The 288,358-nt window shown below is 44.2% G+C and overlaps 1 protein-coding gene and 1 long non-coding RNA gene across 2 annotated transcripts in view; one reads left to right on the forward strand and one right to left on the reverse strand.

The window, feature by feature from the left end:
- The window catches only part of LOC108641112, a 23,705-nt gene extending 88 nt beyond the window's left edge, over positions 1 to 23,617 (forward strand). Inside the window, exons 2-4 of the long non-coding RNA XR_001921763.2 lie at positions 517 to 564; positions 5,140 to 5,253; positions 23,516 to 23,617. This is a non-coding gene — a long non-coding RNA (uncharacterized LOC108641112). The remainder of the gene's footprint in view (positions 1 to 516; positions 565 to 5,139; positions 5,254 to 23,515) is intronic.
- Positions 23,618 to 39,117: 15,500 nt separating this feature from the next.
- On the reverse strand, positions 39,118 to 231,309 carry FSTL4 (follistatin like 4). Its single transcript, XM_018081172.3, has 15 exons — positions 231,177 to 231,309; positions 221,392 to 221,425; positions 175,780 to 176,016; positions 139,534 to 139,724; positions 135,970 to 136,090; positions 77,119 to 77,285; positions 66,260 to 66,380; positions 59,051 to 59,212; positions 57,914 to 58,048; positions 56,391 to 56,417; positions 51,954 to 52,072; positions 49,160 to 49,309; positions 48,485 to 48,592; positions 45,984 to 46,093; positions 39,118 to 42,627 (listed from the first exon to the last, which is right to left on the reverse strand). The coding sequence occupies exons 1-15, from the start codon at positions 231,300 to 231,302 to the stop codon at positions 41,925 to 41,927; spliced, it is 2,511 nt and encodes an 836-aa protein (XP_017936661.1). The 5' UTR covers positions 231,303 to 231,309; the 3' UTR covers positions 39,118 to 41,924.
- Positions 231,310 to 288,358: the final 57,049 nt, after the last annotated feature.

The raw sequence follows: 288,358 nt of genomic DNA on the forward strand, positions 1-288,358 counted from the left end.
GTGAGGATCTGTTGCACGAGACAGATGTCTTTATTTGGAGTTGTGTTATGGGAAAGATGGGTTATGCTCCTACAAGCCACCCATTAGTTCAGCTGCTCAAACAAATAATTTTCTTGATTCACTGTAATACTTAAGACAACAGGAAGCCCTTTAGTTCTCAGAGGAAAAAATGTTACAGTTTTATATAAATTTTTTTTGGTATCATAAAAGATCGACTTTCATCAGTTACTTCTTCATAGTTATGAGTTGCTGTTGCTGTCATTTTAATGTTAGATATTGTTATAGAAAGAGAAGACACAATATTTCTTTCTGGTTTTGCTTTGTTTTAGTAAATTGTGAGCTGTGATTTAAGTTTCTGCATTAGGGTTTATTTCTGTCTCCCAGTGGGATAATACAATCCACAATATCTCCTATTGCTTTCATTTTTAAGAGAGGATGGATGAACCAGCTCATCTGTATGTCCTGTATGAAGTTAATTTAAATGCATATTTTGACTGTTATTTTTTTCTTTAATAGGAAAAGGATATTATTTAGGAGGAGAACCAAAGATGAGAAATCCCAAAGGTGAGTTTCTTACTATACAAATTCCCAGGCAATAAATGAATGAATATCCTTTAAATTAGGTGAATTTTAATCCTTCTGTGGATGAAGTGCCCCTGGACTGGCTGTGAGGCCGAAAAGGGCACCTCTCCCCTTCCTCTCATGAAATCTCCTGTAATAACTGACTGGGGATCACTGGATGGGCTTTAACACATCTTGAATGCATTTGATAGCCCATATGTTTAGAATTTGCTCATGTAGCCATATGTTGAAAACTTCCCCCAAATGCTGCTACTTCTTATTTTTAGGGCTGTTTTGAAGTTCTAAGAAAATGACAGTCTAATGGTGTGACCCCTTCACTCCAGGCTGTGCCAAACATATTGTAGGCAGTCACTCCGTGGTGACCCTGCAGAAGTGGGAAGTGTAGGAGTGAACATTAATAGCAGAGAGAAGCTTGGCAAGTGACTGCAGGCAGGGAAATGAAGGCAAGTGTTTGGGAGATGCTGTGACTATTATCTTTTAAGTTAATCAAAGTTTCCTGCTTTGTTTCCTGTTATTATCATTGTTTCCTCGTGTTTTCTGAGCATCTCCCCACTCAGAGGGGCTGGGCTTTTTTTTAGAAAGCTTTTTTTTTTTTTTCCCCCAGATATAGTTATTTTTCTCCAGCAAAATCAGGTCCTCGTTACTTTAAAATCATAAATTTTGAGCTTAATGATTAAATGAAAAGCTGTGTTTAGATTTGAACCCTGAGACATGCACATATTTTGTGGTAGCCTGTTCTGAAGTCAGAATGACCCCTCGTAGGAGGATTCATAGTTCTCATTTCCATCATTGCCAAAGCACTCAGCACCTCTCTGAGCAGGCAGGGGCCTGACTCTGCCCCACCAAGAGCCTCCTTAGAGCAGACCTGACCCAAGCTCTGTGGATTTTTGCTTTCCCACAGAGAAGTAAGTGCACATTTTTCATTCTTCTATCACTGACATGCTTGGAACAACCTAAAATCCTCACCTGCTGAGTTTACTTCCCTCAAGCATCAGAAAACCTCCCTTCCCCATTCCTTTGAAGAAGTAAAACCAGAATTTCTTTCTCCTTACCACTAGTTTTTTTATTTTTGTTTTGTTTTCTCTTTTGTTTTTCCAAATTGCCTCATGCTATCAGAGAAATGTCTTTGTGCTGTCAGGGTAACACTGTGTTGGGTGTTAGATTCTTTGCAAATGTCCTGTAAGGGCTTGCTACCCAAAATAAAGTCTTTTAAGAAGTGAAAAGTGAAACAGGTTATAATACTGGACTTTATTAGGTGTATATAATAATAATAATATTAATAATACAATGTATTATTGTAGCCCATCTAGACAAAGAGGTTCCTTTCCCTTTTCTTGGTAATCATTGTGCAAGACCATTCAGAAAGGAAGGATATTTTAACTGAGAACCAAACTGTAATCTCTCTGTACAAAATGTTGCAGATCATTAACATACAACCCTCTTCTTTTGCTCACCACTACAATTTTATATATTCATCTTTAGGACTTGCTCATGCCCTTGCATGTATTAAGTCTTTTTCTGTAGAAATGATTAGATTATGGACCTCTTTTAAGTTCATCACTTTCCTTTTGAACAAGGGAGATGTGAGTTGAAACTCATAAATTATCAGTGGTTGCTTCCAAAGTGGCATTCACTGGTGAGCCAGGCTGGACCAACTGCAAGACAAAGAGACAAATAGGTGGTAGGAGCTCCCTCCCACACCTGCATGTGCTTGCAGTGGGTATCAAGAGCAATAGCTGAAGCTGAATGAATAATGCAAAATGGAAAGAGTGTCTTTTCTTCTCCGTTTTCTGCTCAAGAGCACATTATGTGCTCACGTTGGCTGGGAAATGCCATTTTCCCCATCCCTTTGTGCAGGCACGAAGCAACTTAAACTGAGACTGAAAGGCAGCAATCCAAAAGCATGCAAAGGAAATCACTGTCTGGACTCAAATACATTAGAATATGAAACATGGCAATATAAAATGTCTAATCCTTCTGTCAGTGCTGAGTCTTTAGTCTAAATGCTAAGTGGGAATGCTGTGGCCCAGCGTTTAGACTGAGGAACTTGAACCTGATAGAGGGATTAGCCACCTGATATGACAAAGAGAAATAGCCAGAGTTATTAAAGTTAACAGTAAGAAAAACTTTCTAGAGGGAGATTAAAAGCTTATGCTTCTGAATTTAAACCAGAAGTTTTCAGACAAGTGTTTCTCTAGGTCTGGGGCAAGAAAACATAAAATTGCAGAATGATTTGAGTTGGAAGGGTCCTTAAAGCTCATCCAGTGCCACCCCTGCCATGGGCAGGGACACCTTCCACTAGCCCAGGTTGCTCCAAGTCCCGTCCAACCTGGCCTTGGACACTCCCAGAGATCCAGGGGCAGCCACAGCCTCTCTGGGCAACCTGTGCCAGGGCCTCCCCACCCTCCCAGGGAAGGATTCCTTCCCAATATCCCATCTATCCCTGCCCTCTGGCAGTGGGAAGCCATTCCCCCTTGCCCTGTCACTCCAGGCCCTTGACAAAATTCAGCACAGACACAGCACCCAGCAGGCTCATGGCTTTGGTTCAAGTGGGACATCAGCTGTGATGGAGATTAAACGAGGTTTAATGCAGCAACCAGTAAATAGCTGAGTGTTCTGTGCTCTCTGTGCCCTCTGCACTGACCCCAGAGAGCCAGCTCTCTGTTTGCTTTTGCGTCTGTCTGACTCAGGCAGTCTGAAGGTAATTTTTCAGCAGTGAGTTAGAGCCACCACAGCACAGTTAACAAACTGCCTTGATGCATCAAGGCCTCCAACGTGTTAAATATTTTGCAGTTTTTCTGCCAGAAACAAAGTTAATGTGAAAATACGTTTTTCGATGCTCAGGCACGTTCCAGACGCTCACCACCAGACTGATACATTTGAACAGAGAAAATTCATTTATAGAGCTGTTAGCAGAAATGTTTGGAAAACATGCTTGGTCTGTTATTTCCCAGAGCAGAGGGAAGCTCTGCATGTTCTCCACTGTACTGCTTGGTCCTGGCTGTCCCCAGAGTACCCCAGGGCTGGCTGGCCCAGAACCTAACCTCCCAGTTCTGGCAAAATAGGAAAGAATTTTACTTTTAAACTCAAATCATAATTTATAGTTTCCTTAAGCAACTCTAGGAGGCTTTCAGGGCTTTCCTAGGGTTAGCAGCTTCAAAGCCCAGAATCAAGTTATCTTCCATTTAACTCCATTAATATCAGTCAAGCCATGTAAAGGAGAAGTTTTATTGTTGGTTTAGATTCTTATGCTGTAAAGACACTGTTCAGAAGCCTCTAGCAAAGCAGGAATTGTTTCAGCCCCTGCTGCAGGTGGGTGTCTGTCGTTTGAGGGTCTGTCCCTTGAAGAAGCTCTGCCCAGTGATGGAGCCAAGGGTCACAACAACCTCAGATCAGTGCTGTTCTCCCTCTGAGAGCTGGCTGTGGGTCTGAAGGTCTGCAGGTACCTTTGGAAATGAGGGCTCTGACCATAAGGGCAGAGCAAAACAAGAGGGAGCTGGAGGTGAGGCAGGAACCCTCCTTGCCCTGTGAGGGGTGGACAGCTGGGTGCAGCTGACTTGGCTGAGAATTGTTTAGAATTTGCTCTGCTGACCTGAAGGCAAGTTTTTTTTTCTCAGTCTCAGATCTGAGGGAAAACCCAGTGAGAGAAGCTGTGCTGGGCATTCCATGATGGAATAAATATTGTTATGCAGCTCCTGAGCATCACTTTTAGCCCCACGGAGAGCCTGAGCTGAGAACAACCCCCCAGAGAGCAGCTTTGATTTTACACCTTGGAGAGGCTCTGCTGTGCAGCAGGAGCTCAGCTGGACCCAGAAGATGTTTTGCAGCAGCTGCTCACCCTGGGAGAGGCTCTGCAGGTCCCCCCTGCTCCTGTGCTGTGAGGTTTGTTTGGGCTCTGGGAGCTCCCCACACCATGTCCTTCCCTGCTCCATCCCTGGAAAGGCTGCAGGAAGGTCCTCTAATGGCTCTGGCTCAGTTTACTCAGCCACAGGACGTGTCTAATACCTCTTTGAGCAGGTTAACACTCAGCATCAGGAGCAACTTCTGCAGTGCCCTGTGATGAGCAGTGCCATGCAAGTGCCAAGTGTTTCTATAATAAAGCACTTAATAACTAAGTGTGGCTCTCAGAGGGGAAAATCCATGAGTAACTCTGCAGTGGAGAGGGCACTCGGTTCTGTATTGCTGTCACTGCTCACTGAATACCCTGGAGAGATGTTTGAAATGAGTGTGATATCTTCCAGGGAGATCAGGGTACTTCCAGAGGGATTTTGCTCAGAAATCTGTGAAGCTTCTCTTCCTATGGCTTTTGATGGCTTATATCTTTCTCTATTTCTCTCATAATCCTTCATTAGGTTTTGTCAAACTGTTCCAATTGCTATAGCAACCCTAATGAAAACTTGCTCCCTAAATAACCACACCAATTTTATCAGGTCAAAACCTGCCCTTTACAGCTAATTCGCTGCCTTTTCACTGCACTTTTTTTCCCTCTGAGTAGGGAGTTTGCAGTGAGAGGAGCCCAAAATTATTAACCCAAATATTTTTTTTTTCTCTTTTCAGCTTAAACAAAATGGTTTCTTTTCAAGTCCTGTGCATTCAACTAATGTGTGTGGAAGGACACACCCTCTTGTTCCTGCCATGCTCTTGCTGGCTGACCTCTGTATTTAGAGCAAGGTAATGAAAGTTCATCATCATTACAAACCAGTGTGTGTAAGGTTTCTTTCAAATGCCCTATAAATCCAATGTGTAAGGTTTCTTTCAAATGCCCTATAAATCCAGGGAGAGGGTGTGGTGCGTGTTTTATGATAAAATTTCTACTATTTCATGAGATCTGATCTGGCTTGAATTCGAGTCTTTAACAAGGCAGCCCATATTGTATCTGCAGCACCCCAAAGCTCTCAGTCACTTCTTTCACATGGAAATCCAAGACCAAATTTTGCAGTACCTTTGTTGGCATAAGAGTGGGTCTATAATTGAATAGTAAATGTCTCTTTTGCCCTTTCCCTTCTGGAATAATATCTCCTGTGCAAGTAGGAGATTTTCTTCCAGCTTCTGCCAGTGAATCAGCTCTTTACGTTGGTTATTTTAAAATAATTTAACTTTATGGGTTGGGAGGAATAAGATGAAAATAAAAGATGAGTGGCAGGGTCTACCCCAAGTTTCAGCTGCAGCCAAAGAGCATCAATAGATATTCCCCAGCTGGACAGAGATGAAATTATTCTCTTTAGCTGGACAAAGAGGTTTTTTGCTAAACGAATGACTGAAGTCAAACCTATAAATGACAGCACCCTAATAATAAAAACACCATATTTCACAAGCTTCGAACAGAAAGCAGGGGAATGCAGAATGAATTCAGCAGCTGAAATAGTCTGCCTGGTGTGTATTAAGGTACTTTGAAAGGGTATTGTGAAACTTCCATTACATCTTCTTACATTTTACATGAGCAGAGGCCTTCCTATATTTCTCCACAAAAGGAAATGAAAAAACTTTTCCTCCTATTGGAGAAAAATGGTTAAACACCCCCTGAGACAGCACATACATTCCCAGATCAGAAAAGTGCCCAATAAGCACAATGCTAAGGAATCTGGCCTAAAGGACTCTTTTCCTTTTGCTGGCAGACCCCCACCAATTCCAGCACAGGGACTTCATTGGGGATGGAATATTTGAAGATATTCAAGGAGTGGAATGGAGGCAGATTCCCAAATTTTGCTAATACTCAGTGCAAGTTTCATGCTCCATGGTCTTCTCTGCTGGTTCCTGTGCTGTTCTCCTGTGTGTCTTGCTCCTTTTGTATGTTGTGTTCATTGTGTGCCCTCTGACCCCTATGCTGGGAGAAGACTCCCAGTGGTTTGGGAATGGCCTCAGGTTTCACCAGGGGATGTTCGGGTTGGATACCAGAAAACTCTTCACTGAAAGAGTGATTGATCACTGGAACAGGCTGCCTGGGGAATTGATGGGGTCACCATCCCTGGAAGAGTTCAAAACATGAGTAGAAGTGGCACTTTGCACGGGGGTATTTGGTCAAAGGTCGGATTTGATGATCTTGGAGGTCTTTTCCAACCTTAAGGATTCTGTGATTCACTTACCCAGAGGATGGCCTGACCCAAATGTCATTGCTGTCCTCTGTAGAGTCTCACCCCCTGCTCCCAAACAGCCATGAGGAGTTTGGGAGGGAGGAGCAACACTCACTTTATAATGGTGAAGTGAATCAGAAGGCAGCAGGACTCAGTACCAGAAATACTGTGGGGCTGGAGAAACAAGGGGGTGTCTGTAACCTGAGGAGTGTCTTCCCTGGCTGCAAGAACTCCCCCAGCTGAGAACCTTGATGAAGCTGCCCCTGGCAGTGCCCTCACTCCCCTGCAGCTCTTTCCAATTTCTTCCACTGTCCGACGAGATTTCCATCACCCACCCACACATCTTGTATTAAACCAGCACACGGGGCTTTCTGGAGAGCAAGATTTGTGTTGCCTGGGGGACACACCCTGTAAATACCATCCAGACAAAGCCTGACTCTGCTGGAAGTGGTGTGTTGGTGGGAAGATGGTGTAGGTGAGTTATATGTATTTTGTAGAAGTCAGCAGCTCAAGAATTGCCAAAAGCATTGTTATTTTACACTGCAGGCTGGTAGCAACCCATCAAATGAAAGGGGGAGGCTGGAGGCAGGTGTGCTGAGAATTCTCTGGGAGACAGCAGCTGCAGAGAGAGAGGTCTGCAAGGCAAAGTCAGGAGAATCATGTCTGAAATCAAAGCAGGTTCTGATTAAAGTGGGAATATTTTGATGCTGGGGGAATTTAGTGTAGGAAATTACAGAAAGCCAAAAAAGATCTCTAGAAACAACGTACAGATTCAAATGGTGCTGCTTTAGTGACTGGAAGACATGGTGTGCAGTGAAAGCAGAGAGGTTGATTCCCACCTCAGCAGCGTGGCAGTGCAGCAATGATTGGCATGGTTAAGCCAAACTTCGAAATTCCTCTCAGAAAACACTGTCCTAAATTCTTTTTTCCTATACTCATGTGTTCATTTAGAAGTCTGTTCACTAAATACTTCATAATAATCTTATGTCACCTCAGTCTTACAGGAACATGCTGGTACTCAGGAACTTTGCTTCCCTGTGTTACAGGATTTTGATTCCTTTTGTAGGTTCCTTGAGCTTATTATACATTTAATAAGCTGCTGTGGCCCACTGCATCATCTGGAATCTCTGCAGTGAGCAAATGCTGCTCTGCTTTAGCTTCTGTTGATCATGACAACCAACCCACTCACATTATTTAGATCACTAATCCCACGAAATAACTCAGTGTCACTCTCTAAAGCAGATAAAAACCCCAAAACAAAACTCTCTTCTGAAACATAACGTCAATCACAGAGAACAGTTATACATTAAATGTTGGCTGCAGGGAAGGAAAAAGCCCAAACCTCTCAATTTCACTCAGAAAAATCTCTTTAGTTGTGAGTTTTCACTAAATGCTGTCGAATTCAATACATTCAGGAAGGTAAATTACCATTTACCTGTAACTCTTCTGCAACACACGGCACTTAAAGCTTCCTCAGCCTGTGCCCACCTCAGCCAGGAAGAGAGGGGAGCATTTCCAAGCCAGAAAACAGTAACTTCTTCCACCCAGTATTATTTTCTGAGAAAGAGGAATTGAGATATCTCCAGTATTGAAGATTACTTGAAAATAAATGTTTTGCTGGCTGAAAAAATTCCTTTGAGATTTTCCCCTTGCCAAAGCCCATTTACATTTTCAGTCTTATTTAACTAGAATTTTTCCCACATCTGTCGCAGGAAATTAGGGGTTCATGTTCTGGAAATTGTGTTTCAGGAGATAACTCCTGGAATGAGGAACATCTCGCCAGGAAGGAGGGTTCTCTCCTGCACACCTTCTGTCTCTCCAGGAATCCTTTGGGAGGTAAAAGCTGTCTGGGGGCAAGTTTCTCATCAGCAGCATTTCAGGGAACTTGTGTTTAGCTTCTTTTTTCTTCTTAAGTGGCAGCAGCTGAGCACAGATGTCTGGATTGGCAGCAATTCTGAACCCAATTAACCCAGTTAATGGCACCAGAGCCCTTCATGAAGTGAGGGATTATTGCAAGCAGACGTGGCACAGCCACTCACCCCTGTCGTGTGCCCTGGTGTCACCGAGAAAATGAGCGGAGGTAGGAGCAACCAAGTGATTAGCTGTTATAATATTGTTAATTAAGCACCAGTAGGAAGTTTGCCACTAAAATAGAACTAATCTCCATCTATTTCTCTCTCCCATGTTTGGCACTGTGTTATTAGATCACACAAAACAGTCCCAGTCCAGTCTCTGGGTAACAACTTCGTAAGAAGGTGTGAAAATGAAGCAAGGTGAGATGTGGGAGGTGTAACCCTGCCATGGGGCACTCACTGAAGTGAATGTGTGGCAGATTCAGACTAAACAGCTGCAGGATTTCACTGGGGTCACCCATTCCTGCCTCCCTGTGGTGGTGGGCTGTGTGTGTTTTTGTTCAGGACACCGAGCTGGAGCAGCCAGGAGATGTAACCTGCCTGGACTGCACAACTCCAGCTGTGCTGGTTGGTAAGATTGCACATAAAAACAGTCATTGCAAAGTGCTGAATGGTTTCTCAGCTGCATAAACCAAGGAAATGCAAATAGCTGATTTTTTGGGTAGGTCTTCCTGCAATCTCTTCTCTCTCTTCTGTCTGTTTAACAGCAGCCTCAGCCTATTTGTGGTCCTGGTGGATCCATGCTGTTCTACACAAGTGGTTCGTATAATTTCCCCCAAATTAACCAGCTCAGGACTCCTGCCACCCTATTCACTGGTTCAGTTTCTCCCTTGAGTTAAACTCCTCTTTTCTGGGCTGTGCCATGAGGCCCATGTTGCTGAGGGTTAACCTGAGCAGCAGAGTGCTGTGGGAAATGGCACAGTCAGGGAGCAGAGCTGCTGCTGCAGAAGGAAATGCTAAAGCCGTGTTTCAGAGGAGATTTTAAGAAAACTACAGATAATATCCTGGCCTGTGTTATCCATTCAGATAAAATTGAGTGTAATCCTACTCCTATCACTACACCACTAAATGTATTTAAAGGAAGAGATTTATTTCCCCTCCTATTATCCTTCTTTTCTCCTTTCCTCTTGCACTCTGTGCTACTTAGGAGTCCGAAAATGAATAGTTGAGCAAGAAACTTCTGCACTCCCCCCTCATCTCTGGGAAATTTCTGAGCTAATGTTCATGTATTTCAGTGCTCTCTTCCTTCCCTCTGCTATTATGATTCAGGACTTCAGAGACCCGTTTTGTAGGCAGGCTTTAAAGGTTACTCCCTTTAGTACCTCAATACCTCTTACTCGAAGGTTATTCTGCCATTTTTTCCCTCAGAAGTCTTCAATTTTTGTTTTAAATGACAAATGTCTCTTCCTGCCTTTTTGAAGAGAGCTCCTCCTTTCACGGTGCTTTTATTTTTGCTCACAATGAGCTGCAGCAATTATTACCAATTCTTTAGGTGCTGTGCTGACTGGCAATGAGTGGTGGCCATGGACATGCAGGTCTTTCTGCATCTTCATCAAAATTCAAGACCAAGTCTAGGCTTAGCCCTCTTCTTGGTATTTTGAGTTAATTTTTGGGAATAACTGAGAAATTGAGCCTTGTCAGGACAATAATGCTCATTATGTAAATTGTAATCCAGAAGAGGCAGCATCATTTGGATTTTGAGTTGACAATTGCCTCTGATTCTCTGCCTTCAGGACAGCATGACCCATCTCCTGCTGAGCTGAGGTCTCAATATCACTTATCCCCCTGAAAAGGGGGATTGAATTCATGATTTCTTGCTTAGTTACATGTCATGAAGGAAAAGCAATAACATTACACGATTTATGTAACTAACTGACAGTCCAAATTTTAAGGCTTGAACATTGAATATTCATGCCATGTTTATTTGAGCTATTATCTACTGGGGGGGGGAGAATGTCAAGAATAAATTCGACATCTTCTCTCGAACATTTAGGCAAATAAATTATTGGTTAGTCTGAATACTTATCTGGGTTTTACAATTAAATCTAGGTGTGGTTGTGCACAGGTAGTGGTTGTGCACAGGCACAAAATGTGCTTTAGGAGGGGAAAGAATTAACTATTTAAGCAAAATACCTTCACTTCCTCAGGGAACAGTGGAAATGCATTTCCCCTTGTACCCAGTACAAAATATCCTTGGGACAAAAGGAGAGCCTTTTCTCCAGAAGAGCAAATACTTGGGAACCTGAGGAAGAAATGCCTTCACCATGGCAAATGTAGAGCAGCACTTAAAAAGGGCTGTCTGCTGAAATAAGGAGATTTGCAGAATAAAGAGCAAATGCATTTTCTCATTACCTGGGATGAAAAGGCACTAAGATTTTCATTTTCAATTGAATGTGATAAATTCCTCTTTCTAAGAAATAATCTATAAATTGAAAAGATTTATAAATTCCTCTAAAAGTCACATTTTCCCATAATATGCCAGGCAAGATGAGAGGCAGGTGAGCTGCTCTCTTGTGTCCACCTTTGTGCACGGAGTCTTGCAGTAGTGCAGGAGTGAGATGCAGCACCTAATGAAGTTAATAAGAACATTTCAACTTAGGGCAATCTCTGATTTATTTTTATTAATTTTAAGCTTATTCTGTCCCACATGTTAGGAAGGGATTTACACTAATCTGACAAGTACTGAATGATCTGGTTTAAATCACTGGCTGCTGCTGGAATGTTTGGAAGGCAGACAAACCATGTCAGCTTTGTTATGTAATGGAATTCAAAGACTGGAATTTAGGCAAAGTCCCAACACTTTTGTTGAGCTTTTTTTTAAGTTTATGAAGACAACTACCCCTCTGTCTGTCTGCATGTGAAAACAGTGCAAAGGCCTTTCTTCCTCAGCAATGCCACTCTGAGCCATGACATTGAAGACAACTGCTTTATTTAATTTTTTTGTTTACTTATTATTTTTATTTCTTTCTTTTAAATGTTCAAAAAACAAGCAGACGTGGCTCTTTGCCATATGGTTTAGTGGGCATGGGAGTGTTTGGTCAAAGGTTGGACTTGATCTGGGAGCAACTGAGGATAAACACCTTTTGAACACCATATATATGTGTGTATATATATGTTTGGCAAATAGAATCTATCCCAAGATATCCATTTTTTCCTTGTCCATCTGAGGGATGTTACTTCAAGTTTGAATCAATAAGGTTTCATTTCAGCTCTCCAGCCCTGAGCTTAGAGTGAGGACATGGAGAAAATGCAAGTTTCCTGCCCAGTTCATGTGTTGTTTTTTCTTGGTCTGTGTGTTTTCACCTGGGTGTTTGCACTGCAGGAACACAGCAGAGTATTATGTTTTTTGGAGAAGTTATGGAGCTATTTGGCAGTATAACCTAAAGAAACCATCTGTGAGTGACTTGGACTTGTAGCTTCAGTGTCCTCAAAGGCTGTGAATAATTACCTTTCTTACTGCACTTGAAGGGCTGGTACCCTTTGTCCCAGTCTCTACCTTCTTGTTAAGAAAAAACCCCCAGTTCCTTACATCTCACCAGCAAGGTTTTCCATTCCTGGTGCCATATTGCTTCATTCTCTTTGAGCTTGTAATGAAGGTCTGCTCCTTTGTCTCATTCTCTCCCTTTGCTCTTCCCCCTGTTCCAGTGTTTGATTACCAGGGACTGAATTTGTGAAGTGTATTTAAATGCTTAAACCTTTTTTAAGCACCTGACTGACTTTGTTGTTTTTTTTTTTTCCCTACTGTGATTAGGATACAGGCCCGAGTGATTAATCTGTCTTCTTGAATAATGACAAAAATGTTGCATCAGCAGGAGAGGATCTAACCTTTGAAAAATTCCCCTGGGATCATCCCTTTCTGCTGGGGATTTCACTGCCAGTCAGAGCAGTTAATAAAAAAGGGAAAGCCAATAACACTGCCAGAAGTTTTTGCCACATGGAAGTCAGAGAATCAGTGAGATGCTGTCAAATGTAATGTATGGCATTATTAATATGAAGAATTTCAGATCAAAACGGGGCTTACTGTCCCAGAGACTGGGTCGTGTGGAAGTGCCTGAGGAAGTCTTCAAGTGGAAAATCCAGAGGGGAGCGCTTGGGCAGAGTTTGCAAAGTCATTAATCTTAGTATTTCAGGGGGATGAGAGAGTGGAAGGCAGGAGAGGAGATGCTCCAGCTGTAACGCTGAGTGTGGATCAACCTTTGGCCTCTGAGCTCTGCAAGATGTGGGAAGCCTGTTCCTCCTGGTGGGCAACGTGGGTGCCTGGGCAATGCAGGGAGTGGGGAAGGAGCCCACCCAACTGCCCATCTTGGCTGCCTGCAGCACTGAGGCACCATCATCACAAAGGACCATCTCAGCCTTTCCCTGGTGCTTTTTGCTCCCTTTTGTGAAATGTCACCCTGTGAGAGCAGTGGTTCCAACCCTGCAGGGACTCACAGTGCCTGGGAAGAATTCATTATGCAGTCGTCATGTTTTCATGCAGGCCCAGACTGTTTATTTGTTTAAATATTTGTCTTGTTTGTTTCGTGTAAATGATCCCAACCCTCGTTATCCAAACACGCTGTGTAAATTCATCTGGTGCAGCTGCTGGGAGAGGAGGCAGCTCAGGGAAATATCCACCAGGCACCCTGAGCCCCCATGGCTTGGTAACCTAAGGAAGCTCTTCAACGTCTTCTGTTGAGTGCACAAATCGTTTGACAAATCCCATCTTACTGTCCGTGAATTATCCACCAAAAAAGTTGCTTTTTAGGTATTGGCTAGCTTTAAATAATTTCTCAAAGCTGTACAGATTTTCTTGTGGATGTTTCATGCCAAGATCTTTCTTTGAGAGCAGAAGGGACCTGATGGGCTCCTGGGAATCCTTCGTTCCTCCACTGACCATAACCCTTGGAAGCAAATTTCTGCTGCACACATTTGGCTTCAGGAATTTCTTTGCATGAGTGTTCCCAAGTTCCTCTGCAGGAGTCCCTGGTACTCTGGGCACCCCCTGTGCCCTGTGGCCCTGGACTCTTGCTTTGGTCCAGCTTTGGGACTGTGACTGGGTGGGGGGTTCCTGCCTGGAGACCTCACAGGGGATGAAGGGCTGAGAAGGAAAAGTGCAAAATTTGGTAACAGCTTTGCTTAGATAAGCTCAGCACCAGGTTTGTGTGATAATTTTAAAGCAAAATTGATTCTCATTCTGCTGTGTTAGAGGTTTGGTTTTTTATTTAATTTAATTGTCTTACATTAAGGGCAGCTAAAACACAAAAAAAGATGGTTCAAGTAAGGTTTGCTGCTTCCTTGTGACTTTTGCAAGGAGCAGTATTGCTGTACCACAGCAGAGGAGGGAAGGGCAGGTAATGGAGTCATCAACAACATGACTCTCCATCCATTTTTACCTCTAATAGTTTTTTGGCGTTTTTTGTTTTTGGACAGCAATACCTGTAGGTTTTAGTTGGCCATCAGGTTTGGTTTTTATTTTGATGGACCAGATTTTCTTTCTGTAATTGTCTCACTGTCCCAGCAGTATTAACTGGCCAACAACAACTTTATTTTCTCTCATTATGAGCAGGCAGGAAGCTCTGTGACAAAACACTGAGCTGGAAAAACCCTTTGACACCACGACATGGATTCATCCCATGAACACTGTGCCTTTTCCCTTCCCCGTCCCTTCCCTTCCCTCTGTCCTTCTCACCATTGTGTCTCTGACCACTCTCTATAACTGAGCAGTAAAATAGGGGAAGATTCCTCTTTCCAGGTAAAATGAGATGGAGTCTTCCTCTCTAGATTCCAGGGAGTTGTTACTTTAATATTTCGCATTTCATACAGATAATCTCTCAGCAACAGAAGGGCACTGCTACAAGATCCACCTGTGTCCTTGGCCATTTTCCTGAACTCCCTCATTGTGAGGGGTCATTTCCAAGACACCAGGAAAAACCCCTTTTCCTGCTGGAAGTTTTCCCAGCTCTCTAATTGGTGTTTCTTTTTTTCCTCATTACATGTCATGGGCTGTTCATCAAGTCCTGCCTGAACTGCAAAGTGATCTTGAAATGTCTCAGCAACTCTCAGGCAGCATGCCCTGGTACCAGGGGAAATCAGGGACTATTTGCTTCCTCAGATACTCTCCCTCATAATGTAATTGTGCAGCTTTTCAACAAGGATTTAAAATACTTGTTGACATGGCAGGGAAGGTCTGTTCTGCTTCTCATCCTGGTGTCTTTAGGGGTTGCTGTGTTCCTCACAAGTCTAAACTTTCAAGCAGTGAGATTGTAAAGCTCCTCATGCTAATAATATTTGTCTTATAACACTACATTATAAAAAAGTAAGAGTGAAATGTCATTGCAGCTGAGAAAGGTTGTACCTGGAAGATTGGTTCTGCTGTGCAGCCAAAATACCTACTGTTCTTTATGGTGTAAGGCCACATAACTAAAATCTGAAGTGGCACATTGCATTAGATTTCCTCGAGATAAAAATCATCCAGTGCTCTTCCTGTGATGTCTTTATTTCAGTAGCATCAGAGCATCAAAATATTACTGCCTACTGATCATCTGAGAGAAAACAGCCAGCATGCCTTGAGTGAGACAATATTGGGTGCATAAAAATGTTCCTATTTTCAGTAAACCCTGCCAGTGGTGGAGACACTAATTTGGTTGCTTTAAACTTGCCTTGCACTGTTTGATTACAGAAAGGCTTTGGCAGCAGAAGTACAAGGACTTGTTCAGGGGACATGCTCTGAGTGTTTTTAGTTAAAGCCAAAGGGGATGGAGACACTGTCCTTCAAAGTGTGGGGCACCATGTATTATGTGTGGCTCTGCTGTGGGAGTGAACTCACCTGCCTGGTTTGGTGTCAAAATCACCTGGATGATGGACAAACACACTGGGGCAGCTCAGGGCTGTGTCTGAGCTCTGGGAGGGCAGAAACAAGGCCACACCAGGATCTCAGCACCATGCAGACAGCCATGGCCAGACACTTCTTCACAAGGACTTTTTCCAAGGACATGTAGTGATAGGACAAGGGGGAATAGCTTCAAACTGAAAGAGGAGAGATTTAGATTAGACATGGGGAAGAAATTCTTCCCTGTGAGGGTGGTGAGGCCCTGGTTGCCCAGAGAAGCTGTGGTTGCCCCATCAATGCAAATATTTAAGGCCAGGTTGGGTGGGGATTGGAGTAACCTGGGATAGTGGAAGATTTCCCTGCCCATGGCAGAGGGAGGGGAACTAGATGGACTTTAAGGACCCTTCTAACCCAAATCATCCTAGAATTCTATGATTCCCTGAGAAAAAGAGATTTCCTGAAGCCCATGGTCTGGGATCTGGTTAAAATATGTCTGTTTTCTCAGCTCCCAGGCTGCCAAGTGTGTCTAAAGAACTGTGGAGATCCCTGCCTGAAAGCTGTGCCCCCCTCACTGCTCTGCAGAGTTATGATGACATTCTGCCCAGAAATGACTAACCAGCAACAGTCCATCCATCTGTCTCCTGAATCCCAAATGGAGAGCACTGACTTGTCCCATCACATTTTGCCACAGTGATGCACAGTGTGAGATGTCAGGCTGCACATCCCCCTCGTGACTGGTGAGATCTGTGTTAAAAAGGGGGATTTAAAACAGGCATTGCTTGATCCTTTGGTAAATATTGGAGCCATGGAAATATCTGCAGTGTATCTTTATGCACATGGAGGATAATGCTCAGAAAGGACAGGGATGCTTTTTTTTTTCTTGGATTTCTGGAAATTCTGACCAATAAGCCCAATGTGGAACAATTAAGGTTTTTGCAGTTGATTGTGCTCAGTAGCAAGAAATGGAGAGGAGATGTTTTCACTCCAAAGGTACAGTAATATCCCACTGGGGTATCCTGCCCTCTGAGCAGGTGCTGAGCTCTGGATCTGTCCTGTTACAGTCCCAGCACTTCCCAGAGCTGCAACAGGTGATGAGGACTCTTTGTTTGTCAGAAGAAGAGACAAATTGCAGGATTTTTTCAAATCCCTCCAATATATCTGTGAGCATGAATGACACTGCTGTTATCTCACTGGGTGTTAGAAGTGCTACCTTTTTTTGTACCTTTTGATTTTCAGCTGTATCTCTTCATTTGAGCAGAGAGCTGTTTCCCCCACACCACTGTGCAGAGATAAACCCTCTGTTTGGGTCTGTGTGGGTCTGGGAGGTGCAGCTGGTGCTGGGAGCCTTTTCTTCCTTTGCAATGCATCATTTCTGTCTTTCTCTGGAGAGGTGCCTGTTTAAAATCTGCATTAAAATATGCCATGCAGGCCATGGGCAGAGGAGAGAACAGACTGGCAGCTCCTGCTTGGAAGCAATGCTTGGAATATTGGGAAGGGAGGAGAAATGACATCTGTCATGGTGGGACCCCTGAGCCAGTGTTTTTTGGGGTGGGCTGCCACGAGCGAGCAGGACACAGGAGTGGGCAGTCACCCCCATGGGCAGCTCCATGCACAGACTGGGGTATGGGCTGGCCCCGTGGTCACCCCCCAAATAAAAAAAATAATGGCAGGATTAAAAAAGGGAGCAGAATTAACACCAGATCAAAATATCAGGTGGAGAATTAATCAAGGAAGGAAACTCTCTGAATTGATTACACTGAGCACAAATTCCACCTAGATGGCATTTCTGAACCCAGATGAGGAGATGAGCATGGCGGGAATGTTAAAGTCATGTTTTTGTGATTTATTTAGCAAGACCTGCTCAGGCCAAAAGGGGAGGGGGAACGACACTGGCAAAGATGTTGTTCCTTGTTGGAGCCAGTGACAGCTTGGAAGCAAGTGACCTTTTGGCACTGGGGGTTAAAATATGAGCAGACAAAGAACAGCATCGGGTACTTGTTAGAGCTGCCACCGACCCCAAATCACACCCTCAGAACAAGCACAAGTGTTCAGCTTCCCCACCTCCCATAGCACAGCCTCGTGCCATGCTATAATCATACACAGCCCAGCAAAAATGACAGTCTGCTGGTTTTGCAAGTGTTGAGTCCAAAGAAAATGCCATATTTTGATGTTATTTTAACACACCTGGAGAATGCGGCCTCCAAACTGAAATGTAGCACTGGCTGCACGAACATCCAAGTGGTTTTGCCATTTCCAAGCTGGGTTTGATTTATTGCAAGGGTACAAACCCAGCAGCATGTGTGTGTGTGCGTGGATTTGCAAAGAAGCCAGTGAGGACTGAAAAAAAAATCAATGAGAAGGAATTTAAACTGTTGCAATTATCATTTATGTTCCTTTGATTTCAAATCCATTAGCAGACACCAGGGAAGTAACAATTAGGTGCCAAGAGACTGAAGGACAGGTCAATTTAAGAATAAAGAGGTCGATTTTCCAGCAAAAGATATCAACAGAATCTCATTTAATTCAATTCAGACATTTCATTTTATTAGAGGTAGATTTGCTATGCTACATATCTCTGGTTATCCCTGCAAAGGGACATTAAGGGCATTTTGCCATTAACTCTGTAAGGGAGGGTGAAATGGAAAATACAACATGAGAATGGCCTCTTGCAATTGTCTTTTAAACCTGAAATGTTTGATTTACAGATTCCAGGACAATTATCTACCCACACAGCAGCAAGGAATGCCCACCCAGCTGATGGATACAAACACTTGGGAAAGGATTCAAGAACCTGCTTTGGGTTTAAGTTAAATATCAGATCAGGTGGGTAATGCAGGGCAATCCCTGGGGCTGTGTGTCCTCCTCTGAGACAGTGAGGTCTCTGTGTGAAGAGAAATCTTGGACTGGATTGATCTGTAGATACAGGTGGTTTATGTTGATATCTAGATAAAGTATATACATACACACAAAAATGCATATCTATTTGGTGGTGGTGTTACTGCTGTGGTTCTCTGGCCAGTCCCACTCCCCCACATCCCACTGGTGCTGGGAAAAGCTGGGGGGTCACCACAGCCCTCACCTTCAGCTCAGCCCTCCCTGGGGCTCACGTTCCTCCAGCGCTCAGCCCTGGGGAATGTTTTCACGCACTGAAAATGGCATTTTTACGTGACATTCATTTCAGCTGTTTGTTCTTGTTGTCCTTATTTTCATTAATGAGGACACGGATATGGGCCCGTGTGCCATGACTTACTGCGCTGGATCCAAAGTGAAACGGGAACTTGGGAAGATAAAAGGTTTTCTAATGCTCCATCAGTCCTGGAGCTCGCTAGTCCTGGTTCTATCTTAAGCTTTAAATATTTGCATTAAGATCCAGATTGCGAGTAACTGGCCTCAGAATAGCATGTGAAACAGGAATTTTAAATGGAAAGCGGAGTGGCAAATGTGACGTTCTGGAGCTGGGCTTATCTGAGCGTGCAGCAAAGATGCAGTTGTGTGCTAAGGCAGAGACTCTGCTCAGAGGACGTTCAGCAGTGCAGGCTGGATGCTTTTTTTCCTGCCTGGGAATTGCAGGCTGCCTTCCTGCCATCTTCCTTTCATAATGCATTTTAATCAAGTCACAGGATGGCGAATTTGCAGTCAATCCAAGCCAGGAATCTATAATCTCATCCAGAATTACTTTATAAATAGAAACAATTTAATACTTCTGTGCAAATTTATGTCCACTATGTGGTTGGGATTTAATATGAAATGTGCTTTCTGTGCACCTGGATGGGAAGTGGATAAATGAAAGCTGCAGGAATGATTCAATTTGTTTGTCCTGGTCGTGTGGGGTGTGTTCATTGCATTGATTGCTGTTCAAGGCAGGCCCATTAAGGACACCTTCTCTCACATTCTCCGTGGCAAAATCACATTAGTTGAAGCAGCTCACACACAAGTGGTGCTGTACCCTATATAACGAGGAAATAATTAAACAACCAGACATTCCCATCAAAATATGGGAAAGAGGAGCCAAAGCTATTGTGGTCTCTGCCCTTTGTTTCCATGTTTCCATGCGTGGGGTGTGCAGGCAGGGGCAAGTGCTGGTGTGACCATAAAGCACTGACACCATCCTGGAGCACAAACGAGGTGGGAACTGAAGGTGAGTGTGTTTGATAAACTCATTTAGATGATGAGGTGGAGATGAGGGTTTGCTTGCAGTGTTGCTGGATGTGTCCTCCTGAGCAGGGGCCCCTTACACCAACTGGGAGGGGGTGCTCTGAGGGACAGGACTGGCCCAGGCTGTTGAGGTCCACAGCTTGCATTTGCCATTGGAAAGACTCTGTCTGTGTGATGTTTGTGTTTATCAAACAGTCCTGTGATAGGACCTGAGGGAAGGGCTGGAGCTGTGTCAGGGAAGGTTCAGGCTGGATGTCAGGAAAAGGTTTTTCCCCCAGAGGCTGGTTGGGCACTGCCCAGGCTCCCCAGGGCAGTGGGCACAGCCCCAAGGCTGCCAGAGCTCCAGAAACATTTGGACAGCACTCTGAGAGACAGGGTGGAACTCTTGGGAATATTCTGTGCAGGGCCAGGAGATGGACTTGATGATCCTGGTGGATCCCTTCCAACTCGGGAGATTCTGTAATTCCAAGATTTTGTGTATGTCTGTATTTCCAACCCCTCCTTTGCTCCCTCAGGAGCTGGGGAGTGAGAGCTGCTGTCACACAGCACCCACACTGCAGCCTCACAGAGCAACAGGAGCTTCTGAGGGATGTGGGAAGAAGAGAACATAAACAGGGAGTTCAAGGTCAAAATTAGGGCTGGGGAGAAAGGACAGAAAAATCACAGCAAATAAAAGAACTGCTGACAGCAATGGGAAATGAATCATTTCATACAGCAGCTATTGCTGAGAGCTCTTCCAAAGGACTGCTGGAATTACTCACTTTGTGCTAATGCAAAGTTACCTTCCCAAGCCCTGGCAACTGCTGATAAGAGTAAGATCAGCACAACTCTCTGCTACCTGAATGGGCTCAAAGGAGATGTGGAATAGCAAAGAGATGTAGAACCTCCCATAAAACCTCATTCCAGCCCCCTGCCATGGGCAGGGACACCTCCCACTAGCCCAGGTTGCTCCAAGCCCTGTCCAACCTGGCCTTGGACACTCCCAGGGATGGGGCAGCCACAGCTTTTTGGGCAAAATATTTATATAATGCAATTTAAGAATGAAAAAAATATCACAGTGTGTAGGCAGAGCTGTATTTTTTAAAAGAAACACATACACTTAGAAAAAAGCAACATTCAGACAGAAAGGCAAGTGAGAAGGAACTTTACTTTTTATTCAAAATACTGTAGAGGTCTGAGGAATTTTTTTGAGGTTATGTCGCCCTCTCCACATATAATCAAGGATTTATGAAATGAAGCAGGACTGGGGGCAGAGCTTTTGTTTCATACCTTCTTCTTGGCACTCTTCATCCTTGTTCATGCCTCAGCAACTGTTTTTTTATTTAATTTTCCCAGAGCAGTTAAAGACAAAACACAGATCAGAGCCCTGAGAGCAGCTTTAAATGCAGCTGAAGCCTGCACTTGACTAACTGCACTGAGAGTAAAAATGTCCTGATTGAGGAGATTACTCCAAGTTTAACTAGACACCTGTGAAAAATATAGCTCCAGAGATGATAAATCAACAGTATTACTGCTGGTTATTATTAATTTGGGTCGTTGGCCTTTAAAGGGGACTTTGCTACCTGAAGTTGGATGTTAGAAGGCTGGGCTGCTCTGAGAAAATGGGGTTTGGGATGGCATTGTATCACACAGGAGTTATTATACAGAAAAGTTTTAAAAGCATCCCTAAGGGACACTGATCTTTCCTCTTCTAACCAAAACTCCTCATCCATGGCTAGACCCTTCCCTCACTAGACTGATTGAATTTACCTCCCTTTGCCATGACCTTGTCAAGGGTTCTGCAATGATAATGAGATTGTAGATACTTTCAAAGATAACATTAATCCAAAGATACCTAATTAATTATTGATAAATTAACCCAATATACCTCTCTGCACTGTGGGGCAGCCCAGGCTGAGTTCCTTTGGTTTTCCATTGGGAATAGAGTGTGGTGGTCTCTCCAGAGTCTCCCAAACTGCTTGTGCCCAGGGTTCATACCAAGTTTTCTTTTTTAGAAAATAAGTGTTACAAGTTCCTAACCCTTGTATTTTTTTAAGTCACTTCTGTTTATTGTGCTTTTAACCATCAGATCAACTACATTTGCGTTTTGGGCTCAGAGTAAAATCTATAAATTTATTTTCATTAAGAGGATTATTTTGTTCTTGTCCAAAACAATGCAGCAAAGCATCACAATTACTCTGAGTGATCATTGTGAGTGTAGCCACTAATTAGTGACTGATTTGGGGAACAAAACAATCCACTTGGGAAACATGATAATTACCCACATATTTCTTTGGGTCAGGCAGCCACGTTACATCAAACACTAGATTTATTATTCCATTTAAATAATTTTGAAATAATTAAAATTGTGTTGTGCATCTGACTGAGCAGATTCGAGATACAAAATCGTGCATCTAAATTATGAATCAAGTGGAGCATTGCCCAAAAATACGAGAAGTGAAGTACTTTTCTCACTTCTGAGGCAAAAAGGAGGGAATCTGTGTTTTCTGCATGACCATATTTCAACATAATTATCATTTTGTTTCTGTTTGTTTTCCTGTGCCTGGAAATGTGCTAAAATATAGGTCCAAGGAGTACTAGGACAATGTCACTACCTCTGCCTTGGTGGCTGTTTAACCTCAGCAGATGCTCACAGGAAGATCCAGGTGCTGCTGGGATGTCACATCCTGTGGGTGCAAAGAGCTCCATGTGCTGGATAAATAACTCCAACCTCTGCCCAGAGACAGCTGCTCCCCCTGGCAAGGGAATGTTTATTCCCTAAATACCAAAACCCGGTAGGGTTACACCAGATATTTGAAAGAATGATGTTCTGAATCACAGAGTCCAACCTCTGACTGAGCACCCCCATGCCCACTAAAACATCTCATGAGGTGCCACATCCTCTCATTTTTTAACAGTTCCAGGGATGGTGCCTGCACTTCCCTGAGCATCCTGTTCCAATGCTCAACCACTCTTTCAGTGAAGAAATTTTTCCCAATATCCAACCTGAGTGACAGGATTGGTTAACCAGGCTAAAAAAATTTTTTAAAAGTTTGTATAACAGGTATCTATTAGTGGTTTTAGAACACGAGGGGGACACACAGCATCCTCCACAGGACCCAGCCTGCCTCTGTGGCAACAAATCCCACCTGTTTGCAGAAGGCAAGCAGGGCAGAGGGGTGGTGTGATGAGAGGCAAACCCCAGCAGAGCATCACTGATCCCACAAGCTGGGTGGTGTGTGCCCCCAGCAGTGACCCCTGTGCTCCCAGGGGGGATCCACAGGGAAGGCACAGTAACATCTTTCTCTCATTTCAGTATTTTGATGGTTCCCCCCCCCAGTTTCTAGCAATTCCACTTTGCTGCTGCTCTGCCTCTCCAGGGTTTTTGCTGACAGGACAGAATGCTGGTAGCAAACACATTATTCATTCTGATTGAATGCCTGGTAATTACGTTATATATTTTTCATTTCTCAAATTAAACCCCTTTACTATTAGGAACAGATGTTGAATTCGGGACTCTTGTTGACTGTTAGTGTGACACACACATGAAATGTTTTGAACGAGAAGGCTGATTGAATTTCAAATATGCTGATCAACACCGGTGGAGTTGAAAATAATTGAAAGTGGGAATAGCTGAAATGCTTCCAGGGAGAGAAGACAGAGGTGGGGTTTGCTTTTCAAATTTCTGAGACCATAAATCATGTTAAATTCTGCAGACTAAATACAATCATTTACTGTATGTTACAACACCAAACATGAGACTTACAGGGTTGTTACTTCAAAATGGCAGGAGAAAGGAATTTAAAAAAAAAGGCAAAAGTCTATTTTCAAATCAAGACTTCAGATATCACCCATGTGCTTGTAGGAGCTTGTTTGGGTGTTTGTTTTGGTGGGTTTTTTTGTCAGCTTATTCAGTAAAATTACATATTTCAGGAAATCTGCCCTTATTGCTCACCAAGGTGTCCAGGTGAAGGCTGAGCTGACTCTTGCTGTCCTTTCACCTGCAGAAGGCCCCAAATCCCTTTCCCATCCTGGAGAAGGTGATGGCTTCACTCTGCAAGGGCTGGTGGTGAAAAGAAGTGAGGAAATTATTCCAAAGCACCCAGGTGAGGATCAAAATCTCCAGGCTGGAGGTAAGGGCAACCTATACCTGTTAAAATAAGGAGGTTTTGTTTGGCTTTTGTTTTTAGCTTCTGTGGACAGATTTGTCTGTACATGTATTTTGCACAGGAGAATAAACCCCTCCTCCATGTATTTATGAGGCAAATGTCCATTTTAACCACAATGGAAGATTTTGCAGCATGACATTTTCCAGTGACTCTGTTGCTGTGACCCCACTCTCCTGGACTGGTAACAACTCTGGAATGCTCCTTGGGACTGACAGATGGATTCTGCTCCCACACTTGCCCTGATGCCACTGGAGGTCTGGCATGAAGTCTGGAACAGCAGTTCCACCAGCCTATGATGTGGTTGTTTTCCAGCTGTGCAAAGGTGGTGAGTGCCTGTAGATCACTTTCTTACATAAGAATTAGCAAAATTCCTGTGTTACATGTAGAGTTTTGTAACCTGATTTTGCAGGGTTTGTTGCATACAAGGAATGAAAAATCTGAGTTTGGAAAGTAATACAGTAACAATTGCAATTAACCTCCACAACCCTCCAGGTAACCCCGGGGTGTTGAGCTTTAATCACATTGCTTTTGATTTAGTTTAGTGGCCAAATACTGTTCTTCCTAAAACATTCTACTGCATTTCTTCTGCAGCAAAATGCTTTAAAGCCTGAATGTTGGTGCCAGCTTGACCCCGTGTCAACTTCTACCAAGAGGTAAAGACACAGGGAAAGGAAATCCAGGTTGAAAAAGCAGTTTCTGAGCAGGTACAACTTTCATTTGTTACAAACCACTTTGGTATATGTGTACTTTCCTCTTACATCTGATGTAATTTACAGATTTATAACACTCGCTGAACTTCTCGAAACAAGAAAACTCCCACTGAGACAGTAAATTGTTGTTGCATTGAGTGATCCTTGACAATCTACTGTCCCTGTATGTGCCACATTAAAGGAGTCTGGCACTGATGCCAGAGAAAGTCTTTTGACACCCGGTGTCTTCTGGGGCTGTCACACTTTATTGTGCTCGCGATCCATGGAGGAAGGGTTGCTAATAGCAGACATTGACCCGCCGTGGTAATTGCTGGGAAAACATTATTCAAGCTGATTATGTTAATGACAGGAGGCCGAGGCGCTTCCTAAAACGGCATCACCAGAGAGGCTTTATTTATTTAACTGATTGATCACTTAAAGGTTTGTAAACTGCCTTCTCTGTATAATAACACTGCATAATCGTGTACATACAAATTAAACAATCCACAGAGCTAAGGCAGAATGGCTGCTGCAGGTCTGATTTTCACGTAAAATCTCAAGACTTTTATGGGCTTATTTACATAACAAGTCATGGTCTAGTCTCCTTTACCAGCCTCAGCTCCACGCAGAGTTGTCTTCAGCTGTAAATTTTTATGGTTTGGAGCTAGTGGAGTATAAGAGAATGGTTCACATATTTTAGTAATTTGAAATACATTTTTTTATTGAAGAAAACAATGTCATTTCTTCCAGCAGAGTGATCTCTTCCCTAAAAATGTGGTGCTTGCACACTTTCCCGGGGCAAGGTTATGACTTTTCTCCTTCCCATTAATGCCTGCAGTCTGCTCCTCCAATGTGTTCTCCTCTCTCCCACCAACAAATCCACTGCAAACCTCTGGCTCTGAGCATCCCTGAGCCCCTGGAGCGGGGGGTAAGTGTAGCTCACTCTGCTCTCAGGCTGGTTAAATCCAAGCAGATAAAAAGATCTTTACACAGACAAGGTGTAGGGTTGACATGTCCTCCTGCTGGAAAAGTGCAGCAGAAATAGTCAGATTATTTCTCAGTGGAAATGGTTCAGTCAAGAGATCTTAATGGTTGGACTTGATGATCTTAAAGGTCTTTTCCAACCTAAATGATTCCATAATTGTGTGATCCTGAGGGTCTCTACCTAATTTGATTCTAGCCACACCAAAATGATGGCCCAGGCTTTGCTTCAGGATCAGCCCTCAGTGTTCCCTTTAGACTCAGCCTTCAGGATCTCAGCTCCCCTCCTTCCACAGTGACTGGACTTGCAACTTGGCCACAACCAGAGAACTCTGGAGATGGATCAATATATTTTCATGTTCAGGAGAGGCCATTCCCCAGGTAACCTCCATACCTGCTGCTACAGAATTTTACATGTTTTGAATCTATTAATGTGTTGGACAATTCTGAAAAAATTCTTCAGAGAGCTGAAGAATTTCCCTTCTCCTTCCTCCCTCCCTGCCCCATTTTGTGCAAAATCGAGCCTGTTCTTTCTGCTTGGCAACCCAAGGCAATCTGTGCATTTGCAACCCCTCCCAAGCTGCACAGAGGATCCATCACAATGCTACACCACTTGACAAGTGTTCGAATAGCGTGGCCAAAACTTGCATTTATGTCAGCCTGTATTAAATCAGTCCTGCACCTTTTTTAGCTGTTATGACTTTGAACTTCTACAAGAAACAGAAAAACCGATGAAGTACATAAATAAGCCTTTGCCCAAACATCCTTTAGAAAAATCAGTGTGTTATTGCAAAAAGTCCCTAGTTGCACTCCTCTCTTAGAAAAAAAAAAAAAAAAAGACAAAACCAGATGTTTGTTGTGTATTCAAAGGTTGGAAGAGAGAAAGCAGGTTTACTACCTTCTTTTCCATCTTATTTTTTACTAGCTAATTCAAAGCAGAATGGTGGGGGAAAAAAACCTCCAAAGCAGAAGTTAATGTTTTGACATACCTCAGTTCTTGCCACCTTCCCAGCATCTGTGCCACTTAATAAAAAAGCAATCAGGTGGACGGATGAGTTTTCATGGCTCTCTGTGTTCTACAGACTGCAGGGGGCAACATCTGTTCCTCCCGATCCTTCCTCCCCCCCCGAACAGGAAATTAAATACAAATTGCTCAATTAAGGTAACCCGAGGAACTGACTTAATTAAAAATAAGGAAGTTCAGGCTCGAGTCTCTTCTCCTCTGCCCTTCCCGGGTGCTGTGGCTGGAGCTGAGCGGGCGGGATCGCGGGTCCTGCGTGGCTGATGCTCCGACAGAGCCCGTGGGTGCACGTCTGCATCACCAGAGTTATTCCAGAGCTGTCAGCCACTATTGATTAGCCTGTATTTGGTATTGCTATTGGTGACTGAATGGTGCAAATCAACTTCAGTCCTGGCTTTGAAAAGGCACGGATCCGACTGCAGCTTCCTCCGCTGGCCCGTTCCATGAATGCTGATAAAGTCCCCTCACTTTAGGAAGAGTCATTAAAAACCCAACTGAAATGTTGGTAATTCAAGTATTTCTAGGGAGAGTTTGCTGCTCTGAACATCCCTGAGTGAGCACCATGTTCTAATATTCCGAGCACAAATCATCTCTCCCAATAAAAATTCAATAGCTCTCCCCAGAACTACCTGTTAAAACTCAGACGGTAGATTAAATATTTACTTGTTCCTTCTCAGGTGCTTCTGGTTCACCAGGAGAATTTAAAGTGGCACTAAACGCTGAGGAGCAGCTGGGCAGCAGCAGGAGGGGCTGTGGGCATGGTGGGGGTGGTGGTCCTCAGCTGAGCCCCCCAGGATCCAGGGACCTGCACCCCCTCATCCCCTCTTTGCTCTTAGACGTTGTAGATCCTGCACAAACCCTTCCCTGGGATCTGACACTACAGACTGTGCAAGGCCAGGAGAGCTGCTAAGAGCTGACTCAGCAAAGTGCTGAAACCTGTATCTAAATTCACCTGAAAAATCACTGCACTGTGAACAAGTGCTCAGTGTTTTGGAGCTCATGTGGTTTGAGCGTGAGTGGATTTAGGTTTGAGTGTGGAGTTACAGCCTGGGCTGTGTTTTGAGTCAGAGCCTGAATAAGGTTTCCTACAGTTAATTTTTATGGATTTGAGATACGAGCAGTGTGCTGGTAACTGAACTGGTAATTTTGCTGTTCAGAAATCAAATTAACTGGGATTCCTGTCTTTCGTGCTTCCCCTGCCTTATTCTCAAGTAATATCTTTGCAACCATTGAATATTTGGTTTGACTTCGATTCGTTCAAAACTGATGTGGCCAAAATAATTCTGATTTCACTGTGCCCGGCTACTGTTTCCTTGTACTTCATTATTCATTCCATTCACTTGGCCTGAACTGCGTGCTTGATTGTCATGTAAACTACTTTTCAAATGCACTTCTGAAGTGCAAAAATATTGGAGCAGCACAATATGTTGCAGTAATGTGTTAGTGCACATGACAAGATACAGGGGCTGTTAATAAGGTCAGGCTTTCAATGGTAACCCAACTGAGTGGTGCTTTTTTGTGTGCCTTGTAAAAGTAGATTATAAACACATCCAGAGCAGTTAAAGAAGCAATTTAGACACAATGATCTGATTTCACTGAGCCATATGGACTTTATATCTCTCACATCCTTTATTCCACGTACAGTTTCTTTCTCTCTCCAAGGGCTGCTGCTGTACCAGCTGTGCAGTGCCCAGAAAAGCCTGAGATGTGAACTAGGCAGCTCACTGAGCTCCTGTTTGCAAATAGATATGAATTTATTGCAGGAGCAGGGGATAGATCTTATGAGTTTTGCAGGCTTCTCTCTGCTTTGGAACTGGCTGAAGGTCAGTGGATGTGTCAGGAGGTAATACGAGAGAACTTTGGCAGACTTGCTCTGTAACTCATACTTTTTATGTATCCTATTTCATAAAAGACAGAAAAAGGAACTTCAGTGCAATTTGCTTTGGAAGTTAATTGGAGCAGACATCCAAGTCTTAAGTAAATCAGCTCTGTATCATTTGACACACAACATTACTTCGATTAGCATGACTTTCACCATTATCCAGACAGAGGAAACGATGTACCATGCTAATCAGAATATTAAAGTGACACCAGCACTTATATATTATGAATATTTACTCAACAAATGAATGCATGATGAATGAGATTGGTTTAGAAATCTTTCTCAGTAGGGAAGATGTGGATTCGTCCCCCTCAGGAAATGCTTTCCTGTGCCTAATCCAGTTATCAGATTTTCAGTGCATCTTGAGCTGCTCCCTCCGTCCCCCACAGAGCAGCTCCAACAGGGCTTTCTGCACATACAGGAATCATATACATTGTTCTGAATGGCTCATGAGGCTGAAAGCTGGAATGGGGTGATCTTCGAGATTCCTTCCAACCCAAACCATTCCATGAATCTAAGATTTTTGGGACCAGAAGAACAATGAGATTAAAAATAGCCTCTTTCCTATATAAAGCATGTTGACAAACACTGACCTTGAGTCCCCGCTGAGACGTGAGTTGAATTTTACTTTGAAAACTCATGGTCAGAGTCAAAGTGAATTGTCAAAGTGAATTGTGTACAGTTCCTCCACCTGCTTCTCTGGGTACCTGCCTGGAGAAGGACACAGGACACCACAGGCTCTTCCCATCCACTGGGCAAAGAGAAGGAATATGCAGGGATTGGCTCCTTGATGCTGAAAGCCCCAGGAATCTTGGCTAACTTCTAGTCTAGCTTGGAATAATCCTTAGAAAGCAGAAAAAGAGGCTTTTTATAGTTCATCACTGAGTATAGCACTGAATATAACCAAGGGCTCTGCTCCATAATCAGGGCTACAGCTTCCAAGGTTTCAGTGGAATATTTTCTGCTCCTCTGGCCCCTGTGCTCCACAGTCAGCTCCAGTGCTGGTGTAGAGCAATTCAGAGTGACCTTGTACCAGCACTGTCATGATCATTCATCATGTCACCGTCTCTGTCCTTACACAGAGCAAGTGACACCTTCCAGCAGCCAGAGAACTTGGATTGCATCTTATCTGGAGCTTGGCACAGAGGGTTGCTCTCTAGTAGTTCTGTCTTGAAGGGTAAATCAACTGCCTGCTGGATTCTTCCACCACATACATCATAGCAGGGGACTTTGTTGTGTAGGTGACCGTGGTGAGGCCACTGTGTTGATTTATTCAGCTTTGCTTCATGATGTTCAAGTTCATTCTTCCCAAAGCCTTTAATCTTTTTGCAGGGAAGGTGTTGGCACAAACCATCCATACACTCAGTGACTCTCACTGGGACTTGCCCCAGACTCTAAAAAGAAGAAAAGGGGGATTATAAGAGCCCATGATGGCAAGTGAAAACACAGATACAATAGTCTTACTTCCCAACTAACCTGCCATGGACATTCCAGTGGTTTCACCCACAGCAAGCACAGGGGTGATGCAGCCCTGTGCTCCTGCCAGGGGCTGTCCCTCTTTCCCACTAAGACAGATAAATTCTGCTTGTTACCAGACCCTTGCCCATCAATCCTACCTTGTTGAGTTCCCCTCAAACAGGGCAAGTCAGCAGCTGCAAAATGGAGAAGCAAGCAAGGCTCATTTTCTTGGCGTGTGTGATGACCACGGACGGGGCTTGCATGTGTGACTGACATGGTAGATTAATTTATAATGAAAATGCAACTTTCACATAAATGACATTAGGAGATATCTTCAGTGCTGTGCTCATCTGCCTGAAGGGACAATGTGGTTTCCTATTACTGCTAAGATGCACAGTAGCATTGCTCGGCTGGTTTGGTTTTATTTTTATATTGTGCTGCCAGTTCAGTTAGAAATCCAGGCAAGCTGTGTCGATGGCAGTAAGGCACCCATCCTCCAAAAAACAGGCTTCTTCCCCATTCAAACAGTGAGGGTATCTAAGAAGTCACTAGTCACTGTTGAAAATGGGGTGTAGTTGCAGCTTTGAAAAAGGTTAAGTGTTTGGTTTGACATGTGCCCTGTAAATACAGTGCTTAGCCCAGCTGAAAATATAGTTGTTGATCTTTCATAGCACCCCTTGGATCTGGAATAAGTGTGTCACAACCATGGCGCAGTAGATTGTTTACAAATAACAACCCTTCCTGTCACTTCTATTTGCTCAGTTTGTTGAGTTTGCAAACCTTTGGAAAAAGTGCAGTTTGCACACACTCAGCTGAGATATTTAAGAACTTTTAGAAGTCATATTAACTCATGGTTTTGCCTGCAGGCCTGGGATGCTCCCTGCAATTGTGTGTGTATGGGAGGAAGGCTGTTTGATGAAGTGGTTTGATTTTTTACGGCTTGATTTTGTGACCTTAAAGGTACTCTTTCAGCACAGCTTCTGTTTTGCTGTGCCTTTGGGTGTGTGTAGGGTTGGGGTTGTATTTCCCATATATAGAAGTGACCTGACTTCTATGCTCTGTCTTACCCTCTTTATTAACGTTATCTTGCCATGGGACAGGGGCTGAATGCAAGAAGAGTCGAGCACAAGTTGATTCTCCTGCTATCTCATTGTCTGCAGTACATAAATCTTGAAAAGTGTGCTTTGAATAGGAAAGGATACCAACTTAATGATACATTTACTCTAACTATGGCTGAGTGTGCCCAGAATCCTAATGTGTGCTGCAGACTCCTCATGGTAACAGATGCTGCTCTCTGCTTATAAAGTAAGTTTATTGCATTAGCTGCCTGTAAGCAGTTTACTCTCTAGAAGATTCATAGAGTAAATTAAAATTATCTAATTATTTGTTATCTAATTTAATAGAGAGATGGTCTTGATCTTCAGATATTACACATGTATGATTATATTACAAGGCAGTATGGCAGAGGTTTCTTTCTGAGCTCTGAGCTGCTACTGAACATGAAGAGAAACTTCTACTCACACCCAGACCTGTCTAGAGATGGGCTGCAATAGCCTTACCAGGGAGAACTCACTGAGGTGGGGCTTTCAATTACAGATATTTTCCTGTGCGTGCCTGTCCCTCTGCCTGCCCACCTGGCACAGTCCAGCTGGCCCTGTGACATCTCTGCTGTGCCCCTTCCCACAGGGTTCATCTTCTGCCAGAGGTGTTGCAGCACGGAACAAACAGGGGTGCTCCAAGCAGAGTCCAGCCTTTGTAGGCTTAGCTGATGGCTATAACAGTGTTTATTTACTGGTATTTAACTAATTCTCCTCTCCACACTTAACAGACTATTCTGCTTCCGAAAAAGTGCCACCTCTCCTGCTCTCAGCAATTTGGATGCTGAGTCTTGTTGACCTGAGCCTTGCAGGCTCTTGGGTTGGGGTGAAGGAGGCTGAGTCCATCATTTGGGGTTGCTCCTCAAAGAATGCTCAGCATGGGGTGAGAGGGTTTGGGACAGAAAGTCCCACTTGCTTGATGTGGAGAACAAGAGAGCCCTCCTGTTGTAACGATGATATGCACGTCTTACCCTGTAATGTTCTGAGTCACTGTGACAAATGGCTCCTGCTGATGTCACTCATGTCCCAAGGGATGTCTTGGCTCTCCAGCCAGCATGCAGCAAGCTGCAAATAGTATTTCAAAATGAAAAATCACAGGTGTTTTCTGGATGCCACCCAAAGGAAGGAGCGTGGATTTCAGGCAGAAATCAAATCAGGCCACATGGAAAGATCCCCCTGAACACCCCAGACAGTCGACAGAAGGTGGTTGTGACATTACCAGTCAACCTGCTCACCTGGGAAAGCAGAAGCAGCACAAGTGTACATTTAAATTAAGTCTTCTGTAAAAAGCTTTTAACAAGGAAGGGCTGAAACAGCAGAAATTCCACACCACAGACTTTGGTGCTGTGGGAAAAATAGAGGAAAGAACATCCTTTGTTGCATGCCACGTCCTGCCTGCTAAATGTAATGAAAATTCATGTCATCTTCAGAGAACCACTTGATTATCTTTCTATCTGTCTGTCTGTCTGTCTGTCTGTCTGTCTTTCTCTCTCCATCTACCCATCCACACCATTTCCCAGTGCAGGATCCACATGTGTGTGTGCTCTATTAGTAAACTATAGTAATGGCTTTTGCTGGCACCTACCAGAGGAGCATCCTGGAGAGGATCTTTTGAGGTGATGTTAGCTGTAGTTAAGATTTGTATTGCCTTCACCAGTTTATTCCATTCTGTCCTTGATTTGCTCCAGATCTTGTGGAAGTCCTGTATCTTTTCCTTATCCTCTGCCCACTTGACAACCCCATTAATACATGTTGTTTAAAAAGAAGATACCAAACCCTTGGCAGGATGCCTTCTTTGTTTAAGCCTGCTGGACAAATATAATTTATGTAGCCTTCATTGACACTATCTGTTTCTGATGATGGAGAAATGAATAATGCAGTTATGAGAGAAGCTTACTCATGGGTTACCTGTAACTCTGAGTGAGTGCATAAATGCTACTCTGTGTTGGACTTGTCAGAGGACACTCAGGGCTGATGTAAAAAAAACCTCCTTTCCAAAATTGAAGATATGAATGTTTGGGTAGATGCTTGTTGATTATTCAGCCTCTTTTCACCATCAAAATGCAGCTATTCATAAAAATAAAATTCCAAAAATGCAGGTACAAAATGGCAGAAACATGGGAGGTTTTTATTAGGAAAAAGAGAGTAAATATTATTTGACTAAGAATTAGTTTATATTGAGGTGAGGGATTTCCCCTCTGCTGCTGCTTTTGCTTTGCAGGGACTGCTATTCAAATCCTGAGATACATGTGTTATTCATGAAAACACTGTCACAAGGTGTCTCGGTTTTAATACAGCAAGAAACACAAATGCTACATCTGTAGGAGAATAGTTTGTGTTTGGCTTGGCAAAAATAGCTGTAGGGAAGCTGTGGTGCTGGGTTTTAATGGACCCTGCTGTTAATGACAACTACTTAATATTTCCCTCATACATTCCTTTGGGTTCATTCAAACAGCAGCTCTCCCAAGTGCTGCAGAAAGACGTAATATGATAAATTAAGCTGGGTCAAAGAGGAGAAATTATTTTAAATGAATACAAACATCTAATTTGTCTGGACTTTTAATGAATTGAAATGCCAATATTGCTGGAGTTGACAGCATGGTAAATTCTACTAAATTCTGTAAATTCTCTACTAAACTTTCCTTATTTTTTATCACTTCTTTTCACATGCTCATATATCACAGCACTGTAGTGGCACTCACTCTGCTGAAGTGGAACCAGTTTTCCTATCCTGGGGTGCCTATGGACCACCTTTGGGTTACAGTGACCCTGCCCAGTGACTGATGTGGCTACAGGGCCCCCTCTTGCCTCATGCAGGGTTGGACCCCCCGTTCCTCCCTTGGGGCCAGAGCTCCTGTGCTCCTTCAGCTCCCAGCTCCAGAACAGCTACAGCCATTCCTAAATTTCATTGAGCAAATAATTTTCCCTTTGAGGTGAAAGGACAGCAAAGTCCAGGAGATGCCATATTCACCTTCTTGATGGTCTGGAAAGTGGCAGCCTGGACCTGGGGCTGGGTGACCCACAGCTTTTTTTGGCACTGAGTTTTCAGCAGACTCACAGCATGTTCTAGACCCTCCCAGCCCTCCTAAGGAGGTGTGAAAGGGAGTGTAAATCTTCCTGGCTGTCACTTGCCCGTCAATGGTGAGGTTCTTGGCAGTGCTCTGAAGGGTTTATGAGCAGTATGTGCTGCACAACCAGCCTCCATCAGCTGCCTCTCTCCTGCAACACCACAAATACATTATCTGCCCCTAGTGAGCCTCTCCTTCCCAGCTTACATTAACACCATTGCCACCACAGCCCCTAATTTATTGGTCAGCTTTGCTTTTAAATGATATTTACGGCCTGGCTTAATAGCAAGTCTGTTTTCTGTTTGTTGCAGATGGTAACTCAGGGATTTGTTTGGCTGACTTTAAGAAACACTTTCAAACCACAGCCAGTGGGTTTGCTTTTATTGCTGGAAGGATTCAAATAAACACAAGATGATTCTGTATCATTACCTGATGTTGTGTGACGACTCTGTCAGCCTCCCTCCTGCTTTGGTGATGCTTTGAAGGGATGTTTGACACACCACCCTCACAGGGAAGACTTTCTTTCTAATATCCAGCCTAACCCTGTCCTCTGTTAATTGGAAGCCATTCCCCCTGGTCCTCTGCTGGGGGTCAGCCTGTAGCAGAAACTGCAGGAATTAAACCCAGCACCTTCTCTGCTGCCCTTATTCCTCCCACACTTGCCCTCTGGTACGTCCCAGAGACTCGGGGATGAGCTGCCAGTGGATGAAGTGTTGTGTCCCTTGCATGATGGCTGTTACTACTAAACCTTTTTTCCCTGCTACTTCCAAGTGCTGTCACACCCCGGTGCAGGAGCTGTAGCTTTAGGGGGTTTATTGGAGCATCCCTGACACCCCCCAGCCCCTGGGGCCTCCAACAGGAGAAAACAAGGGAACCGCAGCTGTTGACCGTAACACAAATCAACTGCTACTTGTGCTGATGTTTTCAGCATAATGCATTGCAGCTTGAACATGTTGACTATCTGCATAATTTCTCCTTGAATAATTTTCCTGCCATATGGGACAGTGCAGACCTTGAGCTGCTGGCTCTGCCCACACCCCCTGCACAACTAACGAGCCTGGCTTGGCGGGGAACAGCAACCTGCACATCCCTGGGAGGAAGCCAGGGTTTCTGCTGATGTGCTTGAGGGAGGGATGGGTTTCTAACCCCCAGCCTGGCATGAGAAGCACTCATGAGTGGTGATGGTCCTGCTGACACAGCCCCTGTGCTCCCACATGCACCACTGTGGGGGCTCAGGGCCCTGCAGACCTTGGGGCAGGGCACAGAGGACAGCCTGTGCTGCTGAAAGGAGTTTTTAGGGGACAGAGAGGATTTCAGCCTCCAAAGCTGTCACATTGGGGGTTTTCATCAGCATTGATTTGAGCTTCTAAAGTAAAATATTGTTCAAGACAATTAACCAGCTCAGCTTTGTTATACAGGGAAACTTGAGGAATTCTTTACAAAGCTCCTGTCCTTTACCATTTAGCCTTAATGCAAAGCATAACCTCTAGCAGTGTCTGCTGCAGTTAATATTGTTGACAAGCTGGGCTGTCTTTCGGTCCAGACTTCATGTCTTAATTAAATGGAATTTGTTTCAGCAAATAATGCTTGTCAAAAGTATTTTGTTTTTTTTTTTTTTCTTTTGCCTTAGGATCTACAAAGATGCTCTTAGACATTTTGATAATTAGCCATCTGTGTCTCAGCATTACAATAGCTCCACGTAAAGACAGACTAATTTTTCCCAAGCCAAAATTATAAATTAAATACACAGACATGTCAGGCTAATCTTAAATATAAAGCCAGAGAGCAGTAGTACACTGTGCATGAGAACACTGGGAGCTCACCTAGGACAAACCTGTTGCTTTTAGGAGAAATTCTGATGCTGGAATGAGCTGTGGTGGGACCAGTACCAGGCATGATGTTGGCTGGCTGCACCAGGGGAGGTTTAGATTGGATGTTAGGGAATATTTCTCCATGGAAAGGGTTGTCAAACCCTGGAACAGGCTGTGGAGTCACCATCCCTGGAAGGATTTAACAGAGATGGCACTTGGGGACATGGTTTAGTGGTGGCCTTGGCAGTGCTGGGGGAACAATGTCCTATCTGCCCTATTGGTTTTGGAAATTGCCTGGACCCACTGGGATTTCTGCCAATGTTTTCCATGTGTGAGGGGAGAAAGGGCAATGCCACATCAGGGTGTTGTCTACAAATGTGAATGCATCCCCTTCCCCCACAAAAAATAGGAAGATGAGAAAAAATGACATGAAAAATAAATTAAAAAAAAAAACGCATAAAGAGTTTTCAGGCTTGAGAAAATGCCTTACCTGGAGAAAATGAAATCTACTCAAGAAATCAGACAGAAGCCGATGTATCCAGTGGATTGAAATAATTTTACAGACAGAAAACACTGAGTAATTTTGGCTGTGGGACAAGGCTGGCATCCTGTGTGCCAGCGGTGGGATGCCACAGCCAGCCAGCTTCAAAGCTGAGGTTGTGTTCTACACAGAGCTGACTTTGTGCTGAGCCAGCCTGGGACCTGGAAAAGTGCCGAGGGAGCGGGGCTGGCTGGCACTTGCTGTCTGTGTCAGTGTGGGGCATCTCCTGGAGGAGCTCGGCTGAGCTCGACACTGCACGCGATGCCGTCGGTGCTGCACTGATCAGGGGAACAGGCTGGAGCTGCTGGCAGGATATGGACTGTTCACACCAGGCACAGGAAAGAAAGGGGTGGGGAGAGGGTTACCCAGAGAAGCTGTGGCTGCCACATCCCTGGAAGTGTCTAAGGACAGGCTGGACGGGGCTTGGAGCAACCTGGGCTGGTGGAAGGTGTCCCTGCCCGTGGCAGGGGGACAGAACGAGATGAGCTTTAAAGTCCCTTCCCACACAAATCATAAGCCAGTTTTCAGCCTCTATTTGTGGTCCATCAGTATTTTTGATACTATATTTTAAAGTAATTATATTGGACTCCATGTAAAAATAAGACTGGAGCCCAGTGCAACAATCCAAATACAGAAAAAATATAATACAGCTGTTCATGTGGGACTGCAGAACAGGTGATGTCCAGCTTAGGGAAATTCTACATCCTTATGCTCAGAACAGCCTCAGCACAGGAGGGACTGGTCTGCAGGAGCAGCTGTGCTGAAAAGGAGGAGAGGTAAAAATAGGAAATAATACACTTGTTTAAGAAAAAATCCCATCACCCCAAATTACTAACCAGTGCCTTATTATTCTTTTCTAGCCTTTTTGGACCTGTTTAAAGAAAAGGAAGATTCCAGCGTGGTTCCCCTGCCTGACCCAGATGAGATCAGGCTTTGCCAGCCCTCAAAGCAAATCCTCTGCAGAAATTAGGAACTTTCCTCCACAGAACTTTCCCTCCACTTTCCAGAAAGTCCATTAACATCAAGTTTACTGTAGCCTTAAATAAAACATTAAAAACTCTCCCTCAGCAATACTCCCTGCAGGAAAGAGGAAAACTCCTCTCCAGGTAACTCTGCCAGTGCTGCAGGAGAGGAAGTGTCAGCTGGGCTCACACCCTCTCCTCATCCCAGAGGAACCAGCTCCCGGCTGGGCACTGGATGGCACAGGGAACATGTCACTGAGCCAGGAATTGGAGTTACACTTCTGGAAATGCCAGTGCTCTGACCTTTGCAAATTGGGATGGGCTGCTCCTTTGATTTAGTGCTTGTCTTGCTTCCGAGGCTCAGCTGGTTCTCTGCTCTCGCTGTGCTCGCTGCCTTCATCTCATGGCTTTGGACAAGTGTCAAAGACACCACACACTGCCAAGGGTTAGTGCTGAAGTGCTTAATTAAACAAACCTCTGGGCTGTGGCAATTTGCATGGTAAAAGCATCACAGTAGGGCTCTTTTCCTTTTTTTTTTTTTTTTTATTTCTTCTAAAGTTAGGATTGGGAACTGGTTAAAAAAATAATGTGAGATTTTGTTGGGGTTTTTGTGGGTTTTTTTTTTGTTTTGTTTGGGTTTGGTTTCTTTTTGTTTGTTTGGTGTGCTTTTTAGGTTTTTGTGGGGTTTTTGGTTTGTTGTTGTTGTTGTTTGGTTTTTTGGTTTGGTTTGGTTTTCAGGTTTTTTTTTTTGTTCTCAACTACAAGCATTTGGAAAATACGACTCGCAACCCCCCCTCTGACTGGGGGGGATCAGCTCTGGTGTACAAGCAGCACCACTGGAAGAGGTGAATACAACACTGATCTCTGCTTTGTTTGCCATAACCCAACTGCACTGTGGGGATTTGGTTGGTTTTATTTTTTTTTTGGTGAGCCCATAAGAAGATGAGCAGAGCAGCGAGTCCAGCAAGCAGGGCAGGTTTCAGGTGGGTCCTGGGGGTTCATAGAGGGGCTGTCCCTGTTTCCTGAGGGATGTTCACTTAAAACAAAGCCCTGAACAGGGAGGGACAAAGGGGGTCTTAGGGAAAAAAATACCCAGGCGTGAGGGCATGCCCATATCTATTAGGAATAACCAGGTTATTGCACAAGTCTCTCCCAGCCTCCGTTCCTGTGTTCCTGTTCATTTTGTTGACCTGCTGTAGGGTCAGACAGGGAATTAGCCATTATCTCCTCACAGAATTGAGATCTTGACCTTTCCATCCGTTTTACACAGCACCCAGCACGCTAGCAGGCACTCTGGTAATTAAGGGCTAATCATGGTATAAATCAAGTAAATAAGTACCTGTCAACAGGTCATCGGGACTGGTGTTCCTCCTGGGCAGAGCTGTGTTCGTGGAGGTCACTGCAGCCAAACAGCCCAAATCCTTCCAGGCAAGAGTGTTTTTCAACAGCCCTTTCATGAAGCCCCTTTTGCAGGGGGGGGAACCAAAGCACCCTACCATTCCCATCTCCCACCCATCCTGCAGGCAAGCCCACCAAAATATTTGAGGACTTCTGTTGATTTTTTTGCAGTGGTAAAAAAAATTAATAAATCCAAGTATTTAATGATAAGAATATGTTGTCACAGATTCCAACTTAAGTAACTTGTGAGGGGTTCTTTCCAAATTAAAAGTGGATGGTTTCTAAACAGGCACTGCAGTGCACAGGTAAAATGTTCTGTAAAAATTCTCACTCGTTCACAAAGTGAAAATACTGAGGGAAATACTAAGACAAAACAGTATTTCTATCATACAGTGATGAATGTTCAATGCATCTGATCCTGGCAAGGACTATTTTTCCCATGATCCTGGTGTCAGAACACCCTACTGACACAAGTGTATAGGATAATGAAAAGGTCATTAATTCAATTTAGATTAATTTCAATAAATCACCATGATTAATTAATAATTTATTAACTAGGAATTAAGTGTGAATTGGTAGAGAACACAAAGGGAGTAGGAAAGAAACTGCCCACAGGAAATGCAGTCTCTTTTTGACAGAGTTGAAAGGCAAAAATGAGTTGAAACATTTTTTTGAGTATATATAAAATTTCTGTGTCATAAAAAAAAAATAAAATCAGAGTAACAAATGTGCAGCACTTTAATGTCAGATTTGACTGTCATTGGAACTGTTCACAAGGAGTGTGGACAATCTAAGTTGTAGTTCATTTTCTAAGGATGATATATAACCATTAGGATAATTTAGAAAAACACATCACCAGAACTTGGGCTGAAGAGGGAAGAAAGGGAACATCTTTGGAAGGTCCAAGTGGGATTTTTCAAGTGAACGCTATTCCAATATTTTGAGACAAACAGGGAGAAGTGAGGTCTGTTACACATCTTTCACAGCCTATATATAAACCAGCCTCAAGAATATTTACCTGAACAGATATATACAGATTTTTTTTTTGTTTTAAATATTCTTAAAAAAGTAATATTTGCTTGATCTATGACACAATGAACGTCTCTACAGGGAAAACGTACCGTAGGCATAACAAAATACTCAAGAAGTCATAAAAGGTAACACGAGAGCAGTGTTTGGCCTTGGTAAAAGACATTTAGGATGGCTGCAATGGATGGATACAGCTTTGTTCAAGAAAGGAGTTGTGCATATTTAAAGGTACTTACAAAGCTGGTCTTCTCCTTTCCTTGACATGGGTATGTTTCCTAATGGGATGAGTAGAAAGTCATGGACACCATGCATTGTTAAAGGAGGGCTATGCCCATCTGTCTCACATGTCTGTGTTGTAATGATGGAAGAGTCTCTTCTAACCCCTATGGCTCATAAGTGAGAGAGATGTAGCATTCAGCCTGTGGGAGTTGAAGGGCAATTTCAAGGACTCCATGTTTAATGAATTCATAGGATTCAGCTCCCCTTCTTCGTCTGTCAGAACAGATTTTTATATTCTCTATAGAACTGAAATGGTTTAAAACACTTCAGGTCTACAGCCATGCTAAAATGCTGCTCTTCTGGTAAAGTTTAACATTTAAAGCAAAGATTACCAGTGTTAAGCATCCTTCTTGCTTAAAATCCCTCTGTGTGTGGAGTGAAATGGGTGACTTTAAGCATCTGTGGAGGAAAATAATTACCACACCACTACCTATCACTGGATGTGTTCAGCAGCAGCTTTTGTACAAACTGGGCAACAAGGTCACTGGCAAAATGAGCTGGATCTTTCCACAGGCCACAGGTGGCTCCAAAGCTTCCAAAATTTACCTTCAGAGAGTTTTGACCCACTTCAAGACCACATTTTCCAAGTGGCACGGGGGATACAACCTCTCTGATGGCACTGCTGCTCACCCGGCTCCGCGAGCCACAGCTGCTCTTGCCCTCGTCCCCTCATGGTGATGGATGTAGAAAGTTACAAAAATGCAACTAGAAAAGTTTTTATATCTTCCCAGTGTGCAAATGGCTGTGTGTTTTTTATGGGAACTCGACTGAAATTTCTCAATGCCAGCTGTTGCATTCTTGGATGATTCAGCCGCTTTTACATGAATGTCTTTGCTCATAACTAAAAGATAATTGACTATAAACAAGTGTACTATAAACATGAAGGGAAAAAAAATCACAAAGAAGAATTGTTTCCTGGTTTTTCTGAAAATAAATAGGCAATTAAGGCTATGACTAGAAAATGAGTGAAGTTTCTATTAGAATAATGCCTGTCATTTTAACTGCTATTTTATGAAGAACCAAGTGGCTTCAGTGCTACTAAATATTTAATGAGAGAAGCCAATGATGTCTAGAAGTGTTGCTGTCTCCTATGGGAATAACTGTAACTAATTCTCTGCCCCCAAAAGAGCAGATTTTGCATATTGTGCCCAAACTGACAGCACTGTGAGCTGCTGAAAGACCAACACCACCTTCTCAACAAAATTGTTTACAAACTCTGACCCCTCCCCACCTCAGTGTTTCCTGGCTTTTACCCAGGCTTGGATGGGTAATGGCCTGGATATTTCATGGCAAATTTCTCAAACACAATCACACAAACACGCACTGGAAGAGGGGGGACTCATCCCATTGCCTTCAGTAGGACCAAGAGCAAAATTAAGCGCGGAAGCGAGCGAGCTGACAGTTACTATTTCTGTGATGCCTCCTTCTGAAACCACATCTGTGCATCCTCCCAAAGCCATCCTGCAGAGGAAACGCATCAGCTTTCATTAAATCGCTCTCCCAGGTTTCTCTGGGTTGAAAACTGCTCTGATGCTTAGTTCCCCCCATCATCCAAAGGGGAATATTCACTGCAGTCCTCGCTGCTGCAGCCTCCCCGTGCTGGGGTGGGGCAGCCAGTGCAGCCAACGGGCAAGGGATGCAGGGAAGAAAACTGATGGCTTGGACATAACACAAAAGCTCCTCAGTATGGAAAGTCAAAACCTGTTTTGTTCTACAGAATCACTGGGTTTCGTGGCTTATACGATATCTCAGTGGAGATATTATTTGTTTCCCAGCATTTTTCTCGTAACCACAAATCATACCCACAAATAAAAAATATCCCTTCAAAACCACTTCCTATTAGCAGAGCATACCTTATATTATAAAACTTGCAAGTAGACCAGTGTTGTACCATGAAGCCTATACAGGGTTTTTTTTGTTTTTTTCTTTTTGTTTTCCCAGTGTAAAAATATACAATGCTACTGCTCATCTGTTGCAGTGTAAAGGTCCAACTGGTCCTTGCCTGCTGAAGGCTCCACCTCTACTGCCCTTTCATACCTCCCCAACCCAGACCACTGTGTTACCCCTCCTTACACCCGACACCTCACAGCGTAACGTATTTTGCCTCCCGTTTATAACAAACAATGAATCTTTAGCTGGTGTAATGAGATACTGTCCAAATAATCCACTGTCTTTCATAATTCTGTTGTAGCTGCTCCAGGGCCAGTCTTTGGATGTGATAGGGTCCTTTAAGTTCTTCAGTACGTTCATTTTCCCCGTCGACAGCTCCACAAAAAGCACGTCTGTTTGCCGACGTGAGGCAGCGTACACATAGTACTGATTGCCTTCGGTGAAGGAGGGCTGGAACGTCAGGTCGGACACGCGGCTGTTCGTCTGCAAGTCAGAAAGCAGCCGGATCTCCCCCCGCACGGTCAGGGCCTGCACCGTGATCCTGCCGCTGTCCCCGTCGGCGCTGACCAGGTACCGCCCGTCGGGGGACACGTGCGGGGAGCCCGACACGGCGCCGTTGGGGCCGACGACGGCGTCGGTGACGCTGTCCAGGATGAGCTGGGGTGACGCGGCGCCCGCGCGGCCCCGCCGGCACTGGATGAAGTAGTGGCCGCCCAGGTGGGTGTAGGCCATGGCCTGTGGAGCACAGCCCCGCGCCCGCAGGCTGATGGTCTTGACGTGGGTCACGGTCTCCAGGTCGATCTTGTGAACGGCTGGCTTCGATCTGTTAAAAACAAAGCCGAACCTGCAACGGGAAACGAGACACTGAGGTCACCCCTGGAGACACGGGGACACGCTGGAGCAAAGAGGGAAGTCAGCAGAACTAGGAAACTCCATCCTGGTGTTTTGGGAAGTGTGTGAAATAATGCTGTGTCTTTTCTGTATTTTAGTGCTTCTAAAACATCCTGAAAGGAGGGATATATTGTATTTCAGTTCAAATCTGCAACCTGATCCTGGAAGTTTGAATATGTGCTCGGGCACTTGAATCTCCAAGAGCTGAAATCAATCTGCTCTGCACCTGAGCCTTGCCAGCTCCTACACTGTCCCCAGGCACCACTGGTACCAATCACAAATCCCAGATCCCCTCTGCTGCTATCATTTAAGAGATGAAGTTAGACATGCTCTTCATTTGGTGGTTATACATTATATTGTATATTTATTAAATGATATTATATTTATATATTATATTTATATATTATATTATACTATATTATATATAGTTGCTCTCTGGCCCCAACCTGGCAGCAATATGCTTTACTTTGAATGTTCTTCTATTGGGATAGGAATGATGCCAAGGCTTGGGTGTTCTGTAGGCTACTAATGACCAGGTTTGTATTTAATCTGTCTGATGTCTACAGTGATGTAATTCAATATATATTCACGCCTTAAATCCCAAAGTAGAAAAACATTCAAAATAAAGCATAATGCTGCCAGGCTGGGGCCAGAGAGCAACTACATATAATATAGTATAATATAATATATAAATATAATATAATATCATAAATATACAATATAATGTATAACCACCAAATGAAGAGCATGTCTAACCTCATCTCTTAAATGACAGCAGCGGAGGGGAGCCGTGATGTGTGTTTGGTACCAGTGGTGCCTGGGGACAGCTGGCAAGGCTCAGGTGCAGAGTAGACTGTGTTAAACACCACCCTGGCAGCCCAGGGAAGGTGTAAAACATTTCTTGAGGAACATAACCAGGGTGCCCTGAAGATAAGGGGTCTTGATTTTCTGTCTCAAGACAGGGCAGGAAACAGAGAGCAGAGAATAAATGTTCTGTAAAAGATATATGCTGCAGCAGATCTGACCTTTGCTGAAGACAAGAAAAGGTCAGGAATAGCCAGGAAAGGTTTCTGCTTAATTTGAGAGAGAGAGCCCATAGAAACAGCCTGTTTGTGTTCCTGGGATTCACAGGTCACTGGCACTGGCTTACAAAAACTAATTTTACATTGAGCATCTTTTCATCCGTTCAATGCAGACAGAAGGAAATGAAGTGAGTGCTTAGTGTTGTATCTCTTCCCCAAAAGATGTAAAATTGCCTTGTGAAATGTGGAGGATGACGTGCTTGCGTGCAGACAATATATATTTTGCTTGAAACACTGGGTTTGTTTCTTTATTCTTAATCCATCTGTCAGTGAGACACAGCAATGATTTCACTTCTGAGGAACGAGCCAGTGCAGTGAATGATCCCATGAAAATCACTGGGCTAAGCCTTTCATTTCCCCATTATACTCCCATCCATTAGAGACTTCACAAAATATCTGCAGTGGAGAGCTGTAGCGCACTGGGTGTGGGGAAATTGGATATGACACTTGTATTTCTCCTGGATGAGTGCATTTTAAGTACACTTTAAAAAGTGCTTTCCCTTACAGCATTTTTTTTTCCCCAAGACTTCCTTAATACTTGGCCGAACGCCTGAAGAAGTTAAGAAATGGTTCTTATCATAAACTCTCATTTAAAGAAGTGGGTCAGGATGTATTTTATGTGCCCACAGCTGCAGAAGAGGCACAGCCCTTGCATGAAATCTGTGATCTGAAATCTCAAAGCAAAACTTGCACTTGGAGAGTTTTCAACAGACAACAAGCTACCCTGGGAACCAATAAAAACGGATACATTTCTAGATATCCATCTGAAATAAGAGGCAGCTGAAATACATATGCAGGAATATTTGCATATAAATATTTTTTGGCTTGTGGAAGAGACTGCTTAAATATTCACCTTCCTGGGAAATGCTGGTATTGCCATTCATTGTTTCTGAGTGGAGAGTTTAGAACATGATCTCAATGAGTCTCATTAGACTGCAAGCAATTATTTTTCTGGGCTGAGGGTGAGTGAGAATGGACAAAGATCTGGCTCTGAACAAATGCAACAGGAAATCAGGCACAGCATTTGCAGCTTTGCACACGGGAAATTATAGACAAGAACCTACATTTAATATTTCTTATGGAATCTGTATACAGCCAACTAATCACATTCAAGCAAAAAGACAACTAAACAAACAAACAAATAAAGCATAACTGTTCCACTTTCCTGTCTTTGAACCCCATCTTCACCTTCTCAGCTCAGGCTTTAACATTCAGCAGAGTCATTTACCTCCTGGCACTACTATTAGTCACAATGAAATTTTGAGGGAAAACTGGAAAAATGAAGTAGAGAGAAATTACAAGTGACAGCCATGAGCTATGTATCATTATTTTGTGTTTCTGGAAGAAAAGTTATTTATTTTGGAACAGATTCAATATATAATCATTTAAGTGTGACCCCCCCCCTCCCAGTGCTCCCTGCAGGAAACCTAAGATTAATGTAAGGAGGTACATTATAGTTTTTTGAGAGTTTTGCTTAGTTAAACTATATAGGAGAAAGAAGACGGTTTAAGAGTTGTTATGCTGTAACATGGAAAGAACAGTATGAATTGCTGTGCAGTTATCATCAATTCTGATAATGTTAATGGGAGGCTTCCTGTGCCTGCTGGGAAGCAGCCAGTATTACTCCAAGTTATTAGTATGTTAGTTACACAACCTCATTAACCACTACATCACATTAACATTCAAAACTGATGGTTCATGGAGGTTTATTTTGTTAATGTGCAGTGCACACCATTTCTCTGCTCAAACCACACACCCCACGCAGAGATCCAAGTTGGAAACACGTGGAAGAACCTTCTGCTTCAGGCAGAGTACACTTTTACCACTTCAAGCAATAAATCCTTGCCATAGGTTTCTGCCCAGATCCATAAAATCATTTGGAGTAAAGAAAAGGTGATTTTTGGGCCATCAAACTCCTGGCACAAGCAAGCCAGGACAGAGTGTCATAAGCTGCAAGGAGGGGTGGCTGACCAAGGTGAGTGCCTTGAATGCCTCTACCAAGGTCTAAGGGAAATCCAGGCTTGTCTCTTGCTGTTTTATTGATTAGCTGAATAACCACTGGCAATTTGCTCAACCATTTCTCCATTTCACATGTGAAAATGGGAATAAAAGCAGTCAGCTTCCTCCCAGATTCATTCATTCACTCATTCATACTTGCAAAGTGCTCTGAGGTTATGAGAAGGGAGGAGCCTGGTCACCATTACTGTTCATTAAGATAACTTCTTACCTGACATGATTAATAATAAGATTTGTAGGTGGTATAAAAAAATCCTCCACTCCTTGGAAGGGCGTGCGGATCACCCGCGGATCCTCCCCCGCGCTCGCCTCCGGGATCACCTACAACAAACACAGCAGGCTGAGCACAGGAGGAGCAGGGAGTAAAGCAGAAAGGTAAACACAGATTACACACAGGCACGGGGGTCAGTGGCTCTTCCCAGGCTTTAATTGATTAATGACTTCAAAACACTGTTTGGTGTCGATGTCTTGAAAAGTTGTGCTAATAAATAGTATTTGAGGCTTGACATTTGTAAGGTAAGTACACAACTTGACTTTCCTAAGTGGTTTACATCTTGAGAAAGAGCAGTCATGCAGGAGCTGAAGCAGTATGACAACACTAGGACCATAATAATTCATCCCTCACTGTCTAAAGTAAACACCTATTTCATGGTCACATTTATTAATCTCACTTAAATGCACAGCGATAATTTACCAGCTTGAAGGATCAAACAGTAACTCACAGCAGCTAATTATCACTTTGAAGGAGAAAAACTGGTCATCCACCTATAGCATCATGTAAAGTTCAGGGAGGAGCAGAGAAGGGCCCTTTGGTTGGACCCTGGTCCTGTCCTCCAGCACAGGGCACATCTCCACGGCCAGGGGAACTCAGCTCCTCCACTGCTCTGGAAAGGAGAACCTCTCAATAATTAAAATGCTAAATACTCAAATTTATTGCTGGGTTCAAGATGATTTTAGTCCATTCGTTAGGAACTTCTGTTGCTCTAATGTGCAACAGTCGTTGCTTTGAATTTATAGCTACATAATTCATTAAAGAGATGCTAAATCCCTAAAAGGTTTAGTTCAGACAGCTGTTCTGGTCATGCCATTTAGATTTCTTCCAATTAGATTGCTCAAGAAGGATGTCCACCCTTACATAGTGCTTTCAAGAGGCCAGACATTTGCTTACCACAAGCCAGTAATGGCTAAACAACAGCATCCCATTAGTTGGTTGCATGGGCAGCTTGATGAATCCCTGACTTCCAGAGCACGAGTGGAAATTTAAATCAACCTCTGCAGCAGCATCTTTGTTAACAAAAAATGTTTTATTGCATGTCTGCAAGTAACCACTGCAGGTTTTAAGGAGGAACTTCGCTAAATTAGTCACTGCCCACCTTTTGGGAAAGAAGGTCAATAAAAAAGAAAGGATCTGCTGATGCTGATGCTAATCTCACCTCTTTGTGTGTAACTGCACTTCTTAAAGATAACAGAAAGGACTATCTGAGAGCTGGAGCCTTCTAACAAGTTTCCAACTGTGCAGGTGGTGTGTTCTTCTTAATAATGACATGCTTGTGCCATCTCTACTTTAATTACACAAACCTCTCACAGCTGGATGGAAGAAATTAAGTCAGAAAGGGTAAAGAGAGCCCATTTTGTCCCCTTATACCCTGTATATATACAGGAAACTGCTCATCCCCTGGTGAGACGACCTGGTGGCATTGCCTTGCAAACCCTCATTTATTCGCTCCCTTTCTGGTTTTGGTGTCTTCCTGAAATCACCCACGATGGAGTAGCTGTTCCAGTTTTTATTATTGACAGTCTGCAGTCGTTATCTTGGATGGAGCATGTGGCTGGTGGGAATGGCTCATCCCATCTTCACAGAGCAGCATCTCTAGTGAAGCCTTGGGCAACCCCAGGACTAACGTAGACTCCAGGTTTGTAGGTTTTTAGGTCAGAAAGCACAGACACTTTTCTTCTCTGTCTCCCGGGGAGTGCTTTAATGTAGACTTACCAGCACACATTTCTGGCAGGAGTATTCACATGACACCTGTATTTCTAGAAAGGTTGGGCAGCAAGGGCCAGAAAACAACTACTAGAGAAGGGTTGTCTGGATGGATCAAATCAGCTCTGGTGTCAACTCTGTCATATAACACACAGCAGCAGCAAAACACCCAATTAGATGACTACTCTCCATGTGTCTGTACTGTTAATGGAACAGTGAATCTGTCAAGGTAATCCAGAAGCAGAAGCTAATTTAGTTGCCCACACTCATGTGCAGTGCTGTGTCCCAACATCACCGTGGGTCTGATGGTGCTGAGCGTGGAGGAGCTCCAGGGACCTGGCTGGCACCCCTCCAGTGGAGTCACTGACACCCAGTGACAGGATTTGTTCCTGAAGTTTTGCTTTTGTTGTTTATGGTTTTTATTTTCATTTATCCAGCTGCCAGCCCTTGCTGTATGACTTTTTGGCTCTGCCACCAGCCTGAAAACAAACCAGAGCCCTGCTGCCAGCCTGCGGCACAGTCATTGCTCAGAAACAAATTAAACAGCAGGAAAAATATGTGAGGATGGACAGAGGAGGGCTCAATAAAACACACTGGATATGCAAACGAAACAGCAGCTTTATATCCAGACCATTAAATGCTGTTAATTACCTGCAACCCACCAGTCACCAACGTGCTATCAGTGATGCTGAGCCCAGGAAGAGCAAAGGCTCTGGCAGGTCAGGACTCACCTGCAGTGTGGTTGAGGATTTCCTCATGTCCCCCCAGCTGAGCACCCACACTTGGTCGTGGGACTTGTCATAATGTAATTTGGTTGGTAATGGGTCCACATCCAAGGACTTAAAAAAAACCCAGAGACAGTTATTTACACAGTGGCCCAAAGGCCCAGGACAAATATGACATGAGTTCACTGCAGGCATCCCATACACCCTGGGACACTCCCTGTGCAGCTCTGCCCTCAGAGCAGCTGGAGGATCAGCAGCAGCACAAACATTTGGCTCTGCTGCCATTTCCTGGGTAGACATCACTCCATCTTAAGCTGTTACTTACAGCCAGTAGATCAGGGGCCAATTTGTGCTTAAACTGTACCCACACCAGCTCATTCTTCCCAACCTGCTGATGACCCAGCACAGGCAGCTAAGTCAGAAATTCATCCCAGCATTATTTTACCAGACTCACAGCAAGCCTGGCTGCAGATGCAGCCCTGAGACTATGAACTCCAAGCCCCAGAGGAGTCTTTTCCTGTCAGGTTACAGAACAAGGAATGACAGTGTGACCCCAAAGGTGAAAGCAACACAGGTCCAGCTTTTTAGTAATGTCAGGAGATCCACTGGGCAAAGAGCTAATTTTTTTGTCCTGTATTGAGTCTTTTGCCAACAGTGAATAACACATTCACTTGTAAGTACCTGTATGGCTTTCTGAGTCTGGATATCAATTATCAGGACTCTGTTCTGCTTAGGCTGTGTCACATAAATGTACTTGTCTCTGACATTGACTGCTGAAGCCCAGAGGCAGGACTGAGTGTCTTCACCTTCCACTCTAGGACAGATTTCCTCCTGAGGGAAAAGGAAAAAAAAGAAAAGATTTAATTCCTACAAGTTCAGGGCCTGGAGCAGCAAGAAGCTTAGACTTGAAAATCATTGGAAAAAAATCCCTGGGGATTCTGAGAGGATGATATTTTTCCCCTTTCTTTCCTGGAAAACATGAAATAATTAATTTATTGTGTACCACACTGCAGCCTGGCTCTGTACAGTGACATTAAACAGCTGGACCTCCTGCAAACATATATTGAATTTAAATAACCACACAGCCCATGGATCGATCTTTTGAAGCGCACTGAGGTTCATCAAGGCTTGCAGTGCTGTCAGCATTTATTAGCAACAGAAATATCACTCTGTGCTTCGAAAAAACAGGAATTCACATTAACTGAACCACTGCTTCATATTTTTCAAAAAGTCTTCATTTTCTGTGCACGAGAGCATGCTCTAAAACACTTGTGCTCAGGGAAACAGCAGCAAAACAGGCAGGATCCTACAGCACCAGAAACTTCCCCATTCAAAAGGAACCAAATCCTGTTGCTTTGGACCAAATCCTGTTCACAGCTGCCTGATGCTATATTTTGTCTCTGATCCTCCACTCACTGAGTCCTGTGGAGAAGAGAAGAGAAAGAGAAAGAGAGAAGAGAGAGAAAAGAGAAAAAAGAGAGAAGAGAAAAGAGAGAAAAGAGAGAAAAGAGAGAAAAGAGAGAAAAGAGAGAAAAGAGAGAAAAGAGAGAAAGAAGATCCAGAGTTGGAAGGGACCCACAAGGATCATTGAGTCCAACTCCTGGCCCTTCACAGGACCAGATTCACACCATGTGCAACAATTATGGATAAAAAGATATCACCTCTAAGCAGCACAGTTCTGTTGGTAGGTGCCTTGGTGGAGACCATGAGTAAGGGTTGAATATAGAAGACTCAATAGCTTGGCTGCATTTTCCTTTCTGTCCCTCCAGTCAGGCTGGGAATGGACACTAAGGCAAGCTAAAAGATGCTACACCAGCTCAGATCTGGGCTTCCAGCAGCTGTTCACACAGCCAAGCACCTGACAGCCTCCAGCCTGCTCTCCTCATCCTCAGGTCTCACAACAGAATATCCATCCAAGCCAACAGGAGCAGAGAAAGGTCACAGGCCTTTCTGCTGCAGTGCAGCTCAGCTGCTCTACCTGCTTTTGTGCCCTCTAATAGCAAATGAATTCTTGTAGAATCCCTCCTGAAGTTGCAGGCTGCTGTCACTGCCTATGTAGAAAACACTCAAGATAGTAAAAGGCAAAAGGGAGGAAAAAAAGGTCAGCCATCCCCAGATCAAGGGAAAGGGCTCTATGATATCTGCAGGAAACCCTCAGAGGTGTCTGAAAGGCAGCCAAGTGATGATGCTGAAAATCCCTTTTATGCCCACCACTGTGCTGACATTATTTCCTTAAGTGCCCTCTCTCCTTTATTCTTTTCAAGCTGTTTCTCCAGGACCACCTCTTCGATATTTACAGCTCTTTGGAAAAGAAACACAAGATTTCTGTCTTTGAGAAGCAACAGCTCAAGTGTGGCTTAATAATATTATCCACTAAGGACCAGCCCTGGGGTGAGCATCAGTCTGGATTTCTTCCAAGGTATATTAAAACTAGTGGGAAAAAAAAATCAATATCAACCACAAATATATTGAGATTTAGAAAATATGAAATACAGACTCACAAGAAGATCTTGACCCACAGCAGCAGTCTGACCCAGCCTGCAGGGCTCACAATAGTGATTGTCCCCTTCTATTCCTCCCAAAATTGAAAGCAAGGCTGAGTCTTTTTTTCGGAAGGGAGCCACAGTCCAAGCTTCCCTTTTTAAAAAATAAAAACTAAATAAAGGAGTAACTAAAAAAACCATTTCTGGATGTATTTCAGCACTGGGTTTTACGAGAATTGACATTTTCACGAGGATATCCACGATGTGTGTTACTGCACAGGAATACATGGCACAGGTCACCGAGAGCTCTGGCCTCCCAGAGCCTCCAGGCATGTGTGACCCACTGGCCATGCTGAGCTCCACAGTGCTTGACATCCACTGACAACTGAACAAATGTTCCTTGGGATTTCCTAAAGCAAGGGTTAAGTAAACTCAGTGCTGACAGAAAAGTGCCAGCAGCAAACACAGCGTGCAGGGCTCTGTTTCAGTGGTAGAAGATGCACAGGACCTGCATGGCATAACCATCTTCTGGCATTCCTATTCACCTCCCTGCTGGGGTTTAACATGGGAAACCATTTCTACAGAGCAGGAAGCAGCCCAAAGGACCCACTGCTCTGCCTGTGGAGCCATCAGTAAAAGGAGCACAGTGAGTGATGTGTGCATCTCTCTGCTCCTGGCTTCTGTACCTTCCCCGAAGCCCAGCTACAACTTTGGGGCACAGATAACTAAACAGATCAAAGAGGACAAATGAAAGTCTTTGCTTACATGAAAACTAGTCAAATTCTCTGCAGCATGTCACTAATCCTCCACGGCAGCCTTAGAACTTCCATGGTTCCCTTGATTTTCCAGAGAAGATGTTACACCTCAGGGATGCTGCACGAAACCCACCCAGCTCCAAACACCCCCGTGGCAAACAGGTCCTTCAGCAATAACAACCTTTGAAGAGATTAACAGGAAGTTTCCCAGCTGTAGCTGCTGGGCTTAGGACTTACATAAGTGGTGAAAATCCTCTCTTCGGGCCTGATGTGTCTCCGGATTTCACATTCGTTTGGCTGCAGGACCGTGATCCCATCGTCGGAGAAGACATAGAACATATTCCCCACACTCAGGCCTTGAAGGGGCATAAAGCAAAAGGAGGGGGATTTTTTTTTGGTATGTACCCCTAGCTGTTAGGACTTAAAGGACTCACCCTCCTCCCCCAGCAAACAAAATCTGCCTTACATAAAAGTTGGTCACTTGGATGCAGTCGGTGCATTCACAAAATCAAAGTTCATGTCACAACGAGGGCTTCAAGGAGTGAAGAGGTACAGACACATTCAAAAATGCATTGCCTTGGTGGCGGTGGTTGTACTCAAATAACTGTGGTCAGCTCTTGGAAATAGGTACCAAAGCAGGATTTGATCACAGGAAGCCCTTCTATTGCACTGCTAACTCCCTCAGATCAGTTTTTTTCCCTATGATTTCATCAAAACCAGACTGATAATAATTTGAGAACTGAAAGAAAAGCTTTAGTTAAAATTAATCTGAAGGTCATTTTGTTACAGGCAACTTGACCTCTTGTAACTGCCATGCAAAATGGAAGTGCTCAGCATCTGTTCCATGGATGAAAATATACAGATTTGTCTATTTTCTTAACCTATCAGGATGAACTAACTACAGCCACCAAAATAAATACATTTTTGAAATCTTGCAAAGTGTAATTCACAAATGTGGAGTAGTTCAGCAACACAACAGCACTCATTTATCCAACTGGGGCATTCCAGGAGATTTGGAAAACTGGCTGGACCGTCACTGCTTTGCTGTCAGGAGACTGTATTTTATCATTTCTGTCCTGCAGAAACACCTTAAAACACTGATAATTTGGTTGTTCTTCAGCTACATGCAGTTGCAGCAACGAGCATGTTTGAGAAATGTTGAGGATCTTTTCACTCTAGTTCCAAAGATCCAAGCATCATTCCATCTTTTTCACACCCCCACCAGAAAGTGTTTGCAATGACCACTGTCACCCCAGCAGTGTTGAGAGTGTACTTCTCTGCCAACAAAATGGTGATGTTATCATTTGTAATTTCTGATTAATTTCATGGAGAAATAAGGTCCTGGTTCTATGGAATAGTGTTGAGTGTTAAAAATTCCCTTGGCTTGCCCTGTGGTGGCAGCTTTAAGCACCACTCACAGCGACAGAATTTCTCACATTTCTGAAGTGTTTGCAGGATTGAGATCTAAGTCATCCCAGAAAACTTCACAGTCAAAACATGGATAATTTGGATAAATGCATTTTTGGAAAATGTTGTACAATATATAGTATCTAGTAATGCTAGAAGGGTTTTTTTTGGTGCTAAAAACCCCTCCTTTGGTGCCAAATCAGTGGCTTCAGAGCACAAATGTCTCAGCATGTGATGTTTGCTGCACTCACAACGTGCAAGTTGAGTCCCTCTAAACCATAGCACAGAAATCCCCCAGTTGGGGCATCAGGTGGGTACAGGAGATCCTTAAATGTGATGCCACAGTGAGGGATCATGCATGTAGGAAAAAAAAGCTACAAAAATTCCACTGAGGACTAAGTTCTTTTATGGACTAAGGGTTAATTTTGTTTCAAGTATATTGGTAAAACATTTTGTTTGGGCACTTTGGACCAAAACCTGCCCTCCCAGAACACACACAACTCCCACCTGCCTCAGTGGGATTTGAGTGAACACATCAGAGGGCAGAGTTTGATCCTGGCCTGGAATGAGTGCACATATTCCATGGGGAAAGGATTTTAATCCTAAGAAGTGGAAACAGGCAGGCAATCAATTACGACCACTGTGAAGATGCTCATTATTATTATTTTCATGCACAACAGTAGCGTGATTTTGTCTGATGATCCCATTACAATGAGGGTGTGTTTAAGAAGTAAGACCTTAATTTCCCACAAAGATACTATGACAACAATTTTACCCCAGCAGGTTTAGAGTCTTGACTTGGTAAGTCACACCACTTATTTTACAGTAAAATGAGCCCAAGCTTTTCTGCTGACTGATTAAAATATGCTACAAATTACTGAGAGCATCCAGGTACTCTCTTTTTAAAAAAGTTTATTAATTTAAAATTTTATTTTTTTTAGAGATTGATCTTCACACTGATTTTTAGACCAAGCAGGTTTTTTACCAGACAAAGTAGGTACTTTACTGTGACTTATGAAGCACTTTCTAAATCTTGATTGGGGTACATCCTAAACAATCTCATGGACACCAGTAAAACAGATTCCACTCCTGATTCTACTGCTGCAACTCCTTGGTCCAGGGGATTATTTCAGTACATAGGTGGGCAGTGGGGTATTTTGTATTATTTATATCAGTAAGGCAGGTACTAGATTGGGAATTGGGGCACTAATGAGGAGGGGTTTTCTTTTTTTCAGGTTGGATGGCACAACCAGTTCAAAAACTAAAGGCATAAGGAAAGGCAACATATCTCACCTGTATAGCAAATTCATTTTTAATGGAATTGAAAGAATACATGAAAATGTAAAAACAAAAATACCATTCCTGTCTTCCAGCCCTCTCTGTGCCAAGACTCCACATGCTTAAAGTTTGTTTGATGGATTCTTTGTCTGGAACAAATGTGCCCATCAAATACTACAGAACAACACAGGCAAGGGAATAAACCTGTTCTACAGATACTGAATTGTTTAGGAACATCAATAGTAAACCTGCTTTTACTGCCCATGTTTTGCCTCTACATTGCTCATACTTTTATTTAAAATGTGCAAGGTTGATAAGCAGTAAGTCCATATTGTTTAGCAAAACCATAATAAGACTTTCTGCAACCAACTTCTTAGCTGTTCTTTAAATATTATTGTACTTCTGCATCTGGTGGGGTTATCCAACTGCTTTCTTTAAAAAGGAGCAGAAGGGATGCTGTACATAAACAGCATTGTGCAGAAGATGCTGGACTGATTAGAAGCCCCAGAGATTTCATTTGCAAGCAGAAGGGAGACAGCAATTCTTAGTGCCTGTAATGCCATTTACAGGAACACCAGCAGTGAAGAGCCTCCTCAGGGCCCTGCACCAGGCACTTGGGGGTATTTGGGAAGAAGTGGTGGGTGAGGTGGCTGTGCCACCTCTCCTGACCTCCAGCCAGCTGCATTTGGCTTGGGCTGGACTGGCTCAGAGCTCATGCAGTGTATTTGCTCTGTGTGCCTGTTTGCAGCCAACAGAGGCACACCCAGGGTGCAGCACCACTCACTAAGCACTGGCACCTTCCTTCTGCCCCTAAAATCCTCTGTGCTGAGCCCCAGCCACGCAGAAAGCTCCATCCTGAGGGCATGAAGCCCAAGTGCTGTTTTGGGTCCTGGAGGCACCACTTGTGAAGGGGCGAAGGGAGCGGGGCAGCCCTTCCCAGAGGAGGCAGGGGATGGAGGGAGGGGGTCTGCAGTGGGCAGGGGGACGTGGCCCACAGCAGTTTGTCACTGCACAGAGACCTTTCCCACCCAGCTGGAAGGACACCAAGGTCCCATCTGCCTCACATGCAGCTGGCAGATCTAAGAACTGCCTTACACCTGAACTTCAACCCCAGACCCTTCCTGCAGCCCTCCAGGAGCCTGAGGGTCCTCATCCACACCCCGTGGCTCCACAACCCCAGGGACAGATGGACAACCTCTGGGAGAGCCCCTTGGGCCATTGCATGGTGCACCTTACGGGATGTTTTGGGAATTATGACAGCACGAGCATGCACAAAATCAGACAATTTTTCACTTCAAGGGCCTCCATAATATCTTTGGGTCAATTAGCTGCTTTGGATGGTTTATTTTTCCTAATTTGGCTTCCAAGACACACAGATGTTGACCTTGTGCAGGGCACACTATAAATTTGATCAAACCAGAGATCTTAACTGCCAATTAAAACAAGGAGGAATGGGGCAACCTTTACCCTGCATCGATTTAACAGAGAGAAGGAAGAAAATCTGTTGTGGTTTAGGTTTTTTTTGCCTAACGGTCAAGAACACAATTTCTGCTGCTCACCTAGAACACATCAATACATGCTACTGAAAAGGAAGAGCTTGAATTGCTTGCTTAAAAATGCAGTGTATTGAATTTATGCCTTACTTGTTCAATTATGGTAATTTGGGAGCACTTCTGACACTTGTGTGATTGTTAATGCAGCTTCAGAATCTCAGGCTACTCACATTTGTGGCAGTATATATAAAATTCATATTTTTATATATTTTATGGTCATCCCTTGTTTCAGAGTGGGAAAATGGAAGAAGTTATAGGTAGGAGAGTGACATCTCTTATTTGAAGAACTTAGCTTTTAAATGTCTGGTCTGTACTTAATCTGGTAACTGTGAAAGCTGACAGGGTTAGTGGTAAGTCAGTGGAGAATGGCCCATCATGGAATTATTAAAGCAGACAAGCACATTATCACTACAACAAAAGAACTTTACTGCAGTACCTTCCTCTCGCCACAGTATGTTTGCAACTGCAGCATCAGAATATTGGGAAAGCCAGAAAATAACCAGGAAAAGAAAAAAAAACAACAAAACAATGTCAAAACTTTCATTGTAGCAAGTAACTGAATAAATACTCACGTTTACATGAACTGTTTAATTGGTGAAAACTTTGTAACATTCATTCAAGTAAAATATCAGGAAAGACAGAGAGTTCTAAATACATTTGCCCCTCTAGAGACAATTCAGAAACTTTGTCATGGAAAAAGTCCTGCCTGAAATGAAGGGGGACTGTAGCCTGTGCAAAGATCAGTGACCTCCCAAGGAGAAGCTGTTCCCTCCAAATGCAGCTGGAGGCACAGCACAGGCTGGGATTGTCTGTGCAGGTTCAACAAGGAAACATGACATGGAATTATTGACTCATTAAGGTTGGAAAAGACCTCTAAGATCATCGAGTCCAACCATTAACCCAGCACTGCCAGGTCCACCAACATCCTTCAGAAGAAGTCTGAGACTGGCAGCTACAGCAGCCACACACTTGGCTGCATTTTTCTTGGATCTTCTTGCAACTCCATTCTCTTTTAGAATTCAGATACACTTTGAAAGTACACCTGCATTTGAACTTCTGTTTAAGATAGATCCAATTATTTCTCAACATCCTGTAATTTCCTTTGCTCCAGTATTCAAGGGAAAACGACCAATGTTAAAAAGAGTACATAAATCTGGTTAATGAAGAATAGAATATATTTTCCAAAGATTCTCCACAAGGGCCTATATTTATGGGTAACTTGGTTTCCAATTCTTGCTCTATATTAACAGCCAGAAAAGCAGCAAAAATTCCATTTGCACCTAAACTTTTAGTACTACCATAAACCTAGGCAATCTCCCAAGTAGTTAAGATGGCAGAATTAGGAAGGATCAGGCCTCTGGGAGCTTTTCCATTGGGGCAACTAATCAGCTCCTTCAGTAATTGTGTTTTGGGGACAGTGTGGTCACGATAACACTGCCACACTCCTCCAGGAGACAGGAGGGAAGAATATTTGGCTTTGAAGATAATTTCACACTGAGGGAAACCTATTCTGCTAGTTAGTGATGTAAAAACAAGTAAAAGAAATAATTTAATCACTACATTTTTAAACATCTAAATATTTGAGAACGACTGGTAACTGGCTTCAAAAGAAGAAATCTCATACAGAAATCAATGAGATTTATAGAATTTGACAAAATACTACATTTTGGATTCTCTGATATCTAAAGTTATGGCAAATTTTCTACTCTAATAAAGCTGTTACCCATCCCACACTCAGTGTACTTCTGGCACATGAAAGGCACCACTGGCCTGGGCAAGATTTTACCTTCTCTGAGTGATTCCTACCCAAAACCCCTGATCAAAGTGCAGTCAAAACTGTCATCACCTTATGGAACAGTCCAACAAACTGCATGCAATGGCCTGAGCTATTAAATTACATGTATGCCATCACATTTGTACATCCTTTAAGGAAATCAATCCATGGAAGATGAAGCTTACGGGTCTTTCTTGCTGAGTCTTCGATGAAAAGTGAAGATATGTCCTCGTCCACTCCCACCTCGTTTTTGGCAATGCAGGTGTAGGCACCAGTGTCCTCGTACCGAACACTGCTGATGTGGAGCTCACTCCCATTTGCTGGAAGAAAGACACTCATAAACAGAGTTTCTCACCACTGCTAATTGCTGTTCCTGTCCTTAATTGCCTTCCATCGTCACAGCCACCCAGTGATGGCTCATATGGACCTGTTTCCCCATATGGAGCTACAGGTTTCTGGGGATTCTCATGATGTTTTGCTTCTTTCCTTTAGCACATACATACTCCACACCAGAAAAGAACAAAGAACAATACTGAGAACCAATAATAAATTACATTTCATTTATTTCTTCTTCCTGTTAAAAAATTGCTTTGGCTTTAGTGAAGAAAAAATAACTTCAAATTTGCAAACTGTTTTTTGTCAGATCACCAAAACCTTTGGTTTGGGAGGGGTCTCTCTACAGTTCTTCCTACCATTTTGCTTTCTAGAGTGGGACCACTGCCTGAAACCTTTGAAAGATGTTGAGTTACCACACCCAGCATGCAGGGATATCAGTGCTGCCCACACTGGCTGAGGGCTGCAATCCACCACAGCCACACTGGGACATGAATTGGGGGGGGGTGTTAATATTTTCACACATAAAATTGCAAATAAGTATTTTTGCCTTTTGCTGTGTCTGGTGCACCCTCATCTGAACAGGGACAGACAGGAGCTGAGCCCAATTCCTTCAGAGAGCTCAGTGTGTGCCTGATTCTCCGCCGACCCGCATCCAGTGTGGGCTTAGATCTGAACAAATAATTTAATGGATTTCTCTTCAAATAATTTAATGCATTTCTCTTGTGATGTGCTGTGCCCAAGAAGCCAGGCGGTGGAGGAGCAGGCAGGCTGCCTTTGAACAGAATGCCTTCCCCACTTACATCAATCGATACCACGTTTCCCGAGGAATTCACAGGAGAAAGATAAAAAGAAAGAACAGGGGGTTTGTAACATGATTTCCAACAACTGCGGCTTAGCAAAGTACAAGAACTTCTGGTTTAAAGTGCAAAATAATCCTCCTTAATCCCCGTCTACAATACTTTAATTAATCAAAATGCTGTTCTTACCGAGGAGCGAGAGCTGTTTGGACAGTTTGGGCGTGATATCGATGCCGTTCTTGAGCCAGGTAATTCGGGGATTAGGGATGCCCTCGGCGTGACATCTGAGGCTGGCGGACACGCCCGGCTCCTGCGCCTGCGTCTCGGGGTACACCCGGATCACCGGAGGCACTGCGGGGAACAAGGGATTGGGCACTCGGAACCCCCCCGCCGGTGCCCCCCAGAGCTGCAGGGAGCCCTGAGCCCGGAGCTGGGCAGAGAAACAGCGCTCTGGCCTCCAGGGCAAGCTCCAGGAATGGTTTCCTACAGCTCAGCCTGGGGGGCAGGACACAGAAAATAATTTCCCAAGCCCTGGCACAGGTTGCCCAGAGAAGCTGTGGCTGCCCCACCCCCGGAAGTGTCCAAGGCCAGGTTGGACGGGGCTTGGAGCAACCTGGGCTGGTGGGAGGTGTCCCTGCCCATGGCAGGGGGGTGGGATGGGATGGGCTTTAAGATCCCTTCCAACCCAAACCATTCTGTGATCCTCTGATTCTGTAACAGAAAACAGTAAACTAACACACCAAGGCCAGGGAGCAACTCTGAGATCCAATCTTGTATTTAGACCACTCTTGCTTGTTTTTGCTTTCATTAAGTGACTGATCCAACTTAATAGTTGGATTAAAACCTAAGGTGGGTTTTAATTTACAAGTTACTACTTACAAGTTACAGGATAAACTCCAAATCTTCACTGAGTCTAGTAAGGAAGGAATTGGAGTTTTTGCCTATTAGAAGTAGCCTAATATTCAGTATTAACTGAATATCCATCAGGAAGTAGCCTGTGTATTTACTACCTCTTATTCTGAATAAATAAAGTGTTTATCAATTACTTCTTTTCACTGAGAGGTTTTCAAAAAGTGACTTACCTCATTTCAGGAAGGCCCCTCTGAACCACTTAATATACTCAATTGGCAGAACTACTAATTATATTACAATTTCAGAGATGCTCATTGATTTTCAATCATGTTGCCTTCACTGCTCAAACCAACAAGGCTTAATACCACCCATTAACTCTTTCTTACCAATTTACTCACAAACTACAAAAAGAATTTGCAATATTGCAACATCAGTGAAAGACACCAGTGAGACGCTTTCACCTCAAGGGACAAATAAAAGGAAATGTCAGGATGTGCCATAACAGGGCTGATGGTGTTTGTGTTTCACAATGAAGGGGTCAACTTTTCCACCAAATTAGGAGATTTTGGGGCCCATGATGTAGCTGAGGAAAATGAACAACAACTGCTGGCACTGGTGGAGGACAGAGGAAGATTTGTGGGTTGTGTTTTGTTTGTTTGTTTTTTTTAAGAAAGCCTGAATGAGTTAATAACAAACTTTTTCTGGAAATCACTGGCTTAAGGTATCAAATTCAGTGCTCTATTTTTATATAGTAACTCATTAGGCTCCAGGATTATCAAAACTAAATTGTCTTAACAGTTGCTTTAGAATAAAATGAAATCCTGGTTTGCAGCTTGTTATGTGTCTATACATTCATATGGGGACAGTTTAAATAAATACATTCTCTAGCACACACTTTCCATCTTCCTATTTCTATTTTTTATGGGTCTTACCAGAGAGAGATGTATTTTACTTCTGTCTTCTCCACCAACTGCCAAGCATTAACCAGAGCTGAGTCGTCAGCTTGGAAGGAAATCAGCCCTGACAGAAAGCCCTCAAGTCTACTTGGGTTTTATGGCTTTAAAAGTGAGAGATTGTTGAAGTGTAATGTGAGAGGAAATGCCTACAGCCAACTGCAGAGGAAAAAAAAAAACAGGGACTTCTAGCAAAAGAATGGCTTTGAACTCCACCTCTGCACTGGACCTGTAGGTTTAGTTCCCTGTCTTCTATTTCCACTACTTAAAAAGAAAAGAAAAGATGTTATAAGGTGAGGGAAGCACCATCCAATAGCTTTTTAATCAGGCGGTTACCAAAAAGACCAGGTTTGTTTTATTAAACTGAGCGTTCAATTTCTAAATAAAAGCATTTACTACCATTTTATCTCCTCTTCCCCACATTACTGTCAGGTTTGCAGCCCCTCCTGACTTCAGGAGGTGACAAATCCAAGGGGGAGGAGAGCAGGGGAAGGAACCTGCTGCTGGAGGTGCTGGTGGCTGTTGGAGCCACCCCTGTGTTTATTTAAGGCACAGTTCCCAAGCAATTCCAGGGAATAAGACTGGGAATCATTTCATCAGTATCTTAGAAAATGAACTTAAATTTCTCTCAGTCAGTGTGTCCAGGTACAACATGATAAAGACAGTAATTTTTGTCCACTTTGACAGAATTTTATGAAGGTCCTGCACTCAATGCTTGTCTCACCTATTATTTGCTTGCTACTAGTAACGTTTTGTGAATGAAATGATTTACTAACTGAGGTGTACTGAAAGCCCCTGTGATTTATTCAGACTCACAGCTGGAAGGTGCTGTGTCTCCTACAAACCCAGAGGAAAAAAAATTTACAACATCCAAGGAGGTCAAGTGCCCAAATCCGGGTGAATTCAACTGATTTGGCTGAGATGCCTCATGGCCAAAGGCATCAGAGCAATGTCACTCCAAGCCTGGTGTCTTCTTCTCACCTGCCAGCTCTCAGAGACAGAGCCCATCCCAGTCATCACCAATTTAATGCTCTCAAAACCAGTGGGGGCTGATATTTTCTTGTCATTGTTTGCTTTAGGCTTTCCTGTTCATCTGGGCACTCGTGCCAGCTCTCCCCATGATGGTCACAATCACTGTGATCCCCAGAATTAGGGCACTCTTTCAGAATCAGCCTCACACCTTGAGAGTCTGCACGTGACTAATCCACCTATTTTACCTGCAGGGCTGAAAACACAATAGATTTATTACTGCAAAAGGTAGCTCAGAGGTCCCAGACACTGAATCAATGCTCTGCACGAAAATTTCCTCAACTTAAATTTACAGCAAGAGTGATTAGTAAGGGAACTGGGTTTTTTTCACCTACAAAAAAAGATGTGTTGCACCTCCATTCCTGCTCTCTTATCATTTTCCTGCTCCTTCTACTTTTAAACTTTTTATTTTTTCTCTCTTGTCTTACATATTTCACTGCACAGGTAAATTATTGCATGCAAATGCCTTGTGATAACAGCAAACTGCAGAATGCATTTTTATTGTCCTTGCTACAAATTAATACATTCCAAGTAAGCACATTTTTACTTTAAACTTGCAAAGGTTTCAGCTCCAGACTTTAGGATATATGGATTACCCTTTGCTTTTTCCCTGGGTGAATATATATCATCGCTAACCATTACCGTGTCTGCAGCCAAGGGCAATATAAAAATGCCATTATCTTAAGCAAAGTAGGAAAAAAGAGGCATTGAAACAAGCAGGAGATTGGGTAGATTGCCTACTGCTGCATACAGAGCAGCACCTCAGTTGTGAGCAGCCCAATCCATTCCAGCAAAGCAGCTCAGGTGATAAAGCACACGATGAGCACAGATGGTGGCACCGAGGCCCACAGACATCCATTGCTGCAGGAGCTCTGTACTCCAGGGGCTGGTAATAATTAACAGATTAGTCATTTACTTGAGATGTTTCACTCTCTCCATTTATGATTTGAAAGGAGTTTGCAGCACTGTATGTTTGCTCTTGAAAAGCCACATTACCAAAACAGCCGTGCTCAGAACCTCTCCCTGCCACTGCAAAATCTGTCCTATTGGACCCTTATAATTGGGCTGAGGATCAAATGGCTTTTTAAAACTACTTTCAAGGAATACAATATTCTGATTTATGCTGATGTTTTCCTGAGTGCAAGGACCAAGGAAAATGATGCCCTACACTCAGCAGTCTCTTGATTTGCAAACTATCAATTTTCATAGTTGATTACAATTTTATGAGATTCTTTATCCTCAGCAACTCTTTTTTCCTCTTGAAAGTGATAAATTGCTTTTCCTCCCTACAGTTAGTGTATGCTGTACACATTTCCCAAGCAATATCCATACGTAGGAGAGAACATAATTTTCCTACTGTTCTTGGCTTCTCCTGATCAAAGATACCAGCACACAAAATGAATTTTTCATTCTTAAACTGTTTAAACACTGCCTCTCAGCACTTTCTTTTCTTCCAAAAATGTTAAGGGCCAGATGTATAAATACACTGACTTAAATTTTACCACTAACTGTGAATTCTAAGATTGCTCAGCTCAACACAAACCTCCCACCCCAACCAGGCTGCATTTCACGGGTGCTTCTTGCCCAGATGTGAGCCAGTGGTTTGGGGCACTCATCTGGTGCTCTTCACATTTTCTGCCTAACAAGATTCTCATCTCTGCTTGTCAAAATGAGCATCTGGACCTACCCACATTATTTGGGATATCCTGAACCAGCTGATACAAAGGGAAGTGCTGCAAAGCAATGAGCAGTTGAGCAGCAGTAGAGCTCCAAATCCCAGAAACTTCCGATGTCGTCAAAATTGGGCTGCAAAATTTCTATTTAAGCTCATATTTCCTAACTTTCTATATCCCTTAAGCAATGCAAAAGCCAGTGTTACGTTCTAAAAAGAGGCAAAGCAGAAAGCAAGATAAAGAGAATATAGTATGTTCAATAAAAGCACATGAAGTGAGCAAACAGAACTAGGATCAGATTCTTTTGTAAGCTGGACTGGTGGGTCTCAGTGCGAACAGTAAGACAGGGCCCAGGTGGTACAAAAAGGATCCAAGGACACTGGAAGAGTTACTGAAGCTTTGAAAACACTGAATTAACTGAAAAACAGTCTAAAAGTTTGAAACTGTCTGTACAGACACAGTGAGCTTGGGAAGGGTTGGGGATAAACCCTTTTACTGCCAGTTGGCTCTTCTTTCTCTATTCTCTCCCAACAGACAAACTTGGGAGCTGTCAAAAAAAAATTCTGATAACTTTTTTTCTGATAATTTTTTTTTGTGGAATAAAAACCCCCTACACGTTTTTGATGTTAAAAGTAGATCAGTGCCTCCCCAGAGGAGACAGGAGAGCAGATACACCCGAGTTCTGGCTGACTTAGTTCTGTCACATTCTCTTACCATTTTAGTCCAGTACAGGGAAGCAACAAAAACCCTCCCGTGTAGAAGATGGAGTTTTTAGTTTGATACAGACAGACAGAGACAAGCCCCAGCGCTGAGCAGAGCCCATCAACCACACTTAGAGGCTCAGCATCTTCCCTCTATTCACTTTGGCTCAGTTTCTTCCCTCTTCTCCTGTCAAGAAAAATTCCTCCATTTGTCCTTTAAGTTATTGAAAACCGAGGTTTCCCTGCAGAGGGCTCTGCCTTGGGAACCCCCTGATGCATCTGAAATCCAGCAAGGCTGTCCTGCCATCAGGGCTGTCATCACAACATCAGTTGCTGGACAGAGGCAGAAAAGGAGAGAATTTAGTGATGTGGGCAGGCAGCCAGCCACATCAACAACTGCAAAAACCTTTAGGCTTTGAAAAGCCTAATGGCACACACAGGAATATCAGATGCTGTAAGACAAAGATTCCTGCACTGTTTTCTAGCAAGCCTGGGTTGATACCAGAATGCCTGGCATTTTATTCAGTATTTAGTGACTATAAAGCAACATTAAAAAGCCAACAAGAAAAGTGGGGGTTTTTTTGTATAATGGCATTTTTCTATCAGCAAGAAAACCCCTGTGCAGCTGTGGTGTGAAACTTCCACTTAAAAGAAAATGTGATCTTTCAACAACAAGTTAAATCTAAGTGGTAGGCACGAGTATGGAACAGATTACCCCCTCCCCACACTCCATCCAGCATTCCTCTCATTCTGGTTTTAGTTTCAAAGCCTTTGGGCCTTCTATTCTCAGTGATGATAAAGTCTACATTGTTGTCTGCCAACTAAACTCCATTCAGGCCTCATAATACATCACATAATAGACACGGGATTAAGTTGTTAGCTGGCTTTTCTTTCAACTGCCATTCATCAACCAAATAGCACTTTGAGGAAGGAAACCTATTTTCCCAGCTGTAGCTTGCACAATTTAGTTATCCACATTGCCAAGATTTACAGTTTACTCTCTCAAAAGATGACAAATTATTATGGAGAGACATTAAGTCAGTTCTCATTCAAATCAAGCGGGTGCCTCGTGCTCCCCTCCAGGTACTCGCTGTGCTGGGGGAGCACTTCCATCCAGCACACCTGGTTTTTAACTTAAACCTAAACCTCATGTCCACCATGGCTCTTCTTAACATCCATAAATACCCCTTTTTACTGTTCCTCCTCTCACTATTAACCTGTGTAACCTGCTCTTACCAGTTGAAAGCTCTCCTTTGTGCATGCCTGCAACACATCTAGAGAAAGGACTCGATATTAATTTTCCTTATGTTTCCTCTAATAAAGTTATTGAATTTTCCTTAAATATAAACACTTCCATACCAGAGTATGTCAAAATCTGCCCATAGTTAGCAATGGGTGACCCTGTCTCCTGTTCTGGAAATACTGCTGGGCATATTAGCACATGGAAATAAGGGTTTAAAGTTGGAAAAGGATGTTGCTGCTGGGGAGGTGGATACTCCATGGGCTGCTCCCTTGATGAAATGCTGGTTTAATCTCATGTAATTTTAAACTAAATCCGACTGACTGAGTTTGAGGTCAGGAGAAAGATAGCGAGTGCCTCAATATAAATTCCACCAGGCACAAATGTGGTCCAGGGGACGGAGGTGAACGAGAATGCTGGAATATGGCCCGTGTGATTCTCTCACCCGTAAAATGGTTTGCCCTCATTTTGCAACCCAGTGGGCCAGTGTAAATAGCCCTCAGTGAACCAAGCTGAGTACAGCAAGGCAGGAATCTGATACATGGCTGGGAGTTGGACGGCTAGTTTTGGAAACATTGCTGTATTTATTTAAATATTCTGGGCTATTTCGTGCAACAGAAATGATTTTCTGGAAGAAGAAATTATCGAGGCAACACTTGTGTTGACAAAAGTAGTAATTAGTTTAAGAGATGCTTTGAAATATTGCTCTGAGTCTATGGAGGTGTCAGTGACAGCTTTTTTGACGGTGAGGATCCCTGCTGAAGGCCAGGTAATTATACACAGCCCCCTTGGCACTTTTCTTTCTGACTGTGAGTGAGCCCCGAGCCGTGCTCACTCTCGGGCACAGAGAGTTTGGGCCATGGCTTCACACACCTCTGTGTGAATGAGGCTAACACACAACTTTTCTCAGGGAAGGTTTTCATGGAATGTCATATATGCCATTTACTAACCATTCACCTGAAGGATGTGGGTCTGATACAGCTCCTCGTAGCCGTAGGCATGACAGGTGTAATTGCCCATGTGCACGGTCGTTACCTTGGTGATGTAGAGGGAATCGTCCTCTCCAAAATCCTGCATGGAACAGAAGACAGGAAAGGTGCCTTGTTATTTAGTAACAATATTTTAAACACTCCGTGAATGGAGACTACCTGTTCAGTGGGTTTGATGGCATCACAGCCTGGGGACGCAGCTTGAATTCTGAACAGGAGGTTTTAAAGTTCATGAATCAACAGGCAGGGAGGAAATGAGAGGTGATTTAAGAGTAAGGAAAGCATCTCATCTGAGAATACAAACTTTTGTGCTGGTTGCTAACAAGGTGCTCTTTGCACATAAAAAGATGCCAAGCTCCTGCTGTTTAATTTATGGGGGAATTTAATATCTCCCTGTTAACCTCAGATGCATAAAACGCTAACGTTTGGGTGGGTTCAGGGTTCCTTTATCTGTGTTGGTTCTTAGAAAAGGCACTGCAGCCTTGAGACTTGAGGAGAAAGAACTGAAGCTGTTTGTCACTTATCTCAGACAATATCCTAGGCAGGAGACAAGCAAGTAGACAAAAAGCCTTTTCTCAGACAAACCTGTTTAGATCTGTAAATGTTTAACAAGTATCTTTCTCCATCCCCTTCATCTTCCTAGATCTGCTCTTGCATTACTTCAATTTTTGACTATAGATGGGGAGGATATGAGTTAGTAGAGATGTTTTGGCACTTGAATATGTTGTACAAGTGCTCTGCTTAGGAATTTATTTCAACTCATTATTTATTTATTTACTTCAATATTTATTTACCAAATTACAGCTAACAGAACCACAGCACTGATGGGTATGCTAAGCAGCTTCTCTTGTTACTCCACTAACGTTCACACTTCTGCAGCTCCACAGTGTTTGCATTTCTATGCAAACCCTGGAGGATACATTTAAAAACAGTTCATGAGCTTAAAGAACGATTTTCCTGTAATCATCCCCACGTGGGAAGCATGCTAAACTGACCTTTTTGCATAATTTTACTGCAGTATTATGGGAAAATCTCAAACTTCGAATCAGGAGGCACAAATCCTGTACAAGGGAGTGACTGTTGGAGAGTGGTTTTGCTCCTGGAAACCCGAGGGCTTGTTTCCAAAGCTCCAGTGTGCAGGTGGAAGGCAGCCCAGGGGACAAGGGGAAGCCCCTCCACAAGGTCCTGCCTGTGCCACCCTGGTGACACAGTCACACAGCAGAGGGTGAGGAGGGGACAGCTCACCACTGTGTCTGCCAGCAGGGCTTGACTGAGCAGGCCAGGGTGCACAGACTACACAGGAAGGTCACTTTGCTCTGCTGGTTGGGAGCCAGGAACCTGGTCCTAATTTCTTTGTGCTGGAGAGAAGGAATCCATGTGCCCTTCTCTGCTGCACCCATGGCAGTACCAACACAAGAGTCACAGAATCACAGAATATGCTGAGCTGGAAGGGACCCATCAAGATCATCGAGTCCAATTCCTGGCCCTGCCCAGGACACCCAAGAGTCACACCATGTGCCTGAGAGCATTGTCCAAGCACTCTCTGAGCTCTATCAGGCTTGGGGCTGTGCCCACTGCCCTGGGGAGCCTGTTCAGTGCCCAACCACCCTCTGGGGGAAGAACCTCTTCCTGAGATCCAGCCTGACCCTGCCCTGACACAGCTCCAGCCATTCCCTTGAGTCCTGTCCCTGCTCTTCAGAGTGAAGAGATCTGTACCTATCCCTCCACCTCCCCTCCTGAGGATGGAGAAGGAACCACCCCCCTGCACTGTTGCTGCTGCCAATGCCTGCCAGGTGCTCAGCAATAACAAGCAGGAGTTGTTTGATCACCGGATGGGCTGATTTCTAAACCAACACCATTGGGGCTCCTTCCACCTCACATTTCCTGCCTCTTCACGGCGCACCTGCTGTGCAGTTTGAAGCTTTCCTTTCCAGCCACCACCTTTTGAACATTTTTTGAAGGAAGCTGCGGTTCTGCAGCAGCCGTGAGATGCCAGCTGGCACCTTCAAGAGAAGTACAAAGGAGCCCATTTCTTGCAGTATGGATTGATCTGGCACTACTTCTGCCAGCTCTTGAATCTTCTCCAAAACCTTCTGTCTGGCACTAGAGAAGCGTCTTCGTGCCTCTCCTCTCAGTGGCAGGTCAGCACTGGCAGGGGGGAGGGAATTTTGAGAACTTGCCTAGTTTTTAGACATGCTTTAAGGCAGATTTAGAGAAATATGGAGCTTACCAGCAGGACAATAACCCTTCCCAAAGCACAGACCTTCACCTGAGAAGGCACAGACATAACCATAACCTGGTTCTGTGGCAGTGCTGCCCCGATGGGCAAACATATCAACAGTTACAAAGAATCAGAGTAAATCCACAGATGATCTGAAATCCATTATCTATCATCAAAAGCATCTCAGATATTATTGTCACCTCAATGTCAGGCAGACTCAGCATCTACACTGTGGGATTAGCTGGTTAAGCTATCCAAGACATTATTACAAATATCTAGTCAAAAATCCCCATTTCAAGCATTTGCCTGTTTTCTGGTCAGTTAGATCTTCCCTGATGGAAAGCAAAGATGCATGAGTAACTGCAAATAGAAAACATATCAACCCTGTTCAAACGATATTTGCATGAGATAGAGAAAATGCCTTGTACTGGAGGGGACTTAGTAACAGCTTTTAAAAGTTAAAAGAAACTCAAATTGAGTTTAGATCAATAAAAGCAGGATGGCTACTTTTATGGAATGATTTATAAGGAGTTGTGGAAAAACAGGACAATAAAATCTTCTCTATTTAAGTAGGTTTCTTCCTTTAAGACATCTCAGAAACATATTCTGAGTGCTTGGTTTGTGCTCTGTAATTGTCTTTTTATGGACAATCTGTTTTTTCCGATGCATACAAATGTATTAATATAAGTAAAGACCCTTGCAAAAACAAACAGATGCAAGACTATAGTATTATTCTCTCCCTCTCTAAATGTGTTTTTCTTGAAAAGAGGGGCTTATGTTGGTAAAAACATGGTTTATGACTTTTAAAAAATATTTTCTGATTTCTAGTGCTTAAAGAAAGTTATCAAGGAAGATTTAGGTTAACACTGTATCACTTATGTTGGGATGAAGGAAATTATCAGCCCTGTATTAGAATCTGCACGCACAGTAAATTCATATAAGACTACAGCATTATTAAAAATGAAAAGTGTTAGATGTGGAAAGGAAAAGGTGATTAAGAGATTAAAGGTTTGATACTGAACCTCTTGTTGCTACAAAAAGTAGTCTGAATTCTCTAAGAAATTAATGGCTCTTTCTGTGTGTTTATGGCAGCTCACAGTTTCTCCCTGTGTTTCCCTGTGGATATAATTAGTACATTAGGATTTCACAGCTACATTTTATATCTCTGGCTGCATTCTTATGCACAAGCACTTTCTGTGTGTGTTTCAGAAGGGTATATTTGGAAGTGATGTAAAAATCAAACCCCAGAGTACTAAGAAATGATGAGTCTTTGATTCCTTAATAGCTCCTAACTTTACATCTCACACTGGTCCCAGTTGGGAGTGCTGGGGCAGAGTGGGAAGCTGTGGGATAGGTTTGGGATGTACCCCATCTCCCTCCAGGCTGCCTTTGGGAGCTCTGAGGAGCTGCCCAGCTGCATCTCTGGGTGTGAGTTAACCCTGCCAGCTGCTGGGATGGGGTGGGCAGAGGGAACGGGGAGAATTCAGGGTGGGAAAAGGCAGAGGAAACATTTCAAAGCTTTGGGTTTATTTCAGATGGTTTTTGCTTGTAAAGCCAGTTTTCCAAGTCACCACAAGCCTAAAAACAGAGTGAACCACAAACATCTATAAAACTGATGGAAGGTGATTCTATCACCCAGGACTATCCCACTTTTAAAGCTGGACTATTTCAGGGCTGTCCAGGAGGCTCAGCAAGTGCTGCACCACCCAGGGAGTGTCCTACCTCAACCCCAGGAATGCCCCACAGTGAGCTGGAAAGGCATTTAAATGTATTGTCCCATGAAAAAGAACAGGCAACCAGGAGAAAGGCAAAAAAAGTAACTTCTGAGACATGGTTTTCCTCATTTACCACTGAAGGTGAATTTTCACACAGTCATAGAATCATGGAATGGTTTGGGTTGGAAGGGACCTTAAAGCTCATCCAGTGCCACCCCCTGCCATGCCACCCCCTGCCATGGGCAGGGACACCTTCCACCAGCCCAGGTTGCTCCAAGCCCTGTCCAACCTGGCCTTTGACACTTCCAGGGATGGGGTGTCCCACAATTTTCTTCTGAAGAGGAAGAAACAGAAGTGATGAAACCAGAGGCAGTACCCACCTAACCCCACAAAGTGATGAACTCTGCACCACAGCAGCCAGATAGGCACAGGGTGTTCATCACCTCTATTTTATGAATTTCATTATAAAATAATTCTACACATTCTGATAAAAAACCCCTCAGAAACCTATGCTTATAATTTCTCATAATTGATAAGGTCGACTAGTGGCAGCTGATAAATTGGCTTCTCCAGCAGTTTGTCTCATGTTCTCTCCTTTTTTCCAATAAAATGTTCTCTGCCCTTCACGAGCTTCTTTCATGTCTTGCAGTTACCCCTCAACTAAAGGGCTGATTAAATGACCTTAGAATATATTTTAACTTTTCAAGATTAAATAAATGCACCACCCTGCCTTTTACATTGATAACAGCTTGGTAATCTATAAAATATTAAAAAAAAAAAAAAAGCTGCTATTCACACAGTCAAATTCAGAAAACAACAAAGCAGATACCAGAAAATGGATGTGTACCTTTTTTTTTTGTATTGTATTTCCTTTCCATCACTACTGATTACCCAAGGCATCACTCTCTCTAAACACAGGATGTTCCATATTTATTTATCCCCTTCCCATTCCAAGGCATTCCCTGGGCACGGGCTCTGCCGGGGCTCGGCGACACCGCGCTCAGAGACATGGACATTGCCTGGAAATCCTGCTCACATTCTGTCCCAGGTGAATCCAACCTGTGACTGTAACACCACAAACCTCCTGCTCTGACACCCCGGAGGGAGCTGGGGGAGAGGAGCCCCGTTAACCCTGGATATGGATCCAGCCCCAATGCCAGGGGGTGCTGGGCACCCGCCACCCACCTTCTCCTGCCTGCTGCAGATGCTTCTTCATGAAGCTTCCCAACATACCTTGGGGTTGTTCCAACATTTAAACCCTTTACATTTTTGGTCAACTCTCCTGTTTTCCAGGAATTTTGAAGAGGAGTTAGTATAAAGTAGATTCAGGCTTATTATATTTTAGGTTAACTTCCAACTTGATCAAGAAAAAAACTCCAATAAGGAACAGAAAAGCCAATCCCAGAGACACAAAAGCAGAGACTCCCCCACCTCCCCTGCTGTGGGGGAGGCACACTGGCACATGTCACCCTGCAGTGTGGCACTACTGCCACGGGCAGGGACACCTTCCACTAGACTAGCTTGCTCCAAGACCATCCAACCTGGCCTTGGACACTTCCAAATTCAAGAGAAACACCACCCTGATTTCACAGTAACTAAGATGTATTAACTAGTTCCCATGAAAAAAGCTTGCCTGATCCTCACAGTCCCAGAAATCTCTCTCTCTGATAATGTTTACAGGGTTTTAAAACGAAATGTACCCAAGCATTTAATAAGACTATTATTATTCAAAATCTACAACAATGGCTATCACTTTGGAAACGATTTCTCCTCACTAATCAGATGTCTCTGATCTTTTTTTACAATAGATTCATGAGTGATTCATATAAAAATAATAAAAACTAAATTAGTCATGGGCTCTTAAATCACTTTCTTTGGTGTTTTTAATAATTCATTTCCAGAGACAAGCTGAGAACTTATGCTTCATTAATATTATTTGTTCTTGGTTTTACACATGCTATCACTTTAGTCATTTACATGGAGAAAAAAATCAGCCTTAAGCAAATGCCAGAAAACTATTGCAAACACAGCCTGATGGGACATTAATTTATCTTTTCTTGTTTTTCTGCTCAAAGAATTTAACACAACATAAGACTTTGCTGGTGAGCCAAAAAAAAAAAGTTTTTGCTTGAACATATGGAAATGAACTTTTTAGATAGTTGTGTAATTATAATATAGATAAAAAATGCGTGAATTTTACATCCTGAGAAACTCAGAGACAACATTACAAGGAAAATCAATGGTAGGTACATGCCTCTAAAAATGCAAGTGAATACAATTTCTGTAATCTTCATTATGGCAAAATGTGAGGCTCTATATTCTGAAAGTACTGTCAGAAGTAATTTTCCACTTAACCTCTACTCTAGAGCCTGCAAAGACCTTCAGGAAATACAAGGATTTTGTAAACTTTGATTTGAAAGTGAACAAACTTGGCTCTAAAGGTGCAACTTTGTGTCATTCGCTCCCATCGCTGCAGCATCTGGGTTTGATCATTTTAACAGCCCAAATTCCCTTAGCAGGGAATTAATGGGGTTTATTTTTTTTATTATTTAACAGTGAATCTACATTAAAAACATGAGGGTATCACCTTCATACAGACTGTTTTAATGGGAAAACTAATGCCAGGGAGTTGCACTTTAAAGGTTGGCTGTTTGCTTTGGGTTTCAAACATTAAAGATGGCAAACAACTTGTTAGAAAAGCTGAGTTTTGAACTAATGATCTAAGGCCAGTTTGAGTTAAAATGTACAGATAAAAATGAAATCAGTAATGAAAGACACTAAAGAGTTTCTGCTCTAGGTACTTGCATTACACTTGGGAATTCACCACGTTCTTATCTACCTGTACACCACAATATTTGTTTTCTTATGGTAATCCTCTCTTCTCTGTTGTTTGTGTCTGCTTCTGAAGGAGTAACTTATGTTTATAAATTTTATCAATTTATGTATTTTTCTCTGGAGATAATGTCAAATCATGTGAAACAATGCCCTGTAAATATTATGTAAGTACCTTTGACTCCACGAGGAGTTTATTATATTTTCAAATTGAGGAATGCTTGCATAAGCATATATTTGGGGAAATGTACTGCCTTTTCCTAGGAGGCAAAAGTATATTATTTTGAAAGATGACACATCTGAACCACTTCACTATTTGTAATCAGAAATCAATTTATAGCTATGACAATCTTATCAGTTTCAGCAACATTATAGTTATTTTCTGCATGAGAAAAGTTGATGTGACTTTTTAAAGCAGAACTGCAAAGGGACTTCTAATGGATAAATAATATGCATGGGTAATTTATGTAGAAATAATATTTTTATGCTAAAAGCAATCTTAAATGTTTGCAAGAGAGATCGTTTAATTACATGTACCATTAGGATGGCTCTTCTTCAATAGCTGTGTGACAACTCATTAACAGAGCTCCTCACAGACAGGACAAGACAAATTATTACGAGTTGCTTATGAAAGCTTCTGATTAAGAGAGCAATGAAAAATTATTAATATTTTGTTGCCAATCAAGATATCACATAAAAATGATTTAACTAATGCACTTAAACAACCAGGCTCTGTAGTCATCTCCAATCTTTCAGTCCTGTGCAAATTTAGGATTATCTAGGTTTTTGTTGGCTGTCTTTGTCACTTGCAGTATTAATGTGGAACACGGTCATCCTTCTCAGACCACATTTGCCATGAATCCAGAGAGAACAAAGCCAGGAAGGACCCTCAGCAGTGCCTCTCCTGTGCTGCTCTCACACCTGGCTGGAAGGATTCTGGTTTTTCTAGACTTGAGCTTCTATTTTCATCTGATTTCTTGAATTAGCATTTAGAAGAGAAAGAGTTTAATTGAAACATAATACCAGGATTTTTCCAAGTGTGTGACTATCCTGTAGGTCCGTATGTGATTACCATTGTGCCAAGAGCAGAGAGGATTTTCTTGAAGTTAAAAAGGTACAATTAATCTCCTGTTGCACTTCCAATTAGCCAAATTGCCAACCTTATTGTGAAAAGCAGAAATGCAATCGAGTTTCTGCTTGAGGCGCCCTAAAAGAAAACTGAAGTAATTTAATTAACTGCCTTCAAGTACATTAGAAGCACGCTGCCTTTACTTCCCTGCTGTCAATGCCTTTAAATAGATTATTGTTTAATGGGAGTTTCTGCACCCACAAAAGGCTGAACCTTTGAAGTGTCTGCTGCCACCCCCCAGCCTGTTGGACACACATGGCTGCACACACATTGCTGCATTTTCACATGTCCCCTTCTCAAAGCCAGGCAGGTGACACCTCCGTGGGACAAGCAGCAACCCCAAACACGAGGTGTTCACGCTGCAGATGATGGCTCAGTTTTCACAACTACAGGACTTTAAAAACTTGGACTAAAGCTGGACAAGCTCAAGCAGTGGCCCCTGGGAATCTCATGATGTTTAGTGAGATCAAGTGCTGGTGCTGCCCCTGGGTCGGGGCAACCCCTGGTGTGAATCCAGGCTGAGGATGAAGAGATGGAGAGCAGCCCTGGGGGTGCTGGTGGATCAGAGGCTGGATTCACAAGTCAGCAAGGAAACTACACAGCTGTGTGCTTAAAAGATCAGAGTTTAACAGGCCTCCACCAACAGCTCACCAAAGTTCTTCCCTGGGAGGGTGGTGAGGCCCTGGCACAGGTTGCCCAGAGAAGCTGTGGCTGCCCCATCCCTGGAAGTGTCCAAGGCCAGGTTGGACAGGGCTTGGAGCAACCTGGGCTAGTGGAAGGTGTCCCTGCCCATGGCAAGGGGTGGGACTGGATGATCCTTAAGGTCCCTTCCAACCCAAACCATTGTGTGATTCTATGATGAACAAAAAGACTGGATTTACCAGCTGAAGGACCCCCTTTCAGCCCTGCTACCAACCAGTGCTTCAGACCTGCAGGTGCCCATCCTTGGTAGCCACAGAGGGGACAAGTCTGAGCTCGAGCATCCCACAGAATGCCCATGGTGGCAGAGAGAAAAGGAAAAATGGCAATCCCCAAATTGTGCCACCTCAAGCAACCAGACCAGAATACAGATGGCAGCAAGAGATACAGAACATAAAAAATTTTATACAGCTTAATTAAAGATGAAAAAAGGTGTGGAGGTGTTCATTAGACTAAAAAATGTTGATGTGCAGTGGTAGCAGGTGCTATATGACAAGGTGATAAGAGGTCATAAACTGACATGTGAAACATTAAAATTGAAGCATAAATCCTGGTTTTTTCCCTGTGAGAATCTCAGTGCTCTTTTGATAGAGTTTCTCAGTGATATACTAGTTCAAACAGATCAAAAAGGGATTTTTTTTTTTTTGCTGTATTACACTCCATGGGAGTGTTGAATCATTCAGAAACCAGTGAGCTTATGTGCAAAGACATAACTCTGCCTCTTAACATAGAATAATCAATGGGAAAGAGAATTACTTATAAGCAACCCAGAAATCCACTTGGGCTGGCACTAAATGATGGGAGGAACTGGCATTTCAGTCTGAAAATGTACTCAGCATTCTCTTTAAAATAGTAGGAGTTGCAAATGAACCCTCACAGCCAAGTGCTATCTGTCCTGCAAGGGTGTGCTTCTACTCTAATTCTTGGACTGTCATTTTATGTCCAGTTCACATATAAATTTTAATCCTTTAAGATTAATCTTACCATAGACAAAATTTCATAAATGTGAGATAAGCACCGAGAATTTTCATTATTTTTGGCCAATAAATTCTAAGACCACTCTTAAGCCTCCATTGCATTTCAATGTCCTGCTCAAAGCAGTGACAAGAAATATATTTTAAAGGATAATACTTGCTTTGACAAAAAGAAAAAGATGTTTTGATGGTTTTAATTACTTGTGTACACAGTAATCACCTATATATGGTGCACATGATTTTCCTGCTAAGGTAGAGCCAACAAATAAAATACTGAGATGCCGTGTGCATTTCTGTCCCATGTGCTGTAATTTTCCTGTTCTAATGCAGAAGAATAAACCAAAGATTTTTCCCATTTCAGCAATCCTGGATACACAACAATTTAGGGAGCTACAGTATTGACTGTAACAGCTCTGAACTGAGTGGTTATCAAATTAACAAGAGCTGAACGAAAATATAAATCAACTCTTGCTGTACTGTAATTAAAATAAAACCTGATTTACCGTGTACTTCAATGCAAAGAGAAATGAAATACAGACCATATTTTCTGTACACTACTTTTCACTCTCTCCATAATTAAATGTTATTAAATAAATGACTAAGTTTATGCCATTATTCAGGTATTGTCTCTGCTATCAACTATGACTCACAGATCAGACCAGCACCGCGAATTAAGAGATTCATCTTCCTTCCTGTGAGGGCATTGCCACACCCTGCTGAATAATCCCATTTTTAAACTGCTCCTCAGAAACAGCAGCCAAGGAATGAGAGAGGAGTATTGGCTGAAAGGCAAGTGAAACAGGAGGGAGAGAGATAGAAAAGAATTATTTGATTCAGAGAGGGGAGAGAGTCATTGCCAATCCCAAATTGTTTCACATTCTCGATGAACCTGTTTCTTCATACTGGGAAAGACATCCCTGAGGAGCTAATGGTCTGTAGAGCTGCTTGCCTCTGACTCTCCAGGTGTGTGGACCACAGGTTGCACCAATGGAATGAGCAACCAGGGGTGAAGTCCCTGTGCTAGGTCACTGCAGCACTGAGCTTTAATTTCATGTAACATGTTCCAAGTCCTCCTGCTCTCCACCGCTTTGCTTTTACCCCTCGGACATACTCACGTACACCAAACATCACGCCAGCTCCCAGTTTTCCACAACAACAAGATAAAACTCGTGCCCTTTTAACCATCACCTGTTGAGTGAATGAGGTCACATTGGAGGCCCTGCCCAGACAATGGCAGCGGGAACACGTACGTTGATGTCCTCCAGGTCGAGGAAGTTGAGGACGACGCCGTTGCGCTTCCAGACGATGGGGGGCCGCAGGGCCCCGCGGATGCCGCAGGTCAGGACGGTGCTGAGGCCCACGGTGATGGTGGTGACAGTGACCCTCTGCTCCTCCGGCAGGCTCAGCCGAACCACCTCTGTGAAAGGCACAGCGACAGGAACAACATCAAACACCGCACAGGGAAGCTGGGCCTCTCCTCCCCCGAGGCCCACCAAGTCCCCCAGACCACAGCGAAAACGTCCCTCTCCCCTTTGGGTAAAGGAAAAAAAAATAGAGAAACTGAAAGACCCGAAACCAACCGAGCTATAGCAAAATATATATATTTACATGATCATCATGGCTAGGCTTTGCAAACAAAGACTTGGGAAGGGCTCTACCCACGTTTGTTACCAGTGTGCTGGTGGCTAAAAAGGCCAATACGGGATAGGCACATCCAGTTGCAAAAGGCACAGCAGAAAGACTCCTTAAGTGGTATATTCTGCAAGACACGATTCTTTCTGCATTGTCTTTTCTCCTCAAGAGTGACCCTGCGTGTGTTCTCAAAAGCATCAGCAGCGTTATAGATGGTGTGTCTGCAGACCTCCCGATTGGAGGCCAGAGTAGACATAGCAAAATATGTATATTTACATACAGTTATATACAGTTACAACACTACATACATATAAAAAGAGAACCCCAAACAACCCCCCCCAAAGGGGAAGGGAAAGGGAAAAGGTACAAAAACACAAAAGAAACCCGAAGCAGGTGTGCACAATCAATAAAGAACTAGCAAAAGAAAATCTTACTACTCTCCTTGAGACAGCAGAATCAGATCAAGCACGGCCGGCACCGTCCACCTCCCGGGATCGGCAGAAACAACAGGGCCCGAAGGCCTCAACTCCCAGATGAGCAAGACCAGCCACAAGGACCTGCTGTTCTCGAGTCCATCGGAAGTGAAGGGAGGAAGAGGCTTCTCTCTCCTTCTTATTTATGCCCTGACTTATGTAAAAATCGTATGGAACACCGGGAATGTGGCCACTTCCTTGGTTACAAACTGGTCACCAAGGAAGGCCTAGACTGAAACTATCACATCCCCCCTCTACCTTCTTTCTTTCTCATTCCAGGAATAACTCCGAAGGATTTTGGCAAGGAGTTGGAATATCTATGCTATAAGAAACCCAAAGACATAAACAATAAAGCCAAGTAAAGAGACAAATGGGATCTGCCACAACCAAAGTCACTGTGTCCCTTTGCTGAGGCATCTCAGTGGCAGCTGTGGCACGAGGGCACTGAGGTGGCCCACGGGCCAGCCTGGCTGACACAGAGCAGTATCAGGAGGACAGGGAGGACAAGCTCCCTGGCTTGAGATCATCTGGCTTTGTTTCTCTACAGCCCTCCTGCCAAGGTCCTTTGAAAAAGCACAAAAATGAGTCATGTTCATTCCTTGAAGAAGAAGAAGAATTAAGGTCAGACTGCTGTCGCTGAAACATAGATAAACCCAGTTTTAAATTGTCCAAATACTGGAAGCCACCAAACAGGAAATCTTCTTTACCAAAGACAGCCATATATGGCATCTGAGATACAGATGTCCTAAAAACCAAAGCTTTCTTGTATTTTATTTAAATTAAAAAAACACAACAGTTATTTTGACTTACATGTGCCACACAAAAGAAACTCCTGAGGCAGACCTTACTGAATCCTCATCACCACCTCTTTGAAACCACATCTCCATCATTACACCCCACACAAGATCTTCATGTCACTTCCTGGGAAGATCTCAATGCCATGTGCACTTCCCTCCAGCCCTCTGAAGTGCTGACTTTCAGTGAATCTGAACACTCATTTTATCATGTCAGTTCACAGATTAACATGTGATTTGGCCTTAAACTTTAACGGCTTTGGTGGGAAAATCTTGCATTCCATGATGGGGCTTGCACGATGGAAATGCATGGAATAAAAAAAAAAGAAAAAGGTATCTACGTTGGCAAGCACCACTTTCCACCTCTTCACGTGTAGTCTAATTGAAAAATTGCTTTAACATCTCTTGAGTAGCAAATCTCTTAAATCTGTTCACTAAAATCCTCAGGCTATGTCAGCAGCCTTGGGCAGCCTGGACAAACTCAGTGCTCTGCTCTAGCAACTGACTGTGAAGAATTAGTGCCAAACCTGCTTGTGCAGACGTGCTCCAACAGCTCTGCACCCCTCCTCTCCTGCTTCTTCCACCTAAGACAGGAGTTAATGTGCCACAAAATGTATTCGCCACTGTGGATCTGAGGCTGACTTTGGGCTGCAGGGATCCATACAGATACATCCCATATCTGCCAGCAGTGAGCATTTCTCCTCCTTAGAATTCCCAGTGCTGTTTTAGGAAGAGTACAGGCTGTTTTAAATAACAGGTAGCTATAGTTATGATAGATGGGTGGTCAAAATTAGGAATTTTTGACCAACTTGGTGCTAGTATTTGTTGTCTTCCAGAGGCATTACATGAGAAGAGAGACTAACAGAATCCAACCATCAGTATTCTGTGCTTCACACCTTAAAAATCAGAAGGGGAGATGAATTAAGACTGGGAAGGAGAACGTTACCCACACAAGGTCACTGAGCTGGTTGGCGGCTGAGCCAGGAGGAGATAACACCTCATTAAATCACACTGCCCTCAGGCACCTGCTGGGAGAGATCAGGGATGTGGCAACTCAGGGGCACAGGCATAGGAGTGGAGATGCCCCAGAGAACCACCAAATGGTTTGGGTTGGAAGGGACCTTAGAGCCCATCTCATTCCACCCCCCTGCCATGGGCAGGGACACCTTCCATTAGACCAGGTTGCTCCAAGCCCCATCCAACCTGGCCTTGGTCATTTCCAGGGATGGTATGTCCATCCCAACACCCCCATCCAGCTTCCTGAAGCATGTAAACAGCACACAGGGGCTAAAAATGTAGTTATTTTCTGCATAATAAAGAACTCCTTTTAATGAATAAAATATTTGGAGCGCACTTGACAGGATAAAGAACTGATAATTACAATAATTTGTAGCGTGGAGTAGGGCTAATGAGGACATCTTTTCTTGAGGAGAAATGAAATAGAGGGCCATTCATTTACAAGAGAATTGTTTTTTCATCTTACTGCTGTTTTCCTTAATTCCCTCTGCTGTTTTTCATCCTGCCCTGAGCTCCCTGGCTCATGCTGGGCTCCCATAAGCTCCCTCTTCAGCAACGTTTTTTGAGTGCTTTGTTGCAGCAGAATTTAAGGCTCCCTGCCCATCTTCCAAATGACTGCTAAAAAGGCTTTGGCTTTTCCTTTTTAGAAGCACAGTAATGAAAAATACATTAACTTTTAATTAAGAAGACACCTTGCACAGCTGCCATTCCTGGATGAACCATATGAGGCCAGGAGATGACTTTTTTATGTTAAAGCATGTAATTAGCACAGACCACTTTAACAACACAAACACACTCCTTTTTAGAGTGTTTCTATGGAGCATATTTGAGAGCACCTTATTACCAATACATTTGAGGGACTCTTATTAACATCTAAAAGCCTTTCTACTACTACAGAATTATTTTGTGTGGTTTCAGTTATTGCTTTGTTGTTATCCACAGAAAAGATTTCCTTATGCAGTCAGGTGTATTGGGGAGGAAACAGGATTCCCTAAGAGGATGGGAGGCTGAGCTTTTGAAAAATCTCTTAAAAAACTCAAGAGTCTTGTACCTAATTTATAGAGCTTAGACACACTGATGTTATTTGATTTATGTGTACAAATTATTCAAGTCACCATAATGATTTTGTGTAGAGCTCCTAGATTAAGTATTGAGCACTTTTCATTTTATTTTTAAAAACCTTTAGGAGATAAAAGGATTTTTACCACGTGTGTAAAACTGAACATAACAAATGGTGCTCACTTGCAGAACACAAGTTGGCATGGAATTTGGTCCTAAAATCAAGTAGTTTTATGTTCATTTGGAAATTCTGCAGGATGATGCATGGAAACCAGCTTTCTACATCCCATAGGTCCAACAAGTCATCAAGTCATGTCAAACCTGGTACTTCTCTCTGGGATTTCAGCTGAAGTAACTCTCCAGCTTATTCCAGCTGAAAATAAAAAAAAGTTCTTGCCTCCTATTATCAGAGAGAGATGCCATCAGCAGATAATGGGATGCTGTCATTTTTCACTCAACTTTTACAGGGCTTTGTAATGATCACCTTTAAGAAAGAACTGAATTAAGGCTGACTCTGTATCAGAGGACCTGAAGTAACCTTTAATCAGGCAGATGAAAGACACTAAATGTGGTACAAAATCAAGATCAGTGAAGGGTGGCCAGGACACCACAACCTGTCCTTTGGTGATGGCAGAGCTCAGTGCCTGAGCACTGTGTGGCTCAGGAATCAGGGCAGTGCCATCTCCAAACCCCTCTGCCCTGTTCTGGAGGGTGAGAGATCAATCCCTCCCTGTGTGCCAGGGGTTCTCCCACCTTTCCTGCCTGGCCTGACACTGAGCCTGAAGCACTGAGCACCTCTGGTGACCCAGCAGTTGCCATCCTGATGTTCTCACATTAAATTACATTAAACTCCTTGCAGTGCCAGTCCCATGGCGAGAACATGAAGCCTTACTAATTCCTCTTCTTGTAAGAAAAATGTCAAGATCCTGTTGAACATTTTCCTCTGTCCCTCCTCCTCTCCAATGTTACCTAAGGTGCTAAGCTGGAGTTACACTGCACCCTCATCAGCTCTGCATACTAATGCAGCAGGTACTGCTTGTTGTGCTGGTTTATCATGGAAATCTTTCTCTCTGCTGTCATTTGCAGCCTGCCAAAGGCAATCATAATTTCCCCGTGAAGACATGTATAATTGAGGTCATTACAGGGAGCAACCTGGAACGAACATCTATGGAGAAAACCTCCTTGATGTAGTGCCTCGTGGAGATAATCTACACAGTGATGTGGGGCACCTGCCTTTGCTCGTGCTGCACTACCTACAGACACAGATCTCACTAAAAAGGGCTTAATACCATTAATTAGATCTCTTCCCTTAAATCTAAAGAAAATATCCTTTTTAATGCATTGTTGCCACCTTTAATCATTGTTATAGTTGTTCATGGAGATCTTGCCTTGCTAAAACAGAATATCTTAGAATCATAGAATAGTTTGGGTTAGAAGAGAACTTTAGGATCATCTCATTCCAATCCCCTGCCATGGGCAGGGACACCTTCCACCAGCCCAGGTTGCTCCAAGCCCGGTCCAGCCTGACCTTGGACACTCCCAGGGATGGGGCAGCCACAGCTTCTCTGGGCAACCTGTGCCAGGGGCTCCCCACCCTCACAGGGAGGAATTCCTTCCTAATATCTAATCTACTCTGGCTCTATTGCTGAGATCGTGCCTATGAGATGAGGCAATGCCTTTTTAATCCTGTAACTCGTTCTCAGAGGGGAGAGAAAGAACCAAAACGTCCCTTGTTTGATGTAACGGGAGAATGACTTTCAAAGAAAGTCTCCAGCACTGACTCTTGCCCCCAAATTAATGCTCCTGAGCAGAGAGACCTGCTGTTTGTGAACTGAAGCATGGGTAACACAGCCCTAAATACATCCTGTTTCTCCAGCAATGGTTCAAGTCAGGGTTGATTTAATGGGATGGAAACTTTAGTGTCTACTTAATTCCCCAAGTCCTGCAGCTGTGTTTATGCACTGCATTGCATTAGTAAAATCTGTTTATTGCCTCAGGGCCATGAAGGTCAGTGGTGACTTTGGCATTTGTTTCAACAGATAAGAGAGTTCTCTAGCTGAACACACTCTAAGGTGAGGAGCTCACTGAATCAAGAAAGTAAAAACAATTAATGGATCATAGTTAAAAACAGGATATACCCTTTTTAATTTTTTTTCCCCCCAATAAATTTGATGAGATGTATTTGGTTTTGCATGGAGTTTGGAGAAATTTTAGTCCCTCTTAAAGCTGAGCCAACTGCAGCTAATTGATTTTAAAATGACCATGTTAGACGTGAGGTGTGTGCCTAAACATGCCACTGAAGATGAAGTTTGGCCAGACAACGAGGGACTCTGGTGCTACTACTGGGGAGACATTGGGATGAGATGTCATCTGGACAGTCACAGCTGGGAGAGGTTAAAAGCAATGAAAAGCAGTTCACAGTAGGTCAGAATCTGTAAAGCACTGTATAATATGCTTATAAATTACTGATATTAGCATTTGATTTAGTTTCTACTCTACTCTAAAGGCCAAATAAATGAATTAGTAACAACCTCAGTACACAAATCACCCTAGTTTGCCTTTGCAAACCTGTCCCACTGGCTGTTTTTAGGACTATCTCCAGAAGAAACACTGTCATGCCATCACATTTTGCTGATTATTAAGGTTCAACAAGCTGCTCTCCCCCAGACACATCTCCTGCCCTCTCACCTGCCCTGAGACAGTGCTGGATGGAAAGGGCCATCCAGCACTCAGCCACAAAAGCCAACTCCATTTTCTGAAAGCCAGCTTGGAATGACAGCAAAGCCAGTCATGCTACTAAAATTGTTTATGTTATTAATTAACAACATTAGAGCTGTTAATGAACATGATTAAAGTTGTTCACAATTAATGAACCCAGAGAATTCCTGCAGCTCCCACATCAGTTCAGAGAGGTGACTGGGATGAGGTTTCTGGCTTTCTAACCTGTAAAAAACACCACCAAGAGCTGGCTCTGCCTCTGGCCACCCTTGGTGTGACATCTCAGGAGCTTGGTGTCCCTCAAAAAGAGGCAGCTCTAAGGACTGTAAGCTTAATTAATGTGAACAACAAAGCTAAGTAGAAATGTTCATGCCTCAGCTTTATTTTGTAACTGCAATAATTCAGGTTCTTAATGTAATTTATAAATCCTCAGGACCTCGTGTGTGCTACTTCAGAAAGCATTTTATTGTAAATTCTCTACTAAATTAGCAATGCTGTTTTCTAAGTCATAAAAAGGCATCATTATATTTCCAGTAGAATTTAGTACCTGAGGCCCTCTTCTGTCATTACTCTTGATGGCCACAGGTAGGTCCCAACCTTACACTTGAAGCTAAAACCTGTGTTGTTGTGGAATTCAAAATCAATGTGTGCAAGTCACCCACAAGACTCAGCTCTGGTGTGGGGCTGTAAGACAAGACCCCATCTCTCATCCCTGTTAAGCTGAACGACTCTTTTAGTCCATGTGACCATGACTTAAGGTAAGAGAAAAGCAGATATTGAAACAATGAAATATTATGACACCTTTTCTTCAGCAACTGCGTCCATAAAATGCTATCAATGACACACCATAGAATGGTTTGGGTTGGAATAGATGTTCCAAGATTATCTTGTCCGACCCCCTGCCAGGGGCAGGGACACCTTTCACTAGATCAGGCTGATATTTCCATAATGAGAATGTGCAGAACAAAACAAAGCACAACCTGAAGGGGGTGGAATCTCACATCAGACTTTGGTCCAGTTTCTCACTAAGAGGGATTAGGACTCACATGCAGACCACAATGCCCTTGGTCCTATGAAATACCTGCATGTTCCCCTCTGGAAGAGTGAACAAGTTCCCCAGGGGAGGAGGAGCAGCATTTCCAGCAGCTGGATTTGAGAGCAGTCAAGGATTTCTTCAGATCTCCTGGACTTCAGAGATCTGGAGGCTGGTACCACCTTGAGACAGTGTCTCAATCCCCTCCTGGGCCCTGGGTCACCCTGCCTGCCTTGGGGATCTGCTCCCACACTGACCACAGAGGAACTCCAGGTGAGTAATTCCAACAGAGCCACCTGCACTGGAAATGTTACATCTGGAGAGACAAACTGTTCAAACAGCTGCTTAGTTATCTAAATTATACACAAAGTCCTTCCAACAATCATACACATTTAAGTCCAGCTCTCCCACATGAATTTCTATCAAGCACATTCACGTAGTTAATAAATTTGCTAAAAATCGTTTCTATTGACTTTTAACCAAACACAGCTTCTTTAAGTACTTTATCCTAAAGATCAATTTGTTTTCCTCTTTTTTTTCTAAAGAAAACAAGCAACACACTTTCCATCACAAAATCCCATCACCGTCCTCCTGTTACTAATCAGAGGGAGAACATCGAGTTTGTGCAGGAAGGGATAATTCATTCATTCTTGAAAGTACATGAATAAATATAAGTTGTTCAGTGCTTAATTATCTAATCTCCTGAGGGTGGTGATGGATTCATTATGTAAATAGGCATAAGTAGTCTATTTTAGAGAATAGTTTACATAAATGCATTTGTTTTTATTTTAAATTCCTATTTCCCACAGATTGAGAGCAACGTTGATACGATTAATTCCTGATAAAATATTCCCATGTTGTACCAACAGTGTCCTGCCGAGATTGGAACAGCCACACATTTCCCCAGCCAATTTATTAACTTCAAAAGTAAAATTACTAATGGTCTAACAGGCTCTCAGAATTCCTTCTGGGAGTTGCAGAATCACAGATTGGTTTGGGTGGGAAGGGACCTTAAAGCTCATCCAGTCCCACCCCCTGCCATGGGCAGGGACACCTTCCACCAGCCCAGGCTGCTCCAAGCCCCTTCCAACCTGGCCTTGGACACTTCCAGAGATCCAGGGGCAGCCACAGCTTCTCTGGGTAACCTGTCCATGCCAGTTTAACATGATACTCAAAAGACTTTTTTTCTTAAGATCCTCAAAAGCCTCTTTTTCTTAAGAATGTCAAAATCACACTGTAGGTCCTCCTCTGCCTCTCCCCAAATAACTGTGGGAGAGCAGTTTTTCACTGACCACACTGAAAAATAAAGAACATTACGGGTTTTTGAGGACAGATGTGAGGTGTTGCAGATGCCCTCTGAGTTTCACACTCTCTGTCCTACTGGAACTTTAGACACAAATGCATCAGTTGTTTCACTGCCACAAAGGTTGTCCCTTCTATAAGGTTTATTTCAGCATTTGTAGCAGTTAAAGAGTTTTTTCCAGTCCAGAAATTCCTTAGCTTTGAGACTGACAACATTTGGCATGGGCAGTGTTCTTCCAAATCAAACAAGACTTTTAACAACAGCCACTATCTATATTTAAACTACGGTATTTCAGAGTTTCAGAACCAAAAAGCATATGAAACCACTAAACTTATTTTTGTAACTTTTCTCAGTTCCAACAGCTGAACTGATTTATACCTGATTTAAGACAGAAAAAGATAGCTTCTGCTGGAGGATGTGGCAAGCCAAGTTTCTCCCTGGAGTGAATTTTTATGGAGGCTCTATAAACCTCTAGGGTTTATCACGGAAATACTGTCAGAACATTAAGTTCAGTATGACTTGTGGGAACCACTAAAATGTGGACATAAATTACTTCAAAAATAGAGACAAGTCAGGCCATGGGATATTTGGAGTTCAAGAAGCATTCACACATAGTTTGAAACCTGAATCATCAAAAATGGCTGCATTGAACTGCTCCAATCTTTCACTCTGTCCATTTTCCTGAGTTCCTGGCCAGCACCATCAGGGAATGTGATACACTGAAAAACAGATGCAACAGGAAACAAGGAGCCTAGAAAAAAAACACCCCTGTGTTCCTTCTCAACCTCAATTAAGGGTCTGTAAAAAAGCATTTATAGGTGTATGTATTTCTTTCATTTACTGTGCTCATAAACAACCAAATCAATGAGAGCACACCTCTGGAGTTGTAAATAAGCATTAGTGATGGTTTTCATGGAGCTTTCATTGCTTTCTATGGATCACTGCAAATTCAGCTGTGGTGACTGGATGGATTTTGCATCTTTCCTGACTGTGGTTATGCTCAGGATGCTTAATAAATACAAGGACTCTGCTTTCCTGTGCTCATGCCATCCCAAGACAGAACCTGAGATACTTCACCTTGGATGGAGCTTGGAGCAACCTGGTGTAGTGGAAGGTGTCCCTGCACATGGAATGGGGGATCTCTGAGGTCCCTTCCAACCCAAACCATTCTGTGACTGATGCATTTCTTCTCAGCCCAAGGTGCTGCCAGTCCTGCCTTGGAAGGTGAGGCTTTGGGCCAGTTTAATGGCAGCTGCAGTGATGTACAGATCTGAGATGGCACGAACTGGTGGGGACCCTGCAAGGTGACAGCAAGGCTGTGCTGCAGCAACATTTCTCCAGATAACATCTTGCATTTTCAAAATACATTAGTTGATAAAAACTCAGGCATCAGCACTCTCACTGTGTCCTTCCCATGTTCAGATCTGCCTCCCTAAAGTTCAGGAGAAAGGAATGTGCAGATGAGCAGCAGCAAGTTGAGAAGAATCATGTACTTCCATACTATTTCCTTCTGGTGCAGGGAAAGTACAGAGCAAAGAACAGAACCTACAGAAAATCCCCTGCTATCAACACATGGCTTGTTGTGGGCAGCTTTTGTCCTGGTTAAACCTCTCCCCTGCAGATAAGAGCCTTTAACTGGTTAATTCATCAGTGCTCCAGCACAATGCTGGGCAGGCAGCTGGGATTTTGGAACAAATTTGGAATCAGGATGGACAACAAAAGGTTTGGAAGGGTCCAGCACTGAAGGGATTAAGTACAGCCACCAAGGTGGCTTTTCCAGTGGACTTGAAACCTCTGCAGAGAGCTCCAGGGATAGTGTCAAGCCATGGTGATGGTAGAAGAAGCAGATTTAAGTCCTAGCCCAGACAGTGACCCCTGCTCTGCCTCAGTTTTCCCAGGGGAAGGAATTCCTAGGAATTCTATATTCTGGGAATAACATATTTGAAAAGATTTCTTGGACCCATGGAAATAGGGGTCACACAAATACCCCCAAGCATGTCATGTTGGTGGATTTCTCATTAAAGCCCCTCTGAGGTTCATGGATAAAATCCACATATAAAACTGAAATTTAATTACATAAAAATACTTTGAAGCCAAGATTTGCAGCTTCTGCTGTGAGAAACTTAAATTCCAGTAATACAAGAATGATAAATGCTGCATCCTTGAAAGTAACAGGAAAAACAAATCACCCAGACTACCATATTAAAAAGCATATTGAAAAGCAAGATATGCTGGCAAAACCCAACGTGGCCAGTTGTACTTTGTGTACAGACTGACAGCAGCATCTCGAAACTTTTACATCTGCAGAGCAAAATGATTTATAGAAGCTGTTCTTTATCATCCAGGCTTATAAGTCTTATGTCATATAAAACCCCCTGGCACCAGAAGAACATTCTGATTGCAGGAGAGAGCAGTGACAGCCTCCATCACCTGGGTCTCACAGTGCCCTTCTAATCCTGCCAGGACTTATTTAGAGAGCAGCCATTCAACAATTTTGTTTTCCTTATCTTATATCCTCAACCTTATTTTCAGCTATTCAAATGCAGCTCTGAAGGTAGAAATGATTCATTGCTCCCTGGATTTTTCTGTAACACTTTTCACCATTAAATCCGCTTCAGAAACGCTCGTGAGCACCTTTGACATGTTTGCTTTCACTGAGTTATGTGGCCTCAGAGAGGAATTGTTTCACACAGGGGACTTTTTAGCCCTTCTGCCTTGTCTCTGCTCAGCCTGCTCCCAGCTCTGACCTGTCCAAGACCTCCTGTCCCTGCCTTCAGCCACCCCACCCCACTGGCTGTGACTTCCAGCCCTCACCAGTCACCCCAGCCAGGACTGGTCCCCATTTCCCTTCCCTGCAGCCACAGCTCTTCCATCACCTCTGGATTTGCCACCTTCCCTCTTCACCCTCCCAGGTCCAGCAGAGACTGACAGGGCAATGCATGGCCTGGCCCTGCTCCTGCCTCTGCTGCTTCTCCCCAAAGGAATTTCTCTGCCAAAACCTGAGGAGCTTTTCCGAATCTCTGCAATCTGCACCTGAGTTTGCATCTCAAAACTCAGTCCTGCTTGGGCTGCTCCAGCTCCTCCAGCCCTCAGCCCACCTCTGCTCTCAGCCTGCTTCAACATGTGTCTCATATCTCTTCCAACCAACAGTATTTAAAAATCAGAGTGATAAAAAAAACATAGAATGGTTGAGGTTGGAATCACAGAATGGTTTGGGTTGGAAAGGAACTTAAAGACCAGCCCATTCCACCCCTCCTGCCACAGGCAGGGACACCTTCCACTAGCCCAGGCTGCTCCAAGCCCTGTCCAACTTGGCCTTGGACACTTGCAGGGATGGGGCAGGCACAGCCTCTCTCTAATGAGCACATTTCCATCCCTTCTTTCTATAAAAACAGTCTTCTAATTTTTTACTATTTGTTAATTGTTCCCTATTTAATTGCCACCAACTATATCTCATTATTTCTTTATATGTGACATTAAATATCTCTGTGCAACCTACCACCTCCTCCCTATAGAGGCAATTACAGACCACAGCACTGAGATTTCTCTTGTACTAACAGAACACAATCTTAGATCTCCCCATTTTGGTGATGGCTCTTAATATTGACTTTTTAGGCTGACTGCAGTAGGTACATGCCTTGTTTACGTTTAATGATCACAAATTAAAATCAGCTCAATGAACTAAACACCTGAGGAATGCACAGTGCACTGTATATAATGAATTACTGCTGATTGAGTCTATAACTTAAATAGAAACACAATCTTTGAACATATATTTAATTTACAACAGCCCAGAAACCTAGTGGGCCAAGCAAAAGCTTGTTTAATGCTAAGTTATTCACCAGCATAGCTGAATACAACAAAAAACAATATTCATCACATCAAGAGTCTGGGGACAATTTCTTTTTAAGATCTTTAGCACAGCACTCATCACAAATATTGTCAAGCAGATGCTCTGTTTTTCCAAGGAACAACTCACTCTTAATGTAAAGAAAAGCCCAGAAATTCTCTCAGAATCCACACCCACGTGCACATCACAACCACCACATCACAGAAAGGGTTAAATGGTGACCCTCCTCCTGCTGGTTCCTCCCTGAACACGAGTTTTCCTCCATCCAGACCTTCCTCCACCTCTAGTTTATGCAGAGTCACAGAAACAACATCCACAACACATTAATTTACTCACCAAAGGTCAGATACAAATTAGTAAATCATAAAGAGCCACTATCTTGCAGAGTACATCAGCACTGATGGCTCAATTGCTTTTGCTAATATCTTCCCTAAATAATACCTTGGCCCTAAGAAACCACTGAAATCACCATTAAAGTTGATTATTAAATATCTACATTAAAGTGTAGCTATTGCTCATGAGGGGAACCCCGAAGTTCAAACTTTCCAAGGCAAAATCTGCAGCCAATACAATTATTGCAGATGCCAGTATTTATTGCCCATTGTGTAAATCATGGCTTTGCTAATGAAATGATTCCCACAAACGTAACATGACATCCATTCCCTAAGATATAACACATACCTGCAGGGCACGCCGTGAAAAGCCTTCTGCTGTGCTGTAATTGCTGGAGAGCCCTTTGTGGCTCACAGCCCTTCAAAGTAATCTTAACTCCTACATTTTTAATTGGCTCAGCTGTGTTATTATTAATTTGGATAAACAATTAATGGTAATTTATGGAGCTATTCCTTTGTTAGTCCCAGTGCTGTTGCAGTGCCCCACACGACGCCTGACAAGGTTTGGTTTGGATTTTATGTGTGAGACACACACCTACCAAAAAGGCCCAGCCATGATCAGGGCTTCACAGGGCAAAGCTGTGTTCAAACATATATTAAAAATGTGCTAGAAACACGGTTTGTGCCCTAGAGAGCTGCAATGGAAATATGCAACAGAGACAGAAGATGGCAGGGAAACCAAGGCACAGTTGTGTTGAGCAGAGCAAACCTCACCTCCCCGCCTGTGAGCTGCACTGCCAACCCCCCAAAAATGTCATAAATCACTGTGGCAAGAATTGTTCATATCTTCTCCCTGAAGATATGGGACCTTTGTGTCATTTCACCATGGTGACCCACTCAGCTACAAGTATTTGGGATTTCTCTGTGTCTGGCAAGACCCCAGGTGCATGAGTGGATGTTTCTGGCAGTGGTTAATCCCAGGTGGAGGGGATTTAAGAAGCATTAGCTAATTATGCTGTTTAAACAGGTGACATGAATATTCTTTCATTTGTCTTACACTAATGCTTCACCTTTTGCTAAAACTCTCATTTCTCTACCTTTTCTACTATTTTCTCCCTTTCCCTTACTAAGGGTGCATTGAGCAAGGCAGCAAAATGCCAACGTGTGGAATTGAGAGGATTGCCTCTGATCCTATAAAAAGAGCATCCCACAAGTGAAAATGCCCCCAAGTAGTGCCAAAAGCTGAGACACCACTCTTTAGTCCGGGTCACATCAAGGAGGATGTAATTTCCCATCCCCATTTCATCCCAGGCAGGGGATGACAATGCTCAGTGCTGTCATGGGCCAGGCAAACCTCACCTCCAACCAGGGGAGGATGAACTTTGCAGGAAAAATCCCTCAGCCCTTGTGCAGAGCAGGGCCTGGATTCCACAGGCTCCCAGCACAGCAGGGGTGTGTCAGTGCTGGATAAGCCCCTCCAGACAGGCTGGGGCAGAAGTGCAGGAGCAGGTTGTGCACAAGGACTCCTGAGAACAAGCAGCATTAGTGGTACCTCAGGGTGTGCACCAAGGGCTGATTTCCACAGGCATCCCTGTTCTTTGCCCCACGTTAAAGCTGTGCCTGTGATTTTAAATCCCCCCACCAAAGACATGACTGTCTCACTGCACTTCATTGCACTGCAAATCATCAACTCAGTATAAATCAAGAGCAAGGCAGACACAGGAAACATCAAGGATGAAGTGCCAAAGTCAGGGACACATTGTGAAAAAAGCTCTTAATGATTCAGAGTAATATATTTCAGATGTTTGAGCAAACAAAGCATTCACAAACTGCAGCAGAACTGCTCCTTTCAGGCTGAATGGAGCCTTTATTTTCAAGTTACAGATAATAGAGATTGAAGGAAGGAGAAAAGCCAAGGACACTAAACTAGGTACAGCAGTGCTCCCCCATATTTTGAAGCAGGCAGGCACAGAAACATTTTGTGATGATCTTTTGTGATGCTGCCTGCTGTGGTATGGACACCTGATCCATCTGTTTTTTCCTACCTTCTTCTCTTGGCAATACCTGAGGGGATGAACTGCTCATCAAAATTTATGCTCCGTGTTAAAGGGGAAAGCATCCTTATCTCCTGCAGGGTTACAGAGGTGGGAAGGGAAAAAGCAAGGAGATCCCTTCTTCCTAATCTCCTATTAATATAAGGCACGAGGGGCCAGCACATCAACCATGAACATCCTTGGAGACCATCCCAAGGAGAAGTCTTGAGACATCTGCCAGAGCACTGACAGTGCACGAGAGGAAAAGCCTGCATGGGATGGTCTCTTGTGGACACAGCCTTGGGAAGACTTCAGGCCTGAAGAGACCTCACTCCAGGACTCTGTGGATCATATAAATGAAGTTTATGGTTTGCTGCAACTTGCAGTGGGAGACACAAACCTGCACTTGCTCGAGGCATGAACTGCATCAAATGTCCAGGAACTCAAAAGAGTATTTCATGACAGAAGAGGATGTTAGTAGTTTCTGTTTGATGAATAACAGAGTGGAAGAAGCTGGCATTGCTCCAGGATGTCAAGGTTAACAACAACCCCTCTATTACAAAAAATGTTACGGGTGAATCTTAAATGACTACAGATGGTCAGGTGTTGATTTTGCATGTCCTTTGAAAGACAGTACTGTCAGCAAAACAGTGCCTTCTAACCAAATTTTGAAGTTCAATACTCTGTCAGCAGGAAGAGTGTTGGCTCTCTAACTGACTCATCAAAATATTGTTCTTTTAGTTTCCTCTAGTGACTTTCCATTTGAGTGCTGCTCTGGGGCTGCCTCACCACGACAAGAATATCTGCACAATTCATAGTTGGTTTTTTTTTTTTTCTCTCCCCAGTAATATTCCTTTATGGAACGAACATAAAAATCCTTGCTTTACAGATGGTGAGGTGAAGCAGAGACAGACGTTATTTAGCTGCAGTTTCACAGTGTGTCTGAACCAGAACCAGCCACATGCCTTACTTCCCAAGGTTACTTTTCCAGCCTCTCCAAGATCACTTCATAATCCCATTATGGGTGGCATAGCTGTGTACACACAGCTGCCTCCTTGGAGTGCTCCTCTTCAAATGTGAGCAAGGTGTGAGTTCTCAGTGGTTGCCATGCCCTGTTTTGATCTTGGCTTCTGTGAGGGTTTCTAGAAGGGCACAGTGGGGACAGTTACCAGCGAACCCGAAAAATCAGTGTGAGAGGAGACTGGGGGCTGGGTTAAAATATACAACCACTGAACTAACAGCCTAACACCACATGAAATGTCATCTTTAGATTTTCTGCACCTTCATGCTGTTACATTAGACTGTAAGTCATCTGAGTGGTATTCCTGGAGTCTTTTGATCCTTGCTCAGCTGCTACATGTGCTGTGGAGACCTGCACGACCTCCCCCTCCCCAGAGAAAACAGGGTGTGCCACCCCATGGCAACACTGCCTGTAAGTCACCTCCTTGGCTGTGCTGGCACCTTTCTTGCCTATTTTCTACTTCAGCCAGCTTTTCTTCATTCCCATTTCCCACTGAGTGTCCTAGGGAGGGTGTCCCTCACACAGGTCAGGGCAGCACTGCTGTGGGATGCCCTGCTCCTCCTGGGCTCCCTCCCAGCCTCATCATCCCCACATCACTGTCATATTTATCACTGGGTGATGCACACAAACAGAAAATACAATAGACTAACTCATTTATTTCCACTTGTTATTGATGACCTTTCATGACTTTCATAACTCCGCCTCGCTCCACCACTCCTGAGTTATGGGGTCACCCATAACTCAGGGAAATAAATGAAGTTTCCCATCAGCCTATTGTATATCCCCATTTATTACCTTTTTATTACCAACCTTTAAAGTTTTATCCCCTAGTATCTTGCTTTACAGTGGCATAACATTCAGATGCAGGGATGGACATGAATCAGGCCCAAACATTTTGGTTCACTTGGGTTTCACTGGAGAAGAGCTGTGCTGACCCACAGGTACAAGGGCTGTTTTTTCCATGCCATCAGGATGTCTGAGCCTCTACAATGAAATTATGCTAATGCTCAGGCTCCTGTTTTTGTACTAAACGAGGTACAGTGGTTTTTTATGACTATTTTACGTTAAGATCATTTGTGGAACAAGCTTTTCCACAGAAATGACAAGGTGCATCATGCAGATCATTGCTTCAAAGGTCTGGAGAAGATGTTTGAGGGTGAGCTGCTGGAGGGTACGATGTGTGTACAGTGTTGCCTACAACAGGTCAAATAACAATCCTTTAAAACCTCCAGCTGCAGCATTTCTGAGCAAGTGCAGTGCTGCTGTACAGAACCCCTTTTGTCTTTGACCTGTCAGTAAAAAGCCAGAAGACTGAAATCAGCCAGTACAGGAAGTCTCAAGGTAATACTTAAATTCTTTGTGTGTGTTTATGACAGGAGCTCCTGTGCTCCAGGTGCTGTGATGCAGTTTTGCAGGACACTGCCCACCCTCATGGCTGTGCCCATTCCCAGGGTGCTGCCTCAGCTCCCGGGGGCTCCTTGGCTCCATAAATCATGACCTGAGCCATGGCCAGGGCTGGCCTGGGGCAGCCATCCAGGGGTGAGGGGAGAAATATGAGCTGGAGTTGGGGCAAGTGATGTCCCTTTTCCATGCAACAGAAAACCACTGAGGGCACAGAATCACAGAATTGCTAAGGCTGGAAAAGACCTTTAAAGATTATCAAGTCCAACAGTCAACCCCGCACCACCACCACGTTCACCACTAAACCATATCCTCAAGTGTCACATTCACACGTTTTCTGAACCCTTTCCACCTTCCTGAGCAGCCTGTTCCAGGGCTTGACAAACTTTTCTGTGAAGAAATTTCTCCTAATAACTAATGTAAACCTCCCCTGGCACAAGCTGAGGCCCCACTGAGGCCAAGGGGTTTACTGGAGTCTAGAAGGAGACTGAACCATGAAGAAGGCTGGGGCTGTCTCCCAGAAGTCTTGCATGAGAGAATAACCTGCAGGTGCAGAAATCAGCCCAGGCAAAGGTGAAAGAACCGGCCCACGAGCACAGACCCCACGGAGGGAGCAGCTGCTGCCTGTGACACTCATGGACAACTCCTGGCAGGATGTGTTAATTTATTAATCTACTTTGAACAGAAACCGGTGACACCACCCTTTAGTGCACAGTGAGAAAACCAAAGCAAAGCTATTATGCTACAAGGAAATAAACACAATGTTGTGACTTCTCTTCTTGATCACTGTCTCCACGTGGTCACGGGAAGGAGCAGTGACACTGCTCTGGGAGACAGATTCTGCAGCCCCAGAACCAGCCCAAGACCAGAAGAGCCGAGGGCAGGACATAAATAAAGGACATTTCCTCTTCCCTTAAGAGGAAAATACTGGAATTGCCCACTGAAGCTTTCAAAAAGTGAAAGAACTGGAGACCTGATAATACTGATATATTGCCACACTTCCAAGGAGTAAGAGAGTGCTATAATAAGGAAATATGGGCAGACTTCAGAACCCAGAGCGGCTTCATAAAATAAAACAAACAGATCTTCAAAAATATTTTTTCAGGCAATTAACTGAAGTCAAGAATATGGAAGGAGCACTGCCTTGTTTCCAAGGGGAAAGCTAGAAAATAAATTAAAAAGGACAGGAAAATTGTCTCTGAATCAGGACCAAATTCCACAGCTCAGGGGACCATTTCTACCCGCTCTGTGGAAAGTAATTTGCTCTACAAATTCAAATGTAAATGTCCTTCCCTGGGCTCAGATGAAGGTTCCTCCTGACCTGCATGGCAGGTCCCCAGCCCCAGTTCATGCTGCAGGGGCTTGTTCCCCACAGCTCAGAAGGCAGAGGGAAGGGGGGACAGGGGACATGTGCCAACCTTGAACCAGGGCTGGGAGCTGCTCCTAGAAAAGAACAGCAGAGCCAAGGTCCCCTTCCCAAAAGGATGCCCAAACCCACGGAAAAAGAAGGAATACCATGTGCCTAAATACCTGCAGCTCTTGGGAATAAAGATCAGGAATACGACCCTCTGCTCTTCACATCACAGGTTCCCACTGCACATCACACTGCTTCCATTTGTAATGGGGGAAATATTTCCTTAAGTATCCTTTCTTTCCATAACTCCTCCCAGTTTGCAGAGCAGCACCTTCTCAAGTCACATTCCCCTGCAAGTTCTGGTAGGAAGGGCCTGGAGGAGCTGAGCAGTGGGGAACACAGCCTGCTGAAGGCTTTATTGGCAGGAGGGTAGAAGTCTTTTACAATCCTTTACAGGTGAATGGGGAAAACTCAATAATGTTCCCTATCATTATTGAGTATAGTTATTAGCTTTGAACGTTTCCTAAAGTAAGCCTGTCATTAAGACAAATGTCTCATTAATGGCAGGAATTTCCCAACTGAAGCATTAAAAATCCTGCAGTGCTGCATCATTAGCTGACTCAGGAGGCTCCTCTGCTCTGCCCAGCCCCATGTCCCAACCATCAGTGACACCTTCTGCTCCACTCATCTGCTCCACGTCCACTCCAACCCTTTTCCATCGTGATTCCTACTCCCTGCAAAGCCTCTCCAGGCTCTGTCTGTGTGAGCCCTCTCTGTCTGCAAAGAGGACCTTTGCACTAACCTGGAATGAAGAATTATATGGTAGAAGAATTATATGACCCCCACAAGTGAAGGTCCATGTAAGGAAAATACAACTAGGAAAAAAAAAATGGGTACAACTACACTTTCCTGAAAATACAGCCCAGTTATCTGCCTGATTTTGTCCAAGGCTGTGCCCCTCCTCTGGGACAGCTGTCCCTTGGGATCTCCTCCTGCCCCACTCCTCAGCTCTCACCTCTTCCTCAGCCTGCTCCAGCAGCTGCCCAGAACAACACCCTCAGAACTCCCTATTCCCACATCACAGCTCTGCCTTCCTCTGGCATCACTGATAATGCACCAAAATGACACTGTCCAAACCAGAAGAGCAGGTGGCTCCTGACAGATGTGGATCCTGACAGATCTTGAAACTGGAGCTGCCCTCCATAATTACCCCAGGAAAATCAGAGGTACCTGTGTCTCACTGGTGCAGGCAGTGAAAGCCCAGAGTAATCAAGGCATTAATTTAAGCCCCTCAGTCAGATGGATTAGGTGGGATGAAGAACAGGTGCCTCGGGACATACTTGCATCACCTTTCTGTAAATAAAAGCCATGTTTTCCATTACAAAATGCAATAAAAGCAAATAAATATTTTATAGCCCTGAGGGAATCTGACATTCTTTTTTTTTCCCTGCTAGGGTGAAGCCAGCTCTGCTCCCTGTTTCAGCACAGCAGAAGGGAATATTTGCAGTATTTGTATATGCTATCCATGGAATCCAGGTCCACACCAAGTGTCTGCCAGCACATACAGTGGGAAGGGTCAGTATTAGGGACAGATTACAATGACTTATTTAAAGATTTAACGCTTTATGCCTGTAGATCATGATTCCTGTCTTCCATAGCCTGATTTTTAACTTCAACCTGATAATCAAAATTTTAATTGTGACAGAGGTATCACTGAGACTCTGCTCTGATAAGAGCACCTGGAGACTGCAAAAATCACCCTGCCCTTGAAAGGACCTTGGCAAAGCGACTTCTATTGAAACAACTGAGCTCGCCACGTTCTTCTCAAAGTAATAGAAATACATCTTCTGTAATGTAATTTAAGAACTAGCTACCAGGCTGAGGCTAGTTTTGATTTTATTGATATTAGTTTAGTGAACACTCTATATTGTAAAACTGATAGAGTGGGAAAATGACTTCACTAGATATCAAATTTGATGGAGCTGGGAGCTGACTGCAAACCTAAGTATGGGAACTATCACCTAAGGAGGCACTCAGTATTTCATTGTGGATTTTTTAATGTTTCATATTCAGAATAGCCTAAAACAGTGGCCCTGAAAACAATAAAATATGCTTGTGCAATACTGCCATTTATGTGCAGTTACACTTCATTATCCCTGTAATCTAACATGGTGGCTCAAAAGGAGAACATGAACATTTTCTGAGTGATTTAGCAGGATGCTTTAATGATGTATTGAAAATGAACATTGACCCTATGTAATAGGTGCTAAACTGACACTCTTAAAGCACTCCATCCGTTTCACTCAGCCTGCCTATCCTCCTTAAATCATCACTGTGTCATTTTTATGATGCAGATCCATCTATTGAGACTATGGGACTGTGAAATGTCATAAAAAAAGGCAATAAGAAAAAAATAAAATTAAGTTGCAGGTGGCAAGTATTAGCATTTCGAAAATGTTCTGTTGCATTACACTATTATTCCATCTCTGTCAAGGGGCAACAAGATCCAATTCTCACCTTGAAGAGCCCATGTTGTTGAATACATTAGCTCAGGGCACGAGGAGCTTCTATGCCAGCTGAAGGGCATTTTAAAATAAAGGTAAAACATATTTAGGGCTAAATTTGATAGGACACAAGGGTCAGCCTCCCCCTCAGAGGACAAAGCCATGATTCCCTCTTTTCTTTTCTTCCCCGTTGTGTTTCCTAGCTCCAAGGCTTTTTACAAATTAAAGCCTTGAAACTTTTTGCTCATCAGAAAAGCTGAACTGGAAGGCAGAGGGGTGAGGAGTTAATTGTAACCCCCCAGGTCAGGCTCTCCAGCTGGCAGGGCTCTCTGCTGTTTATGCAGTGCACACTGAGAACACCAGCACAGCACAAAAGTGAGTCCCTTCAGCTCATTTCCAACTCTGCAGCTTTAAGCTGAAGTGAGACTGCAAATGGAGTTAAATCCCCTGGAATCACCACCAGGCAGAGAAACATCTCGAGGAGGATGTCAAGGACTTCTAGTGCTGTTTGAGGGCATCTGTGAGGCTCTGAGTGGAGCCATAATTAAAAAGTGTAATTATGATTTCCTAGGGAAGAGCAGGCTGGCACTGCCATGGTGGGATGCCCCCAGCCATCCACGTTTGTGGCAATGCAGGATTCATTCTGGCTCCCACTGAAACCTGCCAACCAGTGGGGTTTTATTCTTGGAGACCAAGGCCACTGACTCAAAGACAGTGTCAGTAGTTCTGACTATTCACATCCTGCAGAACCTAGAAACTTCCTTGTGCTGTAATATGTGAGCACCTCAAGAACTGTAGCATTTATTTAATGCCCTGGGAAGAAGGAGAAAGGGGATCTTGCCAGCATTTGCAGAGCTGCTTGCATTTGCAGAGGCACAGGAATTCCCACACAGTAACCCAAAGCATGTTCAACCCCAGTATCCTTTTCTTAATAAGTACCATGACCCAAACACACATCCCCAGAAGTGTTCTAGGTGGGAATGTGCTATCTAAATAATTCTGGGTGAAAAATAAAATAAATTAAAAAATTGGGAGGGGAAGAAAGAAACACCACTGTTTAGAGAATGTCACAAAATTTGGTGAGGCAAAGCTTACCAGAAGTCTGCATGATTGTAGGAATTAGGGGATAACAGTTGGTCAGGATACATCCCCACTAGGTTCTCTCTGCTGACCACCTTGCCCTGAATACACGAAGTCTCATGTCAAAGACTCATAATTTTCTCAAATCTGGGTTATTTTTTTATAAAAATATATGGCAAATTTAGAAAAAAAAAAATCCTGACTCCAAGTACAGCTCAACTGCCAGGTTTAAATCCAATACTGCAAAACATCCAGTATCAAACTGCACACTGAAGTAGTAATAATAAGATTTTTTTCTGTAGCAGGGACTAAACACTGGGCATTTCTCTAATCCTGTTACCAAAAGCTGCTGAGCAATTCTTAGGCGGTTTCCAGAAAGCAAATAAAAAAGACAAATTCATTTTCAGCAGGTTCCTGGCATGGAGCATTTCGGCTCCAACAGATTCAGTTTGGCAAAGGTGGAAGAACTGGCAATAAAATCTCTATGGGAGGCACTGAGGGGAGTTTTCTCCCAGCCAGGCAGCCTCGTGCCACCACCCTGCACAGGTGGCACACATGGACCCAGAGCCCCATGGCAGGTGGGCAGGAGTGGAAAGCTCCATCTTTTCCCCAAACTCTCCTCTTTTCTTGCCCTCTCTGTCCTTTCATGGCTCCTTCTGAAATCGTGTTATCATTTGAACGCCTTGTCCCTATAACCCACCCCCTGTGACATCCTCTTCTCCCACCTCCAGCCCTGCATCTCCTCCCCATGACCAACCCTCTCTCCATTCCACGAAACCCAGCACAGGCTGAGAGAGCTGGGGATGTTCAGCCTGGAGAAGGGAAAGTTCTGGAGAGACCTCGGAGCCCCTTCCAGTGCCTAAAGGGGCTCCAAGAGAGCTGGAGAGGGACTGGGGACAAGGGATGGAGGGACAGGGGGAATGGCTCTAGGCTGAAGGAGGATAGGTTAAGATTTTAGGAAGAAACTCTCCCCAGGGAGGGTGAGGAAGCCCTGGCACAGGTTGCCCAGAGCAGCAGTGGATGCTCCAGCACACGATGATTTTCAAGTTCTCCAACTGGCAGCCTCTGGAGCAGCCTTCCAGATGTTCCCAGTATGTGAGTGGGTGCATTCCTGTATATACAGATGCACAGTGGTTACATACCCCTAAAGCACATATCACTATGGGCACTTCCCCCCAAACCCTTTTAATTCCCAAATGGAAATGCACAATAAACACTTTTTCTTCACTCACTGCACAGTGAGTGAACTGGGAGTGATTCACTCCTACAGTGAGGAGTTTGCAAAACACATTCTAACTGTTTACTGTATCAAACAGCTTAAATTCTGCCTGCATTTTATCTTCCCATTCACAGAAGGCATCCATTCCTTCCCAGGCATCCATCTAACGGGATCCTTTCTGTGCTGCTTCCCCCGTGACTGGGAGCAGGAGTTTTCAGTCAGCAATTCCACTCCTGGCATAGGTTTTATTTCAGTGGGTCCTGGAGTCCGTGTTACCCAGTAATAAATACACACCAACCAAGCCAGGGCGATTAAAGATCAATTAAGGTACCATAAATTTTATAACAGATTGTGGCAGCAGAAGGTTGTTGTGCTTCTCGGCTCAAGGGCTGAACCTCATAGCACTGGAAGAGCCAAATGATGAACTGTTTTCCTGGATTACTCCATGGAAGATGGTCTGTTCGGATACAGTGAGGAGGGAAAAAGGAAAGAAGGAAGGTGGGAAGAGGTCGGTATTCCCCACGCTGGGCCACCAGCAGGGCACTGGATGTGGGCCTTGAGTTCCCTGAGGGATGCAGTTAAAGTTGTGCTCTTTATGCCTCTCAAAGTCAGGCAGGAAAATCCATTTTGGGACTTTATTATATATCTTCTATATAAAACTACATATTTGAGATGTACCTGACTTCACAGCTGTGTTTCTGCCAACAAGCAGCGAGCTGACAAGGTAACCAACACAAAGCATGTTCCATGGGCCAGGGGGATCTTTTTCCTACCTGCAGCTTTCCCAGCAAATGCTTTACCTGCCAGTAATTAGCATGATGGGTGATGGAATTGTCTGAGCTCTACAAAAGTGTAGGACAGGGCTGCTTAAGTGAGTCATCAGATCTCCAGGGCAAACAAAAATAATCCCTATCACACTGGAGTCAACCTGCTCCCTGACTACATCCCCTGCTCAGGCAAGTCACACAGTCAACCCTAAATACACATAAACAAGTTTAAGTAATTCACCCACACCAACAAACCCTCTCCCTCACTCCAGAGGATTTTGGCTCTGGTGCCCAGTACCCAGTCCTCAGCCAGGGAAGGAACCAAGGTTTTCCCACGTGATCATTACCTATGGATTCTGGCAGATATATGCAAAATATATTATAGCTCCTGGCTGCACTTAAGGCAGCCCCCAGTGCTGCTGTTGTTGGGAAGAAACATTTAAAACTGACAACAAACACTTCAAGCACACATCAGAGAGGAGCTTTATGACACTGCAGAGCCAAGCACCACCAAATTACCAGCCCATTTTTGAGACATATATCCATCACAGGCCTTTTACCCAGCACCAGATCTCAGCATTTCAGTTGACACAGATTTTAAATACATTTCAATCGTCCTGTTATTCTTATTATTGCAATATATTAGCGAGATGTTAAGATTGCAATTCAATTAAAAATTTTCATCTGGAGGTAATTTGTTCCATTCTCATTACTAATGGAACATTGTAGCCTTGCTGACATTTTCATACAGCAAAGCAACTCGCTGTACTGCTCCAGAAATATCTCGTGCTTTGTGTTTTCTCCCCCCTGTGCTGAGGGAACATTTAAACTGGGAGTTTGCCTGTTCATGTGTCAGCATGACTGTGCTGGGTGATGCACCCAGGACCAGCACCAGGGTGGAAGCAGTGGTTGGACACTGGGCCCTCCTCAACTTACATCCATAACGACCCCGGGGAACAGCAGGGTGTGTGGGTGAAAATAAGAATATTAGGATGATAAAAAGGTATTCAAATATTAAATGCTTAAAAGCAGTGATGGATAAAAGGCCTTCAGCAAGTTATTCCAAGATTTTCAAAAGTCTTCTGGTTACACAGGGGGCTGAGGGACAAAGTCTAAATTGAAGATAGCTGCCTGCTAGGAAAAGGCTGCTGATAGTGGTCCAGCAGTGATAAGCTCCAGCAGCAAATCTGCCTTGTCTGCATGCCATTTATAGGGGCAGAAAATGAGCTTTGCTGCCACAGCTTAAACCAGCCCTCAATGAAATACCTATCCTGGCAAAACACAGATGTGCTGAGTCCAGCTCCTCCGTGCTGGGGTTGTTTCAGGTATAAAAATATTACAGGAAACCTTCCACCCAGGAAGGGTGGAACGTGCCCTGCTCTGTGTTCTCACTCACTGCAGTGAAAAATACCCAGAAACTGTTCCTGTGCCCAAATAATTGTGGATAAATTACAGGTAGAAAGAAGCAATGTGCTGTTTCTAATTGGACTTAGCAAGTCAGTGGCATCACACAGTGTCACTCAGAGCTGGCTGGACCTCTGGGGAGGTTGGACAGAGGGGTGAGTGATATCTTTGGTCCCGGGCAGATTTCGAAAATGAAAGGTTGCAATCCCCCAAAATTTCCACTTATGCATCAGCAGTGCACGTTGCCTCCTCCTCAGCACCACCAGGGAGAGGATTGTCCTGCTCTGCTCTGCCCTGGGGCATCCTCACCTTAAATATTGGGGCAGTTTGGGGGGACACAATGGAAGGAAGAGATTGAGCCATTGGAGAGTGTCCAAAGGAGGGCAAAGAGATGGGGAAGGGCCTTGATTTGAAGCCGTGTGAGGACACTGAGGGCACTTGGTGTGTTCAGCTGGAGCAGAGGAGACTGAGGGGAGAGCTCAGTGCAGTTCCAACTGCCTGGGTAGGGGCAGAGGAGGGGCAGGGACTGAGCTCTGCTCTGGGGGGACCAGGGACAGCAGCCAGGGAATGGCTGGAGCTGTGTCAGGGCAGGCTCAGGTTGGATCTCAGGGAAAGGTTCTTCCCCCAGAGGCTGGTTGGGCACTGCCCAGGCTCCCCAGGGCAGTGGGCACAGCCCCAAGGCTGCCAGAGCTCCAGGAGGGTTTGGCTGATCCTCTGGGGCACAGGGGGTGATTCTTCGGGATGGTTCTGTGCAGGGCTGAGGGTTGGACTCCGTGATCCTTGTGAGTCCCTTCCAACCAGCACATTCTGGGATTCTGTGATCACTGTGACAGCCTCATGTGATAACTACCTCATGTGACAACAGCCTTGTGTGACAACAGCCTCGTGTAGCTCTCCAGGGCAGGGGGAGCAGAGCCTGACAGTCTCACAGCACCAGGGAAGCCCAGCTGCATCCCACATGGGTTTTGGAGAGTGAGGATGTTGCACAGCTCGAGCAACAAGATGCACACACTTACCAGTCTTAACTGATGAGGCACACTTCATGGTAATTTGCATCAGAAATTAAAAAAAATGCATTTTAATGAGTTTCTGCGAGCTGGAATCTTGCAGGTGTCAGGAGAGAGCCACATGGCTTGAGCAGAGCAGTGTTATTTCTGCTGGTGGGGTTCAGACACAAGGTTAACCAGCCCCCCCGACTGCTGTGCTGACCAGGGCTGAGAGATTTCCCTGCCTTTTCCTAATTAGAGGCAGATAATCACTGTGACAGTGCTAAATGTTACTGAACACAGTAAGTTTAATATTACAAATATTACGGTGAGGTTTTTACTGCTGTGTCAAAGCCCTCTGAAGCAAATTCAACACTTGGATTAGGAAGGAAGGTTTTAAAGCTTTCCCTTGTAAAAACTGACACAAACCCCAGACAAGGTTACTCCAAGGCACAGAGATCTAATTAGCAGACGGCTGTTTAAGCAGAGAATGCCTCCAACTTTCTGGTTATGGTTCTTGCATCGTGTTTAAATTCCAGCAATACACGTAAAGCAGCAATTCAGCATTAATGCCCTGCTGGATATTACAGCTTTATTTTCATTTAGTTTGCACGAATACAGAGAAACTCTAAATCCAAGAATGAATATTGCACATTACGTGGTAGGTAAATTACAGATTTTGGAGGTTTTTTTTTCTAATTGCAGAGCCATGAATAAAATGGTTTATAAAAAAAAAAAGGGATCCAACATCCCACAGCATTTGAGTAACATTGATGCTGCTGGTACCATGCACTGGTGCTTTGCATCCCACAGGAAGGATATGGATGTTTCCTACAGAAATACTCAACCCACATCAGAAAAAGATAAGCCCTCTCCAGTTCCCTGCACACGAAAAAGCCAGACATGGGCTTGCACAGCCCAAGAAAGACTGGGAGAAGTGCACACTGAGGAAAAATGGAATAAACCTCCAAATGAACAGCAGGAAAATAGCACCCAAGGGCAGCACAGGGTGGGAAATGTGCAGTGGTTCAATAAGGAAAACATCTCAAAATCCTCTCCCATATGGAAAGCAGGACAAAGCACGGTGTTACTTGTACAGTGGTTTATCCAGACCCAAACTGACACAGCAGGGATTGGTAATATTTAATTACCTGTGCAGCATTAGAACTCCAAAATTATTAAAGGTGATGTTTGCCTTTAAACACGGCCAAGGTCACTCTTGCAGGAATATAACACCTCTCACCACTGGATGTGCCCAGGTCAGGATCTTAATAGTCCTAAATATCCACTTTTCTGCCAAAATCATTGAATCTCAGCTGAGCACTGATTAAGGGACCAGTTTACTTCTTTCTCTACAATATAGTGCCATTGGGAACAGAGAGAAAAGGTTGCTCAGAATCTCCTTAGGCTCTGTGGGTGCTACATATAATTTTGATTTTCAGGCCCTGAGCAGCTTATTTCCTCTAAGCAGGACTGGGTCAGCAGCACCCCCCTGAAAATGCCTAATGAAGGATCAATAGAAAAACCACACCAAATCTGAACAATTTCCTTTCTCCCTATTAGTGTCACACTCCTCAGAAGGGCCTGTATGTGCTACTTCAATGCACAATAAGGTAATGAAGTTAAATTGGCAGCTCTGTGTGTGGTTCTTAGAGATCAAAATAGTCTAATTTTAGGTTATAATAATTTAACCTACATATCAACCAAGCTTCACATTTTATATTTTCTTCATTTTAAGTTACTGCAAGGTAACACATATAGATGTTATCTACATGCTACATAAAACATGATATTTGAATAAAAACCCACTGCAACAACCATGTGCACTAAAGGTTGGTGTAACTAAGAAAATAAATCAGCACATTCATTCTGCACAAGGCCAAGTACATATCAGGTGTATCTTTCTCTACAGTTTTGCCTTTTTAATTGTTGTACATCACCTCCCAGCAATGAACTTCCCCTTTTACAGCAGCAGGAGAGGTGACCTGCCTGTTGAATTCATTTAAAGTCCCATTTGCTTATTTTCTTAGGAAAATAAAAAGTTTCCTGATCAGCACAGCCCTCCCTGTGAAATCTGCAGCACAGCATGAACAGAGCAACACCACCAGCAACAGCAACCAGCCAAAAAACACACAGGGTTATTCAAATTATGGTTTGCATTTCAAGTTTTAACAAATTTCTCAGCTAAGTTATGCACATATAAAACGTACCAAAAAGCACTGTTACACTCTGGGATGGGAAAGAGCAGTGCAAACACATCTACACATCTTTACTCAGGAATACATTTGCAGACTAATTATGTGGCAGAAAAGCTAAAGTAATTAAAAATAGTGCGATATAAATGGTTGTGGAAATTGAATATTTTATGCATGCCTTATTTCTTACTCCACTGGAAGTGGGGGGTTTTTTTGATTCAGATCCAGGTGGCACAGGGTTTGCAAATAAACTCAAACACCCAGCACTGGTATTTCATTAAACAGCATGAGACAGAAATGCTACTTGGGGACTATTAATAGTGTTGAAACAAAAATATTAATGTTGGTACTCCATTACATTTTTCTGGAATGCATTAACAATTTCCAGGTTGTCTGTGGCTTTATCTTGCTCTTTTTTTGGTTTGGTTAACTCCAGCTCCGTCCAAGGTGGGTGATACGTGGGTGACTCTCCACTGAAGGCACAGAAAGATGCTGCAAAGTTCATGTAGGATTGAATTCTCTCTGCACAGCCAAAGAAGCAGGAGGGCACAGGAGCACCCTCAGACTGCCCTGCACTATCCAGTTCAGAGTGTCATTTTTTATCCCATCAGCCATACTGGCAAGAGCTCTCTCAAGTTTATAGCATGTGTACTGGTATAAAAGTCACTGATGCTGGAGGAGAGCACTTGCCTTCACTCCCCACTGTGCCTTTTGGCCCCAGGCAGCTTTTCCCACTCTTTGCAAGAACAGCCTGACAGCAGTGGCTCTTCCACTCCTCAGTGCAGCAAAGAAATGTTGGAAAGGTCACCCTGGCTGTAATAACTCTGCTGTGTCCTTCAGATGTGTGTGTCCCTCCCAGCCTTTGAAGGATTTTGAATTTTCAATTACTACAAGGCAGATTTTACCCAATGAAGGGGATTAAAAGACATTCTGTGAGATTTCCAGAGGGACCTCAACCCACTGGAGAATTGGACCACCAGGAACTTCATCAAGTCCAGCAGAGAGAACTGCCAAAAATGGAAAAAAGGCTGTTCATTCTCACAGCAGGGAAAGGTCTGACTTCCTCAAAGCACAGCCTGTGTTCTCTCTTTGGACAGGTTCAGGAAGGCACAGCTCAGGTATGGACTGATGGTAGCTGCTGACCAGCTCTGAGACCCCGTGTTCCCCTTTCCACAGGCAGCTCTGCCCACATCCAACCCAAAAAAAATGCCTTTGTCCAAGCTTCAGGCAAAGTGCCCCAGTTAAAAACAGAGGAGGTGCATCCCAACGTCTCTGCATGCATTTCAGATGTGCATTAAATCTCCCATCAGCAGCTCCATCCATCTCTCCCTTGCCAGAGAGCAGTGTGGATTGTTTACAGACAAATGAGAATGAAATGTAAACTCCTTCCAGATGAGTAAGATATACAGGCTGTGTCACTGGGGCTCTGCAACAAGCATTTATATGAAACAACAGCCCCTGGATGGATGGAAGAGCAGCTACTTCTGTTTTGTGGAGACACTCATTCCTGCCTGGTACAGAAGTATCATTACAACAGGGCCAGCTGGAAGTGTTCATCAAGTGCAGGATTTTATTTCAAGTGCAACAGCCTAATTTTGGAGATGTTCCCAGGAGTATATGAATTTCTGCAGAGACACAATGTTAGTCCAGTGATAGTGTATTTTATTAAAAGAGAGGCTCTAAAATAGCCATTTCACTATCTCTATTTCTGCAGGAATGGTAACAAACTTTGGCCACATGGCTTGAATCAGTTGGTTATCTGGAGTTTTTTTATCAGCTGAAGAATTCAGTCATCTTCTTTCACTGATCAAAGTGAAAACGTGCATCCTCACCTCACCTGAGGATTGTGCTTCACATGCTCAGCACCACATGCAGGGACTGAGATCTGGGCAGCTATGGACACTCTGGATTTGGGGAGGGAGTGCTGGAAATCCCTATGGGAGGGCAGCTGGGGAGGTCCCACCAGAAAACAGGATGCTGGGAGGGCATCCAGAGAGGAGGAGATGCCTATTTCATGGCTGGGCTAGATGGGATAACCTCAATTCATAAAAAAAATCCATTAGGGATGAAGACTTTCCCCCAGCATTTGGTAAATTTTATGGCACACTTAAGTTTCCTGTGTGGTGATTGCCACAGAAGCAACCACTGGCAGAGGGACTGTTCTTCCCTGCTCCGGGAAAGTCGGGGATGGCAACAAAGTTTTCTTCCTGCATTTTACTGTTAAAATTATTCAGCTCAGCAGAACAGGTGTGAGTGGCACAAAGAAGTGGAGCTTTCCTGGCCCATTGTTCCTGAGCACAGAGGTTGCCCAGAGAAGTTGTGGATGCTCCACCTCTGGAAGTGTCCAAGGCCGGGTTGGACAGGGCTTGGAGCAACCTGGGCTGGTGGAAGGTGTCCCTGCCCATGGCAGGGGGTGGCACTGGAGCTTTAAGGTCCCCTCCAACCCAAACCCCTCTGTGATTCTATGAATTTCTCTGATCAAGGAGAAAAAATAATAAAATCTAATGATGAGGTGCTGCTTTACAAGACCACCCAATTCCTCTGAGCTCTCTCCTCTTCCCTCAAAAGCTTTTGCCACCTACTCTCCACTGAGGGAATGGGATTTTCAGGCTCTCCAGCAAAGGTCAGTGCTCCTGAGAGCAACTTAAATAATCAGCAACTGAAGTTCTTCTCAGAACTTCAGAAGAAAGACAAGCAGGGTGCTAAATAACCAAACTGCCATCTTCCCACTCCCACTGTTGCAAATTGAGAGCTTCCCATGACAGCCCCATTATTAATGCTATAAATCTGTTAGAGGTTTTATTCAAACATGCAGACAGGGATCCATGACCCTTGTGACAGGTAATTTACTTTAAGGGACTTAAAGGAGAAACCTTGTAAATCAGTTTGCCGTTTTTTAAAAGGTAAAACTCTCAGCTTGAACTGAAATAACTTAAAATATCTGCCTTTCTATGTATCTCAGATTGGGGGAGAACCAGGACTTCAAGAATTGTGTTGAGATTTTATTAGTGCCTGAGACACTGGGATAGTTTGCTGCACTTGAGTGCTTCCTATGCTTTGAGAAAAGATATCCAAAATAATTTATCATCTGTAATGTTTGCACCAAGCATTTGTTCTCATCGATCCTTTTCATGCACAAATGAAAAATAAAGATGTGAATGCATTTTTCTGACATGTGCATTTTTTTTCCTTCTGATCACTGAACAAAGAACTCCGATTTCTCTTTCCAGCCTGCAGAATAAACCCCTGAACCCCAGGGTTTCTCATGTGAAGATGGCACAGCTCTTTATCCTCGGCTGGGATAAAGATCCTGGGCATTCCCCCTGCCAGTTCCTGGGTTTGTACCCCCAGAACCTACACCTGATTTGCAAATTTAATCAGTGAACAGCACTCACACACTTACAACTTCAAGTCTCTCTCCGTAGCAGAAAATCCATATATTAAGGCCCTAAACAGGATTTGACAAACTTACCACAAGCCATCAGCAGCTAAAAAAGAGGCTTCACTCGATACAGAATTGTAAATCAGGATGGTCTAATATTTCTGTTTTTCCCCTAGGTTTGGCTATTTATTCTCATTTGGTTATTTATGAACATTTATTCTTCATTCTTAAACATAACTGTATTTTTAAGTATTTGGAGAAACACCTCTTATGAACTTCAGGGATGCCCAAGCAGATCTCCACATCCCACTGAGAAGCCACTGGAAATCTGCTCTCATGCTTCTGAACCTCCACCTCCACCTATCTGTGCCCTTTTTTAGGGATGTCTAAATGCATGTTACAGTGTGACCTGAATCACCTGAATCTCCTCTAACCCTCCCTGGAGCAGAGTGAGGACCAGCCAGATGTTCTGTTTTTCCAAACTGTGCACACAGTTAATTCAATAGTTATGGTAAGAAAGAGCTTGGCAGGCAGAGCCAGGCATGGGGCAAGAAAAAATGGCCAGAAACACCAGATATAAAGAAGGACACCCAGGCTGTTCATTGCAGAATATTCCCATCTCCAAAACAACTCCCAAACATGTCACCAGCCACCACCCAAGGTCTGCACAGCACAACTTAGATTGGGCCATTGGGACCATCTTTTTTTACCTTCTCCACAAAACAGGAGGGGTAGGGACACACCATGACCTCAGCCTCGCAGTAAACAAGAACAACTTTCATTTCATTAATTAAATTTGTGGGTTTAAGTGGAAAATGGAGAAGGAAAACCTTCTCCAGCTCGGCTCGTGCCCATGCCCAGCTCTGCTCTCTGCAGTGTCATTTCACATTCATGAAAGAAATGGGAGATGTAATTGGAAAACTTGAAATGAATTTTAAACCCATTAGCAACAGCATAATATTTACCCCAAATGACAATGTTTCTCCTGAGATAAGAAGAATACACAGGGTCCTACAGCAGCAGTTGTGTCCTGGAAGGAACGAGTAGGGAGGGAGTAGGGGGTGACACTGCAGGCTCTCCCCACTGGGGCTGAGAGGAGGAGAAAACAGCTGGAAATCCACACCTGGCAGAGAATTCCTTACCAAAGAGAAAACCCCAATTTTTCCTATGAATTCTGCAGCATTTCATTTATGAAGTGATAACACCACCAGACTGCCAGAGCCCTCTGGGGCAGCTGGTTTGTCTGCAGGGCTCTTGCTTCTGCATCACCCAGTGTCTTTGACAGAGCACGTGTGACATGGACACTTGCAAATCAACACATCCATGTTTGTGCAGAAGGTCTAAACAGAATGTCTTGGAATAAAATGGAGGGTTGCTGTATTAACATAAGGAATTCTTAAAGTACTATAAAAAATGTACCCGCACAAATACAAATATATATATATAATTACTGTGCTGCAGGTGGCTATAGAGCACCTTAAGTGTTAATTCAGGCATCCAGGAACCCAGAACTTACCACTTCCATTGCTGATCCTCACACAACACAATCAATCTGCTTGCTGATTCAATAGACAAGAGGCTTAAACCACTTTTTTTTCCCTATCACAGTAATTATTTTTGGTGTCCGAAGGAGGCCAGGAGGAAAAACAAAGTTGGGAGATCGAAAAAGAAATCTCAGAAGAGCTGAGATCATATCACAGCAGGAGTCTTTGGTCTCCAGCCCTGTGCCAGTGGGGAATACAGAGCAGCCCAATTCAGCACACACGAATAAACCAAACAACACTATCCAAAATATCCCCAAGGGGAGTGTTGGTCTCAGAACATCCTTTCCAATGTCTGCCATTATCATTTAACCTCATCTCTTTAGGATTATGTTTTCTCTCTCCCCTGTTCAGCCCTGCATTAGATATTAGATATTCAAGCCTAAACAAACAAAATCTCAGCACTGAGAGTTGGCAAAGGCACGTGACAGAGCCTGACTCCATTTCTGCCTGACTGTTCACCAGGTACAGGCTCTGACAGCCCCAGGTACAAATCACAGCTGCTTCCCTCCAGCACAGAGATCCCTGCCCACTACCTGCTCTAAGACGGCAGAAAACATCCTTCCTAAACCATCAATCCCTTCTTCCATCTCCTCCTGAAAGCCACGGGCTGAAGTTCTCTGAGAGAAATGCATAAATATCCTCATTTTCCAAGAAAGAAGTCTCTGCCCATGTCCTGTGAGGCCCCAGCTGGTCCCTTTGCAGCTCCAGCAGCACCTGCTGAGCCCCTTAATTGATGCCCAGAACATCCAGCTCTGCTCCTTCCCCTCATCCTGGTAAATCCCACTGCACCTTGGGAAGAATATGTTCCTGCTGGGACTTCCACTAACCACCTTCTCTTATTCTTACAAGATTTCTCACACTATGCAGGCTACTGCCATAACACTTATCTCCCACAACCATTAAAGAGTAAAAAAGGATGGTGTCATGTTGAATGAGAAAGGATTTGAATCTTTGTCTGGTTTTCAGGTCTGATATATGAATCCTTCTAAGTTTCCTTTCCTGCAGCTTCACAGTCGTGGTCTTTCATGTAAAATATTTGCAAAAGAACCCCGTGTGCTGTTTACTAAATATTATCTTCCACTGAATCCAGGCACTACAACGAGCCCAGTGCTGTGTGCAGGGATGTGACCACCCACTTCTGAAACAGTTCACATTGATGCCACACATGGAAGGAACCGAAAATCCCACTACAAACCTGGTAATTAATGTGCTGTGGTGTTTTCTGCAGGCCAGACCACCTGGGGAGAGAGTGAGCACCTCTGCAGCTCCTGGGAACACTGGCATCATCCAACTGGGGCATCCAACCTGCACCATCTGTCAAGTGATCTGCCCATGAGCACATCCCTGCACACCCCAGCTCACAGCACAGAGGGGACAGTCTCCAGAAAGGCTGTGACAGGAGGAGGCAGAGCCAGCAATGAATTCTGCTGCTCATCAGCAAGAAAGCCCAGCACTGATAACAGCCCCCAGACATGGAGCTCAAGGAACCCCCGGGCAAGTCTAACAGGAGTCAGAGGTGGACAAGCCTGTACGTGGGTATTAAGTCATGTAAACATTAAATCTATCTCTTCTGAAAAGATCTTTGACCTTTTAGATTGAGAGGAAGTTTGGATGTTTGGGTTGCACATAGAAATGAGAAGACATGGACTGTACATTTGCATAAAGAAGTATGGATGTCAGGAGAGAAAAAGGCAATGGTTAATGCAAGCTGTACTTGTAAAAAAACTCTCTTTTTAAAATTAAAAATATATTTTCATCTTTTAAATTAGATCTGGTTTATAAGTGATGGGCAGTCAATACCATACACCCATACTAATAAATACTCTATGATAATGTTAAAGGGAAAGGAGGAAGACACATGCTCTAGGACTGCACCTGAATTTCTAAAATTTAAGACTAAATCAGTTCTATGTTTACAGCAATCAGGCCATTCCTGGAGGGACAGAAGTGTTCTAGTAAACTACAGCTGACACACACAACCAACAATTCAATTTCTTCCAGATTCAATAAATGATAATCTGAAGGGTGAAGTTCCCATTGCTGACAGCTGCCAGGTGAGAAAGGGATTTGCTTTTTATTAAAGACACAGAAAGAACCAACAGGTTTTTCTTCTCTGGGATCTAAGCAAATATATGCTGACAAGTTCAACATTTTGGAGGTTTTTTGTTGTTCATCTTTCAGTATTGTTTTGGTTAATTTTTTTTTTCTGTGAGGTTATAAAATGACAAGGGCAGGTTGGATGGGGCTTGGAGCAAGCTGGGCTGGTGGAAAGTGTCCCTGCCCACAGCAGGGGGTGAGAGGAGATGAGCTTTAAAGGTCACTTCACTTCCACCCCAACCAGGTCTATGATTCTGTGACAGTAACGAGCTGCTGAGCACAACAGACTCATGGCTTTGACCTGCCCTATTTAATACTGTCCTAAAATGAGACTACAGGCATTTCCACACATTTCCACTCCACACCTACACAGGGGCTGCTGTTATACAACCAGGAAACTTCAGAGTTCTCCAGAATTCTCCCCCTCTCGTTGCCACAGTCCTCCTCCCTCCTCTGAGCACCTCAAACTGCAGAGCAAAGCCCTGCAGAGCCAGGGAAAAGATCAAATACCAGCAGGATGGGCAACTTGGAACTGCATTAGGCTGGTATTAATGTTAAGTCCGTGACAAATCCATTAAGTCCTGTAAAGCTCCATAAATGGCTTGTGCCAGCCTGTGAGAGCAGACCATGGCACAACCACCTCGTGCAGTAATTTATACTCCTCTAGAACAGATTTGGTTTGTGTAAGTGTTAAACCTGTGGCTAGAATGACTTAAAGCTAAGTCAGAAAATACATTGTGTTCTTCCCATTTCATAACTCCTAAAACTCCTCTTTGTAAGCTTATTAATCTCTAAGGAAGAAGGCAGACATTTTGAGAGTTCTCCAGCAAAGGCTGTGTTTGTACCAATTAAAAAAAAATCGCAATCAAGCAAGCAACCAAAACAACCCCCCACTTTGAAACTCATAATATATAATGCTCAGAAACTGGCACTTCACCCTTTTACTCAAAATATTGCTGGCCATCTGGAAGTTATTAGGTACAGTAATAATTTCTACTTTGCCTCCAGTCTACATTTTTCCTCTGGGTCGCTCATGAAACATTTTTAATCCTATAAAATAGAAATCTAATTCAAAAAGTATTGATTCCAGGTATCTTTTGCTCTTTCTGACTCCAAGCACTCTCTCTGCTGGGCTGGTTCCCTGCACAGCTCAGGTTGGAGCACACTGTGATCCCACAGAACCACAGAATCCTTGGATTGGAAGGGACCTTAATCCAGTTCCAACCCTCTGCCATGGGCAGGGACACCTTCCACTATCCCAGGTTGCTCCAACCCTGTCCAACCTGGCCTTGGACACTTCCAGGGATGGGGCAGCCACAGCTTCTCTGGGCAACCTGTGCCAGGGCCATTATCTCTTTATTTTTACCACCCCAAAAAACTAACTTGGCCAAAATGTCACCTCCTTAAGCAATTGTGTAGGTGACATTTCACAGCCACAGAAATATTTGAAAGAAGGTAAAGTTTGAAGGTAGGAGTCACAAAGAAATCCTAAATCAGTCCTGCAGTATTAACAGTGAATGAAAGGCAAAATTTTGTCTTCTGGATGAATGAGAAACTTGGGTAGTTCTCAATCAACCATAAATATTAAAAATTCTCATATATCTTTTCTCAGTCCAGGTATAAATTATGGATACTTGGTCAAATTCCAGCTTAGTTAATTACAATCTCACATAAAATAATATCCTGTCTAATTTAATTGGAGTATGACATAATAGGGGATTTATATTAATCAGAAAATTCTGGAATAATAATTCATTTAAGGAGCAATTTCATTACAGAATTCTATCTATTAGTGGCAGTTTGCACTGAAAATGTAAGCTGTAACCACCACCTGATTATATTCCTGCAGTGATCTGTCTTTGGGTTTTATACAATTCGCATCCCTGTAGCACATGAGTGTCTTCTATGTGAAATCAATAGCAATATCAAACCCCATAACTGGATAATGAAGTTTCTAAAACGACAACAGAGCTGAGATCCCTTCTCTTACACCCTTGTTTTCTTCTGCTGTCATTTTAATTTCAGGGCTCTGCTTGTGAGGGTTTTTTCATGTTGTTTTTGTTGGGTTTTTTTACAGCTGTGCAAACACTTGGAACAGAACTCTGGTGGAACCTGACGTGAGATCTGACACCTGCAAGGAGTCAGGATTTTCTGTCATGGAGCTTCTTACAAGTGGATCAAGTCTTAAACAGCAACCAAATCACTGCTGAAGCCAACAGAGCAGGGTGATGGAGAGAGACTTTAATGGAAGGAGAACAAATATTGGCAACACAATCCTAGAAGTTAGTCCATGACAGCAAAAAGAAGTGTGGAAGAGGCTACCTGCCATCCCTGCCCATGACAGCTGCTGCCATGGGTGCTTCCCATGTCTTCATCCCAGTGAGCACAGCAGCCCTCTACTCATTCCACACAGACACTGCCTGGACATCAGGAAAACCACACACTCCACCAGCATGACCAGTGCACTGATGTCCATGTCCCTTTGCATTTAAACACCTCAAACAGCTTCAGGGCATCAACTGACACTCCTGGGGCTTGAGGCTACAGGGTGGGTGGGTGAACGGATGGATGGATGGATGGATGGAGGGATCAATGCCAGGGCCCTTGCCCAAAGCACCCAAGCCCTTGATGTCCACTCTGCTGCTGGGCTGCCCATAACACACCTGACACACAAAACGGGGGCTCCAAGCTATGCTGGATTCCAAAAATTGGATATGAGAAAAAGAAAAACTGCTAACTTTAAACAAAGCCTTGGGCTGACAGAGACTGGGGAAAACCTCACTCTAAAGTCCAAACAAGGATCCATTGATGTAACAAGTTTGGAATGTCCTGCCCAAGCCTGGAGAAAGGATGCCCTGATCTCACCAAACCTGTGCAGAAAACCCTTTATGTTTTATCTCTCCCTTTGTGTTACCTGTTCCCCCCTGTAAAATCCCCCAAAGTAAGGTTTTTCCCACGAGGTAATTTCTAAGACCCCAAGATTTGTCAAACCTGTTTTTTCCCTCACCTCATCTCTGGAAAGTCCCCAGTTGTAAGAGAATGAATATGCAAGCCATCTGTTGAATATGTAAACCATGACCCCTTTAAATATGAAGCTGTGAACCCAATAAGGTATTCCAGTTCCTGTCTCCAAACTGGGATCATGATAGTTTATTGACAAAGCTGTGATTCTGCTGCACACAAGGTTATCATCATTTAACATCCCTGCTCAGTGCTTTGGGCAGTTGGTTCCCTGCCTGGTGCTGTGCAGGGCATCCAGCCTGAGCTGTGCATCACCCACAAGCTGAGCAATAAACCCCAGCATTTGTGTGGCTCTTGTAAATAAATGCAAGCCAGAAGAAGTTGCTGCTCTGGGAAGTTTGGAGCTGGAAGGAAAGCCTGGTGACAGCAGGTACCAGCACAGAGCGTGCTGGGAGTGGCAGGGCTCCCACCCCAGACACACATCCTCCCCTTTTATTTAATGCTGGCAAAATAAATTTTACTGTAGCAAGAAGCTTAGATAATTTCTTCACTGAGGTTAGATGCTTTTTGACTACACTGACTGCTACCTCCAGCAATAATGCCTTAAATCTCCCTGGGCAGGGGTTTGATGGCACAGTAATAAAAATGTCTGTGGCCTGTTTATACCTCAGGTGCTTCCCCTGCAACAGTGGTGATGAAAACATGTTTGATTTTTCCTGGTATGGAAACACCCTTGCCTGTCATCCCTATTTGCTTCCTGTTTCTTTCCTTTACTTTTATTGCTGGAGTTTGCTGGCTGTGGCTGGCATCTCCCAGAGGGTTTGCACATCAGCCACCAGCACTGGGGGTCACTGGGGTACCTCTCTCTGCGAGGCTTTTTGCATTTTTGCCAGCCCAGGGGCATTCAGACCACGTCCCTCCAGCAGAGAACCCTAGCATCATTCCCCCATCTTGACTGCACAGCTCAAATGCCCATCTCATTTACATCCAGCAAGGGGATTCTGGCCCCCAGGGAGCCCAAAGCCCTAATTTAATTTCATTTAGCCTGCAGTCACAAGACTTTTTTTTTCTGTTGAATTATTACTGGGTAGCATTAAGATGTATGGCCTGCCAAATATGTTTAAATGACTTTTTGGTCCCCATCATCGCCAGGAGAAAGCTAACAGGATCTGTTCTATCTGTCTAAATAGAGCTGGGAGGGAGCTGGGAGGAGACCACAGCATTTAATGAAGCAGTAAAGAAGTGAGGCTTGCAAAAGGGATGATAGACCCTAAAGAAGTAAATAGAAAATGGCAACAGTGGCCTGAATGTCTAATTACATTGTCACCACAGCCCTAATCAAAGCAACTGTATGTGTTTATTCTCTCTGGTTTCTAGGCAGACACAAACAGCCCTTAAGTGACACAGTCCTCTGATTGAAGCAAGTGAAAAAATTTATTAGACATATAAATATCCACAAAAAAGCTGCACAGGCCCCATATGTCACTCGTTACCTGCCCTCAGAGCAGAATGGCTCATCCAGAACATGTGAGGAAGGATGTGGCAGAAGAAATCCCACCTCAGCCTCAGGACACATCACACCCTGCAGGTTCTCACCATCCCTTTTGTTTGGATGTCCAAGCACATCCAGGATTTCTTTTTTTTTTGTAGAATATATCCCTTTTGTAATGAGTAAGGGCCACAAAACCTAGATGGGAAAGCTGCTTTGTTTTTTAAAGGGATAATGGGCAAAGGGAAACAAAAGAGGGAGGAAACAGTAATTCCTTACAGTCTCCTGTTGTTAGAATTACTACAAGTATTGTAATTAAGAGAGAATAGGATAGGAAAAACATTCTTGTATTTCTTAGTTAGACAGTGCTTCAAACAGCTTACACACCCACTGTGTGCATTCTTTACCCAAACATGGGCACAGACTCAACCTTCAGAAGAGGGAAACAGGCATAAAATGGCTACTGGGAAAACCACAGAGGTGTTCCACCTGAAATCACTCAAAATTACTGGCTTTAGGCAGAAAAATACCTTAACTTCAAGCTGCCAGAATATTACACACTTGTATTCAAGTGTCATATTAACCAAACAAAGTATGGAAATAACAACTGTTTTGTAATCATTTCAACCAGTTCAGCCAGACTAAACCTACCCAAAAGGTTCAGGGAACCAGATTTCCAGCTTTCAGTCTTTTCTTTCTTTCCTGCACAAGAAGATGCAGGAAGTGTGAACGTGTTGCTGCACAGCACCAGCACTGAACAAATTCAGATGACTCAAAACCTTCTATCAACTTCCAAGAACACAGGACAGCATCTAATTGCAGTTTATAGTTTATCTTAACACAATACCCAAAGTCAACTGGTTTTCCCAACTCCCAGTATTCTCTGCACCACCTGAACAACCAGGACACAGTTCTTGCCCTCAGGATCCTGTGGTGTGACAGACCTTGCCATGTTACAACAGCCACCAATTCAACATAACTGTGCTTGCTTTATTTTTCTCCTGCTATCTTTGAGGAGAGAAAAATATGGGAAATGGTGCTGGAAAAAGAAAATAGTTTGGATTGTACTTTTATGCAAATAAAGATAAACTCTGGGTCCTCTCTTAACGTATTTCTGCTTGCCCACGGATGCAATAAAAAGCTGACTACTGAAAGCTTTTCATCCCTCCAAGGAAAGAATAGACTAAAAGAGAAATGAGTTCTCTAAATAATTCTAAGCAGTCAATTTGTTAAGCAGTGATGCAAGTTCTCTCCACTTGGAGCAACAGAGCAATACCAACAAGGCTGCAAACTGCCACGTAAGCTGCAGCAGGATTAATTATTTTATATTACAGGGTCTGGAAGTAAGGAGAGCAAAAGAATTAAATGGGATTTCATGTTTTCAGCCAGCAAGGATGCTGCTCAGGCTATTGGCTTCTGTAAGTGAAGAGGCAGCTTTAAGGAAGATGGATCTTCCTCCCTGGCCCGATGCTGATTTAACCTTTTCAAATCCCAGCCCTCAAGGATGAGCAAAGCAGAGCTGAGTGGTTTGGAGCACAGCTGTGGGGAGACGTGTTAAACTGGGCTGGGGGAGCTGCTGGAACCCTTATTCTTGGAAATCCTTCAAGAAATCAGGACAGGTGAGCAGCAGATATCCTGTGATCGACCAGGGGAAGTAAAACAGGTCTTAGCAAAGTCATTCTGCTCTTATTGTCCTTACAAATGAGTACAGTGAGAAGGGAACTTAACAACAGACATCTGAGCATCTGCTTCTGCTCATGCAGGAGCATCTCTCATCACTGCAACTGAAGCAGGTTTTTTTTTTATCCAGCAGCAGTGCAAGGTGGGTTGACTTTGGCATCTAAGACATGCGAGCTCCCAAGGATGTTCTCTGCCCACAGGAGGTTTGGCAGCACCTCCTCATCAGTGTGTTCCCCCACGTGTCTCCAGCCAGGGAGCTTGTTCTCCAATGTTTCCCTCAGTTGGGACAAAGAGGTAATTTTTGTTTCCTTTTCAGTTGCTTTTAATGACATTTGTCACATTTTAAAATTTTTGCCTCTCTTCAAACGTGACTGAAACTAATACAGAGACCCAATAATTTTAGGGGAGGTGGGAAGGGGCTGAAGCAAACAGCTACCTGCCAAAGGCATGAAAATTATCCATACTGAAATATTGCCACCAGATCTGAACCTTTCCAGATAGCCCAGCTGAGATGAGGGCTCCTCCCCACCCTCCTGCAGGAGAGCTTGCTCAGAAAAAAAAATAACCTTTGCACATGTCCTTATTTGCTGTTTCCAGCCAGGTAACATGATGGAAAAAGACCCATTGTTTGCACTGCCCTGCCAAGGCAGGTGATGTAAAGGAATATTGCTGCTTTTTAAAAAAAATCCCCTACAAGGGAAGTGACAGGTGGTTCATTGCTATAAATTCAGGTTCATTGATTTAAGGACACAGCCTTGGAGCACAGACACCACTGCATTCCCTCTCTTACTGTGTTCTACAAGAGATGTTATTTTTCTGGGAGATAGTCAGGCTGGACAGTCCCATATTCTACAGGGCAGAGTTACTCAGTTCCACAGATCCTTCCTTCATCTTCTCCTGCCACTGTTGGAGGAGATTTAGCTGCAGAAAGGGCTGATACAGCTCTTCCCAGACACCACAAATATTACCCTGCAACAGTCAGGGGAACCAGGCAACTCCTCAGATGGCAGCAGGATGCAGTGCAGGGGTGCCACCAGCTCAGCAGTGAGCCACAGCTCTGCTCCAGCAGTCTGGGTTAGGTATGAAAACAGGACCTGCCTCTTTGGTCACGTCTCTCTCCACGTGGCCACCCCTCCTCTCTCCACTCCAACCCTGTCCCTGGCTCCTGTCCTCTCCTGCTGGTGCTGTGTCCTCCTCAGTGCTCCCAATCAGAGAGATGTGCCCTAACTCCTGGTGTCCACTGTCCAGGACCAAACACTCCTAATTTTCCTGCACGCTCAGGAAGATGGTAACAAACTTCATCTGCACCCTCCCCCAGCATCAGAGCTGCTGCATTTCCAACAACGTGGGGAATGGCTTATTCTTCTCTGTGAAAATGAACAATATCTTCTCTTGGAAAAAATACCCTTCATGGTCCAGTGTCCTGTAACTTTAATGATCACAAGTAGGTTATGATCACAATTAGGTTGTGTTTATGTATCTCAAGGAAATGATGGCATTTAAATTCATGGTACCTCTGTCCTATGGTTTCCTTCTGTATCTGGGGAAAGGGAGGCTTTGAGAGAAACCACCTACAGCAAACACATTGCTTTTAAAAATCCAGAGCATCATCCTTTACCCACTTTGTAAATCACTCCTCAGCATTACAGTCACCTTTTAAGTCCTTTTAAAGTCCCAAAGCCTTGGGCTCTGTGGAAATGCAAACCTTGGGTGAGGAGCTGTGACAGAGAGGTGGTCAGTCCCTTTGCTGCACTGAATAAAACAAATCTTGAAAAAGTATTCACAAAGAGATGAAGATCAAGAGATTTCTTGGGTAGTGTAATAAGAGATTCCCAGTCATAGTCTGCAAGTTTAGAAATTAAATCTTAACAACAGAAATTGTAAGAAAGTTACCCATGTAGGTCTTGTTACTTCCAGAAGTTCTTAAAATTCATTTTGATGTGTTTGCTCTACAAACTCAGACTCCAACCAATTTCTTCAGCTGATGGGTAAAGTCCAAGGAAATTTCCCATCATTTTGATTTAACTAAACCCCTGTGATCTGACGAGATTGTGATGTTGACACTGTACCAGTGTTCAAGCATACAAAATCCTGAACATTTTCTCTAATATACGAATTATTCTCTCCTTCACCTTGTAGAGGACACATATTCCTGCCAGAAAACACCATTCCCACAGCTCCAGCTCACACAAATCAATGCTCTGACCAGAAAGACCCTGGAATTTGGCAGAGGCATTTCCATGTGGTTGCCACCACCGTGATGAGCAGCTGTAAGCAAATTACATCCTGTGAAATCTGGGCATAGTTCTTGATGCACTGCCCCCCAAATTCAGAGGAAAGGAACTCCTGAGGGGTTAGCACAGCAGGGAGATGCTGCCCATCCCCTGGAGCCTGGAGGTCTCCCATCAGAATCCCTTCTTAGAAACCAGCACAGTTTGCAACACTGAATTCACTTGGACAGAATCCCACATTATTTCCACATCTAAGGCTCACGTGGACATGGCTAAGAAGTGAGTGAATAAGTGTGTAACCTTTCCATGTGTAGTACCAATGCATTTCTTTCTGTGCTGGAGAGCACAGGGACACTGGGGACTGCTCACAACCAGAGGGGGAAGAGCACATGGCAAGTCCTGCAACAGATGTGTGTAGAAGGATTTAAATGTAAAAAAAATGGTTTCTTTCTTACTCTGGTAATAAAGAGATTGGTGAGATAAGACACAAAAGTTACCCTTGACTTTTCCAGCTTTTCTGTGTCCGTGAGTTGAAGAGAGATGCTACAGCCCCTGACAGCTGAGACCCACCTGCTATTGACCCAGAATAATTTCTGAGCATCAAAAAAAGTCTTCAAAACATCTCCTGGACACCCACAGTCAATCTTTTCACAAGTTATGCAAGGAAGGAGGTTCAGAAATCCCTTAATTTGCCAGAATGGGAATTGCTGATGTTCCTCTCGTGCCTTAATTTGAAAACCTTTCCCTTTATTTCCATTTGAGTAGAAGAGACAGGTGTGGAAAAAATAAGGTAATTGAGAAGAAGAAGCCAGGCATGTGCAGTGTGGGGGTGGAGGTGCTGGGGGCCATGGGCAGTGGTGAGGGGGCACAGGAAACCAGCCAGGTGGGGCATGGGATGGAATGTCAGGTGGGTTCTCTGCTACTGCCCTTCATCAGCCTGCTGAAGGGAGGGAGGGAGGGAAAAAAAATATAAATTGGCAGCCCCTGTTCCTCCTCGTGCTGTTTTCCCTGCAGGGCCGTTACTGGTTTGTTTATTTATTTATTTCCTGGTGATAGATGCCTTGTTGATTTTATGGAGTGGGCAGAGAAATGGGTCAAAAGGAGGTTTCTTAGCATTTGAGACTGCAAATATTTATGGACAGGTGAGTTGTGACACAGGAGCAATTCTGCTTACAAGTAAACGAGCTTTTTAAAAATGATTAAAGTTGCAGGCATATGTGAGGGGAATTACATTGCCAGAGGTCACAGAATCACAAGACCACAGAATGGTTGTGGCTTCAAAGGGACCTTAAAGATCTCCCAATTCCAACCCTCTGCCATGGCAGGGACACCTTCCACTAGCCCATGTTGCTCCAACCTGGCCTGGAACACTTCCAGGGATGGGGCAGCCACAGCTTCTCTGGGCAACCTGTTACACCAGCTTAAAACTGGAATAGGCAAAGACTCTCAGCATGCAGAATTTGTATTTCAAACACAAACCTCATACAAGAGGCAACAGATTTACAAGAAATAACACACTTCAAAGTCATGCACTGCTGGGTTTGCTGGAGACTGGGCACAAGGCAGGTCAGCTGGAGCAGCAGCACAGCCCTGTGCAACCCAGGGCTCACCCGGGCTCTGACAGCAAAACCACCCAGGAGACTAATTAAATAAAACTTCAGCTCAGCAAAATCATCTTGGTTACTCTGGCTGATTATGAGGTAATTCTTCACAAGACAATTGCAAGATAAGCAGTGAGGCTCAGACAGCACTCCTACTCTCTCCATACAGGTGTTACAGCACCCACAGTATCCGCTGGGCCACTTCCAGAGCCCAGCTCCCATCACCTCCACCACACTGAAACACATCTGTTATTTCAAACAGCTTCAAATGGCCCTTATCTGACAGCTTCTGATGCTGGAATTTGAAGTGAGCTGGGCCTCTCAACCCAATTCCTATGGGGCATCGTCCACAAAAACTAATAACTGCAGCAGTAATAACCACAGGAAGTCAAACATCCCCACAAGTGGTAGAACTGCTTCAGAAGGTATTTCAGCCTCTTCTGTGAGCACCCTGTATCTAATCCTGAGAGTAAATTATCCAGGGGGCTGACATGAGACCCGTAATGAAACTGCTTTGCCACTGGCCCTGTTGATTCCTCTGAAGTTCCTTTCATTATAGGAAATTAGTGGATCAACTGACATTTATTGCAGCAGTTTTTGTTTCGTGGGGCGCTCGTGAAGCCCGGTGGAAGATCTGCATGTCAGAGTGACTGCACAGGGAGATGGCTCAGTACCTTTTGGTACCAAGTCCCCCAGCTTTCTTTTTCCCTTCCCTCTTGCTTTGCCCTTAAAGGAAGTTACACCTGCCAGGTCTTCCCTTGCCTAATGTTTAACAAAAAGGGAGCTGATGGAGCTGCTGAGCCACTCCCAAGAGCCAGAAGGATGCAGTAACCTGCCACTCTTTTTTTTTTCACTTGCAAAGCTCTTGGACACATGATGTCTGGTGCAGGGGAAATCTTTTATTCCCCAATGTCTGCTGTTAAAGAGCTCTCACAGAGCAGGAATCCAACAGTTCATTACTTCTATCTGCTCAACAGACTTTTGACATAATTGTATTAGTGCCTCACTGCGGGGCTTGAAAAGTGAAATCTGAAAAGCAGCTCTTTGCTGTCGGCTTACGTGTTTGCTGAAGCCCTGTTTATGTGCTGGAATACAAAGCACATCATTTGCAGTTCATATAATTTGTTTAATGCATTCTGCTCAGAGGCCACCTGTGCTAATGCATCGCAGCAGTCACTGGGTTACTCTCACCGTGTTTGAGAAAGTTAAAAACCCTCTTTTCTGAGCCAAATCCCCCTGTCAGTGCACTTGCTTTCGCTGAGTTCAAGTCAGTGAGGGTGCAGGATATGGGAAAGGTGGAAGGGGAGGCAGGGAGGAGACGCCAGCTGTGCTCACCTGGATGGCAGCAGCCAAGTTTGCTCTTTTATGTCCTGAGCATCCCTCTCCTCTGTGGATGCTGCCGGAGGGATGTGCCGCTCTCCGGAGGAGTTCCACCATCAGCAGCCCCTCCAGTGCCCACACTCTGTATTTCTGCCATGTCAGGATGTTTTGCTATTGCCAAAATCCCCTGGCTGGCAAAGAAAATGCATTTCCATTCTTTGTGAGAGCTCTTTGCCTCGGCGGGTGTTCCCAGAGCGCTGCGAGACGAACGCACGCTCTGCCCACTCCAAACTGCTCCCATCTCCCACTCAGCCACAGCCACGGGATGGCAATGCATTAATGACAACCCACAGTGCCTGTTCATCCCATTACACTCAGGTATTCAATAAATACCCATTAACATATTGGAGTCTTTCCATGAATGCATCTTGGAGCGAGTGGGTTCATAAAAATACGTCTTAAAACAAAATAAGGAGGATAATAGCAGTTCTGTAACAAATTTAGCCTCATATACATCTCATATTTTAGCAGATGATTGGTTAGCAAATTGCATTAAAAGCCACACAACTCTATTAGACCTGCCAGAAGATGCATTACAGCTCTGAGCAGACTCCAAGCCAGTCTACCTCAGGACACACATGCACTGAATATATACCAATGGTGAAAAAATCCAATAATAATTAGTATTACAATAAGTGGAGATGTGCTAAAACAGCCAGAATACGTGCATTTCATACCTTCCTAAGCCTGTAAATTACCATATGGGCTGGTCCAAAGGCTGGAGATGAGTTTGGTGGCTACCAGAGTGCTACAGGAATTTAGGATGGGCAGACTTTTATGCTGTTTACTGCAGGAGAATTTGGCACAGAGCTCTTTTTGTTGCTACAATAAACAGCAGTCCCCTGAAGAGAAGAGATTGAAGGCAACAGCCTCTGCTATCAGTAATGACCAAATGCAACCAGATGCTATCACTCCTTCTGAAAGAACTTTGCCTGCAGGTCCTACAGGAACATAAACCCCATCTAGTGATGCTTGCATATCAGCTACAGATGCTACAGATGCCAGCTACTGACAAGCTCGTGTTTGGGTTTTTAGGGCAGAAAAAGGAGTTTTGGTTCCAGCTGGTTTAGTCTGTTGATGAATCTGGGTTGCCCTGCAGCAGGAAGATGTGCAGGATGGGAGGTCTGTGCCTCCCACCCCAGCCAAGGTGTCCTCAACAGGCAACCAAACTTCTCACTGCAGAACCAGCAGGTTAAAGAGAAGCACATCAGCATTCTAAGAATAATAAAGAAATGAGATTCCCATCCTGCCAGCCTGGTTCATTTTTAAGTTCATTACTGTAAACTGCATGAAACTAACTTCACATGTGGACTCACCCCCACAGCAGTCATGGTCCAGAGGAACCCTGCCCTGGGCACGTAAACCAGCAGGATTTTGGGAAGATGCTGAGTGACAGGTGACCCAGCAGGTCATTGTTTCACCACACAAACACAGCAAATGCCTTTCCTCCAACTCCCAGTTTTGTTATGAGCATTCAAGAGGGCAGGTTAGATACCAACAACAATATTTAGCCTGGAGCAGCAGCAGAGCACATTTCCTCTCACCAGGTACACAGCTCCTGAATTCTCCTGGCAGAAATAATGTTATTTTCCCCCCCACCAGCAGTGGGTTCCTGAGATCAACAGCCTTTTGAGGGTGAGAAAAATGCAAAAGGGAGACATTTGTGCAGAAAATCTACCTGTAAGAGTTATCAAATAATAGTTGTGAGACCTGACATTAAAATATGCATACATGTATATTAAATATTTGCACGTATTGCTATAAAGGTTACACTTGATGATCTTGGAGGTCTTTTCCAACTTTAATGATTCTATGATTCTATGAAAAATAAACAGTGCAGCAACACTGCCTGAACTTGGCCATACAGGGCCAGGACTGGCCATGGCTCTTGGGTCTTCACAGACCAGGGTGGAGCTAATTTGGGGTTTTGTTTGCTCCTATGTGTGGGCAGCAACCCAGGCTGCATGTGCAGCTTCAGCAAAGGCAGTGGGATGGATGACTCCACTTGTGGTAGCTCCAAACACTGGGGAAATGGGGAAAGCTGAATTTTCCCCACGCTTAAAATGAAGCACAAATGACACGGAAAACCAGGTCACCGAGCCAGACAGGAGAACAAAACCACAGGAAGAGTCTGTCTGGGCAGCAGCTTTCAGAAGAAACTTCAGAATCAGTCTGTTCCTGAAAGCAATTCCAGCAGCCACTCCATCAGACCAGAGCCCTGCCCTGACACCACAAGAAATCAGGATGTGGGACAACCCTGTGAAACACAGTTCATGTCAAAATACAGGCTGAAAGGGGGTTTGAAATGTTACCCTGGTCTTCCAGGCTCCCAATTCTCTCATTTAATTTCATATTTAAAAGGTGTATATAGACCCTAGGAAATCCCAGGGTGAGGATATTTTCATTCTCTCTTCTCACCCCGCTCACTTTTTGGTGCTTTGCTGTGAAATCTCAGCCATTCCCACTCCCTGTTCCCTCCCCTCTGCACTCCATCACACCCCAGCAGTTTTTGGGGCTGTGCTGCAAAGCAAGGCTGGGTTTCAGCAGGACACTGTTCAAGTGCTTCAGCGTCCAGGAGGACCCACAATCTTTACTAACTAATTATTCAGGACTGTCTGATGAACAGAAGGACAAATTAAGAAGATACACATACTTCTCACACTTCTTTTTTTGTTATATCATAGTCACAAGTTACTTCTCTAAACATGTTTCTGGTAACATGCCAGAAATATCAATATATTGAATATTGAATGGGACTGTGAATATTCAGTGCCTGGGCTGTGGGGGAAGCTACAGGACTCAAGTGTGGCACAAAGCCCCAGTTCAGTGGTGCCTGTACCTCCTGGTTTGCAGGAAGAGAAACCAAAATTCTGCACTGAATTTTATCCAGCACAGACAGAAAAGCTGATGGAGCTCAGGAGGCACAGCAGGGCTGAGCTCCCCGTTATTTATGTCTGTCGAAGGCTCTTGATATTCCTTCTGAAGTTTTGATCATCAAGAAACTCGAGAGTGAGCTTTTTATGGTGGTGCTAAAGACAGACATTGGCAACAGCTGAATTTCATCTCATATCCTGATGCCACTGAAGCATCTCCAAAGCTTTTTACTTTTCTCTATAGGCTGGCCCCTTTTTTTTTTTTTATTCTTTTTTGGAAGTATTAAAGCAGAACCAACCTTTGAGTTCAGCTTATTCAATCCCCCACTGCTATTTTTTTTTTTTATTTTAAGTTTCTATCTGGGCATCCTGGATTTGTCAAGGAGATTTTCTCCTGTGAAGAACATGAAATAAAAACATCTCAGCTGTGGCTCTCCATAAATTGTATCACTGCACTGGGGATATGTACAGTACTTGGTAATTTTCTGATGGCTGCTCTGGCATTCTGATTGCAAAATTAGCACTGCAGCTCTGCAGGGCTGTACAGTGTCAATAAAGTACATCCTAAATCAACTAAGCACTGGCTGATCCACTCCAATGGGGCTGTTTCTAGAGTCATCCAAAGCCCAAATCTGTTCAACACCTCCACTAAGAGCTGGAATAAACACAGAAATCCCAGCTGACACTTGGAATACCACAGAAGGCAGGACTGATGTGCTGAGCTTTTGGGGTTGGCCAGTCACCTGCACCTGTGCAGAATAAACTATTTTAACGTGACCACATACACAATTATACATGAAACAGTGACCACACAGCCAGGAACAAGGAATGCAGGGCAGAAGTATGACATGAAAAGCAGATGAGGTCACTAATCCTGGGAAAAGGGTCAGTGAGTGACAAAAGACACAACAGCAGCAAAACCACCATGATCCCTGCCTGGATGGTGAGAAATGGGAATATCAGAGGGGAAGGGTAACATGGGAGGTTTCAGCCTTTGCACCAGCTCTGGTGGGAGACTGAGCCTGCATTAGAAAATTGTTTTTTTAATACCTTAAGGAATGCTTTTGGCCTTAAAGATGATGAATCTGCTCAACCAGTTGAAGAGAAGATGAAGAACAAGTCAATGGAGAAGCAATTCAAAGCAACCATGAGATGCCTGAAAGGGCAGACAGATCCCCCAAAGCAGCTCTCCCCACATGAAGGCAGGTTCAAAAGAAAAGTATCACACTTGAAATTCCACACTTGGAAAACAGGGAAAGAAAACCAGAAACAAGAGGAAAACAGCAGCTAAAATGTTCTGGGCTGTATCTAATAACACAAGCTCTAGGAAAGCTTGCCCAGGATGAGACCATATCACACCTTTGACTTCATGTGAACTCTTAGGCACTTTAGCTATGATTTTCCCCATTTTTAGTGATAAGACATTTTTGCTTCACGTCAATGCTGCACTTGCTTCAAAAATTCTTCAGAGACTGAATATGACTAAAATAATAAAAAGAAATACAACACAGAAAGTGCTGGTCCAATTTCCCTTCAGAAATGGTCTCTGGTTTTGCAAGAGCATAAGGAAGCCAGAGGAACACCTACAATTCTTCATTCCCAGCTCATAGAAAATGGAAATTTTTTAGACCCTTAACTCCATGATCTGAAGGTGCACACAGACACACAGGTGATAAAACCCCCTGAAATCATTAAAACCACCCATTCCCCCAGCACTGCCAAGGCCACCCCTGGACCGTGTCCCCCAAGTGCCACATCCACAGGATTGTTAAACCCTTCCAGGGATGGGCACTCAGCAGGGATGTCCAGGACTGTCAGCCACTCTGTGATTTCACCAATATCTGTATTTGCTCTTCACTGACATAATTTTGTGTCTGCAAGTAACCCAAAACACTCTGATTTGTGCGCGTGGAATCACCTCAGCGAACGCCGCCGGCACGGATCAAATAATTTTTTAAGAAATGGTATTTGCCTGGTTTTATGCACCAGTGAGTCACTCATAGGCACTTTATAAATATTTAAATATTCTACTCCTGCCAGACTGTGTGTAGACATTTGATATGGTTTGTACTACATCGCCTCTGAAGCACTGCTCCACATGGCAACGTCTTGCATTTAAAACCGAGATTAACAAATCAATGCACCCTGAAAAGCAGTTTCAGATCACCAGTACATTGTCTTCCAGTGAGTTTTCTTTGCAATTTGTAGACAATAGATTTCCAATAACGACTTGTAATTAAAATCACTTTCTCTTACTCAACGTTCCACATTAAGCCTGTTGACATTTTGCAGATGGTATCTTTGGAAATGAGAGATATGAACAAGGGGAAAATGGCTTTAAACTGAGAGATATTTGGTCTAGATAACATATTAGGAAGAAATTTTTCCCTGTGAGGGTGGGGAGGCCCTGGCACAGGTTGCCCAGAGAAACTGTGGCTGCCCCATCCCTGGAAGTGTCCAAGGCCAGGGTGGACGGGGCTTGGAGCAACCTGGGCTAGTGGAAGGTGCCCCATATTTTAGTTTTTGAAGTATTTTTGCTCACATTACATTTGTCTTTCTTGCTACAAATTAATTCTGGTTTTGTTTTGTTTTTTCCCCTCTCTGAGAAAATACCTTTCACTTTGTTCAAAATGCAGCAAAACAGTTGAGAACACACAACAAACCTGACTCTGACACTGTTTTATGGAACTGCAAACAATGCAGAGCACTTTGCTGGAGCCCTGAGATACATTTTAGACTTGAAGCTCAGAAGTTTTTCACAACGAGAAGAGTTTTAAAAAAGAGAGAAAAAGAAATCAACTTTTTTCTTTGCAGAATGTGTTTCTTTGATACCAAGGAAGGTATCAAGGAAGGGGAAAAAAAAAACCACACAAAAAAAGAAAATCCAAGTAAGAAAATTTTCCACATTCAAAAAATACCTGCCCAATTAGATGAACTCACTGAGATGCCCCCAGCTGAGACATCCTACCAGCCAAGAATTACAGCAGGATCATTCCTAGTGCTCAAGCCATCTTGCTGCTGGGGCTGCCTCCAACACAGCACGGCCAGCTCTGTCCTAAAATGCCTAAAAACCCAGCATGGGGTCACGGCTCAGCTGTGGGAATGTTGGGAACAAAATGCTGCTGGAGCAACTCGGATCTTGTTGGGATTTCCCATCATCCCTGTTCAGCTGGCACTTGCTGCAGAAATCAAGCTGAATAGTTTTCAATTTCTCCTTTTTCCCCCAATTTTTTTATCTTCTAGGGGTTTTTTCCTGCCCTAGGATTGCACTGTTAAATCAGCGTTAATAAATATACTACTAATAATGATGACGGTAATAAAAACAATAATAAATAAATTAAAAATGCCTCATAAATTGCTTCATCCTCAGTAGCACAGCATTCCTCAAGGCAGTCAGGAAGGGGCTGCTCTGGCCAGCTGAAGGAAGGCTCATTTCTTGCCCAGCAGCTCAGCTCTCCTCTCTCACTGCCTCCAACCAAAAGCAGGGGCCGGCGCTCCCCCGCTCGCTCGGCCGTGTTTGAAGTTGGGATATCACATTGCTCGCAGGAGAGGCAATCAATGCTGGTAAGCTAATGAATTATTTCCAAGTTTGTACCAATATCTGCAGCAACATGAAAGAAAAATTGCCTGGCAGGGAGATTACAGCGGGAGAGGCAGAGCATGGGGCAGGGGCTGTCAATATTTCGGGGCTATGAGTCGAACCTGCAGATAACTGCTGCTGCTACATTGCTTAGGAAAACATTGCCAGCAAAACATTTCATCTCACAATATACTTGTCCAACTTAATTATCTGGGCTTGACCAATCCAGCTGGGAGAGAAGGGCAACAAACACCCGACCCCAAGTGCTGTGCCACGGAGAAGGTGTGAGTTAACTCTCCATCTGAGAGGAAGGACCACCCCCTCCCTATGATCCTGCTTTATGGGGAACTTGCCACCGGCTGCCGCAGGAGAGGAGCCCCAAAGAGAAGATACAAGGACTGCCTGAAACAACATCTCTAAGCCTTGGCCATATTGATCAACATAACTGGTCTACTCTGGCTTCCAATCGGGAGGTCTGGAGACACACCATCTGTAACACTGCTGCTTCCTTTGAGAACACACACAGGATCACTCTTGAGGAGAAAAGACAACGCAGAAAGAATTGTGCCTTGTAGAATATACCACCTAAGGGGTCTTTCTGCTGTGCCTTTTGCAATCAGACATGTCTATCTCGTATTGGCCTTTTCAGCCACCAACACACTCGTAACAAACATGGGCAGAGCCCTCCCTAAATGTTCGTTAGCGAAGCCCGGCCATGATGATGATTTGATCCTGCAGATAACTGCTGCTGCTACATTGCTTAGGAAAACACTGCCAGCAAAACATTTCATCTCACAATATAATTGTCCAATATAATTATCTGGGCTTGACCAATCCAGCTGGGAGACAGCGGCAACAAACACCCGACCCCACGTGCTGTGCCTTCGAGAATGTGTGAGTTAACTCTTCATCTGAGTGTGGGTTTGACAGAGGCAATTGCTGCTGGAAAAGCTGGCTCACAACACGTACATGGAGTGCACACATACATGTGTACACACACAGACAGCAAATATGGGTGGTCATTTTCCTCAAAGAGTATTTTTTTATCATTACCACCTTGTTTAGGATGAGACTGTACAATATCGTGAGTTGGATATCCTGAGATGTCTGTCAAGAACAAGCTGAAAGCTTCCTCACACATCTCCCTCTCCCCCCTGACCCAACAAGTCCCTTTTTAGGTTTCATTCCCTTTTTCTCAACGTAGAGTTTTGTTTTTCCCCAGCCAGCACCAATCCCCCACCACTTTGGGACGATGACAAAGCTCTGCTCTAAAGTAGTTTCCAGTGAATCAGAAATATGCCCAACTCAAACCCAGATCTGTTTTATACTCCACAATTCTAATGAGCCCCTGGAGGATGGCTGGAGGGGTGGGGATGGATGGCTCCCTGCTCCACACCCCGTGGCTGTGGGGAATACAGCTCCCAGAGATTTTAGGGTCACTGCAGTAAATCTGGAGCCAGTCCAGTGCTGCTTCTCTGCACTGGCAGTGATTAACCTGACACTCATGCCCAGCCCAGGCTCCCAATTCATTTTTTCACCCAGTTCATTCAAATTCTTCTCTCTGGTCTCCCAGTCCCCAGTGGCCATGCTGGGAAAGCCCCAGGGCACTGGGCTGGCACCATCTGCCCTCCCTGGCTGTTATCCAGCATTGCCCTGACCTCTTGCTGCAAGTATTTATGTCTCATTTTCACATTTCCTCCTTGTGCTTTTTTGGTAAATATTAAGGACAAGTTAAAAAAAAGAGGAAGTTCTGACCTAAAACAAAAGCAGGGAGGAAAGAAAACTCATTTTAAAGTGTGAAGAGGAAGTTTAAAAGAAGAGCCCATTCATCCTGCAGCCTCTTCTGCATTCAGTCCTGCAAGAAATATGTCCCAGCTAAACAATATTTGTGTTCTCTAGATAACAATATATCCGTACATGACACGACTCTCATCTTAGAGAAACAGAAATTTTCTGTCTGCATGGAACTTTTATGCATAAGACCGTGGGAAATAATGTCTGGACAATATAACAATTCAGTATTTTTCTTTCAAACTTCCTTTGTGGGTTGTTTTGGTCCAGATACAAATCAGGAGAGCACTCTAATGGGTCATAAGCTAGAATTTAAGGGTGTTTTATTGTTGGCTTAATAACTCCTTATTAGCTAAACAGTGCTGACAAGATAAAGGCATTTTGATGGAACGCATGTTTCCCCTCTCTCTGACATATTTGTCTCACAAATTGACCTGTCCACACTGATGATGATACAGATCCAGAAGATTACACTGATTTTCTTTTCCCTTCAGCTGGGCTTTTCACGTCTGCCAACCTGCCACTTGCCCATTAGGGAAGACAACAGGAATGCCAGCAGTGACATGGCTAATTCCAGTGACCTCCAGCCAGACACAGCTCCAGAAGTTCCATCCAAAAACCACTCATCTGACACTCCTAAAGCACGACTCAGCCTGGTGCTGTGCCTGCCAACTCACCAGACTCTCTCTGTGCTGATTAATTAGATGCATGTTCTGCTTTAGCTCTTGTGACAACCAAGTCTTCCATTTCTTACTCATTCACCGAATCTTTGTGACAGAGAAAACACAACAGACAAATATATTTGCTGCTGGCACGTGAAAATCTCCAGATCATCTTATTAAAAATTATTTTTTAATTAGAGTCCTTAGCTAATAAAAATCTATTAGTGAGAAATTAGAAGACACCTACAAGTGGTTCTCACCAGAGTTGCCAGGAGAGTGTTTCATGTGTCTCATACATTACTCATGTATGATTAAGGCAATTTGAAGAGTGACACTTTAATCCTGTGTTAATAGATATTTCTAGTCATCCTCGTAGAGGCAAGAAAACTCCCAACAGTTCTATTCTTGGGATTAAGGAACAAAAGAACTCTCAGAAAATCAGAAGAAAGATGACAGCTTTAGTAGGAAGGCCACTATTTCTGTCCATAATCCAAAACTGTGCTTTAAAACGTGCATGAAAATGATCAGTATGATTAGAAATGATGATTAAAATAGCACCTATTAGATGTAGTGCTTGCAAGGGTGAAACCAGATTTCAGAAAAGGTAAAACACTGGATTTTCTCTCATCGTGCACTTTTCATTCATTTACAGGCAATCAACACGATGGGGACAAAAAATGCCCTCTGGGTCTCAGAGAGAGGATGGGTCAAGGGAAGGCAAGAGACACCCATGGAGTGGGAGGAAGAGCCTGTTTTGTGGCTCTGTGAGGTACAGCAAGGCCACAAGACCCTCTGGAATGAAATGCAGCTTCTAAAGCAGCACAAAAATGACAAATTGGGCAGTTCTTCACATCACCAAGGTCATCCTCGAACCCTTCCAACACTGTGACACTCCACCGGCGCGCGGGGCACCCAGACAGATGTGACGGAGGTTTTGAGAGGATAAATTAGACTGAGACTTTCTGAAGCCACTGAATTCTGGTAATTATGTTACTCAGCTTGCTGAGCAGCCACCCCCACAGCCTGCTGCCAGCCTGCCACGACGCCTGGCTTGGGTGAACTTCAAGCGACAAAAGGATCACTCTAAAGGGCAAAAAAAACCAGGAGAAATGTGCAGTATGCTGCACCTTTCAACTGCTGCAAGCCAGAGCCTGGCTCAGAATAAAGCAGGGATTTAATAAACAAAATTTTCGTAAATCAAAGTGTGTGTTTAAAGTGTTTGAAGTACTTTGGAGATTTTTTTTTCCTGCATCGTTTAATAACATAAAGGGAAAAAACCACACTTTGACCAGGGAGTAAGTTTGCTTCCAGAGTCGCCACAATTTGGAAAGCTGCAAGCAATGAAATTTGGGTTTAAATTAAAAGCTGATGAGGCATTATTTGCTCTTGATAAAAGCCAAGATTCTGGGAAAACTGAAAATGGAGAAGGCAGTCTGCTTTTCAGCTTCAGATGGTGAACAATTCTCTTCAGATACAAAATCCCTTTGACAGACAGTCATTGTTACACCTTGGGTTTTGTTACAATAGTTTTGCAGTTTATCAATACTATCTCTATTCACTGACTCATATTTTGTACTTGTCTTATTTTCACTGCCTACTTAAAATTCACTGAACCAAAACCTCATAGAAATAACTCCTGGAATTTAGGTTTGAGTTGCTGTGACTTTGAGAACCCATTGATCCAAATATGCTCCCAAATAACTGCATGTCAAGCCTTTATAGCTTGGGTTAATTCACTTTATGGCCTTCTTAATATATGAGATTTTATGTTTACTGTATGCCTGCTGGTTTGAGTGTGCTGTGTGGAACTAAAAGCACATGAGATTCAAACAGATCCAAGGTGACATTACTCCCCTTAGAAAGGAATCCAGATTAAGACATAACCAGCTTGTTATTGGCCCTTTCCCTGCACTCAACAGGTTCAATGCTTGAATGCTGCTTTCATTTCAACCACAATGTGTTAACCATTGTAGCTCCCTATCCTGATTATGGAATAAAGCTGCACATTTTCTGCCTTTCTTTTTTATTATCCCAAAGGAACTGGCACCAATAAAACTTTCTATCACCCAAGTGAAGGAGACAATGTGGGGCCTTTTCCAGGGAAGGACTTCAACAAATGCTTAACTTAAAGCACAAACATAAAGTTATGAAGAGAAATGGGCTAACACAGGTACTTATTTTATCACATTTTTAAATAGCTCTGTGACCCACAGATCCTTGCAAACAGTGCTGAGGTATGTACCAAGATTGCCCAGTGTAACATACTTACTAACACAGAAACAACATGCAGAAAACATCATTCCCAGGCGGAATATTCCCTAAAACACCTTCCCCACAGCAAACTGACTCGTATCACCACAGCAGCCTGGTTTCCTCAGGGTTACTCAAACCTCACACTCAGCTCTACAGAGCTGGCCAGTCCACCAAAACCTCTCCACTGCCTTCAACAAGAACCACAACAAAACACAGGAGAGAACAATGAACCCGCCACACTCGTGCCAACCTCCTGCTCCGCGCTCGTCCTTTGGAGCACAGGCAAGGAAAACAAGCCTCCCAGAGTATTCTCATGGCATTTAAGACAAAAAGCCACCAGGCAGCAGTGCCCTCCCAGGTATTCCCATGGTTCCAAGCCCCGGGAGAGGCGGAGGCACTCACGGAAGGCCGTGTAGAGCTCCTGCAGCGTCAGGCGCCCGTCGCTGTTGTAGTCGTCAAAGCGCAGAAGGTCCTCCAGGGTACAGCCCAACAAATCACCTGCCAGGTCCTCCTTCTTCATCAGCTGTGGCAAAGGCAACAGGGAATCTTACATGTCATGGACTGCTGGCCTGGCTCACCCAGCAGATTTTTCCATTAAATAACCTCTGGGGAAATATATCTCTATCTCTATCTATCTATCTATAGATATATCACATCTATCATTATATATTTGCTTTGTATCAAGACACAACTGATGTTCATATTCCTGCAGCACTTCATGGAGCGTGGACTGGTGAGGGTGAGACTCTTCCTTTAGCAGCAGCAGCAACACAGAAATGCATTTTCACTTCACAAATGTACTGAAAAATAAATATTCAGCAGGGAAGAAGGAAGGTCTGTTTTTTCTTTCTCCTCTGTGAGGAAGGACAAAATTGTATTCCCTGCTTTTGGGACTAGGATGGGGAAGAGTGGGTGGTATACTCAACATTAATGTGCTTTTCCAGCCCCCAACAGTTTGTTTCTTTTGTATCCTCAATGTTTCATTTGGGTCCCCTGAATTTATTGTAGAACACAAAGGAAACTGCTGAAATGTTGCATCTTCCAGCCAGGAAGGCTTTTTGCTGTAGCCCAGGGACTCTTTTATTTACTATTCTAGTCTTGGCCCATTATATTGAAGCAATTTAAAGTAATAATGCTAAAAAAATGACCCTTCACCTAGCAAGTAAAAATATTCAATACAAGTGAGATCAACCATAACTTCCAAGATCAATGTTGTAGGGATGGAAATTTTCCTTTGTCTGTGTTTGTATTGAAAATTGATTAACTTTTCATAGGATTGACAAGTTTTTACTTGTCCTTTTGATTTCATGTCAGGAAAGAAAAAAAAACAAGTGCAAAACACTTCAGCTGCAACACATTTAGTAGACTTATGAATCTAACTTTAAAATACATTAAAGATTTAAATAAAAATAACAACCCAGTTACCCCCATTGTTAATAGCCCTGTATATCCATGGTTGAAAAACTACAGGGGAATTTCACTGCTAGGTCCAGAGGGATAATATTGGATAGGGTCTGCCAGCAGCCAGGCAAAACAGCTCTAAATAGAGGGGGATGGACCATCTGCTGCCACTTTTTTTGCTCAAAGCAATTCTTTTGTGGAGAACAAACCAGTGGGTGCTGCAGTGCTGCAGGACCATCACCCCTGGAGAGACTCTGCTTCCAGTTCCTCCTCTGGGGTGAATCCCTCTGCAAGGAGCCTCCTAAAGATCCACCTTCAGGTCTTAAAAATTCCTTTTTTCTGCAGCAGTGCACGTTACCTGCCTCGATTTTTTTTCCTTGCAGACAAGGTTACAGTGCTCAAGAGACTATTTTCCTTTTACATAAAACACAGCAAATGCACAGCACCAGCTCATCCAGCAGGCAGAGAGAACAAGATCCCACTGCACCACGTTCAGATCCCACTGCACCACGTTCAGCTCAGCTTGCTCTGCCCATGGCCAATGAAATTCTCATCTCTGGGGGAATTGTGAAGTTGCAAAGAGCTTCAAATTAAGGAGCTAATGCAAATCAATCACAAATCTACCTAACGAGGCAAGAAAAGCCCTGCTTAGACTGTAACCTGCATAATTGAAAATTGCTCATTACCTAAAAAAAAAGTCCCTTGAAACCTGGGTGGATAAACTGGTCCTGTAAGAGCACATGAAAATCACCTTGTTAAAGAGGAAAATGAAGAACTGACATGCTACACATAAACTGTGAATAGTGGGGAGAGCCCAGAGCTGCCCCCCACAGACTGTCCCCAGCCTGGCCAGGACTCAGCCACACTCCCACCAAGGGGCCCAAGGCTGGTGCCACTCAGCTCAGGATTAAAAGCATTCCTGGCTTATCTAAATTCTGCTTTAATAGGAATTATTCATCTCTTGAGGGGTGATCCCTCTGCCAGCCCAGCCGTGCTGGTGGCCAGCCCGTGTGGAGGACGTGAGGTGAGAGGGCTCCTGGCTGGGGCTGGACTTCATTCTGCTCCATCCAACTGAAGTGGGCTCCAGATGTTCAGGCACATTGAGGGATTTTGATAACAATGAGAAAAGAAGAACTGAAATCACAGCAGCCAAGGTCTGTGCTTGCTCTTGAGAGAGACATGGGCTCCAAGCACATCTGCAAACAAAGCACTTCGAGGCAGACCTTCCAACACTGAATCTTTTGCAGTGCAGGTCACTGATTCTTCCCAATGCAATGCCTTGCAGGCTCCAAACCTTTGTTTCCATGCAAGTTGAGTTTTAATATCCCAACAAAATAAGTTTCGTGTAAAAAGGGGCAAAAAAATTGGAGAGCAGAACAGAGGCCACTATTCAAAAGCTGGCTTTGAATTCAGATGAAAGTGTTTTATTATACCTACCATGTCTTTATGAAAAAAATCATGGTCTTCAGATGAAGTATTGTATACATTCACAGCCCTGAGATCTAAGGGAATTTACAGTGACACTCTGAATTGTGTGGAAGGGATTGAGCATCGTGTCAACAGCCTGAGGATTAAAATGTAAACTGTCCCAGAGAGGAGGGAGCTCAGGGAGGAGCAGGTTCATGCCTGCATCATGCTTGGTGTGCCCTGGGAAGGGAGAGGAGGGATGAGACACTCCTGAAGAGCAAGGGCTGAACTCACCCTGAGCACCCTGGGCTGGTGGGAGGTGTCCCTGCCCAGAGCAGGGTTGGAACAACATGAGCGTTAAGGTCCCTTCCAGCCCAAACCATTCTGACTCTGTGAAGGGCCAGCTTTGGAAACTGGAACGGGTCCCAGGCAGGGACTGGCTTCCAAAAGGCTCTTAAAAGGCATTTGCTTCTAATTCCTCTAATGGATGACATAATAAATGGAAAACACATTTTACAGGACTGTTTTCCCAGGTCTGCACGTGCAAAGAGCAAGCTGAGGACACAGAGCACCTGGATGGAGTGCCTGGGCTGCCTGTTTGGTTCACTTGACCAATGAGATGAATTCCAGCAGCACAGCCAGCCCGTAATTAGAAATAACAGTTTTTTCAAGCTCTCACCTTTTCTATCGAGTTCTGCTAATCAACATTTCAGCATCTGCCCAGGGATTCTGGGACAATAACCATGTTGAAAACCATTCCAACTTTGCTGTCACATTACTACCTGCTAATGCACAGTCCAGAAGGCAGGGAGGAAGAACTAAGAGATTTCTGCCTTACTTACATGCACCTAAAAAATCCAAATTAATTCTCCTCCAGCCGGCTACTGGAAATACTTCAGAAGATGACAGGTAGCAGCGAGGATTAGTATCTGTTTTCAGGAGCATGGATGGGGCTGGAAGACTGCCATGTTTTGTGTTTGAAGAGGAGCTTCAAATGTTTGAGACAACACTGACTCCCAGGAGATGCAGAGAGAGACTCACTGGCTGGGTTGGATTTTCCTGCTCTACCTGCTGGACGGGGACAAACGACCCTGACAAATGCTGCATTGCATTCCACTCACACTCCAGAATTCCACTCCCACTGAACAACAAACCCACCTGAGCCAGCTCAGAGCTGCTGAGATGCCCATCACTGTTTAGATCCAAGTGCTTGAACAGGTCTTCGATCAAGAAGCGCTTCTGGGCCGCTCTGTCCTTGGCCAGGCTGCTGGGGGGGCTCTGCCGACGGGCCTGCAGGTCCAGCAGGATGCTCTTGAGCCTGCTGTAGTCTGCCATGGTACAGGGGTCCCCTGCAAGACAACACAGCACCACTGACCACGTGCATTGCCCTTGAGCTTTGCAAAGGACTGAGCTCCTGAAGGGCAAAATCAGGCACTTATGTCTGCAATGCACAGCCCCACTCAGCCCTGCACTTGAGGAGCTCCTGGAGTCGTTAACACTGAGAAATAACTGGCAGTTTCTCTAAATCCTGCTGTCAGGGTTGCTCTCCAGCATGTTACCTTCCAGATTACAGGGCTTCTGTTACAGACTTCCACGCTCAGCTCTGTAATCCCCACACACATTAAATTGGCTCCTCGTTTTCCTGAGTGAATAAATTCATCTGTCCTGTGACCGTGAGGTAGAAAATGAACATAGGGAAGCTGATGTTAGAAAGTTCCACAAACATAAATGGTACTTCTGAGTGTCACCCTGTGCCAAACATGGGGTTGATCTTAAGGAATCCTCACAGGCAGCCCAGGGGAGGACAGTGAGCAGTGCAGGGCTGTGGCATCACTGGTGCCTGTGCTCATCACCCTGCTGCAGGCTGATAGAAATGCTTCCCTCAGCCCCTGACCAGGGAAACAGGTTATTATCAGGGAAAAGCCCCCAAGCCACTGTCCCTGAAGTGACACCAGCTTGGCTGGAGCAACCAGCCTGAGCCTTTGTGACCCTGACAGCTCCCTCTGTGCCATCCAGCCCTTCTCCAGGGAATGTGTTCTGATTTAACACACCCTCCCTGAGGAAACACATCCACATGCCCCAAGTGGTACAGGGGGTTATGACCCCTTTCTGCTCATCTGCTCAGTGGCAGAGCTTGGCAGGAGGAGGAATGGCAGCTGTCTCTCTGTGCAAATCTGTTTGCTTTAGTGCAGAGCACAGGGGCTGGTGCTTTGGAGCAGACCCTGCAGCACCCTCAGGCTCCAGCTGTCCCACACTCTGTGGGCATCAACCACCTCCCACCAACAGCACCAACACACCCAGCCTTTCCCCTCAGATGCCCTCACCTCCACAGTGTAATTTCTCTATAATGTAAATAGCCTTATTCTGTGTAATGTCAGTTTTAAAACAAACTTTTATTTTAAATTCATCACCGATCCTGTTGCATTAAATCTAAGAGAACCTGGTCTCACCTCAGGGACAATACCCTTGTAGATCAGCTCCCCAAAGACTTCCAAACATTATTCCTCTGAAAAATAACAGAAGACTCTGGCACACTGACAACTAATGATCCTGTCCTTTTCTTGCTGAGCTGCAACATTTTGGACCTCTTGGTCCCACTCCAACCAAAACCCAATTAAAATTCCAGGTGGGAGGCATTTCTCTGATAGCAAACCCATCTCCTGTCAAGGTTTTTTTTTTTTCACCCTTCATATTTTGTGCTCACGACTTCAAAAGCACCATGACTTGAGAAGGTGAGAGAGGACACAGAGGCTGGACATGTGCTCCCACTCAGGTCAGTGCCCTCCTGCTCCTCGAGCAAGAACTGCAAGACAAGACTTATTTCCCACCCTGAACTCAGACCCTTCTACTTTGGAGTTTCTCACTGCTCAGAGATATTTAGCAGCAGATAAATTATTCCCTCCCTCTAAACAACCTCCACAGAGCACTTGGTCCCACATGGGATCAGTCTCATTTTACAGTAAAAACGAGGCTATTCAGCTACTATTAGTTGTGTTTATTATTCTTGCCTTCTTTTCCCCCCAATCATGTCATTTGATGGTTTGTAAAGGCAGCATGAGAAAATTTCTTTCATTCAATCACCAGCTTATTTAAGAGACAAACTGATTGCTGTATCCAGTGTGATCAAGCACTCCTGCAATTCTGTTGTAAATACTGTTTTAGCTACTGCAATGATATTTTTCGCTGAGCTGGAGTTTTATTTTCAGTCAAATCTTAACCCCAGAGACATATCTAAGGCTAATGAAGATAGGGAAATCTATTTAGTTTGCTTCCACTTCTGTTTCTGCTTTGTGGTTTCCATTAGTGAGCACCAGCCTGTCCCTGGGAGGGACACCCCTACAGCTGATTTAGAGCCCTCAGAGGAAAATGCTGGTGGCCTTCAAACAACCCTCACATAAGGTACAGCTCTTAGTGCTCTTTGGATCAAACTTCACTACACTTTCCATGCTCAACACATAGGGATTTCTGACAATTTTTACTTAAATTTTAGAAATTAAATACATCCTCTAGCAGCAGCCTCCAGTGGCTCTCCATCCTCAAGCCCCAAAACCTGCAGCTTGTCTGATGTAGGAAGGAGCCAAAAGTGAGGAATCACACTGCAAGAACCCTGGCCAAAGGAATCCAGGATTTCCCTCTCCATGCTGGGGAAGATCTCCACAGAAACAAGGCCCTTTTTTGAAAGTTTGCAGCACTTGCAAAACCAACGAAGCCTGTCACTGTCCAAATTAAAACAAACAAACAAAACCAACCAGACAGGCAAAGAAAAACAATCAGAGAGAAGGAAAGTAAAAGAAAAATGCAGCATATGAAGGTCTGATTGCTAAAGTGTGGCCAATAAGTGTCACATTTCCATGCTCTGCTCACTCCCACCAATGCTGCTTCTTGCTCTGTTTTGCAGCAGAGATGTTATTCATCCTGTTAAGCACTTCTGCATGCTTTGGCAGATAAAATATTGATCAGCCTGCCAAGAAACATAGAATGCCATTCTGTTTTCATGTCAGAACTCAGTAATGAACTACATTTATCAAGAGCATCCTCCCTGTGAAAGGTCAGTGGTGAATGTGGCTAAATTGTGGTGACAGATCATTAATCCAGCTCCCTCAATAATTGCCCTCTTTAAAAATTTTACTCCTGGTTTCTGGGAATTGCTGCAGGTTTTTACAGTGGGATCCCTGAGCAATCCTCAAGCCAGAAGCAGATAAGAGAGGAATAGCAAGGCTGGGGATGAAAGTGTCCTTCAAAGCAATGCAGGTTACAAAATAAAAATAAACTGAGCAAGTGCACAGCTTGCTTTGATGGGAAAACTCATCTCCCAGTGAAATATTCCTGTACAAGGTGCCTTACAATGCAATGATTACTAGAAATGTCAGTACTTCTTTAAATATCAAAAATGATCTGATAACACCTACAGAGCACCAATCTCAGAGACCTTGGTTTGCACTGTCCTGACAGGAGCTGGGAGCCTGAACACACACACAGGTCTGTAGAGGATCTGAGCCCCACTGGTTCCTGAGCTGTTCTACCCCACAACTCTGTGGGCTGCATGAGGGGCACCTGCAGCTCCCCCCAAAATCCATGAGGGAAGCTGTGCAGCCACGAGCACCCAGGTTGGGGACAGGAGTGTGTGACTGTCCATCCACACAAGGGGATTCAAACTGCTTGGGACCCTTCAAAAGCCCTGGGGGAGGTTCCCCTGGGTGCCACAGGTACCCACTGCAGCCCACATGCCCCCCAGCCCTTCCAACTCAGCACACTCTGTGATCCTGGGAGAATCTGCAGCCCTGCTGCTGATCCCAACCCCGAGCCAGGCTCAGCTATCACTGCAGGTGACATGGGACACAACAACCAGGCATCCCATGCAGGGCTGCCACCCCATTTGGCTCCCTGGATCCCTCCATCACCTGCCCCAAAGCCACCCCCCCAGGGCAGGACATGTCACTGTCACCACGGGGGACGATAATAACAACCCAGCACAAATAACTCACCACCAAAGGGGAGCTCCAGTGGCACTAATTTTCAAGGCAACCCCTGAGCACCACCAAATGTGGTAATAAAGAGCAGTTTGGAGCAGGTTGGAGAGTGTCATTTCTCAGGCAGGAGGCATTGGGGGTGTCATTTTATCTGACAGTTCCTCTCAGCCAGTGCTGGCTATTTTCAGCTGTTCCTAGGGCAGTTTTCAAGCTCCAGGAAGAAATTTAGAGCAGGAGATGAGAGAACACTAAACTTTGTTTTCTATCTGTATCCATAGGGCAATAAAGATGCAGTTAAGAAAATAGCATTTCTAGACAAAATTAAAGAGATTGGAGAAAAGTTCTGTTTTCAAACAGCCCAGCCTTTTCTGTGCTTCACTCAGGGTTTATCTGGCATTGTGAGAAGCATCAGAAAATGACTAAACTGAAATGCTACTGGATACAAATTTATTTCTGAGTGTGGCTCCTTAATTCTTGTGCCAATTACAGCAAAACTGCTCATCAGCACCAGCCCATTTTCCTGCATCCAAAATGAAAGTGCTGGCATGCCTGAACAGAGGAAGAGTGGTCCCAAGGCATCAGCCTGCTGAACCTGAGTGAGACATTATGTGAACTCTTTACCCCACTGCTCTGCTGCCTCGTGGCCTCTTTGACTCCACAGAGCAGGTTTACATGGGGACAGGAAAATTAAAGATGACTTCAGTTCTTCAGGGGTCTCCTTGCAAATCCCCATTCCCCCATGCACGTTTTTTATCTGTCTCTATCTATCTATCTCCCTCTTCCTTTAATCGCTTATTTCTGCAGAGGTTGGATGGACTTCCCTCCTAGTTTTCCTGTGTGGTTGGAAAGAAGAGGAAAATACCTGCTTTTCTCACCAATCTGCATGAACAGCCTCCTCTGAGCAATTACAGCTGCAGAAAGGGAGAGGAGAACATGGAGAAACCTTTGTGGGATTCACACATTTCTTGCAATTTAAAGACATCTGCAAGCTTTGAACCTTCCCAGCTCTGACTTTTACAGGCTGGAAGTGCCACAGGTAGAGTATCAGGAAAAAATTCTTCACTGAAAGAGCAGCTGAGCATTGGAACAGGCTGACAGGGAAGGGGTGGACTCACCACCCCTGGAAGTGTCCAAAAAACGAGTGGATGTGGCACTTCACCAGATGGTGTTGTAGGCATGGGGGTGTTCAGTCAAAGGCTGGACTTGATGATCTTGGAGGTCTTTTCCAACCTTAATGACTCTGTGATGCTACACTAGGCTGGAGCAAACTCATTTAGGATGAGCAAAAACTAACCCAGATCTTAATCTGTAAAACTTCATTATATCAACCCTTTAACTTCTGCTAATCCAGAGAAAGCCTCCAATAAACCTCCAGGCTCAGCAATGTCACTGCAGGTACCCCCTCAATGCTCCTGTAACACCTGATAACAACACTGGAGCTTCTGCTGCCTCCAAACATCTCCCAGGACCATCCCTGTGCACAGAGGAAGCTGATGAGACATTAAGCAATGCTGCTAATTGCATCCTGTTCCCATCACAGCTCTGCCTGCCCTCCTGCTTTACTCCCAGCCAAACCCCTCCAAGCCTGAGTGCCTGTTTTACTCCTGATCTGAATTTGCAGGTGAAGTGAAACTCTGGTGAAGTCCCTGCTAAGAGGAGCAGATGTTTAACATCCTGCAAATTCATGAACATCCTTCGGCTGCCTCTGCTGAAAAAAAATTCAATTAACAATAAAAACCCCAACTAACTTGCTTATCCCAGGGATGTGTTTCAACTAATAAGATGTTCATTTATCAGCTATCCATATACAATTTAGCAACAACTGGGAGCTCACCAAATTTATCACAGAAATGGAATGGAATACAAGCCATGAAGTGGATACTATTAAACAATAGACATTTACAACCTGGAAGAGTTAAAGCTTTCCTCAGTGTATATTTATTTCAATATTTCATTTTATTACAAGAAAAAAGCACCCATCTATTACTCTGTGAGTTTTAAAAATATATTAAAAACTTACAGCATGAGAATATTAATTCCCAGATCTATAAACAAGAACTCCATTCCTACCTCAAACAATTACCTTCCAAACTGCATAAACCTAAATGAATCACATGCCTCAGCCCCAAATGCACAGGAAGAGATGGATGGATTTGCAGCCTTTCTGGGGAAGCCCAAGAATTACAACTTGGTTTGCCAAGTCCAAAGGCAAGTCCTAGATTTGTGTCCTGCCTGGGAGCGAGCAGGAGCAGCCCTGGGGAGGGAGGCAGGAGGAAGCTTTCAGGGGGGAAAACACACAATAAATGTAATTTATCAAGTGCCTATCACCACCTAGGCAGCGTGCCACAGATTTATAGATTTTTAAAGCCAGGAGGGATTATGTGCACACTCTGACCTCCTGCACCAAACCCAACGAGATTTTCCCTGCAGCAGCTCCATAATTTGTTTGCTCTGTAGCACACCTCCTAGCAAGGCTTCCAGCCCTGATTTAAGCACCTAAGAGCAATTTTTCAAATGATTACTTAGTCTCGGTGGGCAAACATATTTTATTTTTAATTTGTTTACCTCCAATTTCCATCTACTGAATTCTGTTACACGTTTCTCTGGTACCTCAAATGGTAAGTCTCGTATCCCACACGTCACCTCCCCAGGTGTTGGGATCATCCCGTGTCCTACCTGTCCTCTCTGATGAGCTGTAGGATACCAAGGCTCTCACTAAGGCAGCTCACCCTCTAAATGACTGGGGGTTTTATTCTTTCCTGGGAATTTTGTCATCCCGTGGTGGGCAATGAAACGACCACAGCCATATGTGTAAGAACCTTTGGCTTCCAGTCAGCAGCGGGTGCCCTTCCCACAGTTCAGAGCTGGTCAGACCCTCCCTGGTACTACAAAGTGATGCTGCACAATCTGCAGAGAGCCCAAACCATTCCCAAGCCATGGATTTCAAGAAGATTACGGTGGCTGATTGCTCTCATCCCACCAGGACATCCCAGAGATGCACTCACATGACATTCCCAAATGCTGTTCAGCACAAGGAAGATGTGACACAGCAATGCCTGGGCTGGGGGAGCTTGCTGGGTGATACCAGAGGCAAACAAGGCTGTTCTGATTGCTGGTTTTATATTTGCTGCCTGCTGAGTATTAACTGGTTTTTTTGGTGTTAAAAAATTAAAAATGTTTGTAAAACCAAAGGGAAGAAACAATGTCAGGAACATGAGTGCAGATGGAGAGGGAACACGACGCAGTCAGGGACTGCAAACAACTCTGAGTAACTCCTACACTGCTCAACTGCTTGGTGAGTGTAAACACAACAGAAATCCCCAGTGAATTATGCATGAGTCCTGTACCCAAAACTGGCTCTTTCTAATCATTAATTTATTCACAACACAGCCTGCTCTCCTATAAATCTACTACTCCACACAGAGACTGATCTTACACACACACGCAACTCCCCGTGCCTGTTGTGTACTCTCTCTAAATTATATTTTGTCTTCAGATTGTATTGTTTTGCTGAACTATTAAGCTGAATTAGTGAAGCTGCAGACAAGGGAGGAGGGGAGAAGGAGAAGAAAATGTCCCACATGCAGCTGTTTTAACAGTAACAACAAAATGAGCTCAAGAATGTCTAATTATTTGAGATCCCAACCCAAAACAAACTCACAGTGTAAGGAACTGATTCAATGACTGAGAAACACTGGATTGAAATAGCCCAGGAAGACAAGGAGGCTTTGGTAAAGGTTATTTTCTGAGCTATCTGCAGGACAGGAAAATAATAGTTAAACAAAATCTTTCTGGCCATTTTGAAGCACCTGAAGCCATACATGACACATCCACTTGTCATCATGAACTGGAAGAGTTAATTATCATGCAGTGATGATTACCTTCACTCACTCTTCATTTCAAGAGCTACACAGGAAGAGTCTTGGTCCATCAGTCCAAGTGTGCAGGAAGCCAGGCCTGCTCTGCACTGCAGCCAACCCCCATTCCCCATTTCTGTATGGAAAATGTCTTTACTACTTGAATGCACATATCCTATAATTTAAATTAACCAAACCAACCAGGCTTTTGTTACACAAACAGGACATTTGCTCACTGTCTCTGCTTCAGTTGGTGACACCACACAATCTACTGTTTGACATCTTACAATCCTCTACCTCGTTCCTATTAGAGAAAGCAAAATTGTCTGGATTCCTCTGGGAAGTAAGCAATGCTCACTTTTTTATGGCTGACTGGTACATCTATCAAATCCTTGTAGATAGCAAATGTGTTATTTGGAAGCTTTAATAAACGTTGAAGTCCTCTGGCACTAATGCAAATTTTGCTGCTCCTGCTGTGCTTTGAAACACTTCCCTTTCAAAACCTGGATCTGCTGTCAGAGGGAATGCTCCCCCATCACTCAGGGCTTGGAATTCCAGGAATCAGAATCCCTGCTAAAGGTATTTTTCTTTTTTACTCTCTGGTTTCTCATTTGTAAGAAGCATGCATGGGAAAAGTGTCCAGCAAGGTATAAAGGGCAGCTTTGGTGAGGGATGCAGTCAAGAACCTTAATTCTTTTGGTGGGTATTTATGTACACAGGTTTTCCCTGCTGCCTTCTTGGAGACACTCTAGCTTCTATCATGAGGATCTGCCATAGTTCAGCTTCATCCTCTCTCACAGAACTTTTTCAGCAGTTCTGAGCCCACTGTTACTGTTCTGAGCCCACTGTTACCTGTTCTCCCAGGAACATCCCTGCTCAGGTGTGTGATGTTTACGACAGGGAGAGCAGAGGGGACCTGCACACGCAGGCAAATAGTTCTTGTGACATTTTCAATCCAAATCCATAATTCTCCCCAGACTGTGTGCCCTTCCACAACCTCACAGCCAAAGGCATTCAGAGAAACCCTCTGCCAAACACGTCTGATTTCAGGATTTACGGAGCTTCCCCACTTTGCACTTGAACTGTGGAGTCCCCTCTCCTGAGCACCGAAGGACAATATGTGTAATTACATAAGCAGGAGTATTTATTATTGTTAAGGATGTGTGGAACGGTCTGATAACGATGTGCTGTGCCTGTTGTTGAGATGTCATTAGGAGACCTCTCAGGCAGCTCATTACCAGCCCTCAACATACACCCTAAAGGGCATTACTGCAATTATGAAATGTTAACTTCTAAAGAGGAAAACATGCACAAGGGGGAAAAAGTACTTGTAATGGGGAAAAAAAAAGGAAACTTCACACAGAAAACTCTTCAATTAGTCCAGAAACAACAGAATAAAGGGAAGCATTTATAACATGCCCGTGGATGCAGGAGAGTCTACCTTCTCCTCCAGAATTTGATGAGGTCAGAACTACTCCACTGTAGTAGATATAAAGGTCTGCCAAAGAATAGTTGGATGTTTGTTATTATAATCACACAATTCTATATATAATGTGTCATACACAATACATGCCACTCCAGAAACCAACAGAGCCAACTCTCCTTGGTGGAGAGTCAAATTTTGCCACCTAATGACAGAACATCCCAGCTACATAAGTGATAAAATCAATCTTTTCCATGTGACAAAGAGTGCAAAGGAGGACTCCAATTCCTCCTGCTCAATCCACCAAAACATCCAACCCAGGCACACCTCTGAGCAGCCCTGCCCTGTCTGCACCAGGCAGCTGCAGCATTTACAGCTCTCAGGGCTCCAACAGAGAGGAAAACACAAACACATCTACTGTGACTTCCCATTTACACCACAAACCCACACTCCTTCCTCCTGCCCTTCCTTTCTGAGCCCAAGCAACAGAAACAAGGAGATTTGTATTTCTACTCTAAAGCCACACTATGAGTAGCCAATGCAGCAGATCAAGAAACAGAATAAATAAATAAATAAAAGCTCACCGATGCTACAGGCTGAATTTTGGGCATGAATTCCTCTCCTCTTTCTTTGTGGGATTTTTTTGATATTTTCTCTTAAGCCCTATAATGATGGATGATGAATGGGACAGTTATCTGAGCACTGGAAGTGCTTTGCCACTGACAAGGCAAATAACCTTTCTGCAGTTCAGGGTACCAGTTCTGCAGTAGATCTGCTGGAGGCCTGTCAAGATAACAATATCCCCACACCGACTGTCTGCAGAGGGATTTTTCATTATATATGTCACTGAAGTACAGAGGGAAGCTTCTTACCACAGAACTAAGGGGATGAAAACATGTTTTTTCCTGAAGATTTTCTGCCCCGGGAGTGACATATTCCAGGGTGAAGCATGAATGATAAATCGCTGTGTTTTGATCCACGAGAGCACTGCATGAAAGGGAATTAGCACAGTGTAAGAGCTGGGATAGAGGGAGAAATATCCCCCAGGGAGCTGCCTGCCTGGGCACAGCACGGCTGGGGCTGCCACTTCTGTCCCTGTCCTGCAGGGCTGCAGCTCATGCTCGGCCTCACCAGGCTCCCCACAGACCTCCCTGAAGAAAGGGGCTCCCCAAATTTCCATCTCTCACACGGACAAGGACTGCCTCTCCCATGGCAAACCCACTCCCCCGGCAACAGAGAGGCTTTTGGGGTTAGAAAGGAAGGAAGGCAGAAGTTGAAAGCACATCTCTAGACTCTCCCAAAAGAAGGAGCTTAAGCTCCTTCAGGACACCCTTCAAAACATATTTACCATCTTAACCCCTTCCTGCCCAAACATCACTTTAAGAGACCCCCAACTACAAATTTGCTTCACATGCCAGAAAATCTTTTCATTTCATTCTGTGTTTCACACCCAATATTTATTTCAAGTGTATTAACTGTAACACAAGTGGCAGATCCAAACAAGGCACCTCTGCGCTCTGCTGAACTGACACAGCTCTGTGCCCTTACAGTGATCCTGAAGTCTCACAAGGGTTTGGGCTTGTTCCCAGTTTCCAGCCAACCTTCATTCCCACGCTGATCATCCCAATCCTACCCAGCTGTGTCCACACAGCACAGGACACAAATGAAACTCTTGAGGTTTATTACAGTGGAGATTAAAATTCAATATTGCAGCAGAGCAGGATGTTAAAATGCTGCACAGATTTAGCTGCTCTCTACTCAAAGAGGCAGTTTGATAACAGTAAGTCGGGTTTAACATAGTTTTATTGACATAAATTCTATTTGTTGAGGACTCTGAAAGAAGAAGTGATGCTCATGCCTTGCACTCTCAGAAACAGGGTGCCCAAAGTGATTTTCTTTCTTTTTTTCAGGAGACTAATGCAGCTTAACCTGCAGCTCAAGGCAGGAATAACTCACTGCACCTCCGAGTGTTGGCATTACAGTCAGGGCAAAGGTCTGATCCTGAGTGCTCTGAGGAAGTGATGTAATTAGGTTTTATGTAAGTGAGCCCTTCCCACAGGTCAGGCTCTGGAAGATAACAAGGCTTGTTGATAACACCCCGATTCCCCAGTGAAACCCTCTCTAATCATGTGGGGCTGCTGCTGAAGCACCTGCAAAGCCTCCACAATAATGAGAGTCAAATCAGCTCCCACCTGCTCTTGCCCAAATGCTTTTCTCCTTGTCTTTAGCACCACATGGAAAACGAGGGAAAGTTCCTGCTCTGGGAGGTGAGCCAAGGAATTTAATGCCCTTTATTAGAAGCAGGGTCATGCCAGGGCTTTCTCATACACCAGGAGGTTTTGTGATCTAGAGACCAAGGGGTATCACTCCGGGTTCCTGCTAAACCACTTCAAACATGACAAAAAATAAAAATAAGACTCAGTGTTCAAGCTTTAATTCAAAATTTAGCCAAACCACATGGAGGCAACAAAAGCAACTTGTCAGTCTCCTGTCATCCTACAGCCCAGTCTAACTTCCATATATCCCAAAACCACAGCCAGGCAATCCAAACAGCACCAAAGTCTCCCATGGCTTTATCAGTCTGCCTTTAAAGGAAATTCAAGTTCCCACATTCATGCTGCAGTTACAGGGGGGTCACATTCTTCTCCCCTGCTCTGCCCTTTCTGCAGAGGTTTGCCCCCACTGCCCTCACCCCAGTTTTGCCATGGGGGGGTATCACTGACTTTGCAGCACAGAAAAGACAACTGGAGTCAAGGTCTGTGCTTATTTATTTCAGTATCTCTCCCCTGCAGCCAATAAGTAAATAAATAAACAAACAGATAAATAGATAGATAAATAAATAAATAAATAAATGCATTTCCTGTGTTTAATTTCCAACCCCTGTAAGGTACATGTTGGGGAATTTCAGATCCCTGGGCTGGAATGACCCCTCTTAGAAAAACAACACACGATTCAGAGGATCCTTTGATAGCTTTGTCTGCATCCACATCCACAGAATGAAAATAAATTAACCATTCCCTCTGTTGGCTGATGCCCTCTGATAAGCAGTGGCCAGTCACTTTAATGGGACAAAGCTCCCAGCTTAAGCTTATCCAAGCAAGTTAAGTAACCTCTGGAGTTCTGTTCTTTTTAATACAATTGCAGCCAAACATCCCCAAAACTTTTAAAACTAATATTCTAAAATTTTATGCTTCGCATGCCACGATTTGTAATACCACAAAATGTTTTGAGCTGCAGTCACTCAAGTAGAAAATATATCTATGGCTGTGAGATAAATTTATTTTCAGCTGTGGAAAAAAAAAATATCCTCTCTCCAGGCTGGAGGAACCTGTTACAAGAAACCTTGGGTATTTGAAAACTCCACAAGAAGCCAACTCCAGAGGTTTCCAAACTAAGCCCTGACCCAGGAAAGCCATGCATGGTCTCTCCTCCTGCTAATAAACAGCCTTTCTCTGCAAGCTTTATGAGGATCTTTTGCCTTGGGAGCTTTGTGGCACATTATGGAATAACTGCTTTGATATTCAAATGTCAAAACTTCTATTCATTACATCTTACAAAAGAATTAAATTTTCCTGCCAGGTAGAAGATCTCCACAGTCTTTTGGGTTCCCTACCTATGGCAAGGGGGGTGGAACAAGACTTTAAGGTCCCTTCCAACCCAAACCATTCTGTGATTTTAGGTTAAAAGATGTTTTAAAAAGCTAAGCCTGAACTTAAAAAAAACCCCAAAACCAAACAAACACATTATTAGAAGCCAGAGAGACACTGAAATCAATTTGTTTTCCCAGTTTTGATTTATTAACCCCTCAGAACACATTTAGAAAAGCTTTATCTGAGAAAAAGATAAACCTCAAGAGCACCTTTTTCCACGGGCCCATATTTGGAAGGAGGGAGATGCAGAAAGCAAAATGTTAATACACATTTGGCTGATGCCACATTCCCTGGTACTTCCCTCCCTCCCCACCTGCTCCCTGAGCTGTTCCTCTCCGAAGGAGGGATGCAATGAATACCAGAGAAGAACCTGAGATAAAAACCGTTCAGGAGGGTGATAATGGCCCGTTTAAAACGGCACCTGGCAGAGGGACCTGCAGATGGGACTGAGCCATAAAAGCAAAGACTGCAGCTACAGGGCTTCCTTCGAGGAGGGAAATGCTGACAAAGTACAATCGCAGGAGCCTTGGCAGTGAGCAGGCTGACAGCTCAGGACCATTTCTGAGGAAGGATGTCCCCAGCAACATCCTCCATCACTCCACCACGACGGCCCTGCTGTGAGACAGCGTCGAGCCTTGTGCAGGTTGCATAAAATGGGAATAAAAATGGGAGCAGGCTCAGCATCGAGCATGAAACCAATCCCTTGGCTTCAAAGCCATCAGCTATTGCTGATCTGCACCTCAGCTCTTCTAATATGCTGCTTATGAGCTTGAAAATATCCCAAATTTGTATCAAGAGGTAGAGGGGAGGAGGAGTTGAGCCCACCTTTTAACAGCACTTTGACACGGGCTTTATGAGACTGCCTTGAGAGTGCAGCTGAAGGTTTTGACTACAAAACCTATGAAAAGGAAATTATCAGCTGCATCTGTTAGATGGAAGCTGGAAAATACACTGATCCAGGAGTGGGATTCTTTGTACTCCTTAGAGGGTTAAATATGAAGCTTAACTAAATGCCACTCAAAAACATACCACGATTCAGACCCTGAAGACATCAAATTCCATTATTCCTCCAGCCTGCTAAGGCCAGAACTGGGGCTGGGAGCATCCTGACCTCCAAACTCAGGAACTCTTTAATCTAAACTATCCTTGGTGGCAGCACATGGCCCCACACTCATATCATGGTAATCCTTTATATCCATTTCTGACATGATGCACACCCAAGGACACACTGTGGGCCAGGACACAGGGGAGCTGCCTGCTGGCTAATTCAGCACTGGCAGCCTTGTCCCCAAAAACTGTGCCCTGAACTGCATCAGCTGGCTGCTGGGTTCCACAATAGCTGGGAAGTTTGGGACATACATCTGCTTTTGCAAGTGAGCATCTGCCTGTTGGGAAAGTTTAAGCTCTCAGAAAAAGACATTCTACGTGAAAAAATAAAAATCCCAGGAATGGAACTGTACTGCAAGTTTATGAATTTCTCTTCCCTTAATGCTGTATTTCAGGCTACAAAGGAAATGTTAGTATTTTCTGCAGCAAAAAGAGGCACCTAAGGAATCAGAGCCAACAGCTTTCAAAACATCCCCAGCACCTGGTTTGGACTTAGTTGCTTAATTCTTTTCCTTCCCTATCTATGTATGGTTTTCTGCAGCAGGGATCCATCTCTTTCCAGCTCATTCAAGGAGGCAGTTGTACTCATGCCATGGAGAGATGGTCCCACTGTCACCCCTCCAGCCCTAAACCCTCCTAACCCAGGCAAAACCCAGCACTGGATGTGCCTTGGCAGAAGAACTGTTTATGTTTGACACTTGTTTTGAATGCAGAGCCCAGAGAAGTGTCCTTTCATTAAAATATTTAATTAGGAGTTCTTTTTAAACACTGGGGGAAAAAAATCCTCTCTTGTTTTAGATGAAGAGTTTTTGCTTCTTTGACTTGAAACAAAAAGCATCTGTTTTGGCAATCTCCCACCACACTCATACATCAGCTGTTAAAAACATCTTGAAAGGCACCAAATGAAATGAATCACATCTGGAGCCAATTTGGACATGTATTTGTTTTCTAAACAGTATTAAATTCAAATCAGTATCTTGAAATGATAATATAAGCACATCAAAGTGGATAGAAATAATGAGAAATGGCCTTATTCATACCATGCCTACTATCTCTATATTCTTACCAAAACACCAGTGACCATAACTCATAAAAAACTTCATGGAGCTAACAGATAACAAAATCAGACTTAAATTAAAACTAAATATAGAGGCAAGTACTTCAGTGACCAGCTATCCAGCCAACTCGTAAGAGGTGCAATACTTCAATGTCCACCCAAGTCATGGCTACTTGCACCAGGCAGCAAATTCAGTGTATTTCTGTAAAATCTATAGGTTATTGATTCCTCCTTAGTGCAATTACTCAGACACAGCAAACATGGTAGTCTGTAAATGCAGCCTGGAGAGCTGTGCTTGCTATCACAACTGTGTTCTCTGCACAAAAGACCCCAAAAGTAAAACAGTTTTTTATTTGATACCAAGGGCAATAACATCAATCCAAACCATTTGGACTCCCATCTAAACCATTCTAGGATTCTGTGATTACAAGTACCAAAAAAAAAAAAAATTACATAGGAGCAGAACAAAAAAAGGTGTTAAAATGAACAATAAAAATGCAGAAGGGAAACCTGAAAGACATTCTCGAAAATCTTAATTAATAGGAAAATCTTAAAGACTGACACACCATAAATCCAGGCTTTAGAGATGTCCGATTAGGGTTTGCTGCATTGTCCTGCACAAGAATAGAAATGGGTATAGTCTGAAAATACACTGGCAAGATGATAACATGGTTTTGCTTTCAAAGATAAAGCAGGAAATAATTCAATTTAACAATCAAATGGGAGCTGGGGACCCACACTGGGGGTGCCACCAGGGACGGAGGCGCCTGGTCCAGGCACCGATCTCTTGGAAAAGAGATAAAGTCAAATAATAAGAAAGGACCCAGTCCTTTAAAAAAGACAGCATCCATATTTCCTCAGCTACTGCTGCTGACATGCCAGATGTCCCCTACAAGGTGTCCCCATCAGATTCAGACTAAAATTATACTGAGCTGAGAGGGAACAAGCAGCAAAACATGCACAGGTCAGGAGCAGGACGGCCGGGACTTGGCCTCCCTCCATCCTTCAAACTTCTCCTGCCCCAACATCCATCACTCCTTGCTGCTCTCAGGGCTGGAAAAGCAAACCTAACCCAATCCAACCCAACCCAGCAGCTGTGCAGCAGCAGCTACAGCACAACTGCAGCTGGGGCCAGCACACCCTAAATGCTGCCCTTCCCTGGAGATTCCCAAGAGGAGCAGAGCATCTCCATCCCTCTCCTTCCGTGTCCCAGCACCAAAGTGGGCTGGCTCCTCCTGTGCAATGGCAGAAGTTGTTCCCAGAGCACTGGGATGTGCTGAGCTCATTGTCCCAATTTTCACACACGATGGCTCCCTCTCTTATGTTGATTCCCCAGTGTCTCTCACCAAATTCAGCTCCAGCCTTGACATCCCATGGAAAACCACAACAGGGTTTCGAGTTACCAAGGGCCTACTGCTTCCAGACTGTTCCTTGCACTGGTATCTCCCCTGGCAAACCTGGCAGATAAAAAGCTGCCAAGGAGATGCTTATTGGTTTCCATATCAGTGTGTGCATTACCCAGGCCTGCACAGCCAGCTACTGCTTTATCCGTCACTTAATCCAGAGATATCATCGATAGCTTCATCTATTTGCAGCACCACAGAACAACAGGGGGTCAGCCAGGGCCAACACTGAGCCCCTTCCATGGATTATCTATTCATGGGATAGGGGAGGGGGTCGTGCAGACCAGGAGCAAAAGCACTGCTCGGGATGGGATTAGAAAAACTGAACAGCAGGAGGAGATTGCAGTGGAGCAAAGAAGTCAGAGAAATGCTATTGTGGCCATTCCTTCTGTGTTTCAGAGCCACTTCATTCCCAAGAACCCAGAGGGATTTATGCAGGCTGGCTCTAGGTTTGCTCAAGTCAGATATTCTGGGGAGATCTTTCTTAGAAACAAATCCAACCAACGATTTCTGCAGATGTTCCCATGCAGTGGGTTGGCAGCACATGAAGCACATGAAAAGCTGCTGTCTGTCTGTCTGTCTGCTCCCCAAACAGAGTGGCAGAAGTTCACAGTGCTGTGGGCAAAGCTGAGTTAAAACCATGTTCCTTGAAAGCTGCCTCATATGCATGAAATATATCTATTTTTATCCACTTTTAGCACTTGCATTCAATGAACTGATGTGCCAAATTCTCTTCAATAAAACTAGCTTTGCACCCAATGGGTACAATTTACTCGAGGGGTATTTTCCCCTTTCCTGAATGCTAATTTTTGTTTGTTTAAAAACATAAGACAGCTCCAAGGCAGAGCACAGCGAGAGACAAGGAGTCATTCAGAGCAGATTCAGAATTTTCAATGAATTATTTTAATTAACCCATGCATAGTAATTCTCTTCAAAGTTTTTTAAAGCTTTTTATGAGCAAAGTCACTATTTCAAAAATAAAAATATCAGACTTCTGACATACGCATGAATTTCACCAAATAAAAATATCTTCAAATTGAAAAAAAAAGGCAGTCAAATTCTCAACTAACCACAAAACATTTTACAAGGTCAAAGCAAGTTCAAGCGTGCTAAAATGAAAACCATTTTGAAACTTTACTTTGTTTTGCAAACAAAGGCAGCACAGTGTGAATAGAGACAGTTTCACTATCAGTAAAACCAGGCAAAATTCTACAATCAGGCCAACATACTTCTTTCCTCTTAAAAGATTTTAAAAGTCTACCTTACTGTTCAGACACACAAAAAAACCCATTGCAACCCAACTTTCCCCACATCAGAGAGTATGAGGAAGGTATTAACAGTTGGGATGTTGATTAAGGAAAACAACGTCATGCAGATCATCCTGTTAATAAAATCATAGCATGGGTTGGGTTGGAAGGGACCTTAAAGCTCATCCAGTTCCCCCCCTGCCATGGGCAGGGACACCTTCCACTAGCCCAGGTTGCTCCAAGCTCCATCCAACCCTTGGACACAGGGAAGAATTCCTTCCCAGTATCCCATCTATCCCTGCCCTCTGGCAGTGGGAAGCCATTCCCCCTTGTCCTGTCTCTCCATCCCTTGTCCCAAGTCCCTCTCCAGCTCTCCTGTGCCCCGTTTAGGCACTGGAAGGTGCTCCCTGGTCCCCCTGGAGCCTTCTCTTCTCCAGGCTGAACAACCCCAGTTTTCTCAGCAAAAAGCCCCTCTGGCTGCTGCCAGGACGTTCAGGTACACTCTGAGTGCTGCAATTCCAGCCGGGAATCCCAGCAAGATGTGGATGGTTGGAGCAGGTACAGCACATCCCCACCTCATTGATCCCTCACCAACACCCCTCTGCACTCCAAACCACCTTCCCATTCTTCCACTTTTGCCTTATTAGACTTCAAAGCCAAATGACAAAACTCTGAACCAAAACAGGCTCCACACCTTGCCCACAAATATAAATCATAAAGTCAGAGTCGTACAGACCATGCAAACACCCCCCCTCTGACACTCCTGAGAGCTCCCCGTGCCCATCTCCCGGGGAGCAGAGCACCACCGCTGCCCTTTTCACTTGGAGAGGCCTTTCTTCAGTCAGACTCGAGAGCCAGGGAACAACCTGCTTCATCCTGCAACAAGCTCCCAGCAGAGTCCTTGCCCTGACACAGGTTCTGAACCTCCCGAGCCGGCCTCGGGCAGGGATTAGGTGCTAATTGCAGTCGCTCTCCCAGACAGCTGGGAGACAAATCTTTGCCTCTAAAAGGTTTATTTCTGTCGGCAGTCTTGAGAGGGCTCATTAGAAGTGATCACCAGATGTCACCAATTCTTCATAAAACACAAAAGAAAGAACTTTTTTTTTTCCCAGCAAAAAAAACAACCCACAGCTGTCAAAAGTGCAACAAGAGCCATAAATACACTGCTCTGCAGTATTTTTAGCCATGGTATAGATTCCCCTTTTCTGTTACATATCACTAAAAACACCTACTGAAAGAGAAATGAGGCATTCTAATAATGTCAGCACTAATGACAAGCTCTCACTAACACATAGTGACTTCACCCCAGCCTCCAACAAGATGACTCACAGATCTACAGCAGCAAACACAGCTCAAGCCCCAGCACAGAAATCGAGCCCTCATCCATGGAAATGGAGAGGACAAAAGGAAATGGCCTCAAGGTTGGATATTGGGGAGAATTTTTTCACTGAAAGGGTTGTTCAGCCCTGGCACAGCTGCCCAGGGCAGTGGTGGAGTCCCCATCCCTGGTGACATTTCACAGATGTGTGGATGTGGCACTTGGATCATGGGCCTGGCAGTGCCAAGGGAGTGGTTGGACCAGATGATCTTGGAGGGCTTTTCCAACCTAAACAATTCTATGAAATAACCCAACATTGCAACCCTGGGAAGAGGTGATGAACCTTCATCTCTCTTCAGAGGAAACATGCAAGAAAGAGTAGGGTCAAAAACAATGATGGCAAACAAGACTGTCACAGGGAGCTGTGTGCTTTGCCAGGGGAATTCCCCAAGAGCAATTTATGTCACACTGGTGCAAACTAAAGGCAAAGTGCCCTGGTCACATCCTGGCACCTTCCACGCCAGGGGGGTTCAGCTGGAGACTGGGAGGTGTTTTCTCTTGCTGACTTCCCCCTGGCAATCCAAGCGAGGAGGCTTCCCGAGGTAAATGACACACTTCAGCTGCCAGATCGCTTTTCCCATTTTTCAGCTCTCAGATCAGATTTGGGCCCTGTTTTCATTATCAGCCCAGAGAAGCGTCTGAGCGAGACCCATCCACCAGGATGTGTGTCACTCCCGTGGCACACACTGGGGGGATGCAGGTCACTGCTCCCAGCATTTCATCTATCACTGCCTCTGGGTTGCTTCAGATGAGAAATTCTCTGTGCCCAGGAGTGCAGAGCTGCGTGCAGAGCTGGCACTTGGATTTATTTCACGAGCAGTTTAAGACATGACGTGAACTGAGCTGCTGCTAAGATTTTACTACAAGCTATCAAAGACATAAGCAGACACCATCTATAACTGCTTGCTTTCATCCTCACGCTCCCAGTGAGCACAGCCAGGCTTCCAAATCCCCCTCCCTGACTGCAGGGCCATTGCTGGGGCACTGAGAGAAACCCAAACTCATCCGGAGAAATCCAACCTTGGGATGTTCAACAGGTAAACCCAGAGGGAGCCTTCACTGCACAGGGGACACCCAGACCCAAACCCTTGGCCATTGGAAGGGTAACAGATAAACCAGCTGAAGAAGCACTGAAGTGTCCACAAGAATTCGGGAACAGCTACCAGGACTCATCAGTGCATTGAAAAGCAAACAGCTCCCCAGGCCACCCACCTCCTTCCACTGAGCTCCCTCCAGGATGGCTTATTCCTGCCAAATAATTCCATTTTAGCAGAGGCTGATTTGGGGTAAGCCTGCAGATCAAGTGGCAAAGCTCTGTTGTTACACTGAGGCTTATGGAGATATTGGGAATTACCAGCACTCTGTGTGAGCTCACTGGGCACATGGCATTGATTTCCAGGGCAAAAAATGACACATCAGCTGCTTTTGTTCAGGTTGCAGGGACTTGGGTGCAGAACCCAGGGGCTCCCCTGTGAGCATCCACCCACAGTCCCAGCCCGCAGCTTGGTTTGCTGGAGCTGAACTCCCACTCCTACTCCAAATGGACAGAAAACACTCAGCAAATGTGATTTAGCTACAACCCCCACCCATATCTACGGTGGCAACAAGTTCTCAGAAGAAGAAGCACAAAGTGCCTTCAGCTGTGGCGTTCAGCTGGGGGGGACCAGCAATTAAAGCTGAATCATTAAAACCATGAGGCTTTAGAGAGAGTGCACGACCCTGCAGAGTTACTTTGTATTCAGAAAATATTTGGCTGTTTCTACATGTGAATCCAGCCTGGAGATAAAGATTTATCGATTTAATATTAAGGGATTCCTGCAGATGGTGTTTCAAAGCAGCTCCTTGAAACTGTAAATTTGCCTACAAGATATGAGCACGTGTTTTACTCAAATACACATATTTGCATTTCATTCACTAAGTTCTATTTAGATTCACTTTTCAGGTATTTACTGCAGTGCAATTGTTGAAAGGCTCAGCAATCAAGGTTTCATCCAGTCACAATAAAACTCAAAAGCAAAAAGTTAAATCCCAACTTTTGCTAAAGTTGTATAAGGCTCCAAAAGTCCAAGTCCAACAAAAAACCTACATCACTACAGCATGTAAAAACATATTTATTCATCTTGTCTCCTTGCCCTCTTACTCTGTGGTGTCTTTAAAACACGTGCTCCAACAGTACCTGAGACTCCTGTGGGACAAACTCGGCTCTGCTGAGCCTGGCAAGGAGCTTTGCTTCCAGCTGGGAAGTCTTCAACTCCTGCTCACATCACAGACTGGATTTCCTGCTGCTCCAGGGTCAGCACAGCTCTGCTGTGGAGCTTTCACAGGAAAAATGCAGCATCTTGAGTTACAGAGAGAAGAATAAAAAAGAGGGGGAAGTAAGAAGAAAAAAAGAAGTGGAAGAGGAGAAGGAAAGAAGGAAAGGAGGAAAGGAAGAAAGAAGGAAGAAAGGAGGAGGGGAAAAGAAAGGAAAAAGAAGGGAAAAAGAAGGCAGAAGAAGGCATAAAGAGGAAGAAGGGAGGAAGAAGGGGGGAAAAGGGAGGGGAAAAGGGAGGGGAAAAGGGAGGGGAAAAGGGAGGGGAAAAGGGAGGGGAAAAGGGAGGGGAAAAGGGAGGAAGAGCCTGGGACAAGGTGGAAATGATGTGCCACGTTGGCTCCTCTTCCTTCTCTACTCCAAACATCTTGGCTACATCCTCTAGCAGACCATTTCTATAAATCAGGATGTCCAAGACCCTGAAGGAGCTGAAGTGATGTGACACATGGTCCATGGACATGGTCCAGGGGGGCTCTGCCCAAATCCTGAGTGGTTGGAACCAGCTGGAAGCTGTCCCTCTTGGGGAACAGTTTGCAACAGGCTGCACTCCATGGCATGACTTTACAACCCTTCTCTACATTACTCTGATTTCCTACCTAGAAAATTTTTGCCAAGTAGGTGCAAGTTTGTACTTTTTGAGGCTGCTTCCAACAGATGGCAGAAATTTGGGAAAACTGCCAGTATTTTCTTCCTAAAATGTGGGGCTGCTAAAGCTTCCAAAGACAGCCATCAGCATCTTCCTTTGCAACTGGGACATCAAGAAATTACACAAAAGGTACACAGAGGTGGTCACTGAAGCATGGAACTCACAGAGGGAAAAGTGCCTGCTCTTAAAAACAATAAACAGGACATTTCTGAGTTGCCAAATTGACAAGGTTGGCTTGCAAAAGCTTTATCTTTTGGTTTAAAAGCTTTATCTTTGGCACAGAAGGAGCCTGAGCCTCCTTCTCCTCCCTCATCCAAAACCTGAGGAATTTTCCATTTCTCCCTCCAGAAGAGCTGGGCTGGGGCTGCTCCCCCAGCAAAGCCGAGGATGCTGAAAAAAGCAGCAAAAGAAGGAAAAAACAAAAGTGGAGATGGGGAAAAGAGGCCAATGAGAAGAAAACCATGGGTTCTCTGTGGAGAGCAGCAGGCCCAGCATCCCACCTGCCCACCAAGCTGCTGAGCCCTCGCCACCTGTCTGCTTGCATAACGCTTCCCCCTCCGCTATCCAACAGCTTGGAAACTGGGATGTAACATCAAACTCTAAATCAGTGCTTCCTGCTGACACACCATATGTCAGCCTGCACTTAGGTACTCACCAGAAGTGTTAACAGCGATTATTTAAAAATTATTACAGTTGATTCATGCCGAGAATCCCTTCCTGCAACGACTCAAATCTTCCAAGACAAGAGGGGTTTTTTTGTAAACTGCATTTCCCTCCCCCCCCCGATTTTCAATCTGTTTTTATGCTCTTTAACTGTTATAATTTTTATTTTGTTTTAAAACAACGGACTCTATTACTGAGGTATTAATTTACGGCACTGTTTTGAGGGGAAATTACTTAATGAAACTAAAAATTAAAAGGTTTTCCACTCAAGCATGGCACCTGCTCAGTGTTCCCTCGTTCTATAGACGCTTGTGCTGCTGTTTAGAACATCTGACCACCACACCTGGGAACAGCATCCACAGAAAACCAGGACAAAAGTCCCTGGGTACCCTCAGGCCTTTCACCAGAGAGCAAAGTGGGTAAAAATCAGCACAGAAGGGCCTTTTTTTTTTAGTGTGCAAAGTCTCCATCACTCAGCTTGATGCTTAAAAGTCAACTTATAAAGAAAAAAATAATTATAGTGCATAAACCCATGCAAAGAATTGAAAATATAAATAATGGAGCAGAAGGGAGAGCCCCTTCCCCAGTGTTTTCTCCAGAGCTGGGAGGCTGCAATCAGCACTGACACAGGCTCTCCCTTAGATGAAGACAGCATAAATAAAAAGTAATTAGATTAATCAAGTAGGGAACTATTTAACAGCTAATTAAAATACACAATTAATCATAATTTCCTCAAAACAGGCTGCTAAAAATGGGTCAGTGACGCCCAAGCAGGAAAGAAACAGCCTGTTTTGTCTTTATTTGGCGCCTTCCACTGCCCCCCTAATACCACCTGCCTGCCAGGGTGTCCATCCCACAGCTGGATCCATGTCAAACCCCAGGGCTGGATCCCTCAGATCAAAACTCTGGATCCAAACTGCTGATCCCTTATTGCATGAACAATGCACAGAAAAGGGAACTTGTCCATTCTCCTCCCTGTTTCACACTAACAAAATCTATTTTCCCATTTGTCTGCACCTTTTGCTGTCTCCATCAGCAGCGCAGGGATGGGGCAAAGTGAGTTTTTATGGAAACCAGTGTGAGCAGGGAATGATGACAAAAACCTGCTCAGGTCATCCCTCATCCTTACAGCTCCTCACTGCTGTTAAAATTTGGGGAGAATTCACAGCATTGAGGCACAGAGGGGAAAAAAAACCCTCCCAGTTTCTACCTGTTGTGGCAAACTCCTACAAACAGCCCTTACTGACAAAAAGCTCTTTCATCACTGAGCTTCTGCTTTCCTCATCAAAGAAAACCCTGAACTGAGAGTGGAAATATCGTGGCAATAAACTGAGTTGATATTTTAACTTACTCTGGGTTTTTTGTTATGAAACATTCAGGGGGTTGTGTTTTCCTACCCTAAAAAGCACAAAGCCAAATGCAACAATGAAAGGAAAATTAAGACCAACATCTTCCAAAGTGCTCAGGAGTCTCCTCACATGGAATCATGAAGGTTGGAAAAGCCCTCTGAGATCACTCCACAGTATTCACCATTCATTCAGAGTACAAGATACATGTGAACACTAAGCTTTCTTTTGTTTTAAACCTTTAAGAAATTATTAATTCAGGTGCTAACATGTACCTTAGAAACACTTCATGCAGCACAGAAAGGCAGGACTTATCACAGAAACTAATTCATAAATAAATCTCCTGTTTACTCAGTATTTGAAGTGTCTCCACAGGGATAAACCTCACCTGGTTTGGTTTTAGACAGCACCTACTCACTCAAAAGCTCATTCACACCAAGACTGTAAATTACAACATTATTTTTACAACAGTTTAAAGTATTTGTTTCAACACTCTAAGCTAGATTATTTTTTACCTTCCTTAGAATGAGTTTTTAGAAGGTTTTCCAACTCCATCATTCAAAAGCCACAGCAGTCCTGCCAAAGGACACGACGAGCTACAGCCACCTACAGAGCTGGAACAGAATTCCCAGTGCCCCTAAAAATGCTCTTCCTGCATTTTAACTAAAGATTGGTATTCCTTTTTTTTAAAATAACAAACATTCACAGCCCCGTTCCCCTTTCCTTTGAACTTATTGATGGCAGATGCCTCTTGCTATGGGGCACAGCTCTGAACTTGGGTGAAGTTGGGAGGAGAAAAATAGAATAATCAATAAATGGGAAAAACCACAGAAGCTTAAAAAAAAAACCCTCAAGAACTGTGATATCCCAGAGGATCGTAAGATACACAGGATATATCTTATTTTATACAAAGATTTCACGTGCCCAGATCAAACCACCTGATGAAGCATTTTGCACGTGTGGCTCCAGGCTGGTTCCTGATCCAATGAACATCAGGAGATGATGGGAAGGAAATGTCAGTAAACAGGCTAAAGATATCTTGAGATGCAGTAATTCTACCTGATTACTTTGAAATGTCAGAGTTCTCCAGCTCCTTGTTGGGACTGATGGGCTTTTTCTGGAGCCTTTCTGAGGAGGAAGGAGACAAGATTTGGGGATTCAAGGCTGCTCCTTTCCTAAGTCATGTTCCCACTGGCAAGTGTTCTTTGGGGGTAACTTAAGAGTTTTATGTATCTTAATGTCAATAAAAATAAAGTTAAGCTCATAAAACACTAACAGTTATCCCAAAACATGACTTGTGAATGGGAACCTAACTTAAGAAGGGTAACATTCCCAGAGCTCAGGTTACCAAAGACTTTCACTTGTGTGGACAAGGCAGCACAGATAAGATATCAGTTCAAACCAGATCCACTCTCATGGGGCATTACAGTATCAAACAGGATAATGAAGCATTTCTTTAACACTTCTCCAATTCTTGATCTCTTTTGAAGCCTCCAAAACAAAGGTGACTGCAAGGAAGTGTTAAGTAGATAAATACACTGAGATTGAAAAGAAGATAAAAGAGCCAAATGTCTGTTCACATAATAATATGAAAACCACCTCAGCCCAATGCAGGAAATAAAATAAATAATTTTTTAAAAATTATTACAACAATGTTTCTGAAAACATAAAAAGGGGCCATTTGGAACCATTTCTATCCATTAGGAAATCACCATCAGTTTAAGAAAGTGGCAAAATCTGACTTAAAAAAAAACCTGCCAGAGATCCCATGAGGCCAGAAAGGAGATGGATTTGGGAGGCAGCTGCCCGGGAGAGCAGGACTCCCATGGTTTTCCTGGGCTGGCTGTGGCTGGAGAGCCCCAGGTAAAGGAAAACAAAGCATTTCCATTTGAGAAGAGCCAAAGGGATTTGCTGGAATGGATGAGCCCAGGACAGCAGCCTGCAACCTGCTCACTGTTCTAAAGTGAGCCCAAAGTAACTGCACTGCAATTTTCCCCAACTCATTATGTAAAATAAAACCCAGCTGAAAGCCAGTGTGGGGCCACAAAACGCCTTCATTAGCTTTCAGTTCTGTTCCAGTAAAAACGCAGCCAAAATCTCCTGGGTTCAGAGGGGCTGAGGTTTTTGCCTTAACAGCCTTTTACTTCCTCACCACTGTACAGCTTCAGCAAGATTTTCTGCCAGTTAGTTTGGACCTAACAAGCGATTTCACCATTAACACAACACACAGTGTGTCCAGGAGTATTAAACGTTTTCCACAAGGCCCTGTTTTACAGTCACTCCAAGAATGACAATGCCAAATTATGAGTCTAAGACAGATGTTTTCCAGATGTGCTGAGCATCTCACTTAAATGCTGGATGGGGAGCTCTTCCGAAATGCTGGAAGGGTTGTACCAGCTGCATTTAGATGGGCTGACCCCTGAGTTCCTGCTTATGGGAAAGTATCCTTATGAATAAATTTCTCCCAAAAATGGCTGCATCTCTCACACGTACAGCAGGGTGAGGGATGGAGTCTGATGATAACCCCTGAAGGGAACAAATGGGAAAGGAATGGGAAGCTGAGGATGGAGAGGTGCAGCACTCAGAGCACAACTTCATAGAATCATCATGGAATGGTTTGGGCTGGAAGGGAACTTAAAGCTCATCTCACCCAGTTCCAACCCCCTGCCATGGGCAGGGACACCTTCCACCAGCCCAGGTTGCTCCAAGCCCTGTCTAGCCTGGCCTTGGACACTTCCAGGGATCCAGGGGCAGCCACAGCTTCTGTGGGCAACCTGTGCCAGGGCCTCCCCACCCTCACAGGGAACAATTCCTTCCCAATATCCCACCTCTGCCCACACTGATGGCATCGAGCCCATGGACATGAGCAGCTCCCTTGCCACACACCACAGTGATGTGTCTGTGCAGCTGAAACCAGGGAGTCTTTGAGCCAGAGATGATGTTCCACACATTGAGTGGACCAAAATCTCTCCCCTCCATGCAGGAGCACCCTCAGGAGGACCCGAGCGTGTCACAGCCCCCCGTGGTCCCACCCTGGCACAGCCTCTGCACAGCTCACAGCCCCTTCCCAGCACTGGGAGCCCTTCAGCTGAGTGGGTATTCAGGACACTTGAGGGGTTTTTCTCTGTTATTCTGCAACTCAAGTACAGATCCTTGAATGTTGGCCACATGGAAACAGCAGCACAGCAGTTTTCTGTTGGACTGTTTGACAGCTCGAGCCAGAGGAACGGGGCAGAACCCAGAGCACAGTCAGAAAATCTCATCACAGGGGACACCCCGACCAAAAATATGTACTTCTATATCTTTCCCCCAGCACAGGAGTAAATAAAAAAGACCAAATATCAGAGATTCCTGCAAGCCCTGAAGAGATGCTGCTCTTGCTACCAGTTCACCTGCAACATGCTGTGCCAAGGGTGAGCTGCACACAGCTGGGCCAGCTGTCTGCCAGTCTTTATTAAGAGACAGAACTCTTTAAACCCGAGTTTATTTAGGGGTGGATTCTGAGAATCACATTTCCCAAGGAGATTGGGTTTAATTGGCTCTGCTGGTCCTCCCAGAGGAGCGTTAAGATGGGGCTCAAATAACGCTCCCACAGCAAGTGGGAACTGCAAACACAAAGCTAAATCTGCTTTCCTACAAATATTCAGGATCATTTGCTTCCTGGCAACATTCCTGTGAGTAAACCAATTTGCTAAAATATTCATGAATAGCAAACTGCAGGGCCATGGATACAGCCAAATGCTTACATACCACAACACAACTAAATACTCTCCCCAAATGTTTTCACACTATTTGGCTTGCTCTGGATTAAATTTAAAAAAAAACCCACCAAACTCTAATAATGGCTGGAATTCAGCATCATGGCTTCTTCCATTGGAAAACCTCTGGTGAGGAGACTGGCTGCTGTAGGACAAGGGCCCCCAAGACTGACCTGTGCCTGCAGGGTCAGGGAGCCCAGAACTGGGATGATTTAATAAGAGCTCTGGTATTTTTTTTTCTATGACCTTGAGAAAGTCACTGGTTCTCCTCTAGACTGCAGTTCCCCCTCTGTAATGGGTGGATTACTATTTTTGTGGCATGTAAAGGTGTTGTGAGGTCTAATTCATTAATCTTCGTAAAGCATTCCAGGACACTTTGATGGAAGATGCAAAATATTATCAGTAAAAGCCTTCCATTTAAATCTCACCTGGAAACCTTCCTCTTACTCCTTAATTTGTGATTGATCCCCACTCAATTAGAGGTAATGGGATTTACATGTAGGCTCCAGCAGTGGAGCAGACCCCACAGGAAGGTGCCAGCAATATCAGCAGTCCTACTTCCCAGGAAGGAGCCAGGACATCAGCCCCTGCACTGGGAAAGCCATGGCTGGATCCTGCATCCCTGACCTGCACCAGGACTGAGACCCTTCCCCACAGCACCATCCCAAACCCCCACCCATGACAGGACAAGGGGCTTTAAACTGCCAGAGGGCAGGGATAGATGGGATATTGGGAAGGAATTCTTGGCTGGGAGGGTGGGGAGGCCCTGGCACAGGTTGCCCAGAGAAGCTGTGGCTGCCCCTGGATCCCTGGAAGAGTCCAAGGGCAGGCTGAATGGGGCTTAGAACAGCCTGGGATGGTGGAAGGTGTCCCTGCCCGTGGCAGGGGTGAGATGGGATGGTCTTTAAAATCCCTTCCAACCCAAACCATTCCATGATGCTCCTACAGAACCCCCCATCCCTCCAGTTGCACTGATAATTAACTCCTCACTTTATGACTGAAATTCATCCCCATTAATCGTGTTTTCACCAAAAAAACAGATTCTACCCAAAGAGCCTTCGACTCATGAGCAGACAGATCAAATCTGCAGATCACTCATCACCTCCCTGTGCCAACTTTTATTACTTGTGGGAGCAGTTTCACTGCAGGCAGGTGAGGGAAGGCAGATAACCCCACCCTGAGGAGAGAACAGCTCCAGCACTAAGTGCACAACAACAACAGGGACATTAATTACAAAGGGCTTTATCAGCACCCCGTGCTGTGAAATGCTCATTTTGACTCCTATTCCCCTGGCTTCAGGACAGCTCTGGTAGGATCCAGCCCTCTGGAGCATCAGCAAGAAGTGCCTGTGAAATCCTGGAGTGGGACAGGAAGGGAGGGAAAGCTGGGGGAAGCTCCTTGCAGCCACTTCATGGAACCCACAGCATCCAGCCTGTCGGTATTCCCAGGCACTTGGAATTTCAATGGGCTCCATGAATTTTTGTTCTGAGCAGCCAGAAAAATTAGCATTTGTGCTGAACAGCTTTTAATCAACTATTCTCCAGTGTCAGTCGTTGTTATCTTTAAAGCACTTCCCAATCTCCCTGCCTGAGTCTCCCCAGCCCTAAAATTTATTCCATCCATTTGTTTTCCTCCCTTCAGTTTGCAGAGCCCTTTACCCTGATCTAATCATCTTAATCTTCAATGCTCATCTCTACCTTTTAACCTTTTCAGTTTTCTTTTTAAAGCAATCTCTCCATCTCTCTGAGGTTTGGAGCCTTTTTCTTTATTATTCAATTATTAAATTAAGGTTCTCCCTGGCCTCTGGCTCAGCACAGAGCTGGAGAGTCCCATGCAGAGTCCCCCTGGCACCAAAGTGCAAGTCACCTCTCAAAAGGTGACTTAATTAAATCAGTAATATTTCTATTGATACAGTTTATGTAATTTTAGAGAAATTAAGACAAGTTCCCAAGTGTTGCAATATTTGTTTTACTTCACTTGAAATGACCTGGGAAATGGCATGTGCCATCACTCCCTTCCACTGGGAAACCATGGATGGGGACACTAAGTAGGATGTTTTAGGTTGGAAAAGACCTTTGACATAACTGAGTTGGGAAAAAAAAAACCAAACCAGATAAATTTTGAGCATCCAAGTTCTTTTCAGGACTGCAAGAGGCTCAGCAATGCAGAGGCTCAGGAGATGTGTCACTTTTTAGTCATGACTGTAATATCATGCCCCACTTTGCTGGCATTTCTCCAGGGTTACACCACCCAGAGCGGTTTGCAAAATTGCTGATGGAATGATGGGAGCTAATATTAAATTCAACACCCTAAAAAAGCAAAAATTGCCTTTAATGTTTCCTACATGAGGCTCTTCAATATTTAAGTGTGGTTTGAGCTCCCAAGTTAATGTACGAATAAACATTAACCTGGTTTGCAAGGAAAAGTGAGGTGGAGGCAGTGAGTCCAGACTGCCACCAAGTCATGAGGAGCACGTGTGAGATGCAGATAGAACACAAAAACAGCTAAAAAAGAAAGACAAACACCCCCTGACACAGTGAGTGTTGAGGCAGCAGCACCAAAGTTTGCACAGGAACTCCCACTGGTCAACACAAGGCTTGACACCCTTTCCTTTGATCCTCCACCCTCCTCCTCTGCTCCATCCCCATCCCAACTTCTACCAAAAAAACCTGCATTATCACCTCTCAGCTCTCCCAAAAGCACTGCAGTGAAGGTTCACCAGAGCCAGGCTTGGAGCAGATGCCACCCTAAAGAATAACTAAAGAAAAGCTGCATCTCATTTCTCTGCCCTCAACAGCATCAAGCTGAAACTTGGGGTGCTTCAAACTGAGATGGCCTCATGCTAGACCTCTTTTTGTTGGACTTCTTTAGGCTCTCTGCTGCTTTGGATTCTTTCACCTATGCCTAAGCTTCCCATCCTTTTGTTATTGGCATTTAATTTCCAGTGAAAGTCAAAGGGAAATACGAGGGGGAGTTTCACAACTGACTTCTAGAGGGACAAGATTTCCCTTCCATGGATTCTGGGAGTGTAAGCATTCCATTTTCTTTTAACATGGAAAATACTCTTCAAGATCTTAAACATATTCCTACACGTTCCTATAACCAAAGCTCATAGCAGATTGTCCCATGTTCCCATCCTCACATAAATCAATGGAATTTCCATAATTTACCCCAAGGATTGATGCAGTCTGTTTATAAGGTCTAAGCTATCAATCACACTTAAGAGGATTCAGCCTGAAAAGCCAGGTAAAATTGATCCCTCCCCAAAAGACTAAGTGGAGAGAGCTGAAAAAACAGTGTGGGAATAGAAAGGAATCCCTCTGGAATTCAGTTCTAATAACAGCAAACACAGACCTCCATTATACACAGCACTTACCTCTCTTTAGAACTCTTTAAACTCTTAATATATTTACAGTGGACACTGAAATGATCACTCCAGGCTCAGGATCCCTGCAGGAGCCCCCAGGCTGCTCCCAGAGGGATTAATTGCCTCCCTCCCAGCAGCCCCCAATCCAGCTCCCTGCCACCAAAGCAGCCTGTCAGCAGTGCTGCAAACTTAAATCAGCAAATATTAATTGCCAGCTGGGAAAAGTGCCATTAATTCACACTCAGGATCTTTCCAGCTGGAGAGAGGGAGTGTTAAATGGAGCAGATTTCCTTGCAGCCTCCACACCAGGCACGGAGCAGCTCTGCCTGTCCTGCAAGCACTAAATGAGCAAAGCATCAACACCTTCCCAGAGATGCTCTGAGATGCTCTTCTGCAGAACAAATTACTTCTGGAAAGTAACAAAACACAGAAATAACAACAAATAAAGTACAGAGGAAATAAACCACCACCACCTGAGGCTGAATTCATATCTATTTGAGATTCCTGCAGTGATATCAGTTATCAGCCTGCTTGGTTTGTTGGGTTTTTTTTCCCCAAGTTTGTAATTTGTTTACGTTCAAGCATAGAAAATTTTCTGTCAGCGTGCAGGAGATTATCATGTTCCTTAATTAGAAAGAAACTTCTTGAAAACTGGAGGAAAGATAGAGAAGTTGAAAATGAAAGACTGTGTGTGTAACAGAAAGGAGAAAGGCAGAGAGATTTCTTTTGAAATTCTGTACAAAATCTGTACAAAATTATGATTTATTATGGGGACAGGATTGACCTTGTATGGGATGGAATGTTACTGTCAGGTATTTGCTAAAAAAAACCCCAAACCAACACATATATTTTAAGCAATGGGACGAAATTATTAAAAAAATTCGTGCTGACATTTCAGGAGAGAAGGGAGGAAGGAGAAGAACAGCCCTGGAATACCAGACATGAACATCCTTTTACAGAGCCCCATCTCTCTGCATAAAATTCTGTCAGATCTCGTAAAATCAGACCTGTAGTACAAGTTGGACTGAATGGACAAAAACCCCTGAATTAAGTAACAGGCACAGGGCATTTACATAATGGAAAGTTCAAGTGTTTGGTCAACTGAGTTGGGCTGAATTCATGTCACAGCACAAACCCAATCTGAGCAGCTGCAGCACAAAGCTGCTCCACAGCCCAGCAAGAAAAGCTGAGCTCTTTATAAAAAAAAAACCCAAACAATCCACCTGGATAAAGGGAGGATGTCAGAACCACAGGAAATAGGGAATGAGCTGGGGTGAGTCGGGGCTGATGCAGAAGAGTTTTGGGATTGCTGATCGGGCAGAAAAAAAAAGCAGGAAGGGAAAGTAAGAAGGGTGAAAATGACTCCTAAGTGCTGCAAATGGGAAGGCACAGCTCTGAACAGGATTTCTCTGCTGTGTGTAAACTGCCAGGGAAGGGCAGTGCTCGGATGGCTCTGGGAAGCAAAACTACTGAGCGGTGTGTGTGCAGCTTCCACTGGCCAAAAGCAGTGAGAGAAAATGAGGGAAGAGACAGAGAGGGTGTGAAAAGTCAAAAGGGAAGAAAAATAAACAGAACTGGAAAAAAAAAAGAGGACTGCTGCTATGGGAAAGCAAAGCCCAGTCCAAATCACTGTGCTAAAATGATATAACTGCATTATCCAAAGGCATTTAGTCAAACAGGAACGTTTCCAGGCCAACTGCTCATTCTGGACATCTGTGGGACCATTGTCATTATGAGCACAGCTATCTTTCCAGTATTCATGAGATTTAGGAGTGCTTTTGGGGAAGGAAAACTTCTTTCCTCTCCACTTTGGCTCACAGCAAAAGCACTTTATCCGCATGTATTTTGCTACCCAGCAAAAATCACCAACACTCCACTCAAATGACTATGGAAACTCATAAAGCAGTGAAAATATACAAAATGAAAAAAAAAAACCACACAGCAGAGAAGTCATAAATAGACCCAGCTCCTTATGGGAAAACCAAACTGTATTTCTTACCAGGAAAGACAATCAGATCAAGGAGAACGTGAACAGCTGAGAGCAGGACTGACATTTCTCCTGAGACCTCTGAATGTAGGACTTCTGCTTTAGGGTATTTCTCTTGGGGCTTCAAATTCCCAAGTGAAGTTTTCCACCTATTTATCATTTGCTTTGTCACCTGAGGAAGAGGGGAGGCACTGATAATTTTGTGTCTGGGGAACTGTGCTGCAAGAGAGGCTGCAGGATGAAGCCTGGGAGGTCACTCCTGCTGGGATCTCCCATTGCTTCACCCACATTTCCATGAGTTTTTTTAACGTTTTGGACTCTCAAGATTTCAAGAAGCCATTTCATCCCAGGCTGGGCCAAGGAGAAATCAGTCATTTGCCTGGAGAAAAATTATCTTCTGCTCTTCCTAATACTGTTGCTGGTCCAGAAGGCAATGTGTTGAGGTAGCACAAATCCAGCAATGCTTCTGGTCACACATGAGTACCTGCTATCCACCAGTATTTACAGAGCACTTCCCATCTGACAGATATGCTAAAGGACCAAAGAATCCTTTCCCAAAATACACAAAAGAAAACAAATCTTTGCAGTATGGTTTCTTATCAGTTCACTGGGGACAGACCTAGCTCAGAATCAGGGTATTAGATCTCTGCCACACCTTAAGGCCATTCAGTTTGTCACTGATGGCAGAGCACACAGACATATACACACACATGCAATCTGTGTGTCCCTCAGCTCCACACAGGAATTTAAATCTTAATTGAACAAGTCAATTGGGACAAAAAACCATGGAGCAGCCCCCTCATCAGCCTGACTGTACTCAAATAATTAAATTATCTACTTGACAGAAAGCAAACAGAAAAACACACACTGTGCCTCCTGACAGATGGAACCTGAGCAACCTGGTCTGGCTGAAGGAGTCCCAGCCCATGGCAGGAGGATTGGAATGAGAGGCTCCTTAAGGCCCCTTCCAACACAATCCATTCTGGGACTGCATATTTTGCACCTTTAAGATTTTTCTCCAGTCAAAGTTCTTACACTTCATGTCACACTTCTAACGGTGCTTAAAAACCTGTAGCTTAATTGCTCACTGAAAATTTCAGTTTAGAAGAAACCACCATCATTCTTGATTTACAAAGAAGAGATTAAAATACCAAGAAACAGAGGGATGCACAGAAGGTTACTCAGGAACTGCATGGCAGAAAAAACCCCTAATATTTCTATGGAGTCCCACTCCGTGGGATGATTCCCCTCCCTTATGGTAAACTTTTTTCTATATGTTATCTCTGCAGACAGAGGTGTGAAGTACATTTTTATTTATTCACGTGGGAAGAGAACTGAGGTTGTTTCTTTCTTCCCTTCCATAAAGCTGTTATTCTGCTGAAAAGCAGATTTAAGCAGCGCTCCATGGCAAAGAGTTTGAGGGTTACTTTAAACTGGGACACAAAACTCCTCCTTTCCTGCCATCATTTCATGGTGTGTTCAGGGGAGTACTGAAGCGTGACATTGCATCATTAGGTGTAATACAGCCCCTGCAGGGGCTGATTACTGCAATGAGAGCTCATTTTCTTTAACACTGTCTGAGATAAGGAAGGAATAAAATCCCAGGCCAGAAGCATCGTGGTAAAAAGGTGGGCGATGTCAGGAATGGAAAAACTGAAGGCACTTTTTGGTAGCCAGGGGAGGAAAATCCCCTGAATGGACTGCTGAGCATCCCTGCAACCAAGACTTCCCCCTTCTTTGGAAAGTTTCTCCTGCTGCAGAGGCCCTCCTGCATCTTACCCAGGGGTGGAGGCAGTTTCCAGCCTGATCCATACCCTGATCTCACCTGATACCCAGAGGCAGGAGCACCAGCACCAGGAGCAAGGCACAGGTGTCCTTCTTAGATGCTCCTTTTTAACATCACAAGCAAAATTTCGTCCTTGCCTTGATCTGCTCATGTGCTGTCCCTGGAAATATGCCTTTGGGTGACCCCTTTCCATGAGTAACTTCATACAAGGTCTATTGATCCCGGACCTAATTACCTGCTTTGGAGAATTCAGAGGCTGTCCGTGCCAAATACGGAGTCAAGGCTCTGACCAGCTCTGCTGTCCCCCCTCCACAGCCAGACCTCCAAAACAAATGAGACTTTGCCCTGCAATGCAAAGCAGTGCCTACAAACCTCTGGAAAAGTTTTGAGCTGGATCTTAGTCTCCAGGTCTCCCGTGAGACACAAGAATGGTAATGTTTTTTTATCTCCAAAGGGTATCACAAGGATATATTAATAAGACTCTTCAAATGGATTCTTGTTTCTTAAATAGGCTCTTCTAGCATCGTGTTAGTAAACAAGAACCCATGATGGATAGCTCTGTGTACAGCCAATCTCCTGGGGGCTCAAGTGAGCTGAAGATAAAGGAATTATTTTCATATTTGATCACGTAAATGTCACTGGATATATTTGCAACAACCCACTCAAATCTTCCTGTAGGTATATGGAGTCATCTTTGACAATGAGCTTGCAAGATATACTTTAGTGAAGCCTTTATGAGGCCTCTCATTAGAAGTAAAATAATTTACAACTCCTTCCATTCCCTGCCATTTCATCACATGCTCCTGCTCCTGCAGTCTCCCTGGATGACAGGATGGTACAGGGAATACAAAATATTAATGGGAAAGCCATGGGACTGGTGATTTGGTGCAACAATGATAATGAAATTTGCTCCTGAACCAGTAAAAGAGCTGCAGCTGAATGCATCCCACTGGTAACCAGAACTGTCCTTAAAATTACTTAAAACTCTTTCCTCGCTCCTCTTATTTCATCCAAACAGCTCCTTTCCTTTGCCTGTTTCACTTCCCCAACTGGATTTTCGTTTCTCATCGTTGCAACGAACTTTTTGTTAATACCATCTACTTTTTCTTAACGTCTTTTGTCTCGTTGGAAGCCTTTTCAAACGGATTGGATTGTAAAAAGTTATTACACTGGCAGTTGAAAGTACTGAGCAGCACAACTACAGTGCACACAACACGTACGGCGACGTTAATTATTTACCAGTTCCCACTTTGATTACATTTCGCGTGGTGATGACACTCGGGGGCTTAATAGCTGCATAAAACATTGTGTATGTTCTCTGCTGTCCCGGAATAAATCATCCCTGAGAAATTCAGCTCTTGGAAATAAAACACTCCGTTCAGCCGTTTCCCGGGATTGCGACGAGCGGCGGAAGCTCCGCGCCGGCATTTATTTCAACAACGCCCTACCTTTGAAGAAACACTCCTTGCTGTGGACGATGTAGATCTTCTTCCTCTGCAGGCAGGAGGCTCGGTGCAGCTGGCAGTGGTTCTCGTAGAACCTGCCGTCGGAGCCGCAGACGGGCATGTAGGTGGCCTTGCACTCCTCCAGGCAGCGGCACTCGGGCTGGCGCGTGGCGGGGTCGAGGACGCAGCGGCTGCCGCGCCCGCACGGCTTCTCACAGGGGGCCTGCAGCCCGTCCAGCTCTGGGGAGAGCAGAGACACCGGTGAGAGCCACGCCTGCCCCGACACACCGCGCTCCCCACGGCAGCAGGGTGAGAAAGAAATCATCTGGTTTTACTATAAGCGAAATGAATTTAGTGGGAAAGCAGAGGGCGGAGGGATTTTTCTTTTCTTTCATTTAATTGAAGGGTTTTATGTGCCTCGTGGAGGCTGTAAGGTGAAAGGCCCCATCTGAGCCCAACGCCAGGGAAACATCACGGTCGGGATAGGGAAAAAATATAAAAATGGAAGATATCCCCTGGCCACATGGCTGGCCTTTGTGTGCGGACACAGTCAATCAGGAGGGAGGGTGACGCCCTCTCCCAAATTCAAAAATTACCTTTTAAGGTAAAATACCTGTCACCTGTTGAATATTTAACACCTTAACTGACCAAGAGGGCACAAAAAGGGCACGTTTGTCAAACCGCATGTGCTTTTCCAGGCCATGTGGGATTGCACCCCCAGCACTGCAATAAAGGATTTCTTGCTGCAATTTTCCTTGTCCTACGAGTATTTTGTTGCCGTTTCATAAATTAAAAGCAAGGATTTTTCCAGCAAGCAGCAAAGGCTTTGGAGCAGCCAAGCACTGCCCTTTGAGCAGCAGTGGTTGGAAGTGCCCTCAGACCTCCAGCGCTCACAACACTCAAAGTGCTGCACGGGGAAGTGATGGACGTGTGGCCCTTTGTTCTTTTAGCCCCTCGCAAACCCAGAGCCCAGAATAAACCCCAGGGAGTTCCAATCAGAAGGCAGCTCTGCAAACCTGCACTGCTGCAGCCACACAGTGCCCCGAGTGCCAGCACACTCCAGCTCTGCCCACGCTCGGCTCCCACCCTGCGGGCCAGAGGAGTCCACCCAGAAGCACAATGTCCCCAAAGCTAAAACACACACAGGTTTCAAGGAGAGCTCAGCAGACAACTGCTGAGAGCTTAGTAAAAAATAACCCCCCTAGAAAGACCATCACTGGAGTCAAGGAATGTTACTGGAAAACGCTTCTCACTGTAAAAGCGACCTCGAGTATCTCTCTCTACACTCTGAAAAATGGCACACAGGGAAAAATAACTTTCTACTGCTTTTAAGAATTCACTGGATATGATGTTCTGAATATTACTGTACTATCTGCTGTTTCATACTATTAAAAGGGTAAGGAAGCTGCCCTTGTGCTGTAACATTTTCTGCTTATGAAGTTTCCTCCCTTAAAGGCTTACACAGAACATCACTATAATTCACACAGGACAGGGCACTTCCAAACAAGCCACTGCTCAGAGCAATAATTAGCATTATACTCAATGAAGAGAGTTTCAGGAAATTAGATTATTCTATGCTAATTGGAGTACACAGGGTTGAGCATTACAAAGGGATGCTGCAAAAGGCATAATTACAGCAGGAATAAGCACTTCCTAGTGCACAACCTGCTGCCAGGCTTGCACAGCCTTCCAGCAGCCACAGACTCCAGCTGCATCTGCACCAGGGACTTAGTCTGGACCAGCAAGGTGGTTTGGAAGCAAATCCCTGTTCTCTAAAAGTACCACACATAGGTTTGGCTCTTGGTGAGGTTTTGGTGGGCACCAGCTTTCAGAGGATGCTCAGGTGGAAGCACTGCCCCAGATGTGCTGCAGCATCCAATGGGACACATCCTGCAGCACCTGGAGCACCACAACATCCTCTCAAGTGCACCCAGGGCTCTTGCCTTCAAAGATTTTTCAAGCAGCCAAACCATTCAGCGGCAGAGCACAGACCAGAGCTCATCCAAAGCCCTCCAGTCACATGTAACAGAGATGTGAGGAGATCAGCACCAGCCACTTCACCCTACCAATCCCTTTTTATCATGCTAAATTCCCTGCTAACACCAAAACAGCCCCTGCCTTGCCCAGCATTTCCTGCCAAAATGCCCCAGTGTTGAAGGTCCATTTCCTCTCCTCGTGATCAAGGGGTTAAAGCACCTGCACAAAGTCTCTAACAAAACCTCATTTTAATGGTCCCCATTAAGCCTTTGTTTTTATCACTGTAAATCTGAAAGGGAAAAAAGTCTGTTATTGGAGGATTAACTATTTGACTCAATAACTCATTAAAATTCCTCCAACTTGGCAAGCTGAGAAATATTGACTTTTCCTGACTTGTAATAAACTAGAAGGTCAAAGCATCTCTGAGCAGTGCAAAAAGTACGGCCCCTGGAAGGAGTGACTGACTCTTCTTTCCTTACTTCACTAATTGTTCCAGAATTTTAGCAAATTATCCTCAGAAATGCAGATTTTGGGACCTTGGGGAGACCTCACTGTCAAGGCCATATTATTTATAATGCCTGCTGTAAATCAGAGCAGCACAAAGGATGAGGGCTCGAGGAAGCTCTGGCCAAGCATCCTCCTCCTTCTAGTGGCAGGACCCACACCTGTACAGCACTTGGCTTGTCCATCACAATGGGCCTCAAAAGACATGTTTTGGAGACTGCTGTTGATATGAAGGGTATTTAAAAATCAAGATTCAAGAGCTATTATTGTCTATATAAACGTAATTCAGCTACAACTACAGCAAAGCCCTTCCTGGGCTGTCTTGATCACTCAAAATTGATCTCTCAGAGCTCACACCAGCCAAGGACTGCACCGTGCATCCCACTGAAGGTTATTTCTGCCTCCTCCTTCGAGGTGGGCTGCTCTGATTTACTGCACCAGGTCACATCTGGGCAGGTCACAGTTGCACCCTGCCCCGACAGCAGCAAAAATCCTCTCTCAAGAGCCTCAAGTATTTTTGGTATTTTGATTTTTAATATAAAATTCACGTTATTGAAGACAAACACTGTGCTTATTAGAATGGAATTTTGAAGTTTTTTAATGATACATCCAAGATTTGGTTAAGCACCAGCTTATAAAAAAAAGATAAAATACTTAATCTTCCCTCCTTCCACGGAGAAACCCCAGAAAGCCTGGCTACATTTATGCCTCATTCACTCTTCACAGTTTAATTTATTCTGTGTTCCCAGATGGGCAACTCCTGGTTAAACACAGCTTAGTGTGGTAAGGGCAAGGCAAACAGCCAGAAAGGAAGGATTCAAGTATTTGGGAATCCTGATCCAAGTCCTCTGAAATCTGTGTCTGCGAGCAGAGTGTGAACAGGGGATGCCTTTGCCAGAATCTCATCCTGCTGACAGCAGCTCTTTAATTCAATTATTATTTGCATAATCCCTTGAAGAACTAAAGCTCCCCACAAGCACCCTGAGCTGTGGTGAGGGAGCTCAGGACAGTGCAGGGTGTGAGACAGGACTGAGCAGTGTGAACAGAGAGGAGAGAAGGGATTGGAGTGTAAAAGCTTTGCTGTCTTTATCCAGGTTTTATCTGGAGCAGCCCCACACACCATGGAAAGGGACTCTGAAGGTGGAGCCCTGGGCAGGACACTGCTGTGCATGAAACAATGCCTTCCACTGCTTTTTTTGGCCACATTATTAAAAGTGACTGAATTCCTCGCTCTTACAAGGATTATTAAAAACAGAAATGGGAAGGGTAATCGAGTGAAACTACAACTAACTGCTCCCAGTATTTATGAGCCTCGCTGCACTGCATGGAAAAGGCATAATTTATTCAATTTATTGGTTGCAAAGAAAGTAATTCACTTAGGTTAAAAATTTATCATCTTGCAATACAAGCCACTTTTCAACACTAATGAAGTTTACTCAACATGGCCAGAGTCTGAGGTGTTATATTGTACTGGAGCCAGAAAGATGGGGAGAGGAAGCCCAGTTTCATTTTCATACACCCATGAACACACTTGACTTCTCAAATTGGTTCCTGGTTGTCCCTGAGAAATTTGGAATTCCAGTGAAAAACCAAGAGCTTGGTGCAGGCAGAAAATACCCGAGGTCAGGAATTCCACAGGGCTGGTTAACAGGCTGCCTGCATCTCAAAGCAGGACTTAATCACAAAATTAAGATGTTGCTGCCACAGTGGAGAACATTAATTCATAAAGACAGAGACCTCATCTACCTTTCACACACCACTAAATATGTTACACATCAGACTGAGGCTCACAGACCTTTTTTTTTTCCTCACTCCCAAATGGAATCCTATTCCTTACTTCAGCAAAACTCCCAAGGAGTTCAAAGGAAGGTTGGGTTCAGCATGAAGAGAACTGCTTAATCTGTGTCTGCAGTTTAATACCAAACAAAAACATTGTAATTGCTCAGCAGAAGGTCCCTAACAGTGAGCTGCAAACAGCACCAAGGAAGCACTCAATATTACAGGGATGTTTTCTGTATCAGTTTTTACATCTGAAAACGGGGATTATTGTTTCTTTCTGTATCTACCAGAACTCTGAAACCCATTAGGGGTCATACCATGAAAAGGCATTTGAAAATCACAAGTAACTATGCTATTCTTAGTGTAATTAGCCTAATTTTGTCCCATTTCAAATCCATTTAACCACTGTGAGATCAAAAGCTTCATCAGATATTATTTTTGGATGGTATTGTGGTCTGTGAGGGTACTAAGAGGAAAAACAGAGACAAAAGACACACACAGATCAAAAGATCCAGACTATGTAAAGCATATACAGAGATTACTGCAGCAGAAACACCAACCCAGATATGAGCCCATATATATTTAGAGCCTTCCCATGAAACTCTTACCATGCACAATTTGCTTGATTTTTCTCCTCTTGAAAGAGCAACTAAAGAGGCAATTCATAAAATGGCTCTTTATTAAATGTTTATCTAAAGTTATCTATGAGAGGTACTGCACATTGAAGGCAATTTGACTGCATTACTCCTGTGCAGCCAGAACAGACACAAACCCAAACCTGTGCAGCTCCCCCTTGGCATCACACCTCAGCCTGTGTCTGTGAACTGTCTAGCAGGTCCCACAATCAGCCAGCCGAGAAACAGCACCATGTCAGCAGAAGATAAATGTATTTCCTGCATGGACCAAAAGGATTAAGTGTTCAGGGCCAGGTTGGACAGGGCTTGGAACAACGTGGTCTAGTGGAAGGTGTCCCTGGTCATGGCAGGGCTTGGAATGAGATGAGCTTTAAGGTTCTTCCCCACCTGAAGCATGCCATGATTCTGTGATTTAATTCAGTGTTTCCCACATTTCCAGTGCTGGAGCAGCCCAGCAGCAATGTGCAGGTACACAGCCACGTGTGCACGTCGTGGTTTTAATATTCTCAGTATTCCACAGCCCCCAAAATGCTGAAACTTTACAGTCTCAGATCTGGAGGGAACAGATCATATTAATACTTTGGTAAAACTCTGTATCAGAAGGATTGGTTCTTCTGAAGGAAGGCAGTGAAATTCCCATAAGGTCACTGCTCAAAATCAGTCTGGTTGCCTTTAATCTCGCTCATGAATCCTCTGCCTGCCCCATTTCTTCACTCCAACTCTCAGCACCAGCCTTGCTCTCCCCCTTCCTTGTTTTCTGTGGGCTTTTATCCTTTGTGTCACGTCTCTTTCTGCTGTTCCTTCAATGAAATTCTTGTGGCAGAGACTATGGGGAGATTGGAATCCAATAATAAAATAACTATGGATGACTTGCCTGGTTTTGTGTTGATCCTCCGTTACCAGTGGAGCTGCTGGAGGGAAGCTGAGCAGCCTGGATCCTCCCAGCTGTCTGCATTCTTAACCTTTAACTCTGCCCATGCACTCTGCCTTTTGCTCGCTCTCCTTTTCCCCCCAAGATGCTCAACCTCCCCTGGCTCCTCCACCCTCGCCAGGAACCGAGACCTTCCACAGCCCTGTCCCCAAACTCCTCAGCACAAGTCTCTCACTTCCTCCACCTATTTTTCAACATCTGATCTCAAAATTTGCACAGTTTTACCTTGCCTTTGATCATTTCTACCTGGAGGAAGGCAAAATGCATAAACCAGGTGTACTGGGACCTGCTGCAGTGGCAGGGGACACGCACGGCCACCACCTCTCACACGGGTGTCAAAGCATCTCGCAGTATTAACAGTGGTTCAAAAACAAAAGACACCCAGTTCCCATCTGAGGAGCATTCTACAGCCTCACAGAAGTCTCTTCTTTTTCTATTTTTCGACTCATTACTTTGTAATAAGACCATTTATCAGAAAATACATCCATTTGTTTATTGTACGCCTGTTTTCCCCTTACACACAAACACAATGTTATTTCAGACTGCAGAGAGAGATGTTTTCAGTTTCCTATTTATTTTCTCATTCAGACATCGGTTTCTAAGGCTCACTGAGGAGAAAGAAACAGAAACAAAAAGCCAGTTCACCATTGTGTTTGTCTCCAAAAAAAAAAAAAAAAAAGAACGTTATTCTGATTATTTATTTTTGGTTGGATGAGGAACAGATAATAAGCTTTTATAATTAATATTCACTCAGTTTCCTTATTACATTATTCTTGCATTCAGTTCTAAGTAAAAAAAAAAACCCAAAGCCAGTCATCTGACTTGCACTAAATTGTGCAAGTGCCACTGCACGAGGCTTCACAGTGATGGATTGGAACCCTCAGGGAGTGTCAGCACAGCAATGCCAGGGTCAGCACTTCCTTTCCTTTGAGAGTGGCACATCACACATTTCAACCTCACAACTGAAGCCACATCTTTAAAACTGTGTTAAAACATATCTCAAAAATGTGCAAGAGGCAGAAGCACCAGACTAGAAAAAGATGGAGGTTGGCAGAGGGTACAACCTAAACATGCAGCAATGAAATCACAGGGTCACAGAATGCTCCAGGTTGGAAGGGACCTTAAAGCTCATTTGATTCCACCCTCTGCCATGGGCAGGGACACCTTCCACCAGCCCAGGTTGCTCCAAGCCCTGTCCAACCTGGCCTTGAACACTTCCAGGGATGGGGCAGCCACAGCTTCTCTGGGCAACCTGTGCCAGGGCCTCCCCACCCTCACAGCCAGGAATTTCTTCCCAGTATCTAATCTAAATCCACCTTCTTTGCTTGATGCCCTCATTGGAGATAAGGAAGATCATGACATGAAAGGGGGCAAAAAAAAAATCTTTGGGGTGATGATTTCAAAAGACAACTCAGCTTGGTCTGTTGAGACAGCGAATCTATGGAGTCTTTTACCGTCCCCTCCTTCCAACTAGATTAATTTACAAGGATAAAAGCTTCCAGAGGGAATCCATCAATAGTTGCATCTATGTACAACCTGCAACACTTCTGTCATTTCCTACTACACCTAAAGGAAGGCAGAGAGCTGTGTGAAAATTAGGGACTGGATTCATTTAGTGAGTCTATTCCTGAGAACTGATGTTTTGCTGTAGTAGTTGCCATTTTCTGGAAATAAAAGGGGAAAAAATATTAAACCTATTTAGTTGTAATGGGGTTTGTGTTAGTGCAGGTGGTTTGTGTCTGGGTGGTTTTTCACTCCTGGCTGAAGCATAATGTGTGTTTGACTCATGGCCACTTTCCTTTATGGAGGAGGATTAGTGCCCCTCCTGCATCACACCTTAAATCAGCACAAACCTCCAGCTTGAAACTGTTGAGGTTGCACAGTGTCTTTTCACAATTTTTTTTTTCCCTAGGCCATTTCATTTCTGTTTTCCCAACTGGATGCCTCAGAGCCTCACAGATTTTGAGCACAGGAGCGTTACCACATAACACGAGTGTGAGGCAGGAGCCAACAGGTCCATTACAGGGAGAAATACAATCACACAACTACTGGATGAGGATGTGTTACATCTGTGTGGGGACACAGAAGAAAGGATGATGTTATAAATCAGTTTTCACAGAATCACAGAATGATTTGGGTCGAAAGGGACCTTAAAGATCATCTCGTTCCACCCCCTGCCATGGGCAGGGACACCTTCCACTGGACACCTCCCTCCAAGCCCTGTCCACCCTGGCCTGGAACACTTCCAGGGATGGGAGGAACACCCCTGGCAGCATGTCCAGGACTGCATCCCACCTTGAGGGGGGACAGCAAGAAGAGGGGGGTACAGGCAAAGCATCAGTGCTTCACAGGGCCAGCAGTCACCACAACTTCAAATACTTCATTATTTGAAACCCCGCCCAGCTTTTGGAGCCCAAAGGGAAGCTTTCTAAATGAGCCGATTGCTAGAAAGAAAAACTGAAAACAAACAAACAAACAAATAAAAACCCCGACAGGATTGCCTTTAAAAATTTTTAAGAGCAGGATATGTCTTTAAAATAATCTTTATATGCATTAAGCAGTGCTTGTCAGATAAGGTTCCTAAAAACTCGGGAACAAGGTAGATTTAGTTTACAATGATAGAGAACTCAGCACCTCTGAGGGTGTTCTCAGGTCGCTGCTCAAACCCACCCGTGGAGCACGAGCTGGTTCAGATGTGCATGGCCAGGCACAGCAAGTCCTTTTCAACTGTAGTGTTATCAACATATATAAAAAAACCCCCTCAACATCCCCCCCAAATCCCTGACTCCAGGCGTGCCCCAGCAGCTCCCCTGCCCAGCACAGGAGGCTGCAGTGCCCGGAGCTGGAGCTCAGAGCTGGTCAGTGTGAGGGAGCAGCAAATGCTCCAGGAGCTCAAAACCAGACTGAAACATCTCCACAGCCCAACACAGATCAATATCCATTTGCAATCCCCTTTCCCATTCTCTGTTATCTTTAATGAATTCCCATTCCAAGACTGAGAAATAAGGAGAAACACTATTTTTAAAGCAATGCCATGCAGGCCTTCTGCAGTCCGTGCTAAGTTTGTAATTCTCCACTGGTCTGGTTGGCTATTTGTTGGCTAATCCAGGGCACCAGGATACTCCAGCACACCCATATTTTGTGGGCACTTAACTCCATCTGGAGTCAATGTTAACACACAGAAACCTCCATCTCCCACAGGACAAACCCCCTGAGCCTGGCAGCAAATGCACCCCGGAGCCAACAGCCACAGTGAATACCCAGCTTTTGGAGGCTCTGTCCCTATTTCTCACTCCCTTCCTGAGGATTTCACTTCTGCATCAATAAAGGAAATGACTCTGACTGTGATTGAAGATTTATCTCCCCTGAATATCAGATTTCAAGATCTCTCCCTACTCCTGAGGTAAATACCACCAGTACACCTCCACCTCTTTTCCCAGTCCTGCCACATCAGCCCAACCTGCACCAAGCAGTGTTAAGTATATGCATCGACATCTCAAACTCAACAAAAAGACATCTTTTTTATCCCCACTTACCCTCCAGCAGTTACTTCTCCCTGTGCTCTCCTACAAAGGAGGGCAGCAGAATTAATGCCATTTCTCCTGCATTACAAACCTTTTACTCCCTCTGTATTTGCTCCGTGCTGAAGGAAGCATTTTAAAGTGCATTTACCTGATGGAAGAGTTATAGGCTACTGAAAGGATAACGCAGGAGGATGAAAAAACCTACTAAAAAGCTATTTTGAAAGTGAAAAGCCTTTAAACTTCACATAATGTTAAAACTGGCTCGGAGGGTATCGGTGCAGAAATGGAGCATTAGCACCAAAATGCTAACATTAGCTGCCTTTTTTTTATTATTATTCTGAGGAGTAGAATATATCACCAGTTTCTCAGGTTGAGACAACCTAAAAAGAAAAATTGAGAAGAGGTGAAAAACAGATGAAAATCTGTAGCTAATTAAGGGTTCCTGCAGTAGCTGTATTTTTGTTTCGAATAGTTTTAATTTAATCTGAACTTTCTTAATCTGTACAGCTGGGCATCTGGTTCAGGAAATTGCCTTTTTTTGGGGGGGAAATGAGCTTTTTCCCCTCTGTGGCATCAGTGCTGGTCCACAGCCATGCAGAGAGTCCATCCAGGACTGATCCAGCAGCCTCCACTCTGGGTGTGGGAGCACTCCTCACTCATCCACACAGGAGAGCTGGTTCTGAAAGGGTGGATGGAAAATAACAGGACATGTATTCACTCCCTTCTCTTTGAAAGTGCTCTGTACACGGAATAAAACCAAGCAACCACTGATCAAATCAAATCAGAGCACTGTTTCCCTTTGAATACAAAGGCACCAAATGAAAACAAGAGGGTCACATTTAATAGCAGAAGAGGAAAAGCTTGGGATAAAAAAGCAGGAGTAAGCAGCAATCATCAGTCATCAACATCAGAGTATACTGGGCAAAGGCAGCATTATGGGGTTTTTTTATTCTTCTGAGAAAGGGAGTGGAACAAAATGCATTTGGGTGCAGGGATGTGGCACATGTTGGGCTGATCCACATGGACACAGCACAACTGCAAGAGAGGAGCACAAGGTGGGCACAGATACCTGCCAAGGCAGTAGCTGCATCTGAACACAGGTCAGATGAACGCCAGGAAAGCCCCAGAAAACCAGTTTAAAGCAAAGACATGAGATGCCTGGCACGAACCAAGAACAGGCAGGCACCATGTTTGGGATTGGAGGCTGGAACTGGGCTTTTCTACCAGCTCATTCCCTGGTGCCTTAGAAAAATGAAGTAAACCTATTTGTTGTAAAATGGGGGGACCATTCATGGAACTCTCTGGTCTGTGACCCCAGCGTGTCCCACTCGTTCCTTTGGATCAGGACATGGAGCCCTTGGGCAGCTCCAGGGGAGTGAGGTGAGGGGAACCAGATCAAAATAAAGGCAAGAGGGGCAGCACTTTCTCCAGTCACTTTGGACAACTGCCCAGAAAGGAGAAAACCAGTGAGAGTCACTACAGTCACTCTAGAGGAGTAAAGGCAATAAATAAATATAAACAGTAAGAGTAAATAGGAACATCCTGTGCTCAGGACACAGCCTTTTTCCCGAAGCACATCGAGCTCAAGTGAGGAATTAACCAGCAGAGAAGCAGCTGGTGCTGCCCCTTGACAGGGCACACAGGTCCCCCCACTATTTAAACTCCACACAGGACCCTCCAGTGCCTCCCCACAAGCCTGGTGAGCTCTCTACAACTCCCTGACAGGAGGGGGGAGCCAGGGGGGGTTGGTCTCTTTTCCCAGGCAACCATCAGCAAGACAAGAGGGCTGGGTCTTCAGCTGTGCCAGGGGAGGTTTAGGTTGGAGATTAGAAAGAATTTCTTTCCAGAGAGGGTGCTCAGCCATTGGAATGGGCTGCCCAGGGAAGGGGTGGATTCTCCATCCCTGGAGGTGTTTAAGGACAGACTGGATGTGGCATCAGTGCCATGGGCTGGGAACCACGGCAGGGTTGGATCAAGGGTTGGACTTGATGATATTGGAGGTCCCTTCCAACCCAGCTGATCCTATGATTCTATGAATATTCTGCAGCTCAGCACATTGAGACAGGAGCCCAAAGCCTGCAGAGGAAATCCCTGAGCAGCGTGAGAGGGATGACTGGAAACGCCCGTAGAGAAATCAGGCCCCATCACCTGCGAGCGGCTCCATCGGATCGACCGCGGCACAAACCTCCTGCAGCCCATCCAGAACCCGGGAACACACCCAGCAGCCAAATTCCAGCTGCTGGTTTGTGCTCACAGTAAATAGGATTACTGGCAGCAGTGAAAAGTGAAGTCCTCTGCTGAACAACACACTGGGGATGGCAGCTGCTTTCCAGCCTTGCACTGCAAATACCACCTTGCCAGAGCTTTCTGTGCTAATGGGGCCTATTTTCTCTACAGGAAAGGAAAAGGCAGGAGAAAATTCAATTTTTATGCTTCCGAGCCTGCTATTGATGTGCATGTGTTCAACTGCTCCTGTTCCCATTAACACCCAGCATGGGAGATTCAAACAACTTCAGGGCTGCTACAAGCTGGGGATGTCCAGCAGACAGAGCAAATGTTTAAAAAAAAACCCAACCAACAAAAAAAAAAACCAACAAAAAAAGTGTTATTTTATTTTAACATTTTCTGCACTAAATAATGTAGCACAGCGTTGACTTAAAAACCTGCACTTCTTAATGGAAATATTTGTCTCCCCCTAAAGCACAAACCAGAGCTGGCAGCTATTCATGTTCATAACCCTCACCAACGGGAGCTGCATGTGCAGAGCAGGTCCTACAGGGATCCCAGAGGGTGATTTACTGACTCCAACACGACCTGCAGGCACTAAATGGCTGCCTTCAGGTTACTCAGGTGGAAGAACATGCACAGTGCCCATTTTGGGGGGAAAAAAGGTCTGAAACTCTCAATAAAACAAAAAAAAACAAACAAACCCAAACCCTTGGGTGTCACTGTGAAATGGAGTGAATGAGCAGCCAGCAAGGAGGGGAGAAGGGGAAAAAGGGAAAATAAGAAAAAAGCAAATTCCTCTCTGTGTGATGGCAGGAGCCATCCTGAACTGCAGTCAAGTCTCCCAAAAGTTCCCATTTCAAGTCATAATTGCCTCAACAGTGCCCATTTAAGTGGGTAAAACCCAGTAAAAAATTCAAGATTATGGTATCTCCTCCCAAGTAAATGCCTCTCCATTAGAAACAGGGCTCAGATTCTGAGTGAAGTTTAGAGGAGAGGAGAAAGACCATTTTTCTGTAATTTTTTATGTGGAAACGTTGATCAGCAAGGAAAAGGTGACCCCTGAGGACAGGGGCTTGGTGGCCCCGAGCTGGCACAGGCAGCTTTGTGGGTTCCAAAAACTACTTTGGAGCTTCTGGGCTCCAAAAGCCGTCCAAGGCTTCCTCCCACTGGATTTGCTACATTTGTACTGGCAATTCAAATTGATTTTATACTGAAATACTGCTGTGGGATTAGAAACCACTGTGTGAGGTGCAGATGTACTTAACACAACCAGCAGCAAACACATAGTTATTAAACAGAGGGGTGGGAGTATGAAAGAATCATAATTCAACACTCTTAGAGCAAATACTGCATTTTGAAAGGAAAACCAAGGATCTCCTTTCTTCCCTTACTGTGCATCAGCACAACTATTCCAAGTGCTCAAACTTTAAAAATGCCTGAAAGTCTTGGAAGACATAAATTGGGATACAGAAAAAAAAAAAAAAGCTGCCAACACTGAGCTTTGTACCAGGGGGTCCAAAGGGAGTCCACAGCAGGGACACAGCAGAATGCATTAAATCTCAATTAGATCATAGCACACAACAAAGCACGGAACATTCTCATCAGATTTGCTCACCCAAGGATTAAGGGATTTCCTTGGGAGAGAGCTGTGCTCACAAAGCATCTTAGGGACCAAGCTGCTCCTGGCAGGGAAGAGTAGGCACCTCTCTGCACTCTCTTAATGAACTGCACCCACTAAATGGTCTCAAAACACGGTATTTTACAGGTTTGTGTGGCATTGACAGTGCAGCTGTGAAGAGACACAGCTCAATATTTCCAAAGTGCTCCCAAAGTATTTTTATCAAAAATATTTTACTGGTAGCTGTCTGAATATGCCTAAATGTCAAAAAATAACAGCATGGAAAGAAAAAGGAAAAAACAGAAAAATATAGGAAACATGGAAGAAAATAAAGCTTTGATGGCAGACTTCAAATTTTAAACATCACTGTAGCAAGGTAATGTTCCAGCCATTCCTACAGCAATGATTTAGGCAACGTTATGAAGTCATTATTTGTAAATGTGTTCATTGTAAAATGCTTAGGATTAATAAGGCTTCATAATTATGCCTGCAAACACCTGACCATACTAATTTCTTCCACAGGTCCAAGCTCTGCTGCCTGCACTCCATGCACAGCTCCTGCTTGACATCTCCCAATGCTGTCAGCCAGGACAGGCTGCACCCAGTGCAAACAGTTTGCACTTTACTCCTAAAGATCAGTTAATGAAGTGCAAAACTTCAGAGCTGTTTGATTAAAGTGCCAATGCTCGTGAAATCAATATGCCAGGAGAGCAAAGCTTTCCTCCTATCTAAGCAAGAAGAAAAAGTCTTAAATTTTATGTAGAATCCAAACGCAGCAATGGGAGTGCAGACACTCTTGTTTGTAGCTATTTCATATGATTTACAAACACCTGCTGTTGGTACACCTTAAAACACACATTATTCAATAAATGCTGTGGAAATTATCTTAAAAGCAGCAGTGGCCTGACTCACTTCTACAAAAGCACTACAATACCCTCCCACAGCACTGAAGCCTTTGAAAAGGGTTCCCTTGCTGAGGAGCAGCACCAGCAGCCAAAAGCCCAGCCAGGCCAGCAGCTTGGCAGGTCCCCACACCTCTGGAGGGAGCTGCCTTGATGTGCTCCAGTCAGACCCATTCCCTACCCACACAAGAGTATTCCATCAACCAAGTGAATAGCTTGATGAATGCACTCCACCCCACTCACTGGGGCTGGAGAACTTCAAAGTATGGCAATCAGAGTACTTTCATGACAGACACGAGCTGTTAGTCCTCCCCACAGTGGGAGACAGGCTCTGAGCCCCCCACTGAAGGGCTCTCTTGAAAGGGGACATCACACTGGCTTTCAAAAACCCACCTGGGACACCAAGTTCACAGGTCTGAAACCTTCCAGCCTCAGCAGGTCAAACCTGGTATCCCAGCACCCACCCTGCCCCAAAATAGCTCCCAGTTTCAGCTGTTGTAACTCCCTTAATGGTTGGGCTACAAAGCTATGTGGTCATAGCCCAAATAATGTTACACATCCCCTGACTGCACACACTGAGATTATGACTGCTCAGTGCACTCAGCACACACACAGCCACCAGGGAACACTAAAAGCAAATTCTGGCCCTGTCTATCATCCATAATTCAGGGGAAATCAGGGTTAAAAAAAGTGCATGAGCAATCGACATAATTTACAGGCTGCAAGTGGGAGAGCTGGCAGTCTCCCGCGTCATAAAGTTTAAATAACGGCAGTTTAACATCAGATGTGCCCACAGCTGGATTGCCATTAGCTCCATTACTGCAGGGAGCAACCCTTTCCTGAGCTGGGAACCCCCTCCTTGCCCCACCACCAGCAAGATTTCATCAGGAACGTTCAGGCAAGCACAAACTGCTCAGTACTAACAGCAGGGGAAAAAAGAAAAAGGAAAAAAAAACCAACAAAAACCCCACAAACCCACCTTGAAAAGTTTCAGGATGCAGGTGGTTGTGAGAGGTGCTGCCTTTGAAATGGAAGGAGGAAAGGAAGGAAAAGAGTATCAAGTTTTAGAGATGCCAATCTTGATCGATAGCATGACATTTACCACTATAGGATAATTTATTCTTGCTGTAAACTAACAAAAAAATATTCTTCTTTACACAAGGGATTATCAAATTAATTCAGTGTGTGTGTGCACACTGAGGGGTATTAATTGATCATTCAATCTAAGCCAGCTTTCAGTCAATATTCCTTAAGGAAATGAAAGCTGGAACAGTGACTGCTTTCTCCCACCATCCTCAGGTTCATCCACAGTGTATTATTTGCAGTGGAAAATCTAAACTTCACAGAATTGAAGGATCCCACAAGTAGGGCTGGGCATTGGGAACGGGGCTGCCAAACATGCCACCCTGTAAATTAGCTTTTTCAGCTGATTCATTCTCTGTGTCACCACCAGTCCCTCTGCAATTAGTCATGGGATGACTCTGAAGAGGCACAATAGAACTGATACCACCCACAAGTGCAGAATTAAACCTGAAGAAAGCCCGAGCCAAGCTTTCAGCCTGGCCACTGCTCCTGCTCTCCAGAGAACCTCTTTTCAACAGAGGAACTCTGCAGAAATCGAACGAGAACTTGAAGACAGGAATCCTGCAAGTAAAAGGAGATAATGAAAAATCACCTGGTTTCACAGCACCCTGCACATATCAGGACACCATCACCATTCTGAGTACTACTTTTCTGCAGTTAATGCTGCAATACCAGATTTTCAGGGGTTTTTTTATTATTTTTTTTTTTTTGCTTCCTTCCTGTTGTGTTCAGCTGGCAAGTCCAGCTAAGCTGTGCTAGGGGAAAAAAAAAAAAAAAAAGAAGTATCAGCACAGAGCCTGAATCTTCTTCAGTCAGAAAGTCCTTTTTTACATCCCCCGTGTGCAGATTCAGCACGTCCATGGCACAAAGATGAAGAGGCACGTCCTGATTTAATCTTGAAACACAACTTGGTAAGCAGAAAGCAACAAGAGAAGGTGTTTCTCCCCCCTGTGATTCAGCTGACAGTGTCAGCAGCAAAGTGGGGCAGGTATGGTGGGAACAGGTAACACTGACAGAGCTGTTCCCTCCTCTCTTGCAGAGCAGAACAAAGAAGTCAGGATGAAGCCTCAGGAACCTCAGCCACCCAAGAAAACCCCAGAGACCTCCATCTCTCTTTTTTCCCCCTCAGCACCACCAGCACTTTTTAATTCCACCACTTCCCAGGAGATGGGTGTCCATCCCAGGTGTGCTGAGCGTGCTCCATATTATCCTCTGGAACAAGGACCCCTGAGTTATGGGGCTTTTCTAGCTTTTTTTCCCCCCTCTTTTCTAGGTCATGATCTAATACTCTTTTCTGGGCTTGCAGAGCGCATCACCCAGCCAACCTGCACCCAGGAGCACCCTGGTATGTGGCAAATAAAAGGTGCCCAAGGGGTGAAATATGGCACCAAGCATCCCTTGAATGCAACCACAGGACCTTCCCAGGGGATTTACAATACAGGCTTTTCCACCACGTGAGGTGGGGAGAGAGATCTGCAAAGAAGGCAGATCATAGCTTAGGTTTATTTATGATTTATCTTCTTTATTCCAGTACCTGAAGGAGAATTTAAATGAGGCATTTCCAGCACTTCTCTGAACAACTGAACCACCACACAGCTCAGTGGAAGCCCTGGACTATGTTACCCCCAAAATGCAGTTTGTGGCATCCCTGCTGCCACCTTACACTGACAGAGTGGTAAAAGGAGTGGCACATCTGGAACCAGCAAAAATTTCAAGGAAATCAGTAAGATGAGCAACTTGATAAAATCTTCCTCTGTCCAAAGAGAAACTCAAAATCCTTTTCTTTTCTGGAAGAATTATCAGGGTCCCATCCAAAATACCCTGAAAGCAGGGGGAGTTTCATCATTAATATTGGTGGGAACAAGAACTCCTGGTTGCATTTATTCCCTCCAGCCTGCCAAGCTATATTTAAATCCCTTTCCTCAACAGGAAGGAACTTAACCAACCTGGAAAACAACAAATCAATGCTCCTTGCATTGTTTTTCATGTCTGACTCCACATTAATGCTGTGTCAGACACCATCAGCATCAGAAGAGGCAGCACCAGCCTTTGCCAGAACTGTTGCATTTTCTCAATGAAAAAGGGAAATAGAAAAGAGGGATGAGAAAAATTAATTGCCCAGAACCTTTTTTGTGCTGTACTTCCCCTGTGATTTGGGCAAAGCTGCTGCTCCTGGAAACAAAAACTAGGAGAGAGAAGCCGTGGCTGCCCCTGCCCTGGGAGTGTCTGAGGCCAGGCTGGACACTTGGAGCAACCTGGGCTAGTGGAAGGTGTCCCTGCCCAGGGCAGGGGGTGGGACTGGATGAGCTTTAAGGTCCCTTCCAAGCCCAACCATTCCATGTTTCTACATTTCCATGCTGAGAACAGAGATTTCCTTACAGCACAACTTGTGGATGGAGAATTAGTTTCCTCATCAGTGAGGATGATCCCAGCTGGGACACTCTGCTTTCTGCACCAGAACAAGAAGTTTCCAAGCAATAATATCGAGCCAGAACTCAACATTGTGCTGTCAAAGAAAATTCTCACAAGTGCAGAAGCCACCTCCCCACAGTCTTCAAAAACCTGATGGCCTGTGGCATCTATTTGCCACTCTTTAATCACCCCTGGTTAATGGCTGAGACTTTTTGGCAGCATTTTCATGGTCAGGTTACCTCATTTCAGAAGAATACAACTGCACTTACAGGCAAACATCAAAAAGGGACAGCAAAAACATACAGGGTTTCTGCACATCTTTTCCTTATGTGTTTAGTTGCATTTGAAATTGCTTTTAATTGCAGATCTATACAGTTACATGTGCTGGTCACTGCTGGGCTCCCTGGGAATCCTGTCACACAGAGGGACAAGGCAAAGTGTCACAGTCAAGGATTTATAGACAGCAAAGCCACGTGAGTGGAAAGATTTAATCCCTTGCTGCTGAAAACTAATTGGATATAGGAGAAGAGAGGATGCATACAGCTGTATGCAAAGAGAGATGAGGATGGAAAGGCTCCAAACTCAGGGCTTTTGGTAAGCAAATGTTATCCCCCTGAAACTCAGAAAAGTCTGCAAAATTATTTTATGTCTTCTCCAATTAAAAAAAAATCAGTAGAATATAAGGAATGAAATTACTCCCTTTGACCAAAAGGTGATTTAAATTCATTCTACTCCTAAAAGTTTGTGCAGCTCAGAACTTGTAGCACAGATTGAAAAGACTGTTCCCAAAGAGCAATGAATTACATACACAATAAAAAGACAGTGGGGATTTACAGACCAAGGCCCTCTGTCATATCTAAATTAAAATATGAACCCATGGCAATGGATTCTCCCTTTAGCTCTCTTAAAACTCTAACCAGGGTACAGTGGAGAGAAAGGGTTGTATCTTCAAATCCAACAGCAACAGCTTTGCTGAAGGACAGGAGTGCTCGTGGCTGTTCCCTGTGCATTGTGGACCTTAAAGATGCTGGTATTTAACAAACTTGAAGGACCAATAAAGAACATAAAATAATCCTTAAGAAAACCCCACCTACAGAGCCTTCATAAAAGCAATAGTTAATAAAAAACCTTGAGATTTTCACAGATTTCTAGCACATCAACTTGGCTGTGCTCTGAGGGGAATCCCTTTGGCCTCATCCCAAGGGGATCAGCATCCAAGGAATGCTCCCAGGTCCTGCTCCTGCTGAATCCACCCACCCCACAGACCCTGCAGGAGCCGAGAGCTGCAGCAGCAGCTTCACTTGTGCCACAGCAGGGACATGCAGATTATCTGGCTTGGAACAGGCTGAGGTCCCTGCAGAGCACTGCCACCTTGGCACTGCCACCACCAGGAGCCTGCCAAAGCCCAGCTAATTCCAACTGGGAATGCCTTCCAGATTATCCACTCCTTCAAGCTCTGCAACCCAGTCACGTTACAACAGCTTACACACTGTCAAAGCTCTGCATCTGAGCTGGATTATTAGAGGGCTGAGAGCAGCCACTTTTACAATTAATTTTTGGGTGGCATTCTTCACTCCTGCATATTTGAGCAATGCTGTTTTTCCATCAGATCTGCTTTTGTGGCCAGAAAAATGGCTTGAGTGCCTTACAGCACCTTTGTTCACAGGCAGTACTGAACTTCTTTGAAATATTCAAAGTTTAACCAATTGATTTTCCTCCTGGCAAGTCTCACTGCGTGGAGCTTTGCTGAGAGTGTCGACCTGCACTCTGAAAAAACTTCTTATCACCTACATGATCTACTTCTGGAAGAATGAGCAAACATCCATTAATACAGAGCTAAAAGTCTAGAAGACAGAGAGTGGTCAGTATAAAGTAAAAGAAATCAGAGTAAAGAGTGAGAAACTTTCTTTGATGGAGAATCCCAACTTCCACCTGCTTTGCAGCACAGCAGGAGTAAGAGGGATAGATGGCAGAGGGGACAGGGATGCAAATGCTGATACCCATTTGCTTTGTCTTGTTTGTGGCTTCCTGTTTATTCATGGATTTCATATTAAATTTACCTCTGGAAAATCCTATAGGAATTTATCACCATATCCCTTCAAAATGCCACATAAATATTAACTCCCCTCAGTCGCTGCCCAGGAAGTGTTACTGGATGTCACATTTATCCTCGAGGCAGAGGAGTTTCCACAAGCAGCCAAAGTGAACAAGTCCTTCTAGATCCTTTACACTTTCCAGTCACATCATCCCAACTGTTCTGTGGGGCTGTGCCAGACAAAGGTGGAGGAGCAAGACCCAGACAAGGGCCAGGAGGGCTGATTTTTGAGACAATGGATTTAACCTCCCAGCCTTGTGCATAAACATCTCATCAAAATGCAGTGCTTAATAGCAGCTGGGTTCTTGGCACAGTGATGAGGTTAGAAAACAAGATCTAAAGTATTACACATGGACTGCTTCTCCTCATCCCAAACCATTCCAGTGCCCAGACTTTGGGGGTTTTTTTCCCAATGTTGAAGCAAGAGAAAATTTCATTAATGACCGTAAGCAAATGGAAACATTGTCCTTGCCAGCTGAAAGAACAGGTCTCCTCTCCACACCTCATTTTCTGCTAATTCTGTCTCTAAAGGTGTGTTTTCCTGCTTTCTCTGCCCGGTGACAGAGGGTGGCAGATGTCACATCACTGACTCCGCCGGGTCCCGACACTGCAAAGCGAGGGGGACAAATGAAAGCTCCTGCAGAAGGTGTGCAAGGCCTCCCTGCTGCTCTGCTGGGAGAGACTGAGGAGGCAGAGCCCTCCCTGCTCCCGGGCTCAGTGCACAGCCAGACCTCCTGGAGCACAGGAGCCCTTGGTCAGATCAGTGTCAGCAACCTTGGTGCAAAGTAAGGACAGAAAGTGAGACCACGTCACCGAGCCTGGAAACTTCCAGAACGCAGAAAACGCCACAAAATAAATTAACATACAAATCATTCTTTTTAGTAAGAGAAATGATGGCTCTACTTTTTTTTTTTCTTAATAAAAAATAGAGTTGCAGGAAGAGACAGCAGTATTCATATTTATGACGCCTTAAACAGACCCTAAAGGTTTCCTGTCTTCAATTTAACTCAGCCTCTAATAACCCATTAGCATGACAATGACAGTCAAGTCGACGTGAGCTTAGATGCCTTTTTGAGATACAATTCCCTTTCACGTTGCAGAGATACTCTTCACATCAAGACAAGCTTAGAAAAAAAACAACCAAGCCACCCCTTGATGTGCTCCAGAACCTATCAAAATATTTGAATGCTTTTCAAAATCCATCTTGGCACTTTTCTCTGAGCGTAATCAATACTTTTCTCCTTCAATTATACACGTCAGTGCAGATATTAAAAAAACCCAAACCTTGGATGGGTTGTCCTTTTCAGAACTGTACTCTCCTTGCTCTGTTCCTCTGCCCTGTCTTGGCACCTCAACCTTGTGTTTCTTTCTGTTGGTGGGACAGTTCTCTCCAGCCTCAGTGACTGCAGGATTTATTTCAGCACAGGCACCTCTCCCATCCCAGGCTGGTCCTGGAGTCTCCTTGGGTCAAACTTCCATCCCAGATCATCTGATGCTGCTGCTCTTCCCGAGGAAGGAGTGCCACGAGCTGCCTGCAAAGCTTTGTGCTGTGCTGGCAGGTCCATTTATTAATTCTCATGATTCTGATGCAGTTGTCAGAGCTCAAAAAGAAGATACTCACAGCTCCGCTGCAATTCACAGCAGCAATAATTTGTATATCTCCTGAAAGGTGTTTATAAATGAGCACAGTCCTCAAATGCTGATGGGGATGAATGGTTCTCATTTCTGGCAGAATTTGGTTCTAATTCAGCAGTTGAATTGTAAATTTACAGAACAAAATAGGTAACAAGTGAGAGGACAAGAGGAAATGGCCTCAAGTCGCACCAGGGGAAGTTTAGACTTGGTATTAGCAAAACATTTCTTCACAGAAAGGGTTGCCAAGCACTGGAACAGACTTCCCAGGGAAGCAGTGGAGTCACCACCTCTGCAAGTGTTCAAAAAGACACGTGGGTGTGGATGAGGACTTGAGGTTTAATGATGAACATGGTGGTGGTGGGTTGACAAACAGACTTGATGATCTTAAAGGTCTTTTCCAATCTTAAGAATTCTATGAAGTGATGCAAACTCTTCCCACAGCAATGAATCAGCCCTGTTGTGATCTACCATCCTTTTTCCCCCTGAACAGATGCAGCAGGTACATTCCTGAAGGAGTCACTTGAGCCCCACGAGGCAGAGCCAGGCTTTGCCATCAGGGACTTTGGCAACCTGCAGTCCCTGACCAAGAGGTACCTCCTGAAGCTGTTCACAGGCTGCCCGAGCCACAGCTCTGTGCCAGCACAGCTCTGCCAGACTCCTGCACCAAAAATCCACCTTTCCCTTCCACAGGCATTGATTTTTACAGCAAACCAACACATAGTTTAGCCCCCAACCCATTCCCTACCTTGGGTACCCCTGGGACAGCCCACAAGCTTTTCTTCTCCCCAGATGAATCCACACCCTGGGCACATCTTTCCTCGTCAGCACCACTGTGATTCCTGCAGTGCACACCCAGACACCCTCCTGACATGCTGCACTTTGCTTTAGCAACATCTCCAATCTCTGCTTGACTTTATCAATGCACAAGAAAGCACCTGTGTGCCAGCTTCTCTACTCACTTGCAGAGCTTGTCTCTGATGGAGAGGGGCAGAGATTGCACACACCAGCAAAGAGAATAAATGACACACTTTCAAGCCTGACATCACCCCCTTCCAGCTCTTTGAATGCATTGCAAATTTAATTGCAATTTTCCCTGTGACTTTCTATTCTGAGGCTGCAGTTGGACCCTCTGGGCCCACGAGGGGTGATGCTGTGTATTTACCTACCGGGAACGTTGGAATTCGTGTCCTGAAGTTGCTTCATTAGTTTACTTTACGCTTTCCAAATGATCAAAGCGCGTCTAAATTTTTCATTAAGAGGAAAATCGCACCTTTTTGCATGGCAGAACAACTGGGTTAATTGCCAACATTAATATTATATTTGGTTCTCAAGAAGCCACCGAGAATTTCTATCGTAACTTAATAAATATGAGTCAAGGCACAGTCACTTCAGGGAGCAGGGAAAGCTGGGCCCTTCCTTCCAGCATGTACACACATCACAGCTGCAGTTTGGGCCTGGTATTTCAGCTTTACATTTGGGGATGATCAACCACCTCCCTCCAACAGCTCATTTTTGCACAGAATGGGAAGTCTCAGAGCACTGCAAACAGGAAAGTTTTATTGGTAAGAGGCTTTCAGTCAATTTTTTCACATTCAGCTTGATTGTTTTCTGTTTTAGGGGAAAGCAACTATGTCTTCCTTTGTAGCTTAAAACATATATTTTGAAGCCTTCCTAGGAGTTTCCTTAGTTTAGTAGCCTGTGGGTCATCACATTGATGTCCAGGAACCATCAGGTAAAATTTCACAGACTGGATTCAAGCAAAGAACATGACTAAACAAACCTCCCACTGCAAACACGTAGTGAATTTGAAATCTGGCCTTGGAAAGGTGATGCCCATGGTTGCTCTCCAGCAAGTCAAATGGAAGATGGAGACAGGGAAGAGAAGGATGCTTTCGTTCCATGAAACCCACTGTTTCAAGCTCAGCTTGTTCGTACCAGTCAAAATTGCTGATGGATCTTAAGCCGTGGAGTTTTAATCTAGACCTGAACCAACTCCAGCAGTGGGAGGGGAGCATCAGACAATGTGTGAATCCACAACATCAAGAAATAATGCAGCCACCCCACTCCCCCAGATACCCTCTTCTCACTTGGGCAGAAGTGACACATTACATCTAAAAAGGGAACTTTAATGAACAGAAGTATACTTTTAATGAAGGCAGTATTGATCAAATGTCAAGTGCAAGGGCTCTGTTCCCAACTCATTTAAATACACATGGAGAGACAAACAAGTAGTTGTGCTCCCCAACTTCCCCAGGGGTGTGGCTGGCACATCTCCCTTGGTCCAGGTCAGGGAAATGGCAAGAAGGGAGCACAGAAAGGGAAGTTAATTGCTGGGCACAAGATCTGTCTGTGCCACGGGCTGTGAAAGGCTGCATGGGATGGTTCCGTGTGCCCGGACCTGGACAGTGCAACCATGCCACCCTCCTGGCAGGGATGGCCCCTGGAGCATCCCACCAAAAAAAAAAATATAGGAGGAATAGAAAGGATGAGTCTGGTTCCCACAGAAGTGGAAATAATGGGAAAAGGATGATAAAACCACAGGGCTGCAGCAATGCTGCACAGTGTCATTCAAAGCTCTGTTAACATCGTCACAGACCTGCAGCGAGGGATTGTCATGTACTTCTCTCACAAAGTGTACTTCAAGAGAGAGGCTCTTAATGGCCTCTGGTTTCATCTGTCTGTGCAGTGTACTTGGTTCTCCAACCTCAACTCCTCTCCAGCTCATTTTATGGGGAAAGTCCTCCAAAAGCACAAAGTCAGTACTTCCCAGCCTGTCAGCGCTCTCAGCTCTGACACCTCTCCTGTGAATCCTCACTCCTACCAAACATGTTGTGTGCAATAAGAAACCCTGGTATTTTTGAGGAACACAGCTCTGCAGATTGCACATGGGCTCCCCATTAACTGGGCACTGGTCTGGTTGGAAAAGCAGCAAAGCAAGTTTTGGGACTCCTCAGTGCACCCCAAGCAACTCCTCCGTGGTGACACTGCAAGGGACAATGACAGCTTGAACAACAAGCTCTGAACAGCTCTGCACCAGAGGGAAACTGGAATCTGAGCATGACTGACCAGAACACCTTGGAAAAATAAAAAAAGGAACACAGAAAGGGAGGGGGGATCTACCCAGAGGCAGAGGAGTTCTGCAGGGTGCATACAGGAACTAAACTACTGCAGCAAAGCAGACTTGGGGCTGAGTTTCATCAGCTCTTCCAAATAATACCTATAACAGGAGCTGCATCCTAGGCAAGACTTCCTCTGTGTGGCACAGGAGGAATCCTCCCTCAATTCTGGATCCAGCAATTTCAAAATAAAACGGGAGAATGGACAGAACCATATCAGCAAATACTGGGTCAATTAAAATGCATTTTGATACTTTTACTGAAAATATCAAAAAGAGAAAAGAAGCAATCCTCAGAAAAAGATTTACTACCACCAAGACCATGACAGTTTGACATCTATGACAGTACACTCATCAGTCCTTCCAGTGCAAACTTCATTTTCCTTTTCTGGAGCTGTGAGTATTAGCCAGTTTGCTCCTTGTGGAAAACATTCTTTGCTTGCAATGTTCTCACTGAAAATAAGAAGCACAAGAGCCCTGAGAGAGGTTGGGCAAGGTACTGTGGCACTTGGATGTCCTTGAATCAACTTAAAGGCATTCAGAGGTACTGAAACATTCATCAGAAGGACATAGTTATAGATGCATTCCAGAGTCTGAACTGTGTGGTCTGCCAGCACATTAATTTTCTGGTTTCGTTGCAATGTTGGGAGGTTTACAACACTCCTTCCTTCACTTTAATTAAATGTCTCCCATCATATTTACTTCAATCACACCTTATTTAGAGATCAGTAAATAAACAGTGGGATTTTGTTATTTATGATGATGTTTGGTTTTACTGTAACCTCGTCACAGGTTGTATTTTACAGCCTTCTGTCTTACAAATGATTGAACATAACTACCACAATATTACAGACCAAGTAAAATTAATATCCCCTTTTACTTCTGATCTTTTTTATTAACCATTACGTTTGGAAAATTATAATCAAGCCACTGTACAAGCACAAAACTTCACCTGACTTTAATCACCTGTTTTGTGCTTACAGGAAAAAAAAACCCCAACCTAAAAAATCACCTTTATCAAGAGCAGTAGAACTCGATGTGCAATGTCACCAAGGGCACTGTCTTGCCAGGTGTATTTTAAAGCCTCCTGCACACAGGGACTGCAGTGACTGGCAGATGGACTCATTTCATGTTGCTATTGGTTTCCAGAGTCATTATTTAAATTTTCAGCAGCATCCTCACTCCTTCCTTGAGACGTGCAGATGCACTGAGGAGTTTAAAGTCATTGATTTCAAATGCTCTTGATGGAATTGCTTAAAAGGGAAGCGAGAGGCATAACAGGAGTTGCTCTGTTTTAAATAGTGTTCAATCACTGCATCGCTTCACATATTGTATCTGCTCCGAAATTTCTCACTTTGACATGATTTGAAAGGGTTTTTCTAGAGGAATGAATGAGCTCCATGTGGAGCCACAGAGACAGGCTCTGTGCAATCAGGTTTAGTAACCTTGTTCCCCACTAAGAAATTAGAAATTAAACACTTCTTTCTCTGGAACTTGGGTCTCCCCAGGTAAAAGTGCAGATTGGGTATTTAGAATTGAAGTTACAGTTACATCACAGCATCATTTACCTTGGAAAAAACCTCCAGGACCATCGAATCCAAACTCTGAGTTCTTACAAAAGAAACCCCCTGGTTGAACTAAGTGAGGGATGCTTTAGCAGACTGCAAATTAGTATTAATTACTAGAGGTTAAACATTTGAGGAGAGAGAATGTGTTAGCCAGTTCAACTGCAGGTGTCAACTGATTCTATTAATTAAATTTACCTTTGTAAAATAATCAAGTTTTAAAAGTCTGTGAAAAGACTCAATTTTGCTCATATCTGCTTTGTGAAAAGATCATTAAGACTCAAGACACCAAGATCTGAGGCTGGTTGAGACCTTGCAGAAGAGCAGTAAAGCCTTATGGTGTCTTTGAATTGTGGGCAAAAAAACTATGAGAGGTCATGTGCTCATATTGCTCAAATTATTTACAGGTTTCTCTTTCTCTGTCACTATTTTTGCCCCTGGCAGGCACTGTGATGCATCTTCCCTCTATAGCAGGAGCAACAAGAAACTTCCCATTGAACTTTCATCTTTTCAGACTCTCTGGAATATCCTTATTCCCAGGAAACCTCGCTCTGCCTACTCCTCCATCAGCATCTCCTGTGTTACCTCTGGAAACAGGAAAGCAATTTCACAAGAAGAACTTGTAATACCCTTAAAACATCCTATAAAAGAATGTGATTTAAGAGCCTTATGCACTGATCTAATTTAAACATGCTTGGCTGGCCAGAAGTGGATTATTTTTTGGAAAAAAAAAATGGTAAACCTCCCATGGTCCTTTCTCAGTAGGAACTTGAGCATTTTTCATTACATGGTATTTTCACCACTTTTACACCTGCCTGACCCAGCACTCCCAAAAAGCTGCTCCTTGGTCAGCTTGATATCCCAGCCCAGTGGAGAATTTGCACCAGTCTCCCAGTATCTCCCTTTCCATCCTCACACTATTTACCTCTTCCTCTCCTCCTCTGCTTCTCCTTTCTAGTTAAGTTCCTGAAAATAAGGAGTGACAACCAGGCAGATAAACAGAGAATAAGATATCCCTACAGAAGTTAGTATGAAATAGAGAGGGAATTAAGGTTATTGATGAAATGAAGTCTTTACTCATTTCAAATTCTAATAGAAAATATCAGTTGTGACAATAGAAAACAGTCATACTTTGAAAACCCAAACTGGGATGAGCTGTTCTGACCAGCTAAAAACACATTCTCATAGTGACTTTTGGCTGTCTGTACCACTACTCTTAAAACCCATCTGAGGAAGTACTTCCTTCAGGGAGCAAAATTTTCAATCCCCAGAACCAGAGACCTCTGCAAATGTGTGGGCAGAGCTGCTGCCTGGACAGCAGGACCTGCTGCCAGGGGCTAAGGGAATAAATACAACCCTTCAGTGGAAGTATCAGTGTAGAGTTACAATTGCATTTCATACAAAAAGTACCATCCACGAAAATCACTTTATCCAGTGTTTCTGAGGCAGTGTGGTTATTCCCAAATTGACTGCACAAGAAGCACTTTGCCACATCAGTAAAACCCTGCCCACATTGCCAGATCATTTTTCAAACTGTTCATGGGAGAAGCCTCTCCTTATTTTCCCTTCCTAGCATATCACTGGGCAAGGCCAAGCAAAACCCCCAAAAGGATGCAGAGGGAATTAGAGATGTGCATAATTACCCAAACATTTGCAGGAATACACAACAGCAAACAGCAGCAGCTAATCCCACAAAATCCTCCGAAAAAATAGGGAGATTTTTCACTCTCTGAAACGTGATAATGAAAAAACCAATTCCCAGATGCTCCACCAGATGAAATCATCTTGTTTCAAAGTTTATAATCATATATGTTAAATGCACCAGTCCACTTTCAAGATTAGTGATAATGATCTTACATTTTTAATAGAGCCCTTCATCCAGGGGGATTTGATGTGAGCACTCCAGCATTGCTGCACTACCTCTGGCTTGAGCTGTGGCAGCTGTTTAATATCACTGCATGTGCTGTAAACAACACACTGTTGCACGGAAAAAATAAGGGATGCTCATCAGAGGAAGGAGAAGGTTACACAAAAGCCTCCATCAACCCTTCACTTTTCCATAAAAGACCTCAAGAAGAGACAAAAGGATGACCAGCACCTCTGGAAGGCAGGAGAACCATGAGGACCCACTGTGGATTTACCCAAACCCCTCCTACTGCTGTTTTTTCCCCCATCCACTGCTCAGATGGGAACTGCACCACGGCAGATCCCCCTGCCTGGGATGGGCTGTGTCTCTAAACTTGGGGTCCTTTCCTCCCCTCTGACACAGCCTCACAGGGCCATGGCAGGACAGGTCACCAACTACAGAGCTGAGCTGCTCTCACACACATGAAATGCAAGCTGTGTCACTGAGGAATGGAAAAGCAGGACCATCCCACTCCAGAACACTCTTCAAACTGACCTTGAACTATAATTTACAAACAAGACCTTCCTTTTCCACTCTCAAGTGCAGCCCTGGAGCTTTTATCCCAGGTAACTGGAGATGGTAGGAGAGAAGCTGTTTAACCTCCTGGTCTCTCATTCATGAACAGTCAGCAGAAAGCAACGACACAGAGAAAAGTCAGCGAGTCATTACTGGAGCTACAGCATGAAATAAAGTACAAGTGAAAGAGGAAACCTTCCAATTGATTTTTAATAGGTTTTGAATTAAGCTCTTCAAACTGGAGAGCAGAACTGAAGAGATGCACAGACTAGCAGACCCAACGTCACCACTGGAGATGATATTACCAATCCCCAACAAAAAACTCTGCAGTAAAGGGCAGGTGTGAACACTGTGATCGAGGTACAAAAGTGGGAGGAGATGTTGCAGTTTTTCAGTTCTGCATTCTTTACTTTATTCTTTTCTGTAAAAATAAGCTCAAGCCACAGAAATTGTTAAGGAGCTTTGACCTTCCTTACACACCTGTAAGTCTTCATACACTTTCCAAAGAGATATTCCCAGAAAAAGAACTGTAGCTTGCTCTTAACACTCTGGTCTGAAGGCTTAGCATGGCACACAGCCACTCTTCCCTCAGCACACAACTGGAGGCCAAACTAATCAATAACAGGTTCTTAATGCCAATGAATTCAAACCAGCAGTTTGTTTTTAAAATGAAAAGTTACTGAAACAGAACTGAATATTGCCTAAATCAAATTAGCTGCAGCAGCAATAAATAATTAAAAGTAATAAACTAGCTCATAAATAGAGAAAGTAATTTAATTAATTTTATCACCATGTATAGAAATATCAATACTGCAGAGAGATGGAGCTCATGGGAAAGCAGGGAGCTCAGGCAGTTTTGCATCCACATACATGCAGCACAACAGCAAAATAACTGTGTGTGTGTATATATATATATATATAAATCAAATCCAGGCAGTAATAGAGAACTTTGGAAATACAAGTAGCTGTTGAGAGGCAGATAACTGGCTCGAGCAGGGACACACTGTGGACGTGATACACATTTTGCCAGGCTGAGGGAGAGATAAGAAGGACAGAGCAGGATGAGTTATTTGAGGTAAAATCTTCCCCAGCTCCAGATAAGGAGCTGTGCTCAGGATCTATTCCTGCCCATGCCCTTTCCCACGTTGCCCATGACCATGGACAGATGTGTAAAGGTTTCCTCCCACAGGTGAGGAACCAGGAGGGAAACCAGGACAGTCAGGGCTGACACTGTGATGAGCAGGTGGGTCCCTGCCACGTCTCCCTGGCTCCAGCATTGCTGCATTCCCACTGGATGCAGCCACAACCTCCCAATCCCTGCTTCCTGCACCCCCAGGGTTTGGGTTCTCTTGGTTTAACTGAATGGAAGAGCACAGACAGTCACGAAACTAGACTTGTTCTCTGTCTGAACTTTCTATTTGTAAGAAAAAAGCAAGTGTGCACACTCATGTTCTTCTTTCAGGACTCTGGATCACACGTACACACATCTGCTTTTCCTTCAAACCAAAGCAAAACCTTCAGGGATAAGTAAGTTCTGTTGAAATAACGAAATACAAAACTGAAGAGATTTTGCAAATGTCAGCTGCAGAGTATTGCTCCAGTACTATGGTATTAACAAAGCCTCCCTCTATTCAAAAAAAAGTTGTTACAAAGTACCAGGATAACACCCAGTTACCTGAGGCTGTCGAAATGGTTTTTATTTGTTTTTAAGGAAGGTAAGTGCAGCCCTTGCAATCTCATCTCTTGCTCAGTGGAAAGCACTGCCTTCCCCAGAGGGAGCTGTGAGAAGCTGTTCTGCAGAGCTGTGTATCACGAGCTACAAAGCCACTGGAGGCTGGGCTGCACCACAGAAACATCCACCCAAAATAATCCAGCACAGCTAAGCAGGAAAGTAATACCCAGTCTGACAGGGAGTTCTCTCTAACTCCACACCAGCACCCTTGGTGCTGTTTGTTCCAGCCCCTGAGATCAGCCCAGCTGGTCTGAGCCTGGTGCTAAAATTGCCAAGGCTGAGGGTTTGATCCCTGTATGGGCTGCTCAGATCAGAGTTGGACTCGATGATCCTCGTGGGTCCTTCAGCTCAGAATATTCTGTGATTCTGTGGGTGGAAATACAGGGAGGGTTGTTGGAAGGGGCACAGTAACATCTAACCCAGGCAGGTGCTGAGATGTTGAATTCTGTCCCTTTTTCTTTCCCTTTAAGCAGCCCTTGCCCCCAGGGAGGCTCTGGACACAGCCCCCACCTCAAGGCTGTCTCTCAAAGCTGGCTCAGGCATTTCATCACTATTCACTGCACACAGCTGCCTCCCTCTGTATGTTCTGCATGATCTCTCCAGCCATCAACAAATCAGGGCAGCAAAGCAGCTAAAGGCCAAATTTGCAAGCACAGCCCAGACACAACTCCCAGAGCTGTGCTGGAGATGGAGCCACGGCAGCCCCCTGGCACACCCAGCCCACAGCAACGCTGGGGGGGAAAGGCCATGGCTTCCAGGGAAATCTGGGCCAGGAGGGCAGTTTTCCATGCAGGAGTGAGGCCAGTAATGCCCTGCAGACAGCAATCTTTCAGCACTAAAGGGACGCCAACGCCTGCCATGGTGTGCTGTGCTAAAATCCCTGGGTTTTCCTTTCAGAGTGCACCTTGGGATGTCAAGCTTTTCTCTTTTGAGTTCCTCAACAGGAAAGCCACTGGCTCCAAATATGCACACAGGAAAAACAATGCAAAGTACTAGCATGCCCCAGCAGCTGCCCAGTAAATAGCCTTTGCAGGGAGCAAATCCATCTCCCAGGCTCCTGGCTCGACTGCCTCACCTCCAGGAGCAACTCAGTCAATCAGGATTTAGATCTGTAAACCAGACTAGACCTGCTTTGGCCTTTTCAAGCACTTGGTTCCCTTTTGTTCCACTCACTCCTCCCTCTCACCTTTTCTATTTGTTATGGGATAGAAATTGGGATCTCCCTCACCCTCCTGCACCTCCTGCCCAGTTCCCCTCCCTGCGGCAGGCAGGGTCCTTGGCAGCCTTTCCATTCTGCTGCTGCTTCCCCAGGGGATCCCAGGAACTTTCCTTTAGCCACTAAGTATCCTCCCAGAGAAGAGCTTTGAAGCTCTTTCTGAAGAGACTTGAAGAATCCCTTTCCCTGCCCACCCACACCTGATGCAGGATTGCAGAGCAAGCACAGTGACAACCAGAGACATTTTAATTAGGTTCCCAAAGACCTAAGTCTCCATGTAATTTTAGATTTGACATCTGACAGCATCAGCCTGGAACTGTGCTGGGGAAGGGAGCTCTGCTGGGTGAAGGACCAGAGGAGCACAGCAGATGATGGCCTTCACCTGAGGTCCCACAGGGCATAGAACCTCTTGGGGCTTCTGGTGGGCAAACTGTGGTCCTGCCACATGGGACAAGAGTCTGAGTGTCAGCCTGCCCAGCCCTCCTGTCTCAATAACTTCAGTAGGAAAGATATGTCCTGCAGACCTTGCATGTGCTGCTGAGGAGTGTTCAAACCCCCCACACCAGTGTCAGCCAAGTTCTGACCCAACTATCCAACCAAGAATTTTAGCAGCTTCCTGTACCTGCCTCTGCCACCGACCCACAAAGTGTCATCCACTGAACCTGAGCAGAAAGCAAAGCACATCCCTGGCACACACAGAGCTTGATTTTAGAGACCAAAATACTCCAACCACCCCACACAGTGTTTCTAACTTTACTCAGTGTTATCCTCGTTTCACACATGAGAAAGGTTACTTGCTGTGATTAAGATAACACAGTGGCTTCGAGGGTAAAAACCCCATAGTCAATAAAATTCAATATAAAATGCTGAAATCCATCCAAGAATATGCAATAATCAACAAAAAATATAGCAAAAATTCCTGTGATGTTCAAAATGGTGTGAACTATTTCTAAATAATTAGTATTAGGAAATAATGATAATAATAATTAGGTATTAGACTCACGGTAGTCAAGATACATCTCAGGGCCTTCAAACCCATTAAGATCAAACAACAGGTTTATTGGTAACACCCTGACTCTCCAAAGTAAAGCAATTTGTGGATGAAATAACACACAGGAAGGCAGTAAATCCAAACGTTCAGCACAAGCAGTGCTGACACAGGACAAAGGTTGGAGCAGCAGCATCCCAGAGGAGCCAGCACCTCCCTGCTGCTGTTTCCAAAGCTGTGCCTGTGTTCCCACTCACAACTCCTATCAGATCAATTGGTGTTTCCCTCCCTTTACAAATTCCCCCACTGAAACCACGACAAAGGCACAAAAGAGCAACCCAATGAGTTTTGTGCCCAGAGAAATCACTCAGATTAGCAGAGCTCCAGGAATCAATAGGGGTATTTTTAACCACTCTCAGAAATTTCTTCTTTGCTTCTGCTGCTGGAAATACCAGAATAGATGGAGCCTCCTGGGCACCAGCAGAGTCTAGTTCATGATATTTTTGTTTGCTTCCTCAAAAGCTTTAGTAAGACACGGCATGTCAGGGACAGGGGTCATGGCTCAAGCCCTTCAGTACATCAGCCCCTTTGCTGTGCTCCTAAATCTTAACAACAAAATACAAACAACAGCCAGAAACAGCAGCAGAAGCTCCTTCCTGTGCGTTTTCCTCCTCCAGGAGATACACTGAAAACATGCTGCACATTAGTCCCACCTAGAGAGAAGAGCTTTCTTCTCATCGTGTGAAAAAACATCACTTTTCCAGACAAATAATTATGCAATTACACAAATAATTGTGGGGCTGCACCTCTCACTAACACCAGCCCATCCCACTCGGGGGCTCACATCTCTCTTGCAAACTACGTGACCCCAATTACAGGGAAAATGCTCAAAGCTACACTCCAGTGTTGCAGGACATTCTGCTGCTTAAGTTTCTTGCCTTTTTTCCTAATGTATGCACACAAATTTAATTATTTAGAGCTCAGAGTCAATAGGGTTGGATCAGCACCAATGACTGACTCCCACTGGCAGTAGCAAGACCTAAAGGAATCACTACCACTCTCATGAAAAAGGCACATCCTGACTATCAGATTACAGGATATTGACATTTGTGACAGTATTATAAAGTTAAATATTATAATAATTAGTTTCCAGCTGATTTGATCTCAGAAATCATACCAGCTTTGGTGATGTTTGCACTCCAGTGAACCCTGTTTTCACGTGTTTCCTACCAGAGGACGCAGGAAGAGGAAATCTTAGGGGGAAAATGCATCACTGAAGAAGTGATAACTTTTTAACTTCTCCTATCAGCATTAATTATTATTAAATCCTGAATGAGGTCTTGGGGCAAGAAACAAGGAGGGAATTGCAGCCAAAGCCCTCACCCCTCAGTGCCAGCTGCACCCACAGCATCCACAGGCAGAGAGCTGGGATCTGGGAATGCAGCATCACACCCTGCCAGACATCACCTGGGCTGAGCATCTGCTCCATGAATTTTAATTTCTGACAACCCAACTCCCAAATAAGATCTAACTCTGGGCAAAACAGTTCCCCAGACAGCTACTGCAGAACTGTGCCTCACACTGGGCACTCAGCTGTGCCCACACGTGAAGCAGAGAAACACTTGGGCTGGAAAACATCTCCAAAATCATCCCCAGCAGTGCCAAGACCACCAGTAACCCACGTCCTCAAGTGCCACATCTACACATTTGTTAAATCCCTCCAGGGATGGGGACTCCACCACTGCCCTGGGCAGCTGTGCCAGGGCTGGACAACCCTTTCAGTGATGAAATTTTCCCTAATATCCAATCAAACCCATCTCATGTGACAGCAGGGAGGTGGTAGCACTCCTTATGGCACATGTCACCCCTGCACAGATGTGACTCCTGGCCCCACTCTTGAGAAAACAGAATGAACTGACAGCTTGACCCCGGGGGACACTCACAGCAGGATGACCCCATCCGTGCCAACAGCAAAAAGAAAAGTCCAAACTAGCAAGTCTGAATTCTAAGCTACAAATTAAATAAAGCAAAAAGTAAATATGCTCATCTCAGACTCCACTGTCCCCCCATTACAGTGTACCCCCAATCACACTCTTATCTAAGTCCTACAGTCAGCACCACATGAAACTCTCCACCAAAGTTCTTTCATTTTTTCATCCAAAAAGGAAAGATTGAAAAAAAAAAAAAGACAAAGGAGATAAGGCTGAGAGACCTGAAAGCCATTTTTATCCTAATAGCTGGCAAACACACATCATTAGATTCTGATAGCAAGTAAAAAAGACTGTGTTTACAGTAACTTTAAAATCAGCAAATTCTGTTCAAGAATAAAGGGAGTGAATCCACTATCTGACAGTTGCCATTAATTTCTAGACCTGATGAACAGCTCCTGTGCTCAGTAGCTTCCCAAATTTCCTTCTCTCACAGTTGGCCTAGTAAAAGATATTTCTTTTCCCTACAAACCTTGACCTTCATATTCTAGTGCCTGATAAATAACCAGCACAGAAAACAGATTTTTATCTGAATTTAAAGAAGAAAGTTTGTGTGTTCTCTCAAGGACTAACTGAACCTTGTTAAACAAAACCCAACCCTTTGGCTTTAGAAAACTTTCCCTGTAGCTCATGGAAACATCAGGTCTTCTTCTGGTCACATGGCACTGCCTGTAGGAAAACAGTGATAGCACCAGCAATGTTCCCAGTAATAAAAAAGAAATACTAGTATAGGTGGTATGTGGAAAATAAGACTTATTTTTACAGCAGCATGTGTAGCATCCAATGGTGAGGAATTTATTTCACTGTAGATCTAGACAGTGCTCAGCTTCATCTGTGTTCATGAAGAAGCAAAATCTGAACTCATTCCTTCTCACCAGAAGTAAACCAAAATAGTACAAGAACTTTGTTGTATTTAAGTCAGCACAAGTCCCAGTTTTAATAATTATTAGCTCATCTTATTCTTGCTTCTACGGACTTTAGCTATAAGTAAAGCCACAGGGTGCCTCTTCACATGTTGGAGATGGGATTTTGCAAGTGAGCTAAAAGCATCTAGTTTGGGGATGGGTTTTTGCCTGTTTATTTCAACTGAAAACTCGACAGAGCAGTTCTGACCAACTGCCTTGAACCACTCCATGCCCTAAAGCCGTGGGAGCAGCACGTGAGCTGAGCCCTCACCCCAGCAGTGCCCAGCCAGCACAGGTCACACAGGCCTCTGGGAGAGCAATCAGGGACATGAGGTGCTGGATAAGGGCTGCACTCGAGGATCTTAGAGGCCTTTTCCAGCCTTGACAATTCCACATTTCCTGGATCCCCTCCCTCTCCGAGCCAGACCTGCAGACAAAAGCTCCATCCCCGAAGCTGCCGAGGAGAATTTTAAGGCAGCAGAGGAGTGTTTGTTTGTGCTAAGAAAAAGATTTAATGGTCAAATTAAGTGCACTGTGCTTAGCTCTCACTGCCAGAGCAGTGGGGTATGGATGGCTCTCCTGCTGGAGCAGGATCTCTCCAGAGGGTCCAACACCCGCCGTGTGCTCGTTGGCACATCAGCACTAGGGGTACGCTCCTCCCTGCAAGGAATCCCACTGCTGCTCTGCCAGGAACCCTCCTGTCCTGTGGGAATACACTGAAAGAATGAACAGTACGCTGGGTTTATGGAAAAGCTGAAAATTATTGCTGCAAAATCAGAGAAGTGCAATGGAAACTCCGCTGTTAAAGGACCGAGTCAGTACAGCTCCTCCACGCAAAGGAAAATAACTTGGACACTTTTAATGGTTTCCATCATGTTCCTGTTGCTAAATGAACACAACATAACGTGTTTTGCTTGTATCATTCCCGCTATTAATTGCTGTGACATTTGGAACTGGAAATAGTCCCACAGGTTTCCCAAAGAGAAAAATGCCTGTTTGTCAGAGGCGCTCGGCGAGGGCAGCGCTGCTGTTCCCTCAACCAGCCTCTCACTCTCCACTGAACAAACATCATCCTGCAAAATAATCACATTAGAGCTGCTGCCTGCTGGAAAGGCAGAGGGGTGAAAGCAAAGACAGAGAGCTGTAAGTATTATTTCTGTTTTAGAATACTAGAGGGTGCTCAGATAAAGACGCCTGAACGATGATGGGGTCATCTAATCAGAGGGAACACAGCTCAGCTATAATAAACAAGGCCTGATGAACACGCTGCCTTTGAAGAGGGAATTGCAATGCCTGATACACAGATCAGACAGGATTTGTTCTCCTGATGTTCTTTATATTGAGAGAACGTTAAAAAGAGGGTAAAGAGTCATTCTCAGCATTGTCTCACGTTCAAACAGGAATCTTTTTCAAGTTCACTCAGAGCCCAATTACTCCACCAGCATCTCCACACCTCCCAGGACACATTCGGGTGACCCAGTGATAATACAGACTGTGTGACTTCCCAAAAATGCTCACTTAGCACTGCATCTAACCCAGCTGACCTGCTTGGAATATATTTAGAGGTGTTGTCCAAATGCAAAGCTCCCCACACAGGAAGCATTTATTATATTTCCAAATGCAAAAGAAAGGCTCTCTACTGTTCCTGTTCCTTTGTTGCTACCTCTGTGTGAGACTTCTCTCTAATTAAGATGCCTTGTAGTATTGAGGAGCAGTCAGGGTTTCCAGGATAATTTAATGTACTTGTAAGGGCTTTGGCTTATTCCCCATGCTGTGCCTTACAGGAAGGACTTGCTCCTTACTGGTTTTGAGACCAGCTGCTCAGTGGGAGGTGTGACAGTCCTACATCCAGTACAAAACTCTGCAGCCCAGGCTGGCCAGTTCACCCCCACGATGGCAAAACCCAAACTGGTTTTTCAAGAATGACATGAGCCTTCTCTCCAGCTTTTCTATGGCTCCAGCTGCTCATTCCAAAACCAGCATCCAGAGCCAGCACACTGGTCCAGCCTCCCCAAGCAGTGAGGCTAAAAGCTAAATATGACTTATTACATACTTTAAGGAAAAATAACAATTTTGGAAAAGTAAATATGGCTAACAAAGAAAGAATTCTATAGAAAAAACCCAGAAAGTCTAGAAAGGATAATAAAAAAAATAATCTAACTACAATAGCATAGAGCAAAGTTATTGTTTAAAACATTCAGACATGAAAAGCAAAGAAAATGATCCTATTACAGGCAATTCACATCACAGAATTTAAACCAGAAGCAGGGGCACTGCATGCCACTGGCACCTGCTTTGCAGTTGCAATGAGAAACTAAATTGAAATCTTGTAAGTGACATTTTGAAAAACTTCCAGTTCCGCTGATGGAAAACACGACTTCTTTTTTTCCTTGTATATTTTATTTTCCAAGCTAGAGCATAACTTTATGCTATTATCTGCTGGCTGCACAAGGTGGGTTTGAGCTGCGGCCTTTGCAACAACTACTGAGCACACAAAGCCCGGGAACAGACACGCTGATAACTTTGACAAAGCACATTCACCAACGGGCTGAACACAATCAAAACCCAGGATCCAGCTGATGCCTTTGGAAGGAACCAGCTGTGAAGCCTGGAGGTCCAGAATCACTGATTTTATTCTGGTTACTGGGGCAGTTTCATGATAGAAGTCAAATAGTTCTATGCTCAATCAGAACAAGCAGCTGGGCTGAGATTCAGCCCTAATGGCTGTCACAGCACTGGGGACACTTCATCTGAACCTCCCCAAAACTGAAACAGCAGAAGGAATGACAAAAATACCACCTGCATGGGAGAGGCAAGGACAAGGAGGAGAAGGGGACAAAACATGAGGATCATCCTCGTGCTGCTCCATAAACACACACAGTGCCCAAGCATTGCCTGTTCTGTGCAAAACAACAAACTTCTCTACTGTTCTTCAAAAGATCTCATCAAACACAACAAGCAAGCAGCATGGCAGGGATAAATAACTCCTGCCTCGTGACAAACAAGGAAATATTTATGGAAGGCTATTAAACTTGGATTACTGAGACTCTGGAGCAGTTGCAGAGTAGCCAATCAGCTCTGCTGACTAAATACATATTTATAAATGCTTTAGCTGGTTTATTTACCCAATGGACCAAAATGGCTTATTCATTCTGTTCTGGTTTTATTTGGGTCCATCAAGTACAGTAAATGTGCAGTTAGATGCATAATAAAAACTCCTTTAGAAAAGTAATTACATTACCTTATCCACAGTAGATTTTTCTTTCCCAAGCACCAAGAACAACTGGACCATTTCACAGGCTCCTAAGTTCTTATTAAAAATATACTGACACACACTAATTACTGATCTGAAATCTTGCTTAGGAATGTAAAGTCCAAAGGAAACATTTCCAAACCAAGCAGGGACCCCTGAAAACCACTAATCTAAACAGAGTACTTGCTATGGCAGCAGCCAGGGACATGGGCACAGCACCAACCACCTGAACAGTTCCCTCTCCACATCCTGTTAGGAAGGAATTCTTGGCTGGGAGGGTGGTGAGGCCCTGGCACAGGTTGCCCAGAGAAGCTGTGGCTGCCCCATCCCTGGAAGTGTCCAAGGCCAGGTTGGATGGGGCTTGGAGCAACCTGGGCTGGTGGAAGGTGTCCCTGCCCATGGCAGGGGGTGGAATGAGATGGGATTTAATGCCACTTCCAACCCAAAGCAGTCTGGGATTCTCTGATCCCGCAGGTTTTGATGAAAGTTGGATGTGGTGGAAGAATAAATCCGACAGATCCACAGGTAAGTCCTGCAAGGAGCACTGGTGTGGCCTCAGTGCCCTGCTCCCCTCCAGGAGAGACCCCAGAGCCCTTCAGAGCCTCTCCTGCCACAACCCCCCCCCTCCAGCTGGGCTCAGCCAGGCTGACAAGCTCAGCTCCCTGTGAGTGCCTGAACTAAGAGAGCACCGAGAGGGTAATTTCTCTTATTTTTATCTCATATTGGAGCAGTGAGTTGAAGCTCTGAAAATATTAACCTAATTGCTCTGCCTTCTGCTTAAAGCTCAGTTCAGGAAGAAATGGCATGCTGAAACCTAATAAGTCTGAAATTGAAAATACACCACTCTCTTACACATTAAGCAGACCAGCAGCATGTTCAAAAACTGTGACTCGAAAACCTGACAGGACCCAGAAGTGATCCTGGACTTTGGGTTTTCTGGCTCAAATCTGAGTTTACTTATTCTGCTAATTTCTGAGACATGCTGGATAAACTGATTTGTTGGAGAGTATATATTTGCATATTACATTATACTGCCATTATCAGAAACATCTGCTGCCAGCTTTTTATTCAACCCTTAACGAATCAGTTTATTTTACAGCTGGTGTGAAAACTCAGGGTTTCCAGTGCATCTGCACCTCTCCAAGTCATGTGCAAGCCCCTCTATGAGAGGGGCTTCTATCTCATGCAATGTTCTGTGTAACAATAGCATTTCAGCAGTTATGTGGCTGGACAAAAAAAGCACTATTTCATAGGAAGAGCAATGCACCACCCAAAAAACACCCCACAGGACTTCAAATCTCACTGTGGATTTCAACCTGGCTGCTGCTAAAGATGCTTAAGTCAAGAAAAGCCCATTTGTCTGAAAATATCTCCTCTTGTCCTTTAAGACAGGTTGTCTTAGAAGACCAGTGCAAACCAGTCCTGCTTTACTGCTCTGGGTCAGCTGGAGAAAAGTGCTTTGGAGGAGGTGAAGAAGAAGCCAAAACAAAGTATGTAGGACAAAGTGGCACCTTCCAAAAGACTGCCCAGTTCAGCTGGAAAAAGTAGAGAAGCTTGTGTGGAGCCCAGGGATGTCAGAAGCCAAGAGCAGGAGCAGCTTATTCAGCTGCCAAATCAGCACAGTTTGTTCTGCTTTCAGGTGGAAAAAGAGAGATGCCTTCAGGCACATCCAGCCTCACACTCTGCACTGGGGATCCTTATTTATCAACTATGCTGGGATGGAATACATATATATGTTATTTTATGGATTTACATCCCTGGAAATCCTCACAAGGTCTCAGTTTTCTGGCTCCTCTCCACCTTCTCCCTCTTCCCACCCCAGGAACTGAAGTCTGGCCACTCCCTAAGCTTGCCCACAAGCTCCTTTGTCCCACCTGCTGCTGGGAACAGCTTTCCTGGTTTCCTGCTGCTCCAGAAGTTTTCACTTCAACTCCTTCAGGTCCATCACTGTGCTGCTCTAGCAAAGCCACACACTATTTTATTTACTTACTGAACAGTCCTGCCCATTCTGCCATGAACAGAACTCATTCCTCCTCATGCCCCAAAGTACTTCACTAGAAAAACTGATGGAGCCATTTAAAAGAACCTTAACTCTCCTTCCACCAGCCAGAGAGCTGGGCATGGGCTTCCTATACCTTTGGCAAAGCTGGGCTAAACCATGGCTGCATCCACATTTTCAGAGGGAATCCTCCTAAAGCAGCAAACAGTCATTTCTAAGTCAAACATGACCAGCAGGACCAGCATTGTTTGGTCCAGCAACACCAACAGTAACAGTAAAACTGCCCAGGAGCATTTGCATTCCTGTTGAATTTACTGCTGTGCCTAATGCTGCCTAATGTGTTGATTATTTGGGGTTCCTCCCACTCCACAAGGTTTTACTCCCTCTGTTAACTCCCATCACTTACAACCACAAAATATGCCCAGTTATAATTAAACACCATTGCTGAGAGATGGAACTGCAGTTTCTCCAGCTTAGAAATACAGGAACTAAACATCACATTAATATTTTGGCCCAAACATCCCTCCCTGGGTAACAGATTGGCAGTCACTGATAACAAGGCCCTGAAAAGTCAGAGATAATAAAGATTTCTATGAAAATAAAGCAGCTCTGAGATGGACAGAGACAAAACTTTGTTTGACTGAGTAATTGTTAAATATGCCAATTTATGACCCTATGAAATAGGTATTTTTAATTTAAAACCTGTTCTTTGAATTTCTGAGGCATGTCCTGAAGACACAGCCAGTGTGTTTCTGAACACCCAACACTTACAGAACATATACACACAAATATTTATTTACACATCATGCCATCTGGATGCAGCTGGGACAGACAGACACCCAGGATCCTGGGGGTACAGCTGCTTCTGAAGAGCAACACAGGCACAGCCACTGATTCTGGAGGGGTTTGACCAAGCCTTAAGGAACAAAACCAAATTTCTTGGACTCCAGCAATAGGAAAAAAACCTACAGAATGGGAAATTAGGAGGGGATTTAGTACAGAGGTAATTACAGACAGCCACTTCATTGTGTTCCTGAAGAGTTTGAGGAGAGCAACTTCTGAAGCTGTTGGCTGGATCTTCTACCATTGCTGACTGCTTTCCAATAAAACTACAGCAACCTGGGAAATCTCAAGGGGGAAAGGAAAAAAAAGCCATATTCTGTTTCTCCTCACTGCGATTAGGAAATACAGTGTAACAACGAGGATTGTGTATCTATAATAAAGATATACAAACAGGATAGCCACATCACAGAGCTTGTGAAAATTCAGAGGGGTGCCAGCCTTTTAATTCAAACCAGGCAGTTAAAGTTCACATCATTACAGCAGTGTGATGTCACCTGTCTGAATAAATCTAGGGCTGCATCTCATTTAATAAGATTATATGGTCAGAGCAGAAGCAATTTGCTTGAACATTTCTTGGCTGAACGGTTTCAAAAGCATCTTTTGACACTAATTTGTTGAATGGATGATTGCAGTCAACACAAAAACAAATTAAAAAGTTTTAAGTGCTTGGGCTAGTAAAAAGCAAAGGTGTCCATTAATCCAGCAGAGCTTTGCTTATTTATATCTGCTGAAGATCTGGCTCTTTGTGCTTCATGAGCCTCTACAGATGCTTGGGCAGAGAGTTGTACTCAGGAAAAGGGAAAAGACTCAACAGCTGAAAAAAGGTCTTCCTGCTCCATCTTCCCCCCCAATTTTAATTCAACAGAAAAACATAAATGGAGAGCATTCAAATCCTGCGCCTGTTTATCACATGCTAGGTTTTGAGTTTGTGTTCTCAGGTTTCTTGGCTGGTTGGGGGTTTGTTTGTTTTTAGAGCACAACACAAAACCTGGCACCCTGTCCCATATTCTAGTTTCCACTGCATGAGCATAATCCAGGTGGATACTGTCTGACCCCCTCAGAGCCAAATATCAACCGAATTAAGAAAAATATTCCTGCACCTTCTAATCAACTCCCAGAATGAGGGGTGGGGGTTTTCTGATTAAGAAATTATTTTTAGTCCGAAAGGTTAATATTTGCACACCAGTTGGACAATCCAGGCACAAAATGGCCCTGCACCCATTTCCATTTCGATTCACAAGGAAATCAGTCTCCATCCATCCCTGGAAGGTGGCTGCCAGCTGCAGTCAGGGAGGCATCTCCCCTCCACACCACAGCAATTAAAAGATCCTGTAATTACTGCTGATCCCGAGCCCATGGAAGTCAAAGGAAAGCCATTCATTGACTGTAATGGGCTTTGGAGCAGGTTCCGAATTTCTCCAGCATATTTAATCCTGACACTTTGGAAAGCCAAAGCCTCCCGGTTTAACTACACTCATCCACAGCTAAAAAAAGGAAGAAAATGTTTTCACACTTGACAACAATCGAGGCTTTGTTCCCTTTGAAAGAAAAGCGTCTGCTTTAAATCTAAAGGACTCAAACCTTTTGTCCCGAAATAAAGAAAAATCCTGAAGAATGTAAACCAGGATTGCCCCTCCTTTCACCAAAAGCTCTTTTTGTAATCATCCTGGATCATCCCTGAGCATGGGATGATAAAAGCAGGCATAGCCTAAGTCTGCTGAGCTCTCACCTTTGGGGGGGTTTCTATTAGATATTTTTAAGTTTTAAAGATTTTCAGCTTGTCGAGAGGAAGCCAAACCTTCCACCAAGGTTTGAGTGGACAAGGATAAACCCCCACACCCTCAAATCTTTTTCAATCATCTCATTTCCTCAGGTAAAAACCATTATCTACAAAAATTACCATTTTAGGGAAGAAAAAAGGCCTGAATATTAAAATTGCTTCATAACCTATCACAAAATCTACAATAAATCCTTTTGTGTGCATAATAAACATTTCAAACCCCCTGGTGTTTTTTTTTTTTCCTGGCACCAAGTGGTATCTGCTCTGTGCACATTTTAATACTGAGGACGTTTGTGAAAGAGCCTTTAGTTGAATTATTTTATAGGCACTATTGAGGAATAACTCCAGAGAAGAAGATACTTAATCATTGCTGAAAATCCCCAGGTAGCTCTGCAAATCCACAGGCTTTTGTGGCCAAGATGTATTTATCACGTTTGTTAGCATTTTTTTGACTTCTGAGGAGTTTGCAGTTCTTCAGGCAGCCTGGATTATTCACAGACTGCCTTGCTGGGCATCCAAATTTATCTGTACATCCTAATTCCCCCAATTTCCATCCCCTTCTCTCCATACCAGCTGTGGGTCTAACGAGCCTCTGACAGAGAAGTCCATTATCTTGAATTCACTTCTGAAAAAACTTATGGTTTCCCCCTTTCAGATGAAAGTCAAGTCTCACCCATCCTGTGAAGGCAACAAGAAACCAGCCTCACTCAGCCTGGGAATGTGGTGTCCTGAGACACTGATCTCCAAACCCATCATTGCTCTGGAGGAATGTTCTCCCAGCACCCACAGGATCTACAAACTCAGCCCTGATTTCAAAAACTGCCCTATTTCAGTTCTCAGAGGTGTTGGTGACTTGCACTGGGAAGGAAACTCTGGAGAGAAATTCTTATCTGAACCAGGACTAGAGGTACATCCAGTAGGTTGGATTCCATCTGTGTGTCTGTAAAGGACTACATCACAAACCAGAGCCAGAGCAGGACTGCAATGTCTCCACATCCAGGATGCCAAAAAGCTCTTCTGCATCTCAAAGCAACCTTGACCCAGCCAAGAGCCCTCTAAAACTGCATTTCTTCACGAAGAGTGGTAGAAGTTTGACCAAACACACACATATGCTGGACATCTGGGCTACACAGATTTCACCTTTAGCAACACCCATATTTATATATATTTATATTATATATTTACATTTTTATCTTTTATATATTTTATACTTTTTATATTTTATATTATATATTTATACTTTATATGTTTATATTATATATTCTATACTTTTATATGTTTAGTTATTATATATTTTATACTTTATATGTGTTTATATTATATATTTATACTTTATATGTTTATATATATATATATTTATATTATACTTTTATAATTTATATTATATATTTATAATTTTTATATATTTATTATAATATTTTTAATTTATTCAGTTCCTCTCTGCTGCCTCAGCCTCGCAGAAGGAAAAATCAAAACGAACACACACAAAAACACAACCACAGAAAAAGAAAGGAGATTATGTGCCCAGAAGACAAGTTACCCTCAGACCTGACCTTTTTAATTTCTGCAGTAAAACACTGGTAGTTACAACCTCTTCCCAACACAGGGGATGCCTGAAGCCATTAAAGAAGCTGCTGGAGAGGGATGGGGATTGCATTAATCCCTTGAAAGGAAAGTGCCACCCACTTCACATTCTACTGGGACGGATGAGGGAAGCTACTGCCTGATCCAGAGAACATCTGCTGAGCAAAATCCGAATTAATGACAACCAGAAGGAGCTCTTTGATGGCCCACCCTCACCCAGGAGCCTCAAAGAGCCCCTGGGGGCAGCAGCCAGTGGGTTTCCAAGGCAGCAGTTCCCAGGAGCAGGGAATGAGGCACCTTTGGGTGCACCTGCAGAGTGATCCATGGAGAGCTTTATCTGCACCTTTTCCTCCCTGAAATGCTCCAGGGTCAGAGTTTATCACAGAATCACAGAATGTTTGGGTTGGAAGGGACCTCATCCAGTGCCACCCCCTGCCATGGGCAGGGACACCTTCCACCAGCCCAGGTTGCTCCAAGCCCCGTCCAACCTGGCCTTGGACACTTCCAGGGATTCAGGAGCAACCACAGCTTCTCTGGGCAACCTGTGCCAGGGCCTCCCCACCCTCCCAGGGAAGGATTTCTTCCAAATATCCAACCTAAACCTGCCCTCCTTTAGTTCAAAGCCATTTTGGTGCCCTGCCAGCACCCAAACCTTGCCTTGCACCCCAAACACCATCATGCAATTCTGTGCTAAAAGAGCAGCTTTTCATTGGAAAAAAAAAAAAAGAGTACAATTTGTGACACCAAGAGCTGCCAGACAAGCACCAGGCACAGACTGTTGGAAATCCCCCAGCAGCACGACCTTTCAAGTGGGTAAACTTAGGCTTGTTTTAAAATGTTACTGCAGGAATACTCGACACCAACACACACACACAAACTGAAAGAAAACTGGGTTTCCTACCTTTTCTTCTTGTAACTTCAAACCTTCTGGAGTCCTATAAGGAAAAAGAGAATTTTTTGGTGGTGGTTTTTATGAAACACGAGAATTGTTCAAAGGCAGGAGGAACAAAACCCCCTAAAAACATGAGTCACTGACCCAGGGAAGTAGCTGTGAAGCTCAGGGCAATAACTGAGGAGTAATTACAAGCACACACTTCAGTTTGTTCACAGATATTTGATGGATAAATATAACACAAAGTGATTCATCACTTTGTGATAACTTACATTGTGAAACACAACATTTTTCTTTAAAATGGATTTTTTCCCCCCTCTATTGATATTAAGAGGGAGCAATCTAGGAGGGTTATTATCACTACACCAAAGATTTGGGGTTGAGGAAGGAGGAGCCATTACAGGTACTTTTAGCAGACACTTGTTCAAATACTTGAATAATTTCAAAGCAACTGGACCACTCAGAGCTGAGGCTCATTTCAGCCATGCACACCTGCATGATTTGCATCACAACCATCTCTAATACAGAAACTTCTGTTAAAAAGGCACTGCATAAAGTCTCAAAGGGTACTGCATTCCCAGACAACACTATCTGCTTGTGCTAATGGTGAGACTTCAGAGGAATAAATATTTAATTTGAAGCAGTAACATTATTTATGGGTTAATTACAAACACGTTTAATTTCCATTGTTGGAGTTACTTCTTGCAACGAGTATTAAAAACAGAGAATCATGAAGGACTGTTAACAGACCTTGGCACCCTCCAAGTCAACTGAGAGGGATAAACAAAAAGAGGGGTATTTGCTTATAAAAACCACTGTCATTATTCCCTGTAGGATGCTACCTCAGTGATCCTGAGCAATGTGTACACTGGCATTCGGGATTAGCAGAGACTTCAAAGCATTTATCCTCTTCAGGCAGCAAAGCTCCCGAGCTGCAGTTTTTCTCCAGGGACCTCTCAGAGCTTTTCAAAATATTAGTTTGAGAGGTGGGGCACAGGATAAAAAAACCTCAGCCCCAGCTGCTGTCCTTAATCCTGTGTACATGGAGGACATGCAAAAGTACTTTTAAAGTTCCCCAGAGTCCCTCCCTTGAACGAGCTGTTTGAATTCTCTGCAGTTCAAAAGCTGAGAAACACTAAAACTAATTACAACAATTAATATTGATCAAAAGAAAATAGACAATCAGACTCTATTAAAAGAAAAAAAATCCAAGTGTCAGCTCACTTGTATTAAACACCCTTCTGGTACTTCCATGTCTGCACAGACATCGTGAAAAACAAAGGATGGTCTTCAAAGTTTCCCTTCTTTTACTCTATTCCCCTTATAATTATGAGCTCTGATGAATATAAACTACCCCAAAAACAGATGTAGGATTCAGAAGAAAAGCTTGTCAGAACTGCAGTGGGAGGACATGAGGTCAGTTCAAGCCCTCACTTCTCATTTGTGTCCCCCAAAATATCCCTTCCATGAAGAAAAACACCAATGACACTGAGAATTCTCATGATTTCAGGAGAGTACACAGAAAAATGGGAAAATACCTGGCAAGCACGGCAGGGCTTAAAGAACAGCACAAAAAGGTATCAGGCCCAGGTAGAGACCTTTCTTGTGCTAGAAGATACTGCTCTCAAGTTAAAAAAAGATCACACAGAGGTTTTAATAGTGTTACCAGTAGAGATCCAAACTATTTTGATAAAAATGACACTAAAGTTCTCGAATGCATTGCCTGAGGAACACTTTTCTGCAGAAGCCATAAAGCAGATGGTTATAAATGAGACTTATTTCATGGGCACCATTTAATGACTGCAAATTCCTTTAACTAAAAATCTAATTTTATCAGAGCATAAATCACATGCTTTGAAGGGAAAAATTTGTTTCGGATTTTCCATTCCTTCCAGAAAGCTTCTTCATGTACCCCTTTACACAGCACTTCATTAATGCAACACAACAGTTTTATTTGCCAAGGTTCACTTTTAGCACCTATTTTCCTACTTTTTAATGTTTAGTCAATTGAGTACAGAGTAAAAGGTCTTTCTGTTCTGTAGCTGAAGTGCCTGATCACTGTCATGTGGAAATCAATGTTATGTGTTTGCTTCAGGATTGCCTTTCCCCAGCCACGCAGCTACTGAAAAACTGCATCTCCTAAAGACCAGTGTCATCGAGTGTGATAACTAATTCTACCAGGATGAGGAAAGACAAAAATCAGAACCAAAATCCAAGGCAGTTCAGTGCCTGCTGTCACAGAGCTTCACTCCCCTGGAGCTGCTGTGTGTGTGTGAACCTGAGGCAATTTAACAACTGCTTTGCACAAAGCCCCTTTCTGCTCTTACAAAGGGAATGCCAGTCTCTCAGAGGGCAGCATCTACCTGTCCTGCCAAGGCATAATAGCTGGTTGGTGTTTTATCTCCTGATTAATGCTCAGTCATGGGCCCACGGATGAGCAGAGCACTGGGGATAAATCAGATTTCATTCAGAGCAAACACAAGGCACCGGGAACTTCATTGTGCAGCGTTAAAACACAACACCACGGAGGGAACACACAATATACAACAGTGCTTGGTATCCAGGGTGCTGCAAATGGGTTTACTGACAGTCATTAGTGAGGGATTCAAGCAGCAAAACCACTGTCAGGTTGTTTAGTACAGAATCCCAGAATGGGTTGGGTTGGAAGGGACCTTAAAACTCATCTCATTCCATGGGCAGGGACACCTTGCACTGGACCAGGTTGCTGCAAATCCTGTCCAACCCAGCCTTGGGCACTTCCAGGGATGAATTCAGTATTTAGAGCTCTGTCCAGAGCTTTGCATTTCCCATCCCTTTCTGTTCCTAACCTCTGACCCACAAACATGGAACATGGACCACCAAGGCTGGCACCAAACAGGTACCAACTGCCCTCAAGCACAGCAACCCCCAGGATAACCTGGCACTGGTTTCAGTCTCCTGCCCTTAATGCTGATTTAGATTTAGTCAAAAGACACCCCTTTCTATCAGCAGAAGTTACCACGGTGGACTTTGTGAAGAAAACCCCACCAATTAACACATCAGGTGGAAGAGATGCAGAAGAACAGGTAACACAACCCAGACCCACAAATTTCCTGCACTGCTGGCCCGGAGCAACCCCCTTAGCAGACCCTTTGTGGGAGACACAGCAGTGCAGGCAGATAAATCAAAGCCAGTCCCTGCAGCTGGGCTCACACTGGGGCTCACAATAAATCAGCTGCCACCTCTGCACACCCCAGGGCTCCAGGGAGCTGCTCTCAGGCTCAGCCCAACTGCTGCACTACTTCTAAATATACAGTCCTGACTCACTTAGCAAATTAATAAAGAACTGTCTCTTCCTATTAATAGATTATCATGCCAGGGATTTTTTTTTTTCCTCCCTTCAGAGCATTCTCTTCCTTATCTCCAGTGAGGGGTCAAGCAAAGAGGGCAGATGTAGATGGGATATTGGGAAGAAATTCTTCCCTGGGAGGGGGGGAGGCCCTGGCACAGGTTGCCCAGAGAAGCTGTGGCTGCCCCTGGATCCCTGGAAGTGTCCAAGGCCAGGTTGCATGGGGCTTGGAGCACCCTGGGCTGGTGGGAGGTGTCCCTGCCCATGGCAGTGGAGTGGAATAAATGAATTTTAAGGTCCCTTCCAACCCAAACCATTCCATGAAATGACACCCAGCACAGGGCAGGTGAGACACTCTGCACATGGGCTGTAGCATCAGCAGAGGTTATGACTAACACACAGCTTAGCCTGACAATCAGGATTTTCTGTTTACAACCAAGAACACAGAACATTTTCAAAAACCTCACTAATCAGGCAGAGAATATCCACTTTTTTTTTTTTTTTTGATCAGGCACGTGGGGGAAAAAAAAACCAGATCACGTGCTCCTGTTTTGAAAAAGTTTGCTACCAGCACAGACACTGGCAATTTAGGTTTGTCCTGTCTGGTATAAACACGGAGAGAAGCTCTGATGTCTCACATCACACAGGATCATCTGCTCGGCCATACGGCAGCTAATTGAGGTAATTGCTGCCTCTCTGATTTTGCTCACTGCTATTTCTGGACTTCAGATGAGAAACCCAGGTACAGCTCCATAAATTTCCACATTGTCATGGGGAAGCTCCTGGGATGGCTGTTTTTAGCAAGCCCAAATTTGCAGATGTAGCCTGGCTAATCTAAGGAACTGATAATTCCCCTGCTTGATGGTACAAAGTACTTTAAGTAGAACTGTCTTCCTTTAAAAACTACTGCTGCAGCCTTTTATTTAAAGGGAGAATATGCCAAAAATTAGTCAATATTTAGTCTTTTAAGGTTAAATGGCTTCTGAACAGAATATCACAGTGTGACCCTCTGCCACATCACAGCCAAGTTAAGACTGCCTTTGATTTCTTTTTTTATTTGCAACATGTTTTACTCTGCTTTTATTTTCTTCTTCAGAAACACACCAGCATTTCCCCATCTAGGTTTGATTTTTCACAGTTGCACCTTGACAATCACTGATCCTGGGCCATAAACCAAAATTCTTCAAATTTTCTGCTATTATTCAAGTATGCAGTGCCTGCTTTGCCCCAAGTAGCACAGCATTCACATTTCTTAGTACTCCAAGCATAAGAGCATCCCATAAGATACAGCATTTATTAAATCCTCTGAGGACACAGAAGAAGGTAGGTGGGGTTCAGGGATGCAGAGAAAGGACCCCAACAAATATATATATAACAAACAGTCAGTAGACAGATATTATCAAAACATTCCACAGCACCTTGAACTGCAGATGCCCTGATAGCCAGCACTCAGAGCAAAAGCTTCTCTACAGGGATAACATACTAGTTAAGATTTAGACTGCTCCACAAAAAAGCAATTACAGCTTGTTAGAGATAGCACTTCAATGCAGGTAACAGGGAGTGAATTATCACTACATACCACAGTGATACAAAAATAAACCTCACTCTTGTCTCCATGTACCTTCATTAATGCTTAAACAGGAGCTGGAGCCCAGTACAGATTTAAGTTCAAATTTGATTCTTCCTTTTTTTTTTTCTCCAAACTGAATGAAAAGCAGAAAGAACACTGACATGGCAAAGAACACACGACTACTAATAATAATTAAAATAAATACCAGGATATTAGATTTTCAACTGCATATAAAATTGATACACTGTGCCTGTCTTACTCCAAGCTCGTGCTCTGAAATTGTGTCTCTATTTGAATTAGAAGCAAAATCTTCTGATAAAAGTCTTTGCAATTTTGTACCTTGCTTTCCAAAACATTGTTTTCCTGGTCTGTTGGGTTAGGAAATATGACTTTGCTGGGGGAAGGAGCAAAAAATCATCCCTATGACTCCCTTGCTACTCAGAATAGCCTGCTGTGGTCTTCAGATGCAGCAGTAAGTGATGCAACATTGAAGAATCTGAATATAATGAGGAATTCCAGCAATAATTGATCCTCCAGCCAAGCACAGTTGAGGCTGTGAGTGGACTCCAGAGAGGTGCTTTATCCTGGCTAGGATGGCACTGAAGGGCTGCTCTGACCCAGCTGTTTGCAGGCAGAGGGAGGTTTGAGGTACATTTATCCTTGGAGGTTTTAAGCAGTTCAGGTGCCACAGAAACAGAACCACAGAATGGTTTGGGTTGGAAGGGACCTTAAAGATCATCCAGTGCCACCCCTGCCACACCTTCCACTAGACCAGAACTGCTCCCAAACCCTTCCAACCCAGCCTGGAATGCTTCCAGGGATGGGGTGTCTACAGCTTTGGGCAAGTAATAACTACTGAACAAAACCCACGGGCAGCAACCCAGCCAAGACCTGCCAGCATGGAGAAAGATATGGTGCCTTGGAAAATGAGCAGGTTTGCTGGGTCTATGAGCATGAAAATAAGCATTGGTCTAACCACCCAGGATGCTCTGAGGTTGGTGATGTCATTTAAAGGCATAAAGCAAGACAAGGTATCAAACAGCAATGGGGAGGAATGACCAAGGTCCCTGCAGTCTCCTCAGGCTCCTTAAGGAGGAGAATGGGTGGCAAAAATAAATAAATAAACAAAAAAAAAGGCACGGCATGAAAGCCAAATTAAAGCAATTAAGTATTTCTAGCAAACCACAGAGCTGTTATGGTTCTGTAGCCCTGAGCAGACCACAGGATGTCTGCCAGCCTTTGCTGGAGCTGCTTGGGAGCTTGGTGACATCCAAATATTTAACAATTCAGCACAAAACAACTACTCGTGTACCACAACACAGGATTATCCTCCACTTTCACGCTCTCTAGCTGGGATAACATTGCTCCAGCTCCCCACCAGCAGTGCCCCAGAAAACCTAACACACAATTTAGTTTCTGAGATGGCTCCTGTTAGAGGAGCTCCCTGCAGCACATGGGAGATCTGGGCTGAGGAAGTCCTGCAGCACTGCTCTGCTCCCCGTGGGCTGGGAAAGGGAGATGGAAAACCTGCCCCAAGAACTATGGCAAAACCAGCTTGGCTTCAGCACACACAGGGAAGCAGCCCCTCCCAGAGGAAGCAGGGAATGGCAGAAGGAAAGCTGGCTGTCAAATTTCAATCTTGAATTAGATGCCTTTGCAAAATACCCCAGGAGGCTGAAAAAAAAAATCAATCTGAGCTACGAGTGTGGAGTTCCTTGAGAGACTGAGTGGACTAACACCCCTGGCTCCTCCAAATCCAAACTCCAGGGTTATTTCAGATCCAGGTTGTTTGTCTTTTTTCTGCTCATGCTGGAAAGTCCCTTCACTCCCACTGGCAACGACTCACAGAGCTGCATTTTTTAAAAACTCCTTTCTAAGCCAGCACAGAGCTGCCCATGACTCGTGCTCACCCCTAACACATCCAGCTTGACCATGGAATCAGACTTGCTGAAGGCAGAGGCAAAAATTCGTCCAAAAATACCCCTCTGCAGTGGCGACCTCTATATATTTAAGTATTTTGGCATCTATTCCACTCAGTAGGATTGAGTCCTGTGATGGCTCAACCCTGAGAAGCTGCACCCAAGTCCATGTGCAATGCCCAGAAGCTTCAAGAGCTTTCCAGCACCCCCTGGAACCAGCCCATGGGAAGTTTCACAGTGTAAATGTGACAGAGTATTCTCCAAAATTAACACAAACCAGGCAAGTTGCAAGTTTCCACTTCAAATACTAATGCTGTCCTTTTTTAAATTAGGTTTTCTATTTTAGCTCATTCTACACCATTGGAATTTCATCCTGCATTCATGTATTTATTAACTACCTAATCAGGACTACAAATATTCCAGAAAACAACCCTCTTCTCAGGAACACCCCAAAAATTTGAGGGGTGAAAGGCTGAGCACCAAGAAAAACACAGACCACTGCTGTGTTAGAGAGTTCATTTCTCATCAGAAGGACTGTAGAGTGTAGTCTTATTTTTCCTTTATAAATGCAAAGCACAACTGCAATAATTCTACCACAAACCATGAAGAAATCAATTTAGCAATCTGAACATAAATTAAGCAATGTTTTTGATTCAGTCAACTTGTTCCTATGTAGATCAGAACAAGTATTAGTGAAGGTCAGTGACCCATACCCAAGTATTTGCTTTGATGAAGTTCACAGGAATTTTCCATCAGAGCACACTTCAAATTACTTGACCTGTAAATTAACCCTTTACTCGTTTCTAAAGCAATTTTAGTGAATTGCCAGGAGCATTTCTATTTGTGATTCAATGTTTTCAAATGCATGTTAATGGCTCTGCATATTAATCCAGCCATAAAATTTGGTGCCTAACAAACTTCTCATGGATGAGGAGCTCCAAACTGAACCAAGCCCAGCATCACTACAGAAGGATTTCAGGTGATTCTTATTATTGAAAAGGTATTTTGGCTAAACTGTTTTCTGCAGGAGAAAATATCTGCTGTCTTCTCTCAGAAGGTGTTTATCTCAGTTTCCCTGACCTACCAAAAGCTGTGCTCAGGGCTTTCAGATTCATCTTGGTGTTTGGTGCCATACTTTTATAAAGACTATTTATTGTGGAAACAAGCTCTCTGCACAGTTATTTTTTTCAAAAATCTGAATTATAACTCTCATCCCTTGAAGCTCTTTTAATTGCATTCTTTGTACATTCAGAATTTTAATAGTCACACTCGTTAAATTCTGAGCAAACCTGAGCAAATACATTTCTCACTGAGATTCTTCCACCTCAAGCAAGATCAAGTAATTGGTAAAATAACGTCATGGGTTTTAGGGAAAGATCAAATGAATTAGTGTCTTTCAAGTAATGTAATAGTTCTGTGATTTATGTTAAAGTAAATTATTTGAGTAATGAATTTAATTCTTCAGAGTAACTTTTTTCAAAAATCAAAACTAATATGCATTAGTGAAGAATGAGATTTTTTTCAACTGCAAAAGCATGAAAAATACTTAATTATTTTTAATAAAAAGGCAAAAGTGACCTGAGACTCTACAGGAACATGGTTAACAGAGTACCAGTGTATCACCTGAGCCTCCACAGTAGCAAAATAACAGTGAGGGTGTGGAGGGGAACTGTTTTTCTTCACTTTTACAGACCAGAGGATGGATAACTCCAGAAAAAAGGACACCTGAGACAGAACTTGGAACCTCCAACAGCACTGAAATGACTTTTGAGTCCTGCTAAGCAGCAAAGAGCAACTTTTTAATTGGCTTAAACTATAATGCAGACACTTGTGAGTGTTTGTAGATGGGATGTGACTGGGAGAAATGGGATTCTCCAGCTAGAAACAGATCCTGAGGCTTAAATAGATCCAATTGCAACATGAATCCATCAAGGGCTTATCATTAGCCTGGCATTGACTGATGTGTCTGCCAGGACAGAAGTGTTGGAGGCACTGCCAATTAAAAAATAGCCAAGGCTCCCTTTCCTGGCCTCCCCCACCACATCCCACTTCCAGAGCCACCACTTAGCAAACACATGATCATCAGGAACTAATTAAATAACTGAAATTGTTTCAGCATTCAGCACTGACTGCTCAAGAAAGCCACAGTTGTAGATTTTTACGGTTTTATTCACAAGTCTCAGCCTCAGACACGTGAAAACATGAGCCTAAATATTTCAGCAGGCAGCACTGAGCCCTGGGGCAGAGCCACCAGCCCTGCTGGGACAGCCTGCACCCAACCCCTGCCACACCAGGGACCTGCTCCATCCCAGCATGGCAGCCAGAGCCAACACTGGCACCTCCAGCACTGAAAACACCTTCAGCTGCTTCTCCATGAGCCCAGACTGAACACTGGGAAGGGCATCAGTGCCCTGCCCTCCTGCACAGGAGTCCCCCCAGCCCTAGGGGACAGGCACAGGGGTGGAGGAACATCACCTCTGGTTACAGCCACTGTCCCTGGGGCCTTTTCTATGGCTTTGTGCTTCACAGGAGTTTCACATCACAAAGTCAGGAGGGAAACGCTCCTGGGAAGTCATTTTGCTGATTCTCTCAGAGCTATCTATGGCTCAGTTTTCCTTTTTTTTAAGCAGCAAAAGAGCTTTTTTTTCAGGTTTCACCTAAAGGTCCAGTGACCCAAGTAAAGAACCAGGACAAAGCTTCCTTATTAAATTTAGTTTCATTAGCCCCAGCAGCCCCACGACAGAGCACCTCCACAACAGCCAGATGCCCAATTTCCCTCCCAGATGATGTCAGTATATCCAGTAAGTCTAAAACCTTCTGCTTCACTGTTTCTCACTGACCTCCTCAGCAGGTGTTTAATACAAATATACATGAATAAGCCCACACTTGTTTTTTGTTTTCAGCATGGAGAGCCTCAGCTCAGCCCCACAATAGAAAGGCAAGAGCTGGAGCTGCAGCAGCAGCTGGTGTACTGTACCTCTTGGTGCCACCTCCCCGCGTCCGAGAACAGCCTCCTGCTCCTGTCCACGTCCATCCATCCCCTCGGGACCAGAGGGAAAACCCCGAGCAACACGAGAGAGCACCAAAAGCTTCTTGCTGGCATCGTTTCAAGTCTGTTGAAAACAAGAGAACATTCATGGGACAACCACCTCACAGCCAAACCCAGCTTGGGCTCAGTAACACGGCAGAAGCTGCAGCTGACGGTGTCCATTCGCACTTGGGCAGTGCCCATGGAGCTCTACAGTCCCACCCCACAGCAGTTTTACCCCAAAACTGTCCTCCTCAGGACATGCTGTTCCCACAGAGCTCCTGCAGAACCAGAGTCCTGGGATTTCTGTAACTACTGTGGCCAAAAGCAAACCACACCAAAGCACAATATTATGGTACCGTGGAGGCCAAAGGGTGACTTTTCTTCCTTCTCCAGAGCCCCCAGCAGCAGAGGGTCATTCACAATCAGGGACTCACACCTGTACCCTCAGCAGATCTTCAGGAAAACCCCAGACATCCATTTTGCTTCTCTGACCACTGGAGGCTCCCAGCAACGTGACAAATGTCACTATATCACTATTCCCCTCTGATTCAGAGGGTGACGCTGCCTCAAGCAGATACAGCCACTACCACCCCCCTTGGCTACAGTCAGGTGGCTACAGTCAGGTGTGACAGCTGACACCCAGCACACAGGGACACTCATTCTTCCTCCAGAGGGTCACCAAACCCACCCAAAGTTGAAAGACACAAATCAAATGACAAATAAATCCTGCCTGAAAAGAGCTGACATGTTTCTCCAGTCATGATGGAGACGAGTCCCAGCTGGGGCTGTGACTTCTCTGCTCATTTGCTTCTGTCCCAGGCAGAGCCATTTCCAAGCCCTGCCACTCATCCCACTCAGGAGCAGCACCTTTTCCCTGGCAGTGCCCCACCACAGCCCCACATCAACTGCAGGGAACTGGGAAGAGTCAAGCCGGGGTTTCCACTACGTCTGCATCCACTCTGAGTAGTGGTCCTTGCCTTGGGCAGGTTTTTTAATGAATTTGGAAGCAAAACCAATGCAATTACTCCAAGTGGTGTCAGATGGAACTATGGTGTTCCATGCATCCCAGCCCTGCACTGGTGCCCTGCAAGCTAAGCCAGGAGCTGTGCTCCCTCTCAACTTTTCGGGGACAAGAACACGAGGTTGTGTCTTTTTCTTTCTACCATTAAAATACCAAAGGAGTCCTGGAGCCCTTTCCATGGTGGCTGAGGGAAGTTGTGACCTTTCCCAACAGCTGTGGAGGATGCAAACACAGACCCCTTAACGAAGTATAATGACACTTAATGAAGCAGGCAATGGCATTTCCACAGGATGCAGGGCCAGGCTGCTGCCTGGGCTGAGCACACACCCCAACATTGCCTGCTAATGGCAAAATTAAGCCGAGCTGAATTAACTCACCATGACATACCTTGTCTTGACAGGACTCATTTTACAGTGTTTTCCTGCCGTGTGTTTGCTGCAGGGTATATCCAAGCCTCCTAATTTTGGAGCCATGACCATTTAGAGCGGCAGCGACTCAGTCTCAGCTATTTGGTTTGCCCAAAGACACCCCATCACTAGAGGGAGCACAGCCCACAGCACCTGCAGAGCTCAGGCAGTGCCTTTCCTCGGCACTCATGTAAACACCCTGAATGGGGAGCATTCAGGAAGAAATCAAAATTTATTAGGCTTTCTAAATTCCAATTAGAAAGCTCCAATGTAACGCCACCGGGGCTACAAATAAATGTTTAATAAACCAAAGTCACTCTATCAATAAGCGACAAGCACATTGTTACATTATGAATTGCTCTAGCACAGCAATACTGTTTCTCACATTTTTTTGGGGTGTTGTTTGCTTTTTTTTCTTTTATAGAGGTATTTTGTATGCTCAGTCGATACCATCAGAGCAAATACAACTTCACAGTTCTAGAGACCTCTGACTCATATCCTGCTTGAAATTACAATCCTGGAGCAAAACAGGGCACTCGCGAGTTTAATGTATATTTAGTAAATAACTAACAGCCAGAAAACATGAAGGTGCTTGGATTAGGATCTGTGACACTGATGAAATGAAAGGGCAGCCCCCACCTGCTAGAAACTCTGGTGGTTTTATAAATAGAATTTGTAGAACATCTTTCTCTAGTCAGCTTAAAAATCACTTATTTTTATTGCATGCTGACTGACAGGACACTAATTGCTCTCACTCACAGTGAGAGAAGGACACAGTAATATAATATACATTATATATCTTAATAGCTTCAACCAAGCAACAAATAGGCACCATAAATATCAAGTGAGGATTAACTCTGCAGTCACACAGCATTTTCATGTCACTTCACTCAGCACCCCCTCACCCTGAGCTGAGGGGAAGGCTCTGTGCAGAGCCCTGCATGGCTGCAGCTCACAATCCAGCTCCTGGATGGCAGGCTTAAGTTCCCTGAAGTCAACAGAAAATCTCCAAGTGATTGAATAGATACAGATCACCACTGTAAATTTTGCTACCAGTTTCTTTCCCTTGCCTGAGGGAGGCACAGATTTGCAAGATGTGAGCCTGCATGGACACCACTGCCCAGATAAATCAAAGCCTGCACACGGGAGTTGCAGCTAAACCTGAGAAGATTCTCAAGAGCTGGGGGTGGAGGAGGGAGTCTCTCACACATCTGCTTTTACCAGTGCATGTGAGCAGAGAGACAGATTTTAATCTGCTCCATAATGCAGGAATTCCTAATTTTAATGCTGTTACTAGTACTAAACCAGACTATATTGAAGTTGAGCATCACATTCACTTGTGACACATTTCCCTTACTTCCAAAGCAATTTTGGCTCTTGTGATAAAGAATATACTCTGCAAAGCCAAAAAGTTTACCTGAAGGTTGTGGTTTCTTCCTCTGAGCTAGAAGAGCCTCACAGCTCTCCTTGCAGCTGGCACTGCTCTAGCAAGAAACACTCCACAAGCACAGCAGCACCAAGCTATGAACTGTGATCTGAAGAAGCTCAAACACGAAGGCAACAATGGCACCAGTGACAGCAGAACACCCATCCAAGGCCAGGTGGGTTTGGACTGGCACCAACACACAGGGACAGCCTCAAATCACGAGCAAATGGGTGCAGGGTCTCCCCTCAAAGAATAACAGCAAGCAGATACAAGCCAAAGACAAGCCCAGGTTTTAGGGGACAGGTTTTGGAGCTACTCAAGCATCAAAGGTCACCTTGAAATCGGACAAGGACTGGGCACACTGAGTGAAGAACAGCACAAACTGTTCACAGCACTTCTGTGACATCCAACATGAGCTGTCTGACAGCCAGACCGCTGCAGAGACCCCACAACTTTCTCCTCCACGACACAAAAGCTTTAAGAATTCAATTATGGTGGCTATAATAAGATTAAGGAATTTGCCAAAAGCAGTTATTGGTTTTGTTTTCAGGGTTACTTAAATTGTGGCCTATCTGAGAAATTAGTGGTTTGCAACAGCTTTCAATAATTTCCAACAAGCTTCACATTAGAAAGAAAGAGGTTAAACTTAATTATCTGAATTATCTGTTGCTATAGCAAAAAGAAAGTGTTTGGACATAACTGTTACCTCTATACAAATTGGCTCCATTAACACCAGATAAGAATCTGGTCCTTAGTTCCTATCATCAACCTTCCCAATTGCTCCAGCCTTATCTAAACTGCATTTCTATGGCTGACGAAATAATTTTGACATCCATAATTTCTTGTTAAGTGCTACAAAATTTTATAACAAACGTGGACAGAGCCTTCCTAAATCTTCGTTTGCGAAGCCTAGCCATGATAATGATGGCTACAAAATTAAGGAGCAAATCCAATCTAAGGTAACCTTTCAGCAAGACACAGTGAAGCCAAATAATGATTTCAGTCAGCTGTCTGTAGTTAAATACTTAAAGTCTGGATGGGTTAAGAACTCATTGGAATCAGCTGTGCTGTTTAAGTGCAAGCCCGACTTTTCATTTGAGCCAAAGCTACTTGAAAATATTTCATTTGATCCTGAAATTCCCCAGGACACTTCAGTGCTCCCAGCAGGAACCTAGGGAGCATCAATCCAGCAGGGATGCAGGACTAACGAAAAGCTCCTGAACCTCGCAGGGATTTAACCACAGGTTTCCAGGCTCGACATCCGAATACGTTTCAAACGCAGGTTTGCTCCGAGGTTACACCTGGAGAAGTCCCGTTCCACCCCTGCCGTGACCCTCCGCCGGGCACGCAGCGGCGCGTCTGCAGCATTTCGGGGGGTTCGGGGACGCAGCCGATGTCACATGCGAGCAATCCCGCGGTTCCCATCGCTCCATGCCCGCATTCCATCCCTCACTCCCGGCGGGTCTCGTCCCCTCCCGGCCCCGAGTCTCCGCCCCGTCGGCCGGGCGCCGCAACCGCCCCCCGGCGGACACGGGGGGACAGCGGCGGGCCCGCACACGCGACCGCGGCGTGGACGAGAACGGGACCTCCCGCCGCGGCCCGCACAGCCGCACGGGGGCACCGCGGTGACACCCCGACCACGGAGGATGGATGGGCGGACCCCCCGAGCGCGTCCCGGGGCCGAGGAGCCGCCCGTCCCGCGCCCGCGCCGGCCCGGCACCGAGCGGCTCGGGGGTCGCGGGGCGGCACCGCGGGGCTGCCACTAGCCCCCAGCCACCCGCGGGGACTGGGGATGCCGGGGATGCGCGGGGCTGTGGCGAGATGCCAGAGGATGCGCGGGGGCCTGTGCGGTGGATGCGGGGGCACATCCTAATGCGAAGCCCCCGCGGGACGCTCGCCGGCAGCAACTCCACCTGGGCAGGGCGGCGGAGCTGCAGAGGCGGTGGCGGGGCCGTGCGGGGGCCGGTGGCGGGGCGTGCGGACAGTGGCGCGGCGGGCGGGCGGGCCGGCCCTATTTGTGCTCTCCGGCCGGAGCCGCCCTGACGTCAGCGCAGCATTTGCATGTTCCGCCCAATCCCGGCACCTGTGCGGGGCCCGGCACCGCCCCCGGGGGGGGCCGGGCCGGCGAGGACCCCCCCTCGGGGACAGCGGGGCCACAGGGACCCCCCTCGGGGACAGCGGGACGAGGGGGACCCGCGATGGAGCATCCCGCGATGGAGCATCCCGCGATGGAGCATCCCGCGGGTACCACAGACGCGGGGCCGTCGGTGGGTCAGGACCAGCCCGTGCGGGTGATGCTGCCGAGCCCCCCCGCTCCGCTGAGCTCGGGAGCGATGCCGCGGGCAGTGCGGGTGCCAGGCTGTCCCGAGCTGGGCGACAGGGCACAACTGACCCCTCGCCATGTGCCCGTCAAACGAGGGACACGCGGGATGCCGTGACCCGCCACAGCGCAGCACGGAGCTGGAGCTGCTCCTGCTATCCCCACGTATCCGGGTTCGTACGGAAAGGCAAACGCTGAAATTCGTTCGTTCGCCTCGTCACCATCACATCTGGTTTCCAAAACAAACAAACAAACAAAAAAAAAGAAAGATCAATACAATAATTTCTCATTTATTTTTTAAAAAGGGCTGGATGTTTGCAGGATCAGAAGGCATGGCAGGGCTGCAGAACCAGAGGGGTTGGGGTGTTCGTTCCAAAGGCTGCAAGGATGTTTAGGCAAAGGCAAAGGAATACCCAGAGTTAACAACGGGACAGGAGCAGTCTAAAAGACCTGATAAAACTTGTCAATTTTTGTGTTTCTTCCTATAAAGAACCTTACAGCTGGATCCTGTGGAATTAAATTGGATTTGCCATTTGTTTCAGTGTGAAAAGGACAGGACCCCTCCGGTTCTGATGGTTAAAGAGACATGGGCTACTCTGGGAAACTGGGTCTGAGTTCAGGAGAAAATCTGCTTAATAAAAAATCATCCCACATAATCAGGCAAGAGGTTGCAGAAGAGGCTCTCATGTGTAACTTTGCGGGTTTTTACTCTTTATTTTCTATTTCTTTGCAGGAAATACCAAGTGATCAGACTGGTTGGTTTTCCAGAAGTTTTCACAACTTTAGTTCTGGCCTGTTAAAACCAACATCACTGAAATATTTTCAGTGTTTACAAATAAATGGAGTTTATTCTACAAAACTGTGCACGAAGGCTTGTAGGGACTCTTGGGGTTTTGTAGTTTCCTTCTTTAGGAAGACCTGAAATTGCTGATTTAAGGTTTGGATTTAAAAAGAAATCATAAATGTAATAAAGAAAGGGAGTATCCACCAGGAATTGTACCTGGGCAACATAACAAAGGTCTTTGCAGTGTCCTGAAAGAAATGAGTGTGTATTTCATAGGTGCCCCATAGGTTTAAGAGATCTGAGGTTTTAAGAAAATAACACTGAAATCTAATCAGCAACAAATATGTTATCTTCAGTGAGATCTTTTTCTCTCTCCTGAGGGAAAAAAATTGGAAATAATATCGATGGAAACAACTCTTCTCCATTTCCTGAAGGGAAGGAAGAAAAGTCTCACCACTTACCAACATCATTTATTCTACGAAAATATGTCTGTGCTGTCAATTTGAAGTATTTACTAATCTCTCTGTATCTCTTCAAGTCAGACATAAATACAAGATGCATTAGTAGACATCTGAAGTATCTGCACAGCCTGTGTTTATTTATATCCACACATACTGGAGAACACAGAGTTTCTTCCCCACCAACAGCTTGCCTGGTGACACTTTCGTAGCAGGAGGCACATTTTGCTCATTTTCCATCGTCTGATGCAGTTTCCATGAACAGGCAGGAGCTGCTGTGCTGGGGTGAGGGGGAGGGTGTGGGGTGGCAGTGCCAGAGTGTGACACCACCTCCCCCTGCCACCACAGAGTCACAGGATGGGCTGGGTTGGAAGGGACCCACAAGGATCACGGAGTCCAAACAGCCCTGGCACAGGAACATCACCCAGGGAGTCCCCCCTGTGCCCCAGAGGATCAGCCAAACCCTCCTGGAGCTCTGGCAGCCTTGGGGCTGTGCCCACTGCCCTGGGGAGCCTGTGCATTTCTCTGATATTTTGGTTCAAAATCTTTTGATGTTTTCCAACCTTCTGAAAATCTTGTTTATGAAAAGGGCCCGTGGTCACCTCTCCTCACACCCTCAACTCCAGCCAGCTCCGGCCCCCTCTTCTTCAAACACTTTCAATCTGTCCTGAGACCTTTAAAAGCCCGTGGAAGCTTGTCTGCATCCCAAGAGGTGCTTTTGAGAGGATGCTGTGGGAGTTTTTGGGGGCAGAGCCTGCTCTCTTCCCCACGCCAGTTCAGCCACCTGCAGAGCTGAGCAAAGCAAACAGCTCTCTGATAGAACTGGAGAAATAAACTGAAAATAGACAGGGTGGCCATGAAAAACTGATAAATGCCTCATCTTCAGGGCTGGGTGAGTTTGAAGCAAAATAATTGTTGCTTTCTTTTGAACTGGGAATTGAAGAGGCCCCAAAAAAACAGCAATTGGAGTTTGAAAGAAGAGAAAAATGGATGATTTTAAAGACAGACTTGAGCATATAAAGACTTGAGCCCAGAAAACCAGTGATTGGAGTTAGAAAGAAGAGCAAAATGGATGATTTCAAATCTTTATGAGCACATAAAGATTCTTATGCAGAGAAAAGGGGGAAAAAATAAATTTTCTTTTTTTTTTTCATGGAAACACAGGATAACCTGTTCACTGTAATGAGAATTAAGCATCTTCCCATTCCTTCTGTTTAAAAAAATATAGAAAACTGGAAGTTTTGAGGAGTTGAAGCTGCAAGTGACAATAGATTAATATGAGGTGGGCAAATCTGAGCACTGTGAAGAAGGAGAGATTTGGAGCAGTCCCAGCCTCGTGTACTTCGGTGAGAGGAGCTGGAAAAGTGGAACCTCTTGTCAGCTTTGACTGATGCGACTTCAGGAATTTGATGAGAAATTTGGAACAGACTGGTGAGGCAGAGCTCTGTGTCACTGAAGATACAATCCCATCCAAGGGTGACCACGGCAGTTGGTTTAAGGAAAAGAGTTTTAAAGAACAAATGATCTTCTCTTTTAGGGCTTCCCTTTTTTAATATGTATAAAAACCAGCCCAACAGAACAATGCACATGGCCAAGACTCCCCGAGCTCTACCAGCAAAGAAATTTTCTGGGAACCATCCGAGCCACCTGAAGTACTTCCAAAATCTTATAAGTGATGTACAGAAGAGGGAGAGAAGGTTTCCTCTTCGAAAATTCAAACCTTGAATGGCAGCAAATCACCCACCTGCCCCCCTTGTCCAGCCTTGCTGGCTAAATGCAGAAATTAAACATGAGGTTGTGAAAGAACATTGTATTCACTGGAAACAAGAAGCTGAGGAGGTAATAGGACAACAAGATTCATGCTCATCACTTGGAGTTATTTAGAACCAAGAGCCTAAAGCAGACCTGATTAAGATAGGAACTCGAAACCAGATTCAACCAAAACTAGAGATATTAAACAAATACAAGTGTGACAAGAGTCATGATTCAATTATTAGAAGTCCATCTTTTAACTGCTCATTAGGATGACTGTGTGTATCTTTGCCTACATACATTTAGCAAAGCCTTTTCACTTTGACAGTGCATAAAATTATCCTTGCCAACTGTATATCTCTTACTTTTTATGTCAACTTTAAAGTTGCCAGTTTTTCATTATCCTCTTGCTCACAAATTAATAAGGAGAACAAATTTAATAGCAGCCTCAAACCTTTAGAGATTATGTCAGCCTTGTGTATCTGTGCCAGTTAAATTACCATTTATTTCTGCTTAAATTTAATGTGGTCATCTTCATACAAACACACACATCCCCAGAGCCTGCTCACCGAGGGGCTGCTCCCAAAAGCTGACCTGGAGCTTGGACTTGAACCTTTCTAATCACATCACCCCAATTAAGCTGCAGCAAACGGAGAGGACCAAGGTCAAGAGCTGCAAACACGCAGGAGGTTTCTCTGGGTGCTGCTGGAATGCCTATGGATGAGCCTCTGGAGCAGTGACACGTCCTTTGGGTGGTCAAAATGGGTCAAGGCACAGATCCAGGTAAGGTGCTGCCCTTGGAGACCCATCTTTCTCTGTCTTCATCATATTTTAGTAAATAACTGCTCTGTTTGGTGGGTGCTGGATTGCAGGGCTTCCCCCCCTGCCTCCACAGCTCTAAGTCCAAAATAATAAAAAAATACATTGCAAAAGATGTTTTCTACCAAAGGGAACCCGAAAGGCAGGACCAGCGGTTTGATTCATTTCACAGCTGTAGTCTCTTTTGATTTGTTCCTAATTTTCTACGCTACTGCTTCCAATTTGATAGTGCCTGGGCCTGGGATGACAATGGGAATGGGATAACAGATGATGAGCTCAAAATACTGAACACAATCATACTCGCCCTCCGTGTCCCCACAATCAATGTGTCACTTTGAGGAAGGAACCATCAGCCACTGGGCAAAGTTTGGAATATAAACTGTCACAGGAGCTCAAGGCACATTTCTTATTTCCTGGGAGTTGTCAAAGCAGCTGGCTCGTTGCTGTGGAGGGGACATGTGGAGTGTTCAAATAAATAGCCCCAGAGACCTGAATTCAAATTGATGTGGCAGTTTTGAGGGGCTCCCTCCACCTCCACTGCCCCGGGAACCACAGGCACATGACTGATGGTAGGACCAGTGGGAACAGCTCCCATGGCCACTGACCCAACTTGTGGCTTTGGGAATGGCACCAATTTTCCTCATTTTACCCATCTTTGAGTATTTTCTTGGTCTCCTCTCCCAGACATCATCAAAGGCAGAGGGGCAGCATTTACCTGAAGACAAGAAAGCACTTTGATCCACGGGCATGGAAAACAACAAGGGGGTTAAATTTTTCCCAGGCTCCTTGGCTATTTGTACACACAGCCAAGTCACAGGCAAGTCTTGGTGCATATTCTAGAGCATCTGGTGATCTTTCTTTCAAGCTCGTTTTCAAGAGGAAGTTTAAAGAGAGGAGCTCCATCAGAGCCAGAGAGACACGGGGCTCCTAATCCACGTCGTCAAAACTCCCCGTGTCAGAGAGAAAGAGGCAGATGGATGAAACAGGTGAAGATGAAAGGATAGGCACCAAAGCTGAAGAAAAAAACATCATGAAATGTGAGCCTGCTTTATCTGAAACACTGAAAAAAAGTTTCCTAAACCATCTTTGCATTTTATCTCCTCGTTTAATAGGTTTTACTTTGTGCCTGTGCATATCTGTGCTGTATATCAGGTTCTAGAAATACATATGAGCAAGAGGGAATTGTCTGCGGATTCCTAATATTGCCTTTGCAGACAGATGGCCAGCAAGCAGCTGGGAGGGACAGTACAAGCAAGGAGGGTGTCCTTCTTCAAGAAAAATTAGGAAATTAAGTGGCACCATCAGTGCAAAGAAAGACAAACCCCTGCAAAGCACGAGCCAGGCTCAGTTCGAACAGCAATTAAATGATTTAAAACAAGGCTGTGATCATTTACAATTTTTAAAGGTGAAAGGTGTGATTTTGGTAATACCTTAAAATTAAAAGGCCAGCCACTCTGTCTTTGAAACGATGGTTTCTCTCCTGGAAGACTTATCTCATTGTCAGCCCATTAGCAGCCAGCCAGAACCCATCCTTACAAAAATAATTGGCTATTGATATATGGTAATGCTGAAAAGTTATTCTTATTTTTGTTCATTGCTACGGAAAGATGTCCTCTCTGGCCTACACTTTCAATCATTATAAATGCTACTGGGAAAAAACTGAAAACACTGTTCTGAGATAGATTAGGATCAACCTCACAAATAAATATATTTTACCACTATGAGAAGGAGCAAATGTCACTGGTACTGAGTGTTTTATAGACAGTAGAGACCACTTAGGCTGGAATTTTCCCCTCATGGTAAATTAGTGTCAGTGGCCATGCAGAGTCTCCTCTCCTGTGCAGGGTTTTACCTGCTGTGCACACGTAAAGAATTGGCTCTGAACCACAAGAGCAGCCCCTCCTCTTCCCCTGAAAGGAGGGTGAAAAGGATGGTTTACCTGGAAAAGGATGGTTTCCCTGGAAAAGGATGGTTTCCCTGGAAAAGGATGGTTTACTTGGAAAAGGATTGTTTCCCTGGAAAAGGATGGTTTCCCTGGAAAAGGATGATTTACCTGGAAAAGGATGGTTTATCTGGAAAAGGATGGTTTATCTGGAAAAGGATGGTTTATCTGGAAAAGGATGGATTCCCTGGAAAATGCTGGTTTCCCTGGAAAAGGCTGGTTTCCCTGGAAAATGCTGGTTTCCCAGGGAGGGGCAGGGACTGCTGCTCTTGCAGTGACCAAGGTCCCATCTCCCCCTCGGCCCAGGAAAGGCACATCCCGTGCAGGGCTACGGGGCCTGGATCCTGGAGGAACTGGAAGCCTGGGAACAGCAAAACCCACCTGTTATGCCCTGTAAAATGTTATTTGTGCCCTGTAAAATGTTATTTGTGCCCTGGCTGGGAAGTTTGCACTGAGGCTGTTAAAGCTGCGAGGAGCTCTGGCAGATGCTGCGCTTGCCAGCCAAGCACCCCTCACGAACAGCTCGTAAAACCAGAGGACACCAGGCTTCACAATGCTGTATTTTAAAGATAAAACAGTCTCTGCTTGGAACTGTACTAAGATTTTCCCTTTCTTGTGGACAGCTATTTGGCTGTGCTGCAGCACAATCTCGAGCTGAACTGAAACAACAGGTTATAAATCTCTGGCTGGGACAAAATGCAAGGGAGGAGAGAGAAAGAGGGGAAATAATCGAGCTTGACAGAGAATTTTTGGGACCGTAGTTTGAGCCAGTAGCTGAAATTCCTCATGCTTAAGGCTCAAGCACACACCAATGAGAAAATAAGATGCTAAATGGCTTCAACAGATCTGTCTTGGAACCTTGTGTAGACAATTGATTTTTTGGTTGTTTTGCCTTATTTATGGCGACTCATCTGCAGCACTTGTTGACAAAATGTTTTAAGGGGTAAAAAAATTATTTTTAGATTTGTTTCAGCTGCTCACAGAATTATTGTTTTGCTAATATATGTTTCATGTTTGGCCAAAGTTCTAGTGTAACTCTTCCAACACAAACATATCACTCTCAGTAGTTACTACACTGAGTCTCTGTTATCCCTTTAGCAACAGCCTCTCCTGCAATAAAAGGAAATGCATTTTTTCTCTTGTCTCTTATTGTCCAGAATTACTCTTGGATATTACAGTTGTCAATGTTTAGTATTAAATCACCTCCCTGCCAATTCGTTGTAATCAAATCTTCCACAAAGTCAATAGCAATAACATTTTTATAAGGCACTGTCTCCCTCAACCTATTAGGTGCTTTCAGATCTTTGAATTTCCCATTCTGAAAATAATAAATAGTGACCTGGCAGAAAGCAGAAAGTCTGTGAAAGTCACACATTGTGACTTCTCATTGCTCAGTGACCAAACCTTTGGGGCAGAGCTGGGACTATTTCAGACAGGTCACTCAATTGTAGGAGTAACTTTTATTTTCTCTAGAAAAAAAAATGCAAAATAAATAAATGAGCTACCAGGCCTACTGGAGCCAATAACAATATTTCTGCTGCGTTTAATGGGGCCAGATGTTGGCTTTGCAGAGTTATATGTGGTGTTACACCGGGCACATCTGTGCTGCAATGGAAATGTGCCACTACAACTCACAGGGAGGGATTCAGGCTGGTTTAAAGCAGCACTGCAGGACAGAGAGAAGGGCTGAAAAGCCCTCCCCAGCCACCAGGAGTTGCAGTTTTTGTCACTGCACTATAAGAAAGATCTGAAGCCATCAGAGAGTGTCCAAAGGAGGCAATGAAGATGGGGAAGGGCCACCTTAATTCTGAGTGTGCAGCTTGCACAGACCCAACAGAAATTTTGTATAAAAGGAAACGGCTTCCTATCGTGGCTATTTATAAGTAGGTGGAGAAAATATTACAATGAATTAAAATTAAACTAAACTTCTTTATAGTTATGCTGTGCTAATGACATTTGCTACGCCCTAACCCATAAATGAAAGCATAAAGCCTTATCTAAATCAGGAGGTTGGGCTCAATGGCCTCCAGAGTTCCTGTCCACCTGATTTTGTCTGCAATTCTGTGATTTTCTAACTAATCTTTGACATAGACCTCTAGAAAAAGGAGCATCACTTTGTGAGTACAAACAGCTAAATCCATGATCCCTTTCAGGCAGTCAGTCTGGTAAATGTATATTTTGATGCTATTGAGAGTAACAAATCCCCACACGACTTCTAAAATAGCAAAATGGAGGCTCAGATTCTAAATCAATAGTGAAAAGTGATCTAGAAAGTCTTATTTTCTGTCTAGAAGCAGAAATTCTGTTGAAAATCACATGTAGGATAATAACGCTGCTGTGCCATTAAATAAGATTAACACATGGAAAATCTCCTATTTCATTCTGACCTGTGTGGGGCTCCTGATGAGTCTGAACTGAGATCATTCCCCTGCACTGTGCCTGCTCTGTCTCAGTTGGGGATGTTCAGGGTGATGCTGCTCCGTGTGGCTTCAGCAGAGATTTCCAACCACAAACCCAACACCTCCAAGAATTTTCTCTCAGAGCTGCCTTCGGCCTGAGGTTTCTTGACTTGGCTTTAAATAACACTGTTGAATTCTTGAATCACTTCCCCAACTTAACAGCACACCCTGGGTACATCCATCCCTCTTCTCTGGATTTCCATGACACCACAGGGTCTCTCAAACCACGAGGCAGTTCCCTGACGGGTGACTTAGTTCTTCTTTCCCTCATCACACAAATCCTGCAGCCTGTAAACTCTCTGCATCTGGCAGCTTATAAATAATGAACTAATCTAACTCAAAATCAAGGTGTAGCAGCACAAAACAGGCTGTGAAGGAGCTGTGCTTTCTCAGCCTAATCTGGAGGGAGTGCAGTGACCTCGGTGTCACCCACCCTCAATTAGCTGATTGTTGTGTTTCCACAGCAAGGAGCAAAGGCAGGGCTGGCTTTGAAAAGGCTTTAATTGGTGTAACCCAACAGCTCCACAAAGCAAGAGCAACAGTCCAGGAGGGAGCAGAGGCTGAGCAGTGGGCTTCTCCCAAGGGTGAATTGAGTCCTTACACACTCCAGAGGTGAAGAATGGAAGTCCTCTGCAAGCCCTTGACACTCGTGGGGGGGGTGACAAACCATGGGCAGGGGCTTCATTGGCCCCAATGGGGAATTAATTTCTGACTCTGCAAGGCAAACCCATGGAGACCAGCACTCAACACCAGCAGAAGTGGATTAGCACAATAACACACATCCTTGGGGTCAGTGGGCAGAAAAAATAGTTATTATTCCTATTAGCTCAGATTCAGGTGGAAAAGAAAAAGTCAGTGTCAGGTGCAGGCCGAATATGTCTTGTTTCTCCCTCTCCTCTGACAGGTTACAAAATCTGCTGCTATTCTGGCTTCTTTTTTCTTTTTTTTTTAATATTGATGCATTTTAAACAGGAAGAAATAGAGAATGGGGACAGATCTGGTCCCTGTTCTCATCTCACCTTCTTCATGTATTGTGTAACTCCCTCATGGCTGGGAACCTGTTCAAAACTCCTCATTGTCAGTGTGTTCAGACCTCGGGGGAGAAGACCCACAGCTAATATTCAAGACAATGTATTCCTGCCTATGAATAACATGAAGAAATGAATCCTTTTTTCTTCTTTTGCCTCTCACATGGCCTTAATGAAGATTTTGCGACCCTGTCTCCCCTGGGGCAATGGGTACCATTCAATATCTGCATTTAAATATTCTCTCCCTGCCTCAAGCCCCGAACTGAAATCTGAAAACCAAGAGAATTGTTCACTCCAGGCTCACCAAGCAATACACAGACAAGTTTCTGCAAATAAGTAGAGCTTGAAACTTAAAAAAATCCAGAGCATAAAGTGAAAATATGACCAGTCTTAGAGGTCTTTACCTTTCTAGGGATGCTGGAGTCAAGGCATGAACCTCATGAAAGTTGATATAAAAGACTGCAATGACCAGGACAAAGCCTATTTTTACAGCATTGTTCTCAGCCGAAGTGAATAAAACTTCCCATTTTCCTCCTGCCCCACTCTCTATGCCCCCAGTTGTCTTTTCACCTCACACAAGAGATACTTTGCTCCCCTGGATGGATGTGAGTTTCAGGAGGGCTGTCAGCTCCACGTGGAGAGCTGTTCTCCTGGGAAGGAAAGAAGAGCTTCCCATCAGCTCCCCCATTTTGCTCTCCTTCACTTACAGATGTGACAAGATTGCCAAAAGTACAGCTGGCCCTGAAATATTTTGAAAAGCCAACAAATTCTGTGCTCTAAGGCCTCCCTTGGATCTAGTTTTGAAAATCCTGCTGGAGAGCACGAGCAGCCCCTGCCCTGGCAGCACTGGGCTGCTCCATTTCAGGTGACCAAACTCTCTCCAGTTTGTTTCTAGACCTTTGTCTCCTGTTCTTTGGGAGGTTACAAATATTTGGTGTCACAAATGTCACATCACTAAAAAGCTCAAACTGAGGTGCTAAAGGCTCATCTCCCACTGGAAAAGTAACAGGCATCCAGGTAGAAATGATGCTGTGTGACCTCAGAGACCAGTCACTGATCCTGGTAGACAACCAGGACACAATCAAAATGGGAAGAGCTGAAAAAAATAATGTGCTGGTTGTAAGTTATTTATCCAAGCAACTTGGTAAATACTTATAAATAAGAAATACAATAGCACTGACTGGAGTTGGCTCAAAAATTATCCACAATTAATAAATTGACCCATCCTATGTACTGTGTTATTTCCCCTGACATTTTCACAAGCTACAAATCTGATAATACAATTAAATGACAAGTTCGATCACTTCTTTATTTCATGTATATGTATAATATAATATTTTATTGCTGTATTACAGAAAAGACTGTTTACTCACATTGTATCTTCCCTGGCATAATTCAGAGCTTTGCTTGCCTAAGAAATTACTTGTCTGCATTTTGATTAAAAAAGCAAAACCTCATTGTTCCCTTGGCAAATGAATTCAGTCTTTAAATGAAACTCATTGTCACATCCTTTTCTATGAAGCAAAGGCTTTCAGCCCCTGGAATGGTTTTAACCTCCAACACAACACTTTTGTGTCTGTATCTGATCCCCCCACAATTCAACCCTCGTCCAAAGCTCTGTCAGTGTTTGTGCTCTGTACTTAGTCCTCAATGAACTGCCTATCAGGCAGTAGTTACAGCTCCCTGCAAAATCACACACAGTAACTCTGTCAAGTTTTTTATTAGCTTGGATAGGTCTTTTATTTTAGCCAGGTCTTTTATTACCTCAGATGGCTTCGAACTGGTGCTGAAGTGGATGAGGGAAGACCTGGAGATCCAATTTTATATTGAGAGCCATTAATTTTTTTAACCACAAGTCCTTGATTATTGATAGGCTTTTGTTCTGTACACTCATTGCCCAACACATTGTTTGAAGTGGATCAGAGCACACAAATTTCCACAGTTACTCACCAGACTTTGGACGGGTCGTGGCAGCCACCTGGCAGAAATCCTCTGACTTTCAGGGTGCAAGAGGCATCTGCTCCAGACCAGAAGCTGATCTGCTCCCTTCTGTTCCCTGAAAAAAGTTGAAACAGCTTGTGTTAATGACAGAGAGTTGTAATATTTTACATATAACCACTGGATGAATTCCATTTCATCAACAATTCTGCGGAAACAGCAGCTAAAAACTGATGTTTGTTTTTAGGGAATTAATTGTGCTAATAAACTGAATTTAATTCCTACATTACTGTGAGAACTTTGAAGTCCAACTCATAGCTTTTCTGTACCTTGGTAACAGTGATATCAGCAAACAGATGCTCTGAAACTGGTTTAAGGTTGCTAAATTAATTATTTTTCGTGGGTGTGCTTGTCTTAATCCAAAGAGGAATGAAAGCAAGGCTGAGAGAACCAAAAGTGAAACGCAAAGTTGTGGAAAGACTTGTGCAGACACAACATGGGTATCAGAGCCCATCAGTCCACACCAGCTGAGCAGGGAGTTCCAGGAGAACTGAAGGAAAGGGCAGAGTGATGGAGCAGGTTTTTCTGTACCAGAATTCCAGCTGCTAATTTCATTTTCTCTGTGACCTTAATGAGTGAAGTTGGTCTGAACAGTGTGGGGAAGTCAGAGGGAGGAATCAGACACCTGCACACACACAGCAACCAACATGAGAATAAAAACCCCAAACAAGCCTCATTGCCCAGAGAAGCTGTGGCTGCCCCATCCCTGGCAGTGTCCAAGGGCAGGCTAGACAGGGCTTGGAGCAGCCTGGGCTGGTGGAAGGTGTCCCTGCCCATGGCAGGGAGTGGGAATGAGATGGTCTTCAAGATCCCTTCCAACCCAAACCATTCCAGGATTCTATGAAAACCAAAACCAGCTGCTTATTTTGTTTTCATTTTTGCCAAAAATCTTTCACACGAGGCCAGAGCAGTTTTGCTTCTCAAACAGTGAGGGGGTGGTTCATGAGGGCTCAGCTCCTCAACCCTACCAGCAGTGAGCAGCAGCAGCATCTTCCACAATCCCACAAACCTCAGCCTGGGGAGAGGTTGCTGTGTGAGGACTCGGGCCTGGGGACAATTCCTTAGTCTGCATCATGGGATCACATCCAAACCCACAATTCATCCCCAAGCACCTCTTGGGAACTCCCCTCTTCCTACCAACATTTCCTTCCTTTTTCTTCAAGACTCCCAACAGCACGAAAACAAAACACCAACAGGAGACAGGAGTCTGAAAAATTCACCCAACAACCTGCAATGTCACCAGCGAGAGCTGGAACTAAACATGTCTGGGAAGACAAATTCCTTCTCTGTTCAGCGCTGAAGGACATGGTAGGTAACATTAACTTGGCTAATTGTTTACTTGCTTAGCTAATCTAACATAATCTGCGTTGATTAGATTTTGATTTCATGCTGGGTGACTATACAGCTTCTCTGTGCCTTTCAGGGGGTTTGTGGACCGGACCAAAAAGACATTTTTATGACAGGTTTAACGCTCCAGAGCTCCGAGGGAAGAGCAGAGAGAGCGAAGGAGGCAGCTCTGCTGGTGTTAAAAGGGTCATTAAACTCAGCATTAGGGAAAGGTCTTGTTTGGGGGTTGCATTCAACACGCTTGGTTAAAAATGAAGTGTAAGCAAAAGGCATCGAAGAGGAATATTCCAATGCAAAGATCCTCGTGTGTGTAACTACACAGAGCTTGTGGACACTCACTCTCTTGTTCAAGCCCCTTCCACACACCTTTAAAGACCTCAAAGCCTCAGTTCAGGGGCTTAGCACTCCAGTGGTTTAAGGGGGAGTATGTTATAATGAGCAGAACAAGATTCTATTTGCTTAATAAATCCTAAACGTTCACAGGAGAAGAACAGAGGGAATTTTAAGCCTAATGAAATGTTATAAATATGTACAGTTTTGATCACTTTTCTGAGTTTTATTGCCACGGGGCCAGAAAGTTCACCCAGAGTTTATTTAAAGCATTTTATTGCTTTGAGCAGGAGAAGGAGGAGAGAGCAGGATTTGCCCTAAAGAAATTAAAGTCTCACCCTTGATGGAGATAATCTCCTGAAATACAGGATTCATTGCATGTAATGCTATGGAGTTTGGACATACAAACAATAGCACAGGAGTACAGAAACACTGTTCTAGCTAAAAATGAAAAGGCCTGGATGGCTTCATGGGCCTTTAATGGGTAACCAAGTTCAGAGGCTTCACATTGAAGCCTCCAGTTGAAATTTAGATTGATTGGGACTCAGAGTAATTTCTGTCTGACAGCTCATGTGAAGACAGTTACTTCATTCCATAACAAATGTGTGGCCAACAGCCTAAAAGTTATTATCACAATTTACCAAAGTCCATTGGCAGCCCCACAGGCTCCGTGGGTGGGTGGAAGTCAGTCCTGTCTGTCCAGGGGTGAGGGAAGTCCAGGTGGGGTGGGGGAAACGATGAGAAGCAAATCTGTGAGTGTTGTGACTCTTCTGTGGAAGAGCCCACAAATTTAATTGCTGGAGCCTCTCTGGAGGAGCCAAATTCACCTGTTTCCTCAGACAAGGCTGCTGGTGGCTCATACACAAACCCTGTTCCACAGAGATGAGTTTTCTGCTTCGTGGAAAAGCAAAATGAGCATTTTAGGTCACGACTACTTGGGAAGGAGATGATTTTCTCCAGACAATAACATGCCTTTTTCTGTCCTAGGAGGGCAATTCTGGCACATGCCAAAACCAAGGTTCAGTTAAATCCCCAAATTAGGTGGGATGAGCCAAGCCACATTGCCTCAGTTTGATCTTCTGCAGCTTCTGAATGACAAAGACTTTCCAACACAGCTCCTATTACCTAATTCAATATACACTCTTCTATTTCAAATAAAACTGAAGAAGCTATGAAGCAAAGAAATTAGCCTATATTCATCCAAATTTTAAATTATTTTTGCTCATATCTGACAAACATTTACTGCCTTTTCCTGGACTAATTGACATGTTTGTAGGAAAGGAATTTAAAGGACTCAGAAGGCGTGTTCATGAAACGTGGATTTCAACTCTTCCTAAGTAAATGTGCCAGGCAAAATGTTTGCAAACACATCCATTCAGGATTCTGTAAATGCAAAGTGAGTTCTGTGTCCAACCACAGCTAAAAGCATTCATATCATTTAGCAATAATAATCAGCTACTAAACTCAAATAATAATTAAGAAGTAGTCATTGCCTATTAGTGACAATCCTGGGAAGGGAAAGTGAGGGTGAATTAAGGCTACTGGCAAAGGATTCTTTCAGCTTTATTGTTCTGGTTAATTCTCCTGTTGGCACTGCTTCATGCTGCTATACCACACATACAGAATATGGGAGTAAATCCAAGCAAGTCACACTTGAAAACCCTTATTTTACTGGTGGGGTTATGGGGAGATCATATAGTACAAAGAGTCCAACAAGGTAACCATTCATGGACACAAAATAAATCTTGATAAATCAAAGTGAATCATTCCTGTGACATGAGATTTGATATGAGTGTATTTATCTCTGTGTACACACATCCATATATGATAAGGGTGTAGGGACTGATTTGTACGAAGATCTGCTGAGATAGTTGTATGGTAAGGATATAATTGAGGACTGAATTATTTATTTTGACCTGGGGCAGCTTTAAATCATGAACTTTCCACGTTTGATTTTCCGTGGCACAGAACATCAACCTTTTTCTCCCTGTGCAGGTCCCACTTTCTCTTCATCAGCTCAGTTTTTTTCAGCTGTAGCACAGAAGAAATTCTGCACTGATTTCAGTGAGTGAGGGATGTGTGTGTGCACCATGGACCAGCTCTTGTTCTGCTCAGAACAACCACTCTCACTGATTTATGCCCTGCAGCTTCAAAAATGCAATAATAGCATTGCATCCTCTGAATCAGAAACATGTAAATTAGCCAAAAAGCCCAGATGCAGGAGAGCAGAACACCACCTTTGTCAGGTTAAGAAAAGTGATTATTTCCATGGCTACCAGCAACTCTTAATTGCCATAATAGGCTCTTACTTAGGGAAAAGGAGTTAGGTTTGCAAAGAAGAGGGAATATGTGCTTTGTGACAAAACCATTAAGTACAGAGAGAAGTTTTCAAAGTACAACTGAAACATGGAATAAAATCCAGACAGCTGCTGAGCATCTCCAGGAACAGCACATACCCTGTTCTTAGGCATCCATGTCCCCCACAATGAAAGCAACACAAATATCTTGTTAAAATCTATTAATTCCCAGAATATTCCTGGTTACCAACTCTACATAAATAAAATTATCAGATCTCCAGTTCCCAGTCTCGTGGCTCCTATTGATTTTTACCATATAATCCCACAATGTCATAAAAACAAGCCACCTTTGCTGGTGAGACTGGTTCCCAATTTGTCACTACTGGAAAGCTATTCCAACAAGGATGTGTGAAAACAAGGAAGATCTAAAAACCTGACACTGGAAAGAATGATAGCTGACCTTCACAATAAATAATGCAAAACATGAGTTCATTTGGCCTAGCCTAGATAAAGATTCATTTTGAATCTTTCACTCCCCAGGGTTAAAAGTGTTCTAATTTTCAGCAACATGTGCTTTTTTTTTAATGTTTTATAGTATTTAAAGCACCTCAAAATCAATATAGCAATCAAAGCCCACACCTCCTGCAACTGTAAATATTTGGAATGCTTCATGAAAGGGCCAGTCAGTCATGGCAATGCTTTGGGGGGTGATTTAAACCAGAAAGCTACACATTCCAAAGGTAGAGGCAACAGCTGAGGATGATGGCTTTGGTGTGCAGCCTTGGAAGCTTAGAGGAGCAGCTGAGTTGGTTTTTCTGGGCTGTGTGTTTAGAAATCCTCACTGCACCACTGATTTTTTTTTCCTAGAAAACAGCGTTTTAGAATCGTAGAATCAGAGAGTGGTTAGGAAGGGACCTTAAAGATCATCTAGTTCCAACCCAGATGATTTTGAAGCCTAAAAAAGATATTAAGCTGTACAGGGAATCATAACATTTGAACACTGCATTCCATTATTCTTTAAAAAAGAAATTACAAATCCATAGGTTGATGGGAGATTATTAAAACACCCAAGGCTGTCTTGTCTTGTCAGACTTGGAGCTCACAGAGCATAATGCACCTACTGTTCTGAATTATTTTAGTTCCTGGCATAAGACAGCCCAGTTTTTGAGAGTCACCCAAGTTTTACCATAATGAGTAAGTGCAGCAGCAAGAGGGAGTTTGGTCTGAAAGGGTGGAGGTTACAGGCAAATTTCCTTACTGGGAAGGTCCACTGGGGGTGACATCAGTGATCAACTTATCAGCTTAAACCTTCCAGTATCCCCTACACCAAATTTCACACAACCAAGTGGCTTTCAAGAGAGGTTAAAAAAAAAAAAAAGAGCAATTTTCATCATTGTGGAACAAAAACACCTTGTGATTGTAATACAGGGAAAAGATGGGTTTGGGTGATGCATCTGTCCCCCAGGCCTTGGAAGGAAATACAACGTGCTCTGACTTACCTGGGGCTCACTTGAGGCATTCAATCTGTAGTCAGTTTAGAGTTTTACAGAAGACAAAACAAACCACTGTGCAATCATGGACAACAGCTTTTGATGACAAAGAGCAAATAGACAGGGAATCCTTTCAGCTTCTCAATACAGATAAAAGGACTTTTTTGTATTTCCAAATGATACTCAAGGCTCAGGTGTTGCAGACAATACAAAAATAATGTAATATTGCTTCTCTCCAATGCACTTTTACTTCTGGAGATAGTGCACCTATATTGATTCACTGATGGTGTTTATTCTCTATCAGCTTCACACACCCCCTTTTGTATGAGGTCAGTGCACAATATAAAAATCATACTGAACCTAGGAGGGAAAGAAAGTGAGGGTATTTGTGAGGCATCAAAATTGCCTCCTTGCTCCATTTAGTTCTCTAAGAGCAGAATTCTTTCATGCATTGTTTCCACTGTCTGTCACATTGGATGATTTTTTTCCAAAGCAAATGAAGAAAACACACCTGTTACCTTGGAATTCTAGTCAAGTATTCTGCATATAGGCTGGGGAAGGGGGAAAACAGAAGGAAGGAGAAAGAAGGGTAGATATACCTGGTCTTCCTCTGTCACAGGCAACTGTGGTTTCCAACAGTTTTATTTATAGACAATTTTCAATGGCTGCAGTGGAAATTCACCTGAAGCACAAATTCTGATGCCTAAGGCTCAAAAAACAAAGATAACACCCAGTGCTCAGATGAAGTTGTGCACAATTAGCAGGATCCCAGTGCTGAGCTGACTCAAAGCACTCTGGGGTCAATGGGGCTCCTCACATGGACCTCATGAGCCTTTGATGAGACTTTAGCAGGTGGATGACCTGGGAAATAACAGCCACAGACTGATATTCATCATTCAAATACTACAGGGGATGAGAACACATGGCAAAAGCTGGTGTGTTAATTCTGACATTACACCAGAATTTGAAAAACAGTGCTATTAACCCTAAAATTTGCTCCCTAGGGAGTTTCCTGTCTACCTGCTTACCAATTTGGGTCCTTCATGAAGAAATTATTTGGATCACTCTTTTAAAAATGGGGTTTGTTTGATTTCTTTACAAAGTAAAGGGGAATGGAAACTGTCCAATAGCTCTTAAGTTGAAGCTCAGAACTGGGCACCCACTTACACCTGGATCAATGGAACAAAATACAATGTACTCTCTAGTCAATCATAGAGAGCAGAGCAGGGAGAGAGATTGTTAAATAAAGGCAAATCAAAAAAAAAGAGGTTTGATGTATTTTTTAGTATTATGTTAATTTTTCAGGTTATACATTGATAAAGGTCACTGGTGACAGTGACTCGTTGTTGACTGATCAAAGGCCATCAGAGTCAGCTGAAGTCTCCAGGGAGCCTCACTGCATGAGCTGTAAGTCAGCTATTTAGTTTTATAGACTTCCTCAGTGTGAGAACCTGCTCAGACCGTGAGGAGTATGAACAGCAGCCCCCAAGAGCCATCACCATCCTTAGCCCAGGCTCTGGGGTGTAGGACAAGGCATCTTCCAGGAGTGTGAAGCAAGAGAAGCCCAGTATCAGAAAATAAATCAGGTTGGTAGAAAGACTAAGATGCCTTAGGGGCACACGAGTGGGTAAAAAATGAGACAAACTTGCACTCAAAGTAAAAATTAATATTTCTTTTTTTACTAAAGGAAGGTAAACGTGCCCCCAGAGCCTAAGGGAGCTGAAGCCATCTGATTTTACAAGGGCCTTTCTTGGTACCACATTACCCTTCTGCTTGTAAAGAGCATTTTGCTCCTGCTCCTTTGGCCTTCAGTGGAAAACAGCAAAAACAGACCTCAAATTCACTTTGGCACAAAATAACCCTGATCCTAACTGGGAATTTTGGCCAAATATCTGCATATAGATGACTGATACAAAGAATTGCACTGGTGTTCCTTCACCATTCCCTGACTCTTTCTCCTCTAAATGCCAGCATTTTATAGGTTCTTTCCCCTTTTTTATTCTTCATAAAACCACTTTCAGTCCAGCATAATTTTCCAGGCAAACTGCACACTTGTCAGATCACCTGATTAAGAGCCCCATACTCATTACTATAAAAACCACACATGCCCACTGAATCATTAAAAAGCAGATTGGTCAGTAATAATAATCATTTTTTTGCTAATAAATACAGCTCAGCATGCCTAATTCTGTGCCCTACTCAAATACCAACAATGAAGAATTCAGCTTTTAGAAAGTACATCACTGAATGTACTATAAGTGCACTGCTCTTGGTAAGGAACATTACTACTGTCTTTAAAGGGCAGCCAGTTCATGTATTAATTATGTCACTCAACGAGTGCATTGATTTCTTGAAAATCTCTTCATGCATAAAAGCAATTGGAATATTTAGCACATGGTTCAACCCTGTCCAGCAACTTGAACACAAAGAAAGACCAAAGATGGACCTGAGGTCAAGAGCTGGCAGGAGGAATGGAAGCACAAGGGGGTGAGTTCAGGGCACTTTTCATCCCTGTGTGTCCACGGCCAAACACCTGCAGGGATGGGGCAACCCTGGCCACCTCTTTGCTGGCCAGCAGGAAGGAGCCACCACGGAGAAAGGGTGGTCACAGAGGGATATCACAGAGCAGCAGGACGGACTTTGAGAACTTCAGGGAGGAAATGGTGGAGGAGGATTCCCAGGGAGAGGTTGGGGGTCACCACGGGACTCGGCAGCAGCAGGAGCCACACGTGGTAGATGCTCTCAGAACAGAAGGCTCTGTAACCTGCTCCTCTGCACCACTGCTCATTGGGAAGCTGGTTTGTGTTCTCATTTCAGGGGCCTGGGCACTGGAATGACCACAGCAGTGGAGCTCAGGACGCTGGCATCTCCCAGAACGACACACAAAGCTCACAGCCAGGAGGGTGCTGCTCCCCTGGGAGCACCAGGGCCCTGCCCCAGGAACTCCTCCCCATCAGCAAAGGGTGGTGGTAGCACCCTCACTCCTGTGCATGGTCCAGAAAGCTCCTCATGGGAAGGGAGCAGCAGAGAGGCCTCAGCTGCTCACTCACAGCCCCTGCAGCCGCCCAAAGTCCCCACTGAGGTGCATCTCCCTCCGTGGCTCTGCCCATCCCTGGGTTTGGTCCATGGTCTGAAGGTCCTCAGGAGATGTGCAGCTCTGAGAGGAGGATCTCGTGGCCCCAGGAGCTCTTTGCCAGGGCTGTGTGAAGAGTTTTACTCCCAGCTCTGCTGTGGAGCCAGGACCTCGAGGTGAGCCCAGTCTCCAACAGCATCTGGGTGTGCTCCCCAGACGTGCTGTCACCCCTGTGCTGTAGGCTAAGTGGAGGACAATAAGCTGCACAAGTGGCTTAACACACTCCTGGCACCAGGCAGCAGTGAGTAGGGGTGAGGATCTATCAATATGAACCAAGTAAAACAGGATTTGTAGCCAGGCAGGGTCTGCTGCTGTTTCACCTCCAACCCTCTTAATCTTACTGTCCTACAAAACATGAGTGTGCTGTGACTAATTTCAACAGTTTATAATGAGCCATTTGGAAAAATCTGTATTTTTTCCAAGGTCTCAAAATAGCAGAATCCGAAACACATACTGAATTCATTAGTTGCAGAATTTAATCAAGGAAAAAAAAAAAAAAAGATTTGCAAAAATTCTCCCATCAGGAACCAACACAGCACAGCTCTTTGTAGTTCTGATGCTGAGTGACTTTAACAGACTCTGGTAAACAAGTTACATCAGTGAGTTAATTTCCAATTACATTAATAATACTGAGCAATGAATATGTTAAAATATATGCATTGTCAAACAAACCTCATGTTAAAATTCCATCCATATTTAGCCCGTTGTCAGCTTTTGGCTGTATCCTAAATAAAAATCTAGAGCTGATTTTTTGCTTGAATAAGGACTTCTGGACAATAATTCTTCTTTCTACTGCTTTCAACCTCTGTCTCTTTTTAGAAGACAATTTTATTCTCCAGGCACAATCCTCCTGCCCCTATGCATGGAAAGCTCTGAACCCCATAAAAATCACTCCAAGGAAAAGAGCTGTATCATTCTCTCCTGCCTTTCCAATAAACTTCTATTTATACAACAATATTTATAAAGAAATCCATCTATAGTAATTTCTGATGGCACTCAACAAGGGTCAAGAGATTTTTACATTATGGAAACAAAGAACTTCACTCAGCAAAGGTTCAACTGAAAGTACCTGGAGTTCAGGAGTGCTATCAACAATTATTCTGTGAACAAACATGCTCTGTGAAAAGCCTTTGAAGAGGAAAAAGGTCAGGAAATCTGTCATTCTACAAGGATGATCTTAGTAGTATAAAAAGGACTTCTCCAAAACGTGATCTAACATCTATTGAGAAAAACAATAGAGTACTGCTATTGAAATGTTACCAACTCCTTAGAATTGCCCATTATTGCCATGATGCAGATCATTTCTTCAAAAGAAAAGTTCTCATTTTGATTTGAGAGATTCAGTGTTTTGCTCTCTCCTGACTATAATGAATCTTTGACTCACAGGCTAAAGAAATTAAAGGAAGAAACCAGAGTATGTGGGCACACAGGCAGGAGTGTGCTAAAGCATGGGTTTGGTGTGGGAGAGGTCTGAGAGACACAGCAATAGCAACATGGAAATGCAATATGGGCTTGGAAACTCAGGAAAAACCCAGAAAAGAAAAGAAAAAAAACACCCCAGCCTCTTCCTGCTAAAACACATCATTGAAAGCGAATCCTGTGATGAGAAATTTAAGATTTGAAATGGTGATTTGTTTGTCCCAGCCCAATTCATTAGTTCTGAGCAAGTGCCGTGGCCAAGAATATAAATTTCAGGGTGCTCTTGGCCTGTGAGAGGTGCTGCCTAATGGCAGGGAGTCATTTCCCTGCTCAGAAGCTCCTGGTTTCCGTGTGATTTAAAACGCCACCAGAAATAAAGGAATTATCAAGGCTTGGCCTTGATGTACGAGCCCATTTAAACCCCTGGGGTGAGACGCTGAGGCTGCTCTTCCAAAGCAGCCTGAACAGGCTCATTAAGCAGTGCAATAATGGGCTGGGATTTGTTCCTGCAGGTTCGGGATGAAGCTGTAGTGGGTGTGCTGGGAAGAGCTGCTCAGTCCCTGACAGCTGAGCAGAAAGGCTGAGCAGGACATGGCAACCTGAAAGGCTGCAGGTGGAACTGGGCACCCACAGAACACTCCTCCCCAAGTCAGGGCAGGAGGAGAGTTAATTAGGGTACTTGACATGTGTTGAAGGAATTTGGTTTCCCAAAGGTATCCTTTGGGCAGAAGTATTCCTTCCATGGCTGATAGTCCAAACTTGCATGTCCAAAGCTGGGGGTCGTGGTCCATGACTGTTCTGTACCTCCAAAAATGAAACCACCTCCACCTTTGGGAGGTCAGAAAATGGTGGGGCTTTTGTTTGGTTCTATTTTGTTTCATTTTATTTTGTTTATGTTTATGTTTGTTTTCTTTGTTTATTCTTACCCACATGGAAAAATAAAGGAGGAGAGTCTTGTTCAAAGGGGCTGGAAAGATGAACACCACACCACAAAACTGGGAGAGCTGCTCCTTGCTGGGTGCTCCTGTGTCCAGAAGCTGAGCAGAAAGAGGCAGAGGGGTGACATTGCCTTGCAAACACACCAGACACTCGTGCTGAGCTACTCTGGAGCACTTGGACTGACATAAATTATTTAACCATGGACAAAGGAGAGGAAAAAGACTTCAAGACTGTCTGGTCTCCAACTGCTTTGATATAACATTTTGCTATATTTTTTTCCATTTCTTGAGTTTTCTGGTAAAATTCCCAGTGTAAACTGTGGTAACCTCAACTCTGTCCTAAGTAATCAGAGCTCTGGTGATTCTCCTTCAACATCTCCTTGGGGCTGGACCTGTAAGGCTGCCACTAATTTCTCCTTTGTCATTAACAGGTCTCTGTACAAATACTGAAATCCAGGCTCCCCATCTTACAAACATACACATGGACTTGTTACTTTATCATATGCACTGCAGCAACACTGCTGCCCAGGTAAGAGGAGGAGCAAGTACATGAGGTTTTGAAGAGCCTAGACTTGAATATAAACAAGCATATCTAATATTATGAGAGAAGAATCCAAAGGAAGTAGTAGGGGAACCACAGCTGGCCTCCTGAATGCAAGGGCTGTTAGTCAAATGGTTGCTTTCCTGTGTCTGGTCTCAGAGGTGTCCTCTGACTCCCTCTGCTCCCTCACTGAGTAGCTGAAACCCTTAAATAAAAACCTGATAAATAACCAGTAGTAAATATTGTGCCTCTGCTTTGTGGTCTGGACTCATCTGAGCCTGCACTGGTAAAGCTCACAAGGCAATTGTGAAAAACTCTCCATCCAGCCCCACTAGAGACAGTGGAGAACTCATGGTGCTCTTCAACCATCTCCTCCATTTTGTCTCCTAACACATGAAATCCACTGAATACTTTTTAAGAGATACCTCTTCTGATAGGTCTTTCCCTTCTTGAACAATTGCTCTGTAATAAACTATTTTATCCATTTTGCTTACATACTGTATTTCTGAAAACAAAACAATAAATGGCTGTAAAACCAATAAAATGGACCAGGCTGGTGGTTTATTGCAAACAAGCCAATACCATACACTGCAGCATATTTTTCAGCTCAATGCACCAGGATTCTTATTGTCCAGGTGACTGTTCCTGGCTGTAAATTGCAGCTCTATAGCTCTTTTCCAGCGCTCTCTAAAACTTCTCCAGGTTGATGTGCCTTAAAACACTCCAAGTCCTTGGACAAATTTATGGGGAGGATAAAGCTTGGTAGTTTCATGCCAAGGCGTTTTTAACTTTGCCAGCCCCCCTGGAAGCACTTTGAGAGGCTGCCCAGGGAGCACAGATTGCCCAGCTCAGCTGGGAGAAATCCCTGGGAAAGCAGCCCTTGGCAGAGACAGCCCTGCAGGGAGCTGGAGTGGGCAGCAGGGAGAGAGCCATGGAACCATGGCATCCTGGTTTGGATCCAGGATTTGGGTTGGAAGGGACATTAAAGCCCATCCAGTCCCACTCCCTGCCACAGGCAGGGGCACCTTCCACCAGCCCAGGTTGCTCCAAGCCCTGTCCAACCTGGCCTTGGACACTCCCAGGGATGGGGCAGCCACAGCTTCTCTGGGCAACCTGTACCAGGGCCTCCCCACCCTCACAGGGAAGAATTTCTTCCTAATATCTAATCTAAATCTACCTTCTCTCAGCTTGAACCCATTACCCCCTGTTTTGATGCAGCCAGTGGACTATTTACTAACTCTGAGTGATGGTTCCCAAAGCCAGAACTCTGCATATCTTTCCGGCAATGCTCATATTTATTGCAGCTTTGAGTAAGACTAATATTGAGTAAAAAAGGTTCACTAAGACTCCTCAGCATGGTTCCTCTAACTTTTCCTGTTCATTTTCTGCAGGCATCACTCACTGCCCCAAAACAAGGCTCTCTGGCAGGGACCTCTTGGAGCAGCTCTCCTGCATATCCAGATGCAGAGCTTATAGTGGGGCTGTATCATATTGTAGGGTCACAGTGCTCTACACCAGCCAGTTTGTCAAAACCAGCTTCTTCCCAAGGAGGGACAGTCACCCAAGGCTGGTGTGAGGGCCTGAGGCTCAGCTGTGTTTGTGAGAGCCCAGAGTGCAAACCAAACTATGAGCACACATCTGACATCCCAATTTCTTAAGATGCCTTTTTTATTTTTTGTGAACTCAGTGTTTGCATCTGTGAAATGGGCACAATAACATTATGCACACATTCAAAACAAGTGCATCCACTAATTACAAAACCTCACTTTTCCGACTGCTGCATAAGGCAAGTGGTTGATTTTTGATGAATTTGCTCAGTATTAATACTGATGTTCTTTGTGCTGAAGCGATCTCCAGGTCTCTGCAGCACATGTGAAGTGGCAGTAGATTACTGGAATACATTTCTTTAGTGACTGTCGGAATAATTTCATGCCCAGGAGAAAGCAGCTTCCTTAAAACACCTTCAATCTTGTCAGCAGCACTTCGAGCCAGCAGGACTTGCCCGTCAGTCTCTGACAAGCACAGTAGGGCAAGAAGAAGTTTAAAACAATCCCTTCTTAAACTCTGTGTCTCACTTTATTATGTTATGATAAAGACCAGCTCCTTTTCCTTGGCTGGTTGCTACAACAGCTGATTATTCCCAAATGAGGAATTCTCCTTATTTTTTTCTGACAACTGTCACTCCAAATCATCAGTGACTAAAACCAATATTGAGCACAGAAGACAAGTTACCTCAGGGCTGGAGATGACCTCTGAGCCCAGATACTAATATCATTTCAGTCAATATTATAATTTATGCAGGAAGCACATTTCTCCCTTTGCCACAAGTCACTTCCTTATGTATAATTGCTGCTTAGCTCAGCACACAGCCAACCCAACCTGGGAGATCCTTGGTCTTCAGTCCCAGCTCCCATAGTGTGTTATAAATATACAGATGGACTCCAGAAAATAGGCCTCATGTTTACGGGAGGAAAGTTTTGTTAAGAGAAAATACTTTGGGTGTTAACTTTAGGCAATAATTTTCCTGATCTTTTCTGAGTCTCACCTTTGATTTCAGCTTTGTGTTCAAAACGGCTTAAGATCAAATACACCTGATCCTATTACACAGAAATCCATCCTAGGCTGGCAAAAGATCTCAGCAAAGTGTGATTAGGGAGACATAAATATGATAATGAAGCTGTTACATCACATTTTTCTGGTTTGATACTGTGTGAGCTTCCTTTATTCATCTATTTATAGGCTCTGATGCACACACTGATGTAAGAAGATGCCTTTATTCCTTGCCTTGGCTGATATAACAGGAATAGCTCCCCTGCCTCTTCTGTCCCATCAGCCACACTGTGGTGACCCCCTCAAATGCCACTCCAGTGTGTCCTGAGAGCCAGCAAGGTTTGTGAGGGCAACCCATTGCAGAGCTCAAGATCCTCCCCAGTCTCTCCCAGTGCCTCTCTCTGTGCAGTCAGTCTGACTCCCCTTCACCAAACCTGCTCTTTCAGTGGGAGATGATGGGGACACTCAGGGCAGCTGAGGACTCCCCAGTGTGACATCAGGACCTGAGCTCTGGTCAAGTGGCCAGCAGAGAATTAACTCAAGCACTGGGATACTTGTGACATTTGCTGTCACTGAGAAGGCCCTGCTGGGCTGCTGCCTGTGACACTGATGGAAAGGCAGCCCTGCAGTGGGAAGATCCTCCCTGCAGGCTCTTCACAAAACTTCAAGTAAAGTGCACACAGTTCTGCAAAGGAGGAGAGAAATCCTCAAGGGCAGAAGTGTCACTGAAGTGAACTTAAATCACATGAGTGATAACTCCACTGGGAGAACAGCAGACATCAGGCATCAGTGTGCTTGCTTAATATCCCCTGTTTTGGAATATTTCTGCTGTCAGTAATTTTGCTCATCTGCTGGGCAGCCAAGAGCACGAACAGAATTGCTCTGAGCAGACTAAAGCCACGGACCATTGCAAACAGCCTCTAACAAGAGCACTTGCCAAGCACCTGAGACTGAGGATTCATCATTTTTCCCCACTTTTTATAGATACCTGGCTAACAGTGCCAGATTAACAGTCCTGGCAACTAAATTCCTCCATCCCTCTCAGAGGCAGATCTGCACAGCTCGCCCCTCTCCTCTCACTTATGAGGACGATGCTCCATGATCTCCCTCCTTGGATGATGGGCCTTTTTCCCCCACTGGCTGTTGCTACTGGAAAAGCATAATCTGGGTGCACCAAAGAGTGCTAAACTTTTAGGACACATTTTTATGAACTAGGGAGCAAAGTGGGCTGGAAAGGGAAGCAGATCCACAAATGCCTTTTGCTAAAGGTTAAAAGTTGCAAAGCCAGAAATAAACCCCAAATCTCATGAGCTCAAACCTCTGCTGACAAGGCTGACAGTTCAGATCAGGGCTTGATCAAAGACTGGAAGGTTTTCCCCTGTTATCTGCATTTAAGATTTTTTTTCCCTCAGTCTCCGGAGATGTTGCCCCTAAAATCATTTTGGCTCCCTGCTCTTTGCACAGCCAGTTCCTCTTGGAGCCCTTCCAGTGTTACCTGCTTCAAATCTACATTAAATGGTATATTCTTGTCTTTAAACAGGAAACTGTTCATAACTTAGCCCTCAGCACAGTGAACCTCGGTGGCATCCTGCAGTGACTTCAGTGCCAAACTGATCCATAGGCATCAGCTTTTCTTTCCTAAATCCCTGGGATTCCTCCCACTTGACCACTTTCATGGGAGGAGAAACCTCAATAAAATCCTAGAATATCTGCTTGATCTTCCTTTAAAATTTGCTCTAGTATCTCTGCTATGACAATTGAAAAATCTAGTCCTGATTTTAGGTTCACAAGTGACAAACTCTGCTTTAGATCTACTTAAAAAGCACCACCAAAGGAAACCCAACAACACCAAACTTATATTTTTCTCTACCTTCTCTTCCACGTAAAATGAAACAAAATAAAACCAGGCCAGACCCTGCTCTACTCAAACACTGACCAAGCCAAGCAGTTGCTCAACAGATTTGTGAGTGAAACAGCTGTGAAGCTTAGACTGATTTCTCTGTCTTGAAAATAACTGCAGCAACCTGTTTTGATAAAAATCAAGAACACAACCCTGACATTTAATCTCAATATGTAGCTGAGCACACAACACAACTGTGCCCCAAAGGGCACTGCCTGTGCTCCCTCAGGAACACCCCTCCGAGCCCCAGAATCCTGCTTTTGGAAGCTCATCAGCTTCAGGCTGCCAGATTGTAACCCCCTGATAAATACCTGTTCCAAAAGGAGGAAAAAAAATCCACCCACTCCTGAATTAATATTGATTTCATGGCAATTGCTTTATATTCCCACTTACACAGACTGCAGGTCATCGAGGGAGAGGATCCTCAGAAAGCAAAATGAAAACAAACTGACATCCAGCAGCAGTAAAAACAAAAGTTTCCCTAATAAGCAATAATGATTTAGAAGACTGCAGCATCTCTAGTTACTCCATAGTGTGGGAGAAATATAACCCTGCTTCTACTTCTCTCAGCAGCTCATAAATCTATCAGGGGCTACACTTAACTTGAAGATCAAACAATCAGCAGATACTGGTAAACACTGAAGCTTCTTCAAAGTTCATGAGGAAAAAAAGCCAAGAGTGGCTTTTTTTTTTTCCCCCTAGCACGATCTGATGTTTGAAGTATAATGACAGGATCTTCAGATTAGGCAGCTCTCATAATCTTTTTAGCCCTATTTTTCTTATATACTGTTATTAGCTGACAATTGCTCTCAGAGTACATCATCTCCCCTCACACACACCTGCACAAAGCACATCAAAGCCAGGAGTAACCCAGGAGAGCATCAAACCCACTGCCCCAGGAGTGCATTCAGCAGGGCCTTTGTGCAGCCAGAGCAGCTGGATGTATCTGGTGGAGTTGCTCCACAGTCTACCCAGAACACACTGATTTCACAACAGAGCACTCTCTGTATTTTATAGATGCAGTTCTCATTATGTCTGTGTTCCTTGTCCTCTCTTTGGGTCCTCTGCTCTTCTCATCCTGTATTCCTCTTTTATTTTTCATTTTTCCTACCCTTCTATTCTCTCTTAGCTCTATCTCTGTATTACTTTTGCACAGCAGAGAGTGGGGCTGCTTGTCTTGCTGCAGCTCAGATGGGATCTCTCTGCTGTGGTTATAAGGAAGCCAATGGCATCTGATTTATTTCCAAATCCCCCAAACAGATCTAACTGCATTTAACTTCTGGTTCTTTTCTTTACACCTGAAATCCTTATTTTCTCTCTCATCATGTTCTCAAACTAACAGGAGAATAATGAGAAGGCCCTTTCAGCATTTGAGTTCTACCCTGAGAGTTTCCTGACAAGCCACTTCCAGCAAGTCCATCTCTCAAACCAAAATGGGCACTCACCTCTCAAAGCCCCTTTGACAAGTTGTGCTCAGCTGCTGCTTTCTAAGCACCAGTCTACACCATTAGAAATACGACTGTACTTTCATGGGGAACACACAGCAGAACATGAGGGAATGCCTGGCTAAATGAGGCACAGCATCTGGAAGTGGTTAACCTGTCCAACTTTGATAAAACGATTGATATTACAATTCTGAGCACCAGCATTTGAGAAAGTATCCTGTGTATACAGAGGATAAAAGCACCTGAGGTCTCTCAGTCAACCCTTTCGAGTGGTAAGTCCCTTAATTTTTCCAAATCTGGATTTAGAAGTCAAATTCAAATTTTAATGCAGCTGAAAGCCCAGACCCCTTCCTAGTGCAGGATGGCTCAGTCCTGTACTGGAGCAGGAGGCAAGAGCTGGCCATGATGTTTGCAACCTTTTCCTTTGCCCTCCTTAATGTTTTATTAATATTTCATATTCCATGAAAGCAGATTTTCCTTTGTGCCTGGCATTAAGTGCTGATCAATATTCATCTTTGATTAAAACGTCTGAGAAAGGGACAGAAAGAGAGAGCAAGAGTGAGACTGGAGACAGGATTTACAGGAACTTCAACAGAGCTCCCAAAACTGATGCCTTAATGCCCTTCCTGCTCTGGAATATCCATGACCAGTTCCCAGGAGCCAGCTTCCCAATGCCCATTAAAGACAATGGGCACAGTAATATTAAAAACTCTCTGAGCTGATGGCTCTACCCTGCTGACAGTGGATTGGCAGCACCTGACAGATGATTAGAGCTAAACTGCCGAGCAAAATGCAAATATGCCTATGCAGAAATGGAAAATTACCATAAAAAATCTTTAGGACTGCAGGAAACTTCAAAGCTAATTTGGGCATTCAACTAAAACTCCCGTGTCCCTGTTAGCAATGTCAGGCTGCTCCCTCAGTTATCCTTCTAATTAGAGCAGCCTGGACAGGGGCAGGGGAGAGAGAACAGCTCAGGTAACAAAATTACACGGGTTAGGAAGCTGGGGTCTGGCTGATCCAGGACTGTTTTAATTTAGACTCTCCCTTTGCTGGGCACACACGTGGAGAAGACTCATCTACTCTCTCTCAGGTTATTTTTTTGGGTACTTAACAGTCAGAGCCAGAGCGGGTGTGATCATTTCTGCTGTGTGACTACAACTGCAGCTGCACTGTTCTCACTTTCAGGTACTAAAGTTCAAGTGTAAAACACTCTGTTCTCCGTGTAGGCATTAACAAAGGCTACATATGCATTAGCAGAACTGAAATCCTGAAATCGGTGGAAATAGGTTACAGTGTTTTAGCTGCTTTCTTCACACGTCCCTTTAATGTAGAGAACCACTTCACTTTCCAGGTAAGATCCATGAGTCATTTCAGGATAATTTAAAGCTGGGGCAAATCCAACCTTCCCTTTGCAGCTGAAGAAAATACTCTTGTCACAGAGAAGCCTCCTTTTTTATTTATTTATTTTTTTTCCAGGAAAAGGATGAAGAAAATATGTGAAGAAAGAGATTCTTTGGAGAGAAATTTGGGTACAGTTCTTTGTCTGCTGTGTATCAGCAACTACACACCAGTGTCACTGTGACCCTTACTCACTGCTAGTAAAAGCTGAGCACAGTTCAGTGAATACTCAGTCCTCAGCATTTCAATATATCCATATATATGTTGGTACATCCACAGAATGGGTGTCTTAACTAAAACCTTCAGCAAATTTGCTCTTCAAAAACATGGAAATTCAGGATTACTTCCTAAGGTTATGGAAATCACTGCTTAGTTGGCTGGAACTGCTCTAGTTCCTACAAGTTGAGATCAAGCCCCAAATCTCCAGGCTTGTATGATGTGGAGTCCCTCAAGCACATAATATTGGATCTTCCCTGGCAAAGAATGGCTTTATTAATGACCACACAGAAAAGCCATTTAAATAAGATTCTCACTGCTCTTTAAAGCCCAGATTCTCTTAGGGTAAGGCTGTTGAAACATCTTTCTGAATCATTACTTTAGGTAACTATCAATTGCCAGTACTTCTCTGCCCATTTTTCCTCCAGGAAAAGCATTGGCCATCTAAACACAGAGCAATTCCAGCTGCTTCCTTGCCAGGGGCAGTGCCAGCCCTGGAGCAATCCCAGTTCTGGAGCAATCCCAGTACAGGCAGTATTGGTAGGATTATTTTCAATACCTAGACCAGTGATTTTATTTCCTTCTGTATCCCCTCTGTGCTGCCCCAGAGTGTGGGAGCTCCAGACATCCCTGAAGAAAAACACCCCCTCCCAAAAGTGCTCCCTCTGCCAGCAGGCTCAGAGCTGACCATTAATAGGAGCAAAGGCTCCATATTTGCATTTGGATTTCCACATTTAGCTCAGTAATTTCAGCTCGTCACATAATCCCTTCTGCTCATTACATCTGCTGTGTGAGAGGAAAAAAAAATGAGCAGGAAATTGCTGCTTTATAATAATCTGAGAGCTGCTCACCCGACAAGCTGCAGTGCTGGGGAGCATTGTGGGAGCTTTATATTCAAACTAGGAAGTATTAAATATTATACAAGTTGTTTGCTTGCAGTTCATGTCAAAGCAGGAGGGCCTGGGCTAACCCTTGGAGAGAAGAAAAGGGAGAATAAATAGATCATCAGCTGCTGCAGAAAATGTCCTGCCAGTGATCGTGGATTTATGAATTCATACAGAGGCACATCTCCACACTGAGCTGAATTGTCTAGTCATTTTAAAGATAAATATTGCAGATGGGTGAATAATTCACTTGTACAAATGTTCACTGAAAACAAATTAACTGGCTTGTGTGTACAGGTAATGTGAAATCGTAATAGTTATTTCACTGAATGTTTGAGAAGGCAGTTTCTAGAATTCATCCAGCCTGTCTCAGTAAGTACCTAAGCTACCAAAAATCTTCAAAAACCATCTTTAGAGTCTTGTCCAATGTTAACTTGCAGGTTCCAAAGGGGATGTTAATTAGATTATCACAGTGTGCACACAGAACACTGCAGCTGGGACAGCTGGCAATGATCTTTCCAGAAGTAAACACAGCTCTGTATGTCACACAGAAATGTCAGCACCAACACCTCTTTACAGTCAGATTGGAATAGAGGGGATTTTAAAATACAGACATGAGGGGTGTTCCCAGCAATTCCCAGGAATTGCTCCCACTGTGCCCCCACCACCAAGAGGAAGATGCTGTGCTGGCTCCACAGGCATTTATCACCCGCCAGATTAAGTCTATAAAAAGGGGATTATGGGCAGTCCATTTGCAGCACAACACAGACATAAAACTATAATAAGTTACTGAGATAATGAGGCAGCAGGACATAAAAACTCCTGCATACAAAGAGAGCCTGTGCTCTCAGAACCAACAATTCACTGGGAAGCTCACCTTCCCTCCCAGCCTCTCCATAACCACCTGGGCCGTTTCCTCCGTCTCATTTAGGAGTATTCCCAGAGGTTGGGAGTTAAAAATATAGTTATCTGCTAAGCTGTCGGGGTGTTTTTCCTCTAAAATCCTATTACCTTCCCCATGGCAGTCCCAGCCCCTGCTCAGAACAGGGGTCCAAGCACAGCTCCCCAAACACAGCTTTGAGCCTGTTGATTTTACTAACGACCTAAAGGGACACAGACAGACATCAATCTACAAATAATTAATTGTTCCTCTTAATTCTGCTTGAAAAAGCAACAAAACACATCGAGGAAGGAGAGCCTTACCCAGCAAATGCTCATTCCTAGAATTTGAACGTACTATAACCCTTCAGGAAAAGGTTGGTCGATCAATTTGATCAAAAGAAAAAAATCCCCCTCCAAAATGGAGTCTCATCCAAACAATATCCTCAGTCGTGAGCTGGGCTATACTGGAAATGTCCCATTTTATTTTTCCAGCTTCCCTTTCTACTTCTTTCCTCTTGCTCTTTGAATTTGCCTTTGCCCTGATCCAAGGGGGAAAGCCCTTAATCAAATGTAGCCTTTGCTAGAGGAATATTTCTGAGGCAGACCTGTGTAAATATAGAGTATCCCAATTACCCTTCAATAGCTGTAGCATTTGGGGTTTGAAATGTTTCCCTCCACCATCCTATCCATCACAGAGACCATTCAAAGGCCCACAACACCCTAATAACAGGAAAGGCATTTTGGGAGCACAGCCGAGCTGCCCGTGATATACAGCAAATGCTCAATGGAAATATTTTATTTTCATGGCAGCCAATATATGAGACACAGCTACAGGGATTTAAATATGATACTCAGGCTCATTAGTAAAGCAAGCACAGATAACAAGGATTTACTGAATGTTACTGTCTGACTTGGCCAGCTTTCCCAGAGGGATCATTAAGATGCTAAGAAAGTTTTTTGTCTGTATTTTTTGGGGAAATTAAGTCTGCTCTCAGGAGTTCCTGCATGTTCAGCAAAAAAAAAAACCAAACCAACAAACTTTCAGATATTTGAGTTGTGCTTGGCCAAAACTCAGACAAGCAGCACTTCTGCATGAAGGACTCTTAAACCACTGGCCTGTGGGTACTTTGCCCCTGCTGCCTTCAGCCTGGTGCTCCCTGGCCCTGCCCACGGGCACCAACAGCCCTGGGGCCACCCGTGGCACACACTGGGACCTTTGCTTCCAACAAAGGGCACCCAAAAACCAGCTGCTGCCAAAACCCACAGCAAGAGGTTCTCCACACCCTCCTTGCAGACACCACCCCCCTGTTTCAGCCCACGCTGTCCCTGTGACCGTCACCAGTCCCCTGCTGCTGGCCCGTGTGGCTTCACACCTTGGGTTATTTTTACATAAACATAACCCCTGAAAGTGGCATCACCTGCATTTTGACAACTAACCAGTGAGGTATGAGATTAGCTTGGGCAAAAATTCCCTTTTTTTTCCCCCAGCACATAAGCACGGATTTTCTCTATCACACTAAGTCCAGGTTCCCTGAGCTTTGCAAGGTCCTTTTGACCCATATTTTTATCCTGCACCTTCTTACCCTACATTAGTATAACATTCAAATGACAAGGCACATAAAAGTCACTTTTGATACTTCACTAGTGGGTCTGCAGCATATAGAAGGTCTATATTTTTTTTCCCTCTCAAGTCCTGAACAGGTGATGATGGTTTTTATGTGCTTGAACTGCAATGTGCTCCTCATTGCCTTTAATCTGCCTTTGCAGATCAGTTCAGGAAAGGTTGATATTAGAGAAGTGTTTACTTCAGCTTAATTCATTAACGTTTATGAAGTGCTGTCAAAATACAAAGTGTTGTATGTTTAGTGAGGGTGACTTTAATATTATTGTGGCTTCAACTAATACATAAATAATCATGGGACAAAGTGCTGTCCAATAACTGTCATTGTGGCTTTATTGCATCTACTTAGAGCTCATTTTTGTCCTTTGATTATATTACAGAACTTTGTTTGCCTGTGTACAAGTAAAACACAATTCAACCTGGCTCTATATATCTTCTTCAGGCTGCCTGATGTTCACAGGTTTTCAAGGTTTTTAAGGTCAACATCAAGTCCTTTTGAAGGCAGGAGTTTAATTCATGGCACAGACAGCCAGGTTTGCATGGAGAGCCACGAGCTTTTATTAAACCAGTGAATACACTTGAAGAACAAAAAAACCTTTTGGGCACACAAGCTCTTCTTTAAGTCAGAAACTTTGCATTGTGCAGAGCCACAGAGCACAGCTACAGCTGCATCACTGGTGCATTTGTACAGGGGAAAACTTGAACAGAAACCATTTCATTTCTGAAAAGCAGCCATTTTCCCCCAGAATTACATTAAAAAGAGAAGAGATTTCTTTATCACTCTGTTAGGTCAGGGAGGGCACATCTTCATGGTGCCAGGGAAGGAGGTACAGAGTCAGAAATAGCACTGACCCAGCTCAGCACCACACAAATACCAGCCTGGCCCTGAATTACACACCTGTACAGGTGCACTGGTGAAACCAGCCTGGCTTTTGATGTGGTTCTTCTCACATTTCTAGAATGATCTCGCTCTTTTAGGTCAGACATGGCCTAAATTTGATAGTGGGTAAGGATGGGGCAGTGTCAGTGAGCTTTGCTTTGGGTTAGTGGCACAGCCTGGGCTGGGATGGAGCACAGTGGTTGGATGGTCCATCCAGGCTCTGCTCTGGTCCTGTCTGTAGGATAAAAAAAATGCCACCCTCCCATAACACACCTCCTCATTTGGGGGTTTCTTCCATCTAATCATTCTTCCACCTAATCATTTGTTCATTGGTTACAGGGATCATCAGTAACTTGCACTCCTTTTAAGTTCCATTTCAAACTAAATGGATCTTCTATTGCAGTCACTTGGGGAAAAATCAGTTTTCTGCCTAACCAAGACTTCACATCAATCAGGTTAATAGGAGCATTAGAACATTTCCTAATTATAACTACAAACATTTCTAGGCTTCCTGGTGATGAGAGCTCATCCCATGCCATCATGTTAAATCACTTCTGGGCTGGCTGATGAGCAGAGCACAAACCCCAGGGATGGCAGCAGCCCTTCAGCCTGCCCTGCACTGGATGGGTGATGGGGAGATGTCACAGGGGTGGGCAGAGAGGTGGAGCCCCCAGGCAGATTCACAGGGGTGTCACTCCCATTCAGAGCTCTTTCCTTGTTCCACTTAATATCCTGACACCAGTTCCAGGGCAGCCCCTTGCCAGGCTTTTCCAGCCTTGGGCTATGGTACTGAGCTTACAGGGAGAGCAGGGGAGAGAGGTCAGGCTGGAAAAGAAGAGCACTTGCTGGCTTGAAGGCCAGCAAGGAAACAGCACAGAGCCCTTAAGTCTCAAGTCTATAAATTTAAAAAAAAAAACATACAATATTTATACCAAAGGCATTTGAAAAGTGATATGATGGATCTGATTCATTCAGCTCCAACCAAACACTCAAGTGTATGAAAAAATCCTCACAACATGCTCATAAACCCTCACTCATGGTAAAAGCACAGGCCAATATATCCCAGCACTCTCCCCGCACACACATAGGAAAGTCATCTGTGGGAAGAAATACAATTATTTCACTCCCCAGATTCATTTCAGAATTTGCTTAACTTAATAGAGAAATGGCACTGCTGTGGTTACAGATATCACTGCCCTGCCCTGTGTGTTGGTGTGTCCATCTGAGAAATTCAGTTGTCCCTTATTTCCAGTGCTTAGCAATAATTTTCAAACACAAAATGCATGATCACCATATATGCCTTTAAGGTACATATTCTCACATCTTTCTCTAGGACTCACCCACTTCTTTCTCATTAATACAAACCGAGCTAAGAGATTAAAATTAATGTACCAGTTACAAACTGCCCCGGATCCATTAATCTCAGAACAGTCAAAAGTATCCCAAAAAATACTGCAGATCTTGAGTTGGGTTTTTTAAAGTGCTATTAATAGTAGATACTTATCAAAAAGTACCTAGCTGGCACATACACTTGCACCTTCTTAAAGTTTAATAACTTCAATAACTTGGTTTCAATTCAGCTTTCAGAGCCTGGGAGGAAGCTCTCGTTGGAGCCCTTGCCTGAGGCTTTGCACTGGGGAGGTGTTGGCTGAGCAGGGGAACACCATCCCTATCAAAGGCAGGCAACCAGCTCAGCAATTGCTCCACGTTGGAGGAAAGTCCCCAGAGAAGCTCACTTGGATTTTTTTTCCTCAAAGCCATCCCGATTTCCCTGCAAAGAGCACATCTTGCTGCAGACACTGACTAGGATTGTCCTGATGGTAATCACAGAATGGTTTGGGTTGGAAGGGATCTTAAAGTTCATCTCATTCCTCTCCCCTGCCATGGGCAGGGACACCTTCCACCAGCCCAGGTTGCTCCAAGCCCCATTTAACTTGGCCTTGGACACTTCCAGGGGTGAGGAGTCCACAGCTACTCTTGGCAGCCTGTTCCAGGACCTCACCACCCCCACAGGAAAGAATCTCTTCCCAATATCCCATCTAACCCAGCCCTCTGGGAAGCCATTCCCTGTGTCCTGTCCCTCCATCCCTTGTCCCCAGTCCCTCTGCAGCTCTCCTGGAGCCCCCTTAGGCACTGGAAGGGGCTCTGAGGTCTCCTTGGAGCCTTCTCTTCCCCAGGCTAAGCAAACACAACTCACAGTGGTTGTGCAGGTGCTGCAGGACCTGGATCCTGCCACCACCCCTGGATGAAGGAGCCCCCCCTCTGTGTTGCCCCTGAAGCTGCTCTGCTGGCTCCAGCAGCAGTGGGGCAGAGGGGGCTGTTTGGGCACAGGGGCTGAGAGGGGACTTGGTCAAATGGCACATGGTGATGGCACTGCCTGTGCTTCTGTGCCCTGACCACAGCCTGCAGGGAGGTGGGATTCAGGATCAGCTCAGCACTGACCTCCCCGTGCTTCGATTCATTCTCATTACAGAGCCCAGCGACAACAACGCTGAGTCCTCTCAAACAGCTGCTCCAGGTGTTTGCAGAAGCCAGAGCAGGCTTCAGCTCTAGTATTTATACAGATAATGGAAATTTCTCTGCCAAACCTGACTCCTGAATGTCTAATAAATATTACAGTCGGGGTCTAATCCCTTGCTGCTGCCTCTGTCCTCCTGCAGGCGACGGGAGGCTCGGCCCAGGTCTCACAATTGCAAAGGACTGCACAGTGTGGGAGGGATGGAATCTCTCCTGCTGTTTTTTGTTTGTTGGGGTTTGAGGATTTGGCTTTTTTGGTGGCAGTTTTGTTCTTTTGGTGGTTTTGGTTTTTTTTAAACTGAGCTGTAATTACTCGAGACAGAACTTGCAAAATTTGTACACAGAATCTGTGAGTGTGTTCTTGAAACAAGTAATGGATCAGAAAACAAAGGACAGGTTCTTGAGCTGCTTCCAAATAGGAGGGGGGAAAGTCAGTATCCAAAGCAAGACATCCTAAAGGCTCCATCCATCTCAGTTGTTTTCTTCAGCTTCTCCCCAGACCAAATTCATTTGTTTCCCACATTTACCCACTGAGATACTTGCATGGAAAATAGGACCTTTAATTCCTGAAATACTCTCTATTGCTTACTCCTCAATTAAAAAAAAAATCAGTCTGACTTGCCTCAGAAATTGTTCACTTGTATCATGGAGAATGATGATTTCAGGAGCAGATGGGAAATAAGCAGGAAGAACAGATAAACTCTTTAAGAAACAAGGATTCTGTTTTCATGCAAATTCTGTTTAATAAGAAAAGTTGAGAAGAGATCTGAACAGAAAAGACTGGATGTGAGGAGCTGCTCAAAACATAATTGCTTCTCAGCATAATTCTTCTCAATCTTTCCCAGCAACTATAAACATTTCCTTAAATATTCTTTCCCCCCCCCCTTCTCTTGCAGTATTTCCCAATGACTTTAATAAACTGCTGTGTAACCATCTGAGTGTGAGAAGCATTTGAACAACAAACAGAAGTTACTGGGAGAAGAAAAAAAGTTTTTCATTGCTGGCAGGTGTTTCTAAGAGCTTTTTACAAAGTTTAATTTGGTAGTTTTTCAAGCTGCCTCACATTCCTGTGTAATACAGATGCCTCTGATGCTGTTTCTCGTGTTTTATACCTACGAATGTGCATGTCCAAGGGGGACTGCACACCCACAGAATCACATTTTGCTTCTCAGATGAGAAAAAGCTTCTGAATTTTTGAAAGGAAACTGCACTGGCATCATCTTTAAACAACTGAGTCCTCCCCATTTTTTTTGTTTTCTCAGACCTAGCAAAATAATAAACTGAGACATTAATTGGGAGGGTGCTGGAAATCATCACATACCTTTTGGTCTTCGGAAACTAAGAACTAAATTACTGTAATTGGCAGTTTATTAACAGGAAAATTATGCTAAACAACTTCATGTTGCTGTCAGGATTTATATTTGGTAAGCTGTGAAGATGGGGCCCTTGGTGTAACATTTGCATTTTCTCATTTAGAAAGAACAATGATAATAGATGAGTGAAGCATGTACAAATTATACACCAAAGAACATTTGCACGGCAGTAAAAAGGCTATCTTGATACTACAGTGATTAAGCCTGTTACTCATTAAGATACAGTATGGAGTAAGGGGGAAGGGGAAGTAAGGAACACATTAACCTTTTTTAAAGGCACATATAAAGTGAACTTCGGTCCAAAACATTTGAATTTTGAGCAGAAATAGATTCTACTAGCAGCTGATTATACTGCATTTATTATGCAGTGTTAGTATCAGGGTTTTTTCCTGTACTGGATGAGGTCTAAAGATGTAATGATGACAACCTCTGTTGTTACCCACACCTTTATTTTGGCTGCTGCCTCCCCAAACTCTTTGCCTGTTCACGCCCCGTTTCTCCTGGAAAGCAGAGAGCCCTGTGCATCATGTCAGGGATGTGAGCCAAGCAGCATTCCTGGAGAAACCTGCAGCACTTAGTCCAGAAACCCTTTTTTTTGGATGCTTTTCTCTTATCAGAAATTTCCACTACCCGTCCTAATGTCTTAGCAGTTGACATTCTTCAAAGAGGGATGACTTTAAATATCTCCAATTCCTACAAGCGAGGGAGGATAATGGCAAAGCAGGAGAAAATTGGGTCATTTTAATGCCCTGATGAAAACCAACAGGGACAGTGACATGGGCTGCCTCTGTGAAACCAGGACACAGTGTCCTGCTCTCCATTTGTGCAGAGCTGTCTTCTCTTCCAGGAAACTCTGAAGCACAGCAAGTTCAAATAAGTTATTCAGGAACTCCAAAATTTGACTGGCCCGAGGAGAAATTTGTTGGCTTGAAGGAGATGTCATTAGGATTTGATCAGTCCCTTGGACAGTGGCAGTGTCAGAAGTTTTTCATTCTGTACCACAGCCTGCAGGCAAGACCTTACACAACTGCCCTCCTTAACCATCCTTAGTGACAGAGATGAGCTGTGAGAAATTTGTGCAAGCCACAGATGAGGAGGAGCAGTTGCAGCAGGAAGACTGTTTCCATGGCTGTCACAGGGTTATAGTCCCAGATGTTTGTCTAACCTAGATCTGAAGCCTTTTAAAACATACAGCATGGAGAGGGTGATATCTTATTTTAGCACCATTCCCACCTTTTCCTATCCTCAGCACTAGAAAAGCCTTTCCCTGATGTCTAACCTGGCCCTCCTTCAGTATGAGCCTGTTGCCTCTTGCCACGAGGGAAAACAGATTATACCCATCATTTCTGTAGCAGCCTTTTCCATCCTTGGAGACACTTACAATTTCTATCCTGGCTGTCTGTCCATGTTTTAAGCAATGCCAGTTAAAACCTCCTCACCAGTGCAGTGGAACTGGTCACAGGAGTCAGTGGGAGCAAGAACAACTCTTAAATGCTGCTTCTCAGAAAAATTTGGTTGTGGCTCAGCACAGGACATTTGGTACACTGGTACAACAGGAGCAGCATCACCACAGAGTAAGCAGCAGCTGTAAGCTGGAGGAAGGGTTACTAGAAGGTGTTTCATTAATCTGTGGTGGTTTTGGTGCTGGTGGGATGCAGAAGCTGCACTCTGGGGATGCTCAGCAGAGCAGCTGCAGGGTGCCCTCACTGTACAGATGTAACTCACAGAGTGAAATAATTACAATGAACGAGGAATACGACAAATTTGGCCTCATTCTTCCCCTGTGGAGTATCCTCCAGCACACCCTGTTTCCTCAGAAATAAGGCACTGTTCAGTTTTGTAGCTCTGAGTGAGTGGGGCTGCCTCAGCCCCTCCCTGCTCAGCCCAGGCTGGGTGGCTCCAGCCCAACACATGTATTATGGATCACTTCTCCTTCCACCACACTAATCCCTGTGCATTACCTTTGTATGCAACAACTTGTACATAACAATATAGAGCTCGCTTTCCCTACATAATTAGTTCAGAATCCGATCCCAACATCTTAATTAGGCCTGACCCCTGGAGTGTTTGACCCAGCATCATCCACCAGCTCCAAAATATGGTTACATCCACACTGTACATAAGTATCCTCCTAGCAGCTGTCTGAGTAATTTCCATGTCATTCTCCTCTTCTAACACAGACAAGAGCAGCAATCCCTGGGATGCTGCTGCAGCCCCACAGCCCCGGCTGCCCTACACGAGCTGTGCTCTCATTGCATTCCCACATCAGTGCCAAAGCTGTGGTTACACTCACTTGAGATAACCTACTTAGTTAAACTAGGCTGGCTGCAGCAGCATGCAACTCACCCTGGACTCGCCACCTAATTATATTCCCAGCAGATTTCCTGGGAAAGATTTCCCTAAGCTCCCTGCAGTCACTGCCAGCCAAGCTGAGCAACCTCAGTGGCTTCAGTGACAGCCCCTCAGGGGCTTCAGTGACACCTTTATCTCCGGCAAAGACGCCAAAAGAAGGAGCTGGGGAGCAGTGGAGATCACAGGCTGAGTGTGGACCACAGCAAACCCCCCCACATTTGCAGACATGAAACACTCCAGGGGGAGCAGCAGCCAGCGGGGCTGTATCGCTGAGCAGCAGGCACAGCCCGGTCCCTGGAGCATAGCACAGCCTTCCTCCAAGGAAAGCAGCCCATACATTATGCAAAGAATTTACTGTTGGTTTTGAAATACTGCCTGATAGGAAGAAGAATGAAACACGTGTCAGATGTAAGCCACGACACTTAAAGTGCTGCTGGAAGAAATGCAGACAGCGCAGCAAGAAGGGTGATACAAGAGATGAGTAGACTGACATCTATATTTTCTTTTTCTTTCTTTTTAAACAAGGCTTTTAAATGCACTTTGTTTCATTTTAAAGACCTGAATCCAACCTATAACTGTATAATGTAGTGTCCTCATTTTTGAAGTTAAGCACATAAAAACCAAGCCCAGTGCCCAAAAAACTCCCCAAGCTGCTTTGGCAAAATCAGCATTCACCCAGGGAGAAGGCACAGGCCGGATATGCTGGTGAGCTGCAGTTTGGCTCCTGGTTGCCCTGTGCTCTGGGGAAGCAGAAGAAGAGACTCATCCCCACCTTGTTGCTGGAGTTAATTTTCTTTCCCCCCCTCCATCAGATTGCAGCAGTCAGCAATCAGGTCCCAACCCTCATGTTGCTCATTCCCTGGCCAGCTGAGGGAGGACTCACTCATTCTGCTATTTCATCTCACCCTGAAACACGTCCCCTGCCCCTGAATTCCTCCCTATTACTGTGCAGGCAATAACTAACCTCACTAACCTTCCCTGCAACAGCAGCGGTAATTCAGCTGTGCCTGAGTTATGGGCAGGCCCTCACACCCTCTGAGGCTGTGGGAGTCCTGCCAGCACTTTCCCTGGGTATTTACTTGTCACTTCACTCCCATGGAAATTCCTCTATTTCCTTAATACCCTGAATTACCTGGGAACGTGGGGGCTGCCATTCATTTTTTGTCTCACGTCCTCTCTCGTGACCCCACAGTGTAATGCCCTGTAAGAAAGGGGGTTGTGTACAAGAGGATTTCAGTGACAAGGATTTCAATTCCTTTAGCATTTCTACACTTGGAAGAGTGCACAAACAAAATGAAGCCAAACAGCCACAAAGATCTGTCTGTAAGCTGAAAAGTATCCCCAGTTTCAAGTGCTGCATCCCCCATTTAACAGACCAAAAATTAGAAAGGCAAAATGTGTGTTCATTACATTATTGAAAAGGCTGTTTGGAAGTCTTTCATTTGCCTAAGTTGCTGATTTTCCTTTAATAATGGACACTTTGGCTGTTGCAAGGCTCCACATCCAAGCCTGAGGTACACAAAGAACACAAACACATCCTGTGCTTGCACATACAAGGACAGTTGTAGTCACTATGGCATTACTTTAAAAAAAACCTCTTTTCTGCATTAGGAAATCTGTGATAAATCACATTTTAATTAACTTCATGTTAAACCTTGATGATACAAAGATCCTGGAAGTGAGCTACAAAGCCTCATAGCCTCCCAAATAGGACTCTTGAAAGCAGCACAACACTTGTCTTCTCTGAAGACCTGACTTTGCCCCAGCGTGATATGGGATGGACCTCAACAGCACATGAGGGCTCTGCCCAGCCCCATTCCACCCCAGTTCACTCCAGTCCCATCCTGAGCTCCAGCAGCCAGAGAACAGAGTGATCCCCATTGCTTTGCAGAGCTGGAGCTGGTTCATGGATCCCACTCCAACCTGTCACACCAAGAGACAAAGCTCCTGTTGACTCAAGGAAGAGGAGGATTAGGACCTGTGGTTTTTCCTTTTATTTTGATTGTTTGCAGACCTCCCCCGCTATAGTTACACTATTTGTGTATGTATTAGCCCTGAGACTGGGCTGGGTAATTAGTTTCTGTCAATAAAAGCAGCTGACAAGCCTGTTCAAATCCACACTGCCTTGGCCTTAATGTTTCATAGACACACAAACATCCTCTGCCTTCCAACAGCAAAAGGAGTTGCTTTGCTCAGAAAATCTTCAAATGTAGCCAGCCACACACCTCCACTGATTCCCAGCTTGGATTTACACAGACTCATAAAACAAAAGGAAAACTAATAAATGCTTCTCCAGTATTTCAATCCTCTCACTAAAACTGGGCAGCAGCTTGCCACGAGCTCAGACCCAGCTAGCCACAACATCTGGGGTTTGATTTGTGACACTGAGCACCCAGCTTTATGGAAATGGGAAATTTTAAGAACACTCCCAAACCATAAAGAATTTAACCACGTCCTTAATTTTACGCGGTGTCAGTGCAGGAGATTTAAAAAGCAATAAACAAACTTGTTACTGCAATAGAATCGAAGAGGAATCATAAAGTCACTAAAGTTACAGGGCTAAAATATGGTGAGGAGAATGGACAATGGCAACATTTATTCAATAAAACTCATTTATATGTAAAAGATTGAATAAAAATATATACCAGTATGCAGGCACAACAAATTATATAAAAGAAAATGTTTTATGGGCAAGATGTTTTATATTATGCATGCAAACATCATAGCTGTATGGGCAAAGGTGTTAACCATCTGCAATCAAGCTGTAAAGTGCCAGAGAGGTGATGGGAATTGTGGCACCAGCCATACAAAGGATGACATCTTAACAGTTTTCTGTAATAAGCCAACTGCAAGAGCTACTCCTATTTACTATGTGTCTCCTTCTCCTGAGATATAAACCCAGTCCTCTATCTGCTTATGAAATCTAAATATCCAAAGGCCTTTTCTTGGAGAATGATGGGGTATTAATTCTGATGGCTGGGTCAAATTTCAGCCTGGGTAATTGCTTTCTGCTAAGAGATAGTTAAACTTATAGTTTTAATTTAAAGATGCTCCTCTAGAGTCTGCTGCCTGTGCTGTACTGAGTATGCATTCAAACAATCTCCACTATGGGAAGCAGTATTTTATCATGTTACTTGTGTCCTGCTAAGGTTTACCTCAGCTACTAAAATTACAAAGACCTTATTTAATAGGAAAGGTCACCTTTACCTCCTCTGCCACAAATTTGGCCCTAATATCTTTTACATCCCAAGATCTTTTGTGGATATTACCCTGACTCAGACCAACAGGTAGAAAGATGCTGCAGGTTTTTCCATTCAAATCCATTCCCAGTGTTAACAGAGGGATGTGGCTCAGGGAAACAGCACTGCCACAAATGTCTGGGGAGCACCCAGACGGGTTTGCAATTGTGTTAACTAACCATCTCATGGCAATCAATCAATTAACTGAAGGTGAAAAACTAGTGAAGACGAGTTTGTAGATAAGAGTAAACAATCTGGGCTGGAATTGTGGAGGAGAAAGTGAAATTCCATTTCCAGGGCTGTCAGAGGGATTTAAACGATCACTCAGGAGAAAGGTTTTCTTTTTTTCCCTTTGTTTTTTTCTTTTTTCTCCAGGCTGAGGGTTTCCATAGATCTTCACATTGATCTGAAGTGGCCAGGGGCAGAAAAAGCCAATTTTGGCTGCATTAGCTCGTCTCCCTTCCACTACAGCTTAACACAAAGAGAAATGCCACCCACACCCCAGAAGGACTCGGTGCCAAAGGCTTGCCTCAGAAAGCAGCATTCCAGCCAGGCACTTCAAATCTGAAAGTCAAATGCTTCCCCAAACCAGTGGAGGGAGAGCTCCTGAACTGGTCCCAGCCCACACCCCCCGGCAGGCAGAGGCTCCAGGCGATGCCCACGTGCCAAGGGTGGAACAACTCACCCATGTGTAAGTGGAGTTGAGGGCTGGGTAGTTTTTTTTACCCCTACCTTTATTTTTTTTTCATCTGCAAAGGCATTTATCTCTCCCCTTGCTGCCCAGACTTCTATGCTGTTATTTGGAAGCTCTAAAGTAAAATTCCCCACTATATAAGGTACCCTGGCAGGCAGGGCCCAGGCCCTGGGGTGAGCAGCAGCTCTGAGCATGGAAAGGATCTTGCATGAAAGTGTTAGTTCTGTGCTGGTAAAGTCTCTGAGGGAGCTGCTCTTGTCCCATTCCATTCAGAAAATGCCTCAAAACCAGAACATTTTCTTTTAAACAGAGGAACTCTCCTTTTCCCCTCCAGCCCCCCATCCCTCAAACGAGCTAAAGAGCCCCTTTTCCAGCCCGTGGAACTGAATTTGCCTTTACGAGAGGAGTTCAAAGGCTCTGGGACCAAGGAGCCCTGGCCTGCTGCCTTCGAGCTCCCACAGAATCCCAGGGGCAGAGTGGTTTTGTGGGAGAGGACCCCAAGCCCACACAGATGATAGATGGTGCTCAGTCCCCACTGAAAAGGGGTTCAGGACTGTTTTCTGCTGCGCCCCAAAGCCAGCGGGAGCTGGAACAAGCAGCACCATTTCTGACTCTCTCCCTGTTTGCTCCCTGCACAGAGGTTATTCTGCCTCGCCTTCCTCCAGCTCTGCATACAACCAGCACAAAGTGCAGCAGCCACACAGTGTCATTTTTGTAATTAAAGCCCCTGACACCGACTTTCCTGTTTAACCTGCTGTATTGGAGCCGCTCTCTGTTCTTCCTTTAATGTGGCTGCTGATCTTTCAAAGATCTTGGTTGTGTCTCAAAAGCCAGCTGGAGGTGGACTCTTCAAATGGAGTCAAAGAAAAATCGACGTGGGGAAAGTTAACTAAACTTTAACTCAAAGAAAAGTTTCCCCTTCGGTTTGGAGCAAATATTGAGACCTGCTTTATTACAAAGCCACTCCGCCACATCTGTCTGGCTTAACACATACACAGTTAATCTCTAGGCCAAAAAAAAAGTTGAAACCCGGGAAAAAGAGAAGAAATGGTCGTCATAAATGTCATATTAAATGGGAAGATCACAAGTTGAGAAGCAGAAGGTTGGATTTTTTCTCGTATCTTTGTTTAATCACAGCAACTGTGTTCGTTCTGTAGACTGCAACACAATGGGGCCATCCCTGTTCAAACAGGAATGACTATAAAAACACCAGACAACCAGATCAAGAGACACTTCAGCGGGAAAGTAAATTCAGGTGGAGTGAAATCTATAGCACACTTTGCCTGCTGAGTATTCACACGTACAAAAATCGATGTTCAGGCTCAAACATACAGAAAAATGCCACTGCACAAATGATCCTGGAAACTTCTGACTGTATTATGATAAAAACATGTTCTTTTGCTGGCGTGTTTGCAGGGGTGGAATAGTTCACCAGAGTTAAGTGCTCAAGGCAGGAATTTGCTCAGGAGTTCAGCATCCTGGGAGACTGTGGGGTGCTGGTGTTTTAGGCAACTTCTGCGAGGGTCTGTCCTCTCAGGGCAGTTCTGTGCTGGCAAAGAGGTCACATCTGTCCTGGAGTCAGATTTAATGGCATAAATCTGCAAGTTCTTGCTGATAGAAGGCACCAGAAACAGGGCTACCCAAAAATCCTCTCTGCAAACTGAAGAGGCATCTGATAGTTACACGATAAGAAAATCCTTGATCTTTGCTCTTGTTGACAGAAATTACACATCTTGGGGCTGCACATATTTATGGAGTTTTAGACAAATAATAGGCACCATGGGTTGGTTTTCGGAGCTCTATTTGCTTTCAAATTTAGAGTAATGAATAAACCCTTGGGCACTAATTCTGGAAACTGAGCCTGCCTTATGAGATTATCTGCAGCTCAATAGTCAGGGGACAAGGGAAATAAAAGGATTCACATTACGAATTTTATAATGACTTACTGCTCACTTATCTGAAAAATAGTTGGAGTCATAATTAGCCAGCCTTTTCTGTGCTTTAAGGTGCAGAGATTTCTATCTGCTGCACACCTTAAAATTTGCATTTTAATGGGCTAAAGATGTATATCAGTAATAGCACCAACGGATGCTCTCTTATCACAAGTATTAATACAATATATAGCTTAGGAGACTCACCTACCCACAGTACAGCAGGTTTGATCAATAAAGAGCACACAGTGACCAAGGCAAGTCAAATCTAAATGTCACTGTACTGACATGCCTCTAAATAACAACCCCCAGGCTGCAGTTTGAGGTCAAAACCATAATAATGCCACGAACATGCAGATGGTTCAGCTGGCTGTGGTGAACACGGGGTTCATTTTCACTCGTGCAATTGGACGAGGAAAAGTTCAGTACAAAATGAAGCTGCCCATGGGTGGAGAACAGATTGCTCAGGAACGGACCCCAGAGTCCTAAGCATCATATTATGGATTTTTAAATACTTTTTTTTCAAGAAACAAAAGGCTTGACTTCAACTAAGGCAGCAAATTTTTCTGGCTCCTGTTTATTTTTAATTCTAGATCTGTAATAGAACTAATAACTGCTAAGGAGGCTTTTTTCCTTCAGCTTTTAGGAGCAACCCTAACCTTTCATGACCAAAAGGCAGAGCTACTTCTCCCTCAGTATAATTTCTACAACCACAGCAGCGAGGCAGGGAAAAGAAAATACATCTGGCAAAAGAAGCCACTGGTGAACAACCCAACATCATTTCCACAGCTCCCTTTGTGTGGTTTCCTGGGAACACTCTGAGCATCACCCAGCTCTTGGCCTGCACAGAACATCAGCACCACTGGTAATAGGTAATAGTTAATCCATGGCATTATATATTATTCGAAGTTAATTTCATGCATTTATATTCAGCTGTTTCTGCAACAAATTTAATCTGAGCAGGACAGTGAGAAATCCTGGTGAAGACCCAAGCTGAGAACAGATCAGCCACTGCAACGGGATGGGGAACACTGAGAAAATATTTTATCTCCTCCTGTTTCAGTCCAACAGAGTCAAGGAAGAAAAACATGACAATTGTCAGCTGTGAGTGGCACCAGCATTGCTTCTGGATCCAAGTTACTCCAAGAGTTCAAGGGAAGTGACTCTGCAGCTCGAGAGGTGAGGTACCTTCCTCAGACAAGGGAATTAATTGCCACCCCCAAAATTATGAACGCTTGATTTCCTTCAGATGGAGGCAAACACCATTGTTTCCCAAACACTCACATTTATAGAGTTTTACATGTGCCATCCTGGTCCCAGTTTCCAACAGAGCTGTCAGAGCAGCTTCTCCCAGGGGGACAATGACACAAGCAAGAGGAGGCCACAGAAGGAAGATGGGAAGTGCTACAAGAGGTGATGGAGGCCTTCTGGCACATGAAGTGCTTCATCTCCAGATGATATATTCCTCTGACACAAAGAATTAGAGAAAATGACGTATTTTGCTCTTTAAACATCAAAAGAAATATTTAGCTTGGGAAGATTGGATTAAACAGGGATTAAGTTCACTGTTGAAGCTGTCACTCCATGGCTGGAGGGAACCAGGGGGCTGAGCTGCCTCCTTCCTGCCAGCTTTTCCAAATGTTTCCCTGAAATAACTTCCAGTTTTAGCTCTGCTTGGTTGTGCATCAAAACTGGGACTGGGAAGGGAGACCAAAGCTGATATCTGTCTTTTTAAACCTGAGAAAATCACGGGGACACAAACCTGAATAGTGGCAAAACTGCAGATAATGAGTAAACTTAAAGGAAGACAGAAGAGAAAAAGCAGAGCTATACACATGAAACTTAAAGTATTCCCAGTGAGTGAATTCTCTGGAGAAAAGTCCAAAAAGCATCTCCTATTTTTAGTGAGGGTCTGTGGTAAATGTGTGTCATCCAAGGGCACATAATTGAACAGCAGAAGGATTGGATAAATCTGCTAAAGTCTTTCAAACCCTCTGGTCTTCCAGCAAGTGTAAATGGTGTTTGAAATACCCAGCACTTTGAGGGGTCTTTGCAGTGGCAGCAAGAGAACCAAGTGGCCTTCAAGAGAACAAAAATCAGCCTCCAAGAGAACCAAAATCAGCCTCAAAGAGAACTACAGAAACAGAGCCTGGCTTGGGGTTTTGATTCAGACTGGCTGGGAAACAAAGATTCATTTCATAAATGGAAATGGATTTTAATTTGCATTATAACTGAAACAAGACACTCGGAGGGAAGCAGGAGAAGGAGGAATAGAGACAGAAAGGGGCAATATCCACACTGTAGCCTGGTGATTACAGCCCTTGCTGCAATCCAGGAGGTCTGGGTTCAAGTGCTGCAATCCCCAAAGCACCAAACCCCTGTCACTCCAGTAAATAGTTGCTCTCACAGTAATCACAGAAGGACTCATATCAAATGGGCCATTTCTCTATCAGAAGATTACTTTAAACACTTTAATCAGAGGACCTACCACTTCTCCTCATCAACAATTAACAGCTCCTCAGAATCATCCCAAAAGGGAGCTCAGATGGCTCTCACTGACAACGCCATGGATGCCAGTCAGGAAGACAGATTTCCTTGCAAATAAAGTTTCCACAATTGAAACCCTGGGATTTTCTGCAAAAATCTTCCATGTCTTGTAGTTAGGGCAGTCCCTCCCAGTTGGAATTAACTCCTGGTGGTGGTACTACTGAGCTGTATTATTTTGGTTTTTTTCTCTTCAAATAGACATCTCAAAATTTTAATAAAAATACAGTGACTTTCCCTTCAGAAATTTTTCTCCGTTTTCTTTTATATTCCGGGGTTTTCGTGTGTTTATATAGGATCATAGGTGTTAAGAACACCCTTAAACCTTAAAATCCTTAAAAAACCTTAAAATCATCGTGTCCAACCACATGACAGAGGCAATTGCAAGTAGCTGATATGGAGAAATCCATATCCAACATTACCACCTGTATTCACGGTCTGACAGGCAAACCTGGCTATTAATATAGTTTGTGTTTGTTTTGTCTTCTCTGGCTTAGAACTTTGCTTGTTTGGGGGCTGAAACCTCTTTGGCATGTTTTCATAACATAAAACTGTTGAATAAATTCTTTACAGGTTCTTCAGCTTGGAAAGAAAATAGGGGGGGGGGAATAGCTAAATATAACAATTTTATCTCAGTAGTATTTATATGTATATTTAATAATTTAGAGGGAATTAACTCCTATTTAGATGGAATAAAAAATTTAAAAACCAGCTAAGATTATATGTAATAAACCTAAATATCCTAACTCTTGCCTCTTTGTATTTGTCCTTCTTTGTAAGTCATCAGCCAGAAGTTTTCCAGAGCCATTCAGGCTCCCAGGTGAGTCAGGGATGGGGGAGGACCTGGATGCCACATTGGCCTGCTCAGTCCATGCATATCCCTCCTCAGTTAATGATGAGATCCCTTCCTGGTAATGAAATTCTTCCAATTATCACTCAGAGATCCTGGTTATAAGCCTTGAGTATCCTGTGGCCTCATTTCACAGCAATCTCCAGCAATGAAAGGTGCTTCTCCCCCATGTTTACCTGGGGGTGAACATAAAAGGAGACTATAAAGTGCCTCATGATCTACCAGGAGCAGGGAGATTGCACTGAAATTCAGGAAGGACGTTTTCAAAGGCACAGATCTCAGTTAGGAGGGTGGCTGCAATCTGTGCCTTTGAACACAGCCCTTGGTGCTTGAAGTTGGGCTCCAAAAGGAAATTCGGCTCCTGCCCACCCGATCTGGGACGTGCTGGCTCCCACCCCTGCTCCTGATTTACAGGCACAGAGAAACCCCCTCCATCTACTCCTCTTGCCTGAAGAGTTTATATTTTAAAACCCCATTGCACGAACTTGTGAAACCTCCAGTCTGTTCCAGGAGAAAATCCGAGCAAAATGCGCCTGTCCTGCTCCTTTCCTTTCTGCTTTCCTGAACTGCCTCTCGCCTCTATTTTTATCTTTTCTCCCTGAAATTTCTCAGGAGTGATACTGTCTCATCTTGTCTAGTCCTGGCTCTCCTGGCCAGACCAGCAGAGCAGCCCAGGTCAGGCACCTGAGCACAGCCACCCCAGCTGGGATGCCGGGACAGGACCATCTGGAGCATCTCAAGCTCCAAAATTTCATGGCAGGTCATAAAACAGCACTTGCTAGAGGTCAAGTGTACCATCTACATTGGGCAGGTAAAAAAAAATTAAAATACACAATTATGTGCTTGTACAAGAAAAGCAAGAATAACTACGAAAAGCAGGTATTTCAGCTAAACTGATGAGTTTACACAGAAAACAACTGCTCAGGTAAGACAAACACAACTGGCTGCTCCATGCTGATGTTTAAACATTGCCATAGAAACAGGTAAAATTGGGGAATAGAGGGATTTGGTCTGAAATGACACAAAACAAAGATAGTCACAAGTACCAGACCCTCCACTTGAGTTAAACCTTCATCTTCTAATCACCTGCCCCAGTGAAGAGCCTTGTTCTGCACGAGGCTGATCACAAATTTTAAAGCCAGTTCCTTCATTGTGATTAGTTTTTGGTTGCCTCAATTTTCTCCATTCAAATGTACATTCAAAAACTAAAAGAGGTTTATTGCTGCCTGGGAAAACTATAGACCACTTGGATTTAATTGTGCCATGCTGAAGCAAAGCTTTGACTTGTATATATCTTACTGAGAAAATTAAATGTTTTCATCATCCAGCCATACTGAATAGTTAAGACTGGCAGTACTACCCATTAAACACACAGATGCTTTTAAGTTTGATTAGGGAGCTGTAACAAACAGCCCCAGTTTTCATTAGCATGTGGAAAATAAGGTAGCAGAGTTGAAAAGGCACGAAAAGTTACTTAAGGGCTAAGAGTAACATTGAAAAATCAGAGCCCTGTGGGAAAAAAAGCTCAAATACTGAACAACTGGGAGGCACCCAGGGAAGGGTTTTATTCCCAGCACAAAGCAGGACACAGCTGCCTCCATCCCTCAGCACACAGGGAGGCTCAGCTCAGGCAGAGAAAATAATCTTTACACCTTCCACAGAATTAAAGTCTTTGCACACACCTGCCAAACAAGAATCACAGAGATTGCAGAGTTCCATTTGTTTCCTCTATATATATATGAAAATAAAGAAACAAATAAAAATTAAAGGAGAGGCAAGAAAACAAACAGTGTCATCGTTCTCCTGTTTAGGATGTCATTCAAATACTCCTTTTCTTTGCATATGGTGAAATTAAAAACAAACAGCAGAAGATGACAACTTTTCTGTCTCACTGACCTCAAATCTCTGCACAAATAGCTGGAGAGTTTGTACCCCCAGCA

The sequence above is a fragment of the Manacus vitellinus genome, unplaced genomic scaffold (assembly GCF_001715985.3).
Source record: "Manacus vitellinus isolate BGI_N305 unplaced genomic scaffold, ASM171598v3 scaffold_51_pilon, whole genome shotgun sequence".
NCBI lineage: Eukaryota > Metazoa > Chordata > Aves > Passeriformes > Pipridae > Manacus > Manacus vitellinus.

What these genes read in the sequence shown, in the direction of transcription:
- FSTL4 (XM_018081172.3), bottom strand. Translation starts at nt 231,302, where the DNA reads ATGCCAGCAAGAAGCTTTTGGTGCTCTCTCGTGTTGCTCGGGGTTTTC. An exon ending in CCACATCCTTCAGGTGAATG is followed by an intron (nt 59,213 to 66,259) that starts GTTAGTAAATGG and finishes TGTTCCCCGCAG; the next exon opens with TGCCTCCGGTGATCCGGGTG. An exon ending in CTTATTATTAATCATGTCAG is followed by an intron (nt 42,628 to 45,983) that starts GTAAGAAGTTAT and finishes TTCCCGTTGCAG; the next exon opens with GTTCGGCTTTGTTTTTAACA.